Here is a 288,358-nt window from a genome sequence, read left to right on the forward strand (position 1 = left end):
ATAATTTTCATTCTTATGAAATTTTTATACATACCATTAGAATGGATATAAAAAAATATCCATAGAGATATTTATTATTAAACATTTTAATTACTGAAGTAAAATGATCCAAATAAAAATTATAATTATATACAGTTCCTATTATTTTTTTAAAGGATTAAACTCGATTTAGAGTTTTTTAAAATAGATATTTTTAACCAAGTTAATTTTTTTAAACATATGGATTACATTAATATAAGTATATATGCATAGTTATTGATTTTGAGATTAGGAATAATAATTCTATAATAAATTTTTTAAGAAAGATAACTATTTATAATAACACAAGTTAGATAATGTAGATTTTTTATTTTCGTAAAAGAAAAAAATGTAAATATTTTGCATAAAAAACATTATAAAGCCAGTACAAAGTTAAAATAAGTTGTAATATAAATTCTGGCCCAAAAAATGTTAGTCAGAATATTGTTTCCAGAAATTATATAGTATTTTAGTTATTCAATTAATGTCACTAGGATACCCGTTTTACAAAATTTTTCCCTAAAGAATTGTGCTAAAGTGATAACATTTTTATTCTGTGTCATAATCTAAGACTGCCTGACATAAAACTCTTTGAATGGCAGAATTGTGCGTTTCAGAGTGAGTTTTTCTTTGAAATTTATTTAAAGATTAAGCAAGATTTTGTCATTTTTCCTACATTTTCAAAATTGCCAAAAATATTATTGCACAAAATAAATTTTCATGTCTTTTTAGAATTTAAAAATTGTCATTTTAATGATATCAATTTTGTTGCAATATATATATTTCAAAATTTTCTAAAATAGATTTCATTATTGCAGTGAAGTCCATATAATTTTCTTTGCTTCATCAAATATTTAATATGAAAGCAAAGGAAAGTTCTGCTTATTATCTGTACTGTTTATATAATGGACCTGAAAGTGAAATGACATTACTGCAAAAAAACATGTGGACTTAATTTAATTTAATATCACTGTAATGTCATGGAAAATAACTTTATTAAAAAAAATATATATAAATAATAAACTGAACAAATTTCAGAATATTAAAATAATATGGCATTAATGTCTGTCATATTTGAAGTTAAAAAAAAAATCCTTTTTTTCAATAAGTTATGTATAAGAGATTAATATTAAATGAAACCCATATTCCAAGTGAGCTAGTTTAGCAAAAGTAGCTAGTCGTAAAAATAGTTTCTGTTATTCAGTAAAAACATCTATTTCTCTCTGTCTGAATATATATATATATATATCTATTGAAAAAAATCGGAAGGAGTGGGACATATTTTCAAAATTTTTAATTTATTAACTTAGTGAATTAAAAAGAGCAGTTATTAAAAAAAATACAAAGAATGAGCTTTTATTTGCATAATTAAAAATTGTAATATTTTTATCCGACACCTCCCTCATATGAGGGACACATATAAGGAAGGAATAGGATAATGTTTGAGAAAATAATAATTAATCAATATTGTATTTTGATATCCTTTTTATTCAATGATTTATGGTTTTTGAACATGCCAAACAAAAGCTGGTTTTGACATCTTCGTTGGTTTTTCAACATCTTGAAAAATTTTCTTTTAGAACCATTTCCACTAATTGTAATATGTTATTATTTAATACATTTTTCTCTTGCTGGGTGCCTTTTCTTCCATATTCGTGGCATTTTTATGTAGAAAGTATAAAATTGGTAATTTTTTAATGTAGAGTGACAAAAACTTTAATAAATTTTCATAATTTAGCTTCACTTTTTTTTATTACATAGCATTTATTATATTGCTTATTACTTTATTATATTTACAGTAGAATTCCTCTTAACTGAAATTAATTGGTAAATATGATTTTAGGTAGAATTTTTTTTTTTTAATGTGAAATGATACAGAATGATCTACAGTATGTATTTTTAATTTATACAATACAATATTAACAAAACATATTTAGATACACTGGTGCTCTTAAGTAAATTTTTGAAAAAGAACAGATTTTTATTTTATGCTTTTTGTTTTTGTTAATAGAAGCTCAACTTTTTTTTTAATTGTTGTATATTATTGCTTTATATATAACTTATATATTTTACTAAATTTAAAATCATCAACTTACTATTGCATTCTCATAACAAATTTTATTAAACAACGTTAAGAACATTAATTGTTAGCCTTATTTAGTTTTTTAAAAAATGTATTGAAATATAATCGAACTTGTGCCATTCCACTCTCTGCAGAATTTTTCTTTTAACTGCATATCATATAAAGCATGTTACATTTAAGCTTAATTTGACTATTAGTTTGTAAGCTCTATGCTTTTGAGTTTACATTTACTTTTGATTATACATTTAAAATACGCTTATTTATAAAATAATATGACTGAAAAAATCATTGAAAAAAATAAAAATTTGTATTTACTTCTGAAATATAAAGATTGGATTTTCTGTTTTAAGAACAAATAATATTATAGTTGGTGTAAGTATTAGGATCAAGCAAGAGATATAGTTGATCTGTCTAATCCTAGAAATCAGAAATAAATTCTTAATTTTTTATTCAGACATAAATGTAGCTCTTCCATTTCCACAAATTCTTCCCTACAAAGAAGAAAACTGTTGTATAAGCTTGGAATAAATTTTTATGAAATAAGTTTATTTTTAAAATATCAGACATTTAAGTTTTAAAAGTTGTAATTTTCTGAATATGATTTTTGCACTTGTTCTGAGTGCACTTGTTATATATATATATAAATATCTTATTATTTACTTTATGATGATGAAAATTTTCATCATATTCATTTATGCACTTGCATAGAATTTACAGGAGAAAAAAAAAGGGGGGGGGGGAAGTATTTCTAAAAAATTTGCAGTTTGTCACCTTATTAGATCAAAATAATAATTACATTAAACCAGGTAAAAACATTTTTAAAAACAAAAACTAGACCTAAATAACAGCAAATGTATTTAAGTTAATACTCTGTTTCTAAGATATACAGCTGAAGATCAATGGATGTATTTTTATGATTTTTACTATATGGTAGCATTGGATTTTGTAATAATTTATTATTCTAACCATACAGTTTTGAAATATACAATATTGATTGAATTTATGATAGATAATTAATATTCTACATACCTACAATAAATGCAACTAAATATTTATATTGATAGTTTTAAAAAATATTAGAATAATAAAAACATTAAATGAAATTTATAGAAATAAAGCACTTAGTACTATTTGCAATCTTTGAAATATTGAACACAGCCTTTTAGATGCATAAAAAGAAATTTGCATAAAAGGACAGTTCATGTAATGATTGCTGTATTTAAGCTTTTTTGCCTAACTTTCAAATTAAATCATTAATATACTTAACTTTGCTCATAATTTATAAATTGTTCAACAATTAATTTCTACATTTTTAGTGCCTGTAGAGAAAACCAGATTTCAAAAAATCTCTTTCCAATTAGAAATATTCCTCTCTTGTGGAGAATTTATTTTTTTGATTGCATTTTTAAACATTCCAATTTCTTCTAGCTGTGGATGTGCAAAGGCTTTATTATCTACCATGTGTTTGTTTTCTACATAGCCTAAAGATTAAGGGATTATAGAAACTCTAATTTTAGAGGGTTAGAAATGGAGTTTTAAAAGCTTTTCAGTAGTAGATTTTTTTTATCTGAGTAAGATGTGAAAATAATTAAGAAAATAAGCTTAATAATACTAATAAATTAAGAATTATTCCTAAGTATTTTTTTAAATTAAATTTAAATTTTTAGAACATTTTCTTTTCTGTTAATTATTTTTATGATTCTGAGACATATTGCTTACAAAATTTCTACAACCTTAGTATTATTTTGTATGGTCTTATTTGATATCATATTTTATTGCTTAAAAATTGCTGATTTAGAACAAAAAACAGAGAACTGCAGGTAATTCAATTTCTTAAAATTTTTTTATAATTGCATTCCAATTTAAAAATATCACATTAAAATATAGATGGATATAAATTATTCACTTTCTGCTCATCTCACTAATTTTTGACATTAAGAAGAATAAAATATATTCTCAAGTTATAATATGAATGAAGATAGGTTATATGTAATAACTTTAACAATATAGAAAATGTGCAAATATTAAAGTAACAGTACCTTCATAATTATACTGTATGAGCCAACATTGATTTTGCATCCTATTTAAAGCTTAATGGGCTTTCTTTAAAAGCAATTGTTAAAATGATTTCAAAAATTACTTAAATATTAGAATTATACTTCCTATACAATGATAAAATGAAAGAAATTATTGAGTTAATCTTATATTGTGTCATGATAAACATAAATGTGGGACTATATGCAGATAACAGAATATTATTTTAACAAATAACTCCTTTTTACTTTTAATTAGAGAAAGAATTTTAGGAAGAATAAGATAATCAAAATTATTGCTTCTGTCTCAATATTAATAGGGGAAAAAAAAAATAAAAACTGGATTGAACTTGCTGAAAATTGAAGGGAAACAATTATTACTTGAAAATGCTTAAATGCTTAATAATCATGATTATTGAATGAAAAATTGTACTTTAAACCAATCAATGGTTGGAAGTCTTTAAGCACAAGTTAGAATACAATATATAAAAAGTAAAGCATTATCGGTAATTACAAAGACCTAAATAGAAATCAGTTAGTGATATTTGTATCAAATTAAAGATTTCTGAGAAAGTGAAAAGAAATAGAATGCATTAAATAAATTCAACAATTTAGGGATTGCTTATACGACAGTTAAAATAAAAACTTTTCACAAACTTATTACAGTGACTAACACACACACACACACATATATTTATAAACAAAAATGCTAAATCAATAATACCCTTTTGAAGCTGTTTAAATTCAAAATAATTTCTCATCGCTGCTATTTCCTGCTTTCTTAGAATTGCATTTCCTACTATTCATAGATTTTGCAAAAAAATTTTAACAATGAAGAATAAAAAAATACTGTTGAAGAATTCCACCTGTTTTTCTCCTTCAATCAAAAAATATTTTACATATGTATGAAGAAATTTATGATCAGTTAAATGTTATATTTTGATTTAAAGGGCTATAAAGCTATGATACATTACCCATCCTTGCTCTTAAAAAAATTCAGATAAACTGATAATTTGAAGAAACTGATTTTATTATAGTTTTTAAAACAAATTCATATCAATTACAAATTTTCCAATTCTTTAGAACAATATTTTGGACTTGATCATACTTGTTCCTGGAAATGTCAAAAACAATATTCATGTAAAGATTTCAAAACTACTTTTTAAATTCTTTCATGGCAGCTCACACTCTCTTTTCAAAAATAATGTTTATAATTTATATTTCTTTCATTTTTGAATAAAGAAATTTATACAGTAGTTTTTTTAGGTAGTCACAATACGCAATTACAATGGATTTTTCAACAAAAGAAATAAGTTAATTAATCTTTTTGACAAAATCTTACTTGCAGTTTTGTATCTCATTAATACTGTTTTTAGCAACTATTTAATAAATGTAAGTTTTCCTTCGGCTGGAATCAGAAATATTTTATAAAATTATAATTCCAAAGAAATGATTTCCTAAATATTTTGAAAAATACCACCCTTCTCTAACATGGAGACATATAATGCCTTTCAGAAATATTATTTTAAAAGTATTATAGTGAAATAAAACAAGCGGGTACTAGGTCTCAGAAAAAAATTCTAACCAAACCTATCACCAAACTGACAAATATAATAAGGAATTAATAAGAAAGGATTAACTATTTGGTAATTTATCATAAAAAAAGAAGCAACTTCGCACCATTCGCGGCTATGATTTTTCATGTTTCACCATGTCTCTAACATAATATGTATTATAAATAATGTGATTTAGCACCTTTTTTAAATACAACATTATTAAATTTGAATTTTTAAGCAATTTCAATTTAAAAACAAGATTTTTCGTTCCATAAAAAAAATTATCAAAACATATCCTTATAGGACAATTTTCTCAACATTATGATATTTTCCCCATAAAATCCGGTATTCAGAATACAGGTCATTATTATGGAAATATCCTACTATATCTTGAAAAATTACTTTTGATTTTTCCAAAATAAATGCTTAATTATGAAGAGCAGCACTTCATTCGCAAAAATATTAGGATTTACTAAAGTCATATATAGAAAAAAAAAAAAAAAAAAAAAAAAAAAACTGGAATCCGTCTTTTGTCAATAAAACAAGTAATATTAGAAATAAAGCGGTTAAAATAAGAAAATGAAACCGAAAAATTCCGACTTTTCGAGTATTGGTTGTTGCCAATATTTATTTGTGCTTTGTAACGTCGTGGGAGAAAATAAAAACTAACATTTTGTTTTGTCATTTTTTCTATACTTTTCTTTGATAAATGTTCGATTCAAACTCATTTAGTTGCTTTAAATTAAATGAGAAAATGAAACCAAAATTTTTCGATATTTCGAGCATTGGCTGTTGCCAATATATATCTGCGATCTGTAACGTTGTGCACACAGATCAAAAGAATCTTTAATATTTCGGGTTTTTTTTTTATACTTTGATGAATGTTAGAATCATACTCATTGAAAATCTTTAGATTGTACATATAAGTTTTATTTTAAATAGAACATTTGGGCGATTACTCTTACGATATTTTTATCCGTGACTGTGTGATACTGATATCGGAAATTAGAATTGTAAACAAATAACTTGAAAGAATCAGCCTCGATTTTCTTGATAAAATCAGTTCCGGGACCCTTGAAAAGATTTAGATTGTAACTCTGTTTCTTTTTAAATTTCATTAATCATTATATTTGCATTGCTAATCTTTATTTTTAAATATCTGTAAGTATAATTTTACACCGGACTTAAACTCTAACTTTAATGTTAAAATAAAAGAACTTTTCAAATAAAATCTGTTCTATTTATTCCCTGTTAATATTTGCCATCAAGTCAAAAATTAATTCTAAATGCTAACAATTTTCTTAGTGCATCAATGTAAAATTTAATTTTTTTTTCAGTTTAAATGTTCTTATGAATTAAAGTGTTAGATCTCGCCTTTCGCACGTTTTATCATTCAAATACTGTAGTTAATTTCGTATTTATTTATGAGTATATTTTTTAATAATTGCTGTATGTAAGAAGTTATATTTTAATTAAAAGTTGTATTTGAAGCTTTTTTAACTAAACCAAAAAAAAAAAAAAAAAAAAAAAACATTATTTTAACTAAGCCAAAATACCTGAAATCTTTAATTTTATATTGTTTCTACTATTTAGTTTATATTCTCTAACGTTTGGACTTACTAAGAATTTTTTAAAAAATACCAGAATATCTATATAATATTTTAATTTTTTTAAAAATTTAAAAACAATTCGTTGAAGTATCTCCTTCTTAGAAATAATATAAGATAAAGGGGGAAAAATCTAACTTTTTGTCATTTCCTTTTAATTAGATAGCTTATCTGATTGATACTTAACATGAAAGGAAAGGATCAAGGCCATCAAAGATAACGGAAATATGCAAAGTCATTAATTCATGAATTTTGTTTGATGAAATATCTACCAAGTCTGTTGTTTATTGTGTATGTTATACATTTATATATATGTAACTATATATATTTAGAAAGCTAATTTAAAGAGGTAAAAAGGTTTTTAATATCCAACTTATTAAAATGACTTTTTGGACATAAAGTATTATTTTCACATACAGGACAAGAAACATTTTTTTTCACACTGTTATTTGCTTTACTTACATACTGTAACTCATAACATGTAAAAATAAAATGTATTTTTTAAAATTAAAGCTATGATTGCAATTAAAAATTTCAAGAATCATTATGTTATATTTTTTTATGGAATGATAAATACAATTTTGGAAGTAAAATTAAAAAAAAAAAAAAAAAAATCTAAATAAGTTTCCTTTATGATATATAACAAGGGAAATATAAATTAAGAGATTACTTGTCTTAAAAAATTTTCTTATTTGCTTTAATGTGTATATTTGAAATATATAAATAAAATATGAAATATATAATTTATAGATAAAATTTCTTAAGTAATATGATATTTTTAATAAAAATGTTATATTTCAGCACTCTGAATTTAAACTATGGAATCAGCTGTTTTAAGCTCAGCTCTATTAATTGCATTGTAATGTCATTTGGTTTATTTTATAATACTGAAACTTTTGAAATGGTTTTCTTAGTCAACAAGAACTTCTACTATAGTAATTACTTAAAAATATTTTAATTACTTCTGTTATTATTTTAGCATCCATATTTTAACATGTCCCCTCCTGGAAAGCTCATTCAATTCTATAACTGCTCTATATTGAGGGATTCTAAAATAATGAGAGAAGATCTGTGGGTTCGAAATTCCAAAATCATCAATCCAGAGCCAGTATTTTATGATGAAAAAGTTATGGCTGATATAAAAATAGATTGTGGAAATAATCTAATTGTTCCAGGTTTCATTGATTTGCAAATAAATGGTATGGTTAATTTTGTTTCCTAAATTTTTTTTTTAATTTTTAGTATTTAAATCACTACTATTAATTTATTTCACATAATTTCAATTTGATATTCTTTGAAAATAGTACCTATTCAATTACAATTTATGAATTTTAATCAATTATATTTTTGAGGATACTGACACATTAACCATATGCTAGCAATTAAATGATCATTCCTGTTCCATAAATGCCATGCTCATTGCAACTGGCAATTAAAAGCCGGAAAATGGCTAAAGATGTCATGTTAGTCTATTGACTAGGTTTGCTGATAACATGTGGTTAAGTCTAAAGTTAGCAAGTAGGATAATTAGACAATAAGCCAAAAAGTCATTAATGGCTTCTTTAGTTTTTTTTATAGTCTTAAGAATTTTTATTCCTAATATTTATATGAAGTTTATAATTATGCTTCATAATTAAATTTGCTTATGTGTAATGCTGACTAATGTAAAAAAAAAGCAAAAGAATAATTAAGTTTAGAAGGTTTGATTATGTTATTTGAAAGCTGAAATCAAGCACTTTGTTTGTTTGTTGTGATTTTATTTATTATTATTATTATTTGCATGCATTTCTGACTTTCTGTGTATTTTTAAAAGTAATGATTTTGATTAATATGCAAATAAAATGTGCAATGTTATAATATAATTTTTTTTTAAAAAAATGATCTTTTCAATTATATTTTGTTTAGTTACAATCTTTTACAAATTATTAAGCTTAATTTCTTTTTTATTAATATGAAATAACCGTTGATGACTATTTTTTCATAAAAGGTATGTTATTATATTCATATAACATACATTATATATATATATATATATATATATATATATATATATATATATATATATATATTTGTTATGATAATTAGGCTATAAACTTAATGAAATTAATTCAACCGATTCCATTTTATATTTATACCAGGTGGTTTTGGATGTGATTTTTCTACCCCAAAGGAAGATATTGCAGTCAGTGTTAATAAAGTGGCTAATGGTATTCTTCAGTATGGTGTAACCTCATTTTGCCCTACACTTATTACATCAACTCCTGATAAATATCATGAGGTAATTATTTTTTAAATTTTGGTATGTATTTGTTATTGAACTGGTTGTTTCTTTCTGTGTTTACATAAGGCATATGTGTTATAATTAGTTTTTGTATTAACTTCAAAGACTTAAATGCTTAAAATTTAAAGGCATAACTGTAAATAAAATTAAATAAACTATTTTTAGAATATGTATCAGTTGAATTCATCTTCGGATATATGGGGATGCTAATCCTCTCAGATTTTTGCCACTATTTCCATTTGTTACCTTTTGGCTGAACAAATGAATCTTCTATATTTTTATTTTGAAACAGTACTAGTTTACTTAATTATCATTTTAGTTATGTTGTGAAATGTTTTATTTGCATTTTTTTCCAACTTATACACTTAAACATTTAGTTGCTTAATATATAACAAAAGTAAAAACTGAAATGTAATTTATGTATTAGTTTGTTTCCTAATTATATAAAGGGCAAAAGAATTTTTTATGATATTGGAAGAATTTATCAGTGCTATCTATTGAAATATTTTTAAAGCTACATTCACTATAACTATAATGAAAATGAATCATATTTTAAAATAATGAGATTATTTTTTTTCTGTTTAAGGTTTTTACATTTCATTTTAAATATAGATTTTATTAACTGCTGGATTTGCATGTTTATATTGATTTGGTAAATATTTGTTTTTGTTTTTATTCCAATTTAATATAGGAATTTTACAGATTATTCCAAAAATAAGAGTTCAAAATGGTGGAAAGCATGGTGCTGGTGTATTAGGTATGTTTGTATTATTTATTTTTTATGCTATTATAGAATAATGATTGTATTAATTTATGGAAAAAGAATGTTCCTTTTATATTTTATAGGTATTCATGTGGAAGGACCATTTATTAATAAAGAAAAACGTGGAGCTCATCCTATTCAGTATGTTAAAAGTCTTAAAAGTGGAATTGAAGAAGTAATTCAAACATATGGTACACTATATAATATACGAATTATAACCCTTGCTCCTGAATTAGATCCAGAAGGTGAAGTCATTGAAGAACTGTTTAGGCAGGGTATTACTGTTTCTCTAGGTAAAGAACTATCTTTATCTTTCCTTAAATAAAATTTTTATTTTGATTTAAGTAAAAGAAAAAAAAAAAACACCTCTATAAATCTTTTGTATGTTCTTCTATAAAAGAAAGCAGTTACATTTGTTTTTTCATACATCATAGACCATTTACAAGTAATCTTTTTTTATTTTGTTTCTTGCATAATATATTAATATATTGTAGTTCCTTGATGGCTATGAAATCAATATGAAAATTGTAATTTAAATAGAAATGAAAGGATATAGAAATAAAACCACTTGTCATGTTTAAAATTAATTTTATTTACATTAAAGAGAGAGAGAAAGAGAGAGAATTTTATATTTAATATTTGCACAGTATATTTCAAAAGTGGTTTGAGTCCATTTAAAAAAAAAAAAATGAGATATAGGATAGTTTTAAATAATTTAGTATCAACTTTATATATATAATTAGTTAATATTTAATATGTTTAAAAATGGCAATACTTTGTTTAATTTGAAATTTTTTAAAAATTCATTGATATGAATAAATAAATAAAATTGTTAATTATAAAAGAAATTGTGCTGTGAATAATTACGAAAGTTGTAAGAATTCAATTTCCATAGATGTAAGTGGTGAGATCTTATGGTTATTTTTGTTTTGTTTTGAAAATAATCTTACTTATTTTATTTTCTTCAAAAAAAAAAAAAAAATGGATAATTTCATAGTAACATTAGATAACAATTCAAATAATAGGAAATAATAAATCAATTATTATTTTATAACAATTGAAACATAAAATAAAAAAAAATCCTGTTTTATTTTGTTATTGTTTAATATCCTTATTTATGCAATTGGATTAATATATTTTGAGTGACATTTAATTTTTTACATTTGAAATTAAAGATTTTTACAATTGACCAATTATGAAAATGGTGTATGCCCATTTACACTCCGTAAATATATTTTATTTCAGTTAAATTTCCCAAAAAATTTATGTAATCAAATTACTATTGATATATTACTGGAAACTTGATAAATTGAAAGCTTCATTGAAAACACAGGGAATTTTTTTTCCAGATTTGAGTGGTAACCCTGATAATATCTGGAATATTTCCTACAGAAGAATTTGTTAATAGTACTTTTATTTATTTATTTTTTTGTATTTAATGCATTTATAAAAATGAAGGATTTATACTGTTTTTTATTTATAAAAGTATTTAAAAATATACTTATAAATATTTATTTTTTATTCAAATAAAGTATATTTTTAAACATTATTTTTAGGTCATTCTGCTTGCAGTTTGTCAGATGGTGAAAAGGCTGCGGCTCATGGAGCTAGTTTCATTACTCATCTTTTCAATGCCATGTTGCCTGTATGCATACCTACTTTCAATAATCTTATGAAATGGCATTCAGTTCTTTTCTTTGTATGCTAAGTTTATTTTAAAAACAGTCTCACTTACATAATATATCTTGAAGCAATGGTATGATTTAAAAAAAAAAAAAAAAAAAAAAAAAAAAAAAAATTCTAGTGTAAAGTGAAATGCAAGTGAAAACTAAATAAAAAAAATTCATTCTTATTGCTGTTTGCAATTTTAGAAAAATGTGGGAATTTAGTTGCAATTCAATTTAAGTTTTGTCATAATTTTGTGATTTATTTTTAAATTTATAAAAGTCAGCTTAATATGGAATTAAAAAAATTGTAATATAAACAGTAAAATCTTCATTCAAAATGAATTTTACTTTTATTTATATATCTATTGCAATATATTCTTATAAAATATTCAACATTGTGGGAACTTTTTGTTCCTCTTTCATTTAGTAAAAGGTCCTAAATCAAGGAGACAAAAAATTTGGTTTTCACTGAAATTGAATGGGTGACCACATTTACAGCTTGGAAGCCATCAAATAACCATTATTATTAATTATTTTAAAATTATTCCAAACAAAATTGGCTATTCAGAGGGATGATGGCTATTTTAATGTGACAGCTTCGAGAAATATTTCCAGGAAATTGAAGCATATTCCTCATTGGTTTTTGAAACTATATTTTATGGAATTTAATATGTGAAATTGCTTTTCTTTTTTCCTGAAATATTTATATTTTATTTTATGTAGTGAATTCTATTTTAAAGTATTTCATCATTTAGGAATTCAAGACATTACTATTATCAGTTGTAAGAGATTAATTCTAATAATCATTCATTCTATTTATTATAATGAAAATTGTTGCCATAGGATAAAAAAAATTTGGGAACAAAAAGCTGCATACATTTTACATGCTGTGAATATAATTAAAATATCTAATTTATATTTCAGCTTCAACAAGTCACTTAGTAAGAAATACTTTTACTTCTAAGAAAAAGTATTTTCATGGAAATAACATGAACCCACCTATGTTTAATTTAGAATTTCCATTGCAAAGTGTTCCATAGTGTTGATGATTTTACTCAACTAAATTGTTTTTAAATGACTGTTAAATAAATATATATATATAGCTATTTTCATTGTCTGTTGTAATTTTAGAAAAAAAATAATAAATAAACAGTAATTATAGAAAAAACAAATAAACAAACTCTAGTTTGAATTAGATTTTAATGAATATTGATATTTTTCTTTATTGATTGAATTTTTTAATGGTTATAATCAGGACAGATAATAATTTTTTTGTTATAGTTCCATCACAGAGATCCAGGCCTTGTTGGATTACTTACGAGTGAGAAGTTGCCTCCAAATAAAAATATATTTTACGGTATAATTGCTGATGGTATTCATACTCATCCTGCTGCATTAAGAATAGCATATTATTCAAATCCAAAAGGTATTGCTGAAAAGTTTCTTTGGAAATATTAAGGAATCATTTAATATTTACTATGTATTTCCCAATGCTCTTCCTTTCTTTCCCATCTAAAATGTCTTGTATGAAGTGTATTAGTAATGAAATATATTAATGATATTTGTGAAAGTAATTTATTGACACTTGAAATAAACTAATTCTTGAATTTTGCAATTAATTTGAATTCTTTTAATTTGTGAATTATAATGAAAAAGTTTAATTGATATACTTGGGACATCTAAGAGCATCTTAAGCTCTATAATAGACTAAATTTTACTCTTATAGAAATAATGCTATTAATTAGTCAGTAAAGAATACATTTGGACTGAAAGTGCAACGTTTGGTTTGGAAGAAACTGATATCATAAAGTGAAAACCATGTAAATGACATACATAATTTGTATATATATCACTACTTGTATGATGTGTGTGCATATGGTGCTCTGCTACCCTAATCTTTTAAATTACAACTGCCAGATTTTTCACATATATACCATAACAAATGGAAATGTGGAGTTTGGAGCAATTCATTTGAAATTTTAGCCAAAATTTAAGGACTATCTTGGTATTTTTTCTGCAATAACATCTAAAAATCTTATTGTACAAAAATAGATTTTGCAGTCTGAAAATTAAAAAAAAAGAATGCCTTTTTTTGAAAATTTTGTTACTTAAAATTTTTTCTTCTTCTTTTACTTAATTTTCAACAATAGATTAAATTGTTGATTAAAGTTAAAACTATTTTAATTGTTTTATCAAATATTTTATTGTATAATTGTATTTATATTTTTTTTCCATTGTTGAAAGCTAAATTCTTTTAAACATCTGTGTTGTTTATAAGATGAATAAAAAAGAAATTTTACAATATTTCTAAATTGGACATTTAAGTTTATAGAAATATTATGTTGTCATGGTACTGGTTTCCATTTGAAAGGCATGCACAGTGTACAGATAATATGTAAGACATTGTTGTATAAATTATACAAACATTAATGTCTGTCAGTTTGACAATATCAGAAAATAATATCTGAATTAACTGAAATTAAATGTTACTAATATTCTTGCCAAACTAGCTGGCTATAAAAGGAATTAGTGTGTGTATATAATGATATCTCTTAATCTAATTTAAATTATAATAAATTTCCTAATTTTTATCTTAATTTAGACCATGTTAACTTCATGCTAAAATTTTTTTCTTATTTCCTGATCCAATCCAATACTTTTTTTATTTAATTAATGTTACATACGCTCTAAAATGCTTATTTCTGCTTTTTTTTTTCATTCTCCGAGTGAAGGTAACATTCTTTTAAAGATTCTTAAATCGACATGTGTCAAAGAAATATCTATCAAAATCTCATTGTAAAAACCATTGAAGTGAAGATTTCGTGATGTAGACTGACGTATTTTTAATCACTTGTACATAAATTATGCTTCCCAGGATGGAGTACCGAAAACAGAAAAGACACTTTGAATTTTTAACTTCATTTTATTTCCATCCTAGGTGTCATGATTTTTTGTACAAGCAGAAGCGACAGGCACGACACAGAAAGACGCAACACGAAATGAAGTAAAGCTAATAAAAATTTTATCCCTGTGAATATATACTGTGAGATTTTAATAGGGATTTCCTACATGTGTGGATCACAGGCAAGGGATCTTTTAGAGGAATTTGTTTAAGTCAGAAATTTTTTATATTTTAAGTCGGAGTGTGGGAATCGCTGACAAAGGAATTTTTACAGAGCTTTCTGTTGCATTAATTAAATAGAAAAAGTGGAATGGGATCAGGAAATAAGAGAATATTTTAAAATGAAGTTAATATGTGCTGAATCAAGCTAAAAATTAGTTTAAAATATCATTACTTATAGATATAAGCATATAATTACACTAATTAATTTAAATAATTGGTTTATAAAGTAAAATAATTAAATAATGCTATTAGTCTCCTAAATATTGTATTTTAGTGAACTTTTTTTTTTTGTTGTTGTTGTATGAACTTCAGAATGATAGAAGAATTATAGTCAGAGAGAATAGTTGCATTTTATTTTTATGTAAGAAATTATATCTTTCATACCAAATTATAAATGTAAATTAGAACTCAATAATAAATAAAATTTAAAGAAAAATTTCCATTTTGTTTAAATTAATTTCAAGTTATTTATAGAATCTTTTTGTGGTATTAAAGTGAACCATTTATAAACAGAGTGAGATATTATGATTCAAATGAATATATTTCAAAAAGTTACATAGTGTGCAGAAAAATGTGCCTTAAGCGAAATGATGAAATTGCTATTAGTTTGAAGTTGAAGATTTACTATAATAATATTCAAGAAATTTTGGCTCTACATTTAGAAACAGTAATAAGTTTAATGCTATATTTATTATTTTTGTGGTGGTAATTTATGATAAAAATCATTACCATGGATAAAAATTTATGAATGAGCTGTCAAATTTTTACTTTATATTTATCATTACATTTTCTTAACCTTAATTTATGAAAAATGTAATAAATAATTCATTTTATTAAAATAATATTTTTTCTTTAAATATTTTAGGTTTAGTACTAGTTACAGATGCAATGTCTGCCATGGGATTACAGCCTGGTACTTATAATATTGGTGACCAAAAAGTAGAAGTCACCAACTCTTGTGCAGTGCTTTCTGGTACTCAAACTTTAAGTGGAAGGTAAATTAAGATTCTTATATCAAGTAAAAGTTTTTACTTGAACTATCTTGTAAATTTTCATTTCACTATTAAAATAAAAAAAAATATTTTGTTTCTAGCATAGCAACAATGGATTCTTGCGTAAGGTTTCTGCTGAAATCAGTTAGTAAGTAAATAAATAATTTAATATATATATATTATAGAAAATTGGTACAAACAATTTTTATTTATATATGTATTATACTATTTTTGGATATTTTTTTAACAAATTAATTATGGATACTATGTGTAATTTTAGAAAAAGCTCTACTTGGTATATGCATTTTTCAAGTTACAATTTATTTGGATCATTAAGAGTTACTTCACTTTTTTATGAACAGAATACTTAATTTTTTTATATTTTATTGAAATTTAAAATATAGGGTCTTTTTCAAATTACTTAATTATTTTGAATTGTTAATAATTAACTTTATTAATCATAAAATACGTTTTTAATTAATGGAAACAATTACTTTTAATAATTAGTTATGACACATTAATGTGCTTTTTAAAAACAATTTCTTGAAATATATATAAAAAAATTGATATATTAATCAGTGAATTGTATTTGAAATCTGCTGTTATATTTTGATAAATACAAATTTAAATGCCTAATCCAAATTGTTCTTTATAAAGATGGAGGGGAGAGGACACAAAAAAACAATCCTTTCTTTATTATTGTTTTAATTTATCTTTATTATATTGTCATCAAAATCATTTCTTTAAAATTGGATTCATTTGACTTGTTTCCCATTTAGAATAAGCTTTCTAATTTTGACTCATAGTCAATTAATTACTATCTGAAGCAGTATGTCATTTTTCAAATTTCTTCTCATACAATCAAACTTTTTTTTAAATGATAGTTTAATTATAACAGTGTTGAAGGTTTATTCCAGAAATTTCCCTAATTAGTCTAATAAAGCTTGAAACACCAAAATTCCTCCCCAAAAAAATCTATTTCCTGAAAGTCTATTTTTATCAAGTGATAACTTTTTATTTACTCAAAATAATTCAGGTTTAACAAATTATGACTGACTTTAAAAGGATTGAATTCAAACCATTAAAATGATTTATCTTCTAAAATAAAAATTTTTAATGACAAAGAAAATTTATGAACCATTCTACAATTGAAAAAAATGTTTCTGAAATTATGAGATATTTATTATAATGCATTTTTTATCAACAATTTATTTGTTAGTTTTGACATTCTTTGCATGAATATTTAAGATTTTATATGCATGCTAGCATTTTAATAAAATCAAGAGAAGAAATAGCAATCTGAAATCATTTATAAGAGTATATCAATTTTATGAAATTCTTTGAAAAGATAATAGCCTTTATGGCAAGAAAATGTCAAATTTCTATGAAAACTAATAACTTAGTGATTTATAAAAAAAAAGTATTTATTATTAATTTTAGAATGCTCGCTGGTTGAGGCTATAGAGTGTGCTACTTTACATCCAGCACAAGTACTAGGAATTACCCATTCTAAAGGCACCCTTGATTTTGGTACTGATGCTGACTTTGTGATGTTGAATGATAATTTAGAGGTAGAAGCCACTTATATTGGTGGTGTTTGTGTTTGGAGCAAAAGCGACTAACATTTTGTCCAGTAAAAATGTGTTTTTAATATGTCAAAGTGCCTTATTGTGACAAAAAGAGCAGCTATATAATATTTGTGCCAGTTATATTTTTTAGCCAAAGAATTTGAAGTTTTGTTTCTTATTTTAAACTATAAGATTAGTTCCTCATCAACAAGTCATTTAATATGTATATTTCATCTAACTAGTCATCAAGGTTTTTAAATTCCTAATCTGATCTCATATACATATGATACCTGATGATAGATTAAACATCATCTAGCAAATTTTTACAAGATATGAAGATCATATTTGTAAAAGTAGTTTAAGACATGTGTATGCATAGATTCCGATGTTGTATTTGCTGTAACCAGTTGTCTGAGTACATTTTTATGATGTTCCTATTTGTTTTTGATAATTTATAAGTGTGAAAGTGATGAAATTTATGTGAATACATATAATCATGATGCACTGTTTGGAAAAAAGTAAACTTTGAACGTGTGAAATAAGAAAGCACTATTTCATTATTAATAGATTTTAAAAATATTATCAGCTGCATTTGTTTTTACATTGTTGTATTTTAATAAACTTAGTGTTTTGTTAAAGTTGAATATGAGGATTAAAATTTTGATTTGATTTAAAGCTTTATAATTGTTTAATTAATGGTTCATTCTGATGATTAATCAACATCTCATGCTAAATTGGTTGTCACTGTTTATACTTCTGCCAATTAATTTATAGTGCAAGAGGTTAAAGAGAAAATGTAAATATATGATAATCCTAAAAAATATGTAAGCATGTATTGCAGCAAAGAAAGAGAATTCTGTTTTCATTATTTAATAAAAATATTAGAATGAATACTTATTTATTTACTAATATATGTTTCATCAACAGTTGTATAATTTACCATTTATTGATGGCTGATAACAGGTTGCATTCAATATATATATTTACAGTTGTTTATGATCAAATTATATATAAAAAACTATATTTATACATTTAAACTGAATAAATGTCATGTGTGATATAAAAAAATGTTCTTTTTTTCCCTTCACAAAATATTATACAAAACATAATAAAGGTCATTATAAAAAATGGTATTTAGTTCTTTAAAATGCTTTTCATTTCTAAATTTTCCATTTCTTTAAGAAGAGTAGCTACAGCAAATCGTAAACGATGAAACTGGGAGGGGTGAACCTAATAACAAAAAAAAATTTAAATGAGAAAAAAACACCCAACTCTTAATACTTATTAAAAATTAAATAATCATTATTCTCATATTTTTTTATGTTGCAAAAGTTCTACTTTATATATAAAAAAAATGTTCAACTGAATAAGCTGCCTTTTAAAATAAAAGTCAAAAATTATTACAGCAAATTTTCTTATTTATAAAGGACATTTGTTTTTTAAATTTTGTTCTTATATAGTATCTTTCATAACATTTAAAATGTGGAATAAATATGATTTAATGCAACAAACCTCAAAAGTTTCTCTTCTACCATCACTTAACTGAACCTCCATCACAATTGCTGGTTCAAGAACTCTGTTCAGAGTGCTAAAGGAAGAAAAAAGCAAGCAAACTATAAAATATTTTTTTTTAACTCTATCTTTTAAAGAGAGGGAAAATGATTTGTATAATTACCTAGTTGAAATGGCTACATCAATTCTCCATTTAAAATGTTTCAGTTTAGGAAGATGAGGTGCAATATTATTGAAATTGGCTATAATAGATGTACGTCTGAAATAATAAGTAATTAAAAAATCAATACAGTCAACTATATGTTATATAAAACTAATTATTCACTAGGATACTAATTTTACAGTTTATGTAGTATAAATTTGTTTACTACTATAATTCACAAAAAGAAGAGCTAAATCTGTCAGATGAATTCATTATACTGCTTTTACCTTTACAGAAATTTTTGCTTTGATTAATTATAAGGATGCAAATATTACAAAGCTAAGTGTTTTAAACATTATTTGCAACCTGAAGTTATGTAATCACAAATATAATATCCAATATTTAATAAACTATTTTATGAAGAAATACTGTTGAAAACAGTAAATAAATTTTTAAAAATATAAAATTTATTCTTGTGAGAAGAAACATTAAAAAAGTAATTAATTGCAGTCCATATTATATAAATTACTGCTATCACCATATCAAAATACAAAGGCAATCAAAATTGGGATTGACCATTAGTACTGTTTTAAGAGGTCACTTTAAAATCCTTATATTTTTTAAAGAAAGATTTGGTTATAATTTGTCTTAAAAGGTTTTAAGAGAGTTCTGATGATGTGATCTTATTAACAAATAAATACAAATAATATATAAACTTTCTATATATTCTAATTTGACTATCTGCAGGTTACTTTAACATTGTATTGGACAGTAGATAATTGTAAGTTAATTCTCTTTAAAATCTATTTAAATTTTCCTTTTCATGACACGATGATAATAGCACACAGATTTTTGATAGTTTAAGTAATAAAAATCATATTTATCTACTAAAATAATTGGCTTTTAATTGTATTTTACTGTGTAATTAACACAAAATGACTAAGACAAATTTCAAATCCTTCAAAATTACATCAACACGATACATCATGAACTTTTCTTTCCTCCAAAAATTCTCATATACAGGCAAAGCAAATTTTACAAATAAATTAATGCTAAAATTTTTTTACTATTATTTAAAAAAAATTATCACTTGAAATTCTAATAAATTTCAAATAATCAAATTTGCAATTCATTTTTATGAAGCAGATATCTTAGAGAAATCAAAAATTTTAAAAAGGAAGAGTTGCAAGGAAACTATCTGCTTAATGGTGAGCTATTTGTTGTGCTTGACTAGATGTGGCTGTGAGAAATGAGATGGGGACAAATTTTTATTGATTAGCTGATATTTTGAAATGGCTACTTAAATTAAAACAATCAATATTCTTCAAAAGGCAATTTATATAAAGATTTAGTTTTAAAAAAGTATTAATGTATGAAAAGCTAAAATCACTATCAACTGGATTTATTTCAGAGCTATATAATTAGTTGGTTTTCAAAACAACAATATAAAGCTGAATAATTATAAACTTTTAGATAAGAATAATTTTTTATAAAAGAAATGGCAAAGTGAAATACAAAAGAAAATAATTTAACCAAAGAAAGTCTATCAAGGCATATGCATGTTATAACTAAACAAGGAAGAGGAATTTTTTTCGTATCTGAAGTCCTACTTTTTTCATATATACTTGGATTTTTCTTTATAAATGAATGTATTTTATAAATGGTAGAACAGTATTTGAAAAGGCACAATATATTTAGATTACTAAAAGTATTAAAAGAGAAATTTATAAATTTAAAATTACAAAGTTGTTAAATATTCCATCAACTGTAAATAAAGAACGCATTATTAATAAAAAAAAAAAAAAAAATCCCATACCTTTGTCCATATACCACATTAGTAAGATCTTCTATATAGTCCTCACCGATTCTATAAAAATTAAAAGAAAAAATTAAATATGAATTACTTTTTAATTTAATTTTTAAAGTAATACAATTTATTATTTGTTCAAGACAGAGAATGAAAAATTTATAGTAATATAGAAGAATTGGTTACTAAGTTCTTGCAAAGGCAAAAATATTCAAACCTAACCTATCAAAACTCGATTAACAAATTTAAGAAATTCAAAATTAATACATTTTACAAATTATCATCTTAAAAGAGTTACAATTTAATACCATTAGTCACCAAGTACTCGGTTGTCCTGTATAGGCTAAATTTATTTATCCAGTCATTATTTATAGTGATATTTTTAGATATTAATCATAAGCATATACTTTCATCCATCACCTATTATGCAAGAGTTAGTTTTTAAAATTTTCTGTTGTTGTTGTTGTGACTTATGGCACTTTAGAAGCCCACTGACAGTTATCTGTCAGCGACTTAAGTCGAGTGAGTGTCTCTTGTTTCTTCAGTAGCAACAAATAGGATCAAGTGTACAACTTGGCTACTTCATGCGGCACATTCGCTTGCATAACCCCTTTTTACAGAGGGACACATTCTCACACCTCACAGATAAAATACAGAAGAAGAACAACCATGCCCGAATCGGGACGCCCAGATCACGGGGAAGACCCCGAAATATATGGCCTTTACCCCTACGCCAGGACGTCGACCTAAGATTTTCTACTTTCATTAAAGTTAATTTTGAAGATGACTAATAAATAATGACAATAATTAAAAAATATTTTATTGTAATAATAAAATGAATATTGCACAATGAATTCAAAGAAGTGAATGCACACACCTTAATGAAATCTGCAGAATTTATCCTTAAAATTAGAAATACTGAACTAGATTATTATTCTAAAATAGAATTATTCTATTGAAAATCAAAATTCATATAACTCACCCAAGTTCGTGAAGATCTTCTTTAAAAATCTGCAATAAAATTTTTAATTTAGTTTATCATACTTTAAATTAGTGCATTAGAAAGTGAGAACAAACTGTTCAAGATACAACTGGTATTGTCAATAATTTAAATTTATTTAAAAATAGTGTATGAAAAAGTAAAAGATTAAGTGTTTACAGTTAAAAATGTTCAAAAGCACTAAAGAGCAACGATTTTGCATGCTTATAAACTAGTACAATCATTATAAAAAAATTATTTTTATGTATGACATAATAAAATACCAAAACTGTGCACATACTACATAGTTTTTGAAGTATTCACAAAAATCGTAAAATTCTCACAGTTGATTTGTAACAACCACCTTTTGAGGGATATTAGATATGTATATTAGATTTATTTATATATCTACTTTTCATGAAACATGAGTTTCAACAGTCATTATAATATCATAATTACCTTAATATTTAATTTATATTCAGATCAGATAATTTTATTTTAACATAAATATGATTTTTTTAAATGCTTTCCTCCCATTCAAATGACATAAAAGTTTGATTGCAAAACAGATAGAATGTAGGGACATATAATCCATTTTTTTCTCTTTACCAGCAGCTAAATTTTACTCTTTAACTGTTTGACTGTGTAATTTTTATTTCACTAATGTTGCATTATTAACTGTATTATTATCATTTCTACTTCAGTTTAACTGGGACTCTAATATAGACTGTTTTTAACTGTCACCAGTTTTGCTTGTATTCTCACATCCGGTGCTTTTCTGCAATAATAATCAAATAACTATTTTTTTATAGTTAAGACAACTGGAAATGCAATTTCTTAAAACAAGTTAATTCCCCATTATGAACTAAATTTTAAGAAGCTAATTTCTACATTTACTGTGGAGATTATGAAAACAAACTCTATAGTGGAGATTGTGTGTTCTAATCTCATCCGGGTCAAACAATCTTCTGATCTTAATGCAGCATTAGAAGCATCTAAATAGAATGAATTCAACGACTACTTTATCATGGTCCTCAAAAACAGCTAATTCTGATGCTTCCGATAATGCAATTAGTGGTGTATTGAATACCCTATGAAAATAATTTACATCCTTTTCATATAAGCTAAGTACTATTGAGCAAAAGTACATCACTTACAACAGAGAACTTTATACGGTGATAAAGCACTTTTGGCACAGCTTACAGGTTAGGATTTTACAACATATACAGATCATAAATCTTTGACTTTCACTTTTTCAAAAAGATTTGATTTAAATTCTCCTAAGTAGCTTAGGCACCTCGACTTCATTTCACAATTTTGCACCAATATCCGACATATTATTGGGTCAGACAACACTTAAGCTGGTACTTTGTCATGGCTAAAAGACATCTAAACCTGCAATTGACTTTTCCACCATGGATGAAGAGCAGATCACAGATAAGGACTTATCTGAATTACTATCCCTTACTTCAAATACAACATTTGTAGATGTCATCAAATCTGAAACTCTATTGTGATAAGAGGACTGGAAAAGTGTGACCATATGTTTGGAACAAGTTATACAGTATTTCCCAATCTCAATGGTTTATCCCATCCAGGCATTACAGCCTCTTGTGAACTTATCCAACAATGATTTATGTGGCCAAGTAAGTTAAAAGATATTTCAAACTGGGGACAATCATGCATAAATTTTTAAAAATCAAAAGTTTCCTTTCATTTCGGAAAGGTTTGAGTATGTTTCATCTAGATAATACAGGACCCTTGTTTTCATCTGAGGAATAAATCTACCTAATCAAATTTATCAATAAATTTTCTTGCTTGCCAGAAGCAATAATCTTATAAAGTTATTATAATGTTGTTAAAGATATCATAGCTGAAACCACAGCTTGCATACTTATTACACATTAAATTTCCAAATTTGAAGTTCCAAAAATTTTGACAACTGACCTAGAACAATTGTTCAAGTCTCGCTTAATTTTTTTATTTGCCAAGATTTTAGGCACTTGTATTCAAACTACTTAATATCACCCATTTAGCAATGGATTAGTCGAAAGATTTCATTGCAGCCTTAAGCAGGCCCAGAAGTGAAATAATCATGCATGATGGACAGAAACCTTACTAATGGTACTTCGTGGCCTTCAAACAGTACCAAAAGAAAATCTTGGTGCTTATTGCTTCAAGGTACTATTTGAAACAACATTGTCTCTTCCAGGGAATTCTACAATCCTTTGACAACAACAGTCACATACAGATCCTTCAGATTTTCTTCAGCATTTGAATAACAACATGTGAGAATTAGTTCCAATTACTACTTCTTTATACATTTTTATTACTTAAATTCTTCCTTAGAGACTTGTACTCATGTTTTTGTACGCAATAAAGCTGTGGAAGTATCATAGAAAAACCATATAATGGTCACTATGGAGTCATAAAACAGATAACCAAACAACTTCACCCTTCTGATCAATTGGAACTGATAACCTAAAGTCAACATTCATTATCCGAGAATATTTATGCATACCACGAATACCATTAATTAATCTTGGTGTAAACCCACCATCTAGCTCTGATAAAATTCACCATCTTTACCCCTAAATAGAACTAATTGTTCTGGTAGAATGGTTATTTCGATCTTTACTACTTGTGATGTATTCAGCATACCAGTACTTGGATGGGGATATTGTAGTGGATTGGTAGCAACAAAATCAGAGAACTTTATTTTAAAGTCTACAACTGTTTAACTGCATAATTTTAATATTTATTTCACTAATATTGCATTGTTAACTGCATTATCATCATTTCTACTTAAACATAAGTCTAACTATGACAATAATACATAATGTTTTTGACTTTCACCAAATTTGCTTGTATTCTTATGTTCAGCGTTTTTTTTTTTTTTGTATTTCATCAAATAAACATTTTATTATAATTAAGATGATTGGGGACACAATTTTTAAAAATAAGTTGATTCTTTATTATGAACTAGATTTTAAGAAGCTAACTTCTACATATAATATGGAGAGATAAAAACTTAAACTACATATAAGTAAATAAAATTGAAATCTGAAGAAATTTGCATCATTTCTTTTTATTAAGTAAATTAATTAGGAATTATTTATATATCAATGGCTTAATGTTGAACACTTAATTTTTGAATTTCCTTGATTAGGTAGAGGATATTTTCAGTATATCCTTAAAATGATTCCCACAGAGTAATAAAATATTCCCCTCTTTGCAATTGCATTTGTGTAAAAATTTAATTTTGGGCTTCTAGTTTGGAAAATCATTAAATGATAATGTAGCACGTACAATTTGTATGTATTTTTTCATCTAGACTGTATCAGCCACTGCTAATTTTGTTAACTGGTAATTTTTGCTACCAATTTTATAAACTGGGCATTTATAATTTAGTTTGCATAAAGAATAATAAAAGGTACTTGATTGCAACAAAATATCAAGTGTCAAGTCTTTGTGTTTCATGTAATTGAATGCTAAATTTAAGATATCACATTTGTTGATGAAGCAAAGCTTTGCAATATAATTTGTTCTTTGAATTAAAAACATACATCAACAAATACTTAAATTGTATAAAACTAGAAATTTTTGTAAAAGGAGACTTATTAAAAAAATATTTATAAAATTTTTTCAAATGAAGCAAAATTCAGGTAAAAAAAAAATGGTTTTGATAAATTTCCATGTATTATAATTCAAGTAAAAGGCCAAAGAAAATATTGATAAAAACATTTCTTAGAAAAAATTATTTTTTCCTAATACTTACATCCTGTTTTAATGAAGCTTCAGGTAAATTAAGTGCACATTTCAGCAAAGCATATAGAGCACCATAAACAACATCAACATTGCAAGTATCTTGAGTGGCTTTCTTTATAGCTGTATACATTTCTGGATTAACACCTCTACCTTCAAAATCTAGTAATGCTACTGTAATAATAATAATAATAATAATAAATTAAAAAAAAAAGAAAATTTATTTTACAAGTTTTTATTACAATTTGCACAAATGTACAGACTGGCTTTGAATTTAAAATAAAAACATTTAAGAGATATAGAAAACATAGTACTATACTTATAATACAACTTGCATTCATTATTTTATAACATGTGGTTTACAATATTTTCTAAATATAAAATAGAACAATATCCTCTCTCTCTCTCTTTCACACACATAATTAAGCTATATCTGATGTAAGAAAATTTTCTTCCCTATTTTAGCCCAAATGTAACAATTATCTGTAGTGTTTAAGAATAATAATAAAGTTGCATTATTTTGATTCTAAATGCCATTTTCATTTCATAGAGGTTAATAAAATGTGGCTGCTTCCTTTTTAAAAGTATAACTTCTCTTTCACAAATATTTATCATTCTTTAGTTGAACTATTTTCTTCTGATGATGCTCCACCATAAAGAATTCAGACTAGAGCTTAAATTACGCATCCTGATTCCATGCAAGATCGTAAAAATAATTTTCAGAGCATCAAAAATTGTGATAATATCTACAATTGTTAGAATTTGTAATATAAAAAAAATAAATCCTCATAAATGAAAAAAATTATTATAATTTTCCTAACAAATATAATTTTTGGTACTTGATTATTAATAACTTGATACTGACAAACTTTTGACTTAATTACTTATGATACTGGTAAAGATAGCCAAAAGATTAACATGATATGGTTCAATAAGCATGACATTTTTGGTTCAATCATTGGCATGTGGGGAAAACAGAAGTATGTAATAGTAAATTTATGATTAATTCTTTCTTCTATGTGTATGTAAATTTGAGCCTAAAAACCTTTTTTTTTTTATTCACAAATGGAATTATAAAATATTTCTGCACTGGAAGTGAGAATTGCCAATGGAAAAATTAAAAAACCCTGGCTTCAACTAATAGCTCTGATCATGAGATGCTTGAAACAAATAGTATTTGATGCATTTTACTGTGCATTTCTGCTTTAATTTTTATTATATATATATATATATATATATATATATATATATATATTGCCTTTATATTTTTAGAAGATATCTTAAAAATATAATAAAGATGTATTTGTTTAAACATTAAGTATTATATTTAAAAAGTATATTACTTATTAATTAATTCATACTGGTAACCACCTCTACTAATAATAAAAATGAAGAGACAGACTGCTTGATACAACAACCAAATTTGGCAAATATTTGGAGGCAGGAAATGTCCACTTCTGAACAATTTCATAAAATCTTTATTAAAAATTTTGCTGAATTCTGCTGTTTTTCTATAATTACTTCCAAAGATATTATTACACAAAAATAAATTTTACACAGTTCCAAAATTAAAAAGAAAAAATAATTGCCTATTTAATGATATAAATCTTTGTAGTCTTTGTTATCCAAAAATTGTCTTTTCAATGATTTAATGATCATGCAAATTTTCCTGAAATTTAGCATTTTTTTTCTTTTTTTTTTTTTGACATAAGTTTCAACAATGGACTGTTGCTCTGAAATTCAAACTTTTATTATTGAAAGCTGAAGAAGGTGGATTATGTCTAATATAAGTTCAAAGATGAATAAAAAAATGGAATTCCAATGTCGAAAAATTTAATAGATAGACGAGAAGCACATTTAGACTTTTAAGGTTAATTCTATTAAAAAGTCTCATAAACACAATAAAAAAAAATACAAGACAACCGAAATAAGACCTTTAATTGACATTTTGTGGAACCATAAGCAAGAAAATACACCAAAATGATTTAATTGGAATTAAATAAAACCAGTTATTCCATGGACCAGATGGGTGCATAATGCAACTAATTTACTTTAAAATTAATCATACTCATGAAAATTTTAAATATTACTTTACTACTAAGTTAAAGAATTTTTTTTTAACTTATAAGAGTTAGTAGAAAGCATTTTAAGTTTAAATGCTAAAATAATTGATAAAGAAATATGGAATATTTATAAGTATTATTTTCTATTTAATGTCTTTTCTTCTACACACTAACTATTCAAAACATTACACTAAACCTCTGAGTAAAATACTGATTATATGTTAAATACATAAATAATGGCAATTTAAAAATGCAAGTAAAACCATAGAAAAATTGGCTCAACTATTATTAATTAATTTTTAACATACTTCATAAAGTTTATATCTTCATATTTATTAGAAGAAAATATTTAAAAATATAAGACATGTGATAAAATTTTGTGTCAGAAAATGCATACTAATTACCAAGAAAAAGTGGATTACTATCACTAGGGGAAAAAAAAAAAAAAAAAAAAAAAAATTCATTGCCAGAAAAATCTTTTGAGAAAAGAACTGAGAACACACCATATTAAAGTTTGGTAAAGCAATTATCCTTTGACTCGGTTAAAAGTATCTGGTAGGGATTAGTAATTAATTTATCATAAAATAGTAGCAATGCAAAACAAATCACACCTGAAGATAAGTTTCAATTAAAATCCTAAAAATATCACAAAATGTAATGTAAAATATGAATATTTATTCAATTACTACAGATCAAGCAATAGCATATTTTTCATTAAATTAATTAATTCATAGTTGAAACATCAAATTGTTCTTACATTTAATCATTTGACGAAAGACTGGCTTTTTAACGTTGTTTAAATTTTTTCCCAAGGATTTAACATAGTTAGGTATACGGGGCCCAAGAAACAGAGTTCTTTCAGATCCTGCAGGCACAACGGGATGAGCCATAATTTAACAATTTGTTTATTTTAGAAACATGAAAGTAGGAAGGTATGAGTTTTTGAAATAAAAGCATCGCTATTGATTGATTGATTAAAGAACCCCTCCCCCTTTGTGATTTCTAGCAATACCGGCCGCTATATTATTCATTTTTTTAGAAATTTTTGAAGAAAATGTTCAAAAATTCAAAAGTTGTATACTGAAGATTCTTTAGTTTTTATTTCATCTGATTATTTGATTCAAAATAATGATTAATTATGACCATAAATTGTTGCCAGGGTGAAGGATAGCAGCAGGAGAGAACATGCGCAATTGAAGTTTCGAAATGCCTCCGTCACGTGATATTGTTTACATACCATGAAATTCCTTCATTATTTGTTGTGTATTTGAAATTGTGTGTTGTGCATCTTGTTTTGTTTCGGCGCTTGTATAAGATTGTAAAAAAATAATTGGTAGAAATGGAATTATGTGAATATAAAAAAAAAAAGATTTTGACATTTAATATCTGAATATCAAGCGAATCATAGAACTAGTCATAATATGTTTTAAACATAAAGTATAATTGACGCTGAAAATGATCCTCGGACATTTATTCGTTTTAGGTTTTTTGTGTTCAGGTTTGTACAATTCTTTTATTGTTTTTATATCCAATTTCAAGTATTTATTTAGTGTTTTTTAAGAAAACATATTATATTTCTTGATTTATTGATATATATCGGTAACCTTAATATATTTAATACAGTTTTATTTATCAAAATCAGTGGTTTTTCGCTTATTGAGAAATGATATTTTGCTGTTTTATCCAAAAATTATAATGAATATATCTACTCATATTCACTATTTTGAAAGTTACATTTAAGCTTCCAGATTATTTGACAGTTGGTATATATTTCATTTCACCAGTATTAATATATTAAAGTTTTATTATTAAATCTTGATTAATTCATGAGATATATCTGCAATTTTTTATATTTTAGTAACTGCTGCATCCTTGGTACAAATGCGCGTAGTTACAGAAACTGCTAACTATGGGTAAGATTATTTTTTTTCTTTTGCAATTTTGACTTTGTTTCATTTAGTATATAAGAAATATATCTTATATTTTTATTACAAATGATTTCATGCAATTATGTTTGTATATATAATTTAATAGACTGAAGCACATCAATCAGCTATATGTGTCCAACAGTCTTCTTTAGTTTCACATCAATTAACTATTTATTAAATATAGTCAACCCAGTAAATATTCCAATTTTATAATTATCAATATAGAAAATATAAATATACTAGCTTTTTAATATGAATGATATAAAATTTAATATGAATGAACCAGCTTTTAAAAAAAATATTTGACCATATTGTGGAAGTTACTTGCTTTTAAACTGAACACGAAAAACAGAAAAATATGTTTTTGCTGTTCAAATTGTTAAACATCTCAATTCCACTAAACTAGAAGAAGAAAATTGGAATTTGCTATATGTATTTAAACAACTTATTGCCATTGTAATTCTGAAGTGAATGAGATGATTTATCCATACAATAGCATTTTCAATTAGCATGTGAAGAATATAGGTGCCAAGCCTCATCAAAATTACCTGAGAAATGAAGAGGGAGAGGGCAGGAAAGACCCTTACTGATTTGGAAATCATGCTGAAACAGACATGCTGATTTTTATGTATAGTAATAAAATTTGAATATTAGAACTTTTTCCTTAATATATATATTCTTTCTTTTAATATATTGTTGACATATTTAAAATACAGTAGTTTTTGTATTTTAATTTTTTTTTTATTTTCATGTCAATTAATATTGGAATGCTGATTTTCATGTCAATTAATGGTATTGGAATTCCAGTGACAGACTGAATTATAAATTACTAAATTGTTGGTATATGAAATATTCAATAAAAGTATTTCATTATTTTATTGCTTTTTAAATATTGATCTTTTATCATATCATTTAAGTACAAAATTCACTTTTCACTCAAAAACTGTTGAATTGTGTTCATTTTACTGATTGATGCCTAAGATATGTTTTTATTTACTACTCGTCATCTTTATTTATTTAGCAAAACTTGTTAGTTCCATGATTTTATTTAATGTGTTATCCTTCATATCTATTTTTTTTTTTTTTTTTGCAAGATGATATAATTAAAAAAGTTATTATTCTTATCATCCTCAACAAATTTTTTAATCTCAGATGTTAAATATATATGATGTACCATAGAGAACTGATATAATACATGCTTTACAAAAATAAAAATAAATAAAATTAATTTAAATTGGTTCTTACAATTTAAATATTTTAATTGACTTTTTCGGCTATCATGTATAAATGGAGAGTATTTGATTATTATAAATAGATTAAGTACATAAGTATTAAAAGAAGTATTACTAATCAACAAGATAAATATAAAAGTGCATTAATATATTGAATATAAAGCTTTTTTTTTTTTAAGTTTTTGAAATCCTTTCATTATTTTTTTCATTTTTTTATTGCAGTTATTTTGCCAACAGTGTAGATGTTGAAAATCCTAATAAGTTAGTTCCTTCTGTGTCTCCAGCTAATTTCAGTGGTCCCGAGTTATTCCACAGATTACTTGGAAAGTGCTACAATTTAACTGAAGAGAGGTATTTATATTAATAGAAATCATATATAGTAAGAAACTTTAATTTATGATTTAATATTTAGAATATTTACTATATTTGTTATAAATTTTTGTAATTTTGTTTTATAATGATGCATTTAAAGCCAGAAAATTAGCATATTTGATTTTATAATTACTAAATTTTGTTGATTTGTGATAATTAATAAATTAATATTCAATACATTTTGGGACAGTCGAATTTCTTTAGTAAAAACTTGCACTCTCATATATAATGACTCTGTTCAATGCACAAGTTATATCTGCTTTTCTAAAATATAAAAATAAGGGATTAAAAAATTGAATTGTAACCATAATATATTTTCAATATCCTATTTTATTAATGGCAATTCCCTTTATAATGTTAATGTTAATAAAGAATAATGTTCATAATATTAATAAGGAATAATAAATGTTAAGAAACAATTATTTTCTCCTAATTATTCTTCAAGTGATTTAGAAATTATAATTTGCAGATGATGCTTTTATACTTTCTGTAATGAATTGTTAATTCTTTTTAGGTATAGATACACATTTTGCCCCTTTCAAAATTTTACACAGTATGAAATATCTCCCAGGTGGAATGCTTATCAAGGAATACTAGGGTAAATTTCTTCTTTTTACTCTGCATCTAATATTCATTGTTTTGTTTTTAATTGCTAATTGATATTTTTTTTATTATGATTATGAATTCATAATCATAATAAAAAATTCATAATTATTTAATTATGAATTTTTTTATGTTTTTATTAAATTTTTTTCAGTTGCTGTTAGTTTCCTTCTAATGATACTTGTTGAATAGTATAATAGATATCTTTGTTTCTTTATTTTATTATTGTATTATTAGAAATATTGAATTATAAAATACAGTTTTTATAATGTTGATTAAAAATTGAATGAATTTATGGAGTTTTTAGTCCATGGTTACCCCAAAGTAATGGTTTAGTGGGAGTAAATGGCAGTCAAAGCATAATATGATTTTTTTCATCTTCTGTCAATATTAAGTGGCATAGGAAAGGCAAATGACACCTCGGTTATAATCCCAATTTTTCATTTAAGTTGCTTTAAAAGCACGAGCAATATTTTTTTCCCTCAGAGACACTCATATGTTCTTTATCACTATTATAGCAGATTATTCTATTTTTTATATATATGTTTTCTATCTTGATCATATTTTCAATAGATAATTTTTGTTGTTTTTTACAGCAGTCACATGCTGATTACAAAGCAACATTTTGATTCCAATGGTCTGACATGCTAGATTTTCGAACATAATGTCATTAGCTTTTGTTTGTTTGGGTCTTAATTGACCTTTTCCTATACATTGTTAGCAAAATAACCAAAACAAAAATAATTGGAAATACTTCTCATTTATTACAGACTGATTAATATCTTAATCGAAATTATTCATTAGAATCCAAATTATGTTGCTAGTTAGGCCTCTTTAAATCTTTTTCAACCCAAATTAAAAGGTAAATGCTTAGAAAAGCACATTACTCTTGTAATGCCATTTGACATCGCAGGCCTAAGCTAAATTTGATTGATTTGAAACATTGTATCTTTGTAGAAAATTTAATAATGTATTAAATGCAACTAAACATTTATATATGGAATATCTACAAAGCCTCTAAAGCTTGCTCACACCTGACATCTTTAATTTGCAAAAAAAAAAAAAAAAAAAAAAAAGGTGTTTAAACTAACTACTATGTGTTATTAATGATGCAGTTCTCTCTTTGAAAGCTGATTTTTGGATACTTTTAGTCTGGGATGTCCTAATAATCTGTCAATAATAACTGTAGGAAAAAAATATTAAAACTTGCAACAACTCTTTTACCAACACTAGAGAATAATTTTACACAAAATAGAAACTATAGACAAATATATTGTGCATTCTTTGAATATTTAATATCAATCTTGTAAATATATTCAAGCTTGTTTATTAAAAATAAGAAATTGTATTGTGATTAAATTTAAAGTTAGTGGATAGACACTGATTGCTAATTTAGTGATTTTCATTTTTTTTTTTCAAGAAACTTTAACTTACTTTTCTTTATAATTTGCAGCATTTGGAGTCACTGGCATATAGAGAATAACACATTTGCAGCTATGGTTTTTAAGAATGGTGATCAATGTGGTGATATTGACAGATCAGTTAAAGTAATATATTTTTAGTTTAATAAGCTGTCAATGAATAGTGGTACTTCTATTTTAATAAATGTTTCTTTTTTTTTAAAAGGTTTCCTTGAAGTGTGGCCCTAATGAAACTTTATTAAATGTAACTGAACCTACCAGATGTCAATATTCAGCATTATTTAGGACTAGATATGTATGTCATAAAGATGCCCTTGTGGTATATCCACGGCTGAGCTCTGAATTACAAAAAGAATGGAACCATTTGCTAACAGAGTTACACTATGGAGATATTACAAAGAAAGTTAGTGACAGATATTCTGTTACCAAATATCATTATAATATAATAATTTCCAAAAAAGTTTTGGGAAATTATTATATTATAATGAAACATTTTGATTTAAATATTAAAAGATTGTTTTCTTTCATAAACCATATAAGCTAAAACCATTTTTTCTTTCTTATATTTCTTATGAATGCATGCTTAACTGACTTGTGTTATATTTTTTAAAACACTTGTTAGTTACTCAAAAATAAGTATTTGTTTCAAATATCAGAATAAAACCTAGTGGTTGGAAAGCTTTTGTCTGTAATAAAATAGTTTTTTAAAGTTTAAATATTACATAAATAAAAAAATATTTTATTTTTAGCAGGATGAAAGTCTTTAAAATGAGTTTTATTTTTGTAAATGCTATTATACAAGATTCCAAAAAGGTAATTTAAAAATTTATTTTAAATGAGATAGAACAGATAGAAACTAGTTATTTTTACCACATAGGATTGTAAGTGCAACTGCTACAGAAAATACTTAATTCATTGTCAAGTGAAAGTGAATTAAGTAAAAGAAAGACATATTTCATATAGACATTACATGTTTGATGAAATGTAAATTAACAATAGTGCAGAAACATTACAAGTCATACATAGTACAATAGATGCAGTAAATATGATGATGATACAGTATCAATAAGAAGCCCCCCCCCCCTCCAAAAAAACCACTTGTTTTCTGAAATATTAATTTTATGTATGTTGTTATTTATGTAATTTGTTGTTGTGAAATTGCAAATTTATATTTTATTAAACCAATTTTAGACACTTTATCTGGTGCATTCATTTCTTTTATTTAATTCACTGATAAAAGAGACTCTATAATTCTTTGTATTGAACACCATGTTCTATTGTAAATATCAATTATTTCTGTGTGCCCAATTTACTTTTTAAATTTGTAAGCAATCCTTGAGAGATGCATATTAGCAATAGTATATAAATTAATAGAATTCTTTCCCAATTCAATACACAATATATGCTGTGGTTTGAAAGTTCCTGCAGATCAGTAAAACTATAGACCATAAGATGAAGTCTTTGAAAAATCTAACTGTAAAATATTTATATCATTATGGTGCTTAGTACTTTATAAAAATTTTGCTATTATGTGGCAGTTTAGTTTTATGCATTTCAGAAATCTTAGTTTACTGTTTAGAATAATCTAGTAAAACATGCATGAATATAAAAAAATATCTTTCATTTTTCAGGGATATCAAGTTGGTTTAGAAAAAATATTTCAAAAAGCAGGTTTAGCAGATACCAATCCAACTAAACGCCCAGAAACCACAACAACTGCTACATCTTTAAAAGAAGGTGATACATTTATTGATCTTCAGACATGCAATAAGGTATACTGAAGCATTTATCATTAAGATTGTTTAACATGCTTTATTGCAGATATGATTAATCAGCCTGAAATAATTTTTACTACCAAGCATATTGTTTTTAATTACTTATTAAAAAAAATTTGCTGTTCCTTCATTTTTTTTAAAAAAAATTCAGAATGACTACTTTGAATTTTATTCATTTTTTTGCTTGTCTCTTAAATTCTTTTTCAGGGGATCTCTTGTAGCCATTTTACAAGCACTGATTAACTATATTTGTTTTTATATTCCTTTTTGTTATTGAGTATTTCTAAGTGAACAGAATTTTATTAGGGATATTTATATCATCACAAGCAATAATAAATTTACAGTTTAATTTTTCTTATGTAATTCGTAAGCATCAGAATTGGACTAAAAAATATTTTTCATCCATTTATCTTTATATTCAAAGATAAATTTAAATATAAGTATAATTTTATAAATTATTTGATACATAATTTTTTTTTTCAAATTTTATATTAATAAAAGGAAGGCTATTTAAATATTTTTTCATATGGGAACTAAATAAAGCAAGAGTTATTTTAATGAACAAGGATAATTTGTTTAATGAAATGTTGATTTTTAATTTTTTTTTGTCTTTATAAATATAATTTACTTTAAACAAGACTGATGAATACTTTACATTTTTAGTTAAGTAAAAGTTAAGCTTATTAAAAATATGGAAAAGTTATGATATTTTTTTTTTTTTTTTAATGCTGTTGGCTTTAAGAACTGAACCAAATAGACTATGAAGTATATTGGAAATATGATTTTGTGTTTTTATGATACCCATCCTTCTTACATTAATTGTGTAAAGGCCAAATCATTTTTAACTCTTATATATTCATACATTACAGAGAATTAATTAACTCAACCTATGCTTTTAAGTAGTTAATACAAGTTCGCCAGCATTCCTGATAAATCTCTTGGAACTTCCTTTATAATTTATTATTTTTTTCAATATTTATAAAATATTGAACATTTTTTTAGAAAATGTATACAATTTTATAGATTATTATCGCCTAATTATGATTTATTGTAAGGGTTCAGGTTATATTAGCATGCTGAAGATTTGAAATGTTTGCTTCTAACAAGGTAATCCCAATAACTCGATGTTTTGATAAAATAATAGCAAACTTTTATAATTAAAGCATACCTTTCATTCATACAAAATATTTTATTTATTTACAAATAAATTGTATTTTACAGCAATATAAAAACCTTAAAGATGAAATTGCTAGACTGAGTTTAGAACTTGAAGCAATGAAGTTAATGCTTGATTTAAGTAAAATGCATAACCGGACAAACAAACCATTCAGGTAAATATAATAAATTTGTACAAAATAATAATTATTTATATTTATGCTGGTGTCATTTGGCAGTATTCTTTAATGGTTTCCTTAGAGCATCATAAAGACGTTTAGCCTGAAAAGTATATGTAAATATGCATAAAAAAGTAAAAATCTATTTTACTTAATGCTATAAAATCTGTTCATAATAATATTGGGATCTCAGAAAAAAAAATGTAAAGACAGATTATCTGTATAGTTATAACATTTTTGCTTTCAATGTGTACTAATTAATTTTACAAACTTTAAAGTGGAAACTTTAGCTAACATTTTTATCAAAGTCTACATAAAAGAGAGGAGGAAATTGCTATTGCCTAGTAAAGATGCAAATATTATTGAGCAAGTTTTGTATTGTCGTATATAAAACCATCTTAAATATTTTATTAATATCTGCATTTATGGCTTATTTAAATTGCTTTTGTTTGCTAACCACTTTTTTTCCCCTACAGCATCTATAATTTCTTTACTCCCTTTCCCTACCCTTCCATAGTAATTATCATTGACTGTGAAATTCCACATTTTTTAACAGTATGAACATGCTTTACACCTTGACTACTCTATTATTTTTAGCTTTTCATCAAAAATGAATTTTAAATGCTAACTGTAAATGAATGAACAGTTTTAGAAAAGTTCATCCAAAGACACAGGCAATAAATCTCTGTGCATATGCCAATTGCTACTATAATGTCAGCCTTTTAGTCCCCTTCTTCATATTATTGCAAATTGGACCATGGAGTACTGATTTCTGGGATGGAATGGGGGTAATAAGAATTGTTTTGCCAGAATTTAAAGAGCTAAAATTACTATAGATTTTTTTTTTAAATATACCTATCACTGTAGGCATGTTCAAAACACTGAATAAAGAGGAATTCTGATATCAAAGGAAATATCATTATATAATTTTCACTGTTATGTAATTGATGTTCTTGTATAGTAAAGTTTAAATTAATGGATTATTTCAATGCACTTCTTTTTCAGGGTGACATCTTCTCAATAAGATCTCAAGAAAGATATTTATTGTTAAACTATGCACTGTGAATATTTGTCATAATCATTTTACTATAAGAAACTGCTATGGAGAAGCACATAAATATGTTATTATTCTCAATTCTGGCATGCTCAGTATTCTGCTATATTGCAAAGAATGTAGCAATTTTGCCAAATGCAAATTTTTATTTTGTAACATCTAAGTTAAATGTAAAAAGAGCTAATCATGATTTTAAATATCTGTTCTTATAAAACAACATTATTTGATTTACATTTTCCATACTCAGTTTAAATAAATTATTGCACTAGACATAACTGTTTTAAGTCTTCAGTTATTCTGAAGATTATGTACAAGAAATTTTTATTTTTAGAAGTATGAATATCAAAATCATTACTTGAATTGACAAATATTTATGCCATTGTTTTATTTGCATTTGTTTTGTGATATGCTGCATGTTTTTGCATCAAATTATTTATTAAAAAAGAAAAATTCTAATGTTCTTTTCTTATAAAATAATAGCATTTTATACATGGTAACTTTTTTTAAGTGGAGCATATATTCAATTTTGAACATAGAAGGTTATATCAATCACTCAATATGAAATGATGACAAAAAACATTTTAGTTAATAAGCATATGAATCATAATTTCAAGACACATTTATTTTTTATCACTGATATAAAAAATTAATACACATGATATAATTACTGATCATATTTTCTTTTTGACTAAAATATACACAAATGTGCTAATTTTTGCTATATTTTTTTAAATTTTAGAACTATGCTAATAAAGCATTTATTATTATGTTTCAGTCAAACGTGGTGGGAGGAATGTAATTATTCTTTTGTTATACAAAGGAAAAAAAAACTTTGATATTTAAAGGCAATATAATAGATTCAATCAACTTATTTGTGTTATTGTCTTAGTTTCAAGTTTTATTTTAAATATTTTTTCTTAGTTAAAACTTTTATTAAATGGTACATCTAGCTTACCTTCAAAGGTCCCATTCCAGGGCATTGAGTTAGATCTTCAACAGAAGCTTGGACAATGCCTTTCAAAGTCTGTGAAGCAAAAATTCAACCATAATATCAAATAATTCTTATGATAAATTATTAAAAAGAATGAAAAGAACACAAATGCTTACTTTGAAATTTGAAAGAAGAACAGTGGCATCTGTTTTATTAATTGACCTTATTGTAGTTAAGCAATCAATAAGCTATAAAATAAAAATGGAAGAACCAGATATCTAACAATATATCATCTTTTAAGATATCAATTACAGATTCAGGATGTGATTTTCAGAGTGGACAATTTATGCAATCTCGGCTGAATTGAGTTCACAAAATGTATCTAGAGCATGACACATCTAAATTTTTACAGCTTATATGATTTATATGTCCATCTGTAAAATTCTACAAAGCATAATAAACTATCTACAATACATACAAATCATTAACTTGAGGAAGTTAACCTTTTAAAAGGCCATTTTTTTTTCTCTTAATGGTATATTAAAATATTTTTGAGATTGAAATCAATTTTTTTTTAAAGTGATTTATCGAACTTGATTTGGTTAATTATACATCTCACTATGGGGCGAGATATGAAATAAATTCAATAGAACTTTGTTTCATCAACAAATTTGATAAGAATATAGGACAACCTAAATCTATAAAAATTGATGAATCTGGTGGTTTATTTACCAGAGCAATAGAAAGAGTTATATAAGATATTTTTTAAAATAAATCTTATTTTTGATTAAATGCATGCGTGCACACACTTACACACGAATTTTAATTCAGCTGACTTAAATAAAAAGAAATTTCAATAAACTATAATGTTAGAATTTAGTCACTATTTCTTAAATTGAATATAATAGTAATTTCATAACTTACATTACATTTTCTTATTTTAATTTTCATATCTCAAAATGCATTTGGTTTGTTGTTATGCAAAATTTACATTTATTAATGTATATTTATTCATGTAAATCATAGTTAATACCACCAAAGGTTCAGCCAATATTATGATGCTCTGAACATTTGAATATTAGCTGATGTTTACAGAGCTGAAGTTTGAATATAAATAAATAAACTCTTTGTTCTTCTAATAATAATCTATTAGTGATGGTGTATATCAATTCAGAAAATAATATTTGCTGATCTGATTTGGGCTTAGTTTATGTTATCTCCCTTATTCACTGAAGTTAACTTATTCTAATTGCCATTTTGACCATAAAAAAAAAAAATTCTTATCTGGAAGTCTTCAAGAGTTATTTTCTTGTATTTGATAAATCAGCCTTTTATATGCTCTAATTTTATGTAACAGTCAAAATATTATTCTCCTTAAAACTATTGAATATTTATGAATCAAATTGATCTCATCTAAGTCCATTATGATGATAAAATGCAGACACATATTGAAGGATTATTCAGCACTAACCAATCAAATGTTGATGCCCATCCAATAGGCTATCTTAATTAATGCTTCTAAGGTGAGCATGCTGAAATATCTTTCTAGGGTTTATTTATTGATTAGGTCTTATATTTGAAAAAACACCTTATTAAAGAACTTTCAGGCTAAATTTGTAATGGCACATTTTTGTCCAGGCATACTTAAACAAGTTGAAATGATAGTAATGCCTTTTCAATCAAAACTTTTTAGTTCCAAATTCTAGTTGTATTACATTATATATGATGTAGCATTAATATATTTTTTACATGTATATTTGATAGTTTTACCTGAGAATAATGGTCACTATCTTGCTTTTCTTTAATGAGGTCTGCAGATTTATTTTCAAACATTTTATAAGTTTCAAGGTACATGCCAGCTTCTTCAGCACTAGTAAAAAGAAAATTGTATTGAGAAATGAAATTAACACATGTTTATTACAGAAAATTAATTTACAGAAAAATTAGCAAACACATTGACTTTTAGTTTTTGTAAAAAATTTAACTATGTTTTTGTAAATATAGAAATTAATCCAAATACATCTAGAAATATGTTCATACTAATAAATGACAAGATTGATAATTATGCATGTGAATAATATAACACATTTTTATTTCAGATATAATTATTTTCTAATTTTATTATGAGATATTTCTCTTTTTCAAATTAAAAAAAATTAGATACTTTATTGTGATTTCATTTAAAAAAAATCTCTTTTAAATTTTCTGATTTTTTTTCAATTAAATTAAAATTTCAAATGCTAAAAGTAGCAAACTTTTTTTTTATAAATGCATAAAAGCATCAAAAATTTTCATGCTAAAAATTTCAATACAATATAAAACACCAAGACATGATAAAAATGGACATATAATTAATTTTTTCTTAATTTTAGTTAATGATAATTTCTTTTAAGAAAAGCAGAATATTTAGAAATGAATTTCCTCACTAAAACAGTTATCAAAACTATAAGGTTATTTTTATTAAATGTAGAGGCTTAATATTGAATCTATAGATTTTAAAATTAAGATATAAAGAAACACTTGTGAAAATCAAATTCTAGCTAGCTAATTTTCATTATTGTTCTATTTGTACAACTAAAAGTGGAATTAATAAATAGCTTCTATGCTACTATTAAAACTAATGTAAGGTTTCTCTTGAAAATTTGCTGATAAAGATTTAATGAATTAAATAAATAGTTCTTTGTTAATTAAATTATTAATTTTCCAATACTATGTTGCTCATATTCAATATGATAACCACATCCATATCGAAAGCATGTCCTTGCTCAAAGTCAAAGTTTTATTGTATTTTAAAGTAATAGATGCAATTATAAACCATCAATAAATTACAGAGGAAGATGCTCTAACTAAGCTTGCATGGATATGACTGTGGGACGTAATGCTCAGATTAAGCGATTCATATCTACTGGGTACATATTTCAAATTAAAGTATTTCTGTTAGGGATGCCCTGGTGAGAGAAGCAAAGGATGTAACACTTTCATACTTGGTGATTATACGTATTAGACCATGGCAAATTGATTGGCACAAAAGAAAAAAAAAATTTAAACAAAAGCCATTATGTGAAAATCAGATGCTCAGGCTGATTTAAGGTGAAGAAAATTCAATAAGACAAAATCAATAAAGAACAGAATATGAAATGTTGTTAATTAACCTTATTATTATTTTTTATTGTACACAAACTGTGCTATCTAGGTCAGAATTTGAATATTCATCTGAACAGACAGTACCAAATTTGCAAAAAAAGCCATCAAAGAAATAAAAAAGATAAAGGAGAGTGAACAAGTTCTGAACATTTTTAGACCGCCATGATGATTCTCTCATTGCTAGAGTATGCTTTCTTGCTAAAGCATTTTGCTTGTACTAAAATCAGAAATCTTTGTGTAAAAATTCAATAACACCATTGCCAGAGTATGTTTTCTTCTAAAGCACTTTGCTTGTACTGAAATCAGAAATCTTTGTGTAAAAATTCAATAACACCATGTGCTCTATGGCATATGGTTAAATGTTTGAGAAAACTAGTAGCTTTTTCAGTTCAAGCAGACCAATGGGGGGGGGGAAGAGCCTAGATACATCGGCAACAGATGATGACACAACTGCTGTCATTAAACAGACCAATACGAACAAAGCATGAACATCTAATATTTGAGCCATTTCAAGGTAACTGGATTTGTCATGCACTATAGAATGGAGGTGAATATGGATAGTGCTCAAAACCTACCTGAATAAGATTTGTTGCTTATAAGATTTAAAACCTGGCAATAATGACTTTTTGGGAAGGAAGTTGTGAAACATTCTATTGACTAATAATTTCTAATTCTGACTAAGATTCACTTTTACATACGTGTAATAATAAATATATAAAATTGTTGTATCTCATCTATCGAGAATCATCAATAGATCCAAAAAAATGTCTCTGCACATTACTGTATGGACTGGTTTTGGAGTTACCTCACAGTTTATCAGGCAGCATACAAACTCTGGTAGATTTGAAAATCTATATCCTCTTGCACATATGCAACATCAGTCCCGATCAGTTAAAAATCATTGTGGGTCATGCCATAACATGACTACATATATTGATCTAGCACAATGGTGAAAAAAAATTGATAAAAACTGCAAAATCTTTGTGTTTGGTGTCTTTTGATTGCATTGCCACTAATATATGTGTAAGACTAACAATCTATATGCAAAAAAAAAAAAAAAAAAAAGTAATAATGAAGTAAATTATTGACTTTTCATTTTCTTTTCTTCATTGGTAGAGCCATGAAGAAATGGTCTGATATATATATACTCCAAATATGAATATATTGCATTTAATAATACTTCTCTTGCCATGACATTCCAAACAGGTATACTTTGATTTGAATTACCTTCTATATTGATGGCAATTAAGAAATAAACAATTAATATGGACCTTCAATGAATTTGAATGAATTTGATCTTTGCTATTAAAATAAAACATATGAAATTTATCAGTTTTGAAATAAATCTATCATTTAATGAATAATACTGATATTTCTCTAATATTTTTGTTTAGTAAAAGAGTGCAATATTTTTTGGTTTATTATACATATATCTTAATGCTACTTGGGTTTATTTCAGTTTTTATACAAGACAAAAATCTCAGTATAAAAATTTACAAACATACCTCCATGCAACCATTAATGTGCAGTCTGCTAATATTGATATTACAGAGAGATCCTTCAAAGGGGGATTTGGTTCAGCCTAAGGAAATTATAAACACAACATATAAAAATTCTTGTTTTCATTTAAATAATATTTTTATTTTAATCATATGAATAAAATAAAAAAAATGTTATTTAACTGTCATAATAAAATAATATTTATTGACAAAAACTCAATAATATGCTCAACTTACCACATCAACTTGCACAAGTAAAACTCTAAGACTGTAAGACTTTCCCAATGCTTTAAGTCTGTCATGTATGTAGTTTGGAAAAAGATTGTGATATCTAAGACTAAAACGGAGAAATGATACATTATCTTTAAATTAAACAAGATATTATCATGCATATGGAAAAATATAAGGAGATTTAAATGGAATTAATGCTTGGTTAAAAATCTATCTTTTCCTCTTTGTTTAAATTTCCAAAGAAATTTTTTAGGTAGGAAATAAATTATTATTATTACTTTTATTCTTCCTTTTTCATTCAGAAAAACTATTGATATAAGTGTGTTATAATGTTCCTAGATCAATGCAACTAAATATTCATTATGGGTATTTCAATTTATATTTACTAGAGTTCAAAATATTGCTGTAATAATATTGTATTATATTATAAAGTGGGAGATATAGATCTATCAACTTACCCCAAGACACATTTTTTTTTTGCCCTTTATAATTTTAATAATAAATAATGTTATATTTCTGAAGGTAACTTCAAATTATATTCATTAAAAATAAAAAGGGGAAATTAAGAGCAGACAAAACATTTAATTTTTTTTAAGCTTTTGAAAAAAGGGTTTTGGTGAGATGATATCTGAATATGGAATTCTTAGATATTTCTAACAGTACTTTTTGTTTTACTTTGATTATATTCTATGCAAATGAAGGAAAATAAATTTCCTGGTATCAGAATTTAAGAACCATTCATTGAAAGAAATACTATGCATTTAAAATAGATATACAATGTCACATGCATTATTCATTTTGTAAAAGAAAATAGTAAACTCTCAAATTAATGAATTAATTAGGATGAAAGTGCAATCATAAAATTAGAAGTCAATTAAATGAAATGTGTAATGAAAGAAATAATCATGAAATGTGTAATGACAGATTTTTGCAATAAGACGTCACATAAGAAATTGTTTTGAATAAATGCAAGACATTTAATGTAGATATATTAATAGAATCATACTTCAGAGGTATTAAAAGAAGATTATTAGAATGTTAACCAGATTTTATGTATTAAATCTAAAATCTATTGAGTTGAGAGCCTTCAAATCAAGCATATACTATAATTTCATCTGTGCATTTTCCTTTTATATTTTATACTCTGTGTCAAGTGGTACAGAAGTATTAGAAATTAAATAAATAAAATTTATGAAATGACTTTTACTTGTATTTTTACAAGAAGTATTATTATGGATATTCTTATTATGAAATTCTTATTATTAATTAATATGAAAAATATACAATGAATTTATAATCACAGAAATTCTATAGGCACTATAATAAGATAGGTTAAGCTTATCACTTTAAGTTTAACCATATAGAAGATTTCTGATAGTAACAGTAAATATTCATATTTACCTTAAGAATAAAGCACATGCACTTTTCCCCATAAGATAGTCTGGTTCAATTTCAGAAAATTCCCAAGGAACATTTCTTATGTGTTTTAGAAGAGGATTTCCTCTCTAAAATTAAAATTGGTTAATAAAATAGAATTTTAAAATTCAGTAGTTCCATACCTTTAAGAGTACAAGTTCAAAAATGACACAAATTAAAGAATCAACTGTTAAATTAAAATAATATTCAGTTATAATGATAAAGATTAGCAATTTTTTTGTGTGCAAACCAAGAAATATTTAAAACATATAAAAATACTCATTTCTCTTAATGGTCTTATGATTCAGACACACTGTTTCATTAAACAAATGATTAGAAATTAGTTTAAAGCAAATTTTAATCAAATAATAAAAGCACCACTGATTTAAACTCTATTAAACTTTAATTAAGAAAAGAATTTAGGAAAAATTCTACATTTCTTTCATAATATCCCAATTTACAGAAAACGAATTTTACAATAATAATAATAATAATTAAAAAATATTTTTAATTTTATTTAAAACCATTAAAAAATCAGTTTTAACCATTAAATTTAAATAGTTTGATAAAAAATAAAATAAATACAGACTGATACATACAAAATTATTTCTTAACAATTGCCATATATTTGACTACGTTTTAGATGAAAACATTCTGATTTAATAAACAGTATATATATTTTTTTCTCTTGATATAGTAAAAAGAAACTACCACCATCTATTCGAAAATTTCTGATGGGAGAAAATGAATCAAAATATTTATAACTAATGTATTAAATACAGAAGGAAGCAAATCTTCTTCATCTCTCTCTTGTTTTAAATGTTTCATATTTTTTATAAATTACCTTTAAAGTTAAATGAAATAGGACTTTATTTCACCAAATTATAGGAACTATATCATTATTATTACAATATCTCCAACATTGAATATTGATGAAAATTAAATTCTCATAGATTTCTAGTTATAAGCAGTAAAATATTGATTCACCATACTAAAAATAATTCAATGAAACAATTACTTTAATTGTTAATAGGTGTTATTTCCTGCAAATACCTATGCCTTTTTTTTTTTGCATAGGCATTTAAAGCAAGTATATCTTCTTATCTTTGGTATAAAAAAAATCCATTTTAACATATGAGATACCTGAGCATTTAAAAAATGATAACTCACATGCAGTTATTATGCAGAGTGAAAAGAATTTAAAAATATGAACTTCACATAAAATCAGTGTTGCTGACAGTATATATATATATATATATATATATATATATATATATATGATAAGAATACAAAATTAAATGTCAGAGTTTCTTTCCAAGAAGCAAAATATTTCTTGACTAAATAAAAGAAATTTTTATTTATTTGAAAATAACACACAATATAAATTTTTCCTCAAAGCATTATAAGTAATTAGACTGAAAATATTTTTTTTCCAGGGGTACCAATCTACTTCGTACATGTTCATTTTTAATTGCTATCATGTACCAATCTACTTGGTACCCCCCTTCCCCTGTCTTTCCCTTGTTTCATCAACTCTAATTTTTGACATGGATGCTGTAAGATTAAATCAAATCTGTAAGGCACACAGAGAAGGAAAGGCAAGCAAGACAAAATTCCTGTGGTACGGACTGGACTGAGGTTTGGCCATCAGGTTCGAATACCCCCTCCCCCTCACACACACAAAATAAATCCATTTAAATGCAGGACATGTTAGATAAGTTTTCAAAAGAAATTAAAGTTTTTTTCCTCTTTTATTTGAAAGCTTTATAATTCCCAATTAATAAAAATAAATTGATTTTACACAATAATTTAATTTTTTCATTTAAAAATAAGCAAAATAATAATAATAACTCTTACCTGTCTAGGATTGACAATGAGAGCAGAAACACTCCGAGAAGTTCCTGAAACTCCAGAGCTGTAAATTAAAGAAGAAAAAAAAAAAAAAAAATGAAGCAAATATTTCAGAAGAGAAGTAATATAATGAAAGTAATATCAATGAATTCAATAAATTTCTAATATGAGTTTCTATTTATAAAAATTAAATATAATACAGAAACATATATAATACGAAATATAGACATATATATGATCGATCTTTCTTCTTGAGAACTGTTTTGCTTTTCTTAAATACAGACATCTGCTTTTGGCATCTTGCAGACATCTGTTACATACAGGCATTTGCATTTCAAAATGATTAAAATTAAAAGTTTTGTTTGAAATTTTTCACAATCCTAACTAAAAATGCTGAGATAACAAATCATTTTACAAATTTTCGACTTTCCATTCCTGCCTATGCATGTTTTTTTTTTTTTTTTTTTTTTTTTTAACAAATTTTAGTCTTTTTTAGATATTTCTGTCTACAGAGGGTTGTTAAAATGAGCTGCTACTTCATATGAAATAATTTTTTTTGATGCAACTTTTCAAGATTTATCCTCACATTTTTATATCATACATACATATATATATACACACACACACAGAATATTGCAATATTAAAATTATAAGTTCTTTTGCTTAATTTCAGTGCATCTCTTCAATCAAACGTTTTGTTTTGTAGGCTTCAATTTAAACATTTTTTTTTTTCTATATAACATTAGATATATCTTCAGTTAATATCACAGTTAAACAAGCAATTCAGTTTCCTTTGTATTAATTTTTCTGCATATGAACTGATAATAAACATTAATGCATTTGTCTTTTCTGTTTTAGATTTTTCATTTCATTTGAACATTCCATGTCAGGTTATATCAATTTTAAATACACCTTTATCCAGAGACTTTTCAGAACTTAGAAATATTTTCAAGCAATATAGCTTCAGTCACAGTTGTATTTATTGCTACCTATTTCTTCAATTAGGTATTGATTGGAATGTTGATCATATTAGCAGAACAATCAACATCAATATATCTATGAAGAATTTCTTAGCAATCTCTTTTCTAGACTGTATACAAAAAGGCAGAGCTCTTTTCAAATGTGACAAAACTTTAATTTGTTCCAAATCTTTGATAAGCAGCAAACTTCTTTGGAAATAAAGTGATCTTGTGGTGCCTGAATATAATTTCAAGCAAATATTAATGATTAAAGCAATGTATTCTGAATTCCTCAGATAACACATTTTTTTTTTCCTTGAATGATACTGATTAAGATGGAAATTATTACATGCTATAAAATTAGAGCTTGCACTTTTTATCTTTTTTAATTTAGCGTCCTGTTTTCAGCTTTAAGACAGAGACATCATTTAATACCATATTTATTTAATTTTGATTTTGCACATTGTATCTAACTTTCAAAACACTTCATAGCCTTATACTTTAAAAGTATTTATAATTTTATGAAACTAAATGATTTTTCTTTAATTCTGAAAGCCTAATTATATGTTCATTTATATTTCAAAGTTAAATTATATGATTTTGTATGAACAGGAAAGTGTAAAACTATTTAAGATCATATACAAAACATTCAACTACTAAAATTAATAAGAATTACAAATTATTTTTCTTTAATTATATCAAATTTTGAATCAACATGAAAACTATTATGGGATGGACCTCATAGTTCATGATCATGATCAGATGATAAGGACAACATCTGTGTCTGTACCAGACTTTATGCTTCTGCATTACATAAGATCTGATCCCTAATGTCCAATTTAACGTGCACCAAATCTACATATGTGGTAGATCCTAATCTGGAAAAGGGTTTTGAAACTAAAAATCTTTGATCTTGAACCAAAATATTATTACAAGGCCAATGTAGCCTCAAAATTTTGTTCTAATGGTACCAAAAAAATTTAAAAGTATTTATTATTTCATGATATTAAATGACTTTTCTTTAAATCAGAAAGCTCAATTAAACACTCATTTAAATTTCAAAAAAGAAAAGAAACTTCAACCCATTGAAAGTTAAAGAATTTCATATAAAGTTCACAATATATTTACATACTTACGAACAAGTTTCAATTGATTTATCATAAAATTTTGATTCTTTAAGATTTTCAAATTCGCTCTGAAATAGAGTTGTGGGTGGTCTTCTTTCAGTAACATTATTTCGTGGTGGGACCTTTTCAGTTACATTAGGTTGTTTGTTTTCAATTTTAGGTGCATCAGGAACAGAACTTGTGTTAGTTTCTGAGGATAAAGTATTTTCTTCTCTGCTAGATTCACAAATTATTTGCCCAGGTTTAAAATAGCGAGGTGCCTGTAATATAAAGTCATATCAGTATTTCATCACAAAATCTCGATTATGCATGCTTTTTAAAAGAAAAGCACTTACAACTGATACTGAGTCCTCGAAAGAATCATCTGTATCTTTTGGTATGCAAAATTTCTTAGGTGACTTTTCCATGACTTATTTTATTTTGAAAAACCCTCTTCCACAGTTCCGCTCAGTTCTGGATTTGTTTATGTTTGTGTCTTCATTTCATGCTGCAGAATATACGAGTTGAGTTGTTACACGGTCTTTCTTATTTTCGAATAACACACATCACATGCACAGTGAGTAGTGATATATAATCCATAATTTTTGAATTTCTCACGTTTTGTTTTTGGCCGTTTTAGTATTGACCATGGTCGCTATTAAATTCATATAGATGATTAAAACGCATATATCTTTCCATAGTGTTCATCACTGATATTTGAGATTCTTTGATTTTAATTATAAAATAATGGTTCATTAAATATATCATATATGTCTTAGCGGTACGTGATGCGCGAAGGATAGAACCTAGGACCTTGTGGTTAGCAGTCCAGTAACTAAAACATTTTACCAAAACGCTCGTTCGGGTAGCAGAGTTGTTAACTGGCTTATATGCTATTCACCACAGTACTCTCCCTCCAGTGAGTCGGAGGTGAGACGAACGATATGGCTGTTGAGTGGTGATATATTAAGCTGTTGTCTCAATGGGCTTGTACCCAGTTTGAATAGTGAGGAGGATTGATTAATCCATAATGTTATTTATTATGATCTGACTCCATGTAAGTGTTTGGAAGCAATCACTCTTCGGTTATATCAAAAATATATCTTTATTAGACACACAACAACATCGCACGCTCTGTCCCTCGGAGCTACTGTGGTTATATCTCTCTGCGCTCCCCGAGAGGCGGGAAACTGAGTCATGCTGGGCATTCAAGGCCATTTTATGATTAATGGAGATGAAACGCACATCAAACTTTGGCTAGGGATGACGAATATTTTTAGAGCGGTTATTACGTAACCAATATCAAAAAGTCACAAATACAAGTGATCAATACTTTTCAAAGAGGGGTGTGATTCAAATCCTGCATACGATCTTACTGATGATATTTCGATTACAGGCTTTGGATCACGATAGAAACTAACAATCGATACAATATCACTGAAATTTGCCGGAGCGGTGACGATACGATCTGTCCAATGGAAGCTCTCGAAAGAAATCTGTGATTGGATTGAAAAGTGAACGGACCGGTTATTGGTATTATCGTATCGTATCATTGAATTGCATATCACTGAAATTTATCGGAGCGGTGATTTCACCGGAAAGTGCGAAGTTACCGCTGCACTTTACGGGAGTGACTGATATTCGTATTTGATGATGCACTATTCCATACAGATCATTTTTAATTGCTCGTGACATGATTGACTTTGATTGAATGTACTCTGTTTACTGCTGACGCCATCTATTGGTAGAATATAGGACTAAAGTAAACATTTTAAAGAAATGACATATATTTTTAACTCATCTTTTCCAGAAAATGGTTCACTCTAATAAATTAATTAAATAAATATTTTTGAGAAAAAAAATAAAATTTAAGAAGTAAGCTGAAACAGATAAATTAGTTCAATTCACACGTTAATTAAATTAGTAAATTAAGTGTTAATTACAATTAATAAATTTTATATTTAATATTAAGTAATAATTTTTAATTAATAATATGATTGAAATAACAGATATTTGGAACGCATATTTAAAAATAACAATAGCAATATTATTTGTTATTCAAAAAATCGTGGATTATGCATCTCTAACTTTGGCGCGCTTTCTCCGAGAGAATTAGAACGATCGCTACAGAGTATGGCCCCAGTGACAAAGTCACGATAACATATATACAAACTAGGTTACAATGCCAATGTATGAAAAACAATTATAAACATTGCGAAATTAACATAGGTATACTTATAGATATGTGTAGGATATGCAAATGAATAAAAATAATATATGCAAGAATATAGAGAACAATAATGTATGCAAAATTCACATGAATATACAAAAATATATAATAATAAAATACAGGTGGCATTTATACAATATAAGTAACTAGATGCTTGGGAAATCTGACTGTACGGCCATATCTAGTTATAGTGGACGGTTTAGTAGGGTTTGTTGGAACAGTAGGCTTCTCAAGGATTGGTTGAGATTGAGAAGGTTCTGGTTGATCAGTATCGTCTGCGAGTAGAAAAGCAGGTTTTACATGATCAATCGACACTGTACTGTGTTTTCCATTTAAATCAATAATGAAATTTTTTTCATTTCTACAAAGAACCAAGTGGGGTCCAGTATAAGGTGGTGTCAGTGGAGGATTTACCTTATCTGATCTTAAGAAAATATGCGAACAATTTTTCAATGAGGGATTGACATAAACTTTTGGGGTGCCATGAAGGGCAGTGGAAACAGGATTCAAAGACCTCATTGTGTTTATTAAATTAGTCACATAAGTGGTGTTAATGGTTTGATTTATAGAACCGCTTGTCACAAGATCAGAAGGTAATCGTAAGGTAGTGCCATAAACAAGTTGTGCGCAGGTAGCTTTAATATCTTCCTTAAGGACTGAGCGTAAACCTAATAATACTATTGGAAGTATTTCGGTCCATTTCCTATTGTTATGTGCCTTAAGAGCACTTTTAAGATGCCTATGAAGTCTTTCAATTATCCCGTTCGCCTGAGGATGATAGGAAGCGCTGCGAATTCTGTTGCAGCCCAACATGCGAGTGAGTTCTCTGAACAGATTTGATTGGAAATTTGTAAGTTGGTCAGTTGTAATTGTGACTGGGCATCCAAATCTGGAAATCCAACCATTCACCAAGGCACGAGTCGTTGTTTCCGCTGTCATATCAGGCTTTGGGATTACTTCAGGCCATCTAGTAAATCTATCAATGATAGTCATGCAATATTGATTGCCTTCGGAAGAAGGGAGAGGACCTATAAAATCTATATGTATGTATGAAAAGCGGGCATCTGGTAGGTTAAATGTGCCAATGGAAGATTTTGTATGCCGCGTCACATTAGCTCGTTGGCATTTAACACAGCTGCGAACCATAGATTTTATATCTTTGCGCATGCCAGGCCATACGAATCGCGTAGCGATTAATTCTATTGAGGCTGCAATTCCTGGGTGAGAGAAAAAATGGAGCGTTTTAAAAATTAGTTGCCGCATGTTTTTTGGAACAAAAGGTCAGGGTTGTTTTTGAGATACATCACAGTACAGATGAACGTCCTCAAGAGGGAAATTCTGTTCCTCAATTCTTAAGGATGAATTATTGGACTTTAAAAGTTGTTGTAGTTCCTCATCAGTTGATTGAGCAGAAGCTAATTCCTTAAAATCAATTACAATAGGGGATATTTCATCTATTTCACTTCGTGATAGTGCATCTGCAACAGTATTTTCAGAGCCTTTTGTGTATTTAATATCAGTAGAAAATTGGGATATGAAATCCAAATGGCGTAATTGGCGATGACTACATTTTTCAGTATTTTGATGGAAGGCATATGTTAAAGGTTTTTGGTCAGTGAAAATGACAAAAGTTCTACCTTCAAGCATATGTCGGAATTTTTTGACAGAGGAATAAATAGCAAATAGTTCACGGTCGTAAGTAGACCAATTCTTTTGAGATTTACTCAATTTTGAAGAATAAAATGCTATTGGCTCCCACTGATTATTTGACAGTTGCATTAAGGAGCCGCCAACAGCTGCGTTTGAAGCATCTACCCACAAGCTTAATTGAGCACCAGGTATGGGATGCCTCAAAAGCGTTGCTTTAGCAATTGCTTCTTTAGAAGCATTAAAGGAAATTGTTGCTGCATCGTTCCATTGTAATTGCTCAGTAGAATTGGGAGCTTTGGAACGAGGGTGCTTCTTTTTGTTTTTGTGCTCTTCAAGAAATTTTACAATGGGTTCTAGAATATCAGCAGCTTTAGGAATGCAACGACGATAAAAATTGAAAAGTCCTAAATAACGGCGCAATTGAGTCAAGGTTGTGGGTTGGGGAAATTCTAGGATACATTTTACACGATCAGACAAAGGTTCAATTCCTTCCCCTGATAACTTGAACCCCAGAAATTCAATTGTAGACTGTCCAAATTGACATTTTTCAACATTTATACACAGACCATATTCATTTAATTTTTTAAATAAGATATCTAAATGTTGTAAGTGATCAGTTGCATTTTCAGAAGCAACCAATAGGTCATCAACAAAAGCGTAAACAAATGGTAAGTCCCTAGTGACCTCGTCAATAAAGCACTGGAAGGTTGATGAGGCATTACAAAGACCAAACTGCATTCGCAAGCTCTCAAAAAGACCAAATGGAGTGCATATTGCAGTTTTATGCACATCATCAGGGTTGATAGGAATTTGATGGCATGCTTTGACGAGATCGATGTGACTGAACATTTGTTTACCATGCAATTTAGATGTAAAATCAGCAATACAAGGAATAGGATATTTGTCTTTGATGGTTTGTGCATTAAGTGCACGATAGTCACCAACCGGTCGCCATTCAACAGACCCCTTTTTAGGCACCATGTACAAAGGAGAAGAATATGCACTTTTAGAAGGTCTCATATGACCGAGATGGATCATGCGCTGAAATTCAGCTTTGGCTATTTTTAGCCTGTCTGGAGCTAACCTTCTAGGTTTAGCTGAGACAGGAGGACCTTTGATATTGATATAATGCACAGTATTATGCTTAACAGGCTGATTGGGGTCTGGCAATTTAGTAATTGCAGGATATTTCATTAACAATTTACCATAAACATTATTTACAAATACAGATTTTACAGAAAAAATTGAACATAGACCTAGTTTAGCATGCACTTTTAAATTAGTAACATTATCAATTAAACGTTTATTTCTTAAATCTGGTGATAAATTAAAATGGTACAAAAAATCGGCACCAATAATAGCACAAGAAACATTACAAATATAAAATGAATATGTGAAATTTCTACGTAAACCAAAATTTACAGTTATAGACTTTCTGCCATAAACATTTATTGCAGTACCATTTGCGGCACGAAAAGTTTGCATAACAGGCATTTGTCTGTCTCTTTTAGAAGCAACAATTAAACTGGCGTCACTGCCGGAATCAATCAAAAAAGAAATACCTGTGTTATGTTCACGTAGAAAAAGACGACGAGAAGTATATCCAGAGGAAGAGTCCGCCGCCGCTACTCTTCCGGAACAGGGTTTCCCTTAAAAGAGCAAGGCGGAATGCACCTTGCAGCTTTCTCGTGGAATCGAAAGTGATACCAGCAGTATCTATTGCCCCCCTGATTTTGAGCGAGCACGACGAGTACGGCTAGGAGACCGAAATCGACGGCGAGAACGTTGGAGATCAGCCACTTCCTTGCGCAATTCCTTGGTTTCGTTTCGAAGCACATCAATGTCCTATTTAAGCTCCTTCACAGGTGAAGAGTTGCGTTCACTCCAGGAAGAAATAGCGCTAATTGGGGAGGAATTGATGTCCAGAATTCTATCGGCTACATCTGCTGCCTTGTCTGAAGAAATTGGTGAAATGGAGGCCAAAATAGTTTGCATAGGTACTGGCATAGCTTGATTGAATAATTCAAATAGCAAGGAATCATCGATGTTATGGCTTTCGGCTCGCCGTTTCATGATACGAAGCAATTCGCTGGGCTTCCGATCACCTAAGCTTTCACCAGCCAAAAGTCGTCGAATTTAATGCGTCTTTGATTCGGAACAGCGCTCGATAACTTTCGTTTTGAGATCCGAATATGGATGCGTGGAATCCGGTTGAATTATTACATCCCGCACAACAGTGGCAATTTCGGGAGGTAAGTGAGCCACGACGTAATTGTATTTCGTCTTGCTTTCAGTAATGGCTTTCGGAGAAGCCAATTCGAAAGTGGAGTCGAGAATATGAAACCAAAGTGCAGGATCCGGCTTTATGAATGGCGGGATTACTACCACCGCTGTTTCAGCTATAGCCATGTTGATAAGGAAATTTAAATTCTCAACGAAATAGATTTAAATTAAAGTCCGTGGTCACCACTGAGGAGGATTGATTAATCCATAATGTTATTTATTATGATCTGACTCCATGTAAGTGTTTGGAAGCAATCACTCTTCGGTTATATCAAAAATATATCTTTATTAGACACACAACAACATCGCACGCTCTGTCACTCGAAGCTACTGTTGTTATATCTCTCTGCGCTCCCCGAGAGGCGGGAAACTGAGTCATGCTGGGCATTCAAGGCCATTTTATGATTAATGGAGATGAAACGCACATCAAACTTTGGCGCACTTTCTCCGAGAGAATTAGAACGATCGCTACAATAGCATCAAGTGTTATGACGAGTGTGTGTGGATGCTGATACGCCAAGTGAGTCTGACGGCTTTTGGGTTACTGCGTCAAGTGAATCTGACGACTTTGGTTGCGGGTAGATGGCGCCACAACAGCTGTACGAAGGTTGAAGGTTCATCGTCCGAGGTCACCAATGAAGAGATAAGGGATGCGTGAGGATAGAACCTAGGATCTGTGGTTAGCAGTCCAGTAACTAAACCATTTTACCAAAACGATCGTTCGGGTAGAAGAGTTGTTAACTGGCTTATATGCTATTCACCACAATGTCATTTTCTAATAAGAGTTCTGGTGCTAAAGACACATCTACGCATTGTGTGGTCTTTTTCATAAATTAATTTTTGTGTGTGCGTGTGCAGACATCCGATGCGTACGCGCCAGCACATTTGATTGACATTGGATTCCAAATGCGGAAGCATGGACTGTGCCTGTATGCCTAAAATAGCTATAGCAATGTTTTTCTTGTCGCTTTAGTTAATTTAATTATATTAACGTCTCATTTTAAAGCAACACTTGGGTATTTTGTAGGGTAGCGCCATTTTTCAGCCTCGTTCAGGTGACGAGAACAACACCTGAGTTGGCAACCTTCTCCAAACTTCCGCACCACATTAGCTGTTCTATCAGAGGTTCTACTTTGATTTTCAAATATTCGATGTTTGTGATGTCATAGAATTCCATATTTATTTCTGTCTTTGGAAAGGACAAAAAGAAAGTCATTTCGAGTTTGTCGGTGGCACACGGGAACATAGTAGGATGGCAAGATGAAGTTCTTCCACAATTTCTTCAGTGGTATGAATTAGAATTAGGTCTGTAATTTTGGAAGTAGTATATTTTTTTTTCTGGAATTTTAGGGGTAAATGATTTTAATTTTTTTCTCCTGGATGTTACCTACAATGTCTTAATGAGCATCTAGAGTAGTAGAGAAAAACCTTAAACTTATTCAGTTGAAGCTCATCTTCTGATTTATTTCATGATTTACAAATGCTCGACAGGAGAGCTTAGAAGAGGTGATTTATTTTTTAATTTTTGCAAGTTGGCGTCACTCGCTTTAACAAGCACTCTACAACAACACCATCGGTCTCTGCCTCAGTATCTTCAATTATATTTGTGAGTGGCTCATAATAAATAATAGTTTTTTTAGTGGTGAGGTTTCTACTGGTGGTTTCCATTCAAGAGGGGAATTTTTTCATCTTCTTCCCTTTAAGTTGGAGTAGAATAAAATTTTTATTACTGCCTGCCTTTTCTTTTCATAGACTTTTTTTTCTCTTCAATAATATTCTTTGAATTAACAACATTATTTCAAAAGTTTTGTTCATTACGGAAATGAACGACCATTAAACGGATAGGTAGTTTGATACGTTTGACTATATCAGCGTTTCTAACATTTCCCCCCCCCCCCCTGCTCATTGAGAGGATTTCAGAAATTTTACACAACTGTTTAAAACGGATTTAGTAGGTCAGGAGTTAATGGCGAATTTTTTAAAAAAATCTTATTGCTATTGAAATACAGATCTGCAATACGCCCAATCTTTTAGGCATCCGCTGCGGCATCGTTTTGGTTTAGTCGATCATGTGAGTTGAGAACTTCAAACCCAGAAAAAAAAATTAAAAATGTTTTAAAAATCTTTTGCGTTCTACTTATAGAACAAAATGCCTAATACTATTGTCATACTATTTTCGTGATACTTATATAACAGCAGAATCCGCTTACAAAAAAAGTAGTAAAGTGATATGTAATATTAATTCCATAATATGCAGATAATATTTTATTAAAAATTTCTAAAAGAGACCTAGAAATTAAGAAGAGCTGTTGAAATATTTTATTCAAGTTGCCTTAAAAAAATCAAATTATATTTAGTCAATACCCCACAAATTCTCCATGCGAGTGTATATTCTCATAGACAGTTTAATTTAATTATATTTACGTTCTGTTCTAAGAGAACACCAAAACTATATTCTGGGTTGATCTAGCGATTTTGAATATGTATTATATTATTGAATTATATGATATGAGCAACACTAGAGCCGACAAGGTTTCAGAACTTCAGCGTCACATTAATTGGTGGATATTTGGTCGCCAGAATTCCTATGAAACCATACCACTTATGCGGTTATTTGGTGGAATCAGATTTCGAAACTGGAGTACTCAGGCTTTAAAATTTCGATCACATGTATTCTTGGAAAAGAAATTCTTAAATCTTCTTTTTAAATATCATTTTGAGTTAAGCAAATATTTATATCTTATTTCTCCCAGTTTCCATATAAATAATTTAATCCCAAGCTACTCTAAAAAATATGGAAGAAATGAGTTGTATCTTTTTCAAAATAATAAATAAAGTATTGAATGTAATTAGATGAAAAAGAAGTCTGAATGCCCAAACATTTGAAAAAACGGGTTCAATTTTAATACCTGATTGAAAGTGGATCACTTTAATATACAAACATGTTTAATAATTTGCTATTTAATAAATTTTGTTTGAATTACTTGAAAAAACCCCTGAAATGATGGTTGATATAATAAAGAAGATTACAAAGTAACAATCTAAGAACGAATGATAGTTCCATAACATAGGAAAGAGCAATTTTGAAGAAATAAAAATTGGAAATAATGTAGAAAATCAAGATATCTAAAATTAAATTTTTAAGCATTTTTTCAGATTATTCACTTTACCATTTGTTTGAATCTAAAAAAAATCAAGTAAATATTTAAATTGAGATATGTAATAAATTGAAAAACCACGCATACCATTTTATACAAGATATATTCTACGTTTTGTATTTCACTGAAACATTCATAAATAAATGGAAAGTATATTTAAATGTGATATCAAATTTGTAAGACAAAGAATGGAATTTTTCTTTAAATAATCAATTTTTTAACGTACGTAAATGCAAACATATGCAGTTGAAAAATAAGAATAGAACATAGTTAAATTGAATTTTATTTAGTGGATTACAGAATATTTATATTTTAGGGGAAAAATAGTAATATCCATGTGAAGTTGTATAAAAAAAACAATAGAGCAATAATTTATATTCAGAAATGCTATCGGAACAGATTTGTTATTGTCAGAAATTTAATCTAGAGATAATATATCGTTAACTGCAGGATCATGAGAGCAGAGGGACAGCGATTGTGACAATTATCACTGGCCTAATATAAACAGACCTAACGAAAATATGCAGATCGACTAGACTATTGAACCTAGTGCTATCAAATTTGGTACAAACGTATTTTAATTATGCAAGTCAAAGTGAATTATTTCGAATTTTTATTCATTAAAAATTAATAAAAAATTTGTAAAATTCAAAAATTTTGTTGATAAAAAATAATTTTTTCATCACTTTCAAATTCGAAAAATCGTCTTTTCTATAATACCAATTTAGCTATCTTGGTATTTTTAAAATTGAAATTTCGAAATTAAAAAAATATCTAAAATACAATTATAGGTATATTTTTTAATGTTTTTTAAAAAGTCAAATCGATTTTATTTTTTCATCAGATTTTTTAATCTCATATTTTTCTCCAATATGAATGATAAAATTATCCAATTTTAATATTCTAATTTACAAATAGATTATCTTCTAATAATCTCAATTTAAATATCACCATATTTTTCCCTATTTTCTTAAGAATCATATTTAATTGTAAAATATGATTTATTATATTATTTTCATTCGTTGGAAAATAATTCAGTTCACTTTCATTCCTTCGCCAGTATTTTTATTTCTATTTCTTACCATTACATGAAATTATTTTGGATTCAATATTTTTCATTGAATGTGGCTTTTAAATTTACCGAGATGAGAAACATGACTTTTATTTTATTTTTATGGAGACTATGAAAAAAAAAATAGTATTAATCTGTTGAATGATTTCCCAATTTTGATATCAAAATATTGCTATTGCAAATATGTAGGAATTTGTTTGCAAGAACTGGACAGAATTATTTTTATCTTCAAAATGAATTTGAATTCCTGAAATCCTACAAATTAAAATTTTTTATTAACATTGCTATATTTTGTTCTAAGTATTTCTTTAGACAATTTCCAGCCATAATATCAAAACCGTAGAAACTGATGAAATTTCTGCGTTTTTTTTCATTTATTATTGTTGGGATTCCAATATAGGTATTGTAAGTGAAGTCAGAAATCCCCATTAATAAATCATTTATGAAGAATCCGCATTAGTAAGTTCATTTATCCACACTAATAAACAATTTATGAAGCTTGTAAGAAAATTTTGAATTTTGATTGTAAATTTTCTTTGAAGATTTGAATGAACAATTTTTGTCTTTGTGTTTTTGCTCTAAAGGTAATTCCTTTAAGAGACAAGGAACAATGATTGTGAGTGCCAATACATAACGATATTTTGTTTCTTTTCGTGTGAGTTAAATTGAACTTAAATTTAATTTCTAAAGCTATGTAGTTAAAAAAAGGGAACAAAAATTTTTTAAAGGAGATATTTTTGTATTGTAACTAAAATCATTCGATGGTTGTATGATTTTGGCGTAACTAAGGTGGGATAGGCAGAGATCTGGAAGCAGTTGCAAGGGGCTCAAAATTAAAAAATCGATTAGTTCTATTTAAAGAAAAAGTACATAATTTTAAGCTTTGATCCAAAATTCAAAGTGATATCAACGAAATCTGGGACAAACCTAAAACATTCATTTTTTTAATCACCGGAAATCGATCCAACTTTTATTTAATCAATTTTATAGTTAGATGTTTCTAAACGGCAGTCTAGGAATCCACCAGGAATGGATTATATTTGATGAAAACCCTTCTTTTACAGCCTCCAAAAGCATCACACATTTTGTGCTTACATATTTATTTGTTTGTCATTATGTTTAAAAATAGTGCAATTTAGAATATTTTTCTTTATAGTTTTACATGCAATAGAAGCTAAATTATTTAATATTATAATAATCTTTACAGAAAATTGATAGTCAATTTTATTTAATCTTAATTACTCGATCACAAATATTGTCGAAAGATGTTGAGAATTCATTGCATTAAAGGAAAAGTAACTGACCTTTCATAGAAAAATTATTTTGTGAATGATTGTTATGTAAATAACAAATTTTTTCTAAAAAAATTAAATAAGCTACAGTACTGAAAAAAAGAATTTAATATTAAGTATTGAAATATAATAAAGTGTGAATGATGCTAGCAGAATAAATAATAATCATAAAAAAATTACTTTTCGTAATCTTCTTTCATCCCAAAACCCTTGGTTCACCTGCAGCACCTTGTCTTTAATCTGCCCCAGGGCGCCACCATGATGAAGCGAATGTCCGTCAAAAGAAACTACTGTTTGTTCGTCGGACTTTCACCCTTTAGGCTTGAAAAAAAATTGAAAATATTGTATTCGCTTATTCTTGGTTGATTCTTATGCTTTAAAATTTTTTTTGAATAGGACTGAATTGAATGAGCTTTTCACCCGTTGCCACTCCATCTTTGACATCTGACTAGTAGTCCAAGTTGAGCAAATGTCATCGGCGTTATTCCTAGGGGCCACAAAATTCAGGAAACAATTAACTGCATTTGGAAGAAAAATAGGTTTTGCTTTAATTTTTACTTCTCAGATTCTTAAAACTTCTAATGGCCCTATTCAAGTGTGTGAGAAAATCTTCACATTCTTTTTAACATCCTGGGGAAAAACTTGAGATAGGTTTCTAACAACACAATAGGAAATTTTTTTTATATTTCTATGATCTGAAGATCTCATCTGCGTAAGGTAAAGCGCATTAACGCATTTCTCAAACATTTCTATCTCAATGGGAGAGAATTTAATGCTTTTTTTTAATAAAAAAGATGCATTTTTTAGAAAAATGAATATAATATATCTTTAAATTCCACAGAGTGTCTCAAGGTATCCATAAAGATGAAATATCTTTGTCGCCATATTCATATTGTTTGGGTATAAGATTCTTCTGAAGTTCATGAGAAGTAAAAAATATTTTTAAGTGCTTACTAGAATGGAATACAATCTGTAGGGATCTTCAGCCAATGCAGATGTCTCTTTTCCATCCTAAACAAAATATTGTTACAAACCTGCAATGTTGCTTCCCAGCACGGTTAGTTCAATCACTGGAATGGGTGTTGATTGGGTGCCCCGTCGGTAATCTTAAAGCTTGGCGACTTGTCGATTTTGGGACAAAATAGATATAACTGGAAACTTCGAGAATTTTAGCTATTCAGCCGAACCGAGATACGCCTGACTGGTTCAGAATCTTCTTTGCCCGCCTCCCGTGAAATATAAAAGGCCGGCAGTCTCAAGCTGCAGTGAGTAGTATTCAGTTGTAATCAAGTATCGAGTCGTCGAGAGGATATTGAAGCAACGGTGGAATAGCCCATCGAAGACAAAGCGCTGTGTGGAGCTCAAGTGATTTCTGAACTGAGCTGTGTGCTGAGTTCTGGCGTTTATTGTGGAAGCAGCATCGAGTCATGTGTGCAGTAGCCAGCCGTGTATTAATGAGTCAGCGGTTGAATACAGCTAAAGTGAGGAGACAGTGGAGAATACGCAGATTCCCTTTTTCTGTTGAATTCTGTCTGGCCGCTTTGTGTGCTGTGGTTGTTATTACTACTGATTACTAATTGTGGGCTACTGTTTGTCGTAGTGTGCTGTTGTGTGTTGTCTTGTGTATGTCACGTCTTCGTATATTTGTCGTCTTCATGTTAATAAATGTCGTCGTCGTCCGTTACTAAAGGATTGTTTATTTCATCGACCAAAAAATCGCATAAGAACCCGACGGGAGTAGTTCCCTAACAATATAGTAATTTAATTTAATTTACTATCTATATAAGAAATTTTTAAGAAACAAATACTACGACAAATTGGAATTTAAAAAATTAATAGTATTTTTCCCAAAGATTTAGTTTCAGTATCTCATATATATATATATATAATTTAAGCTGAAAAATAATTTTAAAGAAAATGATAAAAAAAAAAAAAAAAAAAAAAATGCATTACTTAATGAATTCTAAATATCCGAGTATAAAGTTTGCCAGTGCTGTTGACTTGTTGGTTAATCAACCAACTGCAAAGAATAACATCATTAGCGTCCAATATCATATTTCAAAGCATGAAAAAAAATAATCCAATGATAAATATTCTGAAAATTAAACGATGCTAGGTTTTAATTTGAATGCATTTGAGCATGTGGCCTTTGCAAAACAAATGAATGTACGATATTGGATTATTTTGAAAATACTATAAAATATATCTGGAACCCTTGAAGCTCCTAGAAAACTGTCTGTTTAACTTATTGGATAATCCAATTCAGCATGTTTGATAAAGTGAAAAGTAAATCCATTCCAAGTTATTAATATTTAATCTTTGTAAAGTTGAAAAGTAATATTTGATTTAGTTATATTAACATCCCATTCAGAAACAATACAAAGGTTATTTTGAGGCGGATTCCATAGTTTTTAACCATGTATGAAGATAATGGGCCAGCATCTCAGCTCGTAATGCCTCTCTCTAAGCCGCCTCACCATGCCAGCAGGAAAACATTTGGTTCCGACTAATAATTGTACATCAGATCCACTTCATTACTGTTTTTCGACGGAATGGATTTATGAACTTGAAATCTTCCGCCTCAAAGTCTATTGCAGCACATAAAAAAAAAGCGTATTATTTTATTTGTGGTTTGTTTCAGTGGTTTAAGTGATTGGCATGGTTTTTTTTAAAGTGGTCGATGAAATTTATTTTACATTTTTGTAATTATCAAAATTTTCTCATTAATAATTGTTTAGAATTCTTACTTAAGGCTTTTCTAAATGATCAAAATTAAATGATATAGAATTTTCTGAAAAGATTCAACAAAATTTCATAAAGAACTTTCGAAAAAATTTTATAAATTAAGAAAAAATCCTTAAATTTTTTTTTGTCATTCTGATTCTTTCAAATAAAAGAAGCTTACTTATTTAATGCCCACTAAGCATAGTTGAATATACCATTTAATTTAGAATGACCAGATTTAGTACAAATATATTTTAGAAAATATGAATATTCACCTAGAAGTAATTTTTAGAAATTTTAACCGATTTTAATTAATTAAAATCTAAGGGAAATTTAATTAATTGAATATGACGATTTCTGGAAAGTAGTACAAAATTAATTTTCATAACCTCTTAAAATTCCAAAAATTATCTTTTCAGTATTATAAACCAAATTGTGCATTTTTTACTTTAATTTGACACACGTGTAACAGTTTTCTAAATATAAAATGTAGAAATAGTATTCATTCAAACCCATTTCATAATTTTATCAAATTTTTTAATTTTTTTTTCTGTTGAAAAAAATCTCACTTTATTTAAAATAGTTTTTTTTTTAAATTAAGAATCTTACTTTATTCTTAGCTTAAGAAAATGATAGTAAGGGATTTTATAACCTTTGATTATTTTTGTTTGTTTCTCTTTCTATCTGTGATTTATTCTAGGATTCAATTTCTTATGTGATGTTAAGAGATTAACTTGTTACATTATTTCGAATTTATATAATTTTCTGGCAGAGAATGAGCATCATATGGAATTCTCCAATCGAAATCTATAGATTCGTTTGCTTCATCACTTTGAAGCATATAGCTTCAATAAATTTAAATATTTAATACCACATCTGAATCTGTAAGATCTTTTCCAGAAATTTTGAGCCTAGAGAAAAGGAAAAAAAAAAAAAAAAAAAAAAAAAAGAACGGAAGAAGCAGGAGGAATCAAGAATTAATACCAACATTTAGAAAAAACAAAGGATATGAAATTTGCACAAAGCAAAATAGCAGAAAAAACATTTAAATAGAAGAGGATTAGGAATTTAAACATTTAATGGCAGCAAGAAATGCGCTTTGGCATTTTGGTCAGCCTCTTAAACAAGCCAATAAAATAACACAAAATGGAGAATAATAAGAATTAGTATTGATAATTGTGTTTCGTATTTCATAAAAACTTCGCTAACGAATTATTTTGTTTAAGTGAGGCTCCAATTAATTTTTTTTCTTTCTTAAATATTGATCTTGACTCATTTTGATTCAGACGTTGTATAATAAATGCCGTTAAGTATTCCAAAATATTACATTAAATTAGTAAAATTTGAGAATTTCGATTTATTCGAATCATTCCGGGAAAAATTGAATATTTTGTTTATCTAATGTCTAATATTTAATATTTAACGTTAAGCGGGTATGAAATTAAAGCATACACTTTTACATGTAAAATAAAGCAGAATATATTCATAAATATTTAATTTTAATGCAAATTTAATTCTCTAATTGTACTAAAACGACGATCATTTTCACCGAGATTTTTACATTCTTTTAAGCATGATAAATATCTGCCTTCAAATTTTGTTTTATTCTCTAATAAACAATAAAATTATCGCAAACATTTAAAATAAAGAATAATAATTAACACGAATCAAATTGATAACAAACATGCGATGCGATTTTTTCTCCCTTTCAGTTTTCAAAATGCAATGAATATTCAATAGAAATAATTCATGACATTGTAATTAGAGAGGATCTGGTTTCTGTAACACGAAAACTTAATTAGGGTAAATAATCCTTCAAAGTATAAAGAAGAATTTGGAAATCTTTCGGGCATTCAGATTATGATTTGAAATGTGGGAAAACCACACATGTATAAACTTATTCATTTAGTATGCATATGATTAAGAAAGCAAAATAAGCAAGTAAAAAATTATTTCTAAAGTTAATTCGTAATCCGAATTTAATTTAGGCGACTTCACGATAAAATATTTTTTTTTCTTTTACATTTCTCTTCCATTATTCCCTGCATGACTTTTATAAAAATACTAAATGTTGTGCAAACGATTATTTTTATTTAAAATTTATTTCGTTTGTGTTCTGGCAATAATGCAGTTTAAGTTAAAAAAAGAAAAAAAAAAAAATCTCGCTTATTACAATCTACCTACTCAAATGAAATTAATTTAAAACTTTATTTTAAAAATAATTCATCTACATTTATTAGCATTATTGTTAAATAATTAATGAAAATAAGAATACAAATTAATTTGGATATAATTATGCAGAACTTATTTATAATCACTGTGGACCAAGTCTTAATTAATAGTTTTTTTTTGAAATAATAATAACTCGAGTTATATGTATGTGAATTGGAAAAAAATATTAAATGAAATCAAGAATAAATTTTTTCTTTGTATTTAAAAATAATACCAAAATCAAATATTTAAGTACCTTGCCTCAACCATTGGTTCGATTTTACCAGTTTTTGTTTTCTATGAAAATTTATGAACTTTAAATATGTCATCATTGGGAGTTTGCTCTCCTCCATCACTCACCTTTTTCGAAGATCCATACCTCTGTACTGATTTTGCCAATTTTTATTTAATGTGAATGTTCATGCTACATGCAATTTTTACTTTATATGAAAGCTTATGATCCCTTGAAACAACATTATTAGTCGTTTCTCTCTAGCTACTGAAAACATTTATTGAAGTGCATACATACTTTATCAGATCAAATGGTCTTGCACTAGTAGAAGTGCAAATTTGATTAACGCTCATTCTGTTTACTTTATATTGAGCTTCTTATTATCATGAACATGATGTTGTTTTGGTTTGGGGTTTTTGAAGCCTCAAAAAGCATGGACAGAACATAAAGGAAATTCAAAAAATTCGAGGTCGAGATTTTGACGAATCTCTACATTCTAGACCTCCCAAAGTTTAAAAAACACATTTTTGAAAAATGCCCATCTGTCTGTCTGTTTGTCGGTGCCAAAGATAACTGAAGAAGGCTTTCAGCTGTATGGTTGAAATTTGGCATGCGGTCTTTACACCAATTTTTCAGATTTCTGTCAAATTTTGAGTAAAATCTGTTCTGAGGAAGTTTTTCTGTCCGGCTGTTCAAATATATGTTACCACGATAACTGCAAAGCGAGAACTGGATATATAAGATTTGGTATACAGATTTAGCATCTATAATGTACATACCTGTCAGATTTAAGCTAAATCCAAAAAAGGGTTGATTATCTACCGGCTTGTACTTTCAGAAACATATAAAAGCGATAATTCAAAAATACAATGACTTGAATATATCAAATTTGATATGGGATTTTGTGACTATAAATGCAGTTTTGTGTGAAATTTTTGTTTCAATGGGTTGAGAAAAAACGTGTCTAAAGCACAAATTCGATTTTCCGATACTAATAACGGCATTCCTGGTATTAATTGCCAAAAGACTCGCCAAGGAAGACATGATAGTTTCGGTAACAATGTTAAATTCAAGCCAAAAGTTAATATTTCGTAACTATAGAGTGTCAGTATCATGGCATGAGAAGTTTATTAGAAAGTACGCAAGAAAGTTTTGGGTAAACCAATCCCAGTGGTTGAATTAAGATTTAAAAGTTTTAAAACCGATCGAAATTCCGTGAATGTGTATGAATATAATTTTAGGCATTAATGATTTTTGATGACTTAAAGCAGCATTTTATTACAATTTTTATAGAAAAATATTTTTAATTATATCATTTATTGAATATCTAAATACGCTTAAAGTACAGATTAAGTGAATATATTTGTCATGGGCAATGCCTGGTAACATGAATGAAGGTGTTATGCAAACAGTACACAAATGGGATTTTTTTAGGTCTAATTCACAATGCCTAGTATATTCGATTACATACATGTATATGGCAAACTTATTTATGAATGTCTTATTTTACGATTCAGAGTGCATTTACTAAATAAAGTTCTTTCTCTGAAGTCTTTTTTTAAAAATTCACTTATGATATAAGATTCACCACCACTATAAATATTACAAAACAATAAAGCTTTCTTCAATTCAAAATAAACCTTCGCGATGAAAAATAAATGCTTATTTATAGAACTTTCCTCTTTTCTATTCTGTGTAACTTGAGGTCTTTCTGGAAGGTTCATAAAAGTTTACTTCATCCCCATTATGTAGTATGACTCTCTGGAGATGATCGCGGAACGGAAAACAAGTGTTTTAACAACACGCAAATGTTCCATTAAAGTTGTTTTCAAGAGGAATCAAAAGTTCTAGCAGACGATCTCAAAATTATAGAAATGTTTTTTTATTAATTTTAATACTTCTTAATATTTCCAAATAAAAAAAAAAGCAGAATGCAGACGATTTTTGAAGTATTGATATTAATTAATTCAACGTTCTTATAATGTTCCTCAATCTTCGGTGATTAACTCTTATTTATATCTTCTAGTAATTAATTAATTTAATTACTCGGTTTAAATTATATGGAATTATAAGATTCATAATTTCTTTCAAATTATTTACTTAGCCAATTAAACCTTTTTTCAATTTTCTTTTATATATATATACATTGTTCTTTAAATTTTTATAATAAATAAAACTATAAATTTTGGCAGTAATTGGAATTTTTTGATATGAATTTATTTAGGAATTTTCTATATTTTCAGGAAAAGGATTGCTAACTTAAGGAAGATAGGGAAATCGATAGCGGATTTGTCTCCTATTTTGCTACCAGGAAAATTCAGCAAAGTGACTTAATTCGTTTAACTTCCATTTATCTTCATTTTAGCGTATTAATTTATCACTGTCAACTGGAATGGGCTCTAACGACTGTTTCTTCAAAACTAGTGAAGAGCGTCATACTACCTTGAATAAAAAGAAAATTCCGATAGTTTCAAATGCAAAGAATAAAGAGTTAATGTACTGTGAAAAAAGAATTGATGAGTTTTTCAACAAACAACAAAAATTAAGAAAAACACTAGACGCTTTTTATCATTATCGAGTCGTATTATTTTTCATAACATATTATCTTATAAAGAACACAAAATTGTCATTTTTTTAACTGCTTTTCTTTTTAGAAACCAATATTTTGTCTTAAGTGACAACTTGTATGATAATATTTTAATATTTAATTTAATATGATAATATTTCATTTAATGATAAACTTTGGATCTTTCGGTGACAAATTTGTGACTTTGCAGATAAAAATAAAGATTTTAGAAAATGGTGATTTTTGAAGATATTTTTATTAAGCTTTGAGATCTAAAAAGTATTTTACAAAATCACACGTCTGGTCAAAAAAACAAAAAAAAAAAAAAAAAAAACAAAACAAAACAAAAAAAAAAAAACGCGACAGAGTTAATATGTATCAATTGAGTGAATTTTCTCCTGAAGTATTGAAAACAGAGCGAGCTTTTTAGTTATTTGCGTTGAGCATTTCACATTTAATGATTTGCTTTCTGAGTGTACGTTTTTGATTCTTCAAGTTCTGTTTAAGCGACGACAGTATTTAACCCGTGTGTGTTACCTGAGGCATAAATACAGTTGCCTTGGTTATGTTTTGTGTTTCCCTTTGTGCCATGAAATAAAGATTCAATAGCTGTTATCGAACTTGTTGAACTTCTCATTGCACGACTTTAGTAACAATATAAACAGGATATGCCAAAACTGCAGCTGTCTACATGAGTGAAATGTAGTATATTGTCCTTTTTCTAAAATGACCGATCAAAATCCTTAAAATTTTTATAAATATACATTCGATTTATTTTCATTGTACCCAAAATATGTCGCAATTGGAAAGATTTTTTTAATGTAGAAGAAATCGGAGAACATTGACGGATTTTTTCGGAAAGCTTAAAATAATTTTATTAATTTTAATTATAAAAATAATGCATTGTATTTATATATTTGGGAAGCAAATACCTGTTTTCAATCGAGTTATCTTAATCAATAAGTTGTTTAAGAGGCTGTTTCAGAATGTCCAAGTGCATCTCTTACTATCTCTAAATTTTTAACTTCTAGTCCCTCTATTAAAATGTTTTGTCTGCTCTTTTGCTTCGTGCAATTTTTCCAGCCTCCCGCCCCCCCCCCCAAAAAAAAAAAAAATTGTTGGTATTAATTATCAATTTTCTCCTTTTCGTTCTCTCTTTCTTTTTATCAGAACTCTAAATTATTGGAAAAAATTCACATGTGATATTAAATACCGTTCAAATATGGCGTTAAATAATTAAATTTATTGAAGCATTATACTTCGGAAAGATAATGAAATGTTCAAAACACTATTTCACCGAATCTGTGCTGGATAGGGAAAATGTCATTATCGCACATTTAACTTATTTGTTTCGACAATTTATTTAAACATACTCCGAGGAAATATAATGCCTTTTCATACATTTTTCAGTAATTTCATTTCGATATGTACAGAGTATTAGAGTTTTTATTATTATTCTTAAAGATAATTTCACTAACAAAGAAGAATTGATAATCGTTTCATTGGTATTATTTCAATCACATAATTCACTGACTGTTGTACAATGCCAAAGAAAACTAATTTTAAATTTACAAATTTCATTTAACAATTGATTCATTTGGATTCTTTTCTGTGCACAGAGATCTGAAGATGCATTTTTTATTGATATTTTTCTGTTACGTTTTTGAAATAAGAGTTTTTTTTTGAAAATTCATCTTTTATTATCTGTGCTCATGAAGGTTTTGTTTAATATTTCTTCTAAATTTAATTATCCTTTCTTGAATCTTATAAGTGGTTACTGGTTTTTTTAAACCATACATAAACCATTTTTTGCCATTAGAAATTCAAAAATAAAATTTATTTTTATTATTTTATTTTAAATTTTATTTCATATTCTTATTTTCGTACTTTTCCTATAAGCCTTGACATTCTTTTTTTACTATATTCTATATAGTTTTATTTTTCTCTGGGAGACAGATTAAATGGTAATCTAATTCTTCCCTCTATCATGTTTTAATTGCCATTGTTTTTACAGAAAAAAGATCTTTCCAGGAGGTGTTCAAATGAACATATTGACGCAGGATTGATATTTCATCCACTGTAATTTTATAATTTCCTACCAAAATCCCTGAGACACTTGTATAACCCATGATTTTATAGTTTTAGCCATACATTATGTAACTCTATTCCTTTATAGAGGGTGTCTCAAACACCGTGATCGCGGCTTTTATTTCTTAAATATTGATTGTAGACATATACTGTAAAAAAAAAGGTGCTAAATGTCATGAAATAGATTAAAATTTTTCAGGGGATTAAACTTTCAAAAATACAAAATTTAAACTTTTTAAATTTTTAAACAAAAAAAAGCAAAATTTAATTAAAAAAAATTAAAGGTACAGAATTTCAGAATTTTATCATGAAAGCTCTGAAAGATATGTTAAAACAAAGTTGGTGAAGGGCCAATCACAAATTAAAATGCAAATGTTTACAGCATCAGTGAAGATGATGCGACGCAGGAATGCATCATAAGAAAATTTAATATGCCTCATATTTTTAGTTTTAAATACAAATTTTAAAATCTATGCTTCCTAAAAAATACTTTAAAATTTTATATCATGAATTACAGAATATAATTTAGCACAGTCAGTGAACTTGTAAAAAATCTTATGTAATCTTTCATTAAAGTAATCTTTCCTTATGTAATCTTTCCTTTTAGTTATTATTCCTACATGTTTTTAATACTTTTGAACCAATAAATAGTAAAATTATTATTTATTTATTCAATAATTACTTTCTTCGTTAATTTGTGTATGACTCCTAAAACATCCGACATGATTTTTTCTCTTTGCGAACTCATATCCAGGGCATCGAAAAGTGCATTAAATCAACATTTATGTAGTTTCATATCTTTGAGACTTTTTGTGATAAAATGCTGAAATTTCGTACATGGCCTTATATGAGGATTGGGCACATTTTACTCGCTGGAAATGTTTTTGTACGGGGTCTGTATAAAAATTTAAATTTGTATTTTTTAAAGTTTAATCCCTTGAAAATTTTAATCTATTTCATAACATTTTGCACCTTTTTTGACGCAACTTTGTAATTTACAGTATATGTCTGCGATCAATATTTCAAGAATAAAAGCCGCGGTCAAGGTTTTTGAGACACCCTGTATATACCTCAATTTTTTAAAAAAGAACAATCAAAAGGTATTCATGTTTCTGGTCATGACCCAAATCTCTGAAACATAAATTAAAATGGACCTGATAATAATTTTATACCACAGTTTTGTAGTTTCATGAGTTATTGTGAGTTTCATGGGCCTAATTTTATATTTGGTATCAAAATCTAAAGTCTTTTTTTTATTTCTGTACCATGTCCCTAAAAATATTTATTTCATTTCTAAGATAATCAATGTTATTTGTAAATTCAAACTTATAAGAGTCCATAACAATCAAAGAATTAAAATTGTGACGATTCTGCCTTTCATAAAATATATATTTTGTTTTGCTTTAGCTAATTATGAAATTAATTTTAGTTATTGCTTGCTTTCTTTTCCAAAAAAAAATTCGCTTTGAGCACTGAATTTGATATTCGTATCTGGAAAATTTGTGCACTGGTGCATTTTTTTATGACCATTTCCTTGATATGAGTCCATGTAATATGTTTTGTATATTATAGTAGTTAATCTCTTTTAAGAGCATATATCTTGTTTTTTAAAAGCTAACAAATTTTGCAACAAATTTTTCACACTATTTTCACATTTTAGAAAAGGAATAGAAATAATAAGCTTTTCACATCAGATTGCAAAGTACCAGAGTGTCAAAAAATTTATTTTTACGTTTTTATACTTTAAATAATCTTTTAGGATCTAAAAATTATTTTTAAATTTATGTAAGGCCAGAGATTATGACTGTTTAAAGGTTTAAATTTCCTTTTTCATTTTTTAAAAAACATTTTCCAACTTTTTTTTTTGTATTTAATCATTTCAATTCATCCTATTATATGGCAAATACCTAGAACTCAATTTTACTTTAATTTAAGAAAATTAACCAAACTGATTTTTTTCATAGTTATAAGCAACAAATCTGAACATTTAAATCGAAATTGTCTGTTCTGCTATAAAACCTGAAACAACTATCGATAAAATACTCACATATATAAAACATAAAATAAGATATGAAGACATATCTTTCAAACACGAGTTCGTGGATTACCATTTTTTACAATTATATATATTTTAAAATTATTCATGAATTCAAACTGAAATTCCTAATGATACTTTGAGAAAAAAAAGTGCAACGGGATTTTCTCTTTACATTTCGAACATTATTTTTTAATACAAGGAACACCAGAATAATAAATCAGCTTTTCTGAATGAAATTATGAAAATGGGAAACACAATTCTAAACACATTTTTCTGCTCTTGGGAATTTGGTGATTTAAGTCAGTGAGTGAATCGTTAATATCATCAACAGTTCTTTGGTGTTAAATATTTGCTTTTCTTTCTGGTTCAAAGATTTCTAGAATTAATATTATTCCAATGGAGAAAGAAGATAATTTAAAATCTGAGAATCTTTGGTTGAAAGTATTAAATCGTAAAATAATTATTAAAAAAGAAAATTGTAAAAAGAAAATCAAATTCAGATTGATTAATAATTTTCTTACATTTACTTTCGAATTTAAAAGCATCCAAAAAAAAGTTGTTTTATATTAATTTCTACAAATTCTCCCTAATCTAAAGAATAATTTTTTGAAAATTTGATTAATTCAGGATATAATCATAAAGCATTATAATTAAATTATGAAAGTTGTTATAATTTTAATTTATTTCCTATTTAATTGATAGCGAAATAAGTAAATTTTTATCCTTTGAAGTAACTTAGTATTTATATACTTGTTCAGTTTCCACATTAATCTTATCCTAATAATAAAAAAGCGAAATGATTATCTTTATGCTGTCATCAAACGTGTCAAACTGTTAGAGCTAGAGTCATCAAATTTGAACAAAATAAAGTTAGAAGGGTAGGACTTTGAACATGCACTTTTAAATTTTTTCTTTAGAATTTTAATTAATTAAAATTAAGTGAGATTCTGATGTGTTTTTTTGCAATAAGTTCCCAAAATTTTACCTACATATGAGTTCCAATAATCATAGCACTCAAGGAAACGGAGTAAAGTTCCGAATGCAGATGTTTTAAAGCATGCGCTCAAAAGATGAAAAAAAAAAAAAAAAAACCCTTGTAGCCTTATGTGCTGAAACAACTAACGAAAACATCTGCTCATCTCTCATAATTAAACTTAGTGTTAGCGAAATTTCAAACGGCAATATTTTCTTTTTTTTTCTGCTGGAATGTAATCATCACAATAAAAAAAACAGAAATGGCGTTGGAATAGTTCTAAGAATAAACGAAGATGTAGCAAAAAAAGTTGATCATATATAAGTACTGATAAGCTTAGGCGTGGTTTTCGTTTATCAGATAAGTGTAATAGGCTGTGACGTTGAGTTATTTTCACTTTGATAGCGGGATGTTCCACTTACGAAAGAATTTAGCAGTGTTTGGTGATGATTATTAGAACTCAATTTTATTTTCTGTCTTTATACTGTTGTGACAACGATTATTCATATTTTCCAAAATGAACTGGAGAAATTGCAGTCTGATAGATGTAATCTCTATTTGTTATTAAATTCGTATTGTATTGAGACTTTTTAGGCTTCACTATTATCAATGTAATGAAATAGTTATTTTCTTTGTAAGTAAAGTGATGTTCTTATTTTATTGCAGTTGTCCTAATTACTGCAAATCCCGAAACCTAAACGGTCATCTAAGAATAATATCATATAATATGTTAGTAAAGTACACATATGTTCCACTGTCCAAGTTTTTATTTAAAGCCAAATAAAACATACAGTATTTCAGAAAAACAGCAAAAAAGAACGCTATGTTTGAAAGAATGGATAATCACGTAAAAGAAGAAATGAAATTATAAAAAATTTTCTTCCTTGTTTTTCATTTGCAAATTCAATTGAATTAATTTTACATGTCTAATATAAATTGCTGGCTATTTATTTCAGGAAGAATATTCAAGACAAACCTTTTAACGAAAATCATAATAATATATAATTGAATAAAAATAAGAATCATATATTGAATGATTGAAAATATAAGATTATTAGTTAGAGCATTAATAGCAGATTTATAGTATATATATTAATAAATTTAAAAAAATCCAAATCGGAATTCGTTTTATTAGTAAAATAGCTTATTGGATTCACTTACTTGATAGCCTTAATACTAATATATAAATATTTCCAAATAAACTACATCTTTTTGATATAACATCTTTATTTTACATTTAGACATCGATAAAACTAAAAGGAAATGCAATCGTAGTTGAAAAGCATGGGATCAGACAGTGGCTTATATTTATTATACGGAATACAGAATGTACAGACAAATAAATGATGAATAAGAGATGACATTGCAATGACCCAGAGAACAACATTAAGCAAACGGTTTTTTTCTTCTTTTTTACAAGTGGAATTCGAAAATTATGACCTCTCTTCGCCGTATAAAATTTAATAATTTTTTTAAGCTGAATTAAAAAAAGTAATTAATCTGTTCATTAATATAGCAGAAACTGTTTAAGACACATTTTTGTTCGAAGAAAAAAGAATGATCTTGATGAATTTATTTTACCATCTTTTTCTTGGTAAATTGATTTTTCCGTCTGTTTCTTGATGAATTTATTTTTTCATCTTTTTCTCGATGAAACAATTTTTCCATCATTATCTTGATAAATTTATCTTTTCATCATTATCTTGAAAAAATTTATTTTTCATCATTATCTTGAAAAAATTTATTTTTCATCATTATCTTGAAAAAATTTATTTTTCATCATTATCTTGAAAAATTTATTCCACAGGTTCATGTAGATTTCATTTCATATTATAAAATATGGCAAATGTTATTTAATATTGAGTATCTTTACAGTTTTGATGAAAAATTCCTGCTATAAGATGTTATAATTTTAATTTGTATAATTAGTAATGTTAGCTTAACTATTGCTTCAAATATAAATCATAGAAATTTTATAACTTAGATATATAGTTTAATGGATTTTTTTTTCATTGTTAACCTGGGTCATTGGGCATATACATCAAGTTGTAAGAATTAAAAGGCAACTTTGACATTGACAAACAAAACACCAAGAAAAAAATTGCATTATTTTAATTTTACAAACCAGTATACTTATATATATGTTTATTAATGTGATAATACAAACAATTTCCACGCATTTATTTATTGAATTATTTATAATAACAATTTTGTTTTGCTATATAAAATAGTGTTCTAATATAATATTTTTGAATTTAAAAAAAATGCTTTTAATACGTTAGAGACATCGTTAAAAAATTAAAATCTATAAAAAGTTGTAAATCTGAATATTTACAACTTTTAAAAGTGTTTAATAGTGTATCACATATTTCTAATTGATATTGCTACTTACTTTTCATGTAGTAATTAATATAAGTTTTTAACAGTTATTTTTATGTATGTCTATAATAATAATTTTTATTTTTATTTTAAGCAAATAACAGAGCAAAGTCATATTTAAATTACCAGTTTTTGGTAATCGAATTTGCTCATTTCATTTTTTTATTAAAAAGGAACACATTTAAAGAATTATTTATCAAAATGGAAATAGCTTTGCTTTTATTGATTTATCGGCATTCTATTCATTAAAACACATATGCACAACATAACAACACAATGATACAAACATATTAAAAAACCCAATGAAACAGAGATTCGTACTCAAGCTCAGAAAGAACTCATAAAAATTATGAATAAAACATGAGAAAGTTGCCTTTTACAATCCTTGTGATTAAGACGAACACTTATTGACATTTAGTTGGTGAGAATAATTACATCAATCCAATAATAACTTAGAATGCAGGGGGGGGGGGTAGCTTCAGTTGGAGGTGGAGTCAGAAGGATTCTCGGCGTGCCAGAGAGGATCGGCGCGGCGTCCGAAGCGAAGTCGCAGGGAAGGGCTCCTTCCACCCTTGCGCTCCATCTGGTGGTTGTAGGCGGAAGCAGGGGCGGCGGCCGCAGCCTCGTTCCGAATGAGCAGCTCGTACAGGTCCCGGAGGTCTGGAAAAAAAACGGAACCAGGATAGGGATGAACGTCATAATATGTCTGTTGTAACGCCCCTTCTGAAATACAAAATAATAAAAGAGTCGGAAATTTTGACTGGTTAATTAAAGTGATTCTAGGATTTTATATATTTTTCTTTGTTTAAGATTTAAATTGGAAAATTAAAAATGGTTCCTGCCTGTACAATGAAATTTATGAAATCTCGCGCATTATCGAAAAATATTTTTTTTTTTCCAATTATATAACAAAAGAAGAGAGAATTAAGAAGAGAATTATTAAGATGTTTTTGAATCGATGAAATTTAAATTGTTTCTTAGAATTGGACAACACCCCTTTCTATCGATTACACTGAAGTTAATTAAAGAGGAAAATCTTTTGAATTTGAAGCAAATTAAAATTATAATCTTTTTTCAGATAGTAAAAACAAACAAAAAAATTAATATTTGCATTTTGGGAGTTGTTGCAAACTGCGCTGTCACATCTTTTTTCATTATCTTAAAATCATTATATGAATGAGTGTTAAGAAATAGGAGATAGGAATTACAACATATTTCGTACTCAGAAATTGTTTTCATAATTAGCAAACGTGAGACATTATCAGAGGGATATTTAATAAACAGGAGGCATTAAAAAAATAGGAAATCACTAAAACGTGTTCTTGAAACGAATTGACAAACTCTTCCAAAGTTTGTAAATAAAAATTTACTACCTTTGACAAAAGCCGTTAAAAAGAAAATAAATGTTCTTGAAGTAAATAATTTGTCAGATAGATGGCGCTACAGCACTGAGCAGAATTCAAATTTCTTTTGGAAACCGAATGATGTTGATATTGTTAAGAAATAGTAAATTATTTATTAATAAATCATAATTTATTAAAATATACTTTTTTATTTATATTATAGCCGATCAATTATTTAAATATATATAATTTGCTTCTCAGAATAGAGGAATATAAACTTATTTTGAAATACTTTTTCTGACCATATTCCAGCATTAATCATGAATTTAGCTCCCGATTTATATGCAATTGAATAATACTCTTAAATGTTTTAAAATACAACAAGACTGATAAAAAATCACGTCACTCTCATTTATTATTATTAAATAAGATGAAACATTTTAGGATAAGTTGATAAGGTTCAAGTTTTCTATGGTGCTTCTTAAACATACGAGAGCAATTTGGAAAATAAGTTATTTCTGGTGATCAGCAACATATACGCATGGATGCGGAATTTTTATTATTTATGTTTGTAAACTACAGCAATACGCTGTTTTTTTAAATCATAATTCACATAATTTATATTCAGTTTATTGACAAATTCTTCAAATATGAATTTCAAATCTTTTAGAGTATTTTGACAATTCCTATTTGAAGAATTTGCCAAGTAAGAATTGTCAAAATACTTTAAAAGATTTGAAATTCCAATCTGAAGAATTTGTAGGTTAGCTGTAGTAGCGTTATAGATAATCAAAGCAGTGAGTCGCAAGTCACGGTTTATATCTGATGATGCGGAAATCAATCGACGCCCAACCTGAACGCTCAATCTCAAATGAACTGCTGTAAAATTTCTTCGGTACGTCTAGTAGTGTCATCTTGAAATAAGACTACATGTAAGAGTATTATGTAGCAAACACTTATTTCGGATGCATCGCTTATTGCATAATTCAGAAATAGAGTTACCGTAAAATTGTAAGGGTCAAATACTTATAAGGGCCATTTTTCGCTGAGAAATTTCATTTTCAATTGTTCTAGAGGACAAAGAAATAGCAACATAACTTTATAATCAGTGCTTAATGATCTAATACACATATTGCTGTAGGAATGAGAAGGATATCCTCTTCCATTTTTTATACTTGTTAATGCGGAATTTAATGTTCTTAATTACTTGTGCAGTTGATTTTATGATTTTGTTTCTTCCACCGGGTGTGCCCTTCAGAAATGAGGACGAGAAGCTTCGGGTATGGTGGTTGGTTCTCGCCACCCTAGTAGGTACAGAAATGGTGGCGGTCGGTTATCTCCTATCGATGACGGGACGTACTTCCCACGGGAAGGGCTGTAATGTGGCCGGTGATGGTCTTTAAGCCTCAATCATGCTCCTGTCGTGGCGGTTCAGTCAATCAGATTTATCAGTGTGCCATCGGGAGGGTCAGAGTAAGGTTATGATTTTGCTAAATGATCGTGATTGTGAGGTTAATAATAACTTTAAAAGATTTATTAGTTTTACATTTTTACTCTTCATTGTTTACCAAGCAGTTACCTAAAGTTACTTTTGCAAGAGAAATGAATGATAATTTCATTACTTTGAAATAAATTAATAATTTAGATATTTAACACTGCATGTATTCGAAAGACATTTCAAAAGTAATATTTTACGGTACATTCTTTATGGAGGAAAACTTGACAAAGTCCTTTCAGGATAATCACTGTAGCTATTTCACCAATTTTTAGGCAGAACAAAAGTACACGATCCCTATCTAGGTCGTAAATGGTTTCCACTTTCTAATAACCTCATTTTTGAGGTGTGAGGCAAAATAAAACTTTGATAGAGCCTACCAACTAGAACGATTTTACTAGTTAACCCACCAGTTATCTAGTGATTTCCGTGAGTTGGCAACCAGTCCATTTTCTATTTTCATCCCGCGCTTTTCGCAGTTTATTGTGTTAATTTTTACGATTACAGTTTTTTTATTATATCATATTATTATCGTGTAACATATAGATTTAATTCACTTTTAAAAAAAAACAATATTTGAACGTATTTTCAAAACATCGCATCAAAATAGTGATTTTTAAAAATTACTCAGTCAAAGGGTTAGTTTTGCCACTTTGCAAACCTAGTTAAAAGATAGGAATGTTTTTTGTTCATTATACAAATGCAATTTAAAATAGTTCTTTCTTTTTGCTAAAGATGTATTTCGTCAAAGTTGGTTGATATGGCTAAATTAATAATATTAATATCGTGTGCTAAATTGACTATTATTGTATAAATATAGCTTTTAAACTATACGCATCAATATTTGGTAGTTAGGTTCCATCTCAAGTAAATGTATTTAATATTCTCTCCCTTACTCTAGTTTCCTTAACAAACCACGTCTGCCTTAGTAGTAACTGTAATAGTAACCTACATACCCCATTGTGAATTCACATAATAACGAAAGAAAAATTACCCAAGTCCGAAATAATTTACGATTACTCCTCTGTAAACTTTGAATGCCGAAACATTCAAATATTTCACACAGAAGTGAGTATGCATAGCTTTGTTGCGGCCGTTCATTCGAAATGCAATCGCATAAACCGAAACAATTTCATTTATACATCGAGGCGAAATTCAATAACTTGGCCGCGGCTTTCCTATTCTGTCGTTTTCACATTTGAAATTACTTTTGCACGGAGAAAGTCATTTTCAGCCCTTTGCCAAACGATTCTACGACGCCAGATATATCTGTCTCTAAATGAAGGGAACTCTCATCGCGGAACTTGATTGTTTCTGTTTCAAAACGCAGTTGTTTACTTTTGTTGGTTCCGACAACTCCCGAATCGCTCCGAATGGGCATCTCGTGTAAAATGTTACTCCGAGAGGTCTCATTGATGGAGCTGTAATTCAGGGGGGGGGGTTGTCGAGTGGGTGGAATGAAAACTGTATCTGAAAATGAAACATACGTCATTGAGAGAGGCGGAGATTTTAAGAGGAGTAATGATGGACGATGAATTATTAGAATTGTTGTTTTAGGAAATGGCAACATTTTGCGTAGTATAAATGTTAATTTTATTACGATAACTGACTATATATCGAAGGAATATAGGAATAGGAATTTAAAAAATAAATTTAAAGGAGATTCGAACTCTAATAAAAGTATCATAATGTGAGAATGTTTTCAAGAGTTATTCATGCATATTTATATTATTTTTAAAAATATCCTGTTAATTATATACATGTGATAACATGCACAAAAAATTATTTAATCGCTCGGATTTGTATAAATGCATTAATTAAAGCAACAGAATATATTATAGTAAAATAAACTAAAAAACATTAAACAAATTTATTAAAATTAATTTTTTAGAGATAATATTGATGTTACAGTAAAGCTAATGTTTTAGATTTTAATGTATTTAATCGCGAGGGTTTTTATAAATGCATTAACTAAAGCAACAAAATATATTATAGTAAAATACACTAAAATACTTAAAAAATTATTGAAATTAGAGTCTTTTTTAGAAATAAAATTGATATCAAAGTAAAGCTAATGTTTGAGATTTTAAATTGGCATAAAAAATTTCAGGGCGATGATATGCTTTTAAGTTATTGAGAAAAATTGTTAAAATTTTGATCAATATTTTTATTGAAATTAAAAAAAAAAACAATTTCTTAGTAAGTACGTACTATCCAAGAAGTAACTATATGCAAATTTTATAGTTTTAGATCCAACGATCTTCTCAGAAGATCGAATGAGAATGAAGAAGAATGATATTTGCCTTATGCATACCGTGTTACGCAGTCGCATTTCCCTTTCGTATGGTAAGAAAGTTTGCAGAAGGCTGTCAGCTCAGAGGTCATGTTCGTCATCTGAGCGTGGCTCAAAATTACGAGTCCCATCCCAAAACAGCTCTAGTGTTGCTTTAAAACGAGACGTTAATATAATTAAAACAAAAATAAAAGCTAAATTTTGCATGTCGCAATTTCCAGATAGTATAACAATCTATGAACATTATATATTAAAAAATGAATTGTAAATACACAAAGGAAAGCAACTTGATGGTTTTATGTAATATAAAACGCTTATATCTCTCTTCTAAAAGCCCAAAAAATACTTGTTTAAAATTTGCACTCAAAATTATACCGCATTGTAATTAATATTCTTATGACCTGCAGTAATGCCTTAATTTAATGAGGTATAAAAATATAATCGTTTTTAACCTTTTTATAAGAAGTGGAATTACTAGCTATTGATGAAATCCAAAATATAAACAACAGTATAATAGAGATGATGATGGATAGTTAATAGATGGATAATCTCGGCGCATAGTGATAGAATGCGTAAGAATATGAATGTATTGTATTAAATTTTAATTAATCTGCATAATGGATATTATTGACAGAACACGGATGAAAGGAAAAAAAATCAAAACAAATCCAATAAATTGGATAAATTCTAATTAAGCCAGATAATCGAAGCGTTGAATAATCAATTTTGATTTCTAATTTTTACAGGCAACTGACTTTTTAGATTGATAACTTAGGATGCAGTAATATACGGTAAATTAGGTCGTCTAATACGATAAAACTTTGGTTAGCCTATTTTATAACAGTTATCAATAAATTTTCGATATATCAGAATCTATTTATTTGGAAAGATGTTTATGAATTTTTTTGAAAGTAGTTTAAATCTTTGGTTCAATTTCTGATTCGATGAAAAAATAAAAATAAAAAATAAATAAAAGGTAGTAATATAATTAAGGCAGATATCCTATAAATCTTTTAAAAATTTGAAAAATAATTTGTGTAAATATCTAAAATTGTAGTAATGAAAGGAAAAATTAAATATTTTTCAAAGCACGTTCTTTTTTCTTTAAATAATAATAATAATAAAATGATTTTAAAATTTTTTAATTTTTTAAAATGGCTTGTCAAAAATTAAAACGTATGACGATTATTAATATCTTCTATATCGGTTTTATAGAATTGCTTGTACAGAAAGTAAACCATCATGTTTTTTTAAAAAAAGGTTTTTATTTTATATTTTAGGATGTAAATAATATTTCTTGATTTATAAATCATTATTTAAAATTTCCTGAAAAGTTTCTTAGGGGAAACTCTTTTTTACAGTTTCGAAGGTCTACACACATTTGAAAAAACTTTTCCGCCAGTAGAATTTCTATCAGAGGTTAAAAATTATAATTATAATTATATTTATTATTTACAATTCAATATTTAACATAACATAATAAGTTTCTTTCCCTTTCTTCGAAAGGTTTGACTACTTTTATAAATATTTCAATCCTTACGAGCTTCAAACAATATTCAAAATTTTCTAAATACTTTTTCTATTTAATACGATCACAATAACAAAACAAAACTCTTGACGTTTTTGAAAAAACTTTGAAGAAATGAACCACATTTAAGTGTAAATTAAAATTGACGGCATAAATGGTTTAAAACATTCAAGTCATAAAATTCAACCTCAATGATGGAATCACTCCAAAAAAAAATATTGTTTTAATTACTTTTTTACCTAAAAAAACCAATCGCAATACATTTAAAAACACCTCCACAAATATCATCAAGTCGCTCTTGTTAAAAGCAATTCTATCTGATTATTTTTCTATTATCATTGGCCTAATAATGTGTAACATACACTTTTCCACAAAACATTCAGATTCAGAATATACGTGTACACACATACACACGCATATATGAGTATTTAGTCGACCGAAATAACCCAGCCAGCATCATCAATATCAATTGCATTTATCCATATTCAGTTCCATACGAATGCAGTATTTATTCGCATGGAAGAAAATACTCATATATTTTACTTAAATTTTCCCTTTTAAATAAATTTTCGGATGCATTTATCATTGTTGACAAGCTCTTTCCCGTCCAGCTTGCATTTATTATGCATGAACTGTAGTCATTCTCGTACGAAAGAAGAAAAACACTCTATCAATGAAAGAGAGGGAAAAAAAAGAGGAAAAAGTAAAAAGAAGGATTTTTTTTCCCTGAGAAAGAATTCAAATTACGCATGTGGTTTTTCTCTTTCGTCGCTTTATTTATTACTGAAAGCGGAAATTGTAGCTTTTGGTTTGCGAGCGTTAATCTGATTCTAATGATGAAAGAATGCTTTTATATTTATAGAAAAAAGACTTGCATCTTAGTGTTTGCTGTTCTTTATGAATTAAAAGGGCATTCCGTCAAGATCAAAAATGAAACCCATTGCTGAAATTGCCGCTTTTGAATGGCGAAGTTTTATTTCTGGAAATATTTACATTCCTTGATGCAGATTCATTGATGATTGTTTTATTTCCTCCAAAAATAACTAGAAACTCACGTGGTAAGCATATATTTGCTTTAAAGAGTTTTTTTTTCAGCATAATTAACTTATGGACACATTTTGTTGCATAATAAAATAAAATTAGAGCTAAGTGTATTATTTTATTGTGTCTAAAATATTCATTTTTCTAACTTATTTGTTTGAAGTGGGAAAAATATATTTCGAGTCCCAATGTTTAAGTTTATGGTAAATGAATGAATTTTGCAATTAAGTTTGCTGCCAAGAAAATAGGATAAAAAGTATTATAAATGAATAAAATTTTTTTGAGTTAGAGATGACAAAAAACTAGTTTTGAAAATTAGACATAAAAAATTATTATATATTTTAGAATATTATCTACAGAAGAGTTATTATAGAATTAGAATATTTATAGAATACTATTTACAGATGCTCAAGAAGTCGAAGAAAGTTAATAATTTCTAATATTAACGGAAGAATTTGATAATATATTTTGTTCGATATGTTAAGAAATTTTTACCTTTTTGTGAACAGAAAAATTGTTCTCAATAGCTTTAAAATAGATTCGTTTATACTAATAAAGATAAATTATCCATGATTGCAAACTATTTTTATTTTTGCTATGCTAATACAAGAAGTAAGTTAATTTTCTAGCATGAAACCTAGTTGAAAGAAGCTCCCAATTTAAGCATTGTAGTTTAAATTTTGTTTTTTTAAGTATTACTTTAAAAAAGGAAATTTAAAAATTATCGAAAATAGTGAACATAATTTTCACAAATCCTTAGACATGAAAAATCTGTAAAGGCATTTTCTGATCAATCTGGTATTGTTTCTATAAAATATAGAGAATCGACTCTTTTTGGAATCTAGGTAGAATTAAAAAAAAGATTATTAAAGATTTTGTTTTCAGTAAAATGAGATTGGGAAATCTCTTTACCCTAAAGCGTGATTCGCATTGAATTAAATTAAATTTACAATTCAGTTCCACGAAGAAGTTATTTATTTATTTCTCTGTTGCAGCTTTACAATTGGCTATGGTGGCCAGCAGACAGAATTTCATTTTTTTGGACAAATCACAGGCTCAATATAAGATTTCACCAAAAATTTGGAGATAGGAATCCGGCTCAGGTGTCTATCTCAGCATCTGATCACAGTTCAAGTCAGTTTCAACAATAATATACAGCAGCTTCAAACAGAATTGTTAAACTATCTATGTTCTGCAACAATGCTACAAATCTCACAAATCGAAATGAAGGTAAATAAAATCATGGAATTATTTCTTTAAGTGAAGTTTATACATTATTTGAAAAAAAACCCCTTCTCGTGTGTTTTTAGAATTTAATTTAATTTCAGTTAAGATAGATAAAATATAATTTTTAAAGTTAATTATAATATAATTTATTTTAATAATAAATTGTTTTCTGTCACTCTTTGATAGTTTATTCTGTTCTTATGTTTGAAATAATTGAAAATTTATAACATTTTATACAGTGAATAGTCACTTGGATACAATGTAAATTTTACCCAATATTATTCAACAAAAATTTAGCAGAAATTATCGGTTTCTCGAAGCTGCCTATAGATTTGAAGACTAAAAATATTTTAAATCGTTACCTTAGAGGGAATGCATTCTTTTTATTGCGAGATGTGGAGATTTTGAAAGGCATGATTGTTAAGCGATTATTAAGAATTGAAAAATATGAATATTTGAACTCTTATTATTTCGCACACTCACAGCTTAGCTAAAGTGATTTTAAACACGAGTAAGTAATTACTGCAGTATTGAAGAGTTGGAGTCCCACTGCACTTCGTAACCAGCTGATCTCTAACGATCTCTCTCTCTCTCTCTCTTTAGTTAACCCTCAAACAACCTGAAGAACTCTGGTGGAAAAGAATCCACTCTCAAGGACTAAGATAAAATAAACTAATAAAATTTTGTATGAAAATGAAGAAATTCTCTTTTCTTCAAATTAATAACAATGTTGCAATGGACTCAAGATATATATGCCATGCCCTCCTCAACAATTGATTCCAACACTTTTCATTATATTTTTATTCTTTCTTTTTTGTATTTTGAATTATTTTATGTTTTTTTCTTTACAAAATATCTGTATTGAGTCCAAAAATGTTTTGTCATATTCTCCATGCCCAATAATCTGTTTTCTTCTATATTTCTAGTCATATGTTTTATGATGTACAGTATTTATGTCTTCGTCAATCATATTCATTTCTATGCCATAACACCACTACTGCCATTAGAACCTGTAAATCCAAAAGGTTTTGCATGTATTCATCTACATTCAATCAAGAAAGTCTTTTGGACTTGGATTCGTTTTTCACTGTCCTCTTGCGCGATGGTTCAGATTCAATATCAGTAGGGACAAGTGATTAATTATGCATGTCTTTCTTCAGTGTATACATACTCAAAAGACTGGGAACCTTTCTGATTCCAACCTTGAGGGTGGGTTACAATGATGTTAATATCCCATAAAAAAAGAACAAGTCTAGTGTCTAATGGAAACTTCTGGAAGCAGCATGTCATTAATTTTAACATAAAATAAAAACTGGGAAAATTAGCCTAGCAGTTGCAGGATTTTATCAAAGTTTCTGTTTAATACTTCTTTATAATACATTCAGCGGATGCATTATGAAGCAGAATTGTGAGACTTCTGTCAAAATTGGGGGATGATGGAAGAAAAGATGACAACTGATAGCCTATTTAAGTGTCACGAGCTTTTATATAAAATAAAAATGGTTGAAATATACTTATTCGTTAGGGATGGGAAACATAACCATTTGTTTCGAATACATAGATTATATTTTGTTCATAAGTCGAAAAAAAATGTGCTATCTTTTGAAAATTTATGTACAAAATGGTGTATTTTGTAAAACAAAAATACTTTGTAAATTCTCGAAACCAAAAACTAACAAATGAAATATAATGGAAATCATGTCGATTGATGGAAATCAGATAAAATCAAATCTTAAGTTCGAATATAATCAGGAAAATTACGACTTTCGGTATTTAATGTTTCTCATTTTTTTTTATCTCTTGACGACAAGAGATGCCAAGTAATTAAGTTCAAGTAAGATAAGATAAACTAAGTCATTTTTCAAACGAATGAAAAATTTGCAACCAGCGTTGGGTAATTGCTGATATGCAAAGAATGATTAAAGTGAGGTTATATATGTCTCGCATGTACATTTAAACAGAAGCAGAGGCATTTTAAATTTTCCCTTCATCGCCTTTTCGATTAAGAAGTAATTTAAAAATAATTCCATCACATATTTTAAAAAAGAAAAATAATTCATCTTAGTTTCAAGCGTTACTACAGAATTTTTTCAGCAAATGATTACTTAAATTACATTTATAAAGTTTCCATCTGTGAAAAAAATATCGTCTGCACCGTAAAGAAGAAAGAATTTTCGATGTCCTTTTTTTTACTTTGAATATCGCCTGTAATTAAAATATATTTATCACAGTACGATTTAATAAAAGAAACTTATCAGGATTGACGCTTTGAAGAATGATGGAATGTTGGGAATTTTATTTATTCTTTACGTTTCTTCAAAAAATAAGTGTCTTTCTTTTAATTTTTGCTTAAATGAGTGGAAATTTGCGCCGAGGAAAAAAAAATGTATTGATGCTTTGCAGTCTAATAAAGAAATTAATAGTATGGCACGAAAAAAAAAATCTAAAAGCCAAAAGAAAAGATTCCATTAAGCTAAGTAAAAAAAAAAAAATCTTTCTTGAAAAATGTAGATAAAAAATGATTTTAAAAGAGCACTCTCGAGCTGTTTTTTGTTACATCATTAATCCGCCAAATTTTCGAGTCTATTAAATTCATGATCCTAAAGTATTCTATCTTGGCTTGCAAATTAAAATTCAATTGAAAGTCATAATGGGATACCCAAAAAAGCATACAAAAAAGCAATTGTTTTTGCATGGGTGATAGAAAGAAAAAGAAATCTTTGTTTTTACTTCTTTACATATATTTTTTCCTTCAAAATAAATCAGGAGCATTGAAGCATGGATGTCATGATTTTCGAAATCTCAGAAAAAGAGAATGATTCCTTTTTTTGTTCTTTTACTAGAAAAGTGCTAGATTTTATGAATTAATGTGTATGTCGATACTTACTTTGGAAAATACTAAGTAAAAGGTATTTTTTTTTCAAGCTGTGTATTTATGAAGAAGTAAACGATGTTTTCAAAATAAAGTGAAAGAATAGAAATGATTGAAAATAATTTGTTTAATTGTTTCAAAGTTATTTGAAGGAACAATATCAATCGATACAAAAAATGATAATGGCATAAATAAAATAACATATTTAAACCATAAAGAAAGAACCTTTATATTTGAAATAATTAATCATGTGACTGAAATAAGAAAATTTCAAAGACTGCATAGGAAATTAATTGAAATTTTATAACAAATTTTTTCTATATGAAAGCTGGCAATACTTTTTTTAATAATTTTCAACACTTAAATTTCTGTAAGCGCTAGAAAAATAAATTTTTTTTTATCGTTTTCTCAAAGGTTGACCTGTTATCCAAATTAATAATTACTAAAAGAAAATATTAAGACATCTCTTGTTTATTTGCTCACATAGTTCTGCTGGTAAAATCTAATTTGATGGAATTATCCAAAATATCGTCAGAAGCGGCAAATAAAATTTATCACTATAAAGAGTTGAAGTATAGTCTTTTCAACAACAGTTTAAGATTAAAAGAATGATAGTTTTTAGAAATATTCTCCAAGAAATTCTTATAGAAGGTGACTCAGCTTTCAAAATCATTCCAGCATTTTCTAGTTAATTTTCTAATATGATTTCAAATTGCTAGATAATATAAAACTGTAGATATCATCAGCTAGATGATCTAAGAAATGAAATCAATCTCTTCACTAATTACTCCCAATAGAATCAGCTGTAAAGGTTGCTTTGCAGTACACATACTCCCACTGAGGTGAAAACAGTTTTCCCTATTAGCATCATATGCTCAACAATATTGCTACAAAATCTTCACGACATTGGCCAGTATTTAGAATATCGAAGAATATTGTGGAGGTATCGTACAATCTTTTGCGCTTATAGGACTTTGATAATGAATAATAATATGAAAAAATTCAAGTGAAAAAAATTGAAATACAAATAAAAATAACATTTAATAGAAAATTCAAAGTATGGTGAAAAAATTTTTTGAGTTATTTCAATAAAATAGAAGAAAAAAATTCTCCACTCATTTGATTCTACATAAGACAATTTATTTGATTTTTAATTATTCTACTGATAATTCAATGAATCAAAGAATTACTCATATATTTTATTACGAATATTTCAAAAATCCAATTTCTTGGAACTTTATCTCATTGATTAAAATCCTATAAATTAAAAAAAAAAACACGTCTTAAAATATTTCACCATGTAAAGAATATCGATTTCTGGACAATTAACTTTTATTACGATCAAATACGAATTCATGTTCTGAAAATACTTCTTGTAATAGCATAGCAAAAATAAAAATCGTTTGCAATCATGGATAATTTATCTTTATTTGCATAAACGAATCTATTTTAAAGCTATTCAGAAAAATGTTTCTATTCACAAAAAGGTAAAAGTTTATTTCGTCGTTCTCTAAAAAGCGGTAAAGTACCGTTGAAGATCTTAAAAAGAAAATTAATTGATTTGAAGCATATCAAAGATACACATAGCAAAATATGTACATTTGAATTATATTCTTCCATTAAAATGGAAAAAAAGCATTCCTTTTCTCATTCTTAATTCGAAGTTTAAAATTATTTTTATTTCCATTTTACTATTAAGATTTAACAACACAATTTTTTAATATTATTTTGTCATAAAATGAACAGTTAATTTTCTTACAAAAGAACCGTAGATTAATTTTATAGGAAGTTTGATAAAATATTTGATGTTTGCTCAAAATATCGTTTGATAAAAACGTTTTTTTCTACAAAAAAGCTGATGGGAATTTATGCAAACTTATTCAAATTAAAGACGGTACAGTGTCTTAAAATAGACGTGTTATATAAAGGCATCGAGACTCGATAATAATCTTATAAATTTTAATGTTTTATATAATAAATTTCAATATTCTCATCTATCATCTATTTATAATCATAAATTTGATTTTTGATGTTGTAATTCCTTTGACTTCATCTTTTCAATATGCTTTATAACTTTTATAGAAGAAGCTTTTTATAGAAAATAATTAAGTAAGATAAAGCGTTTACAGTTATATATTTTATTTTAATATCAATATTTATTTTCTACAGAATTCCTTTACAATTTCTTTTGGTTTTCTAATAGCATGCATTTTGAGGAACTTTGATGAAATATTCGATGAAACATTATTAATGAACATTAATGTTTGGAAAAAAAAAATCATGTACCTATTGAAAGAAAAAGAATTAAATAAAAAAAACGCCTTTATGATTTCTGTCCTATTCAAAACGGTTGCTTTAGCTTTAAAGTAAACTATTGTACTATTTAAAAAAAATGAATTTTTTCTGAAGATTTATAAATTATTTTGACGAAATTTCACATTTTTTTGATATCTGAGAAATAAATTTATTATTTGATAATAGAAGGATTAATTAAATTAGATGTTCTTTTAATCTAGTTCTTCAGAGGATTTTAAAATAGGGATAAATCTTTCTAGGATTTAAATTTCACTCAAAAAGCACGGTTTTACTGATATATTAATCGAATCATTTGTAAATTAAAGATGAAAATAAATTTGAATCAAAACATTGAAATATTAATGGCAATTCTGTTTATAACCATCTAAAGGTACCTAAGATTCCCTTTCCTAAATCGACACGTGTTTAAGAAATCACTATCAAAATTTTATGGTAAAATCGCTGAAGGGAAAAAGCCTGGTCTCTTTTGTTCTTGTGTCGTGATGTAGACTGACGTATTTCTTACAACTTATTCTTTGCAAGTAGATTATATCACCGCGGTAAAATAAATTAAAGTTTAAAAATTTGAAAAGTTTCTTGCATTTGGCCACGCAATTGCTGAAACATGTTTACATATGTATATTTACTTCGTTTTCAACTTTCATGTAAAGACTACATTTCAGGAAAGAAATTTCTCATAAATATTCATTCACTAAAATAGCTCCTTTAATATAATGCTAGTTGGCAACCATTTATTATCTTTACAAAATATGCCAAAATTGTTTGCAGAAACGGCAGTAAAAACTGAAATATTAACTCTCTTGCATATATTTATGGATACTTTCAATTATAACTAACACACACCATGACAAAACGTCGCAATCTATATCTTAAAATTACCCCTTTCAAATACTTACAATTCGACGATGTTGCTATGGTTCAATAACTCAGAAGCCATTGCTTGACGTATGTAACGCATTATGAGACCTTAATTAAACCCATAAAAAACTAACGGGCGGTCTGACTCGACTCATAACATTCATAAGACGCCTAATCCTGTCTTTATTAAATAAAGAAAGTGTGGTATTAAAAACAAACCCCCTAGAAAAGGGGTATGGTTGCCATCTTTTGCCGGATCTCTAACTCTCTTTCCGGATTTCTTGACCGGATATTAAGAGTTGTGGATATAGAGGAAAAAGGGATACCCGGAAAATGGATAGGAACGTTGATGTATCTTATCATCGGAATGGATGGGGAGGAGGGGGAGTCGAATCTTATAGGGAGGAGGGTGGGCTGATGAAATGAAAGTGTTCCACAAGGAAGGGTGATGCCCCTAGAGTTTTTTTATGTTTTGAAGGAAGAAACACAGACTTGATTTAGTGCGGTATAGCAGAAGAAATAAAATTCATGCTCCTGTTAGGGCAGTAGTTTTTTTTCCGTATTTGAAAATATACGAAAGTTATGTGATCTTGTGTACAGGTAGCGTTTTATTTATTTTACACCGACAAAGAAGCTTTGATTCAATCCATGGAGAACTTCTTTTTCTGGAATAAAAGTTGATCTAGTTTTAGAGGATAAAAAAGAGGAATGAATTGATCTATAAAAAAGGAAAGGAATTTTTTAAGTGCATGATTCTGAAGATCTTTATGCCAGTTATTTATATTCTTTTCTTTTCTTTTTGGCGAAGTTGCTTTTTGTATGATTAAAATATATAATCCATGCATTCGCATTAATTTTCATATCAGTTAATCAATTTGTGGGAAATTATTTGATTTTTTTATGAAATTAAAGTTAAAATAAAGACTATTTTATTTATCAAAAATAATATTTGGAATATATATTTTTTAAAATTGAATTCAAATACAATACAGTGAGTTCAAATGCAGTTCAAATTTTACTACAAATCATTATAAACATTTCAGATTCAGATAAAGTGTAAGTTATTTATAAAAAGTAGTTATAAAAAATTCAGAAAAAATGCAAATTACTTATAAAAGATTTCATGACTAAATGAGTGAAATTTTAGCAGCTTTATAGAAAAAAATTATTTTGTAGCTTTAAAGTAAAGAACATTTTACTAATAAAAGAAAAATTGCTTAAATAAAATTTCCTGGCCTATAAAAAAATAACTGAAAATATTGTAAAAAATCCCACACATTTTTAAATAATTTTTTAAAATTGTTATTAATATGACCAAAAATGTCCCCATTTTTCAAACCAAATTAAACTAAACCAAAATCTGGAAAACACTTCTCTTATCAAATATAAATTTATTTGATTTGTTCTTATCACTAGAACTATGAAACCACAGATAAAGAGTTTGATAAGTAATTGGGAGGAATACATCTCCTCTCCATTAGGAACTGTCAGTGGCGCAGAAAGAATAAGTGACACCCAGGGAATTCATATATTTTTCATTTCTCCAGCCATCATGAAATGCAATGAGCCAGTGGATGATAATATTTATTCGCTTTTCACTAAATTTTATTTTAAATATTGAGGTAAACATACTAATGCCATATCTCCATAGAACCGCTTTAGAATGGCACCAGGCTGTCTATAACCTGATCTTGTCCCCTACTCAAAGTGTCACTGGGACCTACTTGTTTTAAAAAACTTGACCAAGAGAAAGAAATAGAATATTATGATTTGAGATATTTGAATCAAAAGTTAGAAGATGAGGATTTTGATTAATAATGTTCCATCATGAAATCCAAGCTTATTCTTTTTTTTCTCTGGATGTATGAGTTTGCATTGTTGATTTCTGTACGTGCTGTCTTTACATCTTTTCAGGTAGGTCAAATGCTGACTTTATATCCGTTTCGGTTGTTTTACTATCTATGTATCATATGAATAAAACATCGTTGCCCATTGTAGAATTATTGGATATCTTGTTCACCTATTGGATGGAATTTTCCATAACAATATGCAGAGATAGCGAGAGTGTTAAATGTATCAAAGTAAAATTAATTTCTAATGAAATATTACAAACAATTCTTTCTACTTATAGTTAAAGAGGATGTGTGAGTGTACAAACAGGCCAGATCGTTTGACATAGAGTTATTAAATTTGGCACAAATGCATCTTAAATATTTAGATTTAAAATTTTAATCATTTAAAAATCATGGCAGATATTGGAATTTTACCAAGATAGCTTCCAAGATTATTATTACAAGAAATGATTTTTATACCATCTTTAAGTTAAAAATGTCTTTTTGATGGCGCCAAGTTTGTTCCCTTGTTATCTTTAACTTGAATTGTTGCAATTTTTTGAACGCTTTTTTATTCTATAATTTTCAACAATTTATTTTCTTATTGCTGTAAAATTCACACTATTTTCACTGTTTCCAATATATTTATAAAGCCTTTGTTCCATTATTGAAAATTAAAGGAGAAAGTTTTTTTTACTAACCCCACAATCTACATGAAAAGTAAGAAAGTGAAGTTATAGTACCATTAAAAACAACGTGTAATTTGGAAAATGATCACACGCATTGTTGGACTTTTAATAACACTATGATGTCTTGGAACTTGATTCTGCAAAGAAGGTTCCCTTACACAATACACAGAACAGACCTAAGGAATGGATAATTTCTAAATAACAAGTATTTTTTGCCCGTAACAACTTTATGCTTGAGAATACTTTATTGGGATAATCTTGTTAAGCGAGTTATACATAAGATATTTAATGGTTCTTCTTAAATCATAAGTTTAGACAAATACTTTTAAGTACTAAGTAATTATTATGAAAAAGTAAAATGTTGAAAAATTGCAATAATTGCAAACAAACAAACAAATAAATAAAGCCGGAAAATTATTTTAAATAAACACATACACACATCCAAATGAAAGTAGGAAATTAAAAAACTCCTATAACGTGCAGAATTAAAAATAAATAAATGTACGAAGAATCAATTAATCTATTTACAGTTTTATTGATGCATGAATGCAGAATTATAATTTTATATAATTGTAAAAGGAAATATTTAATGCCATAAAACTGATTAGATGAAAAAAAGCTTGAACCAAACGATTTTTCAAAACCCATTTTATACTTCAATGGCGTTTATAGTGACTTAAGTTCGTGTTAAGAAAATAAAGTTTTATTACTTGTTTAATGATTTTAATTTACAGAGAGAAATTTATGGTGCAGAAATGAGTGTTTTGTCCTTTGCAAGATCTAATCGATTTTTAGAACCGGAACATATTGGGATATTTTTAAACCTATGTTATAGAAGATTTAGGTGTTTATGGATCAAGTAGTCTAGTACGAAAAATTTAAAACAGATAGATTCGAATTTCTAGTCCAAAACATCCCATCATGATAATATTTTAGTATGGTTACATCAAGCATTATTTCATTTAAAAACATCTAAAAAATTCTGAAAATCGATTTGTTTAAAGGATTTGTCTTATAGAGCCTATTTTTCGGGGCTCTAGGTATAAACAACTTGTGTGCCAACAAGTATAACACAAGGGTTACAAACGTAAATAAAAACTCAATGGATAATGGAAGGAAGTTTCGAATTGAAAAAAATACAAGTACAAATGCCAATAAAAAGGAGAACAACATCAAAAATAAGAAATTAAGCAAATACAAAGAAAAAAAATTTGCTCACATGCGAAACAAAAACATTTAGTAAATAAGATTATAGAGCATCTTGATTGATTTTCACTTTCTCGTATACGCAGTGTAAAGTATAGTAATCGTCAAAAAATTCGAAATCGAGATTTTGATGAATCTCCACGTTTTAGATCCCCCAGAGTTAGAAAAACATATTTGATCAATATAATTGAAAACGATTCGAACTAGACGGTTGAAATTTGGTATAAGGTCTTTACACAAAATTTGCAAATTTCTATCAAATTTTTAGCAAAATCCATTCAGAAGTCCGTCTATCCGGCTTTTCGAATATAAGTTAACATAATAATTACAAAACGATGAGAGCTAGGTAGATAATATATAAATCGGTAAAATTATCGGTTATAAATCGGTAGATAATATGTAAATCGGTTAAATTATCGGTTATAAATCAGTAGATAATATATAAATCGATTAAATTATCGGTTATAAATCGGTAGATAATATATAAATCGGTTAAATTATCGGTTATAAATAGGTAGATAATATATAAATTGGTTAAATTATCGGTTATACGGAAGATAATATACGGTAAGATAGAATATGGTAAGATAAAATACGATAAAACGGTTAACATCTACAGATAACATTCGGTTAATATCTATAGTTCAGATGCCTGCCAAATTTGGAAAGAAATCCAAATATGACAATTCTGAAACTACTTATTTACTTTCAGAAATAAGTAAACTGGATAGCTCAAAAACACAATGACTTAAATAGATGAGATTAGGTATAGGAATTTGTGACTACAAGTGCAGTTTTGTGTCAAATTTTTGTATCAAACGGTTGGGAAAAACGTGTCTAAAATTCAAATTCGATTTTCGGATTCTGTTAATCGCATGCTAGGAATTAATCGCCAAATAAGTCGCCAAGAATGACACGATAGATTAACACTTTCATTGCGGTAATGTCGCACCTTTGTCCTCTGCGCTAATATTATATATATATATATATAGTAACTGCTGTACACTAGTGCCATGTAAGTCATTCTCTGGCATGACAAGTTAATTAAACAGAATGCGAGAAAGTTTTGAGGTGTCCAATGCCGCTGGTTGATGATGCAGTTCTAATGATACACTACAGATATTATCATACTAAAAAACTTTCCATTTGTGTTTCTTCTTCAAGTTAAATATAAGAATTTCACTTAGACTCGAATAATAAATATAAAAAAAAATTGAGTTGTTAAAACCAATTTATACCTTATTTTTTTCTTTTGCAATGTGTATATTTCCCCTGTTCTGTCAGTCCAGATGCTCGGTCCCTTATCGACGTTATTAAGAACAATGATTTACGATTTCCTGCTCACTCTCAGGTACTCATGGATATCTTTTAATTTTCTCGCCTCATTAGCTGGGCCGTCTACTTATTTAGACTCGATTGGCTCTACCCCCTCCCCAGCTCCATCATCCCCTTAACGAGGGGAGGCTTCTTTGGGCTCATTTTTAACGAACCAATACAAGCTCGGTAATAGAAATGGATTGATTTCATTACCCGTCTTCAGTAAAAATGAGAGGCATTCGTTTGATGTGTGGATGGTTCGTTGGAAAGACATTCGGCACCTTCAAAGGAGTATGATATGCAAGGTAAAGATTTCATCTGTCAGTGAATTTCTGTCATTTATAATTTAAAGATGTTTGAATGAAAATTAATATTTAAAAGTTTTAAAGTTTGGTAAAAGCGTTATATTTTTTAAATGTTACGTATTTCGCATATATGTATATGTAACACATAATTTTTTAAGCAGAGGCCGAAGAGAGAGAACTTTCGAATTTTAAACTTCGCTTTTATTCCATCCCGGGAGGCATAATTTATGTACAAGCAGCAGCGACGAGGAACATCAACACAGAACGACACAAGACTGAAAAGAGGAAAAGCTAATGAAATATTTATCTCCATGATTATATACTGTAAGATTTTGATAGAAATTTCTTTACACGTGTCAATTTAGGAAAGAGAATTAAGGGATCTTTTAAAAGAATTTGTTTAGACGGACAGATTTTTGTCCATTTACTCGGAGTGTTGAAACTTGTCGATCTCATCAATTTTACAGAGCTTCTGTTGCATTAATTAAATAAAAAAAGATTGAATTGAATCAGGAAATAAGAGAATATTTTAGAATGAAGTTAATATGGACTGAATTAAGATAAAAATTTAGAAATTAATTAGGTTTTAATTTAGATTTCAAAACATCCTTACATATGTAAACATATTTTAACAGATTGTAGTTGCGTGGGAGAAGAGAATATTTTGGAATTTTTAACTTCAATTTATTTCATCCGGGAGGCATATTATATACAAGAAGAGATGATGGAACTGACGTCCGTTCACATCGTGACACAAGAGCAGAATAACAAAAGAGAGGGAAAAAGACAGATTTTTCGCTCAGTGATTTTATAATGAGATTTTTAATAGGGATTTCTTTGATTCGTTTAGATTTTGGATAGGGAGATTTAGATATATTTAAAAGAATGTTGTAAACATAAAGGATTTTTATCCCTTCACTCGGAGCGTGAGAGAATGTTGAGACAGCAGTTTTATAGAGCGCGTGTAGCATTAATTAAATAAAAAAATGTAGGAATTGGATCAGGAAATAAGAGAACATTTTAAAGTGAAGCTAATATGGGCAAAATCAAGATAAAAATTTGGAAATGAACTAATATTCAATATAGGTTTTAAATGTTAGCGTTAAAATATATAATTCAATTATTTCATAGAATAACTATGCATTTCATGAAGAAGCTAGACAAGTCAGTTAAAGTATGTAACGAAACATTTCATACTTTCCTAGTTATTATTTGAAATAAATAGTTATTCTATGAACTAATGATAGAACGTTAAGGTGAAAAATAAACATTTCAAAGTTAATTTATAAATGAATTGATCATAAATAGTTAAAATCGCTCGAAAAATACTGTATGTAATTGATAATAGCATGTGTACGATTAATTGATAAATAAAAAGGAAAAGCAGGTGATATAATTTATTAATGGTCATATTGCTAACATTAGATAAACAGAAAGGAAAAAAAAGAATCTGTAGCAGAAATAGTTATATTTAAATATTATAAAAAAAAATACATGTTGAGTTCAAAACTAACTAAAAGCAGCTAGAACAGGTTCAAAGAACTTCCGAGTACCGTATTTCATACTTTAATGATCAAGTAATCGTTATTGCATAGAACACCTAGTTAAATCGTAGAATTTAATAATATTATACTTTAACTGACTTGTCTAGTTATTTCATGCAATGCATAGTTATTCTATGAAATGGCGGATTTCACACCTTAACGATAATAATATAATTAAATGTATATATTGTACTCTTAATTTTACAAATAGCCGAAACATTAAAAGAGTTGAATTTGAAAAAAAAAAAATGTGAAATCTGTCTTTGTATAACTTCTGCTCATAAAAAAACAAAATGCCTGTACCAAAAAGAATACTAAACTTCAAATAATGACTAAAAAGCCATAAAAAATGTTAAAAGCTCATTTTATGTTTGTGATAATATATTTTTGCTTCCTAAGAAAAATTATATAGCTCCCTTTTTTTCTATTGCTGAGCACTTATATATTTACATAATTTACGATACTAATTATCTAAAGCAAACGTACACTTAAAACTATCAGAGAGTCAATACATGCAACTTTACAAACATTTCAAAACGAATAAGCACTTAAAATGCTCTTAGAGTTACCAAAGTATCCCATGGAAAATTCTTGAAGATTTTCTATGTAACAAGATAGAATCTTCTGAGAGTGATTTACGCGTTCTCTGGTGCTTTTGAATTCAAGTCATTGGTATTTACCTCATTCAAAAATAGACAAAACATAGAAAATATCCAAATTCAACGCGTAATATTTCTTGCTTTATTCACCATACTAATTAAGAGAAATATTTATAGTATACCATAACTTCTGAAGTGTGAACGCATTCATCTTTTCCCTGTATTTGATGGCAGAAAAGGAATAATGAATAGATTGATTATGCGTGTTTTCGTGTCCTACTTCTTAAAGATGTTTGGGGATTAGATCAAATTATGGGCTTATTCAAGAAAGTAAATCACTAAAGGAGGTAAATGAATAGAGTTTGAATGACTCATTAGATTACTCTTTGAATGCATGTAATTTAGAAAGATATTTGAAATGAGTCTATTTAAAGAGATATTCCGTAAGAACTTAAATAACATAAGACTGATCAAAGAGTGATTCTAAAGGGGTTTTCTAAGCTAGTTTTCGATCCTTCTCTTTGAAATATCCAAATGTAAGGATATAAAGATGGAGAAAATAGATGTTATTTTGTATTTGGTTAATAAATTGGTATTTCTAGAATTTATAGGAAATTGATTTTTCTTGAATTTATAAATACATGCAATTATTTTTAAATGGATGTGTTAAATAAATGTAACTTTTCATCTTTAAAATTATAATAAATGCAGGGGGATTCATAAAGAAGTATACATTTTCCAAATGCTTTAAACCAATAACAGTAAAAGACATGAACCAACTTTGCGAATTATAAGATAGATGCACTCTTAAAGTTTATGACTTATCCTTGACAGAACTTACAAAGGATATAGTCTGTGTGTCATGTGACTAGTCAGTCAAAATGGCGGCATCTGGAGCGGAGAAGGCCTTTTCTGTTCTTCAATTTAGCAAAACGGAATACACAACTGTAGTGCAATGGCATTTTCGATCACAATTCGGAAAAGCAAGTTTCAATTAAAAATATATATCTATCCGTAGCATGAAAAGTTTAAAACTATGGGCTGTTTGTTCAACGGTACAAGTCCTGGACGACATACTCTATCATAAGAAGTCATTTTATGAAACCGGGAAAAACCAACGCAGAGGGTGAGTCGTGAAGTGCAGATTTCTCAGTTCACTGTGTGAATAATTTTCAGAAAGAAGCTGAAAATGATTCCGTACGAAGTGCAGATGTTGCAAAATCTGAATGACTTTGACAAACAAAAACGTTGAATTTAGTGCCGATATGCAGCTAAGTTTTGAAAATGATGTTTTTGCCTCTCACTTAGTTTTTATTGATGAAGCAACATTTAATATCAGTGGGAAGGTACACAAGCACCATGTTCCTTTCTGAGGAAAAGAGAATCACAAATTCATACTGCAACACATGCGAGATTTTCCTAAAGTAAATTTGTTCAGTGCAATGTTCAGAAAGAAAGTGTGCGAACCCTTCTAAGGGGTCATTCCCAGAACATTTGTGATTGTCTCTAACAAAACTTAAAATCATAGAATTCTTTTGCAGGTGACATATAGTATCTTACATTGTTCTTGATTTATAGTGCATTGAAACTATATACTTCTTTATGAATAACCCAGTATAATTATATATCGTCGTTAGGAAGCAATATCAACCATTTCAATTTTTCAAAATTTACCAAAGGAAGAAATATCTATATGTTTTTACAGCCAATAACGGACAAGCATTTATGGTCTTTTTTTCGCATTTGGGATGAAAAAAGTCCAGAGCTCTTACCAGATTGGGAAAAACAATCAGATTATTTGTAATATGTTGAGAAATATTGTATTTGTGGAATATAGAGGTAGTAGGAATATAGAGATTGGAATATAGAGATTAGTAGTGATTGTTTGTTGCGTGATGAAATATGATTAGTGTTTAGAGTATAGTGTGTTAGCCAAAGCGAGCCCATGTAGTTTGTTTGAAGAGCAAACTCAGTTAAAAGAAAATAACCAACTAAGCAGATTTGTTTCCATCAGTGCTACAAGAATCAAAGCCAAACTTAAATATCTAACGATAAAGAAAGGAATTTACCAGAGGACAAAGGTAAATTTTGAATGGCAGTGAAAAAAAAAGAATTCGCTTTCTAAACTGATCTGCTCTGAATGCATTTAAAGTTTCTATAAATTCAAAGGAAATAAAGGGTTGCTTTCTTTTCTCAAATCGAACAATCTGTTGTGTGGATAGTTGACTTTGATCGGTTGAACGACTTATCAGCCCAAGCAGCGTTTTTTTTGCATGTTTGTTCATTTCCTATTTTATATTAAATTTTATTGCCTTTTTTCTTTTTTGCTGATCGTTGACTCTAAGAAAACAAGGTAAGCAAAGAGCATCGAAGTCTCAAAGAGAGAAAATTAGAAAATTAACTAAAAAAGACAATTAAATTTTTAAAAATAAGTTCAAGGGGTTTTGTAATTCCACAATCTTAATGGAAGAGCAACTACAAATAATATTCCTTTCATATCTGATTGAAGTAAACTAGATAATATATTTTTTATTTTATTTTAGAAATATCTTTTAATTTTACAGAACGGACTCATTAAGATTATTTGAAGAGATTCATGTTTTAAAAAAATGAAATAAAGGAGAGTTTAACTTGAAGTCATTTTCAAACTAGTTAGATTGATAGAAATGAAATATAGCAAATATTTTATATAAAATTAAATATATTTAAAGTATAACAATATTGTAATAGCAAGGTGTGAATGAACCTTTCTATTGGGAGTAGAATTTAAGAAAAATAACGAAGAAATATATTTGAAATTCTTTCTTTCATCATATTTTAAGAGATCTTTTTGTAAATTCCCAAAGTAACTTTTTCAGTCTAAAATTATGATTTATTATTTATAATGATATAATTATGAAATTAATATGTATAATAATTTAAAATTTTCTATTCATTAGATATATTAAGAGTAAAAAAAAAGAAAAGTAGATTCTATGAAAATTATTTTCCTTTTACGCAGAATAAATATTTGTTTTTAATTATTCTTCTAGAAATTAAAAATATTTAAAGAATGAAAAAATCTATCTTGGTTAACAAAAATTAAATTTTAAAAATAAATATTCTTATTAATTACTTTTTTAATTTTATTTATTACTATTATTTGTAAGCTCTACATATTTATTATTATTATTTTTTAGCGAGAAACTGCTAAGAAAAATAATTGCTCACGTTCAGTTATTTGAATGAGAAACAAAAATTTAATTAAGGCAATATCTAAATTCGTGAGACTGTTGGAACGATCTTGCCTGCAAAAATATAGAGCAAAGAAAGAAAATGGATCAATAAAGGAACGATTCTCAGGAAATATAGCACATTGGAATTAATTGGATGCTAATTAAGAACCTTTTATTCAATAAAGGAAATAAATAAGCGAATTTTCAGGTAATTAAATTAAATATGCGAGATCGTAAGGCATCAAAACTCATCTTTTTTTAATTACGATAACATTTATTAATTTTTTAGAAATTAATTCTTCCGTTATTAGAAGATGGAACATTATGGAAATGTGAAGTAATTTGGCGTAATGTTGTATCAGATTATAAAAGTTATCGGATGGCTATATTTAGAAACCTGTGAATGAATTATGTTAATTAATTTGATGAATAATATTTTTTGTTAGAATTTTGAGCTTTTAATTTCTCTAAATGTTATATATGATACTTTGTTAAACATTAAATTGGAATAATTTAAATTGTGGAAACACATTTAGGATTTTGAAATACTAGCAATCAAAAAATAATATTACCTGCTAATAACCTCTTTCTAAATTAAAAATTCTTATCGTTCGATATAGTATGCGTTATTGAGGTTACAAGCAACGAAACAACAAAAATAATTATCATATTTTTGACTTAATAAAGTGAAATATAAAATGGTACCAAATATATAAACCAAATATATATACCAAATATATATGTAGGATATAAAAACAATCCACCATTTCTGTTAATTATATTAAAAAGTAACGAAAATTTTGAAAATATCTCCTTGAATGTGTATCTAACATGATATGTTTTATATTTAGGATGTTGCCACTTATTAATTAGAAACACTATATATTGTATTTTGTAACGGATGACGATATATCCTTTTTACACATCTGTTGAAATATCTCCCAGCTGAAGTTTCACGTAAAGTGAAAGATTGAGATTCACTTTGTGATATTTGGCGAATTTTGTGATATTTGGCTCAATTTTGTGATATTTGGCGAATAAATAAGCGGAATTCAGCTTTCAATAGTAGATATTTTTGACCTCTAAAGTTTCTATATATTTGAAATACTGTAAAGACTGTTTCGTCTTAAGTATAAAATTAAAAGCAATTTTTTAAATTCAGAATGTATTCAGTTCAGCTAAAAATTGAGCAAATTTAAATACCAGTGACATGTATTATTGTTACTTAGTTAAATTAGTATTCATATGTTAGTTAGTTTCATTTTCACGTGTTATTTGTTTGGACATACTACATTGTTAATATTTATGCATTCTTTATTTAATGTTTCATTTTACAGCTAAACGAAAATTGCTTGGGATAGACCTTGAAATTTGAAATTTTGATTAGATCGCTAAGAGGGCAGAAAAGCCAGCAGATATTCTTTTAGTTCCTCCACATACCAACATGAGAAGATTTGATTCCAGAGGGTTGAACATGCATCAATTTCATATACATTAACATTTAATGGTATTTTGAACCTCTGCTACCGGAACTGGGATCTGGCTAAAGTTGCCTTTGTACAATAATAACAGATAACATATTTAATTTTCCAATTTTTCTGTAAATTAATCTGTTTTTCTTGATATTTAACTGACAATCTGTATGGAAAGTTTTACTAAGTGAATTCCACATTTTAATAGATCCAGAAAAATGACACAATTTTTAGAACAATTAGGATGCTGCATATCGTGAACGAAATTCGAAAAACAGGTTGATCCTTAAACTACTACATTCTAAAAGCTATTTGGTGTTTCCTTCTGATTGCAAGCACTTTACTCCCCCAGCTCCCGCCTTATCTTTACTGCACTTCTTCGGAACTTGAGAATGGTTACCGCATTAGCATATTCACATCTAAACAGAAAGGTTACAAGATGTGATATCAGGAGGTATACTGGTGCCGGATTGTGCTGTTTTAATAAGTAATTTGACACTAGGGAAGATATGTGCGAAGGCACTTTATTCTAATATGGTCCCCAATAAATTGGCCTTCACTGCAAGAGGAAATTTTTGAATTGGATGAAAATATTTTATCTATCATCCATATAATTCTGAAATAAATTTTCTTCTAAAGAAATGCTGTAATTAAATCACATTTGAAAAATATTTGAAAAGTTTCGGTACTTAGTATGACCTCCTACATTTAGATAATTTAATTCAGCATTTTTAGAATAAACAAATAAATTGAAGTAATAAATAAAAAAAAATATATTTCTATGACCTTTTTAAAAATTATTCATTATTATATTATAAATATCAAGTAAACATTTATTGCAATTTATTGCAAGGATAAGCAATCCAAACACAGTTGCTATCAACAAACTGATTTTTAGTAAAAGTCAGAAAGTCTAAAATGCATTCACAATTGGATATGCATTCACCCATTTAATTGAATGAGTCATCTGGTAAATACGCCATCGTCGCCCGTGTATTGAACTTAATGGATAATTGATGCAAAAATCCAACTCAAAAGCGATTAATCGAGGTAATGTAAACATTATATTAGATAAATCTTATTAAGTATCTGTCTGTTAAAGTATCCGGCGAAATTGAATTCCATTGATTTCCAAAAGTTCTGTGTTTGATTTATTCCCAGACTGAGAATAAGTTAGCGGATCTGAAATTGTTTACTTAAGTAAGTGGAAAGTTATATGAATTGGAGTGCCACCACGGTACAATAAGGATACAAAATGTGTTTTTTTGCTTTTAATATTGAATGACATTTTGTTGCTATTGAATTTTCGATTTGTTATAAAGTTTTTTTTGAGATTGTGTTTCTGAAAAAAGTGATGCAAATATTTACGGAAATTGATTTCCATTAATTGAATTTTGTTTGCAGTTTGACTTATCGTCTGTAGTTTAATCTTAACATTAAATTTAAATTTATCAGTATTATTGAACTTATTTGATATTTGTTATAATATAATCAAAAACGGAAAAATTTTGTGTAAACAATTTTATTTCGATTAGCTTTAAAGTAATTGGTAAGTCAAAATAATTAGTATCATAACTCCAACCGCTTGTCCGAGTTCGCCTGTTTTTATTTTATATGAAAACGCGGGCCAATAAATATATCACCAATAGTTTCCTCTTTCCGGCATCCTCCAATTTTGAGATATATCTTTTCGTGACGTATTTTTAAAAAAATCTACATATTTTTTGTATATTTGCAAGCATAGATTTCATTGTTCCAATGAAATTCAAATCATTTTTTTGTTTCATCAAATGTTTAATCGCTGATTTTCTTCTACTGTTGAAAAACATAGATGGAGGATTTCAAATACCATCTGCACTGTTTGCTAGAGGAAGACGAAAGCTATTGTTTAGCGAAAAGCCAAAAGCAATTGAAAAGATAGGTTACTAAAAAGTTACATTTTTAAATATCAGTGTGATGTCATGTAGCTTCATTCGATTCGGAAGATTCAATTGCAAAATAAATAAAATATGCACAAGAATATTAAAATAAAAAAAGTTAACTTTATATTATATATATATATATATATATATATATATATATATATATATATATATATATATATTATAGTTTGATACTTAACTCTATCAATACTAAAAGGCCCCAAACGCCCATTCAACGAACTTGCGGTAACCGTCCCGTAGATATGATTACGAAATTTCTTCCCCTTTCCAATAAGTTTGATTGAATGAATAGCCATATGTTATTCTTTGTTCGTTAGGGACGTTCACTTCGATGGGGTTGGGGTACAGGTATGGAACTCTCACAAGATATCCGGTCATATATTCATTCAATAAATCTCAACTAAATGGTATCCACAATTTTATGTTAACCCCTTAAGACTGAGGATCATCATTGAGATTTTGAAAAATTCAGGAAATTATTCTTATTTTTGAAACAGCAACTTGTGCTTTCCTGTATTTTTGAAGTGTTTAAATTCGAATGATCTTTAGAACGTGATGATTAAAAGTACTTTGTTATATGAATCATAAATATCAAATTATGCAAAAGAGATTCAATAGAAATGAAATCCCTTTACAATTACTGTTGGATAAGCTAATCATAAAAAATGTTTGTTGAAAATGTTGAAAAAAAGAGAGGAACAACTTTAATGGTATATGTAAATATTCTATCAAAAGGTTAGGTAATATCAAAAGTCATTACGAGTAGACACTATGACTCTAAAATGGGTGTGAGAAAGTTATCTCTTAATGACTTAGAAAAGAACATTTTTCGGTCATTCAGAAGAACAGTCTTTCCCACGCGTAACATCTTCTATGAGTCGAATGAAACAATTTTTCCCATTGTAGCACAACTCGCAAATTTTTGTCCCCAAAGGTCTGTAAAATCTCATAAACTGTGCCCTGAGGAATTACGAGATTTCATATCCTGTCGCCAATGGATCTCCGGGGCCATTTTTTGCGATTTCTGTGACTTTCTACTACATTTAGGATGGACTTTACTTCCTTTGTCATACCGTTGAGACAGAGCGTATATTCACGAATTGTATTTAAAAAATAAATTTTCAATGGCCTTTCTTTATTGCACTTTGCTGAAGAACATTGTAAAATAAATAAAAAATAGCTAAAATTTAAAAAAAAAAAATCTAAATTTTTCCTGCAATGTCGGAAAATGTCAAAAGAAACTTAATAAACAAAAAGAAAAATACTTCAGGATTTATTCGCAGAAAACATTATTATATGAAATATGTAAGAAATTCTTATCAGAAAAATAACACAGGAGGTGTTTAAATGAAAAGGTACGAAACGACACTGTGGGTATAAATGAAAACTTTATTCAAAGTATACACCATAGGCCTGAGCACAACGATCCCATTGATTAACGAGCTGAAGGATTCCTTGTTCCCAGAATTCTGTGGCCGTGACGAGACCCTTCACAGTGTGCTTGAGTTCGCCCTTCCGAGTTGAAGCGCTTTCCTTTCAGATGTTTTTTCAGGGGACCAAACACATGAAAATCGCAGGGCGACCTGTCCAGGCTGTAGGGCGGATGGTCGAGCTGCTCTTATACTTGTATAATTATAATATTGAATTTTCAATATAATATTATATTGAAAAATTATACTTGTATAAAATTGCGAACTGAATATGAATAATGTAGCCTAAATTTAAGTAAGTACTTGAACGTGGCCAGTTCCGCACATGTGACCCTGGAAACGTGTGGACGCACATTATCATGGAGCGGAATCGCACCCTCCAGTGAGTAGCCTCGGTCTTTTGTTCTTGATGAACCTGCGTAGTCTTCGAAGTGTCTCACAGTACATTTTAATGGTTCTTCTGTGCTCGAGGGATTCAACAAGTAGTGACCTTAGACGGCGAACTCAAGGACTTTGTGAAGGACTGGGTCCCGTCACGAGCACACCGGTCAGGTACAACCCTTCCCTAAGGAAGTATGTCCCGTTATTGATGGGAGGAGCCAGACCCTCACCTGTATTCTCAGGGGTGGCGAGAAACAACCACCATGCCGGAAGCCTCTCATCCTCAATTATGAGGCGTCCACCCCCGTGGGGCTTAGTTATTTGAAAAATTATACTTGTATAAAATTGCGAACTGAATATGAATAATGTAGCCTAAATTTAAGTAACTGTTTATATTTATGATCTATTCTGATACAATTTTGAAACATAAATTGAAGAAGATTGTTTGAATTTATAAATGCTTTTATATTATATTAGGGAGTCCCAAAAGTTTCTTTCTCATCGCGCTATGAATGGCCTTATCTGTCTCTGCTTGCGCAAACATGCAGGCTTATCTATTAGACGTCTATGTCACTTAGTGTAAGGATAATAGGCCTTCATAGTCATTCGATTCTTTGCAAAGCCGGGGCTATACCCAAAAAAGTTCTTTTGTCCATTTGGTGGGATTGGAAAGACGTAATTTTTTATGAACTCTTTTCTCAAGGTGAAACAATAAATTCTACGGAATACTGTAATTAATTAGATCAATTAAAAGTTTCCATAGCTAAATATACAAAAAAAAAAAAAAAAGAGGCCAGAATTAATGAACCGATGAAGCGTTGTTTTTCATCATGACAACGCGAGACCACATATTACGTTAAGTTGTAAGAGAGATCTTACAGTATGCTTGGGATGTTTTACCGCATCCTGCATACTTTCCAGATCTCGCTACATCTGATTATTACTTCTCTCTGTCACTAAAAAAATTCTCTTCGCTATAAGCGCTTTAAATAAATCAGCGAAATAAAAGTGCTCCTCGAGGCTTATTCCTTCTCCAAAATACAACAATTTTGGAAAGAAGGCATAATGGGGCTTCCTGAGAGATGGTAGAAGGTAATAGAGCAAAAGGGTTCTTATACAACAAAATAATTAATATCTTAAATGTTGTGCATTTCATATTAGAAATAGGAAAGAAACTTATGGGACACTTAATATTTCTTATATATAAGGAAAATAAGTTTAATAGTATTCCAAAAATCCTCATTTATGAGGAAGACATTGCATACTTTAGTTGAATTATTTTATTACGCAATTCTGCATTCATTGTTTAACCCTGAATGAAGCATAATGAGTCTTTAACTCGAAATGTAGCTTTCTATCAACATTTTGTTAAGCCGTAAAAGAGACGTTCTCCATTAACTAAAACTAGTCACATCTTTTAGAGAAGATCTTAAGATCAGAATTCCGTACCGCACACGGATTATTATATAGCAGTCATTACGCAAATGAGTGCGTCAACAATGCAAATTCCAGAGCGCCACTTCTTCCTTTTCAAAACAGAACGGCTTACTTCAATTCTCGCCAAAATAACCGATTCAGACATGTAGAAAAGGAGTCTCGCCTGAATTTCGGCCTCTCTTTCAATCTGTAACCATCCATCTTGTTCTTAATGCCCACTATGGCGTCCCGGAAGAAAATCCGGAGCCACTGTGACTAGAAGTGGTTTCCATTTGTCCGGTTTTGTCCTCTTTTCAAAAAAAAAAAAAAAAAAAGATCGAGGTCACCCTGTTGATCGATCAGAGTTTTATCGCCACTTTTCTTTGATCGGTTCCACTTGAAAAATGAGGCTGAACGGTTTAACTCCCAGAAATGAATCCGAGTGATTTGAAAAAGGGATGAACGGCTCTTTTTTTCTGTGATAGGTTCACAAATCAAAAAGTTATTTGAGCGCATCCAGTAAGCGAACTTAGGGATTAAGAATGAACCTTTTAGAAATTATATCTAATGTCCAGTTTTAATAGAAAGCGGAGTTTAATTTTGAAAAGCAACATGATCTCGCATTAGCTCGTATTTAAATATTTCAATTGACTAAGGTAATAGGTGTTTAGATAGCCTAAAATCAATGTTGAGAAAAAAAGAATAACGTTTCACAAATGCTTAATTATCATTTTCGATAATATTTAGCTCTTATTTTTAGTACTCATATTCAATAAACATAAAAAATAAATTGATTACTGGCACTGCTCAATATTTGTAATTTTATTTATTCAATGACTAAAGTAAACTAATTTAAGCTTTTAATTTGATTATAATTCATAAAAAACATCAATATTATCCAAAATGTAATAAATTATTCTTTTTCTTTTGGAAAAATTTAAATTTTAATATTATATTGACATTATTAAAGAACATTTACTAATGGACGAAAATGAAAACCATGAAGAGACTATGTTGTCTATAATATCAAATAAAATGAAATTCCAAAACATTAATCCGAAATTGAAAAATTATTATTCAATGAAATGGATTTAATTAGAATGTTTCTGTAAGTGTCTCAGAATTTTATGTCTTCCTTTTGTTCTAATATTTTTGCTTAGAAACTTTTTTCCAGCATTTAAGGTATGCTAATAGAGTATTTTTAATTTTTTAATTGCTTTTAAATTTTTTTTTCGAAAAACGGCATTTTAAATAATTTGCTTGAGATAGTCAAAATATTCTTCTAATGTTGAAAAATATTCTTCTAATGATTAAAGAGAAAACTATTTGCCAAATAATTCCAACGTTTTAAATCGAGTATTGAATTAGTATTAATACAAGATTAACTTCAAAAAAAAAAAGATCAGTTGAACAAAAATGAAATAAGCTACAAAAATTTTATTGGGGCAACAGTGAGATAAATCTTAAAAATCACAGAAAAATATTGAAAAGCCACTTAAAATTTCACATAAAGAAAAATCCTGAAACCTGAAATCGATATCTTATTCATTTTGTGGAAAACAAGAAATTTGAAAATATTTAATAAAAGATTTATTGTTACGTCAGAAAATGAAGAGAATGGGATGAACAAGTTGCCATCAAACTTTTCTCTAAAATTTCAGCTCTTAATCATTCGATCCATCAAAACCATCTGGATATTGAATTTATTCGGTAGAATTTTTCAACGAATAAAGATGCTCTTTTATGCTTTTAAGGATAAACATTTCAGTGTATTGGAAAGTTCTTATTTTTATCACGAAAATGTCATAATAAAGAGATATTTCTTCTTCAGTTTACGATAGATATCAGTATGAAAGAATTTAAAATCCCTTTGTCATATTCATTTAAAAAGGCTTTGCAAGAAAACATGTAATCAAGTTCAAATTATTTATAAAATTGCTCATTGATTTTTTTGAAATGAAACAGTATTAGGGGCCTGTTTTTTTCTATATTGATATAAATATTGAAGTCGTTTCGTTTATATTGATTTGCTTATATTGAAACATTTTCTCTGTACAGAAAAATGCATGTTTTTAAAACAGTTTTTCATATTATTTTGATTTGTTATTCAATTTTTCACTTATTGATAATCAAGTTTTTATATGGACGAAATGAAAATCATCTTAAGTGAGATATTTTCAATTCAATGTTTCTGTTCTTATTCTTCTGTTTTATATTTGCTAACCCAATGGATTTTTATCAAAATAATTTAATTGCTTTGAACAAGATACATTCCACTCGTTTTTATGGTTTATAATCCTCACAAATGATGTAATAAAAGGAGATAATTATTAATATAATAGAAGATATGTCTATTTACAAGGGCTTGTATTTTGTTAGCAGATTTGTCTAACAGATTGACTGATGAAAATTGTTACATTGACAAAGTATTTAAGAAATAAAAAAAAGTTTGTAGCGCAATTTAGATGTAAATAATATATAACAATATTAGAAGTAAACAATAAAGGCCTGGAATTCTAAGAGCTAAAACATTTCACGAACATTCAAATCACAATTAATAATAAAAGAACGGATAACCAGATAATGACCTACTAACAAAAATAAATTGCAATACAAATATAAAATAAAAATTTTTTGAAAGAAAATAGTAGCAATAACTGCATTTCATTGTTTGTTCAGTGAGTGGGTCTGCAATTAAAAAAAATAAGGTTTAAAAGTTCATAAATGCATACTAATTGCAAAGAAAAACATTCATGGACTTCATAGTTTTAAGACGGAGAGTTATATCATATTTTTTAAAGAACTTTCAATTAAATTAAGAATCATTTTATTTATTTAGAGTCTTTGATATTATCTAATATTTTTGCTTGGGTAAACAACAAATAGGAATTCCGATCTGATTTCTTTTATTAATGATCACATGATTGTCATTTACTAATAACAGTACATTTTTGTGCCATGCAAAAAATATACTGTCATCGTTTCGCATTTTTTGCATACAATGTTTTGTATTAATATGAATGCCACTATTATTAATTTTCACATGATATTTCTTGTGGATAAATTGTCAGCTTTTATGTTTCAGGGACAAAATGAATTCCTCTGGGGCATCTCAGATATGGGAATGCGAAAGTTTCAGCATGGTGGTTGGTTTCCTAATGAATACAAAATGGCAGTGTTGCTCTCTGAATCCATTGTCGATGATGCATAGTGTCTCTGTTTGAGGCATCGTTGCATGTTATACTCGCAATGGGAGCTATTATGTATCAAGGACAGTTCACAATATGACTGTGGCACTCTCCTTTAATTCGCTTGAATACTAAAGACAGGGAGGGATAATTATTTATGGTTATTAAGTGAGAATTATGGGCAATTTGTTATGAAAAATTGACAAATCCCAATCTGTTACAAAACAACAACAACAGATTTTTGTTTTTGCAACAGTTTATTTTAGAAAAAGGAATGTTATATATATTTTTTTTTTGCAAAATTTTGAAAAGCGGTTACACTTTAGCATATTTACTTACAAATTTTTTTCCCAGTTACATATATTATCCATTAAACAAACATGATTATTTTCAATGATGATTATTTCAATATGATTATTTTCATGATTTTTTTCGGCCATTAGCCATGTTTCAGGTGAAAGTCGACCTTTTTCATTGAAATTTATAGCAATGGAGAAAATTCGACCATGACTTAATGCATTATTCTAGCATCTCTTTTTTACTCTTTTAGGACAGCATCAACACAACGAACATATTTTACAAGATATATAAAAAGGAGAAGACGCATGTTTTGAAGAAAACACAATCCAAAGAGAATCTGCATTGGAATAACTTGAAATCGTCTGTTGAAATATTTATATACATGGTAAAACAGCCATTTGCATTTTTATACACAAGAGAAAAATGAATGGCTATGGAATAACTGTATAGGGTTTTTTCAAGGCGTTCTTTTGTTAAAAGACTGAGTGAGTGGTTTTGGTTTAAACATTTATTCAGCTCCAAAAGTAAGCTGTCATAAAAGCTTATATTTAGAACATTCATATTTAAAATAAATGTGTAGTAATTTTTACAGTTCGATATTATATTATATAGAACTATATAGAAGTTAAAAATTTTCGATTATAGAAATTTAGAATTTTCAAGAGGAATTATAAAAGAATAAGGCAAACCATAATGAAATTATGATAAGAAACTAAATTTTTTTAATACAACAATATAAAAGAAAATATGTGAATCGAGTTTAACCTATACCATATAAAACACTCGCTTTTAAAATTTGTTCTTAAAAAATTATTTTTTCGAATGCGTATTTAAACATGTTTAATAGTACTATAGATTTAAATGAATTCTGAAGTTTAACAAGAAAGAAAGATAAATTATGTTAAATAAGAAAATAATACAATTTTCTTTATTTTTTTAAACATCTTGTGACAGAATGTATTTTCAGCAATCTAGCCCAAAAAGATATGTCAATGATTGATTTCAGTTACTTCATACAGATTTTTCTGAAAATTTTTTAAAGAAAACATCAAGGAGCAGATGTATTATTTATAAGATATTTAATATTGCACGATGAAAAGTTTTCCATGTAAATACTCTACATTTTAATCATTAATATAATTTTTATCCTTTTGCACTATTTAGTCTTAACTCTTTATAATTTTTTTTATATTTCCGATGAAGAATTTTAATTATTAATATTTTCAGATCTCGAGACACAATGTGGAATATAAAATAATTTATGGAATTCTGAAAAGATAAAATTTGTGTTATTTTAACACTTAAAAATTTCAAGCAATACCTGTTTTGATATAAATGGAATTCACTAAATCAATTTTAAGGATATTTTCTTCTGGTAGTACATTTTAAAAGAGATTATGCACATTTTTAATTGAACATTATAAAAAACTCTATTAGAAACTAGAATTTTTGAAAAGTTGCATATGATATCAAAAAGCAGATATGATAATCTAAAAAAGTGTTTAATTAATATCTTTAATATTTCAATCAAGTATTTCTTAAAAATAATAATATAATATAAATTTAAAATAAAATTTTTGGTATTAATTTTTATTAAAAAAATTAGGAGACGAATTTTTGCTGCAGATATATAATAAGATGTGATTTTTTTTGGAAAATTCTTAAATTAGGAAAAGATCAAATTAGACATAATAAGATCCAATATTAATCGCAAAAAGTTATTAGATTATTGAAGTGATCTTGAGGCAGTTAAAGGTTAAGAAACCAACCGTGTATTAGCTCTAATAAGGAGAAAGTTATTAGAGTCAGAATAGAAGCAATCTGTGTTTATAATGTACCAGGTTCCTGTGATATCATAAACCCATAATTCTGATTAACTTGTTGATTTTTTTAAAAATTGAATTTTACAATGTAAATCTAAGTTTTCTTTTATTTTCGTTTAATTTTAATTAGTTTTGATATAAATAAATAAAAAAGATCCTGAAAAAATAACATTTAGATGTTTGTAAAATATCGTTTGGGAACAAATAAAAAAAGTTATTAGTTTTATAAATATGGCGCCATCTCTGCCATTGTAAAGAGTATTTTAATTTCATAATTGAATTATATTTCTTGATTCGAAATATTTTACATGCAAAAAGGAAAGAAAAATCTCTTTTTTTGAGAATTCAAAGTAACAAGATATTTATTTGTATTTTAAATCTTAGTCGGTATGAAATGATTTTTCATACAGAGAATTCTTACTAATTCCAAAAAAAATAAAAATGAACATTTAATCTGAATTTTGTATCGTTTGATAAACAAGAATTAATAAAGGAAATTCTATCATCACATGCATTATTGGAGTTATAATGGAAGTTATAATTGGAAGTATTGAAGTTATAATGGAAGTATTGAAGTTATAATGGAAGTATTGAAGTTATAATGGAAGTATTGAAGTTATAATGGAAGTATTGAAGTTATAATGGAAATATATTAACTATTTATGTTGATAATGAAAAGGCTATACTAACGAATAGTTGTTGTTTCGCTTTAAATGACATTATCTAATTAAATATAATAAGTGAAATTAATTTTCGAGCAAATTGTAATTTTTAATCGTGAGCATGTGGAATCAAAATATTTAATATCATTTATATTTTTCTTGACCATGTAATAAATTTTAAAGAAGTTATTTCCTCTTTGCATTGATCAAAAGTGTAGTCAAAATAATAAAGTTTGCTAAAGCTTCTAGTTCTAAACTTCCAGTTTGCTAAAACTTCTTGTTAAAAAAATGGTTCAGAACAAAACACCAGATCATTCCATAGGTAGAATTATTCACTAGAATGGCATATCTTTCTTCTTTTCCAGTTTACATAAAAATTTTTCAAATGCTGAATTGGATGTTAAAAATATTCTAGAAACATCTTTTTCATATAATAATGTAAAATTCTATTTAAAGCCTATTCAAGCCACGGTTGATTGTTCCAAGTTACAGCTGAACAGTTATTCGTCGACTTATTGCATTTTCAGTCATGCAAAGATATGTTTCAAATAAAAGGTATTCAAGAATTTCTATACAAAAACTTTTCAGGAGTTCAAATTCTTTTTTTTCTCTCATAGAAAACTATTTCTGGATATTTTTTTCCCTTTTAGAGTAAAACTATTTTTGTGCTTTATCTTCAGCCACTGTTTGCTCTATAAAAAACAGCATTTTTTTTCATTCACAGTTTGAAAGAAATATAAATCATACAAAAGTTATCAAAACTCTTCTTTTCTTCAGGTTTTCGGTTGGAGAAAAAATGTTACAAAAAGTTTTGTTGATAGGGGAATCTTTGCATCGCAAAAACGTTCTGCTGAATAAATTCATCTTAACCCAGAACACTTGCTAATGAAATAGCTTCTTTTCATAGAAAAAGAAAGGGGACAAAAAGTATTTCAATGAACTCACTGTCTCCTGCTATATGAAAAAAAAAACTCTTTTGATAAGCATGAATAAAATAACAGTATTCCAAGAAATGTCTAATAAGTATTCATATAAAAAGAAAAAATAATGAATTCAAAATGCTTTCAAATTGTATTTGAGACTAAAATTTGAATGTATTAAAAGAAATTCAAAGCAAAGTAGAGATAAGCTATCTTTTCATCAAGAATAAAATTCTAATTTTTTTCATCTTTACAATGGTATTTCTTAATTCCAAAAAGTCTACCAATGCATTTAATATCATGAGAGTATTTAATAAAAGATATATTGCAGAATCAAAATTGTGTGATCTATACGTTCTATTTAGAGAACAGATTTGGGTTTTGATCTGAAAATTCTTTAGAGGGAGTAAAAAGGTTTTTTCTTTTTGTAGTTATTGTATAAACTTATAATGGAACACTAAGACAGACTTATTCTTAAAAGATTTCGCTTAAAATTTGATAGAATTATAAAATATAGTGTATACAATCCTTCACCGTCTAGTTCAAAACAGTGTTGAGTTGTCGTATGCACAGGCAAATAAACACATTTATAAATATGTGCTTTTTGAACTCAGAGAAGTCTAAAACGTGGAGATTCGTCAAAATCTTGTGTTCGAGCTTTGATTACAGTTTTAAAAAAATATTTTTTAAAGAAAAGGTAAAAAATAGCCTATTCCAGGGTTTTCGTAACCGTAGTAGAAATTTTCCTCAAAACACATCAAATTCTGGAAGAATATGAAAAACTCTGGGGAGAAGCATGCCATTTGATTCATATATTTCTTTACTGAAAGTGTAAATCCTGATAAAGCTGCCATTTAAGAACTTTGAACATTTTAGTGCACGTATTTTAAATCAGGAATCAATTTTTCTTCTTTTCCGCTTTTCGTACTAAAAAAATCAAATCATTCTTAAGATTTGTGCATTTGTTGCAAATAGTTTTAGCAATAGTTTTGTCTTTCTCTTTAAAATGCATCATTTTAAAAATCTAAGTGAAATGGAATTGCTTGGTTTCTTCTGATATTCAACAAGGATTGATATATAGTTCAACATAACATAAAATGAAAGAAATACTTTTGATAAACATAATTCAATATTCTTGGTATAATAAAAAATATGCTAAGCATAAACATCATTAGGAAGTTAACTTTGTAAATCTATTTCCATTCAGTGTAGCCCTGATTTCTATGTAAATTATAAATTCCCATATTATTCAAATATTCTGTTTAAAATATCATCCTGGTCTCGAAATCAGTTCAAACAGAAGCAACTGTCTGGCGTTTGTCCATAAATTGACTGAAATGTCGAAATGATGGAATAGTAAATAGTTTGGATATGGTGTATGACGAGTTTATCCACTGACTGTATCGAAACAAGCGTTGTATGTTGTATATATTCTATAGAGAACGATGTGCATCTCAGAACTAGATTCTGATGAATTTTAAACATGGGTTGTTTGAAAATTTATGAAAGTTAAAAAAATGATTCACTGAAATTTTTTAAAAACTTTCTTTTTGTTTAAACATCTCAACTTTTAAAAAGTTGTTTGAAAAATGTTTTTGGAACAATTTTTGAAATAATAATAATGAAAAAAAAATGCTGAGAAAGATATGTACGTAAAGAAGCAGCATGCCTGACTTGAAAGCTTCTAAGTAGTTTTTTTTTGTACACGAAAAACTGTATGCTGTAAATTCCCATTAATCATAAATATGAATAATGTGGGCTATATTTATTATATGAACTCAAATTTGCCTTCAAACCTTAGTTAAAAATATTAAGATAATTGATAAAGATGTGTATTTGTTTATTGACGGCTGGCTTAATATAGATTGGTTTCATTTATAAAATCCATGAAATATAATATGTATTAACTGCATATTAAATAAATCAGGAATAATTGCAAAGGTACACAAATAACATTGTAGCATTTACATAAAAGTTCTTGTCATGTGGTAGACATACAAATTTACGACTTTTTTCAAAGTTTAATTTTTAAGGTTTTGAGTTATATGATTACTGATTGGGATAAATTGTTTGAAAAACCCCTCTAAAATTGTTATATTTTGAAAGTTTTGCACAGAAAAAGATTGAAAAACCTTTATGAATCCATAATATATTAATTAAACGCGTTATTATATTATTGCTATAAAAGCATAACCGTAGCTTTTTTTTAAACGTTACGAGATATTTTGTTTTTATGTTTTGGTCTTTTTGTCTATACAAAGAGAAAATATCGTAGTTGTCAAAAAACATGAATCTCAAATTTTTGTTTTGGATCACCTTAAGTTTGAAAAGACATTTTGGGTCTGTTGATACGATAACTTAAAAATGTTACAGACTAGAAGAATGAAATATTGTCTGTAGTGTTTATACCAAACCTGTGGTTTTCTTTTATATTTTGGACAAAATTCATCAATAGGAAATTTGTTTGTGTATTTAGAATAGTTATTAGTAAAAATGTAGATGTGTATGGAATTTTAGACCAAATCCGTCAGTGACTAAATTGTATTGTATATATATATATATATAACTTTATCTACTCTTTACATGATTACTCAAATACAAGCGAGTTAAATGAAATTTGGTTTCTTGGCAAAACACTTTATCAAATTGGATTTCAAATAGGTGAATAAACTGAGATTCTAGTACAGACTGAATTTCCCGTTACAAAGTTAAACGTAAAAAATTTCCGTACTATATGAGTGTATAAAAAAATCAAGTGAAGATGTTTCGTACTAAGTTGCGTTCCTTAAAATAAATAAAAAAATTAGTAATTATAACTTGCATTTAATAAATATATATACAAAGTTTTTTCCACCGCATTTGCCAACCATTGTTTAATTATACTGGAATTTAAGTTTAAAAATGTTAAGTTTCCATAATTCATAATATATTTCCTTTCTAAAATATCAAACAAAAATAAAATCAAATTAAAAGAGAAGCAATAAGAAGAAGGAATAAATTATTTAAAACACATTTTTTAGATTTTATTTTGAAAATATTTTTAACAACGTTTCAGAAAATAAGAATTAATCTGAATCTAATTAAAATTGAAACTAATTCTCTTTATTTAAAGCATTATCACCGCCATTTTTCAAAATATCATTTATTTCGTCTTTTCAAAAAAAGTTTATTTGTTGTTTCCTCTTTAATATTTTTCAAACTCTTTTATTATTTTGATTTCCTTACAGAATTTTGTTCTTAAAACAGTGCAGATACATATTTATACAGTTTAACGAATTTGATACGCATATTAACCACTCGTACCGAATTTACTGTTATTATTACAAAAAAAATTATTACCCAATCCTTCAGGAGCTGCCCAATTGTTGTTCTCTCCTAAATATTTTCCAAACTCTTTCTTTTCTTATTTCGATTTCATTACAGAATTTTCTTATTAAAAACATTGCAGTTACATAGTCATAAAGTTTAACGAATTTGATATGGATATTAACTACTTGTACAGAGTTTACTGTTTACATTATATTACGAAAAAAAAAATCCAATCCTTCAAGAGCTACCCAATTCTACCCAAGTATTCATGTTAAGTGATTGCAAAAGTGGAGTGAATTTCTAGTAGCCTCTTTCACAGAATGTTTTCTTTCACCACTTCACTAATTTTGACGGTACTAAGTCAATATTGATCTGTTTTAAGAGACATGTATGCAGAAACATCTCTTCTGGTAATTTTTAATCTCTTTTAATTCCAAAATAACCATTTAGAGACCTTATATTCCACTAGCGAGAAAAGCAAAGAATTTTTTCAAGGCCACGTTCCATCTAATTATATAAGGATAGGAGAATAAAAAAAAAGAAAGGGAAGGTATTAAACTATTAACAAGTCCCCCTGTCAGTTGAATAGGAAACAAATAAAATTAAGGGCAACCGACGTGGAAAACCCAAGTTTCTGAAGCTTAAGACAATATTTGCCGGTGATGATTACCGAATCCCGTCTCCATTAGCTGATGAGGCATTGATTTTGTGACAGAACTTCGTCACCTTTCACGACTGTAGCCAGCAAACAGGCGAAAGAGCTGAGTCAATATTGGACTTGCTGTGTCTTTGACACGGATGGTACCATATTAAAGCTAGAGATTTGCAAATTCCATTCAGTAAAGGAAGAGATGGGGTTTTGTGAATTTTGACATTTTAAAAAACTCTTTTATTTGGTATATTTTACCAAATCGTCTCTTTGATATGGAAAATAGAAATGTAAATATCCTTTATGTGAATGTATTATTGATAAATAGGAATAAAATTATATTATATTATATGGATTGCTTTATGAAGGATAACTTTTCGAAATTAACAATGAAATGGTTTATTTTTGTGCAGATGATATGATGCTTATTAATGGGACGAGAAAAATAAAAAGAATCAAATATTTAAATCCAGGCCTTTTAAAGGGTTTTCTTTTATATTTACAATATGTAAATATTTATTATTTTTTCTGTTTTAAAAAAAGATTTGAATGATTTCGATAACCGTTGTCGTCTTCTTTTTATTATTATTTTATTTTCGAGAATAAAAAGAAGTAAAAACTATTATTGACATAATTAAATTCTTTAGTTCTGAAACATTCAGTACATACAATGAATCTTTAAATTATAATTTGAATATTTACAATGATAGACTTTTGGTTGCCTGGTATAAAATTTTTTGCATCTCATTTCATATTGTACTAAGCAGAGAATTAAAAATTTATAAAAATGTTTATTTTATTATATATTCATTCATCTTAGAAACGTCATATTTTGAAATCGATTTCTAATATATCATATTTAGAAACTAATCAACAAGAGAAAAAAATTAAATTTCTTGCAACATTTAATGCTTTAATAATGATATTGAGAAATATTGAAGTGTTTCTTTATTATGTATTATGAATTATACACTTCGACTATTAGGTTTATGCCTCTTTGTTGTAGAATAATAAAGTGTTTTTTTTATATATGCCATAGGATAATCATATGGAATAAATTCTCTCAGCGCAATACAGGTTTGGATAAGTTTAAAATCCATTTTAGTATAGTTTCAGTAAGGATAGATATTATTTTTTTGAAAATAATCATTGGCTACTTATTTATTATTGAAGCTATGTGAGAAATTTTAAAGAAATTCAACTATTTTAAGAAACTGTTCAAATGTTTTAATAACTTTCGAAATAATACAGATACAGCTTTAATATTTTAGTGTGATGTGAAGAAAGGTATAAGCAAATAAATGAGCTAATAAAAAATTGATATTTTCATCATTTTCCAGGTATCGTGCCTCCTTAATGTAATAGGATTTATGTATAGATTAAAATATATTGTTATGTAATTCAACGAAAAACACGAAGCATGGGTAGCAAAATCACAGTCTAACATACACAAATAACATCACTCATAGACCCTAACAACAAAAATAGATAAATAGATACAAAAGCATACAATACACGTTAAATAAAAAATAGCTCATCGTAAGCAATTAGAGAAGCTCATTCTGCTATCAACACTCCGAAGAGAGAATCGACTCTTCGTAAGAACAGTTTCACTTTTAGAGTTTCCAGCAAGTTATGGAATTTTCTAGAAGGATGTCTAGATCTCTGGTACTAGTAGATATATTGTATTTCCTAGAATCTTCATTTCTGACAACAAAATCGTCAAATTCATCGCAAATTCGGCAAAAATTGCTTTGTCCCCAGTGTTCGGGGAATCATTGATATAACATACTATTTAGTATCCATGAAGAATATCTATAAATCTATCCATTCGGCGTTAACACTAATATTGCAGGGTACCAATATTATAGATTTGTAACAATATATAATACGATTTCATTTGATATCAATGAAAGGTTAAGATATAATTTTAAAATGTTATCAGCTAATGATCGCTATGATTTTCCGAAAGTTCAAATCCGAAAAGTAGAAAATCTTTTATTCTCTAGAAAGCTTTTCCAAATTTACAGTTCCGCTTAAATAATGTTAAAAAATTATTTTGAATTTCTTTTTACATTTCTATTTATTAATTAAATAATTAAATGTAATAATATTTTATAAATATAATAATTAACGAAACCCATCTGATTAGCTAATTTTTTAAAATATAAAACACATTGTGAAAAATATTTAATATAGGCGACAGGAACTATTGAATGTAATAAATAGTCTTTCATGTTCTGAGGAAATTTTTAAAAATAGATCCAGAAAGTTCTGTATGCTAGTTTATGCGTTCAAAGAAATGTTTCTGATTTAAAAAAATTCTCTTTTTTTAGAGTGAAGCTCTTGCAAACCAAAAACAAAATATTTCTAATTAATGATAAAAAAAATTATTCAGATAAGATACAGCATAGAATTAGAAAAAACATTTTTATCATCAATTCAGATTTCATACAAAAATAAAAAATATATAATTACGATCTATATACTTTTTTCCTAGAATTAGATTTCATCCCATAAGAATTAAAATTAATTTTTGTTTTAAAGTGGCAAGCGATTTTTTTGCGTGTTAAAAAAAATTTCTTTTCCTTATAAAGAGCTTAAGTTTTCAAGTTTTTTTAAAAATAAATATAATTTAATGAGTTCACTTCAAATCAAAATTAAATTACTGCATGTACTACATTGTCAATTAGGGCAATAATTTTAGTGAGAATTAAAAAAAGAAATATAATGTAAAAAAATATTAAATTGAGAGAGTTTCAGACTGCCATCACAAATTAGATTTATGACAAATTTCAATTATATTATGCGCTTTTTTTGCGCATTTAAAACATTTACATTAAAAAACGCAACGTCTTATTTTTTCAAATCAAATTTCAGTTTTTTTGCATATTTTTGAAGAATTTTATATCTTTTTTGCATTCCATTTGCAAGTTTTGCTTTTGGAAATGTCATTTAAATAAAATAATAAAATTCCATTCTGTAACCAAATTTCTTTTCTTATTTATAAAAACTGATAGTGGGCTCTGGATAGGAGAAATGAAAAATATTATTTTATTCCGTTCAACGCAATTTTTAATCATGTCAATCAAACTGCAATTGTTATGGGATGTTGAGATATGTTTGGCATGTCGAAAGTATAAAATTTTTGAATTAAATTTCACCTCTAGGATTTTGTGCCAAAGGGATTCTTATTACTTCAAATTTTCCCTTTATATTAATGTCATTTCTGATCCGAGAATGACATCGGGTTGTTTAAAATTTCATTTCAAGATTCTGGCAATATGTGATCGTTGAAATAGTTAAAATAAAAGTTGATCGAAAGCTTAAGATTTCAACAGAATTCATTTTTTTTGATGTGGTGCATAAGTTGATTCTCTTTTTTTGGATTAAATTATTCAGTTATCATAAAACAAATTATAATAGTTTCATTCTTTATTCAGAATAAGTGTAGAAACTAACGAATTCTATTTTCCATAAAACTTCTACGAAAAATGTTGAATGCATAAAAAAATTACTTAATACCGGCTAATTTCATTATATTACAAGATATTAAATTTCAAATTATTTTTTAAATATTAATATCTATAAGAATTCCATTAAAAATTTAACCCATGCTCATATTTAAAAGTAATAGAATTTAAATTAAATTTATAAAGATAGTTAAAATTACGAAAAGAATTATTGTTCAGTTTATAAAAATTCAAATAAATGAATGATGTAATCATTTTTTAGATTCTTTTCAATAAAAATATCTCCAGTTTACTTTACATTCTTCCATATTTAAGAAATTCTGTTCCAAAATAATTTAGTTATGCAATAAATAAATGAATAAAAGAGAATATATTAAAATATTTGTTTGTATTCTAAGTAAGAGTAAAATTCTCATAATATAAATGCATTGAAAGGGAAAAGAACATTTTAATTCATTTATATAAACAAACTTAAAGTGTAAAAATAATCAAATCTCATTAAGGTTAAAACCTGGTAAAAGAAGTATTTTTGTTGAAATTATTTATACCTGTACTACTGTGAACTTATTTATCATATAATTCATATTTGATTCACTTCTTAAGCAGTACGTATTCATCCCTTTTCAATTTTTAATTTTATCTTTAAATTTCTATTTTTAATCTAAACACTTTTATAAATTAATTAGAATATAAAAATGCACTGATAATGAGATGCATTGTTAAAGACCATTATCAAGGGTGCGATGAATAATATTCTTTAACTGTAAAATCCATTATTTCTGCATTTTCTATGAATATTCAGTGGAATGTCTGAACATATATTTTACTATTTTCTTTCTTTTGAAAATAAGCAATTCCATGAGTTTATCTAGTATTAAAGCGAATTGAAAGAAATGGAAATTAATTATTTAAGCAAAAGTTTATTGGTCTACTTCTTGTAATCGAAATTACCAAAGCTCATTTTTTCTCATCTAAAGGTCGATTTCGGAATCTTATTTCTGTAATTTATTTCTTTTTATGACAATGCAGATACTAGCTTCATTTAACCCAAGGCAAACAAATGCAATTCTCTGTTTAGATATTAAAAATAATCTCCTAATCTACTTTGGTCTCCAAACGAAGCAGATAAATTTTAATGTATGCATATTTATAGAGGGCATTAAAGTGAGAATTCAATTTGAATTGTTTTTTTAAAGAATATTTTTAATTTGAAAGAGCATTGCGTCGTAATTTAAAAGCAACAACTCCTATTTCATTTTCAGTTCCTGGCAGTTATTTAATTATTTTTGTAATGTATATATTATTTTACATACCAATATAATCTTTTGTAGAATGAAAAACAAGAATTGAAATAAATCTATTTGATAATAACAGTTCCTAAAACTATATTTTATGAAAAAAAATAATAGGTTTTCTCTTTCAAATTTGAATTTTTTGTATCTCATTTTGTCTTAATGCTAGTAATCCAAATTCTATTCTTGTATTTTAAAATTCCTTAACCCAATTTATTATTTATAAATATAAAGCGAGATTCAATTTCCCTTCTTATCATTTGATAACTCATTAATTTTAATGGAATACGCTAATATTTTAAAAAATCACATTAAGCACTGAAAAATGCCTTCAGGTAATGAAATACCAATTTATTTTTTGAATCATCAATATTACAATGATCCTTTTTGCATGAAGAATTACAACATTTGAAGCACTGTTTTATATAATTTTCTAGAATATTTTAATTTTTATATACAAACAAAAATGTATATCTGAAAATAATGAGTTCAGATTTCTGACTATGTTTTTTCAAATGGCCATCTTCTGAAGATTTATCGTATAATTTTAATACCAATTAGAAAATTTATTCTAAAAATTCAATATGTTTGTGAAACCCCCTGATAATTATTTTGCATTTCTACTACAAATGAGATTTGAAATAAGTTAGTATTCTCATCTTTTTAGTATTCTGTTACATTTAAAATCAATAGACAGTAGAGCTCTCTAATTCTCAGAAAATAATTTAAATTAAAACCATAACTCAAACAGATATTTGCTGCTTTTAAAAACGAGAGAATCTAGAACATTTTAAAGTTTTATGAAAACAAATTACAAAGTGATTATTTCATTTTAAAAATTAACATATGTATCAAAGTGATAAACTGATATGTGAAGCAGGAATAACATTTTAAATATTGATAGTTTTAACTATGACCAGCAATATACATGATGTAAATTATTATATTAGGGTCACTAAAAAATGTGACCATTACTCATGTTGAAATTGGTCCATATGTGAGAAGAATGCGAATTGGGGCACACAGCACGTTTCTCTAGAATATTCTAACGATGCTGCATGCAATCCATTTCTGGAGATTGTATTGAAATAAATATCGTAGATATTACTCTTTGGCAATACGAACTTCGTAAGATCCAGTGTTGTCGTCTTCCAAATTGAAATGTTGTATTGGAATAAGGATATATACTAGTAGCAAATAAGTATGCCTCTTATATGGGCATAAATGTCATGATTTCATACAGAAAGGATGTCATGATTTCATACATAACATGGAGCCGGGATGAAGATTAACTTTGAATACAGATTAACTACGAATCGTGTTCATTGATGTTTGAGGAATAGCAGGATCAGGTTCTCTATAAATCACCGAATTGCTTTGCAATATAAACTTGAAATGAAGAGAACATTTCCCTGTAGTTCTGCAGCTCAAAGCATAGCCAACATACTCACGTCAAACGTAATTTCCTGTGATGCTAATAAATAGATGGATTCCTCGTGTATCAGGCTATTTTGATGAAACGCTTTGAGAATAATAGATGTGTACATATTTTTATATTGCCATCAAGCCAAGACCAAATGCAAGTTGTTTTTTAAGTAATATTAAATATTAATAAACAGTGTTTGGCTTATCTCTCGGTTGCCTTTATTTGAATATTCTGAATACTTGTTAATTCATATTTGCCAAACTCTATGGATTTTTGAAACAGCTAAGTATTTAACTATCTGTCCACCTCTGTATATTCTCTATGCACTTTATAGTTTTCTATATGGGTTTTAAGAATTAAGAATGATGGTTTGAAGTCATTGTAAGTGACATATAATTTTGAATTTTAAACATATCTACCAAAGCGAAGTATGTGATTTCACTCTCACATATGAATTTTAATGTTATTTTAAAATAGTTCACCGTGAATACACTAATATTGTTTTCAATATCTTAACTTTTCTTATTAATATTTATCAGGGAGCTTCTTATAGATTGATTTTCTTTTTACCGTGTTATTGCTATTTTGTATTTTTTTTTTACTTTATGAAAACTAGCATATTCTGCTTAGACTAAATGAAAAATCTCATAACCATTAGCTGGACACTTATTTCTTTGTTCAACAAGAGACTACCGTAATTTTACTTGTCAAATAATGACAGTACTAGTTTTTAATGCAACTTTACCTAGATATTCTTATTACAGACCATAGTTTTTAACTGCAGTAAGCTAAAATATACTGACAGAAAAAAAAATCCAACACCAAGACGGATTGTGCTAGATAAACGAAATTTGGAACGTGCGTTTATACATCTAAAGGATGACGTCTATTCAAATTTCGCACTAGGTGCATAAGTCTGACGCTAGTAGCATCACTATGAACACGAAAATCGGGTTTGTTTTAAATATGCACCATTCGTGAGAGTTATTTATCGATGAGATTTGACGTGAATTGATTTTAGTCAAGAATGCTCATATGAAGACGAAGAAGCCATTATCAATAGCTCACTGAGTTTAAGGGACGTTATATAACAGCATTTTAACAGAAAGAAATTAAAATGAGCAATATATTTTTAAAGTTAATTTACAGACTAATCATAAGGTGGTAAAAGTAGAGACTCATAATGAAAGACAATTCGAAACTCTAAAAATTTCTTTAAAAGAGCTTTAATTTTATTGGTTTGATATAAAATGACTTTAGAATATATTTGAAAAGATTTACTCCTTAAATTTTCAATCTAGTAAGGATTCAATGTTCAATTTTTGCTTATAAGACATATGGAAGTTAAACCGTTATTGATAGAGAAGTCTCATGATTTTTTACACATCATTTTACTATCGTTTTAGAATCAAAATCAGCAAGGAATTCAAAAGATATGGAAAGCAATGCAATGAAACATTTGTGTTTTATTTAAAGTCTATATACGTAAAATTTAGACATGAGTAAAATTAAAAATATCTTGTAATTTTTTTTCTCTACGTGTTTTTCCGTTTAAAGAATTTTAAAGCCTTGAATAAAAATGTTTGCTAACTATTTGAAAAGCGAATTACAAGTAGAATACAATTCGATATTAAATTATCAATAACATTCACTGTACATACAGAATTATGAAAATGACAAATCTACATTGTTTGTCCCATTTAGAAAGATATTTTTTTATTGTATTATGTCATAAATATTTCTCAGAACAAACAAAAAACAAATAGTAACTAAAATTGTTATATTTCTTTTATACATATATATCTTTAAAATAATATTCTCCATTTCAATGGATAATGTCTCAATATAAATGTTCATTCGTGCATAATATCGTCATAAGCAATTAATATATCATATTAAAATCGATAAATGGTATTTGATTCATTTTCAACCATATTTTATATGTTTATTATAGAATAATGACATGTTAAAGGGAATCCAGCAGTAAAGAGAAACATTTTTTAAATACTTTGTAATTTCCTGGTGAGCTAGTATATATAAACTTTACGAGTGAATTATTCTAGGGTCTAAACAGTAATGCATAATTGGACGAAATACTATCAATTAATGACTTGGTGAATGTAAAATATTTGTAACAACACAATTTATTTTTTAAACATTAAGATTCTTAACATAGATTCACCGAGAAAGCGATGCAGTATTTTTGAAAAAATACGCAGATACATTCTTTCTCTCCTTTAATAGCTTATCTCAATTATTATAATTACCTCTAACTACTAAATGTTTGTATAGATTACAGGCAAAAGTAAAAATAATTTTTGGAAATAAAAATTAGTGATGGTTTAATATGAGATATAACTGTATATTCGTATGCTATTTTATTCATTTACAATGGGACGTATTGTTTTATTTTAGTTAAATATGTCGAAGGAATATACTTCTTATTTATTTGCTTTGGAAACATCCAGGGTTTTCAAAAATTTAGATATCATTTATTAGTGTGATTTATTCATATAAGATGCTTAGATTTGGTTATGTATTTGTATTTAAGTATCATAAGGGCCTGAATGCAATATCTCTGCATTGCTCAATAATGATTCCAAAACTATCTAAACACTACATGAGTCTAGCCAAAAATAGCCCAAAAGCAATGTATACGATAAAAAGGCACGAAGCAAAACGACAGGTCATCAAATTACAAAAATGAAAAATGGCAGCGAGTTAATTTACAGCAAGTCCCTTCGGATCGTCAAGCAATAATAGAACCATGATCAACCGAAAGATTTATTATGACAAACCCAACTGTCAAATCTCAACATCACAGACAATTCTTAAACATACATCTTCATAGAAGAATCTTTTATTACACCGACAAAATGCGTTCCTGAATTCGTCTAGGCATTATTAAACTTTCCTGTACATAACCGGGATAAAAAAAATATGAATTGGGATAAAATACTATTTGTTACAAAATAGCTGAAAAGAAAGAAAGAAAGAAGAAGAAGAAAAAAAAAAAAAACTGATAGATGAAATTTGAAATTCTAGCCCGCAGAAAATACGCCATGCTTGGGAATTTGAAGTACTTTAAACCCATTGTAGTCATATATTCTCCTGCAAATGTGGGGTAGAAGTTAAGAAAAGGAAAGGGGATTCTGTGCTGATTCGTCATTCTAAACATTTCCCATGCTGCAAAATGAAGACATTTTTCTCAAAATAGCTTTTATGTAATTTCAAAAACAGAAGTTTAGTCATCGTATTAACGTATTAAACAGAAGTTTAATACAAAAACAGAAGTTTAGTCATCGTATTAACGTATTAAACAGAAGTTTAATACAAAAACAGAAGTTTAGTCATCGTATTAACGTATTAAACAGAAGTTTAATACAAAAACAGAAGTTTAGTCATCGTATTAACGTATTAAACAGAAGTTTAATACAAAAACAGAAGTTTAGTCATCGTATTAACGTATTAAACAGAAGTTTAATACAAAAACAGAAGTTTAGTCATCGTATTAACGTATTAAACAGAAGTTTAATACAAAAACAGAAGTTTAGTCATCGTATTAACGTATTAAACAGAAGTTTAATACAAAAACAGAAGTTTAGTCATCGTATTAACGTATTAAACAGAAGTTTAATACAAAAACAGAAGTTTAGTCATCGTATAGTCATCGTATTAAACATTGGAGATAATAATAAACTAAAACTTTTTTTAGTCTTAATGAGAATGTACTAAAATGATTTCAGATATTCTATGAGAAAAAAATAAACTATTTTATCTATATTTTGTGGGATAAAATATGAAATTATAAACCAGTATTTTTAATAATACGATACATTTTGAAATTCCGAATCAGATAAGTTAAAGCTAAAATATCTTACATTATTTATTTTTTATGATGTATTTAACTCTAGTTTTATTCTGTAATCAACTTATAATTAAGTAATTATTTCATAATAATCTATAATTTATATAATAATTTCTTCATTAAAATTCCTTAAACCGCCACTTCTGTTTATAATATATTATAAAGTCCCTCTCTTTCGCTATAAAGGAAGGTGCACGAGTTGGAAAATTGTTTCGGTTTAAGATCTGATATATTGGTAGCATACATTTAGAGTATTCATTTATTAAAACATTGAAGCGCCGTAGTTAGCCATTTCCGGGAAAATGAATTCAAAACTTTTGGCATGTACTATCACTATTGGTTAGTAGTGATGAAACTTGATTGTAGCTTACTCGACTACTAACCATGAGATCAAAATTCGGTATAAGAGATAAATTTATTTAAAAAATTATTTCAAATTATATTGACAGTTTACCAATAATTTAATTACTTTATCATTCATTTTTTTAGAAAAAGAAATGTTCATTTGTATAATATTTTAATTAGAATTTCAATTAAATTTTCAAAATAAAATGATTATAAATCTATCTTTAATATTAATAAATATTAAGCATAATCATTCTGATTATAATTTTTTTATTCATTAACTTCAGAAATTTATTCTACATTTATTAATTTTTTATTATATGCAAGAGTAAGAATGATAATTATTATAAAAATATTTGGAACGAAATATATTTCGTTATCTTGCACCATTAATCAACGAAAATTGCTTTTTAGAGCAATGTTTCTTTAGGAGATCTATTGAAAAGAAACTTTATTTATTTTTTAAATATTTCTCTTGAATCAGAATGTCCAATAGTGTACTAAGTGTACGGGATTCACCGTATTAAAAATTGGCGATAATAACCATTGCTGAATTATTGATTTTATTTTAATGAAGTTCAAATGATTTTATTTCTCGATTATGTCTGATCGAAGAAGAATTATACATAAGCATTATAAGATTTTTATACCTATCTATACAAGTATAAATCTTAGTATTGAACAAGTTCAATAACTTAATACTTGTTCTGTATTATTTTCTTTCAGTTATTAAAGCTAAGATCATTTGATTAGGTATTAAAGAAATTACTAATTGCTATGTTTAATTCCGAGTTAAAAATTATTTTGTCAATTGATTTTGTTTGTTTTGAAGAAAAATTGGTATCTATTTCAACCCAATAATTTAGAACTTCTAATGAATTTGTTGAAGTTGATATTAGAAATGTAAGTTACCATTTATCACCATAAAAGAATATACTAAATAATGTTTAGTAATTTAACTAAAAATGAAATTTTAATTTTAATTAAAATATATTATTTGAGTATACTTATTGTATATATAAAATTATTTAATTTTTCAATAAAAATGGTTTGTAAATTGTTAATTTAGATTCGAAATAACTGTGAACAAAAACCGTATTCAGGATCAAACCCTAATTTTAGGCTCAGTGGTCGAATGCCCTACATCAAACTAATAATAAAGTTACCAATAATAAAAATTATTAGAGTATAACTATGCTAAAATTTTGGAGGTTCTTTTGCCAGAACTAACTAAGAATGTGCTTCATTTTAATGAATATTAACTAACTATTACTTAACTATTTTAATGAATAAACACTCTAACCGCTAATATACCAAATCTTCACCAGAAATCCTTTGTCCGACTACTACTTTCACGCTACAAAAATGAATTATTGAAACAAGATTTATATATATTTTTTAAAATGCCAATATTTAGAAAATTATTATGAATTCAGAAAATAATTGAAAGTTGTGTGATGAAACAATTTTAATTCGTTTCGCTTATGAACGCAACAAATAAAAAAATAAGAGTATCGGATTTTTTGAATTCACATAAGAGTACTTACTGTCATAGTCATTGTAGGGTGCTGCTGACACCAACTCAGCCGTCAGAAGCACGACCACTAATAGAACAGAGCAAACACGAACAGCGTTTCCGGAACTCATATTCGAAGATTCGAGCTGAAAAGAGAAAGAAACAAAATTGATTTTAACTATCAAAAATAGCAACGTATTTTGATTCAAACTTTTATGAATGATCTTCTTAAAAAAATTAGTTCCCTTTTATCGTAATTATAAATAATATATTAAATCAAACATCAAAAAGTACAACGTATTTTAATACAAACTTTTATGGAATATTTTCTTAAAAAAATTAGTTCCCTATTATCTAAATTATAAGTAATATATCAAATCAAACATCAACAATAGCAACTTATTTTAATTCAAACTTTTATGGATGATTTTCTTGAAAATTAGTTTCCTATTATCATAATTATAAATAATATGTGATATCAACCACCAAAAATAGCAACGTATTTTAATTCAAGCTTTTATGGATGATTTTCTTGAAAATTAGTTTCCTATTATTCGTAATTATAAATAATATGTCACATGACATTATTATCGATGTTTAGTTAGCAATATGCATTATATAAAACACTGAGTGGCTGTGAAATATAATTTTAAAATCTTAACCAGAATGGGATTCCCAAGATGTTACGGTATGATTTATATTGCATCTTCTACGTTTTAATAAGTTTTTAAATATTTAAGATTTCATTTTAATTCTTTATTTTCAAATCTCTCATCTATTCTATCTAAAGAGTAATAGAAATTATAAATACATTTATAATATTTTATCAAAATTTAAAATGTATTGTTTGGAGGAGAAATAAAATTCGAAAATTAAGCTCTAGAACTACCTTCTCAACAACTTTTCTTTCTGTGGATATTAATATGATTTAATTTTCTACATCGAAACATTTATTATTGATTAAAAATTATCATTCATATTGTAATTATATTTGTATATATTAAATGAAAAATATTTAATCAGTTGAAAATGATAAATTAGATACTAACTTTATTATTATCATTAATGCGCCCTCTTTCTGGTATATTTATTTTTTATTGATGAATAGTTTTCATGAATTAATCGATACATAATTATCCTGATAAATATATTAATGATTTACAATTGCAAGAGGTGCTACAACTGGTAAGATCTATTATTATCGCTTTTGAAGATTATATTTTTCAATAAAAATATATTACAGATATAGCTAAAACATTCCTCCATCTATGCGATTTTCTAAGACATTCTTTAGAAATTGTAATATATTAAAGGAATAATTTTCAAAGTTCATAATTATAATTGTAATTACGAGTAGTTTTATTATTTGCTGAAAAGATATATACCTTGATTACTTCATCAAACTGCAATATTTTTATAAGAAAATGGAATCTCCCTTGTTAGTCTGAAATCGATCAAAGCACAAAATTTGGAAGCAATTTGTTGCATGAAATTGTTTGCCAGTGAATGTGAAAATGCAAAAGATTTAAAAAGGAGTAACATTTCACAAACTGAATTCAAATCCAAAGTAAATTATTTATGCAAATTGAATCTAATTCAAACAAAATTTCTACATCACTGATTGCTTTCCGAAGATTATTTTCAAACGAAACATTCAAATTTAATCAAAGAAAACAATATATTCCAATTTAATGCATCTGTTATTAGTATTTGTATTATATATTTATTTTTTAAACTTACTATTTTGGGCAAAAGTTATTGGCTTGAATTAATATTGTAGTTCCAGCATTTGCATCAAAAGAAGAGCGTTACCTTTGAAAACGATTTTTACCATGGAGAGTTAAGAAATATGTTTTTCCTGTTTTACCATGAAAAATAAAAGAATGTTTCTGTTAGAATTATTTTGTGATTTTAGAAATAGTCTTTTAAAAATTAAATTTTTTGAGACAATATATACAGGAAAAAATGTCCTGATTTTAACATCTTTAAAGCTATTTTCGACTCCAAGAAAATTATTTCTAAAAATTAAATTATAGTGATATTAAAATTTGGAAAACAGTGCAACAATTTACCGAATAGCACAAAGAAAAATGCAATGAATGTTATTCCAATAATGTAAAATGATAGTGTACATATAATCCAATAAAAACGAAGTCAACTTTATAAAAAATAACTAGGCATTTTTTCAGATAAACCAAATCTGAATTCTTTCCCTAATTTATTTGATATCAGTGGAATATTTTAAAGCATATTTCTACAATAATACAGGCAGATTAAGTTATCTTATTTTTGCTGAAAAGAATAAATTTTATTGAGCTAGACAGATTTTCTCGCCATTTTTATAAAGCTATTTTTTAAAAATTTTCGATGTTCGAATTTCTTAAATAAAATGAAATTTGATAACTAAACTGGGAGTTAATACAATTTTCTTTAAGGCTGTTTAATTTTCGAAATATAATATTGGAATTTTTAAAATTGTTTAATTGATATTCTGGCGAAAACTTATTATGTATTTCAATTATAAATTTAGAAGAACGATAAACAATGTTTCTAAGAAAGAAGTATTGAAATCCAGACTAGTTAATGAAGAAATTAGAAAATATAAAACCTGATGGCGTAAAGTAAAAAAGATTTAAAAAAATATTTTTCTTAAATATGGAAGAAATTCTTTTAATATGATAATATAATATGAAAATACTACTGTATAAAGAATTAAAGTGGATATATAATAACACGTAGGATGATACTCTAAAAAAATTTAATTTTATACATAGTTCATTAATTTTAATATGATTTTCAATAGAAGTAAACATCATTCGAATATAATACTGAAGCAAAAATAATATTCCTGCCATATTCAAAATTAACTTAAAAACTTTTATAGAATTATCGAAAAGTCTGAGGCATTTATTTTTATGTTTTATCTATAATCATAATTTAAAGGTAATTTATTTTTTCTTAATTTTCGAGTTCATGATAGGAAATATAAAATAAGACAAAAAAGTTAAATATATTATCGTAATTAAGTGGAATTGGCTGGATATAATAATGAAAATTAAATTGTGAAGATTTGTTTATTGATGTATAAATTTTTTTTATAAACTACATAAACATTTCAGTCTCAAATATATTTGAAGATCTCACGTATCACAAATTATTTTTTTACTTAATTATGAGTCTTTGATGAAAATAAAAAAGAAGATAATTGAAGAAGCTGTTATTAAATTTGTTTTTAAATAGGTAAATTTTTTTAAAAAGTAAATTTTGATTTAGTTAGTTTTTCGATAATTCTTTTCAAAACGTGTCTTTCAAAAACATTTAATTGACTATAAAATTTAATTTATCTGTTCTTAACTCTAATTTAAATGTCAAATGAATGTTATTAGAATGTAGAATAAATTCAATTTTACTAAAAGATAACATTAATACACTTTGTAATTTATACATTCCTTAATTTCCAATGCATTTTCTGAATATCTATAATCGATGAATTTTATAAATCTATTTTATCATTAAAATGATATAATATTAAATTATCAAAAATTTCTTAAAGATTTGGAAATTATTGTTCAGTGTTGATATTTTGAGATACAAGATAAAAAAACCCCCGAAAAACCAGTATTTCCATATCAATTATTCGAACCTAAAACTTAATTATTATACAACCCATACCAAGTAAGTACCTCAATAGTTAAGAATTTTTTTTTAAATATTGCTTAAAGAAAAAAATATAAATGCATATTTAACTATGAAAATTTCTACTTTTTTTAATTATTTAAGTCAAAATCAGAAAGGCCTCAATTACTTTCGTATTTATAAAAAAAATACATGCGTATGATTTTGAAATATTTCTAATTTTATTATTTCTTATTTTATTAAATCAACATATTATAATATTGTCGAACAACAAAGCCAACCAGTATTTCTATATCAATGGAGGATTTCGAATTTGGATTCAATACAATCCATACTAAGTAAGTACTTCAATGGCTAAAAATGTTTTAAAAATATTACTTAAAAAAATATAAATTCGCATTTAATTGAAAACAATTATACTATTTTTTATTATTTAAGTGAAAATCTGAAAGGCCGTAATTACTTTAGTATTTGTAAAATAAGTGCAAGCGTGTGAAAATGAAATATCTCTAATTTTACTTTGTCCTAATTTAATAAATCGACATATTATTAATAGATAGCTTTAAAGAATTCTTTGCACTTCTTTTTTTAGAAATATCACAACTATTTATAACTATATTTAAAATTATGCTGATAATATTAATGACAGTGAAAAAAAGGTTTTGAGAATAAGCTCTTTAAAGATTATTTTAACTCCGTTTTTACTATGTCAAAATTTATAAAAATCTGTTAGAAACTTTTTGAAAATACACCAAGAAAATATATATATTTAATTTGAGTGTAGTCATTATAGAGGAAGCGTAAGAATTTCTACAAGATGATTGTTTTCACTTAGCTTCTTCTGTGAAATTAAAAATCCAATCAAAGGCGATAAAGAGATTATACTGTACTCTGAGAGCCGTTACGACATCGAAGTTACTTATTAAGTTATTTAATACGTGAAATCCATATTATTCTTTCGGGAAATTTCATTACTACCAATTCCATTAAGTGAAAAATGTAATTTAATAAAAGATTGACTTAACAGACTTCTGACGTCATTGCAATTTAACACGATAAATTTCAGCAGACGATTTTTCGCTGCCATTTAATTTACTTTTCTAGTAATCGAATTTTCGGCATCCGAATCTTTCACACTGCATGGCTGCCATTATTCGAAAATACACGCACGAACAAAGTTGTTTATTAACGTCTTCCCATCAGACGTTATATTGCATTTCTTTATAAAAACGGAGCTATTACTTTTTTCTCTGTGACTATCTATTTCGTTCGTAACGATAAAGTAGTCGTTACATCCTAACGTTATGAAGACTTTCACATCATCACATCATTAGTGGAATGGCCAGATTTCACCGGATCGCCTTCATTTTAATTAACTATTACTTTCAGCAGCCGAGCAAATGCAAATACCCTTCACTTAATAATTTCCGCTCACTGATATCAATTCTAGAGGGACCTCAAGTATCAAAAAGGCTACGAGGACATTATGGAATCTGCGAATTATTGGAGTGTGTTCTTTTTTTCTTTGACTTTTGCCCTTTTTTCCGTTTTATTAGATTATGTCCGTGCGAGAGGTATTTAACAGTTTAAAGTGGAATAATTTTTTTTAATCAAAAATAATGAGTGAAAGGAAAAATGTTGTTGTTTTTTTATTTCTCATTTTTTGTTAAATATTGCATATGTGTTTGCAAAAATTGTGTTTTCGTAAATCGAAAGTACACGGTGCGCTTGTTAATAAAAGGAATCCATTGCTCTTAGTTTCTGGAGAGGGAAGTTAATTAGCGTTTGCTATTTTTTTACATATTTTTTTTATTTTATTTAATTTGTTTCATGTTCATAAGGATGGATTTTAGTAATAGATTTTTCACTAATTTTCCATGTTCTGGAGTTCTGAAATTTTGCATCGTTGTATACTTCCGATGACAGATCAATATTTTAATATTTATAGAACTTTATTGTCATTTAGTAGCTTAATTCAATTTAGTTTTGATGCAGATAATTTTTAGTTGAAAAACTTAAAAAAATAAATTACAACCCCTTATAATTGTAATAATGAATAAGGAAATACTAGCAGAAAATAATGGACATAAAATTGTTTTTTAAACAATAAATTCTTATTAGTGTTTTAAAATGTAATAAATATTTTTTTTATCAATCGATAAACAAAGGATACTCGAACTTAATAATAATCGAACTTCATAATATCAAAGATAGAGAATTTTATTTAAAAAAATATAAATTTCATTATACAATATTTATTTGCCATTTTAAAATCAAATTTATAAAATTATGTTAAAATCTGCCAAGCGTAACAGGGTTCAATTAAACTTGAAATAAAATTATACAAAAGTTTCCAAAAAATAAATATTTTTGAAATATAAGTATTTTTATAATGAAAATAAATAATTGTATAACTTAATTTTTGTAACCGAAAATTACATCATGAAAGTAGATGCCACGATTAAACATTCTACTCAGCATTTCATAGCTAATGAATCGACAAATGTATTGCATCAGCCGATGCATAATGAATTTAAAATTAAAAAAAAATTGGGAATGATATTAAATAAAATTGGTGATACTGAGAAATTATTGTTTAATACTGAAGTGCTTAAAAACGTTGTACGATAATATAGTCTGAAACTATTGAGTAAAGAAACACAATCAACAAATTTTTAATTAATTGTTAATTAAAAATATTGCTAATTAAAAACATAATTAACAATTTTAATTAATTTTTATTTAATGAAAATATAATAGCAATTTTGATAAATTTTTTTATTACATTCATTTTCAAGAAGATAAGAGGAATATAATAAATTAAAAAAAATAACCCTTCATTTTTTTAAAAAAAAGCATTTCACGATTTTATGATTTTTGCTTTAATTATTAGATTTTCGATAAACAATTATCCTTTGCATTTAAAAATGTTAACAAAAGTGTACATTTTATGATATCAATGTTTTATTAATTTTCCTGTTCTTTAAAATATGCAAAACAGGATAAAAATAACATAAAAAATATTACTGAGAATATTACAACTTGCAATACATCAATTTTATACATAAATAATATTTTATGAAATTACCGAATTAAATCAATAGATATTACATAATGCAAATTACGAAATGTATAATTCTTTTTTTTTTGAATTTATGAATGCAAACCTTACTGCAAATGTGCTCTGGTTGAATTAATTCTTTTACAAGAAATAGGAATATTCCTTTTACTATGTAAGAAACAAATGTTGATGCTTCCTTGCAAGATTGATGATTTGCAGAAAAGTTATGTAACAATATTTGTCTTGATGGAATTCATTTCTTCAAAGCAATGCCGAAAAATTTGAATTCGATTAAATTTCAGATAACCAAAAGAAAAAAGAAAAATTTACGATTCAAGTGAATAATTCAGAAGAAAACAAACACCATGGCTTTCCATAATAAAATGTATCCTTACATAATATCAAAAAGATTATTTGATAGCTAAATAAAAAAATCTTGATGATTAACTGAGTAAAATGTTCTTTGTTAATTTTGTCGAATCCTTTGCTTATATGGGCGAATCTCTTGAAACTTTAATTAGAATTTTGATTAATTAAAAAACCATATTATGATTATTTTTTTGCAGTAGCTTCCGAAAGTATTATTGCACAAAAATTATTATTATTGTTTTAAAATTAAAAGAAAATCATTTCTTTTAATGATAATAATTTAAATAAATTGACAGTTTTCATAAATTTTGTAAATTAAAAAAAAAAAAGATTTTGCTCATTTTCCAATGATATTTGTTTTATTGAAATGAAATTTGAACCATTTGCAATATTGAACTAAATACTTAATTACATAGCTTTCTTCCATTATTGAATCATAAAATAGAACAATTCTGTTTGTAATTTGCTCAGTTTCTTTTATAAATAAGAACGTGAAATTGTATTACCGCAACTGAAGAAACGTGAAGATGTTCATTTGATTTATCATAAATGTATTGATAAATCATTATTATTGTTATTGATATAAAGATATCATCTAGATTCATGTACACAAGAAACAGAATAGGTGCAAGGTTATTAAAATAATATAGCCTTAATATTTGTCCCACATTGCTGGTTATAAATAATTCGTTAAAAGAATTATCAACGCCAATTATGCATAAAATCGCCAAATTATTCATAATCGCCAAATTATTCATAAATCCTCAACGCCAAATTATGCATAAAAAATACAATTGAAATTAAGCACAAGTAACATTTCTGTTGAAACAACCGGTTGCAAGAATAATTAATAATATTAGTTATTAATAATATAGTTAGCGGATAATAATTAATAATATTAGTTATTAATAATATAGTTAGTGGATAATAATTATTAATATTAGTTATTAGATTATATGGAGATTGGAAATGCCAAAATGTTTTGTAGAAAATGGAAGAGCCCCAATGAAGAGGGAGATGATTAAATCAAGTGAAAAAAAATTTCGCATTAAACTTTCAAGAATGTTCTTTAAAAATACCCAAAAATAATTTAAAACTACAGTAGCTACCGCTTAATGTGATTGCTAAGTGATCTGTAAATTTTAGTAACATTAATTGATTGATAACATTAATCGAATTGGGCAAAATCAAATATGTATTCTTATAACACCACGGAGGAATAAAAGCACTACACTTAGGACTATTCATAAATTATTTAAAAAATAACAATTAAGAATGTATTAATTGTCGCTTGTTGACAATTATTCCTCAGCAGATAACATATATATTATTCATACTCGTATTGTTCTTTAAAATTTGTTATTGGAAACTGCGTTTTAAAATATCAAAAGCTTGATACATTTCGGCATTCGTTGAAAGGTTTTCTCAACACTCTGGTTCCCATCAGAATCATCAACATGTATTTCTTAGTCTTATTTACAAAAGCTAACAATTTAAAAAAAATTATAAAGAAAAGTCAATGAAATTTTTATCTGAGCCTTAGAATTGTGTGACTCATTTTGGATAAACTTTCATAATTGTAAGGAATCTCAATTTTGTCTTTAACACTTAAAGAAGCTCTTTTTTAAATCCATTTTACTTTTCGAATTTAGCCATTGTCAACAACGGTCTATGGCTGCTCACACTTTAACCCTAAATTGTGAATGGTCATATACATTTAAGCCAATCCAGACTACTTTAGTCAAGATAAAAGAATATCTCATAAGATAAAGATATCAAGATAAAGATTATCTTACCTTTAACTCATCAAGATAAAGAATACTCCATCTCATTGGAAAAATTTCTACCAAATATTTATTTTTACAAGTGAAGCGTCATGTGAAATGAATTTCAATCGTTAAAGCTGGTTGAAAATGAAGCATTGGTCAATTCTTTACTTCAAAACTGATAGCAATAAATTATCAGGTGATCTCATTAAGCGATTAGTTTTAAGTATATTTGAACACATCGATTCGGGACCAGATGATTTTAATATTATAAAGAAAAGGATTAGATTAATCGTGATCACGTCCAATCTCTATAGTTTGAAACCTTGTAATACTGTGGGAAATATACAGACACTTACTGAATTATCTTGCATTTATTGAAACCAAATGCAATGAAGTTTTAAAAGTTTCCACCATCTATGTGCTCTGATGAACGTCTAGAGCACATCTATCTTCAGTCAACAACTACAAAATATGTCAATAAAATTTGACGGATCCATAATAAACTACAGAGTGAATAAATTTAAAGTACGAGTCTATCAGAGTGATATTTTTATCCAATAGAAATAAAAATGGAAACAGTTCTCGAAAACTTTAGAGACCAATCTTTTCTGTCAATTTATTCAAAAGATTTATATAAAAAAGGGTATTTCATATAGTATTCAGGGAACTCTAAACACTTCTAAAGAATGAGATCACATTCATTTAAAACTATTTCTTGATATTTTCTCCTAAATAACATTTCAAATATTTCCCACATTGCACCGCCTATGCACAGAGGAAAAATGGCCTTCCTCTATTCCCTCAATTTCTCAAATTAAACATTCAATAGAAATAACTCTATAAAAGGAGTGCGATTGGAAATATTTTAATGGAAAACTCTCGCATTCCTTGCATATGAATAGGTGACGTGAGATATTTTTCTTCTCTAGGATCGTTTCGAAAATCCCATCTCGGCTGGCGGAATGCCATTTAGATATATTACCTTGAAGGTCATATAAAACCTTGTCCCCAGTTTTAAATGAGGGTCTTAACAGTTCGGTTTTTGTCACTTTATAGCTTATGGATCTGGCGTCAAAAGACATACTGGAGCAAAGGACATATTCAAAGGCGGATGTGAAATATGCCCATAGAAGGCAGTCTCACTTATTCGAGGACATATTTCTTATTTCTGCTTTAAAGGATTGATGATAGGCTGAATTCTTTTTATTGGAAATGCAATCAACAAAATTTAGAGGACTTATAGAGGAGAATTACGGTATATGATGAACGAAACTAAATTGCAAACCTGTATTAACCTATATTTTTAATTTAATAAAGCCTTCAGTATTTTATTTTGCATCAGATGAAGGCAACTAAGTTACAAACTTATTTTAATATATTTTTAATTTAATAAAGCTTCCAGTATTTGATTTAATATTTTATAAAACAGCTTATTGAAACGAGAAATTTCATATATTTTGCAGTAGAATTTATCCAGGGATTTAATTTTGAATAGTTCATTATATAGTGACTGAAATTCACTTGTTTAATTCACAAAATATTTTGTAGCTGTGCTTCTAAAAGTATCTTACTTAAACTTTCAGATTATCTTATAGAGGATTTGAAACTTTCCATTATTTTTAAAATTTTCAATAGAAAAAACGCAAGAAGTTTAATCTTACCTTATCAAAAGACTTACTAAATAAAAGAATATTTTTAATATATTTTTCAACAAACCTTTATAACGCTATAATATATTTTTAGTACATTAAATATGTATTTTTTAACGATATGTACTCAGAGAGTTTATTTTCAGTAGTTATTTATATTGTAACACAAACTCACGGTTTCTTTTTGAATTCTTATGATACTATGTTGCTGCACTTCTAAAAATATTCCATTTAACAAATTTCACAGAAAATACGGAATTTTTGAATCTTTCTATTCTTTTCATACTTTTCAAATAAGAGAGAAATAGAAGTATGATATTATCTAATCAAAAGATATAACACATTAAAGACTGACATGACGAAATCATATGCAATATTCAAAGAATCCTTAGTAATAAAAGAACAGAATAATTAATGCCTTTCTAAATAGAAAAAAATATTTATAAGAGATAGATCTTATTTGATAAATTACGTATAGTTTCCTGTAATCTTTAAATTTCTGCTGGAATGTATAATTTTTATGCAAATATTAACATATAACGGATTGGTGATATATTTTATTTTAGAAACTGCCAAAAATAAGATGAAATTCATACCTTGAAAATTTATTATGCATCGAAAAATGATTCTAATTTGCATTCATAAGATTATATGAAATCTATAGGGGATGTTAAATTTTGATTTCTTGAGTTGAAAATTCGTAACAACATCAACAGTGAAAATTCCGTTGATAATTAAACGATATCTTTAAAATTCCACAAGAATATTTTTAATATATAGAAATTTGTGTAATAGTAATTATCATATAACAGTATTCGTCATACTTTTGTGAAAGAAAAATTCAGAATATGTAACAATTTTCTAATAATTGGAATAACGAATCTGTTCAAAATTAAAAATACTGAGATTTTATCCAAAGTATCGTTGTATATTACCAATTTTCTGCATGAATAAAGGATTTAATTTTATATGCAAATTGGGTTATTTCTTTTTTGTGATCATCAAAATATTTTTTAAGGCGAAATATGCTGAGTTTTAGAAATTAGAAGCCAAAAATCCAGAGAATTATTAGTATTAGAAAAGTGAACAAAAATTCCAAGCAAGACATTAAGACATTTATTATTATTATTATATTATTATACATTATATTTAAACATTATATTCAAACAGAATTTAAGACATGTATTCTCTTTTCAACGTTTTGCTTAATATTTAATTCATTTTTAATACAAAGTAATTTATTTATTAGTTTTAAGCTAATTAATGAGAATGAAAACATGAGTTATTAAGCATTTATAAACTGCACTAAGAGTAGATTTACTAATTCTAAATGTTTCAAAAATTCTACATTTTTATTTAAATCTCTGCCACAAATGCTATTCTAATTTTTATTTTAACTTAAGATTTTATGATCATATAATATTAATATGATTATTAATGTCTGTTATAATTATACCATACATTTTAAAAGAAAAACATACGAATAAATAATAACAAATTTGTATTTAATTTATTTTTACTGTTTTACATAAATTCGGATTCAGAAAATATAGCAGTAATTCAAAATGATATTTTGTAATTCCTCATTTCTTGATATTTTTGAATAAAAATAAACTAATGAAATACGGACATTTTTAATTGTTCGTTTTTAAAGCAAATTTCATAGTTATAAAGAATTAAATATATCTTTAACTTTGAAAATCTGACATATCGTCTGTCTTCATTTGAAATAAATTTGGCTGTGGAATTCTAAAAAATGTAAGCTATTTCAAATGTTTGAGGAGTAAAATATGATTATAAAGTGGAATATATGTGGAATGCATACACCTTTTAGAATAAGCAATCATATTTCTATCTGACAACATCGTCTGTTTCAATTTCAAATAAATTTGGTTGCGGAATAGTGAAAAATGTAAGTTGTTTTTAATGAATAAAGAGAAAAATTTGTTTATAAAGTGGAATACATATGGATTGTATACAATTTTTAAAATAACTAACGATATTCCAAAGGAAAAATAATATCATATCAAGGAGATAAAATTTGTTTAAATCTGAGTTCCACATTATTTTTTTTAAATTGAAAAAGATGAAAAAGTTATCAGTTGATTAAAAAAGTCTATGAAAAAAATATTTGGCTGTATATGGGAGAGGTAGACTTGACAACCGAGTTCAAAAGGCAATGGCTGATTCTATGTTATTCCGATTTCTAGTCTAAACGCGAGCTGTACAAGCATTCTATTAGACAATTCTTGTATAAATTTGAAGTAGGAATAATTATATTTTTCTTTATTGTGGGATTTTGCTTACAATAAAGGAAACATACATTTCCGATTATCCGGCTTCTGTACTATCCGGTCTATTTTTCTTTTGCCGTAATTAAATGAGGAAGGCAAGGCTTGCATTAGCAATATTGCCAAGGAATTGGAAGTGGGTGTCTACTATGATCTTCTTACTTTCGTGTGCAAAATATAATTTATTATAGGAATACAGAAGCGCTCTATGGATTATTCATTGTTTCGTCAGTGTGTAACGGACTTCAATAGTTGCCGCTGTCTCTGATTATAATTGCACAGTGAGTAAATTGTTCTTGGGATATGTTTAATGTTTTTGAAGTGTACCACGGTGAAGTTACAAAATGGGTGATAAACGAAAAAAAAAAAATCTGTAGTGACTATGGAGGAGAAATTAATTACGCTTTATACAGCGACTATACTCTGAAGTAACCACGAAAACCGGCAACTACTTCTATGATTCACCAGGTCGCGTTCACATACTAATTAGCTTGAGATAAATGGAGACTTTAATACTCAATATAAAGCAAGAAAATATGTATTATAATAGTGAATTTTGTTATAAAAAATTTTGCCTTTTGGTATTGGTGGGCAAAGAAATGAGCTTTTAGAACTCCGGCCTATCCGGGGTTTTTGTTAATAGGTCTACTCTTCCGTCGCATTAGGCCGGATACTCAGAAGTGTATTGTACCATTTCCACTATCAAATGACCACTTCTCTTGAAATCATTCTAACTTCTTTTGAATTCATTCTAACTTCAAAATTAACCCCTGAATTTCGTTTTTTAAAATTTTTTACTGCAACTTTTATATTAATAAAATCTTTTCGAACTTTCATTTAAACTTTATTCTAAGCGGTTTCTTAATCAGTATTAAAATGCTCTTTAACTAAATTTCCAACGTCTTTTCAGATTCATTTTTACACTTAAGTCAAAGAATAAGGGCGTTAGTGCTTACATGTATATCTAAGACAAGCAAATTAAATCTCATAATTTTTTCTGCATTTTCTACATTAAGTAAGATTATATTCTAAGAAAATATTTAGATTATATTTATATACTTAGCCACTATAAATCGATAATTTAGAGGAATCCTTTAAATAACCACTTAAAGTCCTTCCTTTAAAGTCAAGCCAACCGAAACTGTCACATGGGGGAAAATTTAATTTCAAAATCATCTTTTACCGTTTGTCGCTTTAAGGTGTTTTATAACACCAGCGTCTCTAAAAGTAATTAAGTCAGTGTAGAACTCGAATCGTATCTTTGTCCTAGTTCAAAAGATTTCGGCCGTTATTAGGTCCGGGAGCGATGACAGGTTCCAGCACCCGGATCGTGCTTACGGACTGATTGAGCTTATTCCCTGGCAGGGAATTAGTGCTTAGATTCGATGGGCGCTTTGTATTTAATTATGTAATTTGAGGCGTGTTAAAGTTTACTTTACGGTCCTCCATATCGTTGCGGTACGCCCATCAATCAGTTATTATGGTCGACTGAGGGTGCTCGTGCAACAAGATTGGGTGATATTTGAAAATTATAAAAGGAATAAAAACTGAAAGGTTACATTTTATAGTCAGTGAAGCTAAACACTGAATAACTCCACTGAACTAAACACTGTTGAAACTAAACGTCAAAAGAATATACTTCAATAATTGTTGTCTTTTTTTTCAGTTAATAGCTAAACTTAATTTTTCAATTAAAAGAATTAAATTTAATCAAGGAAGAATTTAATAGTGAAACTGAAGAAGAACTGACTAAGAAAAAAGAATTCAATAGTGAAAAAAAATCTTATAAGTTCAATCATAAATCTTCTAATTTGAATTTATTCTGGCATTTTAGAAATTATAAAAGCTGTTTTATATTAGCTGTAATTGGAGCATTTATTTATTTTTGGAACGGAAATTTATATTAATAATCAATTTTGTTAAAAAATTATATCAAAACATTAAGAAGGCATATACATCAATTAATAAAATGTTAAAGCTTACACTTTCTAATTATTTTTCGAAAAAAAAAAAAGAATGATTTGTATTAATTAGTTTCCCTTTTTTCAGCTTTATGAAAAGAGCTGTGGAGTACTCTTTATAAAGCTGTTTCTGAGAGAGAACAGCTTTAAAGAGAAATAAATATATTTACTAAAGCATATGAGCGACTACTAATTGAAGTCGACAGAGATAAGTGATAAAAAAATCAAAAGTAATTTCGTCAATTGATATTATAATGAGTATGAGGAACAAACTTATTAAAGATTTTAGATATCACCTTTTATATTAAATCGCGAAAAAGAGGCTTTAATGCTCTTATCGTATATCGAATTTTCCTTAAAAAATTGTATCCACTTAGTTTTCAGTCTTTTTTATTTGCTGCCACGCAATACAAGAATCTCTCTTATTTGATATCTATAGCACAATATTAACTTTTCAAATGACTTCATAAATGCTATTTTGCACCGCATATACATCAAGGTTTACAGAAATTAAGTCCACTTAGTAAAATCGATGATAATCCCAAACACGCTAAGATAAAAAAAAATAATGGCAACACAAAGTCAGGTAGCGTGCTCAATTAGGGGAACCAATGACCACTAGCCATTAATAGTGCCTTTTACTGATAAATGACCACCCCATCCATTATAACCTTTCAATACAACGGAAATTCATCAGAACGCAACACGTCATTTGAGAGGCTTTTCTACGGCCAATAATTGCTTCGAGAAAATGGAAAATTATGGAGAATAGCAATCATTCAATCGCTTCAATCATGAATTAGCTAGAAGAAAGTGTTTTGAGAGCTGATTTCCGGAACAGTAGACAGGAAAGTGAAACGTGAAGACTGAAAATTTCGCCAATTATTTCAATCTGTGGCATTGACTCGGATTCTACATTCAATCTTTATTTGGAAAATAAAGGCTCTAAGGATGCCCGGAAAGACGTCATTTTTCAAAATGGAGAACTTCCTAAGTGATCATAATTATATTGAAAAGCCTTGATGGATTGAAGTTTCGTGGAAAAAGGAGACCGTCGCAGATATTTGCATTAAGGAATTTTGTTAAATTCCGGATTAATTATACTCCAAATGGAATTAAATTATCAACATCTTATTAGCATTTTTCGCTATGTTTTAAAGTAGTACTGTGGTTTAAGGTGAAATTTTGTCAGATGGAGTGAGATTTGTCCAATATAGTTACTTACAAGTATATGCCTTCTATTAATTAACAGATAAAAAAAATATGGCACTAATTTATAGCTTCATAAAAACTGTTGGATCGCATCAAAATTGTACGCATATTTATAAAAAATTTTTCTTGACACTTTTTTTACACCAAATGGCATAATTATTCATACCTTGTGGTGCTTTTCAAACCAAAGCCCTCTGTATAATATTTTAATACAACAATATGCGAATAAATTGCATGTAGAATGGTAATTCGGTTATGAAAAAAAATTAGAGTGGCCTCTTTTATTTTTAAATTATAGCAAAATACATAAATTCTGTTAAATATGTAAAATGTGTCATTTCTTTCGCATTTTCTTTCCATTATTTTCCTATGCGATACTCTGAAATATTTACTCATGATATGAAAGATAATGTTTAATTGTTATTGAGCTTTGAATTATAGAAAGTGGCCATAAAATAATTTGGAGGCATTTGCAGTTCAAGATAACGAACTAAATGCAAGAAAATTTCATACACAAATAGTCAGTCCCATCGGGGTACCTCTAAAAGGGGGCTGAGAAGTTTCCTGTATGGTGGTTGGGTCTTGCAACCTGTTGGCTATAGTAACTGTGTGGGTCGATTTCCCCTCCTGCCGATGACAGGTCGTACCTCATATGGGCGAGGTTGTACCATGGGCGGTGATGTCTGTTAGGACTTCGATTAAGCCCTAACAGTTCTGCGCTGTTGCGGGATTCCGATCATTCAATTTAACCGTATGCCTATGGTTGGATCGGGGTTGCTTAAGTATACAGATAACTGAAGGTACGGAGAGAATGACGGAAAAAATATTCATCTTAAGAAAAAGGAACAAAGAATTCCGATGGAAAACATTTCGGAAAAAATGGAAACGAATGGAAAAACAGAAACCATTAATTACAATAAATGCAAGAAAAATAGATTTTGCAAAAATTTCACTGATGATCTAGGGATTAAAAAAATACATACGCAGCTTGAAATCCGCAGAAAATAATCTTTTATTATTTAACATTAAATTTAGTTTTTCAATGTGCTGATCTTATTTTTGAATATAAGACTAAACATAACTCGTATTGGATAACACTTGAGATTTACACTGAGATTATATATTGATATGCAACACTAGAAAATTCTGTATTTGCAGATTCTATCTCTTCATGTCTTCCACAATCTGCATATGAAAAGTAAAAATCTGGGTTTTAGTTTTAGTTGTAAATGCCTCCAAGTAGTATAAATTATTTTATGGCTACTCCATATATACTTAATTTTTTGACAGATAATATTTATATATTTGTAAAAACCTTTATTCCTTTCATCTACCAAAATCGGCTTAAAAACATATGGAAATAGAGGCGAAGACTCACAAGAACATAAATTACATCTTACATAGATATATAACAAAGAAGAACAATTTCTAGTGAACATTTATAGAAATTATATGAATATGAATGTTCACTAGAATTTAGAATAACACAAAGTGAAAGTTAAAAAAAACGTGGATAAAATTAACTTTGATTTAATATAGCACGCTTTCAAATAAAAAGTAGTATTTTTATATTAGTGCAAACATTTTTGAAATAAAACAGCTACAAGATTTACAGTTATAAATAGGCAGGACGAAATATAGATAAAAGGAGGCGAAAATAAGAGAAAAAAGTTGTTTCTTCCCTTTTTTTCCCCTTGAATCTTATTTTTATTTTTAAAATCTGCATGATAACTAATAACAAAGAAAAATATGTTCATATATATATATATATGCGTGAATGTGAGTGCGTCTTTTGACCTAGAATTATCAAGTTTGGTACTAATGTATTTTAGAAAATGGGAATGTCAACGAATGGGAAAATGATTTATTATAAGTATTTAATTAATAAAAAATCAAGAGAAATTTTAGCATTTTTTTTCGCCATAGTTACCGATAATTTTTTTTGCATAAAAACGGGCTAGTACACCCTATTAAAATGTTTAAAAAAATTAATTTATTTATCGAACAAATATTTTTTGAATTTTGATAATTTAATCTTTTTTGCATAATTTTCAACATTTTAATGCAACATCTCTTTATTGCGTTGAATTTTTTTTGATAATTTTCAGCAATATATTTCACTGTTGCGATGGCATTCAAATTGATTTCATTGTTTTCATCAAATATTTAACTACGATTTCTCTCATTTTTAAAATTTGATGAAGAATAAAATACATTTCTTGTCAGCACAGATTACACGAGGAATCAGAAGATTAAATTTTTGTACAACAAAAGACAATGTGAAATTTGAAGTAGATCAACTGTTAAAGGGTACTATGAAGTAGGACTCGACACCATAAGGAAGGTTTATATAAACCACAAATGGAGTAAGGGTAAGACTAATGTAGTTTTAATATGTACCACAATTTAATGCTTAAAATTCTTTGTTATAAATACTTTGAGAGATTCAGGAACAAAATTTGCATAACAGGTTTAATAGAATTTAAACACAAAGATTATTCTTTGCGACACTAATAGTCGCCAAGAATGATAAAAGGAGCCAAACCATTATTTCTAAATAATAACATATTGTGTAATAAACAGAAGAGTCAACCGAACAGCCATGTGAAAAGGAAAAAAAATATTAAATCAGCAATCGAGAGTCTATAACTTGGATACAAATTCTTCCAGGAATTTCCCATCACTGTCTGATTTTGAACAAAAATATGAGAATCTTCATAAAGTTAAAAAAATCAAATTAACAATTAAAATTCGCTCACAAAGTAAATAAAACTTCAGAGGTAACTGATAAAATGTACTTAAATAAAATTTTGAAAGATGTTAGCAATCACTAACATCTTAAAAAAAATTCTTCGATTAATAATTTAAATCTTGCAAAATATCAAAGAAAGCAAATAATTTAAATATTTTCTATTTTGGCTACAAATGCTACAAAAAGAAAAAAAACTATTCAACTGATAACATTCCTTGGCATCTTTCTTAGGAAATCAATGAAAACCATTTGGAATCTACATTTCTGATTTATTTGTATCGCTTTTTCGGAATCAATTTTCAAAAACTATCAAGCGATTGAAGTTTCAATCGAAACCTTAGTAAAAAGAGCTTGAAGTGTCAGACGTTTGAATAACAAGAAAAGAAAACAAAATTGACTTCAAAAGCATTAACCAATTCTAAAACATTTAATGTATTAAAAACCATTTACACAATAATAAATAGTTTTTACATCTATTTTCCTCCATCATTCATGTTGTCTGTTAAAGTGACGGACAGCGATCAAGAGAAAAAAGACAGTATAACAGTATAGAATTTTGCTTCAAATTTGAAGTAAAAAGGCATTAAAACATGAATGAATTTATATTTCTACCGAGTAAGAGTTTTCAAGTATATGACCCACTTTTAAGCATCATAAAAACATCAACAGAAAAACTAAATTAAAAAAGAATTTACCTTTCTTGCCATAGCAAACCTGAAAGGAATTGCGAGGAAAATGGCTTTTTCCAAAATTGTGATGTGAATTTATTATAAAATCGTTTGCAAAATAAGTGAAAAACATTTTTCTTAGTACCATCAGATGAAAGCTTTTATTATTTTTCCATCATTAGATTCAATCAAATAGAAAGCAAGACGACAAAGAAATAACCCCCACAGTAGTCAAAAGACGAGAGATAAAAAAAAGACTAATTTGATTCCTGGTAGAATTTATTTCTTTTTCCTTCGAATATGTCGTCAGGAATTAATTGTTCACCTCAATTTGCGATAGAAGCACTTGGCATTCGTTCAAAAAGGGTTTTATCTCCTTTGGATGAAGAAAACGTTTCTTTTAAATAAGGAAACTTTAGAAGGTTCATTCGTTATTATATGGTTACATTAAGACTACACAAAATTCTGCGCTGAATTCCAACTCAAAACTTCTTTGAAATTTATATTTAAAATTTAAGAACATTGCTTTTCAATTAGAAATCAATGCTTTAAAGAATTTATTCGAAAAATACCATGGCATTTTTTTTTAAATCTGTGAAAATAAAATATTGCCCATCAAAAATAAGTATGACATTCTTTTATTTATATATAATATGACTAATCTTAACAATTACTCAACATTTGATTGTTTGAAATTCTTAAAGATGTATAAAAAGCGTTTTCTTTAACCCTTTAAAAGGCCAATTGTTTTCTAGACATGGTATTTTAAAATATTTTTAGGATTGAGTTTGGTTTAAGAAAAGTGATTCATTTACCTTATTAGATAAATTTAATTTGGTTAATTAATAATTAAGTAAAAAATGAAGACATGCCATTTTTTGTCAAATTAGAAACTGAAACATAGGGTTTCTGTCTCATTGAAAAAAGTGTTGGAAATTAGACCAAAATGCATAACTTCTTACAAAGATTAATGAATTTGATGAGAAGCATACTTCTCATGGCCCATGAAAGGGTTAAATTTCTATAAAGTAATTCAGAGAATATATTTAATTTCTCCCATTAATGTTAAATTACAAATAAGCTATCTGTATTTTAAGAAATTTATGTACTCTTGTCAGCTATCTGATGGCTACGAGTTGTTCCAAAATATTTAATTAGACATCTATTTTGCTTTGTATTTCTGCCTAGTTATTAATTTTCTAGAATAGACAGCAATTAAGTTGGATTATTTTTTGAATAATATTGAGCAATTAAAGGCCTTTTTAATTTGAGTTTTTAATTCCTTTTTTATGATACTGTGAGTAATTACTCTAGTCTTGGTTCAATAGTTATTAACAAGCATTGATTATTTTTGTGTTTCAAATAGTACGTCATAAATATTTTACTAAATAAGATTAATAAAATCTAGAAACCTGTATAAAAATTTAGATGCTGTAATTTTTTAGAAATATATCGAATTCAAACAGCATGAAATATAACTCTTTGAGCCATTAAATTATTTTACCGATACTCTCAAAGTTTGGAAATGATTGACACCAATAATTTAGAAATTAATCAATGGGCTCGAATTAACAGGTTCACATTATGTATTAAAAAATATTAGCTTAAAGTTCTTAACCCTTCTTTGCATGATTTTTTCTTTTTTTTGTGTATGAAATAAATCAGTTTGATATAATTTATGCTCTAGATTAAAGGAAAAAAGTTTAAAAAACTCTAGTATAAATAAATAATGTAAAATAATTAAAAAAAGAACAACAGTATGCTGGAAATATCCATCATCATATAAATTTATATATTCAGCTCAGTACAATAATCCTCTCTTCAAAATTTCGTCACTCATCATCGCTTTTCTTAGGAAAAAAAAATTATCAGATTAGTTATAAAAAATATTCAAGAAATCGTCTGTTTCTTCCAATAACAATAAACAGCGGAATGACAAGTTCAAACCCGCTATAATGATTGTGAAATTTGATTCTTTTTGATAGATACGTTCCTTATTACACAATAGTTGTGAAAAAAGTTGCCAGCAAAAACCAATTTACAATACACCTGATTAGAGAACAATTATTTGTTATGATGTTATAACAAATAATTGTTATGAATATTATTTGTTATGAACACTAAATGTTATGATGGAAATTTCCATCACCATACAAAGAAGGAGTAAAATATGCTTGCTAAATATTTAATAAATGGATGTTGATGGACACTTTACCTTCCAGCCATTTACCTTCAAACTACATGAATTAACGTAAACAAAGATGCAAATATGAGAATATATATTTCTACTATTTTCTTGTTCCTTTAATATATATCTTCATGTCACTTTCTGAATTATAAATCTGACTTTTTTTTATTTTTAACAGAATATATAAAAAAATTTCTAAATAAAGTATAAAGCGTTCGTCCATATAAAAGATACCTATAAAGAAGAAGAAGAAATATAATTTCATAAGATAACTCAAGTTGTCTGAAATTATATAGCTGTATTTCAAGGAGAAACCTGTTTACTTATTAAACCCAACTTTTTCCACACAGATAATTTTTTTTTACTTCTATTCTTAAAATGGTAAGTGGGAAAATAAATGAAATGAGATCTTTAAAGTATCAAAATTTGCTTCAGTTCCATTAAATTATAATTAAAGTAGGTAGCTTTTTCGTATTAAGGAACATACAGGTTCGTAACTCAAAAATTCTGTCTGCCATGAACCTCCTACACAACATTTTAAACATTTTCGAACTTCTTACGGCATCTTTCACTTCAATTAAGTTGGAAATTCTGACATTCTCTTTTAAAATATATTACAATATTCGCGGCCATCTGCACGAGCAGTTAATTCTGCAGCGCCCTTTAAGTTCGTTCGCGCGCAAAAATGTTCCACCCTTAAATTTTATCACCGTCTGAAATGACGGCGTTGACTCTTTGATAAAGCTTCATTCTTTTCTGTTCCTTAAAGAAAACGGCAAAATAAGCGGTCAATTAAGCATTCCGAATGTGTGACATTCCTTTATAAATGCGTTCGTTGCGGTGAAAATTCCAGAACAAAGACTTCCGAAGATCTGGATCCAAGATTCCCTCTGCAGCGGTGGTTAATCACATCAAGCCAGTCACCCAAAATACGCAGTGATTATGATGGAAGGTGCTATGGCTTAATTAGAGTTACGTATTCTTATCTAGATGTATTACGCTAATATGGATAATAGAATATTCATGTGTTTATGCTAATGCGAAGACTGTGAAATGCAAGTCTCCATATTTAGTGGCTGGATGTATTGGATTAAAATGAATAACAGATCAATGGTATGATAAATATTTTTCGATATGCGCGGGCAAGTAGAAATAATGAGAAAATTGTTTCTGCAGGTTATCTGCAAAGAGTTTTCTAAAGCTCGAAATAAATATCGACTCCCATGAACTTGTCTTGCTAGAAGATGATGTTTTGCATTCTTTTATCTTTATTAAAAGCTATTGGAAGCAAAATGTCATTTGAGATTCTTTTTAAAAATTTAAAAATGTGGAAGTATAAAGGATGATAAAGAATTTTGTTATTTTTTTGTTTTCTCCAGTTTATTCTCTATTATACAGCAAGAATTTTCCCGGCTTTATTAAACAGCAATACAAGAAGTCATGAAATTTATTCTCTATTATACAGCAAGACTTTTTCCGGCTTTATTAAAAAGCAATACAAGAAGTCATGAAATTTATTCTCTATTATACAGCAAGACTTTTCCCGGCTTTATTAAACAGCAATACAAGAAATCATGAAATTTATTCTCTATTATACAGCAAGACGTTTTCCAGCTTTATTAAACAGCAATACAAGAAGTCATGAAATTTTAGGAAAGAAATAAACCCTCATGGCCAAAAATGTGATCATGCTTTGAATGTAGGTTAAAAATGTATAAATAACATTTTTTAAAAATATGTATAAAATTAAATATAAATATTGACTAAAATTGAAAATTCATTAAATCTAATTAAAAATATAAAATGTTCAACAGCTTTTATAAAGGATTAATTATCATCATATTTTCTACTTTTAATGCTTTCAAAGTAGAAAATATTTTCATGGCGCAGGGCAGAAACGATAAATGTAAAGTCCGTTTTAACAATTTTTTTTTAGTTTTATTATTATTTTTTTTTAATTTTTAGCTTTCATTTTATTATTCATTATTGAAATTTTGATGCAAATTTGCTATCAAATTTGCACAAATTTACTACCAAATAGCGCCTCTAATATGGAATCGATTTCAATTAAAATGAAATGATTAACTGATAGTTAACTTTTGAAAATATTAAAATATTGCATAATTACTGGAAAGTGAACAATTTTCTCAGTTTAGATTACAGAACTCAAGAAAAACAGGAAATGAAAAAAAAATCCGATTGAATACAATAGCCAAATTTTACAAACATGAAGAAAATTTTAGTTATATAAAACCATGAGTTTATAAAACTTAATTTAATCAACCCATTTTAAAATTATTCATTATTTATATTTTTGAAATTTGATGTAAAAACTTTTTTCCAATTGTTTTTGCCTTTTATTTTAATTAAGAATTATTATTTTTTATTTTTAGGGTATTTATAGAAAATATATAATTACTTATTGCTCATTTTATTATTATTGTTCAAGTTACACTAAATGTTCAAGAATCCACGATATTACACACTTAACGGTAAAACTAACCTTGTTGTAATTGGTCTTTCTTAGGGGAAAATCATTCACTTCTTTTTCCTAGACGCAACCTTTAAAATATTTTTAAGAAAAGGGCTGAAACTTCCTTGAAAAAAAATATGCATTTCAACTTTTGATTATTTATAAACACATAAACTCTTGAAAAACAATGAATCTCAAAGATAAATGACGTCAAACATATTCTTAATCGCGCACAATAAATTTAAAAAAAATGAATTCCTTCTTATAATCGAAATATTTCACTAAGAGCGAGATTTTTCGCAATTTTGGAGGTTTTATTTATTTGAGAAAACATTACTTACACTCTTTTTGCCACGCCATATTTTCTTGAATGACTGAAACGTGACCATTCAGCTTGCTTCAAAATTGCATTTATTAATTTATTTTCCCTGAATTCAAAGGGAAAAGAACTCTTCTCCAAATTGCAATATCTGCATTATTTCCATTTCGGTAAATCAATAAAGGGAAGGAGGCTATTAAGAAAATTGCCCTTTTAATGAATCAATCCGCGTTTCAGAAAGAAAACTTTTCGCAATAGTTGCTCCGAATTCTTTGCTTGAAAATGTAATCAATGATGACAGGCAATAAACCGATATAATGAAGTGTAAAACTCCACTGGAAAGTTATTTCGATTCAGGCTGCGATCATTTCGATAATTTTTTAAAAATAAAATATAACATTCGCTCATTCAATTGAAAGAATTAAAATTCAGTTCTTTCGATTTGATTAGTAATGATTTTTTCAAAACATAAAATTTATATCGATTGATGATACATCGATTTTTTTTTAAATAAAAGGAATAAAATTGGATTTTCAATGTAAAAGAAATATGGATAAAATACAAAAATGGATTTTCAATTGAATGCAATATAAATTTTAATAAATGCAAAAATCAATTTTCAAAGTGATAAAAACAAATTTAGTTTGAGGTGTCATTCGAAGATTATAAATGTTATTTTAGAAACTAAAAATCAATCATTAGCTTAATAAATTTTAATAATACTTAGTTTATAAATATTAAGCAACTTAAATATTGATTATTTACGGACCTCTTGTATAAAAGAAAAATGTTAGCTATTGAAAAATAAAGACCTTATTAGAAGGGAAATAAAAGAGTTTTAAAATTTGGTTTAAATAATATTAATGTAAATTAATTAGGATTTGGATAAATTTGAGAATGATTTAATACTAAATTGCGGAACTGGCAAGTAATTTTACTATTAAAAAAATCAGATATAAAAAGAGTAACTCGTGAAAAATTTCTAAAATTTAGTCTTTTAGATATATTAATTTGAGAAGTTTGAAAATATCATTTTGCTGTCATGTACACAATCTTGAATATAACTTCATTAAAAAAATTTCCAACAGTGATATAATTACACAAATTTACTATTTATATTTTATTTCATTCAATTTTAAGAAGAAATTTATTTCAAGAAAGTATTTTCTGCTTTTACTTTTATGGCGACTTTGATCGGAAGGATGGTTTATACAGAAAAAATAATTTTTAGACTTTACCATTACAGAGTCAAATGATTTTGTAAAAATGACTATTATTTTGTGACAATTGCTGTTATATTTTGTATTTATCTAAAACATGCTGTTAAATATAATTTATTAAAAATATATTTTAATTAATAAGAATCTTCTGAATATGGATATGAAACGCAATAAATCGTCTATTTATAATTATACTTAAAAAAATTTATGTGCTATAAATAGTTAAGTCAGATTCCTCATTATAACTATTTACCCGACTTCACCAATAAATCGTCTTTAAAATTATATCATAAAGTTTAGATTTAATGGAAAATAAGGCTTTGCAAATGGTAAAAAAAGTAGATTTCAGACAAATTTATAACACACACTTTTGCACAAATGAAACCATACTGTGTATTCAAAATATTCTTTAACTGTTTTCCTTATATGAACATTTTAATGAGATCAAATTCCTAGTATCGAATATTATGTATTATATGCGTGATATATGGTTACAAAACATTCGAAATTCTTTGTGGGACAGATAGTTAAATCTATAGTAAAAAATCTTGGCACAGAACTATTTTGTGCTGGGATACTATTATTTAGTAAAAGTCATACGAAAGTATGAATTCTATTTTTAATTAATTGCACCAAATCTCTTTTTACACAACTTAAAAAAAGAAATCCATTGTTATCCATTTTATTTCAGTTAAATTATTTCGAAATTCATCTTTCTTTAAAAAAATTTAAATACTTTTAATTCTTTTTACGACATTTTTCATTGTTTCAGTTACTGTGTTCATACACACAAGAAGTGTAATAATATTAAATATATTTTAATTTGGGCACTATCGATTTGGTTATTACAAAAGTTATCGATTTGTGTATTAATTTATTGATTATTAAAAAATACAGTTGAATCTATCAATTTTAAATGGCCATATTTTTTTTACCAATTTTTCTAAGAAAAACGGAAATTGCTGCTTAATCTATACAGCATATATATTCAATCTTAAATATTTTTTCAATCTATTGTATTTCTGAAATGAATTTCGAGGGTCATTTTCACTTTAAACGAACAGTTCCTCACAAATTTTAAATTAATATCTAGTCGGTTGGTTCGAAAACAACTTGTTTTCCGCATTAAATGGCGCTGAAAGCCAAACGTCTGAGTTTTCGCGTTAAGCCAAATTGAGTTATCGGATTTGAGATAAGCGACAAAATTCTGAGACGAAGTTTAATCTTCTTTGTTCTCCGCAACCGCTGGCTTTTAGCGTGTTAAATTTGCATGTGTATCGAGGCGTTACTTTTCAGGAAAATACTATTAACTTTCAAATGCGAATGCTACATTCAAAAACAGCAGATCAATAAGCAAGTTTGTCCTTCGAAACAGCGAGGAAAATTTTACTTTCAGTAAATAGGCTTAAAAAGACATTTGAGAACTTTCATATTCTAATTTGATGTAAGAATATAAAAATCAGAGAATTATGAATTGAAGATTTATAAAAAAAAATGTAAATAAAAAGCGAACTAAGAAAAACCAAACCATTATCTCATTTTATTTTTTATTTACTTATACAGAAAATATATATTAGTTTTCCTTTGATATTTCAAATACATTACTGATCTATATCGTAATTATACAAGTAAAGTGCTTTTTATTCGTATTTAAAGATGTTAATATTTCTTTAAAATCTTTTAAGAAATGGAAAGTTTATTTTCTTTTGTTAACAATATTTTCTTTTTTTTTTATAATTCATAGTATATCTTGTTTTATGCTTCACAAAAACAGATAATTAGCTGAAGTAAAACTGGTAAAACATGTTTAAAAATTTTTTCAATGAATTAATCAGAAACCAATATAAATAAGATAAGTTGCTTTAGATTTTTTCTTTATTAGCAGCACATCCATAATTTAATTTTCTATAAAAAAAAACGTAGAGAGCCAATTTTTGCTGAGTTTTCAAGTAATTTCACTTGGATATATGCATTATATTTATTTATTAAATGACGATAAAGAAAAAAAAATGTAATTTCCTTTATTCCACTGATTATTTAAAGTCAAATAAATAAAAAGTTGCAAAAAGATGTTTTTTTTTTTAGATCTCTAAGAAAGTTTTGATTTTATTGTTTCTTAAAGTAAGCTATTATAAAGGATTGTATATAGGCCATCGTTATGCTCCTTAACTGCTCTTACATCATGCAATCATTGTAAAGAAATAGTTATTAACAGCAACAATCAGATGAATTTTTTTTCTCAGTAAATCTTCTGAGGAGTAAGGGGAAAAAATGGAAAAGAACTAGTTTATAGAAGCTGGATATTTATTTTAGCGGTTTTTTAGCACCAACGCTTTAAGATATGCGAACTGAAGGACAATTATAATCGGTTGTATGGCAGGCAGCCATCAAATCTAAGATTATAGAGTTTAAGAACATTACACCTTCATTCCATTAATTCAAAATGTTAAATCTTTATAATCGTTCAGAGAACAATACAAAGTAACATTTATAAAACAAAACGGATTTTCGATGAAAACGTTAAAAAAAGACGAATGGAAACGTGAAATGCTTTTAAAAATGAAACAGCCACAGAATAAGTCTAGTCACGTTTTGGCCTTTTTTTTTCAGTTTTTTAAAATTTCTCAAAAGAGTCAATGAATTTACTCGAATGTTAATAGAAGAGAGACAAAAGACAACCAAAATCAAAATTCGTCGAATCAGCAATCGGTTTCAAAATTTTTTCTTGACGTTTCCAATTTTCTTGTATATTTTTATTCTCTATAAAAAAATTTCAAACGTTTTACAGCTTATTAAATGAAAATTATACAAAACTATTTTAACCTTGAGAAGGTTTGGGATTATGATTTGATTATGATTTTATGATGTTAATATTTGATAACTTTTGATTAATGATTTAAGACAAAAAATATTTAACATCAATATAAAATAGAAATTTGTATTCGACTACTTTTCAGTTACAAAGGAAAAGAAAATTCATAGTACTTAGATTATCATCTTTTTTTTTCAAAAAAATTCTTTTTCTATCTTAAAAGTTTATTTTTTTCATAACTATCTCATTTTTTATAATTATAAGGTAAAATTTTCTCAGAAAATGTTGTCAAGAGTAATACAAACTGTCTCTATAATCTCAATAATTGTTATTACTCATTGTTTTTAAATAAAAGGAATGTATTTTGAATAACAAAAGCATTGATATACATTCTGAACACATATGCTATGTTTAGAGATGATTTAACTTGAAGAAGTAGTTTGTCAATGCCGTATATTTAGCGTTAGATCTGCAACCATATTTCTAAATAGTCCAATGGCAATGTGTTAATTAAAAAACGCGAATGAATTAAATTTGTGTAAATATTATTGTGTGAAGTCATCAAAAACCATTTAGAAATTATTTATTCCCATGTTCATTTTAAAGAATTTCTTATTTTTATACATGGATATATTTACGCGTAGGCGAATCTTTGACTACTTATCAATATATAAGAGTTGTATCCAGGACACAGCCTATTAATTTATTTTGATGTTTATTATACCAAAAGAAAGCACTATAAAATACATTTGACCATGCTAATTTGATGACTCTTTTTGTACCCCCTGAATTCGGAAAAATCATTTTTGAAAATGTATTTGCCTTTGCCACGATGCTAAAAAAATGTAAGAAGCAAGGCTGACTAGGTACGTGGCTTTTACACTAAAACAGTAGATTCCTTTTAAATTTGAACGAATCTGTCTCCTTTAAATCTGCTAATACATTGGCATGTATGTATTCACTATAATTCATCAATTCAATAAAAAGACAGATGAAATTTTGTCTAGAGTTTGGCTATTGCTGTAATGAATCATTATAAAGCTCTATTCTCATAGATTTGTATTATTTTCAATGTTTTACTTCCAGCAGTTTACTAATACTGGTTAGAAGTTTGGATAGTCTTGAAAGGTAATTAATGCTAATGAATACATTTTTTAAAGTTTTAAAAATAGAAAAAATATTTCATCGAAATAGAACAAGTAAAATTTTACTTCTTTTTTAATTTTTGGAATTGTAAAGAAATGAATAAATAAATCTAGTATAGTTGCGTTGAAATTTTTTTAAATTAATTCCAACTAATATGTTAAATATTTTGTCTTTGGCTTATTATATGATCCACTTCTTAGATATATAGGAAACCTACCAATGTTTTGAGACTTCCATATCTTTCAAATTTAACAGGAATTTACTTTAACTATGCACTACTTCTAGAATAGTTTTCATTCCTGCATAACAACGAATGAATGTATTATAATTTAGAAAATTTGTTTCTGATGTAGTTAATTTGATTTGTCTAACTAATATTTGTTTAGAAACTATGAAATTACTTTAAGATTCAATATTTTACTTTTCAGAGCCTCCAAGGTATATCATGAATAAATGAAGAGAGAGAAAATCTAACACGAAGTTTTCCATCAAAGGAATTAAGATTGAACAAATATGACTCTTTATATACATTTTTTTGCATTTTATATCATGCTTTTTTGTTCAAATTAGTTTTCAAGCTGAAAACTGTTTTTCTATTTTTTTTTTCACCAAACGATATTTAAAAATACAGATTCATTTAAAAGGTTGCTGACTAATTAAAACTCAATAAATAATTTTTAAATATTAGATGGGCAGAAATATATCATTCCATTTAGGAAAATGTTCTTAATGATGTAAAAAATGTATTTAGGAAAAGAAGAAGTCTCTTTGGAACGCTATTAGTATCAAGGAGATCAGACATTTTCTCCCACATTTTTGATTGTTTGTCTTTTACCAAAGAACCCTTTTTTATTTATTATTGGACTTTTGGAGGTCATTGCATTCATGAAGATGGTGCAACTTCGCTAGACCATTTAAGTTCAATAATAACAATAACAATAGAATTATTTTAAAGATTTTTTTTCAGTTAATAAATCTATTTCTGAAAAGCTGCATGTCTAATTTTTATACATTGATTCATTTCTATTACTTAAATTCAGTAAAATGTTTTTAGGACAGTAATATTTGAAGCAAAAAAAATCTAACTTGTTTATAAAAATAAATTACTGAATTATGAAGCTTTAAATTTCATTATTTTAAGCAAATCTATGGTTTTCCCAAGGAAGCGTCGGATATTGATTAGGTTCTTTGGAATGGCCATTGAAATGATCTAGATTCGTTTAAACTATTGAAATTTAACTATTCATAACTAGATTATATTTAGTCTGAAAAGAGTAAAACATTTCTTAAATGTTAGTGTTTAAACAATGTTTTATTGAATATAAATAATGAAACGACCGTGTAATATATATAGATATTTAGACTCTGCAATTTTTTCAAAAGTAAATTTAACAACTCAAACAACATAAAATATAATCTTTATGTCATTTAGAACATTTACCAGCTCGAAATATATATCTACCATTAATGGTTAGGAAATTAGCAGTCGGATCTCTGTTAAAATGGACAATACGTATTTTAGACTACAATAGTTCTGAATATAAGGCACTATTAATTATTTATTATGATTATGTGCTTATATTTTAATTTGATATAAAGAAAAACAAAGGACTTTTTTGATTTGATGAATTTGATATAGCAAAAAAAATGACCGAAAGAAAAAGAACGAAGAAATTAGTTCATTTAATTAAAGAATAAAAAATAAATAATTTAAATATTTTTTTTATTGATTTTTAGCAAATACCTTTTTTATTATTCAATGATAGAAATCTTAGTTTACGAGAAATAGAAATAAATCGTTTGCTGAATCAATTCAAAATTTAATGCTTGAAATGGCAAACTATTCATTAGAAGTAGTTTATAAAGAAAAATTGTAAAAAATATAGATTTTAATTTATATAAGTTCAAAACCAGGAGCAACGAGTAGAAAAATAATTTATTGAACTTAATGGTAATTTTTTTTTTAAAAAAATCGAACATTTTAATTTACGATTTCATTTTCTGTCTACAATGAAACCACGTTTCTATATTCTTATTTTTTTGTTACGAAACCACTTCTCTTTACTGGAAAAAAATCGTTTGTTAAATTCTTTATTTGCTATTTTATTTTCGTTTGCTCAGCTATCAATAACAATGCCATATTCCGCATTTTTTTTTTCGAATAAAATCTGAAATGTCACACACACAAAAAATACGTTTTGGATGTGCCCTCAAGACTTCTTTGCATAAATATATTTCAAGATTATTTGTTTACGAAGACGAGTGGATGCTGACTTCAGCGACGTTAATTTGTAACCGTGAGGCACTTTTTTAATAAAGGTTTCTTCAAGAATTTCTTATTTTTTCGCTTCTTTTTGCCTTGATAACATGAAGAGTGATGAAAAAGCATCTTCACAGATAACAGATTGCATATTAAAAAAGTCAGCCTCTTTTCAAATGGAGAGTGCTTCTCAAAATGAAACCGAAACACTTATTAAATTTTTAACAGCATTCATATTTTTTTTATAACTATTACATTTCATCTAAAGTTATTTTAGTAAGTGCGGCATGATTTTAAATTAGATTTTTCTCAGCATATTATAGCGAATTTAATAATACATATATGCGCTTATGCGGAGTTTTATGATTTGAATAACATAGAAACTTAATTTAAATCATTTTAATTTCAGATTTTTAATTAAAAATGGCCAGGAAGCAGCATTAATTCAAATGGAATTTTTTTTGTCATTTAATATGGCGGATGATATTTTGGCATTAAATAGAAAACCTTTCTCTGTTTCTATATATTGATAAAAGAATTGGTTTAAATTAGAAAACGTGGAGATTTTTTTCAGAAAGAATTATTAATTCATGGAAAAGAATATTTTTATTTTCTTTTATAAACCATTCTATTAAATCTACGAATTATACTCAATAAATCTTAATTAGGAAAATAGATATACACTTTTATGCATGTATGCGATTATGTATGAAATAATAATTCGCATAAAGTAACGAACTGGCGTAAGTTAACGTTTTAGAACAATTGGATTTTGACGATACGTTAATTACATTTTCTCAGAAAACATTATTTTTAAACCGAAACGTGAGTGATTTGATAATCTCAACAATCGAGGGTAATAAATTTCAATGGAGACCTATTAATTTAAAATTCTTTCATGGTTGCATTATTTTCATTTTAGCAATAAAATTTTAATAATATACCAAATTTCTATGTGAAATAATTTAAAATTAAATGCATAAGTAGAATTTAATTTTCCCAGTATATATGTTTAATTTAGTAAAGAGGAAAAATCTCGAAAGAAAGAAACATTCGCAGCTCTAATATATGAGAATTATTTAGAATAAAGGAATTTATATTAAAGGAAATTTTTCGATAAACAAATAAACCGCAAAACGTATTAGACTATTTGGAATATTAATGATGAAGCGGAAAAAATATATTTTTCGTTAGAAATATTGAAAAAGGAAATGTTATTTAATAATATTTTGTGTAAATGCAGTAATGATTTATTAAATTTACATGTAATTCTAATAAAGCTTAGTAAACTATAACAATATATTTAAAAATTAAATGTTTAATATATTTTTTAAAGTTCTTACAAGACAATATTCAGTATTATTCGAATTTCCTTTAACTACTTCCTAAACTGAGAAAAGTATAATAAAAAAATTAATCTCGTTCAGATCAACAGCTGCTGTAAATATTTTTGTAGTTTTCAAAGTAAATCCTAAACTAATGAACTGAATTGTTGGTTGATTCTACTTTAATTAAACATTTTCCATACTTAAATTCCCAAAGAATTGAATTTTAACGAATTGAAAAAAAAAACATTCGATGGGTCTGTATTTCATTGTTTAAATAAAATTAATGTCTGCATGTTTTATAAAAATGCCCTGTTTTATCGTGATATTTCAGAACAAAAAGAAATTTCTAGTTTATATGTGTTTGGGAATTATCAAATGATCTTTCGTTCTGATGAATTTAAAACTTACTACTAGACGAGTGGGGATAAAAATATAGACATGGTTTCAACAATTTATTGTTCAAAAATTGTAGAAAAGAATCCGCCAAAAGAATTTGTTTCTAAAATTTACACCAATTTATTTTAAAAGGTTGATTGAAAACAAATTGTACTAGTGATCTCTTTTGTTCACAATGTGATTTGATTTTATTTTCCTATGACTGGATTTTTCCTGTAAGTGAACAATTCAAATTCATTGTCCTGAATTCCATTTATTTGTAACTTATTAATCTTTTCAGTTGCGTTTAAGTTTTAATTCTCAAATTCAAAACTACTCTTCCCAAACAAGAAATATTTTTCCAGACAAATACTTTTAGTTTATTAGTGGAGATCGCAATATTTTAGTGGTGAGTTTTTGGATACAGAATCGAAAGATCAATTTTAAGATACGATTCTCTTGAAAATTGGTTTGTAAATGGACGAATCACGTTAAAGCTGCCGTCATGTGGAAAATAATCTCGGTTAATACTCAGTGGTTTATAGAACAAGATTCTGTGCCGAAGAAAAGTTAAATTATAAAGAGTTAATTTATGAATTTTATGGTATGATAAAAGACCTTCTTACAATGGCATTGTTTTTAGTCAATCATTGACTCTGACACTAACAACAAATTCAATAAATATGGCCACACAAACTCACCAATTTCACTTTACTGATTAAAAATGGTTGGAAATTCTTTTTGATGATCACCGATTTATGTCAACTTATGTAAGAAAAGAAAATCTGCTACGAACCCTGAAAGGACTTCATTTAAATGAATCAAAAGTATGGTTTGAGCATAGAAAAATGTATATTGTCAGAAGACAGTGAATATTGGCAATAAATTCACCCATTGTATATTATTTCAGTGATCTCGGCACTTTTTAGTCACAGTAGTATTTATATGAAAAAAGCACTTGAAATTATATATTTATATTAAGAGCACTTTAAAGCTCGAGAGTGTTTAAATAATTATTTGAGCATAAAAATTATAAAAAAATATTAAATATCAAAAATAAGTTAACTATTAAAGCGTTGGATGATATTGGAAGTTGTTATAAATAATGGCAAGCCTCGGAACTACATTCTGCATTTAACATTAGTATTAATGTATAATTACAAATCATATTAATATGAAATAGTTTCTATAAAATCCTGAAATTCCAGGAATTTAATTTAAATTTAAAAACTTGTGTTTTCTAAAATCACTATATTAAAAGTTTGGCTATGTTTTTAATACAATGCCAAAGAGAAAATCATCAGTTTCTTCAGACTTTCTTATAGGAAATAGGCTTCTCACATGTTATTAATGATTGATGCTGGCAGTAAAGATTTACTCTTTGGATTCAAACTTTCAACCGTTTAAATAAGCTGATTTTCCTTCCGATTTATATTTTGCTGTCAGCTCTATTTTGCAACTCTCAAAGTATTTATTTATTTATTTCCACTTTTGGAGAAAATCTTTCACCCCCAAGGAAAAATATATTTAAGAAAGAGTGGACAGGAAATATAAATGCGAAAACTATAAACCTCCAATTTCTTTTTTTCCTCCAGCATTCTATATTCAAGAAAACGTCATCTAAAGTTTTATTACGAATCTGAGGTAAATATTTCTTACTCGCGACTGCAGGGACATTTCAATACTTCTCTTTCCCTTTCAAGAGGTCACATTTGTTTTCTTAGGATAAGGCAAATATATATACAAAAATGGTCTTGAGGCAGAATTTTCTCTCCGCTCCAAGTATTGGAGAATATAAACCGGAAAATGCAATGGCAATTGAATAAATTTTAATCAGATCGTTTCCTGACGATCTGAAGTCTTGGAATTGCCATTTTATTAAAGTTGGTAGTACTCGCAGAAGAGGAATATAAAAATTTTGTCTGTATGAAAGAATCTATTCCTAAAAGTGAAGAAAAATCCAAAATGGCGGGTTCTTTAGAGAATATGGAATCTATTTACTTATAATGGAATTCATCGAAAGTGTGAGGGTAAGTTCTCAATATGCAAAGAGTTTTAATTTAGCTTAAGATTATCGAATAAGTCGCTGATTCTTGGGACTGTTTGGGAGATAATATTTATTTGTATAATATTTTTAACGTAAAAATGAAATGTTTTTTTAAATGAGAATATTAATTAAATAAAACAATTTTTAAAAGCTGCCATCTGTTATTTTCTTTCATAAGCTATTAATGCTTATTAAAATTTCAAATATTATTCATAAATATTAAAGTATAAGAAAGATTTTAATGATTTTTTTGAAACTATTAATTAAAATGTTAATTTTTTTATTAATAAAGCCACAAAAGGAGCCAAACTAATGGTTGTTCCTGACATAAAAAGTCAATCTTCTGCTTTTAAATTTTTCTTTTAATTTTTTTTATAATTCTGCTGATGCATTTTGGTAATATTTTCTTTAATGTAATCTTCTTCTTCAATAACAGAAACTCCACTGTTGCGTATTGTGTTTAAAATTAATTTTGAAAATTATATTAAAATAAGATAAATAAATTATATGGAAAAGAAATTTATGTCATGGAAAAATTAATTTTTTGAACTTAAATGTAATACAAAATTAATTTCTTTAATACAATATTTTCTAAAGATAACGCTAAAAACACTTCAATGTTGATTAAAATTTAGTTAACTAAGAGTTTCAGAGGACAGATGATTTTATCGGCAATAATTTTGTGCTCTTATTAAACAAACATTAGAATTCGTTCTAAATCGATAAAAATGTTATCAAAAATATCTGAAAAATGAGAGAGAAATATATATATAAAAAAATATAGGATAACTCAAACTCTTACCGTTTCCTAGCAACGGAGTATCTAAAACTTCCATATTAATAAAGTAATAAACCCGTCTGAGTTTAATTATTGTGAATTGTGTTTAAAATAACTTTTGAAAGGTGTGCTAAAATTAGAGAAATCTATAACGCAACGACATTTGCATCACTAAAAAGACTAAATTGAGACTAAATTATTCCTAATTTTGGAGAATGAACCTTATACTTTAAAGGTTTCATGTTTTCATTATTTTGGAAATTATAAGCTAATAATAATTATAAGCTAATAATTATAAGCTAAAACATTAAGCACTGGCTACATTTATTGGACAAGTGTTAAAACCGATTAAGCTTCTAATGTTTAAGGTAATTAACATCAATTTTGCTCATATAAAAATAACTTTATCAATAATTCGGGATATTAAGTGAATGAATAATAGAAATTTAGAATAGTTGATAATTAATAATTAGAATATTTGATAATAATAGTTGAATAGTTAACACAATATAGAGATAAAAGTTGCCATAAATACACTTATATTAGAAGACGCTGGTTGATTACATTAAAAAATTATATTTTAACGCATAAATTCTAGTAAAAATATTATAAACATTTGCTATTTTCATAGTATATCTGATATTAGGAAATGCGAAAGATAAAGTTTATGAAATTTGACTGATAAAAATAAATATAAAAATTTCGTCCCAAATGTTTGAGTATATTTTTTTTCTTTAGAAAATTCCATTCTTATTATTTCAACAATCTGTATCACTATTCACAGGAAGACATAGAAAAGGCATCATCAAATCCGTCTTTGATAATCTGCCAACATGTCCAAAAAACTGTGACACTAAGCATTCAGATTCAGCTTTGGAATTTTTCCAAAGCAACGAATGCCAACAATATATTCATTTTAAAGTGTCTACTATTCAGTTCTGAAATTTTTGGTAGAAAATGAAAGTCTGAAACGCCTTTGATATTCGATATTATGAGAAAATTCCAAATATAGCCACTGGGAAATGAAAATCGATTCTTATTGTATATTCAGACTGAAAAATGCATCATTAAAAGACCCTGAAATCATAGAAATATTGGTGAAAGAAATATGACAAAATTCTTTTTTCTGTGTAGAATTTCTGTCTCTCTGTTTTTATTAAAAATAACTTTTGTTTGCTGTATTTTGATTTCTGGCAATCAACCCATCTTGATAAATATTTGAGATTTGGATTTCAATAATGAAAGTGTAACAAAAGCCAAAGTGTATTGTTTAGGCAAATATATAATTCAAGCATAAAATTATGCTCTATTTAGACAAAATTTAATATAAATACATTTACAACTTTTCCATGAACCAATCTTTAACCCTTTGATTTTTTTGTGATGTAGGATTTTAGAGTCGTTACAATCAAATTTTAACGTTGTCATAAAATACAAAAAAGAATTCAATTAAGAGAAACCAAAGCTTCAATAAATTTATTATTTTTTATTTGTAAATGGAATTAATTGCTTTTTGCTGATTTTGAGAAATTTGGCACATTTTCTTTTTCAAGAAAAGACAGAAGTCACTATCAACTTTTCAAAGTCAAAAATTTAATTAAAGATTAATAATAATAATAATAATAATAATAATAATAATAATAATAATAATAATAATATATTATATATATATATATATTGCATTTTTCAGTTATATCCTCCGAAAATATTATCATGAAAATTAATTTTAAACTTTCTAAAACATTTTTAAGGACATTGGTTTTATTTTCGTATACTTTTTTCTTTTAATAAATTTTAATTCTGTATACAGTCTATAATAATGTTTTTATTGTTATGATGGAATTTGAACTCGAATTAAATTAATATTCCTTTAAGTTTCATTTCTTAGTCAAATCGTTCATTTGTGTATATTAGTCAAATTTAAAAAAGGAGAAAAATTCGCCTTTTTTGGATATTAATTCTGATAAATTATTTACTTTATAATATAGACATATTTTGGTTTGCATGTTCAGTAATTTGTAATAGGCTGATTACATGAAATTTATATTTTTCATTGTTAACATAAGGTGAAATTTTACATAAATGTTTTAATAAATGTAGTAAATTTTATATAAACGACAATCAGAAAAGCGAATTTTAGAAGAAAATTAACTGATCGTCTAAGGTAACTAATCTAATATAACTAAAACCTGTTCTTATATCTCATTTCAATTTCTTTGTATCATTTTTGATCGATGCTTTTATGCAATAATTATTGAATTTTCACTGTAATAGAAAATAATTAAAGAAATTATACTTTATGTATTTAGTAAACTTTCAGATCTATTTAAGAAATATCTAAAATTTCTATGAAATGTGACGAATGAAAGCAATTACCTTCACCCAATAGAACTGTAATGAAGAAATATGTTCCTAAATGTTAATGAATTCTATTCTTAATTTTAAGAACTATCAGACTCAAATTTCGATACTTAACATCCGTCGTTTTACAAAAGGTTTACCGTTCCTCGGCATCATTTACGACAAGATATGGTTCTAAAAGTGTTACCATTTAAGAACATGTTACAGCTAAATTGGATAACTTTATCCGAATGATAGTTAAAAGATTCATTTTGCAGAACAAGATTCTGGAATTGAACTAATGAAAGGCAAACGAAAAGTATCCAAACAAATTTTGGATGAAATTAAACTTTATTGAACTGCAGTGCACCATTTCTATATGGTGTACTGCAGTAAATTCGCACCATTTATAGAAATGGTGCGAATTTTCACGATAAAGAATTGAAGGGTACTTAAATGAAATTACATTTATATTAATATTTATAAGCAGTTGAGCTGATAAAACATGCTTGTTTGAAAATTTAACCAAATAGCAGTCGCTTATTAATCCTTTAGAGAACATATTTTTCAGAAAGGCACATCGTTTAAGCAAGGGAATTGGTGAAACGATATTAATATTGTGATCATATGGCTTATTCTTTTTGTTTCTTTAAGGTATCTATAAGACGGAAAATGGGAAGATATGCAGTGATCTTCAAGTTAATATCACAAAAGTCTTCCAGTTATGTATAGTTGCACATGTAATTACTTGCCTGTGCCCTGTTAAGAAGCGCCCTAAATTGTTGAATGACCTTCATCACGGCAATATGGAGGGGATAATTCTAATGGTTATTAATGTTCTTAGTACAACCCTTTCTAAAATAGGCCTATTTCTTCTAGGAAGTGGGGGTAATTCAAACCCACAGCATTAAGGAAACAGGAAAGCAGAAGCTTTTCACATCCATACTTGAGATGCCCCCGGCTACGGAAGATTATATGTAAGCTTTATAACCAAAATGGATAATTCGACTTCAATAACAATGATATAACTTGGCAATCCGCAAAGATATCAGAATCTCTTTTTCTAGTAGTAAACTCTTCAAGAAATAAGCTATTGGTGTATTCTTAAATGCTAAAGAGTATGTGAGAATTTAAAAATTTGAAGAATACTTATTTGAGAAATACCTATTTCTCCAAACAATTTATGTTTGCATAATGAACACTAGTATATTCAGATAAAATAAATTCTGTGTTACCCATCAGCATTAATTATTCATAAATTTTCACCACTATTTATTCGAATCTCCAACAAATTGAGAAAATAAAAGGAGGAAATTTTCAAAACATATTTCATACAAATTTTTGAATAGTTGAGAAATATTTTGCTCGCATTGTATAAGAGATAAGATAGATACGACATAATACAGATACTTTGTACTATTAAGATAAATTTTAAACTAGTAATAAAAAAAATCTATCCCTTAAGATAAAAGGCGAATTCCAATGAAATTCATTTCATTATAACTACAAGTTCCCCTTTTTAAATTAGTTATATGATAGGAAAAAAATATCAGAGTATTCTCAGAGTGTAAGTCATATTTAAGTGCTAGATTAGTTCTTTTAGATGTAAAATCAATTTTTAACTTTGATATTTATTATAATAAAACGAAAGGCATTGAAAAACTATTCCCTAAAGAACTAAAAAAAAAATTCTGTTCCCAAAATTATATCATATAAAAATAAAATGAAATTAAGAATAAAGTTTTCTTTTAGTCTCGACATTTCATAAAAGAAAAAAAAAACTTTCACATTGCTGGTCTTTTCTTTCTAATCACTTTAGAAACTTCAGAGATTTTCGAAATGGTGAAGTAACAGTTCTTAAGCGACCAAGTTGCGTTTTACTTACACAAGTACTTTTTTACAGTTGCCAGAAAGTCTTTGAAATTATAATAAGATTGTGGGTTTTTTTAACGTGATCGTGAACTTCATCCTTAAAGCAGCAATTATCAAGCTTTTAACAAAGGCGTTTTAAATGCATAAAACATCGTGCACTTTCAAAATAGAATTTAAAGCACAGAACATTTTCAAGAAAAGCTTAACAAGGGAGATGATTTAAAATTCAGAAGTTGTAGCTAGATTTGCCTGTCTTTATCGATGCAAAGATTCAAGAGGAAGAAATAAATTATTTTAGAAATATTTCGGTCAATGTTTGATTTTAAAGACATTTTAAAATGTTTATGGTGATTTTTGAAGAGAGTTTCTTGTTATTACAGTTAAATTAATTTTGTCTTTTGAAACTCTATCGGCTATTAATGAAATTAAATCACACAAAAAATGCGTCTTTTTTTCTGCTAGAAATGGAAAATATTCTTTGGTGTATTTTTGGATGAATATTTCTAACTTTCAAAATCTTAGAATACCTGGAAAAAGAAAACATGTTTTCATCTTAACTTTTAGATTAAATTTCTGTTAAAATCATATAACTAATCATGGGATTCATGACACGGGTAATATTCGTTAGAAGATCCTTTGATATAATTAAAATTATTTGTATTGATTAAGAAAAAAACACTGTAAATATTTTTCAGAGTATTTCTATTGAAAACCGATAGTCACCAAAAATATACACACAAGTATCTCTTCATAATTATTTTTTTTGTGAAATGTTTTGAATAAAAATGCAGGTACATGAATGGAAAAAAAAACACATCAAAATTTATCATAATTTTAAAATGTTTTTCTTTTGTAATTTCAGTTATAAAAATTATAACACGTTGTAATTATGATTAAATGAAAATAAACAGAAAATAATAGGGTTTTAAAAAAAATGCAACTGTTTTTTCAGCTAGTTTTCTTTTATATTTTTGACATGTTAAATTTTTTAGATTTATTGGAAACTGAAATAGAAGATGTATGTTTTTTATAATTTATTAATATCGTTTTAATAAAATACATGGAGTTATTTTAGGATGTCAGTGAAATATATTTTTTGAGTAATTTCTTACTTTTATTTTAATACCAATAAATAAAAATATTGATTATAACATAACTGGTCTAAAATGTGCAATACTTTTATTGTGTTTACATTTCTGACCATTTGGATATTTTTACTTTTATAAATAAAACTACTTATATGTATGTTATTCATTCACTAATTACTCTTACAGCAGCTAAAAACTGAATAGCAAAATCGGATTTTCTTTGTTAATAAATTTTCACTGATATTTTTTATAATTGATTCAATTTTGTTGAAAAATATTAATAAACTACATAATTATCAATTTATTTCATTAAAAATGTTTCAATTGCATCTATTTTGAAATATGTTACCATGGCAACTAAGCTCTTTAATTATGCTTTTGTTCTTGTAAGAAACTAAAATGCGACATCGTGGGAAGTTATAAACTTAAAGTAATTTAGAAATTATTGATGTATTACGTTTATTTATTACCCCTTCCATTATGAATTGTCATGACGAGAGAAAACTTTAACGTAATTCTTTGAATATTGAATAAAAATACAATTTCTCACTAGTGTTATTCCTTAGAATATTCATTAATATAATGCCTTACAACATAGATGTTGAAATGATTTCTTTAGAAAATAATACTTCAAGATTCTTTGATTTACTTTAGTAAATTCATGGGAAAGAATTTGCTTTGATATTCCTTTAGATTAATTGGACGACTTTATCAACAAACTATTGTGGGTGCAAGTTTTCATTCTTGTATTTAGTTTCCCGGAGGAGGTTTCTAGGAAATGTAACTCAACTAATAAATCTCTTGAAACTTCTCTTTGATGTCGTGTTTGTCTTTTAGAACTTGCTCTTTTCATGGCACATCTTAAGTCTATATCATATCAAAACAAGTTTTTAAAATCTTATTATTTTGGAGCTAGTATATTGGGAAGAAATTTCACCTGCAGCAATTAGGAGATCAATATCTTTGACAGAATATTCAGAAGTGTTTTCAGAAAGTTGTAAAGGCATTTAAAAATCATGTTTTGAATAATTATTCTTAATATTACATTATTCTCTCTGAAAATTATCGGTTCTGTTGCTCTCCAATTTCTTAAGAAGATTATAATATTAAATAAAAATAGTTAAAAAAATACTTTTACATAATATATTTAATAAAATAGAATATATTTTCTATTAGATAATCACTACTATTGAAATAAGTTCAGAAGTAATGATTTTAATGAAAAAAAAACATCGTTTGGAGTTAATGATTGTAATCAAAAGCAAAAAGAAAAAAATCATTTGAAAAGAATTAAGAAAGAAACTGTTATTTATTTATTGTTGATTATTTATTCATAATGGTAAAGTGTTCAAATGATATTCTAATTGTAAAATTATCGACATTTTTATAAACTTTCACATAAACATTTTACAACAAAAAAAATTCCTTAAAATATAATAAATAATTAATTTCTTATTGCTTTTATTCAATCATATATTTTACTTACTTATGAATAAATTTCCAGCTTTTTCTAATGGAGAAAAAAATTGGGTCATGTAATTCAAATGAAAGCAATCAATTTGTTTTAACTGTTATTCAGAACATATCATATTTTTATTTCCTGTTTTTCCCATATTGAGAGATTAAATTATATTTTTCGCTATATCTTGAAAGATCAAATTAATTCATTATAACGCACAAGAATAATTATAATTAGTAATAAAAACTTATTTAGTAATAAATACTTCCAATAATAAAATTTATTTTCATACAATTGAAAAATATAGATAATGTCAGATGTATTTCAATAAAAATTATTTAAAAAACACAAAGCAAAATAAGCTGCTTTTTTCCAAAATCATATACTGATTTTTATGCAATGCCACTATTGTCCGCAATATTGAAAGAATTGAAAAACGCAAGAAAACTTTAATTTTCCCTATATTTCTTATTAAATAGGAATTAAGTAAAATGAAAAATTTTAATTAAGAAAAATCTAAATGAATGACTAGCTAATACTAGCTGAATAGCATCAATAATTTAAGTAACAAATTAAAAGAGAATGGAGCACTGGAAAATTAATCTTATTTCGTAAGTAATAATTAATTGAATTATAAATAGTCATGCCTTTAATTGTATTGATAAATTACAAAAGTGTTTTTATATTATTTTGATTTCTGTTTGTATTGCATAGCTTTTAAATTTGTTTTGAAAAACATAATTACATTTATGTAGTGAGCAAATTTCGATGCAAAATAAAATTGTTTTCAAAATTTATCCACATTTTTTTCTAGATAATTCGTGTTTTCATAATAAGCTTGCGAATTAATTTTTTGTCATAATTGGAAGAAATTAAATACTATTTTTATTTTCTATCATTTATTTTCAAATAATTTTATTTTGGCAATAAAAGTATTTTCTTGCTTTTGTCGATGTGGAGAATAAATCTTTTCTACCTTATAAAATAAAATAAATGATATTAACCAAATTAAAAATATATATTAAGCTTAAATTGCAAAAAAAGAGAGGGAGAATTAAAGGGAATAAAAAATTAAGGAAATGATGAATCTTGTCCAAAGATTTTATCAAGGGTCACTTTTAAGCAGGGATTCAAACCAAGGATTTTTTTCTGTGAGGGATCTTGACTCAAAAATTCCTATAAATTGAGACTTTTTGAAGACAAAAATTATTATATATAAAGTAATGACATTAAAATCAGATATTAAAAAATAAATGACTTATTTCCAAAATTCAAATCCAAGCAAAACCACAACAAGATCAAACCAATTCAAACTACACCAAAATACTATAAGAAAAAAAATTAAAATATTTTCTTGTCTATATCCTAAAACATAAATTAATTTCGTCAATATACTAATCCAATCTTTAAAATTTTATTTGAAAATTATTATTAAAATATCTTAGTTATTGATTTTATAGGAAGAGAAATTTGATTATCAAAATGATATATCAAAAGCAATACGCAGTGAAACATCTAAAATTTTGATGTAATAATAAGAATGATTAGTTATGTGTGGTAATTTATAACTACAAAAGATATCACCTACAGCATTGTGAGAAGAAATGGAGATACCTATACAAGTTTTTTTACATAAGTAAAATGTTTTGGCGAATTGGACTTACAATATTTTGATATTACACTAGAGATCACTAAAATAATTCTTTGTTTTATCATTTTCTAACCTACTTTATAACTATTAATATAGATATTTATTTCTTCACAGCAAAAAATGTAGTGATTCAAATACTTAATTTACTTAAGAAAATTACCTTCTTTTTAATTGAATAAAAAGGTAATTTCTGATTGATTTGATTTGATTTGATTAGATATTTGATGGTATTTCTCCTCCAATATAATGCTATTCCTCTCAATATACCCGCAAAATGTAAACAATAATGCTTTTACTGATATGATAAGCCATGAGAGTTCCAGTTATATTATTCTAATGACTTTCATCTCAACACTGTACCAAAACCAAAAATAAAAAATAGTGGCAACAGAAAGAGGTGACGTGACTCGCGAGTCTTCTTCTGTGAGGACTTTTCACTAAAACATGGGCGTCTAGGTTAAGCTGTGGAGGGTTCTCTACTTCCAATAACAGGAGTCAATAAAAGTTGATTGAATTCGAGGATTTTCTATACAAACGAGCGATGGATGGATGGATTCAAAAGGAATCACGAAAGCTGAAAAACGGCTTTGAAACTAAGCCTGACGAGTAGAAAGGAAATTTAAATCTGTTGACTTTGTTTGAAACAAATTGCATTTTAATAGAAAGAACATTTTCCGTCTAAATTTTCGATTGAGTCAAAGCTTTCAATGTAATAATAGTTTCAATAGAGAGAGCAAGAACCATGACTGTGAATAAAGACTAGGATTGTTATTTAGAACGAACATGAAAATCGATTTTATGTCTTTGTTGGAAATTTATTGATCGAGTTTGATTGTTGGTATATTGTTTAAATTTAAAGCAAGGCCAAACGTATGAATATGCTTCAAAGCAATGATTAAAAAAGAGCAAAATACACGTATAAGAGATTGACAATAAATTGATCTGAATAGAATTTCACAAGTACTTAGTTTTGAAAATAATGTGCAAGGTTACATAAATATGGCATAAAATATATGGTTATTAATAATGTAACTGTGTTTTATTTAAATTTTAAAAATAGCTTGTTTAGAAGCATATTTCATTTTAAGAACAGCCATTTTCTGTTTCAATGCACGATACTTAGCAATGTTTTTAATTTGCAGCTTTTAGAAATTAAACAAAATTTAAAATTACTCTTCTACTATTATCATTTTCCAAATATATATAATTATTAATAAATTAACTGTGTTTTCTTTAAATTTCAAAAATTGATTCTTTAGCAACATGTTTCCTTTTTAGAAGACCCATTTGACAGTTCAATATATAATTTTTTACAATGTTTTTAATCTGAAGCTTTTAGAAATCAAAGGAATTTTAAAATTCCTCTTCCATTACTGTAATTGTGCCTTTTCTATTTAATTTAATGATAATTCTTTTTATTTGTTTAATTTATCTTTTATACCCATAAATTTTAATTTACATCCACCACTTTGGTTTCAACTTAGGAAAATTACAATATTTTTCAAAGATATGTACATTAGTAGTGCTGATGATTATCCTAAAGTAATGATTGAATTTTTAATAATTATTTATATAAATAAGAGACGAATAAGATAAATGCAAAATATTTCGTTACTGTATTTTTATGAGCGGTGCTCGTTTTTTTTCATTAATTCACGAAAACTAACACTTTTGATAACATTATTATTTTAGCAGAATTTTAAGAATGCAATCTTTTGATCAAATCATCTTAAATGGAATATTCATAGCTAGAAAGTTTAATTTCTCACAATCTATTCTTAAAAATAAGAACTATTTTACATGAACTAAAGGATAAAAACTGAAGCTGCTTCAAAACCACTTTAACTAAAGCAACTTTTTCTGAAAATATATTAGACATTATCTCTAATACTTCTTTAATAGATACATGAATGAATAATAAAAATTTATTTTACATATTTTGAATTAAATTCATTTTATATATTTCTAATGGCAATATAATATTGCTTAACTTTCCTCTATTCTGAAGGTAATTAAATACAGTTCTTAAGTGATTCATTTTTACACTCCAGATATCGTATATTCCTCGCATCTATAAAGGTCAAAGATCTTCTTTTATCAAGAGCGTAAATGTCATCTTTAGATAATTGACAGTCACATTAACAAATGAGAACTTTCGAGTATATAAGGCTTAATCACACAAAGTGTGTTTCGTCTTTCTCAATGCTTGTATTTGGTTAGAAAAAATAAGTACTTCGTAACTAAAAAAACTAGTACATTAAATATATATATATATATATATCTTAATATCCATACAAAAAAGTAAAATTAAAATTATTTTTAAAAAATTATATAAATGAAACACGATTTAAGGAATTTTCCGGACGAGAAAGAAGAGATTTTTTTCCCTACACTATATTTTTTACCCTATTTCTAATAGCTTTCCCCTCCATTTGTCAGTATTGTTTTTACTTTATTAATAGAAATATTTTATATTAAATTAGACTGTAATTAAATTATAAAACATGATTATTTTGGGATGAACCAAAATATTCATTTTTTTTTAAATTTTATTTGCAGTATCATTATCAAGTGCTTCAAAACACAGATATTAATTAATTTCTGTTTACTCTCAAATACCGTCTAGCGTTAACATAATTTTTTTTAAATATATTTTTAAAATTATTTTATCATTTTACTTAAAAGGATAATTTTAGACTTCTAATCCATTGCTATTTTAATTGTTTTTAAAACTAATAACTTAGAAAATTTCTGGGTGGCCGGTATTAATATATTTTCATAAAAGCTAAAATATTCCATAATAGACTTTCTTAATCCTGTATTTATTTTAAAATTGCTAAGAAAGCTACAAGATTTAATAGTCTTTTGCTTAAAACGGTATAAAATTCTTTGCTTTAATATATACCATCACACAAGTATCATACTAATAATTTCATATCTAAAGATTTTTCGATGAAAATATATTTATTTATAGAAAACAATCAATACTAATACAATATATCTTATAGGCATGAATTTGAATACATATTTTTCTAATATAATTAATTTTTTTTATTTAATTTTCATAATGTAGCAAGCAAGTAAATTACAGCAAATTTAAACATAAAAAAGAATAATCGACATACAACAGATGGATTTAATTATGTTAAATATCAAATGTCAAACCAAATATTTAGGTTGTATTTTTACAATAATTTTATTTAACAATCACTACAAGATAAAATTTTATAAAATTCACATAAGACAGTAACTTAGCAAAACACATTATGCAGTATTTTAAAAGTTTTTATTTAAAACATAATTGATAATTAATTTGGAAAATTATTTTACGACGTAAATCTTCTTCACTTACATTACTATTAATTATTGAGGATTTCAATTCTTAAATTCATTTTCTGTATCCATTATTTCTTTCTATAAAACTGTGTATAAATACTGAGAAAATACTGATAAATAATTTATTCATCTTATAGTACACAAGAGTTTTAGATTTGAACATATTCAAATAACTTTTATTTCAAAATGCATAATACATTGTGATAGGCTTAATGTTATGAGCATGAATCAAAATTAATATTTTTATAGCGTCTAGACATCTTAGACATTTTTAAATCTTAATTATTTAAAATCAGATTTAATTTAATAAATCTTATTTGCATACGCGTATGTAAAATTTATTAACATTGAATTATCTAAAGGTTCTTGATGTTCTTTGAAAAGTAATCTTTCTGATCTTTTCTAAAAAGTAATTACAAAAACGAAGGATATATTTTACTCTAGAAGATTTTTATCAACCATGCCATTTAATGTAGTTCACCTGGTCTGAAACACCTACTGAATGAGAAGAATCTTAACAAATATAAAATAAAATCTATTTAGTTTAAAATACCATCTCATAATAATGCTTTACACTTAATTTCTCTACCTTTATTTTATTTCTAAAATTTACTCTTAACTGTATAGCAACAGTAAAGTGCCATAATGCTAGTATTTTTAAATACAGTAAATAAAAAATAAATAAATAATAACATTGTAAATGTACTTAAAAATATTTTTAAAACATAATTAAAATTAGAAAAAAAATGAGAAAAATAAAATTAATATTTAAATATTAATTTATTTTCAGTTTAAAATAGTTTAACAGGAATTTTCGTGTAATAATAAGTTTCCAACTTATTTAGAATAAGCTTTAAAATTCGAATAAAACTTTCATTCAAATTTTTTTAAGAAAAAAAAATCCTTCTTGGAGAGTATTTACTAATCAAGAAATAACTACTTGCCAACTTTGGTATTTCTAAGCCTTGAAAAACATATTTTACACACGAATTAATCGATTTAATTTTCTAATGAGTAACTTAGTACTTGTTGTTTTTGGTCAATGAGATGACGAGCTGCTTATCTATACTTATAATAAAGCTCAATGTGTGTGTGTGTGTGTTGGCACTCTACAGGCCAGACCGTTCTACCTACAGCTACCAAATTCGGCATGTGTATACTTGGAGGCCGGAAATGGGCACCTCGGAGAGATTTTTTTGAATTTTTAATCAATAATAAGTATTTGGTTATTTCCGAAGTGACTGTGATCTGTTTTCTACTCATCTTAATAGATTTAAAATACCAATTAGATAGCTTTGTTTCTGTTGAAAACTAGGAGAGGTATGAATTGAATAATAATGTGTTCGAATGTACGCATACCAGGGATTACTGTGTTAAAAAAGACTAATTGAGGGAAACAGAAAAAAGAAGCTGGGAATTGAATTACGAATTCTGTGCCTATCACAAAAATTAAGGAGCTTTAAAGCTAGAGGAGCGATCGGCGTTTCTGTCTTTAAAATATTTTTAACTCATGTATACTTTAAACAATAATTCGTTCTTTCTGTTTTAAGCTCAGGTTTACCCATTTGTTAGACTGGCTTTTTTATATTTTGGACAATTCCATATTCTATGTTTGATACTATTTTGTTTTATGTTTTACACAAATTATATTATTACTATTTTTAATTTATATTGTTTGTGTAGTGTTGAATAAGCATTTACCATTTTAGGTGATTAAATATGGTTTTAACCTTCCTACCGGTTAATGCAAGCCGAGCAAGTGTATTTTTATTTGAATTAATTGGTATTTTAATTATTCATCACGTTAAAACAGTGATTATAAATGCTTCGCAACGGCATATGCTAGACAGAAAACTCATTTTGGGTTGGCTAGATCGGTGGAATATAAAAGTAATATAAAAGTTTTGTGTGGTACAAAAAATCCAAAATTTCATCTTTCCTTTGTTCTTAACTCCAATTTTTCCTTTCTTCTTTAAAAAAAAATTAAAAACTTTCCCTTCTCTTTTTTAAAAATTGATTAAAAATATTTTACTACCTTTTTATAGCTTATTCTTGAAGCCTTTATGGTCCCTAACTAAATTACTTAAAGTTTTTAAAACATTCTTAATAGAAAGATAAGAATTCATTATGCACATTATATATCAAAAACTTAAAATAAAAGCATCAAATTTAGTACTTTCAAAGTACTTATAAATCAGAATAATAATAGATGAAATATTTTTAACTTAATAATATTATCACTATCTTTGAAATTTTTTAAGTTTTACTAGAAGTTTAATATTATCTGTTCGTTTGGTCAGTTATTCCAAAGAAAAATCGTTTTCTCTACTGGAAAAGATGAACAGATACTACTTAGAATACCAATCGTGAATTATCGTAATGCGAAATTGGTTGAAAATATATTTAAAGAAACATTGCCTAAAGAAACGCTTGAGACGGGCAATTTTGCCAAAATATATTTAAAGCATTTTTCTCAAAATCACTTGAGCACCGATACGTGCAGCAAATGTTTTAGTTTGAAGGCATCCTAAAATATATAACGATAAAGCTACGGAAAATCTTCAGAATGATTATCATTTCCTGTTATTTATCATCTAAATGGATTCCAAAATTTTCATGTCAGAGTTCTATAAAAAAAATGGTATTTTATTATAATGGGCTACAATAGAGCAATTGTTTTAAGATCCTACATTTTATAAGGCTATTTTCTTGTATTAGAATCAAACTCTTTCGTAATAAAAAGATTTGTATTCTGTAAACGTATTTTTCAACGATATATATATCTCATTTCAATATGATTTGCTTTAAAATAAATTTTGAAATAACTACCTTATTAATAATTTAAAGTTTTAATAATCAGGATTAGTAATAACCAGTAATAAGTTAGTAATCAGTGATACTTTAATAATCAATTTGGGAATAATCAGTAATAAGTTAGTAACCAGTAATAATTTAATAATCAGTAATAAATTAATAATTAGTTTTGAAATAACCAGTAATAAGTTAATAATCAATAGTAAGTTAAAATAATAATCAGTAATCAGTTTTTTAAATAATGATTAAAACGCATAGATGCAGAATTTAAATGAATCCCAGTATTATCTAGTTCAAGAAAAGCGACGAATGTTGGCCTAGTTTTTGCCATAAATGGAATTGATTAATTTAAGAATTGATACGAAAATTAAAAATCCGAAATAATTTAAGAGAACTTATGGTTTATGAAATATTCTGCTTCAAGAATCATCTTGTATTTCAAAAAACAAGTTTTAAAATAAATAGAAGAAATAAATAATTCATAAAAACTTAAATTGACTCGTTATAGCTATCTGAAACTGATTATTTTAAGTTGCTTTCATAGAACACAAAATTACCTTAAAAGAATGAGTTATTTATTAAAAACACTTCTTTTTTTTACAACAGGATGCATTATTCTGTTATTTACAGCATGCAGAAACGTAGATATTAATTCTACGTTGTAAGGAAAAGAATAAAGTTCTAATCTCGATGGCAGGTAAACATTATTTGTTTATTTTTAAATTTGATATAAATAAAAACAAAAGAATAATACTTTGAGAAACACAAAAAGTTTATCATAGCTTTAAAATTTTGCTTAGAAATTTACCTGAACAATATATTTGATGAAGTAAAAGTTGGAAATTTATTATTGTATTATTAAATACCATGCATATAAAAACACATATATATCGTTTTAAAATCGATTAATAATCTGATTTTATCTCTATTTACTTTGTTTTTATTTATTAATTTTTGTTATGTTGTTTCCTAATAAATATATTTAAAAACTTTCAACAAATCAAATGGATAACTGAATTAGAATTTACTTTATATGTCTAGTGCTAGTAAATTTTAGATTGATAGAAATTAGAATAGAAAATTGATAGAATTTCTTGACTTGGAAGGATTTATGGAAAGTAAATAATAATATTTAACTTCATAACACTTATTTTATATAGATATATTTTATATAGATAACAAAGTACCGAATAAAAGAAATGATCTTTTTTCAATGGAAGAAAGTTCTCCATTTCTCTTATAGCGGAAAAATAATTCTGAAAAGGAGCCTAGCAAAAAGGAAATGATTCAGCTAAATTTTTTTCTGCATTCAGCTTTTGTAGGTAATTTTCAAATCCTGCCATAGTTTTCAGTAAATTGTGGCGAAAATACTGAAAGAAAGTAAATAAAATCATGCATTCCAAATACTGTTTTGCCTAGGGATAGGTAAAATTCTTTTAGCTGATATGAGAAAACGGCAAAACGTAATTTTGAATTAAACTTCATCTAAGAAAATTTAAACTCAATATGACGAAACCATTTGCAAATTTCAAATTCACTTTTAGAATATTTTTGTTTGAAACAAAACTTTCTTAAAAAATAAATCATTTAATATCTATTTATACCTTGTTACAAGGATTAATTTTTTTTTCGTGCTTAGAACCGCTTAAGGCGAATAAATGTGAACATGAAGTGAAAAAAGTTTGTAAAAGTGAAGAGAAGGGGAAAAAAGTTTTAGATTCTTTTTAAATAATTACTCCATTGTTTAATTTTTATTTAGAATTCTTATATCTTGGATAAAAAAAATAAAGACTTATTTTTTAATATTGAATTGAACTCAAATTCTCCCACCAACTCTTTCTCAGGAAATTTTACCATTACAGTGTGCTACATCGCATTATGAACAGTCCGTCTTTTCAATCAGACAAAGATGATAGATGATAAAATGAATATTCATTTAAAATCTGTCGAAATTAATATGCATGTTGACATTATGAGCATACTGCCATTTTATGAAGAGTAATATAAATACTGTTGGAATTTTAATTTTAGAGTTTAATATTCAAGCAGTATTATATTAAAATCATATCAGTTTTGAAAAGATCGGGGTCAAATACATGAGAATGGAGAGAAAAAATCAATTTATTACACTTTTTTTAGCAAAAATTTGATTTTTTTTGTCCTTATATTAAATATTTCTTATTAAAATTTTCGATCTTTTAAATTTTTCGTAATTGTAAATTTCTAGTTGTACTATTTAAAAGTCCTAACTGTCTTTTCATAAATTTATCGATGATGAATTATTTTTAAATTTTTTTAGTTACATTTCTTATTTAAAGGAAAAAATAACACTTAAAATAAATAATACAATTAAGATGAAAATTTTTTTGCCAAGGGAACGAAAAAAATAAAAATAAAATATTTATTAATTCAATTTTTAGTTCAAGAAATATTACAAACTCTTTTGTAGATATATATAATAACGATATGTTATGAAAACCTCGTAATTTTAAGCTATAACAAACCAAGGATCCTTGACCTAAAGTGCCAATTTCCATATTTCATCAGTATGAGGTCATTTAACCCACAAAAGATTCCTAACTCTCTGCGGGCCGCCGGTGGAATTCAATATAGAATTCACAATTGTGAAGATGAAACGGTATACTGCCATACCATCTTTGTCTACTCAATAATCCATATAATCTCACTTATGCATTAAAAATTCTTAGATTTTTTCCATCTTCAAATAATTGCTATAACAAGTATATTCACAGTGTATATTCTTATTTCAAGTTGATTATTACTTTGTTTTGAATATAAATACAGAAACAATTATAGTTCTGTATTTTTAAGTATACTGTTTACATTTGTATTAAAGAATAACACCTAAATATTTCATTTGATAACAATTATATTGTATGATATGATAAAAAAGCAAAGTGGAGCCTGTAAATGTGTTGCATACTTTTTTCACTATTTAATTGTCACATATTTAGTTCTCTTGAAAACTAATTTCATTCAGATTTTCATCTCATTATCATAAAAGGAATTTTAAAAGCCTAATTTACCCGGCTATTTACCGCAGCTTATGACACAAATTCTTTGAGTTCCAACGCCTGATTTCTTTGTAAAGCGTTACATCTTCAAAAACAATTATTTTGTTTCAAGTTTTTCTAAGAATGCTGGTAACCTTTAAGCTAATCAAAACTCGGCATGATGCCAAATTTAAAAGACAAATAAAAATTCCGTAATTCTTCACACAGTTTGACTCTACTGTTGCAATGTCAAATTCAGTCTATTTTCAACCTACATATGCCCCCTTCCTCCACACTGCATAAGAGAAAGAAGAAACTGACAACTCAACACAACTCAACTGCCTTTGAGAACAGACACCGACTGGACGCCAAAAGACCGTCGCCAACTATTGACACGTATCATTTTTCAAATAAAAAAAAAAACTTTCTCTCAGCATTGCCCAGAAAAGCGAAAGAGAACGTAGAAAATTCGATTTTTTATCTCTTTTTTTTTCTCATCTATCCCACACACTACATCCATTTCCGTATAAAACGAACGTATTTATTGAGCTCCCGCGGAAAGTATAGAAAGAAGAAAGATTTATTTCCTCAGTTTCGCTTTATACTAGTTTTTGAAGTAACTTCTTGTATTCGTGGTTTTCTTTTTAAATGACAATTTCACACATATTTTGTGATTTATTTCAACCATGTTAAATTCATTACATTACCGGGTTAGGTGGTACTGTAAGGTAAGCATGGTCGCCGGAGTTTGAGTTTATTTATTTATGATGGCGCTGAATCAGTATTTTTTGAAAGATTCTAAAGTTCTGACCCTTTTTCTCTTCCCACATAATAAATTCGATATGCACCGATCCTTGAGACTAAACAACAGTTAGAAAATTAATCCTTAAAATATTACTGATAGAAAACTATGTCCTTAAGCATATTTCTTTTTACTAGAGCAATTAAAGTATGAATAATATCCCATTAAAAATATTTTGTTTAAAAGAAATTGATAAAACTGAATTATTATGCCACAATTCTTTTTATATTAATATTTTTTTTAGTGCAACCAAAATTTCTTCATAAAAGAATTACTTATTGTGCAATTTCCATTATATTCTATCACAAGAGATATTTATTAGTGCAAAAAAATTCGAACATAAAGATATACCATGAATAAAGAAGAAATATGGAGATGGGAACTTATGGGTTTTATTCATTGGTTTTACTCAGAAGCAGAATTATTCAAAAGCTAGTAGGCTTATTTGCGTTTTAGCAGCGAAACGTGAATGGTCATATTGGTGGCTTAAGTTTTCATCAAATAGCACAAATATAGTACATATTTCCTAGATCATCGCATAAGAAGCAACCTTTCGGCATGTAAAAGAGTTAAATCAGGCTATCTCAGGACTATTTGTGTTCTTAAAAGTCACTTATATCATTAGAGGATGCACTTCGTAATTATTATTCATGGAATCGGTACGATATGCAAGTAGCATTAGAACCGCTACTATATGTTGGTTCAATATTCAGATGATGAAAATTCTTACAAAATATTCTGTATATCTCAGAGTAAGCATTGTCCAAATTATGCATACTTATTCTTTATTAAATATACTTATAATTATTATATATAATTATTCTTATATTACTATATGTAATTCCCAGAATAATGCACTGTCAATTTGATAGTAGACATGCTATCTATGAATGATTCCAAGAATACATTTTCATATTGTCTATCAAGAAATAAACATTATAATTGAGATTTCTCAAGTAAATTTTAGAATCTAGTAGCTATTAAAAATATTCAAAGAATGATATGCTTGTCATTAAAATTTTATTTGAAAAATGTTTTTAATATCACATAGTAATATTAAAAACATTTTTCCTGGGGAGTTTACAGAAAGTCTGCAATTTTATTAATTTTAAGATACATTTTAATCTTTAATATATAACTTGCTGGAAATTGCAAATTTAATGATGATGTTTAGAACAATACTTGTTTGCAAATATATAATTCTTTATATTCCCATCTTTTTGAATTAATACATAAAACTCTATATGTTCCTTCGCGTGTCTCAGCATAATGCGTATTAAAAAGTATAGTTCCAAGAATAATGCCCATCCAGTCTGTTTTTAGATATGAAACATAGATATATACGATTCCAAGAATACCATTTCATACTGTATATCAGGCAATAAACCCAATTGTTACCACTTATAAAGCAAACTCAACTATAGGCTACCTATTAAAAAAGAAAAGAAATTCATAGAGCGCTATCTGCGTCACGGAAATATCTTTTCAGCATTTAAGTACTGCCCATTCTTAGAAACGTTTCCTCCTCGATACACCAGCCCTAAATGGTCAAAACCATGCGTCAAAGAAGCTTTTCAGACCTGGTGGATGTATGAGACAGGCTAATGGAGGTCTCCTCGAGTCCTCTTAAGTGCTCGCACGAAATGCATTTTGTAGAAATCTATTAATAGAAAATTCTGGACATTGGTGGACATTTAGAAATGCTTTTGAAAAGCTGACCCGCACTTCCAGTCCCCTTTCCCATGAGTAAATGGATGTATGAATTGCTTTTATGGGGAGATATATGGCATGTATAAATTATTGGATCGTTTCTGTAGATAAAAAGTAAATTGGATTCGTTTGTTATGCGGATATGGTACAAAATTGAACGTTTTGGAACTTTGACCTTTCGATAGCTAGTAAATTAATTTATCATATTTACTAGCAAAACACAATTTGACTTACTATTAATTAAATTAATATTGGGGTTGTGAGATAGTTTTAGTATGAGAGTGTATATCATTCAATTTCATTCTTTTAAATTAATTTTGGTCAATGCATTTAATATATAAATAGTTACCCATTGTTTTCTATATCTTATTCCTTTAAAGTTTTCAGAAATTAATTTGGTTTTCTCCTTTTTTAGAATGCAAATTAACGTTTCAAAACCAATGCAATGTATAAAGTACCAATGAATACCAATTAATGTATAAAGTAAAATATTATAAAATAAGAAAGAAATTCATGATTTATTTAAAACGAATAATAAAAAGGATAATAAAATTATTAATTGATAAAATATTAATTCACTTAATTTTTTTAAAAAGTAAAAAGTAGACATTTTGTATCAAAAATATCATAAAATCAGTAAAAAGTTTGAAAAAATAAGAGTAATACAAATTCTGGCTCGAAAACTTTTAATCAGATTATTATTTTCTGAAATTATTTAATATTTTCGTTATTTAATTCATATTACTAAGATCAAAGCTTTTAAAAAATTTTCCGAAAAGAAGTTTTCCACATCACTTTTAGTGAAATGAAAAATATGTCTAAGTAAAATATTAGAACGTAAAGTATTGATAAAAATAATATTAAAAATGGAATTTTAATCATATTTATAATTAAATTTTTAATGAATATTTTGCTATTGAATTCTTTTTTGATTTCAACATAAATTAATTTCTTTACAATATCGTTTTCAGCATCATTTTATTTTTACGAATCTGTTTAGACGTTCATAATTTTGATAGAAAAATATCTATTTAATTTTAGATATATTAATGAAACTGCACCTTGAAAACCTTTTTGTACTTTAATTAACTTTTTCTTTTTTTAAATTTCAATATGTTTCATGATTCTTTGTTTTAAGTATGATGAAATTTTTAAATATTTTTTTTTCAAGTTCGCTACCAAGAAAAGTCACTTATATGAAATAAAAATCATTAAACTTAAATGGCTAAACAATAATTAAATTTAAAAACTACTGAAATGTTTCCGAGTTTTAGTACATGGAGAAAGAAGTGAAAAATTGATTTAAAATTTCAATTCTTTCAAATATGAAACAAATCAATAAATGATTAAAATGAGTTGTTTAAATTCATATTATATGTTAAATGGAATATGTACATGTAATATGCTATTAAGTTCATTGGAATATGTACATGTAATATGTTTATTAAGTTTATGAACGTAATAAATTTATTGAGGGATAAATAACATGTCATTTTTTAAAAATATATTAAGCTTATTTAAATCGAGTTTTTAAAAAAAATATTTCTCAATTGTAAGAGGGTGAGATTTCAATATAAGGTAATACATGAATGAAATAAAATTTATTTAAAAAAATTCGTAAATTAAAAAATACGAGGCATATCATATATCATTTTAAAGGTAGTCATTAAAATTTTTTTGGATAGCATATATAGATAACTGTAATAAATAGTTGAATAATTAAAAGTTAAGTAATAAATTATTAGATTTTACGAAGTAGTTTGACAAGTAACTTCCACACTGGAAGGACTAAAAAAATTTTGCAAATCCGGAATTAGTAATAAATTATATTTTTTAAAAAGGAAATAAATCTGCGTCGGAAGGAGGAAGCGAAATGTCAAGCAATCGGCAAGGAAAAGAGCAAATAAATATATCGGTTTTTATTGCTACGTAGCCGAAAAAATATTATTACTCGAACATGTTTTTCGACTTAAAAAATGTTTTTAATTTCATAGTTTTTTTTGGAATTGTTTTTATTTTTATAAAAATGATTTTCTTGACGGCTTAGGTATTTTTTAAAAATCTGTAAGCAGTGTTTTTTGTTTCTAAAGTTTGCTGAAATGCGTTTAAAATTTGAAACATTGGCCGCTGTATGAATCACCCGTGATATACATCTACTTTCTAATTAGATGATATCTTCTCCATTAAAGATATAGCAATAAAGGATTCATCTAATTAATTAAAGGGTCCAAATCACATTCATGAGTCATGAAAATGAGCATGTTAAGTATTCCTTTCTTTGCTTTTATTATGTACTTATATAAAATTGATTGTCATAACTGCAGACATAGTTAATGAATACAATTAAAATTAATCTAAAAAGATAATACAGGAATTTGAAATTAAAACTCCGATTAAAAATTTTCTTGAAATGTAAAATTTTGTTAAAATACGAAACTTAATGAATTTAAATTACATTTCTCATCACCTTCAAAAACTATTAAATGCTCTATTCATATTATTTAAAATAAAATTAATTTCGTTAGATGTACTAATTTTTTCTTAAAAAGGACCCTTTTTCTTCATTTGGTTTTGATGACATAATAATAACAATACTAAATTATCAAGCAAATTATTCGGCTATTTAAATTTAAAGTCTGAAAAATATATTTCAACACATTTGGAAACTTTTAAAAACAATTACTTTTAGCATAAAATTTAAAATTTTTTAAATAAAACAATTTTTAATACATTCTTGTAAGAAATGTCGTACTCTTCGTTCCAACAATGTTATTGATAATTATAATTTCTATTTTTAAACAACAAAAGGAGCTTGGATTCAATCTTTAGCTCATAGATAAGTCAAAGATTAATGATCAAATATTTTAAAATGAATGAATGAAATATAATTTAACCTTCTTTAAGAGCTACATTTCAACGATCGTTAATTATTCGTCTAGAAGGAGCAAGCTTTTAACTTTAATATCGATTTCTTGAAAAAAAAATATTATCAATTTTTTTTTTTATTAAGAAAATTTTAGCTCAATTTAGAATTAGTACCGCAATTTCTGGAATAATTAACATTTGAAAAATGGAACCATAATTTTGCTTCAAACATTTTTCAGAGAATAATAAAAAAGCAACGCAAGAAACTGATGGGAAAGCTTTTGGTTTTTTTTTTCCTGATATCGTATTCTATTATAAGGAGCGCAAATGCAATTTTGTCCTTATCTTATCTATTGTAAATATTTTAGAAGGAAAGGGCGTTTACGACGACAGCTTTGAAGTTGGTTGTATATCAATTAAAACGGTGACATTTACAATGGAATAATACTTAGCCATGTTGTTGGTATCAAAGAATTATCTAGATAGACATATGGTTTATAATTTTTTAATCGCGATGTTTAATTTCACAAAATTACTGATTTATTAATTAGTGGTTCTTATTTACAAAATGTTATGATGAAAAAATTATGATATAATTATTATTTTGACATGAATGAAATTAAAAGTTGAGAATACAAGACAATGAAGATGATGCTAAATAATTCTATAATTTAATAGAATTTTAATTCTTATTTATTATTAGAAACGTTTCTAATTAATAGAAACTTACTTATAAATACAAATTAATTTTAATTGGTTACATAAATGTTTCCTATATATAGTATTTATAAAAGTCGCCAAAATTGAAGGACTGTTCAAATTTGTCAGAGTTTCGAGTGAAATTCTTTAGAACAGTTAGGTATGAATGGGCTTGAAAATCAATATAGATTATTTGGATAGCAAAGCAACATGCCTAAAGTTTTGTATCATTTTTCTTTTCTGTGCTGAATTTACATTGTTACATTACGATTACTTCAAATATTTCTATTTTTATCATCTTTTTGAAATATATTTATTGCATTATCTGTGTATTATTGCAGAAATAATTTTTTATGCTTTTATAAAAAGAACCGTAACAAATATAATATAATAATATGCCATCTTTTTTAAAGAAATTAAATTTTATTCATAGAATTGAATGTAGAATACATAGTTCTGAAAATGCGTTAAAAATATAAATGATTAAAAGCAAATGCTACAACACATTCTAAGAAATATATTATATATGCTTGTATATAATACATACTTTCAAAATATAAAATAATAATAATAAAATTTTTAAATATCACCACTACCACCAACAAAAAAACCCCAATATATCTTCAAATGTTTAAATAAGTATTTACTTAAACAATCTTGTTAGAATATGCAGCCGTCATGTCTGAATAAACAGAACCAACTATAAGTTCAATTTTAAAAAAATGAATCTAATTTGTATCAAACAAATTATTTTTTTCAATTGAGCGATTCAACGAAAAATAAAACTCTAGACAAAAATACTCTTTAAAAAGAAGTAAACAATTGAATTTTTATTTAAGAGAGAAAAATTCTAAAATTTCGATGATGCACTGTACAGCGTTACGAAAAAGAAAAAAAAAGGAAACATAAAATTGTTTTTCAAATACTAGAAAAATCTCGCCGAACGTAACGTAATTAATGAAAAATCCTTCATTCGGAAACAAAGGACTCGATAAAAAGTTTCCGCATTTCTAGTTCGAAAAAACATTTCTTAAACAAATTCTAAACGATTGCTTGAAATTGCTCACTGTTAGCAAATATTCGGAATTTAGGCTCTTGTTACTAGGAAAATAAGTTGTGTTCTTCAAAAAAAGAGATCCAATGCCTCTAAAGTGCTTTTAATCCGCTGCTTTCTATTTTGCTTTTAATTTAAAAATTCTAAAATACCCACAAACACGTCTTTTTTTAAAAAAAGATTCTTTTATTATGTAAGTGAGTAATTAAATACAAACTAATTACCGAGAAGAAAAAAAGTATCTGTGAAATTAATTACAAGGGATATAAAAAATTTATGTAATGAAAACTTCATTGTTCGGCTGTAGCTTTTTTGCATTATAAAGACAAAGTGTAAAGATAATCATCTCTTCACTTTGTCTATTTTGTACAACGTGACTTGTTATTTTTGATACTGTATAGCGCTTGATTATAAACAATCTATTTATGAAGTGACTTGTCTCATGCAAGAAGTCTAATAAATATTCATAAGAATAATGAAAAGGAATTGATATTTGCATTTTTTAAACATTTAAGTATCAGATTTTATCAAATTCTTCGAGTTCCGTACATTAAATTAAAATAATTGTAATATTTAAAATTTCATTTTTTCTTACATTAAAAAATGAGTGATCCTTGTAAAAATATCAAAAAAATATTTTCGTTATAGGTAGATTCCCTATAGGAATTCTAAAATGGTTCTAATGAGATTATTTTGGGAAAATTTATGGACCTTCTTCCAACCATGAGCACAAATCCAAAAACTAATTCTCATCTAAAAGACGTATACGATAGTGAAAGTGAAATTTTAGGTATAGAGTTAATTCTAACAAAACCAAAGAATTACCACTTCATCTTAGTAATTTTTTTATTAAAAATATCTTGGATAGGTGAGATTCTTAGAAGTCAGGGATTAGAAAATGATTTATATTTCCTAACGAATACTGCTACTCCAGCGAATGCGATATATCAACGGTAAACTCTTGTTAGTTGCATTTGCCCACCCTGTTATATTGTAATAGAAAAATCCACTCCTGCGTATACAGTGAAAAATTCAATTGACTCAATAACGAATAATGACGCTTTACTCTCTACGAAAATATAAGTAAAGAAACATAGCGGAAAGTACACACGAGAACTGCTCTAGCACAAACTATAAGTAGCAGATCGCTGTTAAATTATCGCAACAGCTCAAAGCGTTCAGACAGAACACTTTGGGGATCGCCACACCAAAGAGAATTATTGACTTCTTACGGCTCAACTGATTCACTCTTGGTACGTTTCCATTTTCATCGCTCTCGTGATAGAGCATCGAATTTTTTAGAACAAACTCTGGATCTCGAGTCCTAATGAAGATATCGTCAGATTCTTGAATATTCATGATATTTTTTTTTCTTGTCAAATTCGCTAAATTGTCACCAACAGAATGCCATTCACCTGCATCTCATATATCTGTAACCGTTTTTTCTCACTACGACATTAGCTATGCAGGGAAAGAATATTATAGATTCGTAACAATATCTCTCAAAGTTTTAGTGAGACTGTAAAAGAAAATGACAAATGGTTGAAAATTGTTTTATTTTTTTATGTTTTCAAATTAAAGAAACCTTTTTTCGCTTTCAGACTAATCGGCAAAATTTTTTCAATATCAAATAAAAATGCTTTACTCCCTTTTTGTTCTGTTATGGAGCTATTTGAAAGTAAGGTTTTTCTATCTGGTGATTTGAAGTATCTTTTATAGGATGGAATTTTTATTTCGAAGATTGCAGAAGGAGAATAGGAAGATGTCGAAAAATGGAATATATAGATGACTAGAAAATAAATACTCCAGTGTATATATAATAATAATTGCAATTTTATTGCTATATATTTGGGATAAATTCAGAGACTTAGAAACATGAATATATGGTTTCTAAACAAAATTATTCCAAAAACTTTAGTATAGTTGTCAGTAAGAATCTGTCAAATATTTGAAAATTTGAATTCACTTTTTAAATTTTAAGATATTTTAGTGTTATCAGTTTTATTTGATATTATAATCAAAGCAATATTCCAAAATGATAACTAAACTGATGGAACTATCCTATTTATAGAACTATTCTATTATATAATTTATAGAACTTTTCGATTGTATTGAAGGTCTAAAGCAAGTCATTACATTTTGAAGCAAGAATCGAAAGTACGTCATTTCTGAATTAACATAAAAGAAAACGTGACTTTTGGAAGATGTGCTGAAGAATTTTTTCAGTATTCAGTTTGGATTTATAACATCAAACCGTAGTGAAAAATCTATTTTCGCTCAATAAAAATAGTTAGGACAACTGGAACATTAATAACAAAGAAAAAAATTACTAAACAATAAATTATCAAAAGTAATTTATTATTTATGCTTTTAAATATATGGATGCAGCTTGAAATTTCTAATTCGTTAAACATATGATATCTGCGCATTTGTAATAAGGGAAAACCACCCACAAAGTTGTAAAAAAAACGTTTTTCATTGCTTGAAAAATGAGAATTAATATAATAACAGTGATATTTACATTATTCTTAAAGTAATTCAAAGGTATGTTTATAGCCAGTCTCTGATTATATTTAGAAATTTTTAAATTGCTTTTAAAGTCTGCGGATCAATTTTATGAATAAATTCGACTGCATTTTATTTCTATCATCTTAGGAAAATTTACAAAAGCATTACAACAAGTAATCCGATTTAGCTTTTAATTTGTTTTCAAAATATTTCGGAAGAAACTTTTATCTAAACAGCAGAGTATTTAGGAAAACGTTTTTTCCAAAGAACTTTTAATTGCAAATCTGAATTGGAGATTTGCAATTCAAATTTTCAATTGAAGAAAGAAATAAGGAAGAATATTTAGACTGACACAAAGCCATGTTTTCTTACATAAGTACTGACTTATTTACCGTACATAAAAAAATAAAGACAAATATTGAACATTTTTGCTGATGGTAATATAATATTAATATCTGATTGTTAAATTTAAATGAAATAGACAAAATTAAGTGAATTTATTTTGACCTGAATGGAATAATGCAACTTAAATTAGTATATATCGAAAACAAAAAGTCAGTCCATCAAACTTAATATATTCTCAAATTTTCATGCCATAGAAATACAGAAGGGTAATAAAGAATATTGACATTTGTCTTTTGAATTTTAAGTTTTTTTTTTTGAATTTTGTTTTTTAAAATTTGCTTAACCATAATCAGTAAGAAAAATTTTTTATAATAGAAAATAATCTGATTTGTCATGCTAATAATTTAATTGTAGTAAATCTTATAGAATTATTTACATAGCTTTCATTGAAAACATTTATAATTTTACTAGTTCCGTGCCCTTATTATGTCATAATAGTAATTTCTCTTACATAAAAACTGTCAATAAAATTTATCTCAAATAAAACTTGAAATTAAAATGGAAAGAAATTTTTTCATTATTCCAAAATTTAAAAATTTTCTAATTATTATGAATATTTTTATTTCAATATAAAAATTGGTAGTTATCTGCACGTTATTTAGGAAATTCGTGCATGTCTAGTGATGTAATAATAACCTTTATGAAAGATAAACATCGAAATATATAGTCGTTAGCAAATACAAAAATTTCACTGTTACTCTCATTGTTGCCACTAAAAACTAATCTATCCGAGATAAATAACGGAAGATTCCACATTCATTTTGAAATAAGAGAAAATTATCTTTTGGCAATATTAAATAAATAATTAATTTTGAAATGGTAGAAAAAATACATTTGATAATAGTAAATAAATATTTAATTCTGAAATAACAGAAAAAAATATGTTTTAGCAATATTAAATAAATAAATCATTATTTGATTTCCTGTGATGTCGATTCCTGTTATTTACACTTCACTTCATACCTCCAATATTTGCCTTATTTTCATCCGTTTTAATATATGCAAAGTGTAAGTTCTCTTTGTATTCTAACTCTGATAAGTTTTATTCATTCAGAATATCTTCAAATTAGAAAAAAAGAGCCACTTACACATATCTTTATTCACTATAAAAGTGTGTTTAATTTTGATTTTAAAGGTCTTGACTGGAGTATTAATTAATTTTACCAGATATTTTTACTTTTCACTAAAAAAATTTCTTACATACAATGTTTATATAGTGAATCTCACATAAGTACTAAAAGATATTAATCTTCATAGAAAAAATTAATCCATGTTCAACTTTTATCATTGATGCTTTAACTTTTCAATAATTTTTAACAGTGATTTATTTAAAATAAAGCATTGCGGCAAGATGAAATTTAGTATGAATTTTTTGAAGAAGTTGAAAAAAAATTATGCATTAGTTTTTTGAGTTAGGTCTGTTTTCAGCATTTCAATTATTCCACATTTATAAAAATCAAAAAGTAACCACATAAATGTCTAGACTTAAAGGTCAGAGAATTTCGCTTATGGCTTGAAATATATATATTTCTTTTTTTGTCTTTTAAAAATACTTTTATTAGAAAATAATGCATCTGCGAGAAGTGAGTGACACAAACTTAGATATATTACATCATACATTAATATAAACTGCTTTCATTCAAAATACCAAACAACTTTCTGCGTGGAACTCTGAGGTAATCTAAGTTGCTGAAACTTCACATTCGAAAGCAATATGGAAATATAAACAGACACGAAAACACTCGCTAGCTCAAAGCAGCGATTAAATTTCGCTCCCCCGGGAATATACAATATAAAATGGAAGAAACTGCACTCATTCTTTTTCTTTATTTTTTGCTTTCACTAAAGCATCTGCGTCGCTAAATCCGCAATGCAAACACGTCAAACATTAGACCAACAGCGAAATGGAAAAACACAAGACGTTGATGGAGTAAGTTGAAAGGAAAAAAAAAATGTGCTTTCGCAAATGCAATGACAGCTTTTAAAAAAAATTGTTTCTTCCGCAAATTGAGTTTTAAGTTTCGACCCAATAGTTTGCCGCAATTATGTGGATATCAATTTTCGGTAAAAGAAAAAGACTCCTGTCAGTTTTAAAAGCTTAGAAACCGGAGTTGATTGCTTAATATCCCAGTGATGGGCAGTTGCAGACTACTGAAAGATTTTAAAACCTTAATTAGAAAAGATTTACTTTTGAATGCAATTAGTTATATTTGCACTATTTTCAATAATAAAAAGGTATTCAGAAAGACGGATTTTCAGTAACTTTTGACGCATAATTACAGAAAAATAAATTAACTCAATTGTATAGGAATAATTACATACTTTTTTTTAGCATATAGGCATTTTAGGAATATATTTTTGATAATGGACATATTGTTAATCCCTTCATTGTTTTTTCATTCTTTTTTTTGTTTTCCCCTGTACAAATGATATATAGATGATCGTATTCGTATGGTTAAATCTTTAAATTCAAATACGGGATAACATTTAATTTGGTTGTTACTTAACCACGACGATCTTTACGATGCTACACGAATAAGAAGATGTTTTATGAAATTTTAGAATTATATATGACTTTATGTGTAGTTTTGCTTGCATTTGTTTCCAATTCTAAAAAAGAAAACGATGTCAATTATTTTATAGGAGTATTTTGAGTTCTTAATATCTGACTTTGTTGCTGCCAAGTTTTCAGTTTTTAAGTCATTTGAAATGTTAAGAAAAACCATCTACTCGGAATATTCCTTAAAATAAATTTCCATGTCATATTAATAAATGTCTAAAAAGATATTAAAGGAGCAATTATTTCTGAAATTTTGAAAATTAAATTACGATTAAAATGGATTATCTAAAATGTGACTCAAGGATATAAATGAAATTTATATTTCATGTATCTATTAAGGAAAATATATCATTGATATCATAATATTTTGATATAAAGTATTTAATAATATTATTTTAAGCATATTTAATTATTTTATTTCCATTAATCTGATATATTTTGCTGTATAAAAGTTTTGAAAACGATAATAAGATTTTAAAAAAAGTCGTCTGAAATTGGCACATCAACAGTTTTTTCAAATAATATGGAAATTGGTGAAATTCACTAAAGAAATATTTGAAGTCTGTCATTCTTTGCTTATTAATATATGTCCTGTCAAACTGACAGAGAAAGTACAGAATTTAATATGCGAGTTGCTGTCTAGATGCCTTTAAGGAAGCCATAAATTATACTCAGACTTTCAAAATAGTTTGGTATTTCTTAGCATTTTTTTTCATATCTTCTACTCGAAACACAATTTTTCATAACATCAAATTTTGAAAAAAAAAAAAAATAATAATAAAATAAATAAATAAAAGATTCACCATAATTTTACCGTTGTTTCGATTGAGTTAAAGAAAAATTTGGAAGTTAGGGTTAAAATTTCAGTTAATAAAAAAAATTTAAAATCGTAAGTTTGCTTACGAAGAAGTAGAATTCTTATTTTTCGAATCGGCTAACCCAACACTGAAGTAACTAGAAATGAAGGGAATTTATTACTGTTAGAAGACGTTAGATAGAATGAAAGGGAAAGATTCTTCTGCTAGTTTTGGAACTATTGTTTGGATCCCATTTCGTGTAAATGAGAGGAGAGAGAGCCTTCTTAATGTGGGATCTCAGACTCGTGCCTTATAGTTAATTGCGTTAGGAGTTAATTTCTTGGGCAGATTAATGAAAAGCAATCTCTGATTGTTTGGTCTTTTCATTTCTTTGGGGAAAACCCAGATACAAGAAAGACAATATGCTTTTTCTTCAGTTATACTTATTTGCAATATTTTTATATGTAGAAGCTGTGTATAACAGTTTTAACTAATTAATTTTTTGCATATGCTTGCAAAAAATACAAATTTTAAAGCGAAATTTAAAATTATTCTCTGATTGTATGAAATTTCAATCATTGCATAAAAATTCTAACTGGAAGTAAAACTATCTATTCCTTCCCACTTTTTTATGACAATTTTTTTTAATAAAAAATGATTTAACACCTTTAATCATGTTTTTTCTCCCCAATACGCTTGTATAAAGTATAAACTTTTAGAGACATTTTCAGTTTTTGTTTAATAAGATAATAACAGGTGTATATTTTTATATAAATTTTATGAATTATTTTTTCCCTTAATATATTTGCAATTTTTTTCTTTCATATGAAATTCTACTAGTTTAGCCAACTTAATACAACAGATTTTTCATGAAATGTTAAGAATGCTTGTGCTGATTATTAAAGTACTCCTTTAAGAAACATTTTTATTCTTATTTTACCAATATTTTTCTTTCCATAAATTGCTTTTTTAAGATAGTATATTGATCTTAATAGTCGTGAACATAATTAATTGATATGATTGAAATGATTTAAAAGTAAATTTATAATTGATTTGAAATAATTAAAAAAAATATTTTACATTTTGCTAGCATACATGCAAATTCATTTCTTTCTTTTTTTATTTGTTCCGATAAAATACATAAATTATTGAGACTCTAAACTATTTCTATAAAAATTAAATTAAAACCAAAATTTATTAAAGAATACACAAAATGTAATGAAATTATTTCCAAAGTGGCGAAGAAAAAGATTTGAAACGAAAAAGAATCTTTGACCTTTGTCTATGAACGTCATGTTCAGTTTTTTCCCCTTATTGAAATGTCACTTGCAGAGAAAAGACTTTTACAGAGTTCTTCATTCCGCGCACAGCTGGCCGGAGGGTAAATCATTCAGACGATATATTTAGTGTTCTATTTCCTAATGTCAATGCAATTGAACTTTTAATACAAAATTTAATGTAGTTATATGTAATGCAATTAAACTTTCAATACAAAACCCGGTAATATATTTATTATATTGATATTTAAAAAAATAACTATGGATAAACAATTTGAAAATTTCCATATATATTCTTTTTTTTATTTCTAAAGGACATTATAAGTAAAATAATAATAATTCTTACGCAATATAGCATTCTTTGACTATGACTCTGCATATGCTTTTGGATTATACCAAATCAGTAAAGTACGCAGAAGACTTTATAAAAGACTTTTTATAAAATTGCATTCAAATAAAAATTAATTAATAAGAAGATAAATATTGACGGTAGTTTGTATTATAACTCGAACATTTTCCTTAATTCATGAAGCACTGTACTTGCTTTTGCTTGTATGAACTTAGCTTATGATAACAGAATTTTGGTATAAATTCAATAAAGAAAAGATATGCTCATGTCAAGGACAATTTAGGAAACATTTTTTTTTATATAAATTATACCCTCTCGCTTTATCATGAATGCAGTTCATGACAAGAAATTTATTTCAATTATTAAATTATTTAATGTATTTAAAATTTTAATGTATTTAAAATTATTTACGAAAAAGAAAGGTTACGAAGAGACATTTTATTGAATAACTCACACTTTTTTTGAATTAATGAATACAATTATTTCTAAAGCTATATCGTTTAGCAGAAGTTGTAAATAGAATATGCATACGAATCGAAAATATACATACATTTATATTTTTTATTAAATAAAGCAATTTAAAATAATTACTTAATATTTGAAAATCAAACTATCAAGAAAGATAAAAAACAATTTATTCTAAAAGCATCAAATAAAATTTTATTCGAATTTATTATATTTAAAAATGCTTGAACTCATTTATTTCATTAAAAATTATTTTAAAAAAATCTAAAATATGCATGAACATCTAGTCCGTAACCTCGTAGCATGGTAATTTGTTTAGATTCGATTTGTCCATATATTTTATTCTTAATAATCTATATTTAACAAAAGAATTTATAATATGTGTATAGAAGTGTGTTCAATAATACTATAATGTTTTTATGGATAGATATAATAACTAAAATAATGAAAAGTATTTTTATAATACATATTTAAGAATGCTTTTAGAAATATATTAAAATTAAACAAAAAGTGTATTTTAATATAATGATAGCATTATATGCCATGTCTATACTGCTAAAGAGGTTTTTACGTATTAATATTCTTCAAAGCTATTGAGGAAAATTGAAAAAAAAATTAATTTTTAAAGTGTAAAAAATCTAATAATTTTTTAAAATCCTTTTTTCAGAGAGCCAATACTTACTACCAATGATACGAAATGTGGTATTTTAGGTTATCTGTTTGCCTATACAACGTTTTCAATGATTCTTTCTACCAAGTATATCCCGTGACTAAGTTTAAGGATTGCAAACTAACGTAAAAACCTAAAACGTTGGTTAAAAATTTACTTTCCGAGGAATCATTTCATATAATGATTGAAGGAGTTTTTTGTTATACAATTGTTAAATGCAGTTTTTAATAAGTCATAGCAACTATAAATGAAATTAAAGAGTTTGAATTCCTCGAAACTTCCTCGCATAAAGATTTAAATCTTACGTAAGCCGTGAAAGCCAGGAGTGATCATAAGCTCCTGGATTTCGTAGTGCAACGGATAAAAAAAATACACATTTTTGGAGGCCGTTTCTTCAACTGAATAAAGTAAAAAACCTTATGCAGACTACAAATATAATGGTATGATCACATACAAAATTTCAGTAATTTAAATCATTGGGTTTGTGAGTTATTGCATGCGAAATTTGAAACAAACATATGATCGTCCACTTGTTGGGTTTATTTTCCGTACCAAACATAAACCAATTAACTCTTTACGTTTTATGGTTATGTTTACTTGCTTTCGATCCGTAAACAAAAGTACTGTAAATGAATTGCATTAAAAATGTGATTGATTTCCATTATTTTTTTAAAGGAACACTTTCATATATCATTCATCTATCCCAAAACGATTTTCTGTTATCAACTCGCAGACTTAGGGAGTGATGTCTAAAGTATAAAGACTCGTTAAATATGTTGTACGTTTTGACGGTTAAAATTCGTTTCTCTGTATACTTCTTAAAAGAGAAATCAGAATTAATTTTACTCTACAATAATTAATATTGCTGTTTCTATTACAGCCTTTCGACATTTCTTGATGGTTCATGTTTCAAGTCCTCCGTTACCAAGATATAAACTGGCTTAGAAAAAATTTTCTTATTATTAAAACACTTTTATTGGTATATGCAATATGAATATTTTAAAATATTTTACAAATTAGATTTCGAACAAGGAAATTATCTATGCATTGACAGAAGTATAAAAAAAATCGATCTGTTTACTGATATATTCGAATTTAAATTCCAAATGAAATTTAAAAATCTTTCATAAAAATAATAAAATTATTGACTTGGAATTCCAATTTTATGTCAAGATATTACTTGATATAAAGCAGAAAAGAAATTGATCCTTTTTTCATAAAATAATTGAGAAGTAAAGATCAAAAGTAAGAAGCATTTTGAAACGATTTTCTTATAATTGATGTTCAAGTGATTTCAAAATTCGATTATGGCGCTCTGATAAGATGAATTCCGCTTTCATACTTTTTCGCAGTTTCCTATTGGTGAAATTCGATAAGATCCATTATCTGATATATTCAGAATTTCCGATTTTTATAAGTGATTCTTTGTTACCCTCTTGACAATGGTCGACTAAATGGATTATTGATTTTCACTTTTTAGAAAAAGACTACATTTTATTCTATAAATTGAATTCTAGCTGAACTAGTGATCCTTTGAATTCTTGGTTACTATATTAGGGTTAAGTTTTTTTAAATGAGTTATTTTCATGATTTTGAGAATTTTTACGAATTATCTTTATTAATTGTAAAGGAAGCAGAATGAAAGAATGCTGAAACCTCTTCCTAAAGTTAAAAAATGTCATTTGTGAAAATATCAAAACATGATATTCGATATTGATGTTAACTGCAATGAAATTTCATGTAGAATAATAATAATTTAATAAATTCATTCAGTTTTTTGGTTTGATGATGTATTTCATTTTTGATTAAGAAGTCCCTAAATGAAAGAATATGACATAGATTAATGTAACCGGCACAACATACTTTGTTGCTGCTTGTTTGGTGTAATATTAACGATTCAGCTATAAGAATTAACTTTTATCTTTATTTATTTTAACGTTAAACCGAAATTAAACATTATGAACCAATTTCGCTAAAATGTACATCACGTAGCTATTCAGTAAACAAAACAAATTGTTATAATTTGCAACTTTAAATACATTTTATAATCTATTTTTCTAATATTTTATTCTAATATCAAAAAACGGGTGAGATTTTAGAATATTTAATAAAAAGTCTTTAACTGATATTGTACACTTTTCTCCTTAGAGAATTTTGAATTAAAATCTAGATTAGATTTTAGTTCGAAATTCTGAATAATATTTGAATTCGAATATTTATAAAATAAAAAATTTCTTTATAATTTCCTATCGTAATATTACTTTTTTAATATCTGACGTGTTTTAAGAAATACAAAAAAAAAAAAACACTAAACAATTAGTTTCTGTAAATTAATGCAATGTATTAAACAATTGGCAACAACACTTTACTAAATTTCTAAAATGATTTATTTAAACACTTTTTTTCAACTTTTGTATAACTAAATGTTAACCTAATATAAGATTTGTTCTATGAAAATTTAAAAAAATCGAGTTTATCCGTAAGAAAACCTTCATATTTCTCAATTATCGAAATAAAATCAAATATATTTAAATATAATTTTAATTTTTAAAAATATTCAAGAAAAAAAACCCAGAAGAAGATTTGAAATTATCATTGAATATCTAAAACTATCACAATGTTTAATAATTTTTTTAAATCGTAAACAGAGAGAATTATCACATATAATGTGAAATAATTCTAAGATGAGCAATAATTGCTGAAATATTTCTCTGAAGCTTCAAACCCAACGTTGGAGCAACGCCCAATAAAATTTATGTTTTCTGCATCTTCTTAAATTTACTTTTCCGAAGTTTGTTTAGATGAAGAACTTACCGAAATCTCATAAATGTTATAGAAGCTTTAACACATTACAAATTAAAGAAGAAAAATAATTAATCTCATTTTCTTAATTTTGTATCTTGGCGAAAACAGTTAATGCGGGATAACATAAGTTAATTTGCAACGAAGTTGCGCTTGAACTATTTATTTTGTTAGAATAACGACGAATGCTAATATTTGTCTTCTGGGCGAAATCAGATTATTCAGTTAACGCTAATGGAACGAAAAATCACGGAATATTTCCGAATCCTATATTTTCTTTAAAGATGAGATTTTCTGTCTCTAAATATTATCTTTATCTTAAATGCTAATAATATATTCATATTTTACGGAGATTTTCATACAAGGTAACTACAGCTAATTTTATGAAAAATTACATGTTCTAAAGAATAATTGGTGTATTATTACGTGTTAATTACGAACATGTTAAGCATTGTTATTGGTGTGAAATTACGAAATAGTTGCACTTAAAATGAATTCTTATGCATAAATTTATCACCAAGCGTTGCCAAAATAATGTAACAAAAATAATCCTAGAACACTAATATGCGGCATATCGTATCTATATAGATAACTTATAATTCCAATCTTATTAATTTCTGACTAATAATATAATATTATGATATTTTAATAATTTACGATTTCGTTTTGATTTGCAATTTTCTGTACATTTTTTATGTATTTGCTGAGACTCTAAAACTCATTCTTTGAAAAAAATTCGTCTGCCACCTTGTAATAATTGAACGTATTTATATTATTTAAGAAAATAGGATAATCTATTATTTTAATAACGGCCTTGCAAGTATTTTTATTTAAACATTCTAATTTTTTAAAACATGTAAAGGTCTTTTCAATATATAATCATGTTATTGAAATTAACTCTAATTAATATTGTAAAATGGTATAACTGCAATTAATATTAATTTATTTAAATTAAATATATTAATATGAACTTTTGTAAAGATGATAAAGCCAAGTCATGTATTTATTGGAAGTCTCTTTGAACAGGCTATGAAAACCACCTGAATCTATTGCAATCTGTAGAAATAATTTTAAAGGATTTCTGAACATTCCATGCATTGTAACTTTCACCGCAATACAAGACACGATAAGGAATTCATGATATATATATTTCTTTGTTCTGCTCTCATAGTATAAAAAAATATGTTAGCAGCATAAATGTTCACCATTTTTTTTGTATTGCTAATATTTATACTTTTCCAATTATTAAACATGTCTTTTTTTAGTTTTTCGTGGACGGAGTATTGGAAAAAGAAGGACAGCGATAATCAAAATAGTCCATCGTAATTTTAACGATCATTCATTAAAATCTCGAGATCGAATATTTCGACTACTCTCACATTCCAGAACATTTTGAGTACAAAAGTAAAATGTTTTTCATGTTACGCCTCTCTATTTATCAGAGAAGCTACTGAGAGCCCTACAGAGTCCGAGCTCGAGAATGTCTAGAGTTTAATGTCTATCTGCGGATATGGCAATTCAAAAATGTGACAAGTTACGTTAAGAGAGTCAAGTTTGCATTTTCTATATCAAATTGTAAAGTTATATCGAACGAATTCTTTCGACAATAAGCTTGTTTATCCCTCCATACATTCGCATATTAATATAATAACGCAAATTGACGACAAATGGAATAAGTGGAATTCTATATGCGCTCTTGATACTCAAATTATAGAACTACGTCAAGTGTTGATCCAATAAGGCCAATAGAAGAGTTTTAAATAGATTGCCTTTTTTTTAAAATACGAGACTAAACGTAAAGGGCGCTTTACTGTATAAACATACGAGAAAACCATGGGAAATATACTCATTTCGTCAAATTCCTGAAGTTTTCTAATCTTTGATATGTTTTTGGTCTTCTAACGTATAATGTATTTGATATTTTATTTGTGGTCTCTTACGAAGAATTATTGTCATAGTTATGCCCATTATTAGTCGAAAATTAAAATTCACCCAAAGACAAAATGTAAAAAAACTTTTTGTCGTGGAATGAATGGATTCTCTGACTTTGACGAGTTAATGGCTGACCTTCTACCTTATACAGACAAGTATATTTGCCGGAAGTAGGGAAAAATGGGAAATAAAGAGCAAGTTGCGGTTAAATGACATGAATGGGATAAATACAACCTTGATATCTTTAAAAAATTTATTAAAATAAACTCGTCTGATATCCCTACATACATTACTTTTCAACCAATTTATTTTCATAGTTAAAGAGCGGAAACGTTGAAAATTCAAGTTGAACGATAAGTGAGTTCAAGAATTAATGATACAGGTATGGAAAAAGCTATTATTGCTCTCTCTGTTATTTTTTTAATTTTTAGTAAAACAGAATTTCAGATGAAAGGACAAAACAGTGATTTGTGCTCTTAAATTCCAAAATTTCGGGTATTCTTATTGTTTTAATGTTATGAGATATTAAAAAATTAGTTAAATAAATCTACACACAAATGGAAATTCTTAATACATATACTGAATGCTGTTAATAATTTTTTAAAAGGTCAAAGTTTAATTTAATATCACAATCATATATATTTATGGTAGAAAAAGCAACTTTTTGGTGTAAGAAAAAATAATAGTTTTTTAAGAACAATTGAACAATAAAATATAATACGAAGCAATACAATACTTAGTAGAAAATGAGAAATTTTATAAAATGAATTTTTAATTAACGCAACTCTCGAGATGTAGTATTGTTTTTAAGATCCATAATTATTACTTATGTAATAAAAATTTTAATATTATATTACACACACACACACACGAGACAGAACAATAATTTTAATTTATAGAAACATTTAAATATGAAAATATCTTTTGTGGCGATCAACCCTATAGCAAATCTACACATTAATAAAATAGTGAAAATTGTAATAGATGCATAAAAATAAGTTCAGAACTTTGATGAAGTAATTTAAGATATATGGATTTGAAAAAAAAAAATAGTGAGATCTGTTATAATTAATATAGGATAAAAATGAATATATGTGTCTAAAGAAGACACATGTATTCATTGATGAGAAAGAATATATGTGTCTGTAGAAGACACTAAAAATACCAGCATCTCTCTTTTCATGGTTCACGTACAATCAATGAATCTTTTTATAATACGCTTTGACTCTTCTTCTGTTATATATATAATATTGTAGATTTGGAAATGTTGCATTAATAATTTAAGAAGCATGTAAATTAATATGTTATAATTATATTTTTAAGAATTAGCAATTTTAATTTACGTAAAAAATCAAGTTGAAATTTAAATCGAAAATTCTAAAATTCTTTCCTAATTTTAATAATATATTTAAAGGTCGATTCTTTAAATATTAAGTACAACAATATTTCGGGAACGTTATCTAAAATACACATTAAAATGGCCGAGATAATCTCTATTTTATCTTTACTGTTGAAAAAGGTATGCAAAATTGACGCCTGGATGGGAACATATGGATCAGAAGTATAATTCTGTTTTTTTAAAAACGAATGGCTAATTTTTTATAGAAAAACATCTACCATTCGTTATAGAAATTTAAATAAAAATTTTGGAAGAAAAAGTTAAAAAACTCAAGAATGAGTTCAGTTAAATGTTTCGCTCGATGAACTACGAAATAAAACTCACCAAGACTTTATCTGCCTTTTCTAGATGAGTGGGGATTCTGCTGAAGGATATTGTCTGCAGCCTGTTGATATGAAGATGGGTATGTGGCCCTCAACATTTAATCTAGGAGTTATATACCTCCATTCCGGCATCGGCCAATCGCACGTCGAGCGCTCTTTGACGTCACAGGCACCTGCGTAGTGATCCGGGATTGGGAGAGTGGGTGTGCAACGTCAGGACATTCCACTTCTGTTTTTAAGGAGTGCATAGCGAAAAACTTTTTTCTCTTAGGAGCTACCTGATTGGTGAGTATATTTTGGTGGGTGGAGGCACTAGCTTTCCATCCACTGATTACTGCAGTGGGTTGACGAATTTATTATTACAGGAATTACGTATCTATCTCCAGGAAGTGTCGAAATGTATGAGGAAAAGTACCCAATAAGAAAGTGAGCGAGCGGCCGAAATTAGATATTACTGCACTCCGGAGTATGTTAGAGTCGTGGGAGAAATTAACCGCATAAATGAACACGATATATTACCTTTCTTATATAACAGGTATAATTAAACATCCATTTAAAGAGAAGATTGATTTGGAAGTTACCTCGACGCCTTTAGTGGGTGTTTATAACTATCTGCTTTTAACTTAATGATAATCATACAATAGAAGGTATTGTTGCACTTGTCTCATACACATCGCTAGTTTCAATCGATACTTAGGAATTTTCTCGGTTTAACTCTGTAATTTTTAAAATATTTTTATAATTAAAATATATCGTATTAAAGCTCTTGTTGTAGAAGCACAGTTAACTTTGTTTAAATACTTTTCTATAGTTTGAATTGAAAATCGGTGACTTGATAATCAATGTGTTGTTATACGATAGTTTCAATTGGTACTTATGAATTTTCTCAGATTAATTTTTAAAATTGTTTTATGTTTTTATAGTTAAAATATATCATGTTATAGCTCTTATTGTAGTGTTGTTAACTCGGTTGAATTACTATAATTTAAATTGAGAAGCGGTGATTTAATAATCACTATGATGTTGATTTGAAAATCGATTTCATTCCATACGTATCTTGTTTACCGGTATAGTACACTTCAATTCTGATATTCAGAGCTAAATATTCTCAGATAGTGAGGTTTGGAAATGTAGAATTGAGGGTGTTAATAGAGGTATCTTTATAATGACCTACCATGATTGAAAATAATCTTCATGTTGTTTCAAAATTTTATATTATGACTATGGCTAATGTTGTTGTTTCTGATCACAGATGGTATAGCTGCACTATGCCACCTCCATGAAACCAAAGATCTCTGAAAAGTCCAAAAACAATAGCGAATCCCTTAAAATCTCAAAAATAGAAAAATTTATGCCTTTTTATTTAAGAATATGATTGGGGGAAGCTTGATCTGCCTTGCACCAAGGACATTCAGCAAAGATTCTCCGACCGTATTAGAAGGTGAGGGATTACTATGACTAATATATATTCTAAATTTACAAACAACCGACTATGGCATATGTTGAAGGGATATATGGCATATGGTAGGGTTGGAAAAAATTTATGATCCGTTTTTCCTAGAAATTCTTCGAACAAGATTATCGGCAATTAAAAACTGTTAAGAAATCTATCTACACTTGAAAATAAATTTTAATTCAGATTACGGAACAGCATAATTCAATAAAATTTATTTATATATATTTATTTTTAGTTGAAGTTCTACTTATTTTTAATTTTTCGTACATATATATATTTGAAGCAAAACATTCTTTATATGTCAATGGAATAACAAAAACTCGTCACTGGCCTATTACAAACTAAAAAAGTTTAAGCTTTGTAGTAGACCAAGAGCTAGATAAATAAACCATTGATATTTTATTTTAACTAGTTATTAAGTTTTTGAGACTGTAACAGAATTGAGGAAATTTACGATACTTTTTTATTTAACCTTGAGGCTTTGGCAACTTGGTTTATTCGACGCTGTTGTTCAAAAGTAGCATAAATTTTCATTGGTTCTTATCGAAGATCTATAACTCCAAATGCTTTATATTGTAAACATGCCTTCATACACATATTTCTGGATATTATTTAAATAAATATTAAAATAAATTTTTTAAAGCTAATTAAATTAAAATTAAATATTTACAATGAATTTCTCAGAATATATAAATATATATCCTACTTACGTGCGATGAAAATTTTTTTTTCATGTTAGTTAAAGGGTTTTTTGTCAGTTAACGGGTTAAATACTATCTAGATCAGAAATGTAATAATATTTTATGTTATATTTATTTATGTATGTCAATAAATTATGTGGATCAAATCGATTAATTATTGGTGATATTTAGTATTTTCAGTAATAGAATTGCAGAGAATTTTTATATTGTTTCCCAACAGTATATAAATATTAAATAATTTTATATTATACTGTTATTAATTATGCTTAATCGTAGGAAAATTAGTTTTATAAATAAACGTATATTTTGCTTTTTATTTTTGCTATCTTTACTAAGGGCACGGACATAGAAGTAGATAAATAAGCATTCGAAACAAATTGGAAAAAAATTGTATTTGAATTCGCAATACAAAGCATAAAAATTCTTTAAGACATACTTTGGAATTTCTATGGCTTTTAACAGTTTTTCAAATTACGAAAAAAAATTTAAAGTTAAATTAAAATTAAAATTAAATTAAAAAATTACTTTTGAATCATTAAAATACTTCTGAGTAGAAAATTATATTCTTCTTATGAATTTTACATCATAAAGATTCTCTCTTCAAAATCAAATTCTATAAAACTGGCCAGAAAAATCGTTTTCATGAATTTTCTAGGAAATATAAGTCGTCTGCAGAGATTATTATTTATTTTTAATTACATAAATTTGAATATTAGATTTGATGTTAATTAATTAAATTAACTATTTTGAAAATTTCGCATACAATTTTTATTAAGAATGAAACTTATAGTTTTATATATGTGGTTGTCAAATTGAAATTGAATAATTCAAATCTTAAAAACTGCAGTTAATATAGAACCATTTCGTTAAAAAAATGTTTTTTGAAAATACATTAATGAATTCGCTATTACTACACTTTAAAGATAAAAATATCTATAAAAATTTTACTTTGATTTTATGTTTGTCAATTTAATATTCATGTTTGAATCGGAAATTCAAAGTATAATCTCTTACTTTTAGTATTTTCATAAAATCATCTGTTGAATATTAGATATTTTTCTGTTCTTCTTCTATTAGCTACACAAAAGAATTTATAGTCATTTAATTACAATTTAATTGTTTTTCTGAACGACTGATTAAAAGCTGCAGCCTGAAATTCAAGATTATGTTTTATAATTAGTGAAATCTTCGGATGTCTATCCTTTTTCGAGTAGAGAGGTTTTTCAACTAAGGATATCTTCTTCATTATAATCTGAAAAATTTCTTAATTTCGATTGTACTTTAATATTATATGAATTCCGTAATTAACAAAATTTAAGTTGCATTTACTTTAACTTGAATAGTTTGCAAGGGTTTGAATGCAATTGATCAATGCACATCGCATTAAATCATAAAAATTAATCACTTAATTACTCAATTCACTAAATTTTCAGCTATTTAATTATAAAAAAGTAATGAAAAAATGTAAATGTAAAAAAGAAATGTAATAAAATGATTCATAGAATAAACTGATTATTGTTATTGTCTTTCAACTAAATTTTACTTTATTCATTTTTCAAAATTTCCATTTTTGAATGATAAGTTATATGTTAACATTTATGTATTTGAAGGAAAAAATGCAAATAGTTATTAATCCAGATTCAGTGCAAATTTTAATAAAATCCTCAAAAATTTAATTTGTTCATTGTTTAAAGTTTTTTATTTACTATATTTATTATATTTTTTAATTATTTATTACTAAAATTTTTCTCCATATTTTCCTTTATTTAAACTAAATAAATAAAAGAAATATAAAAAATAATATTTGATGCAGTATAACAAATTTGGCTATAAGGTTTGTTGAAATGATATTAAAGATTTTTTATACGAAATAAAATTATTTTTAATGAAACAAATCTACTACTTTTAAGATAAATTTCAAACAGCTATTTATTTATTTAATTTTTGTTTTATGTCGCAAGAATAAGCTGACAATTAACTTAATAAAAAACATATGTTTAATAGAGTGGCGAACAAATGATATAAATAAATCACTTGAGTTCAGATCAATTTTCAGCTATTTAATTATAAGAATAAAATGTTTATGTAATAAAATTTTTAAAGAATAGATTGATTGATATTCTTATTATATTCCAAATCATTTTTACTTGATTAATTTTGTAAAATTTCCATCTTTCAATTATAAAAGTTATATATTATACTTTATATAATTCAAGAAAAAAAATACAAATAGTTATAAATCTGGATGCAGTGTACATTTAAAAATATTTATTATAAATCTAATTTCCTCGTCACTTAAAAATATTTTATTTATCTTTTGATTATTGGTTTTTTTACCATAAACTTTCTTTTTATTTTTGTCAATAAATGTGCGTTTTTTCATTATTTAAAACTAAATAAATAAACGAAATATAAAAATAAGCATAACAAATTTGACTACGTATTTTGTAGAATTGATCTTAAACATTTTTCGTACGAAATGAAATTATTTCTAGTGACAAAAATTCTACCATTTTAAAGAAAAATTTTAAATTACTATTTATTCATTTAATTTTTGTTTTATGTCGCTAGAATAGGTTGGCCATTAACCTAAGAAAAATATATGTTTAATAACGTGAAATTTATTCTTATTTTACAAAGCTTTAAAAATAGAAACACGTCATTATTACTCAAAAAAATGTAATTTTCTTCTTTTTCCAGAAAATAAAGTAATTGCCATTCTTAACACAAGAAAAGCACATTTATTTCACCAATAAAAATAATGATGTTTTGATCTCTTTTCTCGCGGCAAATTGCTTGTAAAATATTCCGATTTCAACTGTTCTTCTGTTAAATGAAATTATGAATCCTTTCTATGGTGCTCGGATAGTACAATGCCAAAAATATTCCAGTGGATCATTTTTCATCCATTTTGAGTTTTATTTCTCTCGTTTATGACTGCGATGAAATATCCATCATATGAATTTTCCTTCGAAGCATGAAATCGTCATCATTATTTTGTGTTTTACTAATGACAATACTTTCCAAAAACTTAAAAGCTTTCCCTCTGTTTAAATTCAAATATCATTACTGAACTTTTACAGCTCAAAGAATTTCTTAAAGAAGAGCTAATACTAAAGGAAAGTAAGTGGAAATAAAATAAGAAAAACTCAACGGAGTATTTATAAAATTGACAAGTTTAGAATTAGATCTCTTGCTTCTTTATTATTATTATTTTTTAATTTTTACATCTCACATATTTCTACAACTGCATTAAAAGTATTTCATTCTGAATGGACAATTTCACAGAATTTAGATATACGAGATGCAATTCTTTTCATGAAAGCAATCAAATGTATGTGACTCGTAGTTTGTTTGATCTTTGAAGTTGAATTGGAACACTCGTCAATCTAATTCAAACTCAGTGGTCGATTTTAAGCCATTTTTATGGTACTACAATAGGAGTTTTCTTGTTTAATAGGATGGAAGATTTATATAATTCTTTCTATCAGTAATGTACCATATTTAGACTTACGTGTGTCATGACCCCTAGTTACCATATTGATTTTGTTTCTTTAGTTACTTCTTCATATACGAAACACAGAAAAAGCAATGAAATAGTCAAATAAATTCGAACGACAGATTTTGACGAATCTCTCCATTTCGGACCTTTCTCAATTTAAAAAACACATTTTTGGAATATCTATGTACCTTTTATCTGTGTACGTCTGTCTGTCTGCTTGACATTGATAATGATAATTCAAAAACGCTTGAGTTAGACAAATGAAATTTGCTATATGGTCTTTCCCCAAAATTTCTAGATTTCTATCAAATTTTGAACAAAATTCGGTCATAGGAAATCTGTCTGTTCGATTGTTCGAATATACTTTAACAAGAAAATTATAAAAATTGAGAACTAAATGGATAAAAGTTGGTAAATAGATTTAATATTTATAAGGTAAACACTTGTCAAAATTTTTGACCAAATCCAACAAGGGGTTGACCAGTTGTCAATCTGTACTTTTAGAAACCTGTAAATGCTACAATTAAAAAAAAACAATGACTTAAATACATAAAATACAATATGGGAATTTGTAACTACAATTATAGTTTTAAGTTAAATTTTTGTTCCAATCGACTTTCGGCTACTATTAAAACATATGTCAGGAATCAATTACCAAATAATTCGCCAGGGATCATATGCTAGATTCAGTAAAAATGTGAATTTACGCAAAATGCTAATATTTCTTAACTGTTACATGCCAATGCCATGCAAGGTGTTCCCTGGAAAAACACCTTTAATAGAAAATATACGAGAAAACATTTTTGAAAAATGTTCTTCTGCCTGTCTATGTCAAAAATAACACAAAACCTGTTTGAGCTAGACAGCTGAAATTTGGTATACGGTCTATATAACAAATTTGTAGATTTCTATCAAATTTTAAGCATAATTCGTTTAGAGGAAGCTTGTCTGTCTGTCTGTAGGAATATAATTTAGCACGATAACTTCAAAACAAAAAGAGTCAGTTATATAAAATTCGGTGAACATTCTTAACGTCTACAATATAAGCATTTATCAAAGTCTGAGCTAAATCCGACAAGAGTTTGACCGTCTGTCGGTCTGTACTTTCATAAACATGTATACACGATAACTCAAAAATAGAATGACTTAAATATACCAAGTTAAGTCTGGAATTTTGTAACTACAAGTGCAGTTTTGAGTCAAATTTTTGATTCAATCGCGATCAATTTTTTTTTGTCGAGGAATATCAAATTTTTGTTTCAGGAACACGAGTCTAAAACAAAGGAATTCGATCATTGGATATTATAAACCGTATGCAAGGATTCCATGGATTAATCCCCCCAAAAAGTCGCCAAAGATGACACAATAGATTCAGTAAAAATACTAAATTCAAGCCAATATCAGTATTTAGTAGCTGTTGTTCGTCAATGCCATGCAATGCATTCTCTGAAATAAAGTCTTTATGCGGGTGTTATTTCTGAGAAAATTTGGAAGATACCACCTCCGCTGGTTTGTTCACTTCTTCCCAACTCTAATTTTTCTTTTTATATTTTATGTTTTGTAGATAAGTGTATAATATGTTCTGTTTCTCCTTTGTTTTGCTTTTAAGTATTCAAAAACGTGTTTTTGAACATGGTAATGTTATAGGCAGCAGTGATCTTCTAGATAATGTATAGTCGCTTCCTGGACAGCTGGTTTGATGAACAGAAAGGGGTAGGCTGATAGGATAGCCACTTAAATGATAAAAAGGCTAAAAATATGAATCTGAACTTCTGAGAACTCTGAACTCAACTCTGAGCCATACCAAGGGAAATGTAGAGGAGAGGAGATCTTAGAAGCGACATTTGCTATATTTCTTTCTGCGATGGACATTGGAGTTTTGGTTTAGTATAGTTATTTTAACGTCCAGTTTTAAAGCAACACTAGGACTATTTTGGAATGATCTCGTATTTTGAACCGCGATCAGATGAAGGGACGGCATCTGAGCTGGCACCCACCTCCAAACTTCCATACCACACAAGTAGTTATTGCAATACCGGTATACCGGGATACCGAATACCGGTATTTTGAGCCATTGTGCAATTTTGTAATACCGGTATTCACAAGTTTAAATACCGGTTTTCAGTATTTACTAGAGAGTTTAAAAATTGTCTCCACTATATGTTCAAGGATCGCCGACATAGCAGAATAGTATACGTTTTTGTTTTTATGCCTCCATAACGGGCGAAATTAATTAGCTAAATAATGGCTTAATTAATTGCTTAAATTTAAATTAGCGAAACATGGATTTTTCCTGAAAGAAGATATTGTATCCATAACGACTGATGGAGCAACATATATGAAAAAAGTTGGAAAGTTGATTGGTGCAAATCAGCAATTGTGCTATGCTCATGGAATTTAATTAGGAATAATAGATGTAATATACCAAAAAAAATGAACAGAAGAATCCAAATACTGTGAATATAGGAAATTCGGATTCCAACTTTGAAGAGAATAAGAGTGAGAGCGATATTGACAATGAAGATAATGACAATGTAATTGATGAAGAAGATATCGCTAATAAGGATGAAATATTAACTTATCAAGAATTGCTTCCTATATAGTTCGAAAAATTGTTAATATATTTAAACGTTTCCCATACAAAAATGCCATATTACAAAAATATATACTAACTGAAAACAAAACAGAATATATGTTAATATTAGATTCTAAAACACGTTGGAGCAGTTTACTCCTAATGATGGAAGGATTTAAGAAACTGAGAAATCCAATCCAAAAAGCAATAATCGACTTAAACCTGCAAATTAATTTTTCAGATAGTGAATTCAATTTCATACCCTGAACTGTATCAGCTCTACTTCCAATAAAGCTGGCAGTTGAGGCATTATGTCAGAGAGATTCTAATTTATTAACAGCTCATACAACAATAAATTTCGTGTTGCATTCACTGAAAGAACAGCACACGCCACTATCTGAAGAATTATATATTACGTTGAAAAATTGCACAGAAGAAAGGCATACCGAAATAGAAAATGTCTTATGGTATTTACATAATTATAATGTTTTTAAAAATGAAAATGAAAAAGCAGAAAATCACCAATTCAAATCTGATTAAGTTTAAAATAAGTTTTCTTAAATTTTTTTTACCCACAAACCTATCCACATTCAGAATTCGGTTCAGTTATCGAAGATTATGATGACACTAATGTCGATAGTGAAAGGAATTGTCTCTTGAACAAAAGTTAGAATTAGCGATAGGTAAAAAAAAATCAAGAACCAAAATAAAAAGTAGAAATCAGCTATATCCAAATCCACCCTAAGAGAAATCGATTTATTTGAAGATGAGGGATTTTGAGGTAAATACTTGGACAAAGTGTATCGCGCATTGCTAACAGTACCACCAACTAGCGTAGATGCCGAAAGAGTGTTTTCGACAACTGGTAATTTTTGAACAAAATAACTTTTCTGGCTTAATGACAGTACAATTGATGCATTATGTTTTTTAAGATCACATTTCAAAAATTTGTAATAGTACCAAAGACTGAATAGTGATATTTACACTTTTTTGTGATTTAAATAAATAAGATGTTCCTTTACTTTTTTGTGATTCTTTTTATACTGTCATAATTTATAGGTTACAAATTATGTTTTGTGATATTTACACTCTCTAATATAACTGGCAAATAAAACAAAGAAACACCTTGTTTTCTTTCTTTTTCTAAAATTTCTAATACCGGTATTAAAACCGGTATCCCGGTATTAAGATCTAAAAAATACCGAATACCGGTATTGAAATTTTGGTCCGGTATTGCAATCCCTACACACAAGCGAGAGGACGTTTGGCTCCAACGGATTTAACGTATACCAGACCCATTTGCACGACTGTTCTTCGGGTGAATTGGGAATCTGAAACCCTTCGGTTTCAAAACCGAGGCCTTACCATCAGGCCACCGCGGCCTGTGATGGTCCCTGAAAGCTGGAAAACTAAATATAGCTGACACATGAGATTTTTAATAATGAAATATGTCTTTTTAAAATATTCTTTTAATAAAAAAACGTACTTATATAAATTGGCTCCGAATTAAAATTAGTCTTCGGAATTCCTTAAAAAATTTGCATTTCTTGAAAAAAAATAAAATTTAAAAAAACAATAAATTTTTTTTTTGAGAAAAATAAAAAAAATTTAACTATGCTCTGCACTTGTGCCAAGAAAGTAGAATTGTTGTTTACTCCAATTTTGGAATTGTACTATCAAGAAGTAATTCATTGACGCTGTATTTCAATTTGAAAGCATGGATAACTTCTTGTCTTAGTTTAGTTGTAGTTAGATTAACGTCCCGTTTTAAAACAACACAAGGACTTTTTTGGGATGGACCTCGTAATTTTGAACTTCAGTCAGATGACGAGGACATCTGAGCTGGCACTCCCCTCTCCAAACTTCCACGTTACACCAGCGGGAGGATGTTTGCACCCGACCCGCGTACACGACGGTTCTTCGGTGGAATTGGGTCTCGAACCTCACCCTCTGGTTCCGAGGCTGAGACCTTACTGCCAGGTCACCACGCCCGGATTAATTTCTTGGAAAATCTCAAATTTTCCTTCTCATCTCTCATCCCCGAAATGTCGAGGTTTATTATCGTAGGAAATTATAAAGCTGGTCTTCAAGTTCTAATTTTTAAGATGCTATAAATATCAGCATTTCGGCATTCAAAAAATTCATGCTGCCATTATCACACTTATTCTTGTTATATTGAAACCTTACAAAGTGTCATCCTAAAAAAGAGTTTGAGTTACAAAATCAAACTTAATTTTTTTTTTGTAATTTGGTAAAATAAGTAATAATTATAAAAGTAAAAAATTATTCATATATCTATGATATATAATGAGATAAAGTCAATATAATACGAAAAAAATAATTACTCTTCGATTTCTCAGGACGAAAAAAAAATTACTTTATTTACTGATCATAATAATAAATTCGATTCTATATGTTTCATCCTTGAATCTTCCTTCCAATGCGATCTTCGTAACCCTCATTAAAATGAATATAACATAGAAGAAAATAATTGGTACCAATTAGAAATCCAAATTATATTCAAAAATGAAAAAGTAACCGAAATAAAAGATGATTAATACAACTAATCATATCAGTAGAAAAAAGAAAATAATGCTTTTATTCCTTCAGATTTTATCGATTCTTTTTCAACGATATCGATTGGCCCCCAACTTAACATAGACCACAAACTTGTTACTCGCTTAGCAATTAGATTCGTATATCGTTTGTTTTTTAATTATTTGATACAGTTATAGCATCCAATATCAATGCATTATATTAATTAAGAATTCTATCTAAATATTTATTAAAATAGCTTTTTTATGCAAAAATCGAACATTTTGCCAAAAATAAAAATGGCCTTGTTTGTATCAATTAAATTGTTCGTAATTTCGAGAAGATAAATAATTATTTCATTTAAAAACGTTGAAAAATATTTAACACAACAAATCGCAACAAAATTTGCCCTTATGAAAAATTAATACAAAAATGTGCTATTTAAAGAATGGCAAATTCCCGCTTTAGTTTTTCAGACGATATTTTTTTAACTTTCATTTGGTGAAATTCAGCATATTGGCCCACAACAATTAAATTTCAATTATATGGAAAATGAAAAAGAACATTTTAATCTCTAATGTAAATTTAATAAAGTATTTTTTTTCTGAAAATAAAAAAATAAATAAAAAATATTGTTTCTAACATGATGATTTTCAATAAATTTATATGCAAATCTTGCCGAAACTGAATTTTTATATTGCTAAAATGACAGTTTCACCAATTGTCCAATTACAAACATTTGTCTGAAAATAAAGTGAATAAATAACAAATTCAATGTCTGAGATTATTATTTACATAATTAGAACATTTACACTTTTCGTTAAAACATTTCATTTGCAATAGATTTATTGTATATCTAATTCATACAATCGAAATTGTTTAAATATTTATTTAAAGGTAGTTTAATATTCTTCATATTGAAGTACATGATTTAAGTTAATAAATTAATGATAAAAGTTACTTTTCAAACCAATTCGAATTTTTCTATTTTTGATCCGTTATTCTGTTATATCCACTTTTATGTCTTGTTATTCTCAGATTAGTTTTAATTAAATTTATAAAACCTTTCAGGCATTTATTATTAAAATTTTAAGAACTTGTGGAAGACAATTATAGTGGCATACTTTTGCTATTACCAGTTTTCTATTCAAATAACAATTGATGCTTTTCATTCTTGTTTAAAAATAAGCGCTTTTAATTTCTAATGAAATTATTTGCAAATTGTAAACAATTATATCCGACTGATCTAATTAAGGAATATCATAATTAATTCATACTATTTATTGTTGGAATTCTATTGTAAGTTCTAAATAACTATAATAAGAAATTTTTGTTATTTGGATTATTTTTGAATTCCCAGATAAAACCTTTTTTTTTTGTACTGATAAAATATATCTTCTTAATATATCAGATTTCACTATGTATTTAAAGATAAAGTAATAAATAAAAATTGAAAGCAGATTTTTAATTAAAAGTGAAATTAATATCATTATTAAAAATATTTAATCTATTCTGTTGTTCCTTCTAAAATAATCCAATTCTTTAATTATTTTAGTTTTATTTCATGATCTTCATTATTCAATAAATGTAAATATTCTTAAGGAATGAACTATCTTATGGTGGAAAATCCTTAATGAAAAAGATGGTAAGAAATGTTATTAAATTTCTAGATTTATTATCTGGGTTCATTCAGGATATTTTAAAGTTTATTATTTTTCCATTTTCATTAATTTTACTTAATAATTTTTAATTAATCACAATACATTTTTTATTACAAATTCGCCTCAAGATATTATATGGTTATTGATAGCATTTTTAATCTCGCGTTGAAAATCCAGGAAATGCAAATATTTATATTGTTTCAATATGCATCGCTTAATTGGTAATACACCAGAAGATGCTGGGATGATGCAAGGAATTTAAAATTCACTTTGACAATTACTATTTAAAAACGCCCCTTCACTATGTAAAAATTATTTGCGATAATCGTTAAATTAACTCAATAAATTTAAAGTTTGCAGTAAAGCTCCATAAAGAAAGAATCTCAATTGATATTTCTGAAGCAAATGACACGTAAATCTTAATAGACCAAAAAAAAAAAAAGTGAAGCAAAAGATTTAAACCAGTGCTTTCTATGGATTTAAAAAAATAATTTCACTGAATTTATATTGGTATATTAAACATTTTCAGGTGGTACGATTTTTTAATCGAAACAAATATATCACATTTATAAAAAAAAATATCATTTATAAGATTTCAAAGAAAATGAAATAGTTAAATAATTAAATATACATTTTAAGCATTTATTACTTTTGAACTTTGAAAACAGTAGGTACAATTAGCTTAAAAATAGAACTCAGAATAATATTGGAAAATTTATACAGCTAAATCTCACAGTTTTCAAAGTAAAATATAAAAAATTTTCTTTTTTATATTATAATTTAATAGAAAGAGTCTATACGTATACAATAATTACTGATTTTTTTTTTATCTAAGAGTCTGTCATCTCTTTGGAAATCTTTTAAACATTTGCATTCTGTTTCATCATTTTTTTTCATTCCAATTCTTATGAAATTAGAAGCATAATAAGAGAATTAGATAATTCTTTCTTTTCTTGATACTTTCACACACAATAGCTGTAATAGCTATTTGCTCACTTAAAATATATTATCTACTTTATCGAAAAGAATGCTCCGATTTTTTTATATTACTATAGCATAGAAAAAAATTAAATATTGCAATCCCAGTAATTTGAAATTTAATATGCACTCATCGCATTATTATTCGATTATACAGTTTTCCGTAACAAAATCTTCTCAACTCAACCGTAGAACAGTTTTCACTGCTTAAAAAGTCTCACAGCAAGAAAGTCTTCTCTGAAAATAATTGGATAAAAACATTCTTTCGTTTTTCTAAATTGGTCTCATAATGATATAAACATTAAAGAGCAGCTTATGTACGTCACTTATTTTAAATTTGAGTAGAGAAAAAAAATCTCCGAAACACTCTTTTCCTGATTGCAATGTATTCTTTGGAATTAAGGACATCAAGAAAGGAAAAAAGATCGAACGTCAGAAAAATTTCCGGATTGAATCGGAGTAACAAGATGCTACAGAAAAAATTGCTCTAATTTTCGATTAAGAAACTTTTCAAATGAGACCAATTTAAAAGAATTTTCCGATGCTGAAACTCCATAGAAACCGATTATTCCGCATTTATTCTAATTTATTCTTACATGCTGAACTTTACGGAAACTATTCTATTTTCTTTATCAATAAATTGAAAAGATTAAAAGAACGCTCTTTGAAGAAATATACGGCAAGCAACACTTTAGAAATTTGACCTGTTGATATTATTTCTTAATCATTGCCACCATCATTATAATAAGAGTGCAGATTAATTGAAACATTTCACAATTTATGAAATATTAAGGTAAGTAACTACGTTTTGAAAGATTTATTTTGAAAAATGTTTTTTTTAATTGAAAGAAATAACTTTTTTTGGCTAGATAGAAGTGTAAAGCAAAAATCTTCTAGTTTGGAAGTTTCTCATTGAATCTGCTTGACATTTCCTGACATAATTCCTGATCTAAAAAAAAGTATTTCTATCCATTCTATATAACTATTGGGATTCAAATGATATATAGCACGAAATATTTTTTTTTCACATTGTGAAGTGCTAAAACAACTGAAAAATATTTCTAAATGAATAGATTACTTATTGTCTTGTTTAGGAACAGCAAACCATATTGAGAAATTATCATACCAAATTTAAACAAAAATATGCATTTAATTTCAGTTTTATGTAAGAAAATTCTCCAAAGATTAGAATTTATTAAAACAACATCCAAACATTAAAATAGCATTAAATCGCATGTGAATGCAAATATAAGTCAATACAACTTCTCAGAAAATACATTTAAAAACACAATTCTAAAGATTTTATAAAGAAACCTGTTTAAACATTAAGGACATTAAATAAAAAAAATTATAATTTCGCAAAAAATCGCCTTTTTAATATAGTCACCTAATTTAATTAAAGATTATCATTTTAATTTCAATTTTGTAACGGTGAATCTTAAGTTAGTCAATAAATAGTTTTGAGTGGTAGAAGCTGATTTTTGTACCAATTTTCATTTCGCGGTTGCATATTTATAAATTAAATTAAAAACAATGATTTTATAAGAATTCAAAAAAAAATCTCTATAATCGTAACTAATAAAATGATTTAGGTAATAAAAAAGGAAAATTTAATCATTTTCCCAGAAAATTTCTTTATAAAGAAAGAAAGTATATTTAGCTTGCTTTTATATGTGAAAGAATAGTCTGAAATCTTTTTAAATTACTAATATTTTTTTTCTTTTTGTACCAAGCCGTACAGGTTTGTCACCAGGAATTTTATTTTGATATAAAATTTAATACCAGAAATTGTTATTAAAAGAAGTATGCGAAAATATAAGCACCAAAACGGTGATAATAGCATAGAAGTCTGCAAGAGGAAAGACCATCTCCCTTTAAAATCAATCTTATTTCCAAATGACCTTGTACGGACATATAAGAATGATAAATACGATGGCTAATATGAAAATTTCCAAGGAATTCAATGCTCTTGAAAATTCAATATAACTGCCAGTTTTTGTTGAAAATGGGAAATATTTTATCAACACTATTCATGAAAATAAGTATTGGATATTTATGAAAAACCAAATACTATGCTGTGTTAATACAATTACACCTAATTTTAATAGTGGTTTTTTTTACATTTAAATTGATATCGTTCTGTTATCTTACTCAGATAAAAAATAATGAGGATCGTTCAAAATAATCCTAATAACCTTTTGTTTACAAATAAAGCTTAAATATAAATTTATAAAACCTTTTTTTAATTGCTAAATATGATATAAAAGAATATTTTTGTAACTGTATTATTTTCCTCAGTAAAAAACAGTACTAATTTCCAATCGCATTTACAAAAACGTATATGCAAAATTTTTTCTATACATAAGCGCCTTTCTTTTAGTGCAAAAGTTATTTTTGACTCCAATAATTAATTTTGTGCAGCATGAGAACTTAATTCGAATCTGAAAATTGAGATAAGAATATTTTTTCTGTTTTTACTTACTCATTTCCCAATTCTTATTAGCATGTCTGACAATTATGAAATTTAATGTTTTTTCAAACTCTATTTACATGAGCTGCTTGAGTTCTTTCTGTTGATAATATTTATTTTACATGAATCGAATTCATATATGCAAAAATATTTTTGTATTTCATAATTTATAAATTGTTGTTATATATTTTCAGATATATACTCTTATGAATGGTGGCTTTTTTGGTTCGATGTTACTTTCCATATTAATGGCATAAATTAATTTTTTTCTGCTAATATCTCTTTTTAAACCAATTTATAGCTTTGAAATAAAAAAATTCCTACATAATAAAATTGCAAAAAATCATATTCATTTAATTTATTCCACATATATATATATATATTTGTTCTCAATTTCAAATTCAATGTTGCAATAAATGGTAGACGTTTTTTAAAAAGAATTTTAGACCATGTTCGTATTTTAGCAATCATACAAAGAACATAGAATTTAATATTCCAAACAATTTTCAGCATACGCACAAAACATAAAATATTCCTATTTATTTGTTGCAAATGAAAGCCGACACTTTGAAAACCACCTGGCTTAGAAGCTGATGGATTTTGCAGAAATAAACTAAAAGGTGACAAGATCATTTTCATAATTCGCATGGAAATTTATACGTCACAGCAATTTAACTTCCTCTGTTTTTTCATCCTGTGTTTTTTTTTCTAACTTTGAAATAAACTCGATAATTTCACCTCATCATTAAATTTACGATGTTTATGTAACATATTTTTCAGTTCTTTCATATTAAGCCTCACGCAAAGCAATCAAGCAATACTCGATGGACCGCATAAAAGATGGAAGCTAAAAAAAGCATTAAATGCTCCATTACCTTAAATGTCAAGATGTTAATGATAATTCACGCAGACTGGTTGCTTTTGAAAGACAAAATGTTTAAAAAAACTCATTTCTCTTTGTATTGCCTACTAATGATGTTAGCGGATCCTTTGCCGGCTTTTCTAAACAAAAACGGTTGCTTTATTTTATTTTTGTATTGTAATCTTTGCTTGTTAGGGTAGAACATTAGGAAATTATACCATGTTCCCACGAATGATGCCAATGTTTCGTAAAATTTTGCCTATGCGTGATGCATTACTGTAAAAGAAAATGCAGTTGAAAAAGGAATTAATAGTAATTTATTAAAATGAAAAAGTAATTATGAGGTGTATTAATTTACGATATTATGTAGCATTTTTCTATTTTATAAATATGAAACATTGTTATTTTACAGAATTAACAACAACAATTTAAAGTAATCTTATTTTAAAAGCAATTTTCATTATATATCTTTTTCTTTAGTTGTGTTATATTATCTTACTCGTTTGAAATAACTTCGGGATTTATTTGGCAAGGACCTTGTAGTTTTAAGTCATTGTCTGATGAAGAGGATGGTACCTGATTCGGCACTCCCTCTCCAAATTTCTAGAAGAAATCAGTGAGAGGATATTTGAGCATCTTCATCTGATTAAAACTACGCAACGTTTACATACATAGCGTATCTTTGTAAAATTATATATAAATTATTTGGAACTATATGTTTTATAAAAATTTAAAACTGAATCACAGGGCCTTCCTACTTTTCTAAAAATGTAAGATTTAAATTGTTACATTTATTAATTGTTAATTTATTATTATAAAATGGTTCTAACGAGTTGTCGTTTGATCTTAGATAGATGAATGCATTTGCAGAGGAAAAAGAATTTATGAAACAGAGTTGGTTTCAGATAAATAATGAGATTATAATAAATACGATTGTGTTGCACTTGGACCAATTTTTCCCCTACTTATTAATATATATTTTATTACATAATATAAAAGAGCGAAATTCGGTCAAATCTGACAAACTTTATTCACCTCCTTCCCCTAATTTATTAAAATATTTACCGTGGAATCATTGTGGAATTAATCATTTTCTGTAGAACAAATCTTATAATAACTCGACAGTTGCAAACTATATTTGAGTAGTAAAATGAGTATAAAAAGAATTTTATTTGGAAAAAATAATACATAAAAAGTACATGAATTTGCAATCAAAGAATAGCGGAAAAATTGCAAATGTAAAGATATATCAATGTATTATGAATGGGTACGATATTTGAAGACGGATTTTACAATATCTATATAAAAAGCAGGACAATAAATACTTTTAAAAAAACGTTTTTATTATTGTATCAAAAAGCAGAAATTATTTTTATTTTTATTTTTTTACACTTAATTTACAATTGATTATATCTACGAATTATAACGATGAATTATAAAAATGAATATATGTCTGTGTATCCTCTACGAATTATAAAAATGAATATATGTGTGTGTATTTTTAGTAGCACTTATTATTTGCAAAGTAAACTGCATTTTAAATATAAAAACATAAGAATGATAAACATTTAAATAAATTGATACTAATAAATGGATAAGATAGAATAGAGTGGTGTAGGTCACTTTTAAAAGAACACAATTAAATTTAAGTTGTTTAAGCAATTAAATTAAGTGCATTAAGCAAACAAATTGAATTTAATTCCATTAAGTTCATGCTTCTATGCTAAATATGGAAAGAAGACATTCTTAAAATGATATCATTATTTCATTTTTCCCTAAACAAAACAACAAATTCTGTGATGCGCTAATTTTTGGAAATTAAAGAAACCTTATTAAATTTATTTATTCTGTCCAAATGTCTTCTTGGGATAAAAATCATTTACAGATTATTTAAAAATTGATTCAAAATTTGATTAGTTGTTTTTTATTTACTATATACAGACTGACTCTACATACAGAATTGATTAATAAAAAATAAAATAAGGAAACACTAGTTACAAAGCAAATTAAAACACACATTAAAAAAAAATTGCAAAGAATAAAGAATTACAAAATTCAAAATCATATATAAAGAAGCGACTAGCAAGGTTCAAAAAGTTTAAATCATGTTGAAATTAATTGTTGAGCTATTAACTGAACGATCTGTTTAACTGTTGATGGAAATTTAATTTATAATTCAAAATGTAAATTCATATTTAAGCTACCAATTGTGCTCTTCAATGTTGCATCATAATTTAAAATGTATTTATTAATTATGAAAAACCAGCTTTCTGTGGTTTCTAAAAGTCATTAAAGGCAGAGTAATGTTTCGAGGTTTTGAGATTCTTTGGAACAACAAATTTTCCTATTTAGATTTTAAGAAAAACTCCAGATGATTGAAAAAAAAAATTATATATCACAATTCGGTAAGTTTAAGTTTTGATTTTATTTCTAGCAACACTGGGTATAAAGTCGCATATTTATCACTTATCATATTTATCATGTTCGATATCAACTAATCTTCAATAAAACAATAAGAGGGATTTGAAATTTTTTTGCAACTTTAATTGGTAGAATGATGTATAAGTACTGGAATATTATTGAAATAACTGATATTATTGTTATTTCTGTTACTCATGACTTATTTATAGCTGTACAATTATGCTATGCGATTGCTCTCTGAATTGCGACTATTATCACTTTCTTCCTCGTACCATACTAGAATTGTCGCGCGATGTCGGTGATTTGTTCATTTGCATGCGAGTGTGTGACGGCTACCATGTTTATCTCTGGCTGCCAGCTCGACACTTACAGTGGCATTCATAAATGATGATTACAAACTACTCAAAGTTATATATTGCGTTACAGTTTGATATTCACGTAGCAGTGCTGCTTGCTTTTGGAATGCACTGCTTTGTTATATAATATCGAATAAATCCCATGTTTACTAAAAACAATTTCTTAATCGAAAATGGCTAACAATTTAAAAGTAGTATTAGAAGAATTACTCCTCTAAATTTTATTCTAAATATTTGCAACTTTGATTTCCAGTGGATCATATTTCTCTTCCCTTTTCAGTCTATAGTCAACAAAGGTAGAAAGTTTGTATATCAACCAGGTTTTTGATTCCTCAAAGAATTTTCTTCTTCTTTTTCTTCTTTAATTCCATATACTTGAAGAAATGAGATAGTTTGCATATTTTAAAATCATTTTTTTTGCCAAAATAATGCACATAATTTTGTATACTTAAAGAATTTGAGTTGTTAATTCTTTTATAATAGAATTTTAAAGAAATATTATAGTGCACATGTTAATTTAGAAAGTGAAACAGCATTTTCCAGAATCACAATGGAGAAAAGTGATGCCGTAGTCTGAATTTAAACATAAAAATGAAATATATATTAAAAAGATTGATTAAAATGGATATTGAGGTTAATGTGTATGCTTACACTTAAAAATAAATATAAAATAAACATAAAGCTAAAATGCCTTTGAAGTTTACAATTTTTCTTTTATAAAGAATTTTGTGTTAATTTGGCAGTAACATAGCTATTGGAAAACTAAGAGGGTTTACGAGCCTTAGACGCCAATCTTAGGAGATGTTCTGAAGTCAAATCGTTCATCTGTTTATGCCACTTCTTGAAATTATATACGACAGAGGTGCGAAAAAAATAAAACCACGTCAAGGACACCAACGACTTTCGATAAGCAAATGATGATGACAGAGAGCGAAAAATATCAGGTGCCACTATATCAGGTAAACTTCAGGTGCCACTATATTTCAAGCCACTAGAATTTAGATTATACATATCAAGAAACAGGTAGGATCAGTGGCAAGTAGGCAAAAGGGTTTGTGCAGTTGGAAATGCTGATAGTTTGAGCTATTTGTAATACTGTATGATACTTTACATAACAGAACGATAGTAATATGCTACATGCTTTATTGAGGATATAATTAATCACCTTTTGCTAATTATACTTAAGATTGGAGAAATATAAAGTAAAGTGCCCAGAACTTCTTATTTTGTGTCAAACTATTTTAGGTTACCAAGGGTTTCAATTTGGGGAAGAATGGAAACGTTTAACATACCCCAAGAAGCTGAAAAACGCGATATGTGGACAGTTTCATAAGGATGCGATGTGTGATCTATAGAACGTAGCAAATATCATATAAGCCAAGACAAGGATGCTAATGTGAGAAACAAAATATGTATCCCTGCCCTAATTGCAATAAGTGATAAAATAATTTCTTTCCAGTATCGAAACGAATTAGATACTAAGCTGGAACCTTTTAAATAAATAAAAAAAAGCGCCAATCGCATAAATACGCCAATGAGATGATAAATAACCTGGATTAACAATGAGAAATAACCTGAACGATAAAGAACAATTGCTATTACAGCCGACATGAGGATATTTGGAGAGTGAGACGAAGTACCATTGTTTAGTTAAGTACAGAATTTGGACAATTGATTTTATCATCTCCTGTAAAATTTCTATTTGGCGCTTAGTGCTTATTTTTTCCCCCAGTTTTAGTTACGAAATATAAAAGAAGGGAAATATGTTCTGCATTGAGAACTCAACATGCAAATTGCAAATTTGCGAAAATTTAATGAAATGCTACAAATATGTAATTGCTTACAATTTATTTATGCATTAAAATATTTAATAAATTTTAACCAAATCACATCTAACCTGCAGCGCCATTTTTGTCCCCGATAGCAAAATTGAGAATTATTATTACTTTTTTTATAAACCTATCCTCCATGATTAATTTTTTAGCTAAGCACTGTTAAGAACTCCTGTATTTAAGGTATGACATAGCATGGACTCATTTTTTAATTTATATTATCTCTCGTAATTTTTACTATAAGATTCGAAATACTTTGTTTTGTATCTTTGCTTTGTACTACTCACTTCATTTGATATTTATATTGACAGCTATTTAATTAAAATCGTATCTACAGATAACCACTACTGATATGTAGATACACTAAATGATAGCACAGTATATATGCTTATCTATATTTGTGCCTTTTAGCCTCTCTGGACTGTGCGTGTTTGTAAATACGTTCTAAAAGAGAATTTTTCTTAATAAATGTTATATCTAAATTATTATTTTTTCGTCTTTTATGATGCAAGTGGATCGTTCTATCGTTCATTGACATTCCATGCAAGGTACCCATATCCAGCTACGCCGACTCGAAAGCACACGGAAAAATCTGAACGATCGGATCGCCGCGGCAGCAACACTGATAGGAAAAAGGACTCACCAGTCACAGCATAACCAATCCCGAAGGAAGCATGTCCCGTCATTGATAGGAGGTAGTCTAGCAGGTTGCAAGAACCAACCACCATACCGGAAACTTCTCATTATCGCTTCTGAGGTACTCCTCGGCGGAATTAACATGGAAGGTAAGAAAATTTTAGCTTGACATCCAGTTCAATGTATTTCCTGTCCCTAACAGTAACAGAGGTCGTCAAAAGCTTATTTATTTTACCACAATTTAAATAGTGTGCATATGAAATAATACTGCGTTTCTCCAACACTTCTTTTTTTGTAATTGAACTCGAAATACCTTTGTTTTTAATCCTTACTTATCCTTTAATTATAATCACTATGTAAATTATATTTATTTTGTGGCACAAAAGGGATTTTGGATATACTATAGCAGTTACTCTCATGTTTTAATAGAGCATAGAACATATTATACTTAGTCTGTAAATCAGCTGATCAGAGTAAGAAAAGTTTCAGAAACATAAATATCTCAGCTTTAATGATCAACGTAGCTAAAATTATCACCTTCTTTATATAGTTCAGAAGTTTTTTTTTAAGAATAATGTTCCTTTCATTTTAATTATTTTATAAAGATAAACGATACATTTATAAATGAAACATTTGGCAGCTAAATTACCATAAGCCCTTGGAGATTATGATACTCTTCATAGTAATTCGATGATTTATTAGAACAGAAAACTAATTTTATCGCTGATCTAAATTTCTAATATCTATGAAACTACTCTACGATAATTGAATATTTAGCTTATTTCACACTATTCTGTCAACGCTTTATTGAGAAAACAAAAAGTTCTACAAGAATATCCAGTGATAATTGGCTTACGTGGAATGCTATATATCTAATATTTCGAACAAAATATTCATTTAGTTCTTTTTATTTATCTAAAACACGATGATTAAAATAATTATTTAATTCTTCTTGAATTTTCATATTCAAGATTTCCATGTGATTACTTTAAAGGAAAATAAGCATTTCAGAAAACATATTATGTAAGACTGCATGGCCTGCATCATTTGCATTTGTTTAATGCTATTATCACAAACTTTTACTTTCATCTTTTCAAAATTAGAATTAAGACCGATTTTTTAAATTCGTTTTTGGCTTGCTAGAATTTTGAAGCTTTGTACAATTATAATTTCTTAATAAATTTAGAACTCTTTCAAATTTTTAAAACTTTTAATATCTTTTGATAAAATGATTTAAATAAATTATAATTCCATAGAACTGGCGCCAAGTGGTAGCAAATTTTGGAAGTAATTGATTTCAGATATCTCATATGTAATAATGAATTAAAGAGTAAAAAGAATAAAATATTTAAAATAAGAAATCAATTGCTTTCATCCAATAAAGGAAGCCTTTTTTTTGGAAAACTTTATTTCTTTTTTTTATCCAATAAATGAAGCCTTTTTTTTGGACACTTTATTTCATTTTCTTTATAATTATAATTAAATTTTGTAATTAATTTTGCATTCACATCTTGGAGTATTTAAGTTCTGAAATAATATACATACGCATGTTTTTTTATGAAAAAAAGTATTTCCATGTTTTTATAATTATAAAATTAATTAAATTGTAGTTCAATATGAAAGGCGTCGTTTGGTAGCGAATATCAGATAAAAAAACTAATCTGAAGCTTCCATAATACATATAATATTAATTGTGAGCTATTTTAAATTATTATTGCAGAAAAAATTATAAAAATACATTCGTTTTAATAATTATTCGATTATGCAACAAAGAGTGGAAATATTTTTTAATCAAAAATATAGAGGTAAAAACAAAATAATTTTAAAAAATGAAAAAAAAAATCGTTTGAGAAAATGAAGCCTTTACGAAAATCAGAAGTGAGAAACCTCCTAATTAAAACTCATTATTAATTAATTAATTATATTTCTATTAATATTTCATGCGTTTATGGATTTGTTTTGAAGTTTTGCCATTATAATTTGAAATATATGAAAAACAAGTTTCCATTTCATTAGAAATTTAATAAAAGCGAGCAAAAAAAAAAAAAAAAAACAACAACTTAGAATTATTATTATTATAATTTGTCTAAAAGCTAAAAATCGCATTATTCTTAAAATAATATTCCCGCTTTATCAAAGTATAAAAATCATTGTTTTGGATTATTGTTGTAGCAAATATTTTCTTCATAACACAAGAAAATAATTCAAAATTTCATTATTTATATTACCTATAATCTGTTTATTTGATACAACGAAATAATCGCTGTAGTTATAATAGATAAAAAATTTACTCGATCTCTTAAATCTATAACATGAAGCAGATTTCCTTGGCAAATAATAAACAACCAATCGTTCGAAACTTCCTGAAAAATTACTATAGGGTCAATGCAAAGGAACCATTTTATTCTTCTAGATTTCTTATTCTAACATTTATATTTTTCTTATTTATAATATATTTCATCTTTTAATATAATGAAGTCACAATAATATATATATTTAATTATTCATCTTAAGTATTATACATTAAGAAAATTATAAAACATAGCCTCTTTCCAACATTGCAATTCTGTAGCCTTGATTGTTCAACAAATATTCCTACCGATGTAGTGGAGTCCTTTATGGGCATAAAATTGGAGCACCGTTCAGATATCGCATCGCACAGAGAAACTTAGATTATAATCATTTTCTGTCTCAAACAGGTGGTAAGGAATAATTCAATTTATTTTAACATTTTATTCAAAGAATGCCGCTTTAATGAATATTCAATTAATTAAATTCTGCGTTTCTGTCAGAAATGGCGCTGAATAAAATGATTGCTTACGTAGGCTTGAAGATACGAAGATCAACTTCAATTTTTAATCATGGTTATTCGACGAAGTAAAATATTAATAAGTTTCGTATTCTTGTTTTAATAAAACTCAATTTCAGTTTCTTATAAAATTTTAATTTAGTCATTTTTACTTTCTAAATTATATTTCTTTAAATATAGAGAAAGTAAAGTAATCGTCAAAAAATTCGAATTCGAGATTTTGATGTTTTAAACCTTCTTGAGTTTAAAAAATACATCATTGGAAAATGTCTATTTATTGGTGCACATTTGTCTCTCTCTGTAACAAAGAAAACACAAAAAAAACTGGAACAAGACGAATGAATTTTGTATAGGACCCTTGCATCAAAATTCTAGATTTGTATCAAATTTTGAACAAAATCCGTTCTGAGCAAGTCTGCCTGCCCAATTGTTCGAATATAATTTAACGCAATAACTATAAAACCAAAAGAACTAATAATATGCCAGCTGATAATATTAGGTAAATAGATTTATCATTTATAAGGCATACATACACCTGTCAAATTTTAAATCAAATCGAACAAGAGATTGACCGCCTGCGAGTCTGTACTTTCAGAAACAGACGCGATAACTCAAAAACGCTATGGCTTATATATATAAAATTTAGTATGGGGTTTTGTGACTACAATTGCCTATAAGACAGGGATTAACCGTCAAAAAATTCCCCTAAGATCACAAGCGTGATTCAGTGAAATTGCTAATTCACGCAAAAGGTTAATATTTCGTAATTATTGTAAACTATTGCCACGCAAGGCTTTCTCTGAAATAACTCCTTTATTAGAAAATATGCGAGAAAGTTAGGGGGAGTTTAAATTCCGCTGGGTAACTTAGAGTTTAACTCAGAGTTGACCTTTAGGAATATAGAAAAAACGATTTCTTTCAGAAAAATCGAGACATTGCAATATCATTACATAATGACTGCTTAACATTTGATCTTTTGCGAACTGATTTGATAAATATATCGAGATAAAATATATTTCATTACGATTCTATTTTATTACGAATAAAAGTAATTTTGATATTTAGGAATTTTTTCAAAAAAGTGATAATTTTGTGTGGTTTAATTTTAAAAAATAAACAAATGCAAATGTATTATAAAAATTTGTAACAAAAACACACATAATTTAGATGTCTGATGCAAATATAAATAAAAAAATATCCCGACAAGATAAGAATGTGTATTTTATTCATAAATGAATATGTATATCATTCATGAAGAATTTGCATTTCATTCATAAATGAGACACTCTTATTTAACTTGACTTGCTTTGTGCTTCTAGTGTTAAAACATAACATTTTTCTTAATTTGACCCCTAATTTCCAATTTTTTATATTTGAGCATTTTTAAATACATTATCGTAATTATTATTATTATTTCTTTATTTTCATTATAAAATTATTAGTTAAAACATGAAATATTGACTACATCGTGACGACAATTGGTTGTGATCAAACAAACAAACAAACAAAAAAATGATTTTCAGAATTTATAATTTACAATTTATAAATATTACACAATTTTAAATTTAAAATATTTAATAAATATTAATAATACTTATAAATAATAGTATATATGAATTTAAAATATTTATAATTATTAATAATATTTATAAATAACAATAATTAAAAATTTAAAACCAGAAGCCAATTAAAATAGAAATTGCTTCTTTTTTTTAGTATATTAAAAAAATTGTGTTTTTAAAATTGCTTCTTTATTATTGAGAAGAAAAATCTTTCCTGTTCAACGATTTCCTATATATTTCTATTCTATGTTGGAATTCATAACATTGTACTAAATATCAGATAATATTCTTACACCTTTTTATTTTTATGATTTGCAAATTTCAGGTAAAATAATATTCTTAAAATATTAATATCCTTTTACGTACATTTTAAGCTTTTTACAGCTGCTTCATTACTATTATTATTACTTTATATTCAAAAAATATTTGTTAGACGAAAATACGCATTTATGTCTGTCATCTGTTCCAGGTAAGGTATTTAAAGGATAAATGCCTTGTTTTGAATTGAAGAAGACAGTTTTTGCCAAGAATAAATGAGAAAGGTTTCACTAGTAACTTCTTAATTAAGTAAGTAACGATTCAACTGCAAACTAAAAGCGATTTAGTGGTTACCAGATGTCAAACATAATTAAGCTTATCATCTAACATAATCGTACTTTGTCTTATATTACAGAATTTATTTTCTTTTGCAAAATGGTGAATAAATACTAATGAATCAAAAGTGATAAAAATCTGAATTTTATCTGATTACTTAAAAGTTCTATTTTTAATTATTTTATTCTTTTCGACTGTTTTTATCATGCGAGAACATGAGGTTGTTTTGGTTAGGGGGTTTTGAAGCTCGAAATCGCGTAGGCAATGAATAAAGCATAAATGGCAATTTTCATCATCATCTTTTTAATCGCATATATTTATTACCTGCTTTTACCAGTATTGCATTATTATTATGTTTGCGTCTTTGATAGCAGATGCGTTTTTAAAAGGTTGACCTGCTTTTACCAATGTTGTTTTATTGTTACGCATGCTTCTTTGACAGCAGATGCGTTTTTAAAAGGTTGACGTAGAACTATGACATCATAGCTGTTATTTCATCTTAAAATCGATCGAGCTCCAAAACTTCGTTTGCCAGTTAGAAAAATTGAAAATGAAAGTTTAAAAAAATTATAATTATATTATGTAAGTCTCTTGATTGATTCAAACCGATTTAAACTGGTTAATGACTTGAATTAATTAAGACAAATAATGACTTAAAACTAATGTTCTCGTATGATAACTTGAAATTGCTATCGAAAATGTCATTTTAATTTTCCTCCAGTTTTTATACATTTTACTTGCATATTTTTATTTATAATTTTTTTTATTATATAAAAGAATTTTGAAATGAATTTTTTTTCTCTAATTCATTAACAGATGCGTCTGTTGATTGGAACCAAAATTTAATTAAATTGATGTGTTATTTAATACTTACATTCTAAAAATATTAAGATGAAGTATTCTTACTGAAAACATACATGTGTAGAAAATTTCGTCATTTTTCTAGTAACTTATAATTGAAAAAAGCATTGCATTTTATTAGTCAAAACCGGATTGAACTTCTATCATTAAATTAAATTACATTGCGCCCTTTTATGTTTCAGGGATTTTTCTTATTTCATTAAATCTTATTAGTTTGAACCTGAAATAGATTTTCTGTAAATTGGGTTCAAGTGTCCTTTGATTTTTTTAAAGTTTTAAAAGAAACTACTTTGAAGATTAAAAAGAATCTACAAAAAGTCCTTTTTGGAATGCTCCTTTCTTAACTATCGTATGAGTGGAATTCTAAAAAAAAAATCGAAAAGTATAAAAGTAAGAATAGATTTTAAGAAGTCGCAAGGAAATGTTAATGACATTTTTATGATGGGTTTATTCCAATAATGCCATCTTTTGTGATCAATCTCTTGAAGTGAGAAATTTTCTTCACGGTACCTTCATCGAGTTAGAATTGATTGAAAGCTGAATCCAAGCTTTAGAAAATGATTTCTTTTCAAAGTTGTAGAAGAATCTGCCTAAAAATAATTTTGTCATCGGAAAAGCACAGATATTTCTTATATTTAGATTTAACACAGTAGGTGAAGTATTTATTTAGCTACAGTATGAGTTTTTTGGGTTGTTAAAATAGTTTGTAATTTTTAAAGGATAAAATTTACTTAAAAATATTTCTTTAATTATTTAATTAAATTATCCTGAAATTTGCAATTTGACTTATTTTTTAAATGCCTTTATTCGACTTTTTAATGTTTGTCATATGGAATTATGCTTTAATTTTCCATACTCTTTTCTAAAATTTTGCATATTTTAGAGTTTAGATTATTTTCATATTTCTTGATTATAATAATCAATAATTTAAATTCATTATTAGTTGAATTCTAACTTATTATTTTCTTATACTTTGCCCACGTGTTGGTGAATTTAAAAAAAAGGAATTTTTTTTAAAGTTCCTAAAGGAAAAAATAATTAAATTAAAAATATACTTTTCAGTACATATATATGATTTTAAAAATCGTTTTTATTATAATTATTTCTTTTTTATGATATTGTTTTATTTTGTTTTAAAGAGTTATAATATTAGTTAAATTAAATGATTTGAAAGAAACTATTATTAATATAAAACATAAATTTACATGTTCAGAGAATAATATTTAAGTTAATTTCTCACTATATATCTTTTATCTTTTAATTTGGTGCATGAACGCAGGTTAGCATCTTCAGGTTATAGGTCTAATTAAATTGTCAACAGTTCACAACTGGCACTGTTCTTAATAAGCATATGCATTTTACATGTATAAATTTTCCTGAATTTTTAAAGAAACCGGATTTTGTCATGTCAAATAAAACAGAATCAGTGTCCGAAAATCAGATTCAGCAATTCTATTTTCATATTATTTAAAGATATCGTATCAGAATTAAGAAATAATTATTTTTTAATGACTATTAATGAATTATTTTTTAATGACTATTATTTTTTAATGACTAATGATTATTAATTATTATTATTATTATTTAATGACTATTATTATTATTTTTAACCACTCATGTGAATTCACTTAAAACATCGTAATTGTTTTTTTCCCCAAGAAACAAAAATGTTAGGAAATAAAAAATGGAAGCATAATAAAAGTTTTATTTATATTTGCAATATAGAATTCCATAGATTTACATGCTGAGCAGTGGTATAGAATTAAATGACAAAATAGCATTAATTAGGTTCAATATATTTATAAATATATTATACAGATATTCATATAAGTCTTCTATAAACCATTCGTTAAATATTTAAATATATGGCAATATATTTATCAGTACACGAAATACACGAAAATTGAATTGCAGTTCATCTTTCAAATCTGTCATTTGTTTATCACTGAATCAAGCCATTTCCATATAAGAAGATATAAGGGTTTAGATAAAAATATAAATTTTTGTACGATAAAGGCTATAATTTATTATTTTATAGTGATTCTCGAGAATTAATCAGACTACTACATCTGAAAGACTTCTACATTCACTAAAAACTGACTGATTCAATAATATGCCACCGTATTTTATTTTAATATTGTAACAAATCTGCAATGTTGCTTTTCAGCACGGTTAATTCAATCACTGGAAAGACCGTTTTACGATCAGCTCTGTTGGATACTGATCGCATGCCGAATCAGTAATCTCAGAGCTTGGCGACAAACTTTGTGAGTGTTTGGCGACTTTGGCGACAAAATAGATAATATTGGAAACTTCCAGAAATTTAGTGACTGAGCCAATAGGAACTGAGATATACCTGATGTTTCCAGAACTTTCTCTGCCCGTTTCCGAGACCTATAAAAGGCCGGCAATCTCAAGCCGAAGACAGTAGTGAAAAGAGTCGCGTATTGAATCGTAGAAAGAGTCAACGGTGAATAGTTGTGTCAGTCCAGCGAAGAGCAAGCGTTGTGTAGAGCGCAATCGATTGCTGTAGTGAGCTGTATGTCGAGTCCTGGTGTTTATTGTAGAAGCAGCATAGAGTCGTGTGAGGCGTAGTCAGTCATGTAGATGTCAGTCGGCAATTGGTTACAGCTAAAACGAGGAGGCAGTGGAGAATCGCAGGCGTTTGGAGAGACCGTAGGTTGAAGCTACGAAGATTCCCTTCTCCTGTTGAATTCTGTCTGGCCGCTTTGTGTACTGTGGTTGTTATTACTACCAATTACTACTTGTGGACTACTGTTTGTTGTAGTGTGCGGGTGTGTGTGTTCCCTGTGTTCCTTTCGGCTGCATATTTCTTGTCTGCGTATTCTTGCCTGCGTGTTTCATAAAAGTCATCGCTCGTTATTGAGGCCTGCTGACTGTTTTCATACCATACATACAGGACAGGTGAACGCGGTGACTTTATGGACTTAATGGAATTGAAGTTGTAATAATATTTATAACTTTCATTATTGCCTTCAAAAGGATTATTATAACTTTTATTAATATCACAAGTTCAAATTTTCTTTATTTTCTTCTTAAAAATTGGAAAAACAATTTCATTTTTAATGTATAATATGAAATTTCTTGTTACATTACTTTATAGCATGAAAATAAAGTTTCTACTTCAATGAGAGTAAGAGAGATGTTAACGAATCCGTTAAAGACATCAGTTTAGATAGATATAATATAATCGGGAACATTATGTATATATTCTAAAGTATCTTATTTAGGCTCGTCAAATATTGGGATTAGCCAAGTTTCAATAATATAGCCAAAAGCAGAAAAAGGGCGGTACAATTGTACAGTAATAATAGTGATATACCAGATATGGTCATCTGAGTTCGTAGTGAGCAATCAGAAAGATCTACTTCTGCACATATATTTAATAAATCCGTTTTATAAATCCCACATTCATTTATTCACATTTTATTTTTGCGATGCTAGTGTGTGTGTAACGTTACTATTTAAATATTCTTATGTATAAATGTGTTTTCATACATCTCAGTCATTAATAAAGTATCAACTGTAGTAGGACGGTAAAGGCTGTTTCAAGCGATCAAATACTTATCATTTTACGGTGAATAAAGCTATTCTGTTATTCAAAGATGAATAATACCAAGGCACTCAGGAGCTTTCCTCTTAGGAAAATACTTCTTCAGTTCTTAAAGATAAGAAATTTTGGACCTTCAATTTCTTTTTATGTAAAAAAAAAATCTTTTTTTAGAAAATGTTCTCACAAATGTGGAAAAGAAAGATTTCATTGAAAAACAATTTTGTAATTTAAATAACTATTAACGGTAAATTTTGCCTAATGTAATCTTTGCCAGGAGAAAAAAATCGTTTGTTATTTATTTCAATTTTTATATTTAAAAATGTAGAAAATAGAATGAATTTTCTCTCATGAATGAATATTTATGTTCCAAATTACACAAAAAGCATTTTCGTTATCGCACCTCGATAATAAATAATCCCTTCTTCCCTCAGAAGAGTTCTTTTTTCCCCCTTTTCCAATCGTCGGGATGAATGTGGAGAAAAAAAATTCTTTTTTTTTCAAGAACTTAACAAAGCAAGAATATATAATTTCACTCACTTGAAGTAATTAAATGAACAAAAAGTTAATTAAATTTTTTTTCCTCTAGAAAAATGTTGTTAGAAAATAGAATAATTTATTTTTAGATTTCTTTGTTTGTTTTAGTAGAACAAATAAACTAATAAATGAATATATAAATTACTTCGTTTAAATGCATTCGAATAATTGAAGTTCTTTTCCCAGTATTAAAAGCAAGAAGTCGTTCCATCTGAAATTAAACTGTTTAATGAACGCATTAAAATTCATTTCAAATTAGTGGTAATCGAAGAGAATAAGAAAATTAAATCGTAAAATATTACATTATTTTTTAACTTAATTACTTTGCCTTTTTTTCAATTACCTTCTACATTAACATGATACGATACGATAAAAAATGATGCAATGAATAAATCTTAAACTAATTATTATTTTAATAATATACAACTCAAATACGAATTGATATACTTTCACAAATATTCGTGAATATACAGTAACCAATTACAAACAATTTGCACCTATTATCAAAGAGAATGTCAAAAAGTTGATTTAGTTGGTATTTCAGCGAATAAAACAATTTCTGTCATTATTTTACGCATATCAAACAAGGTTTAAACTTATAAATAAACAGTTTCTCCCTCGACTTTCAAATATACAACACAATGTCTTTTTAACTTAATAATATAGTCAATAAAATTTTCCTTTTGACTATTTGGGCCAAAAATAAATATATCTGCAATTATTGTGTCAAGACCACATACTATATATACTGTTCATCTTATTTGTTAAATAGCCGCTTTGAGTAGCTATTTGGATAACCAGGACAAATAGTGGACTAAAAATTACAGTTAAAGATTTTGGGCAACTTGGTTTTAACAGATTCTTTAGCCTTTTTTTTTAAGTTCAAATTTTGAAGGACTATTTTAGAAACTTTACTAAATTCTAATTAATGGGTGATACATTTATTTAATTTTCGGTCCATATATTTATGTATTCATCAATATGTTAGAAAACAAAAAAAAAATAATTAATGCACATTTAAATCGTTTTTCACCATTCCTTGATTGTAAAATTAATATTTATTTGTAAATACAAGAATGTTAAAAAATTATTAAAAGTGTATCTTATATTGAAATCTACTAATACGGATTAATAAACTGAATTTTTATATCTTAATTATCTTATCTGAATTTCATATCTTAATTTTCTTATCAGCAATGGGAGAAAAAACCAGGAAGAAATATTAGCAACAGCATTGCTAATGTTTTGAGTTTGACTTGAACAATATCATATATTGTCTTGAAATACAATTAATTTATTATTTAAATTAATTAAAAAGAATGAAAATTACGCGGCAAAAATTCGTCCACCTTGAAAAAAAAATTTCTAGAACTTTAACATTATGTAAAAATCTGTTCCCCGTTGGAAATCATACAGAAAAGCATCAAAATTTCATTAAGTTTTAATTAATTATAATTGTAACTAAATTTAAAAAAAATTGGACAAAGAATTTATAAACCACGTTTGGTAGCTCTAAACTTCAAATGGTAGCTAGAATGCGAACACAAACATACACTGGATTAATTTACTCTGGATTCATAAACATTGAATTGATTATCTTAAACTAAATTTGTAATCCGCAGAGATGATTTGGTTATTCATTATTTTGATTTGGTTGATTATTGCTTTATGCTTTGATATACAGTATGCATTTAAATTAATACAATTCTAGCTCACATATTTTTTTTCAAGGGGCGGGGGGATTCTAATTTTTCTACTCAAATAAAAAGTTTTGTCTATTTACATTAGAATCAGTCGTCAGCCGTTATATTTTAAAAGTAAATATAATCTCGATTCTGTCAATGATTCTTCGATTTACATTTAAATTATATATTAAATTATATTGTATTCAGAAATTTACAAATAAATATTTACACCCCTTGGTTCCAAAATTTCGTAATAAATTACACAGTAAGATATCTTAACATGATCTTACATTTGAATCTTCACAATCCAGGCCTTTATTGAATTATCAAATTAAGTAGAAAGTTGTATAATCTTCTAGTTCAACCTCTCGTTTATTTAATAATATTCAGTGGAATACTTTTTCGAAGAAATTCATTTGCTTTCATCGCATGAGTATTATATTACATTACAGGAGTATCACATAAAATTATTGCCAAAAGATACGCCAAATTAAACAAGAAGTATAATTTGGTGTATCTTTTGGCAATTCTTTGGTTTTCTTTATTGAAAATATTCTTCTCACAGCAGTGTATATAGATGCTGAGAGTTTATCTCACAAATTACCACTTCAAAAAGCAATAGCTACTTTGATAACGTATGGTTCTTGAGAAATATTTTATTAAGCAGAAACATTTAATGCATTTCATATACCAATTAAAACAAATTATTGACACTTAAACTATCTCCAACATTTTATGCTCAGTTCTGAAGTACATGTATACATATGAGCTTGTTGTATCATTTTTATAAACATTATATAAATAATACAACATAAAATAATTATGTTGTATTATTTTATATAACGAAACATTATATAAAAATTTTAGGATGTCTAAAACATACCTATAGACTACTTCTGTAATCATTTCAATAATTTTTATTTAAATTCATCGTTAAGTATTAGATAAATTTTAAAGAAAACGTAGGAAAGTTCTAATGCACTAAAGATGATACGAGCTGTGAACTGGAGACAAAGTAGTATGAATTTATGCTACAGAACATGAAAAATATACTCTGACTTCATGCTGTTTATGCAGTACAATTGAGCTTTCGGAAGCGATATATTTCCATAAAATCTGTCATTCGAAGAGATTGTGATATTTTTCCAAAAGAATAAAAGTTTTTCGAAGGCGAGGTAAAACTTTTAGGTGCGCAGCCAACTGTTGGAAAAGAGCTTTCAAAATGCAAGCTGACTTTGGAATTATTTTGAATAGATTAATGCTAAGGTCTGCGAAATATTCTCGTTGGAGAAGATGGAGACGCTTGATATTCAAAAACTATATGGATACAGAAGGGGAAAAAGTGTCACAAATGCTTTTAAATCTGTCGAGAAAGGAAAAATAATGTGTGACAGTAGAAGTTTCCTAGAAAGACAAGGTTGAAATAGAAGAAAAGACAATGGAGGCTGATATTTTTAAGTCATGCAAGTCATTCTAGGCAAAGATATTTTATATTTTATAAAAAGAATTTTAAAAATAAAGTATATTATAATCATGTTTTGTAAACATTCGCATGAATATTTCTTCAGTAATATTTCTTGCAATTCTGCATATTACTTTTGAATTTGAGAGTTTTTTTTAAAGTTAATTGTAGTTTCATTTGGTTCCACTACAAATATCCATTGTATGTTTTCTTCTTTATTATTAAATTATTTCTTTTTTTAAATGTTTTTATTTTTATTTTTATGCTTTTTAATTGTCTCTAGGATGTGAACCTTTAATTGAGGACAAGAAGCTCCTAGCATGTTAATTGGTTCTCGCTACTCTGGTAGGGGCACAAAAAAGTGATTGGCAGTCTCCTCCCATCGATGACGGGATGTATTTCCTAAGGGAAGGATTGTGCCATTGCCGGTGATGAGCCTTAGGACTCAATCATAGTTCCCGGCCAATGTTATGTTGCGGCGGTCCGGTCATTCAGATGTTTCCGTGAGCATTCGGAGGATTGAAATAGCCAATTTAAGGTAAAATTAGGCTCTTCAATACCTTTTTTTTATTGCCATAAAATTTCACTATGGCGTGATTTCTCATTGTCAGAGGATGAATAATATGCAGAAGACGAAATCTCTATAATGATTGATGTTCACGAAACGAATCCAATAGATTTTAAATTTCTACCAACACGTCAAACTTGCCACAGATTTAGTAATGAAAAGATTTCCTTTTCACCAATAATAGGCAAGAAGGTCACATTTTCCCAGTAAACATCATGCTTTGAATGTATTCTACTGTTTTTAATATTTTTGATTAAGTTGCTTTCGAACCAGTTATGACTGGTCAGAAAATTATGATTACTTAGATATAACTCAAAAACTAAATGACTTACGCAATGACAACAAAGTTGATATGGAATTTTGTGTCACACTTTTGTTTCAGTCGGTTAATAAAAATGCCTTTAAGTGCAAATTTATTTTTTCGAATACTATTAACAACATGCCAGAGATAATCGCCAAACAACTCGCCAAAGATGGCACGATAGATTTAGTAAAAATGCCGAATTCACGGCAAAGGTTAATATTTCGTAATTACTGGACGCCAATGCCATGTAAGATATGCGAGAACATTTTGGAAAGATCACTTTCGCTGGGTTTTTTTTTTCAAGATTTTTACCAACAAAACAGCTTAGATTATATGAAGCAAATCTTTCTTGTTTTAAAATTTAAAGAAATATTGATTTATCTCTTCTGTTTACGAATTTAAAAAAATAAAACAAAATTGAAAATTAAAGAGTATATAGTTGTCATCTTAAAGCTTTCTCACATTATCAAAGAAATAATGAAGCAATTGTGTTCAATCATCATTATACAGTTCAAGTATGAGGATCATCATGATGAAAGATGATGCAGCTGAGTATCATGATACTTTAAATTATAATTAGTTTTTTAGAATTTTCTTGAAGGTTATGTAAAAAAAAATCACAACTTTTCCCCCCGTTTAAGTAAAATAAAAAAAAGTATTGCACTGTATTAAAAATTACATGATATTTGAAGTCAACGTTAATTTCTCCAATTAGTTATAGGTAACGCATTCAAAGAATTTGCTTTTATATTTTTATTAATATTTTGTTAATAATCATATTGTTGATAAAATCGCATGACTTTTTTTCGATAACATTCCTAAAAGTTTACTTTTTACGTGTAGTGTGCTGACTTATAGGTAAAATTCGGATTTTGATATCTAAAATATAAAAAACGAGGCAATATTTGTCATTAATATGTACACGTTTTAAAACGATGTATTAATACTATTCATAACTTCATTATTTTGTGCAGTTAAATAAATTGTTAATGTATTTAATGGTTGAAAAGGTTAATAGGTTTTGATTGTTAATGCTTACTTATTTTTGTATAAATAACTGAATAATTTATTTATATCAAATGATAATTGCACTAATATATTTTTTCCAGAGGGAAGGAATACTACAAATTGTGACTTTAATCTAAATGGAATGATGTTTTGCTTGGAATTACATTTCCCTCAGTCACTTTTTAATTATTTTTTTTTTCGAAAACATTTACCAACAAATCACCGTAAGCACTAGAAATTAGAAGTTAGTACAAAATTACATTTAATACTATTCACAAGTAAATAGTTTTTTAAATATATTTCATGTCATGCAAAAAAAGTGATAATTGAGATCAGCATTATTTATAATTTCATGAACTCTTTTACTCAAGTTTTCTTTCACATACTGTGTTTTAAAATAAATAAATTGTTAATAAATAAAAGTTTATTTACAACTAAAATTTGTTTACTATTATACAATAATTTTCCCTGTTAAAATTTTTCAGATTTATTTCTTCAAATGATTTATAAAATGATCAAGAGAATCGACTAGACTTGATTATTGTTTTAATTTAATTATATTAACATCTTGTTTAGAAACTACACCAAATCTATTTTGGGATGGAAACCTTACTTTGAGTATTTTCGGATGGCAAGGATATAAATATAAACAATTACTCTGACTCGCCTGGAGGGCCTGATCACAGCGACAACATTGGCTGGAAATAAGGTTGAACCCTAATGACTATCACCAGACACGGTAAACCCCATACCATCATTGGTAGAGGGTAACTGCTCCCACACCATTTTTGTTCTCAAGAAGGTGGCGAGAACCAACCACCATTGCCTACACTTCGTATCCTAATGTCTGAGGTGTTACCATCCATTGGAATGGTCAACCCAATGGGTTTGCTGCTGGCACTCTTCTCAAACATTCGCATCACATCAGCGAGATTACATTTGACCTTGTGTCGTTGATCGGACCGCTGTGGCAGCATTGGCTGGAGTTAGGGTTGAACACTAAGGACCAAACTCTTCTCATTGGTGGCACGTCTCATCATGGTAGGGAGGTAGCTGTCCTCATAGCGGTGAGAACCAGCCACCATTCCAGAGGCTTATTATCCCCATATCTGAAGCTCCTCTTCCAATGGGATTGTAAAGAGTAATACCCGAGTTGCCCCTCTTCTCCAAACATCCGTATTATATCAGGGAGATTGCATTTGATTTTGAGCCGATTTAACATGTCCCAAACGCAACGCATGGTAGACCTGTCATTAAGTTCGATCTTGCATTCGGAAACTTCAGTCAAGAAACCGAGAATATAGCACGAAGTACTCGTGTTTCATGGAAAATTTTCAATATGTGAGTAAATGTAGAAATACTAATGTATTTATTAAATACATACACAAATTATAACGATCGAAACTGAAAGACGAGGCTACTTAGTGTACATCTGATTTAATTTTCTACAAATTTGAAAAATTATGTTTATTCAAATTCTTTTAATAAACAGTCATTTTAAACAATGGGAATAAACAAATAGCTTTAATGAATATAATGAGGTTAAAATTTCAAATTCTGAAATTCTGAGATTTGAATAAATATCATTTTTTTCCCTTCCTGAAATAACTAAACTACAATTCAGTTTCTAATAAAATTGACGATAAAAGCTTCATTTGAATACATTAAGTATTGCTCCTGAAACAACAAAGCCTAAATAAAAATAATTGACGATGTGCGGTGTAAAATAAATAATTAAATATATAATTACTTCATTATTTGAAGTATGTAATTTAGAAAATGAATATTTAGAAATAGCTTTAATAAATATAATAATTTAGGTCATTATATTTTTGAAGAACAAAAGACATTGTCTGAAACGTTTAGACGTAATTGCGGCACAGAGAAGTGAAAAGTACTGGCAATTATAATCTTGGTTTTAAGTATTCAATTAAGTTCTAGTTTCAAATTTAAATACAAATAGTACAGTAAACGGGTTCTGATAATTATAGAAAAGAATGTATAAATGCGTAACTGTCTGTTGGCGCGCTAGAGCGAAATTATTTGAAATGAAATTACAAATTTGGCAGAAATATACTTAAGAGAATGTGAACACGTATTTTAGATTTGGACAAAATTTTGGCGTTAAGGAGAAGAGTTGGTAATAAAATCATGTATTTCGAATACACAGGGAAATACAAACATACTACCTTTGGATGGTTTGATCAGTTGCGAGGAAACAAAACAAAAAATTCAGTTCAAAGATTAATGCATTTTCATATTCGAAATTTAGCCAATAAAAAAGACGGAAACAGATCTGTGAAAAACATGAATTTCTTTATTAAGAGAGTCCTGATACGCGACTAAAACACTAGATCTGCTTATATAGATGAATATAAACATGATCGTTTTAAGTTATTTTGAAATATCGAAGTAAAATTTTTGTTCTAATTGTGAGCATTAGATTATACAATAATAAATTGGGATTACATAACCTTTAAAAATTATGGGTCGAAAAATTAAACCTCTGTGACAAGAACATTAAAAATGTTAAAAGAAAAATAATTATAAGCGACAGTTTTTGAGAAATGATCTGAAAAAGATTCTTAAGCGAGATATTTTACAGGCTAAACTATATCGATTCGGTAATTCTTTAGATGTATTTATACAAATAAACTAGGATATTTAGAGGACTTATTTGTGAAGAAAAAAGATTTGAAGCATCTAAATTCCAAAATAATAAAAGAAAATATTTGGTTTTCATTCACGCAAGAAATGGATTTTTAAAATATGCATTGAAAAATAATATCTAAAATTTGTTAAAAATAGATTGTTGACGTCATATTTAGTAATTTAAATGGCCTACTTGTATGTATAGGAATATATTGGATACGTCTTATACAGCTATAATGTTTGGCTAGTTTTATTTTTCTATATTCAGAGCACTTTCTAAATTTAAATCATTTCAACCTTTTTCACTTGATAATGTTCACAAAAATGGATGAAAATTGTAATGCAATATATATTAGTTCAAACATAATAAATAAACCTAAATAGAAACTCGAAAAAACCTTTCTAAACCCTAAATAGAATATGTAAGATAACAAATTATTTCCCCTAAATGTGGAACCTGATCTGAATGCAGATTTTATAGAGACAGTTCATGGAAGAACTAATGCATGTTCAATAAATGTATAAAAAATAATATAAGAATATTTGCTTTTGCATTACGCATCATTGCTATTCAAACAGAAACATTTTCGATTCAAATCTTAAGCTATAAAAGGAAATCTTTATCAGACGTTGAATAATCTATATTTCAAATGTCGTAGGCGTTTGTTCCTTTTTGTGGCATTAACTAAATAAAAAGAATAATAAAAATAACATCAATTTATTGTGCGTTCAGTTTTATTTCTGAAATGTGATTATGATGAATGTAGGGAAAAAAGGAAGAAATAAACTGGTGGAAACAGGTAGCTCTATAAATAAATAAATGTTACTCAAACAAAGTAATATTTTCACCAAACATTGAACGCTACAAATGTCAGACTTTTTTCTTATTCCTAAATTGTTTGATAGGTTTCTAAACATTTTTCGTGTCAAAACTGTCTTTTGGAAATCTTTTCATCAACAATTTTTCTTATGATAATAATATATGAATAATGTTCATATGTAAATAATATGTAATTATACTGCTGATATTATTCATATATTGTTAATTCCGTTAAGCATTAAATATTGTTAATTCCGTTAAGCATTAAATATTGTTAATTCCGTTAAGTATTAAATATTGTTAATTCCGTTAATCATTATTAGGAATCCATAGATAAATATATTATTTGTAAGAAAAGGTTTTTGATAAAGAAGCATTAAACAGTATTAAATTTTAAACAAAAAAAGTTATAGTAATTTCAATTATAATCATGATTCAAATTTAAATATATTTTTCTATCTAACTATTGGCAGATATATTTATTTTATCAATCAAAAGATATTTAGAAGAAACTGCAAAGTTCTTTTTTTTTTTAACATTTGTGGTTTTCATAAATCAGATTTACTGTCGATTTTGTAAATTGTACTCTAAATCTAACAGAAATAGGTTATTTTAAATAAAATCTGAGTATTCTTTTTCAAATGAGAACTAACGAAAAACAAAAAGAGTAACTTTAACTTTATAACTTTATATTTTAAACTTTATATTTATTAACTTTTTAACTTTACATTTATAACTTTTTAACTTTACATTTATAACTTTTTAACTTTACATTTATAACTTTTTAACTTTACATTTATAACTTTTTAACTTTATAAAAACATAAAAAAATAGAGCAAATAGATAAATACAAAATAAACAAAAGGAAATCTTGCTTGTTTACTTCAACGTTTATTAAAAGTTTCATTCAAAAATTGCTCTCTTGGTTCATTATATAGCAAAGTTAAATACGACAGAATAAGAGTAAGTAAACAAAGTTAATTGAAAAAAGCTGTCTAAAATTCTACTTCACATTAAATAAAATTAAATAAGGCAAAGGGAATAAAAATATGCACTTTATTTTCGTTAAGGCGTTTGAATCTCATGCTTTCGGTTAGTAATTACGATGGTCTACAAAGCATTTAGGTGGTATAAGTAATAGAATGAAACAAAAACTCAATTTTTAATCGTAAACAACTAATGAAGGAACTGCTTTAAGCTTATTGTTTGGGAAAGTAGCGAAACCTAATTTCAGCATGTGTGTGTGTGTTAATATCACTTAATTTAACAAAACCAATCTAATCTACTTACCTACTTAAGCAGGTAAGATGAAGCAAAAATAAGTAGCACCAGTTACTGCCAGCTTTAATATAACTTTTGAACGTTTTATATATATATATATTACATTTTAGAAAAATAAATATTTTCTTCTAAAGATGTTGATTTATTAGACAGTGACTAGTTAAAATAAGGATCATTTGAGGATATCTACAAACTCAAATAACTAATAAAAAAACTCGTAAAAATAATGAGTGTTTTAGTTATTTAAATTTAAATCAGTCAGAAAAGAGAATTTAAAAAAAATTGTAAAGCAATGTATCATAATGCTGATTAATATAGATTACAAAAATGCAGTAAAATGAGGCTAAAAAAAACAACAATTGAATTCATATATTTAACTAACTATTCTAATACAGAGTCACCAACATCTACTAATTATATAAAGGGGTAGTAAATGCTATTTTTTTTTTTTAAAGAAAGGTCGATTTGCATTTCCTTGCTAGAAATTCGTTGACTTAATTTATCCATGCAATATTCCATGCACCATTGTTAAATTGTGTTCCAATTGGTAAAATCTACTTTTCTTTCAATCATTAAATAACAACCAGAATTGTTCAATCTGGAAAATAAAGAATTCTCACCTGATTCTTAAAAAAAACGTTTAATGGGAATTTTTACTCAGCACATCCAAATCCGTTTTGTCAATTTGCTGCCAGACCTACTGATCCCAAAATTACATGTCATTTCTGGAATGAGTAGATTCACAATTCAAGGATATATTTTATATCCTTGAATAGCATATTCAAGAAAGGATATTAAAGAAGTCATTTATCACTATTGCCTAATTTCCCCATATTTCTTATAATTATTCTTGTAACATTTCATTGACGTATGGCTTCGTCAGATATCAATAGTGACCACCTCGGTCGCTTTACATACCCACCCTATGCGACTTTAAACTATTATCGTCTATTGTCTACACAAATGTAGGGGAAGGGCTTGAGCTTGGGAAGGAATCATTTGACTTCATTACAATACATACTAAGATTAATAAATGTATATATGAGTGGTGAATTGTGTCTTTCACACTGAATTCAAAACACAAAATACGGCTGAAAAGAGTTCACTGTTAATTTCAAAATTATATTTTGAATTATAAGTCAAACTGTATTTAGTATTCTATTAAATTTCATTTGTTTCAATCATACAATACCAAAGAGTTAAAAAGACTTAAAATTTAAAAATAGATAATACTGCAAAAAATTTGGAATTTTTTGGTTACAATTCCAAACTTTTTATTAACTTATTGCCTAAACGATAGTATAAAATGGAATACAGCATCCTAAATTGCACTCTTCTATTAAAAATAACAGCTGCGCATACATATATTAAAAATTGTATAACCAGCTACCGAAACTGAGTTTTTTCAAATATCACTTTTCCAAAATTAAAAAAAAAATGACATATCGGTAATAGAAGTTTATTACATTTTTAATTCATATACAGATGCCATTTTAGTAGAAAACATTTGAAACAACATTATTTGAAAATATTTCCATATCATTTTCTTAAAATGTTTATGAAGACAGTTTCATTTTTAAAATAAATTAGGACCACAGAAAATTAATGAAAAATATCCAAATTTATTAAAATCTTGTTCCCATAATTAAAATTGAAATAAATATATAAGTCACATATTGAATGAATAAATACATACGTATTCAAATCTCTACTAATAATAAAGGTGAATGTGTGTGTGTGTTGACTCTCTACAGGTCAGGTCATGTGATCTGGAGTCAAACAAAATTAGCATATTATATATATATATATATATATATATATATATATATATATATATATATATATATATTGGACTGTGAGAATGTGCATCTTGAAGAGATCGTTTTTATTAGAAGTTTAATTAAATTTTAAAAGAAATTTTGTCCTCTTCCGTGATAACTTTCAAAAATATTACAGCTCAAAAATGATTTTTGCATCATTTTAATTTTTAAAAATAGATATTTTTTCAATGATGCCACATTTTTTGTCGCATAACTAATTGTAAAATGTGCTTTATATTTTTAAAAACATTTAGCACATTTTACAACAAAATGTGTTTTTATGAAGAGAAACGCAAATATATTTCATTGTTGCTGAAATTGCTAATATTTTATCCTAAATTTGTTACATTGTTGCTGATAAAAATAAGACAATTTTCCTTGTTTTTTTCAATGTTGAGTATGTTTCAACATAATGAACGCTTTTAATAAAATTGTTGAGTATTGTGATAAGTATAGCTCATGTTTAACTTCAGAAGTAAGTAATGGCGAATATGTTTTAATGTTCACACATTTTTAAACACTTTTATTGCACTGCTCTTTTCGCTTGATGTTTCATTTTCTTAATTATAACAAGATGAATTTTTATTAAATCAGAGATAATTTTATTGGATAATCTTCTAATATATATCACCAATTTTAACATATATTTTGCCGAGTATATAAACTACAAAAATGAATTCTTTCTGATTTGATATTTTTTAAGAACTGTTTCGATTCAGTAATCAGGCTACTGGTTACTTGAAGTTTAATCACTTCCGTTTCAAATTAAAGTACACATTTTAACCGAGACGACAGAAAATTAAGGGGCACCTAGTACAATAAACTAGTTGGTGTACGTCTTCGATTACATTCTTCGACTTATAAACTATCAAAATTCATAACTTAAAAAATACTTTTATTGAGGAAGGCATTAATAATAAGTCGTGAGCAAAAGATTCAATTAAAATTTTACGCATCCAATTATATCATTGAGACAGCTTATTGCCAAAAGCGATCGATTAGTTAAATAAAAATCTATTGTTTGATAATTTGACTTTTATCTTGATTTATGAAATAAAGTGCGAATCAGCTAATTGTTCCAAAATTCACAATTCTTGAAAATATATATTTTCATCATATATTTTTGCATCATGTATGTGCTTTTAATCATGTATTTTTATCGAGAAAAATAGCTGAAAACAATGTTTTCTTTTAATAATATATTCAGTCGCCTCTAAAAAATATTTTTTATAGAATTTCAAAAATTATGAATTCGTCCGAGCCAAAATGTTTTTTAGATCTTGATTGGTCATTTTTGATGCCAATTTTGCTTATCTGGTATGCCAAAGTAAAATTTTAGTGGAAGCAATATAGATTTCCAATAAAAATATCCTCATTGTGCTGCTAAAAAAGAATGTATGATTCCATTATAGTTAGAAGATTATTTGGTTCACAATCCGTTAGCGGGGCGCAAGCGAAAAATCGCCAAATAATGTAAAATTCCGCCAAATTTTTTACGCCAAATTCACGTTTGGTTCACAATTGATGACATTTGCGCCCGGTTAACGGAAAAGTACCGATTATTTTCTAATATAAAATACAGAATATCTTTGTACAAATCCGAAGAATGTATTGATACTTTTAATTTATTCTTTTGCAATTTTTAAAAAACAATTTAAACCTGATGAACTCGTTTATAATTATTATAAATTAACCTTTCATTAGATATTCTAATCTAAATATGAAGAAATATAAGCATTTAAATATGATTGAATTTTAATTTGGTAATACAGTTTTGATTACAATATCTTTATGCTACTACCAAAAAACAATATTTTTCTAGTATTTCTTTGTTGTTAGATCATTTCCTTTTAAACAGTGGTATTTTATCAAAAGACAATGGAATTAAGCAATGTACATTTATTCGAATCGTTGAGTTATGCTATTTTTATAAAATTTATATATTTGTATTGAATAATTAAAAAGAATGTGAAAAATACTAAGCACTTACGAGATTAAACATTCAGATCTTTACTTTTCTGTTAAACGAAAATTGCAATACGAATGTGAATCTTAATGAATTATGCATCCAACTTGAAATCAAATGAAATCAACCCATATAAGTCAAATTCTTTATTACTTCGGGAGCACTTTAATTTCATTACTGAATCGAATGATTAGCTCTCGACTTATACAACAGAAATAATTCAATTGCTTCGTCTTCATAAAACAACAAGTTGACTATTGACTAAGTAATTAGGTCTGTTTGCATTCTACTTAAATATCCGAGCTGAAAGTGTCCCAGGCCACAATCATTAAGTAGTTTAATTTCTCAATTATCTTAATTCCTTTGTCGTTACTGTCTTCAGATAAGGTAGGGAATAATGACTTGAGTCCCTTTAGGGACATTCTTCTGATAATTTAGCAGATTATTGAAATTTATTCATTTGCTGAAATTACTTACGAAAATTGGGATTCAAAATAGTTTTGTTTCGTGAGATTTCGAAAATGAATTCGTAAATGTGATAATATTTTTGAAAAAACAACAGGAAATAATTATTCATATGTGAAATTATTAATTAAATTTCATCGGTTAGAATTAATATGTATGACATGAGAGCTTCTTGAAGTTAGATTTGGCTATATTTCCCCTGATTTAATAAAGTCACCAGATGTTGTTAAGTAAAAATAAAGAAAGTACAACCTTCTTTATTAAATCACAGTTCCTTAGAAAGGGAAATAAGGGAATTATAAAGGCTTCCCAAAATTAACGCAAGATTTGAATTTGCCACCATTCGTGAAGTAAGGTGTTGGCAACCTTATTACCGTTTGACAGCTCATAGTTAAGTTTTAGTAAAAATAAAGGTAACACGATAGAACAACTAATTAATGCAATATTTGAATTAAATAAAAAACACAGTTTTATTCTTTAAATTGTTATATTTTTATTGAATCGTAAAGTACAGAGGATAGAGTTATGTATGGAATAACACAGGGAAAATGGCCGCATCGGCTTTATTGGCACATACGTACTCTTTATCGAAATTTTCCATAACCATTTTGCATAAATGTAGCCGAGTTTTGTTGATGCAACATTGAATTTCCTTCTTCAATGTACGCGTGCTTATGAGCTTATTCGCATAGACATTTGACTTCCCATAACACGATAAAATAATCCATTGGTGTTAACTCACACGATCTAGGGGACCAATTCTCAAATTTTCGGACTGTGCCCACTACTTTCCTTTTTTTTTAAAAAATATTGTTCAATATTGGAAATCCGTTGTTCTATCATGTAACGCTCAATTTTTAGCAGCTCTAAATTATCAGCTGTTAATGATATTTTAATAGGGTTGCCAACACTTTTCTGCACGAAGGATGGGCATTCAAAACTTGTGTTAATTTTGGGACTCCCTTTATATTTCTTTCTTTCTGGTTATACAAAAAGAAAGTATAGCAATTATCAAATACTTTCATTATGACATTTTTATTAGTATTCTCCTTTCAGATAATTGCTGTACACATTTCTTTAACCCAATGTGTTTACTGTCAGCTAAAAATACCAAATTTACCAAACGTATAGAAGACAAATATCTATTAATACTACAATTAACAAAATAGAGTTTTCATCTTTACAATGTCCACTCAGAAGAAGAAAAATACAGATCCGGGTATTTTATATTATGGATAAACTAATGATTGAATATAATTTTAATATTTCAATCAATTATACTCTAACTGAAATATTAAATTCTGTACAAAATTATTATTATTTGAAAAATGACTGAAAATTCTACATAAATATCTATGACTAGTTTTTATAGCTATAGCTATCATCAATATAAATAAAAAAGTACAATGTGATAAAAAATATAACTTTATAGAAGCAATTGAAAATCTACCTTAATTTCAGCAACAGTTAAAACATCTTAACTTATTTCAATTCAGAAAAAAAAATGAATTTCCATTGATCTAAAACAAAGTATTATTAATACTTCTCAGCTATCTTCCTTCCCTAGTTGAGTAGTTTTTCACTATTTATTAAAACTGTATCACATAAGAGATTCTAAAAAGCATTTTCAATAATCTTCAGCACTTTCTCAAAAACAGCCCTTTTATCAGTTATTTATTCATAATTTCCAGGGAGTTTCAACAACAAAATAGTATGCAGCATTTCTGAGAAAATAAGTGTAACCTTACCTGTATTTGACCATTCTTATGGCAATAGACATTGTTGACTTGAAAAACAAAGAAGGCACTTCGCAAAATGGTTCTATAACAGTCTGTGCAATCACTCTAGATAACTAATATTTTATATCATAGGCAGCTAATGCATTGTGATTGCGGAGTTGGTATAACTTTCCTGCATTTTAGATAATGAGGCATAGTTTTGAAACATCTCATATCCTTTCTTTGTCAATCTGCTTTGAAAAATATAAAATCAATTTGGAATAATTAATTCTTTGATTTTTATCACTTATTATCTGTAACTTTTAATGCAACAATTTGAACTAAACAATTGTCTTATTCTACGTTAATAAATTTTGATTAAAAATTTCCAACAAAATTATTATTTTTTCTTTTTATATTCATTTGTAGAGATTTAAATAGTTATGAAAAAATAAAGTTATATTAAAGTTGTAGATTTAAAATATGCATGCATAACAGGACGTCATTTAGAAAATTTGTAAAAAGAAAACAGTTTGAAGACTTAGTTAAAGTATAATCAAGCAAAACTGAATGTCATTAGTTAATATTATTAAAATCTAATTGTTTAAAATTATAATGGATATTTTAGAATTTTTTTATCTAATAACTCAACACTTTTTCAATAATACACGCTGAAAATTGATAAATGTTTTAGTCACTGAAATTATAGCAAAAGTATGAATGCTATCAAGAATTTTATACTTTTCATTATAATTTGTTTTTTAATGTTAAAAAAACATTAACAGCAGACACAATGTTCTGGTGATATAATGTTGTCACTTTAGAGTATAGAATAAAAATTGAGCGGTACCAGGCTTTCAACGACTCTAAGATAAGGCATTGGTTTCGAAAAGAACAAATAACTAATATTGAAGTATACTTATATATATTTTTTATTATGCTTTGAAATTTTTCATCCATATATATATTTCCATATACGTTTTCCTGATAAATGCGATTCATAGCTTATTTTCTCTTCGAATGCAGGCAAAATAACTGAGAATATTTGTAAAAAAATTTTCTTGGAACTGATTTAAAATTAGTACAAAAATAACTTAAATTTTTTGTGTTTAAAAATACTCTGTCATATTGAAAAAATAATTTGTAAGTAGTGCCAAACTATTCAATGTATGAAAAGAAAATCAAATTTAGAGCTATACGAAAATTTATCAGTGAGCAATTGTTGTCCTATTATTGCTACACAGGAGCTTCTACCATTCATATTCTAGAAGGTAGTTATTTTTAACTAACTTGTACAGACATAAAATTTTCAGCGTATAAAAATTAGATAATTTGTATGGAATGTGCATATTATTCAGACAATAATCCTATTGAAATGGTGACACAATTTCTATCGCTATTCATTTACATAGAAAAATAAATTATATCCCATATTTATTTGTGTAATCATTTGTTCATTTGACTGTCATATCAAGTTTTATTTAAAATGCAGTCAATTTGAATCAACTTAAAAAGTCTAATAGATAATGTCTTTATAATGGTTTTGATTCGATTTCATTTGATGTATTTGTCCTTATGTTGAAATCTTTTCAAAGGCAAATAAAAAATTATATGATTAAATGAAGCTGTGATCAATCTACAACAAACAAATTTTATTATACCCCTTTTATACATATTAAAAAATTAAAAATTATACATATTCTTTTTATTAGGAATGGTGCTGAGACTATGGAAATATGTTCATTTGAATTTGGTAGATTCCATTAAAGTTGCTAAAAGGAGGGAGATTTTTTCAATAAATTTGAAAAATACTTGAAACTTATATCAATGTGACCAATACTTAGTATTTGGTCGCAAAGAACTGAAGGACACGTATTATTAATTTTTTTCATTTCAAAGCGCAGAAATAAGCAAATTCAGATGCTCTGAAATTTTTCCTAAAATGTTTTAGGTCAAATCTTCTGTTCTCTGGACACACACACACACTATAGTTAAAAGCGTGTTGTTTAAACCCTATCCTATTTATTATTTTATCTGTAATAACTCAAATTTTATAATTATATTATAATATTACAAAGAATTATATGAATATTACTTTGTAATATTTGTTATATTCAAATTGCTCTGCGGTATTTTGAATTATTTTGAAATATATTATTATTAATAATAATTTTATTAACAAAAATATCCTCTACTGGTTACATTATTCTATGATTCATTTCCTTACGCATGATTTATTCTAAAAGCTTGTAAACTTGGGTAACTCCCATGCAATTCTGCAATCCATTGCTTTGCATTTATTCACTTTTGTTTAATTTATATGTCATGTAGTTTAATTTTTACTGAGGAGTTTACTTCTATACAAACTGAACATGTTTTAGAAATGGAGGAATGGTATTTAAATTATTTTTTCAAAAATTAGTTTCGATATTGGGAATGCTTTAATGTTTTCATTTAGAATTGCTACAAAATCATTTCAAGGCAAACTTAGCCGATCGTTTCAAACTCGCACGTTTCTTTATCATTTTCAAATCGAGTACACTTACGGCCACCGAACAAAGCAAACATCTTTTGTTACTCGCTTTTGAAGAGAAAGACACTTTTCAGAACCGGCTCTATTTCCCTGTTCCCGCCCTCCGACACTCGTGAAGAAAGACATCCGACGCAAAAATAAACAAACAGATAGAGCAAAAGAAATTTTTGAATCTTTTAATCAACTATTCCATTATATTCCTCCAATCAAATGAGACAGCGAGTAGGTCGTTTGGGGAGTTTTAGTGCTTTTATTTTGAAACAAGCGACTGCCGGTGAAACATACGCTCCACTGCATTTAATGAGAAATATTTAGGGAAGGGAAGGTTTGCTCAACCGAAATCTTTTTGAAATTGGAAGGGCCCAGTGTCTCCCCGACCCATCATCCTCTTTCTTTCACCTCCTCTGTTGCATCGAACAGTTATCGTACCTTCTATCAAATCCTGTTGCAGAAAAACACACGAATGGAAAGATTTCCGACCCCATGCTTCCTCCAATGGAACAAAGAAGGTTGTCTTATCAATAATTTTTGATAGCGAATACACATAGATAAAATTGCCATGGAAGCATATTTATACTGCCAACATAAGCCCTTTGTCAACACTATGATTGCAAAATGCTGATTGTGTTGCAGAACTTGTCTGATGCAGTTTATTGTCTGGCTCGTTGTTAATATTTTCTTTTTGTAATATATTTACTACAATATGCGAATTAAGTTAAAAGAAAATTTAGAATTTAAGGATAGATAAATAATTTGTATTGTGATATTTTAATGGCTACATAAGCATGAAATATAATTTCGTTTGCTTGCTTTGAGTTTTGAAATTGTATCGCGAGCTAATAATACAAAATCTTAAGAATCTAAGAATACAAAATCTTAAGAATCTAAGAATACAAAATCTAAGAATTAGTTGGTGATTACGACAGTTTATTACATAATTATTCTTTCGACCATTTAAATGTTATTAGAAAAATGTTGCAATGGTTCATTCACTCATAAGTAACTAAAGATGGTTCGGAAAGTATTTTCGAATTTGCCAACAACTGAAGAAAAATTTAAGGCCATGATTAGATAACAAATGTAATATCTTTCATTAACAATTTAGGTGTAACATTTTGAATCAAATCAATATGAGCATCAATAAAACTAATATTATTATTAAAAAAATTAGGTGTAATCTTTCGAATCAATCAGCATAAACATTAATGAATCTAATATTATAAAAAATTTAGATGTAATCTTTCGAATCAATCAATATAAACATTAATGAATCAAATATTATAAAAAATTTAGATGTAATCTTTCGAATCAATCAATATAAACATTAATGAATCAAATATTATAAAAAATTTAGATGTAATCTTTCGAATCAATCAATATAAAAATCAATAAATCTAATATTTTTATAAACAATTTAGGTATAATCTTTCTAATCAAATTAATATGAGCATCAATAAAACAAATATTTTAATAAACAATTTACATGTAATCTTTCGAATCAAATGAATAAGTGCATCAATAAAACTAATAATCTTATAAGCAATTTTGGTGTAATCGTTCAAATCAAATCAATACGGGAATCAATAAAACTAACAATTTAATAAGCAATTTAAGTGTAATCTTTCGAATCAAATGAATATGGGCATCAATAAAACTAATAATATTATTATAAAAAATTTAAGTGTAATCTTTCGAATCAATCAATATAAGCATCAATAAATCTAATATTTTTATATGCAATTTAGGTGTAATATTTCTAATCAAATCAATATGAGCATCAATAAAAATAAAATTTTTCATAAGCAATTTAAGTGTAAGCTATGGAATCAAATCAATATCAGCATCAATAAAACCTATATTTATAAGCAATTTAAGTATAATCTTTCCAATCAAATCAAAAGGTACTCATATTAGTATTATTATTATACCTCTGAAAGTAAGCTGACATGATAATATTTAAGAATAAACAGCAGTTCATTGGTCTAAGGAAGAATCTATGGTATAAGTGAAAAATTACCCCCCCCTCTATTAATATATAATCCTTTGTCTCTTAGAAAACTTTTCCAGTTGGAAATATATGTCTAAAAGTTTGAAAAGAAATCATCGGAAATGATCGCCACAAAATTGTTTTGTATACTCTCTGCGTCCAATCTCGAGTTCAATTTATTGACGTTTTCTCTTTAAGTATTTCAAATATGAGAAAGTTAAAAACTGAAAATCATAACATATCTTAACAATCTTATCTTAACAATTTCTTGTATTAATATAACATATTTGCTGTATCTAATTAGCAAACAAAATGCAAATTATATAAAAAATATTTTTATATGAATGCAAGAGTACCCATATATATAAAGCGTTTAAATACATGGCTAGATATCGCTTTTATTTTTTGATGTCGAATGACAAGAGTCAAATGTAAACAAAATGCTTTTACAGTTGAATTTATTCAACGCTTTGCTTATGAATGGAGCTGCAAAATATTAGAAATTTTCTCAAGATCTATGTCACCAATAACTTATTTTATTTAGAGGACATATGTAAAAGAAATAAGAAAGAGACCTCATACGAAAGTATAATCCAATATAAAAATAGACTTAACTATCAACAGATAGGTAACTGCTATGACTTACCTATGGAAGTCGAATGCCATATCTTCAGAAACTATCATTACATAAACGTAACTTTTATATTATCTGAAAACTCAAAAGAAATCTCTTTAATGATACCAGTTTCCTTTATCTTTAATAAAATTTCTAAATACTGTCTTCAATTATAATAATAATCAAATATGATAAATCGAAGTTAAATCTTCTGTGCTTATTCATACGCTGCTTTCAAAACACAGTGTTGCCATCAATCCTCTTTATAAAGTGGGAAATCCAGTATTCGTCCATAATTACATTATTTGTCGGCCTCCTGGCATAGGGTAGCACGTCTTCCCCGTGGTCTGGGCCTCTTGGGTTCGAGTCCTGGTTGTTCTTCTTCTGGGTTCTATCTGTGAGGTGTGTGAATGTGTCCTATAAAAAGGGGTTGTGCAAGCAAATGTGACGCATGAAATAGCTAAGTCGTACTCTTGGCCCTAGTTAGTGCCACTGAAAAAAACAAGAGAAGCTCACTCGGCTTAAATCGCTGGCAGATAACTGTCAGTGGGCTTGTAAAGTGCCATTAAGTCACAACACAACAACATTACATTATTTGGAAAAACACTAATAATGGCGGTAAAGACCATCTTTAGCTCTGAAATTCAAATTCATCCATCATAGCATCTAAACACATGTTTTTGCCAGTGTTAAAATTTGGATTTTAAAAAAAAAATTGCTTTCAATTGGACATTAAGTCCGAAATAGGATTTTCCTTTCTATTATTATTTCGAAATATATACGTATTTTTAATTTGTATTCGCATTAATTAATAACATATTGATTTAATTAGATTAATTTTTTGTAGCAAATAATAAAGTAAAATTAAAAAAATAAATAAATACATTTCTTATTTAGGGCTTGAAAACCTAAAAGTTAATATTCTTGGCGATCCATCTGGGCGCCAAGGCATCTAGTTTATAAATTTTTTCCTTCTATCCAGATACAATTCTTTGATAACCGAAAATGATGTCCTTTCTATTTGATATTATATGCAACGAAAATCATTTCCACAATTCGTAATTGCAGATAGCGTCATATTCTACAGTTTCGACATCCATAAGTTCAGTACTACTAGTTTAATTACAGTACGACAATAAACTGTGCCTCGAGTCCATCCAACGCATTACCAATCCGAAAATCCTCTGCACACCTACGTTACACAATTAACGTGTCCACATTTCTGGAAAAGGAAGAAACAGGTATTTATACTTGAGGCATTTCCTATTGTCCTGTTATGGGGACATTAAGAAGCGCAGCACATGCACTTTCCATCACTGGGGCCAAAATCAGTTTCCCTCCTCGTTCATTCGTGCCCAGCCACCGACACTAATGCATCTCGGCTCACATTACGTGAAATAAGCTTGCCAAGAACTGGAGAACAATGAGCCAACGGAAGTCCCCCATATTTTGCCTATCTCTTTTCTCCGTCAACGGTTCTAACCCACTTTCCGCTGAAGCTGCGTTTAATTGTTGCAGTTCGTGAAACTTCTCGGGTCCGCTGAGAGAACGAGCTTGAGCTTGAGCTTGTTTGCGTGGCCGGGGAGTCCACTGGGAATGAAGGACCGAAGGAATTGGTTATAGAGTATAAGGATCTCTCTCTCTCTCTTGAATAAAAGGTTCACATTTCGGTGTGGAGTAAATTTGTTTCAATGTTCCGGCCAGGCGATTTTCAATTTTATGGGTAATCCGCTTTGACAGTTACCGTAGCGATATGTTCCCTCTAATAATCGGCATCTCTGTTTCGAATTTAATTCAGTAATACCAAATATTTTATCATTAAAAACGAACCATAAATACTAAAAAAAATGTAAAAACATGTAACTTTTAATCCTTTTGCACTCGAAAAAGTAATTCGATGCAAAATTATTCAGCTAACACAAGGACTTGATTATTGCTATGAAAAAATAATAATAATAATTTTTATAGTTTTAAGTTGAATTTTACTGAAAAATTAATCTACATCTTCTTAGCATTCTTTAGGTATTTTTAAATTATTAAAATTAAAAAAAAAAAATAAAACATCAAAATGATGCACCGTCTTGAATGGTAACTAAGAGGCACCATCCGAGTGAAAAGGATTTAGTTTAGTTATACTAACGTCCTGTTGTAAAGAAAAACTAGGGCTATTTTGGGACGGACCTCGTCATTTTGAACCGCGGTCAGATGACGAGAACGACACCTGAGCCGGCACCCCCCTCTCCACACCACACTAGCGGAAGGACGTTTCGCCCCGACGGATTTAACGTGCACCAGAGCCGTTACACGACGGTTCTTCAGTGGAAGCGAGTCTCGAACCTGAAACCCTGCGGCTGAATAGCTGTGACCTTACAACCAGGCCACCGCGGACCTGGGTGAAAAGAGTTAATATAATAAAAATCTGAAAGCTGCTTTGTTTTGGCATATATTTGGAAGTCCCAATATAATCAAAATAGCACAGGAAATGGATGGAAATGCACCAAGTATCTTTAGAAAATGAAAATGCATTCTGCATTCTCCTCGCATTCTAAAATTTCATTTTAGAATGCAAGGAAGAAGGTAAATTATTTAACGAAATACATATACAACAGTGGATAAAACTGATTACATTACTACCTACATAAAGTTCTAGAACTTTTATTTTAGAAAATAGAATGTAATTAACGGATCGTCCACTTAAAAAATCTACTTTGTGCAATCATTCGTGGTAAGGGCTCGGCTTCTGAACCGGAGGGTGTTCGGTTCGAGATCCGATATCACCGAAGAACTGGCATGTAAGCGTATTTGGTGCACGTTAAATCCGGCGGGGCCAAACATCCTCCCACTGGCTTGTCGAAGGGTTGCCAGCTAATATATCGTCCTCGTCATCTGACCACGTTTCAAAATTACGAGGTCCGACCCAAAAGAGTCCTAGTGTTGCTTTAAAACACGTGACGTTAATATAACTAAATTTGAGCAGCTATTCGCTTTTGACACCATTCATATTGTTCCTTCTCGGATTCTAAACCCTCCACGCATTTGCGCATGCTTCAGGATGTGCTTATTTAGTCAAAATAGGGGTGAGTGGAAAGATGAAAAAAGGAGATGTTTACATTTAACAATAAGGTTATCTGGCATTATATGTTGACTTAAGGGGAATAAAAACTGCAAATAATTCTTAATATTGTCGAAAAAAATACTAATTTACAATAAAATACTTTAGTGCAATTTTTATTTACCATGGCAAATCTAAACATTAAATTATGATGAATAAATAGAAGATTTCTAATTTTAAAATTTGGCAAATCACTTTTATTTTACGAAATGATAATAATTTTTTTAGATTAAAGCACCTTTAAATTTGTTATTGAATTTTTGATAACATTTGATATCAATAACGGTAGATAATCTCATTCTTTAAAAGTTGCATTACTCTATCTTCTCTTTTGGATAATAGATGGCGATGCTTGTTTAGTTAGCATTCCATAGTGCATTAAGATTGTAATTATAAGGAGAAGATATGCTGTTCTGATAAGGTGCGCGCTTTAATGTCTTGTCTTGTCTTTCATGCTTTGTGTTTGTTTTGTGTGAAATGTGGTCATTGAAGAAATAGTTGCAGAAAACACTGATCCTCTGCTTCCACTGCACGGATCATAATGATCTTCATTCCACCACAAATCACATTTAATAAAATTATATAAAATAGTGAAAGTTTTCTATATTTGCCATATTTGAAAGTTTTTTTTGTCAGTTGAATTGACCATATAAGGAATAAATATGCAATTTTAAGTTAAAATAAAATAGTACGACCAGAAAGGGCACAGCACTCACATACATGTGGAAGAAAAAAAAAACAGCACGAAAAAGTATCAAATGGGTGGAAATCAAGGCCAAAAATTGTAGAAATTACTCATTCTTCCGCATCTCACCCCTTAGCAAGGTAGAATCGACATGAAGTAGTATTCTGGGGATAGTGAAATACAGGGTGTCCCCAAAAAATGTATACACACTTTAAATAACTGTAAATTTGGGGTTTATTATAATTCGAATAATTTTCAACATGTAAAAGATTCTTCAAATATCATTCTATTGTCTTGTTATCGCATGTTCTCAAACTGATGTCCGTTCTGCTCCAGACACTGCTGACAACGCGAAGCGATGGAATAGCACACATGATGGAACAATTCCCTTGGGTTATTCGTACATTCATGTTCAATGGTGCCCTCAATTGAACAACTGTTGCAGGTTTATGGACGTCCTGAACAGTTCCATCAGCTTCAAACTTATCTCTAATTCGAGTGATGGTAACTCGTGTAGGTGGTTCTTTGTTAAACTCCCTCTTAAATTGTCTTTGCACTTCTACTGCATTTTCCTACTTCCAGTAGCATTTTAAAATAAATTTCCTTTCTTCAAATTCAAGTCTGTCTGCCATCACTCGGTTCAATGGGTTCAGTCCGTAAAGAAAGAAGAAATAACTTAGTTATCAGCTGCTAAAATGTGTATACATTTTTTTGGGACACTTTGTAGATAGTACAAGGTTGTAAACACTGTTTACAAATCTTATTTTGCTACATTTGTTGTAGTACTAAATTGGAATTTGTGAAGTGTTACCTATTGAGCAAATTTTGCATTCGTTGCAATGTTAGAAAAATGAGCTCGTTGCGAAAGGATCAAAATGTGATGTTTTGACTCATAATTTTATACTTGGAGTGACTGAAGCTGCATATTATCGTAATGAGCATAGACTCTTTATTCTTTCTCACCAAGGAAAATTTTGAATATCTGTATTTACGCCCTTGCGCTATACATATTTGAATTGGATGAATCACATTTTGTCTCACTTGATTATCTTCGTTTGATCCTATATAAATGTTACAGTTCATTTATATTTAGAAAGTTTTTAAATTTCCCGAAATTTTTTTGAATGCAGTAATATATATCAAAACCTGTATTTTGTTCTTTAAGACATAAAAAAAATGAAAGATTACATTTAATGTAAATATAAGGCTGTTTAAACAATATTGCAATAATGGTTGACACAATTTGCATCTAAGATTTTTTAGAAAGAATTATAAACATTAAATTACTCATAATGGATTTAATTGAAATAAATACAAACAATAATCCCCTTAAATAACTAGTCACCAATAATATATAGTTATTTCATTTTTTCCTTAAGAATTAATGCTAGTAGCTTCGAATATCATTACTATTTTAATGAAGTATTTCTTAATCGTTTGGTAGTCGTGGAAACAAATTAAATGTAGTCTGACAAATGGATATTCCAAAATCTTTTGCTTCATGCATAACATCTTAACCCCTCCTACCAATGTACAGACTATATATAAAGTGTTAAAATTCAGAAAAGTCGGGAAGATAGCAGAAATTACTAGTTCAAGAATTAGTTGAAGGAAAATAATTTTAAGGATTTATTTATGATTTTCTTTCTTTTGAGATACATTAGAAAATTACACATATCTCGAATATTAATCATTGAGTAAGTTAAATCTTATCTATAAAATTTCTAAACTCAATTTTCATTAAACCATTAATTGGCAATTTATTTTGAGATTCTTGGCCGGATAAGTTGTATATATGCAGAGATAATTACGTAAAAACAAAATTATATTCGAGATATGTTTTGATTTGAAAATATTTGATAGTTTTCGAAAAAAAGTATCGTTATAAAATGAGCAATAATATTATTTCAATATAAACGAAAGAATGAGAAAGTAAAAGATCGTTACTATAACTAGTAAATATGTAATAAAAATTACATATTTAAGTATGATATATCATTATAGTATAAAAACCAAAAATATATTGCTTTAAATATGACAATTTTACTTCATTCTAATTACAGACGGATTTCAAATTTGTTTACTTGTTGTAATGAAATGAAGTAAATAATACATGATTTCTGCTACACACAATACTGATTGATATTCATATATAAAATGAAATTAAACTGTTAAGCGTACCAAATATATTTTTGGAGCAGAGAAGTAATTCCAAAATCACCAAATGGGAATCGTTGCAGCTAATGGGTCAACAAAACTTCACATTTTCCTTTATAAAGACATTGTCTATTGACCTGTCATAGTTTCTAAAACCCACTAGCAAAATGAAAGCAAAACATTTCATAGGACTTCAATTTTTTATGGGTATTTATTAAAATCATATCATATATGGCTTTTTTAAAATCATATTTTCACAAATTATTTTTGTTGCTTTTAATACTTACATATACTCGCCACAATGATGTGTTTAAAATGATCTCTGAGGGGGAAAAAACAAAGGATAAATAATTTTTTCTTTTAACTCTTATACAATACTGGCAGATTTTTTTAAAAAAATCTAAGAGAAAAGCAATCGACACATTTCTAAAAAGCAGTTTTGTTGCTTAATTGACTTATGCAGCCACAAATTTCTTCCCTGCCGTAATGTGTTCCTAAATAGCTTTTGTATTTCGCGTATATCAGAAAAATTGAGCAAATTAATAAAGAAATATTAAAAAAAACATATCTAATAGATATATGTTTTGTTCGATACCTAATTTCATTTAGCAGTTTGCTGCCAATATCGAGCGCTGTTATCTGACCCGAGGGAATAACAGCATCAACCCACTTCTTTCATTTGCTGCCAAACTCAACAATATCCTCCGCTGAAGGTATTAATTTTTCCTATCAGCAACCAAGAAGAGCGACTTTAAATTGTTTTCATCCCAAACAACAATTTCCCCTCTCCTTATCTCTCCTATTGAAAGGCAAATAAACAAAAACGGGGCGAGCGCCAATCACCAGAGGAACGATATAAAAGTGGAAGGATTCATTTTCGGAAACTTTCTTATCGATTCAGGCCAAGTATTTCGCCCCATCGATTTACATTACAATGACCATGAATATTAAATATGAGATAGTAAGACAATACAATAACCAGAGCCTTTATTTGGCCTTTTAAAAGTAAAGCATAGTTGTTTTTGAAGTTAGTTTCCAGCTTACAGAAGCATTGTTTTCATATAACATCAGCTCACAACTTGCAGTTTTCTTAGAAATGCATTTTTTTCCGGAATTTATAATTTAAGGATTTTGTGGGGAAAAAACGAAAAAAGAACTGCCCCTGTTAATTTTAATATTCATTGGAATATGCTAATATGTTTTTGGATAATTTTGTTAATGAAACTGTTATATTATAATAGAATACAATTATTTTAATAATTTGAAATTAAGAAAAAAAAAAGCTTTTATTGCTATCTGATTAGACTTGGTCTTTATCTTTTCACCTGTGACTCATTTTTTTAAATAAAAATTATAGTTTATAAAGATCTAATTTGGAAGTTTCACAAAACGGAAAGGGGAAAAAAAGAAAACAACAATTTGTTATGATCTTATCTGCGATGCAACACAAAATATTACGTATAAATTTCATCATAAATATCAGCTCACAACTTGCAATTTTCTTAGAAATGCTTTTTCTTCGGAATTTATAGTTTGATGACTTTAAGTGGAAAAAAACTGTCCCTGTTATTTTTAATATTCTTAGGAAGATGCTAATCTTTTTTGGGAAAAAGTTGTTGATGAAATTGGTTATATTATAAAAGACTAAGATAATTTTAATGTGACAAAAAAGTTTTTATTGCTATCTAATTGGATCTCGTCTTTATCTTTTCACGTGTGTCTCATTTTTTAAAAATAAAAATTATAGTTTATAAAGATCTAATTTGGAAGTTTCACAAAGCGAAAAGGGAAAAAAAAAGGAAACAACAATTTGTTATTATCTTATCTGCGATGCACCACAAAATCTTACGTTTTTATTTCATCATAAATATGAGCTCACAACTTGCAATTTTCTTAGAAATGCGTTTTCTTCGGAATTTATAGTTTGATGAATTTAAGGAAAAATAAACTGTCTCTGTCAATTTTAATACTCATAGGAATATGCTAATTTATTTCTGTAAAAAGTAGTTAATGAAATTGGTTATATTATAATAGACTAAGATAATTTTAATAATTTAAAATTACGGCAGCAAAAAAGCTTTTAATGCGATCTGATTAGAGTTGATCTTCATCTTTTCAATTGTGCTGCAAGAAAAGTTATCTTCTTTCAGTTGTGTCATACGAAAAAAATAGTAATCGTCAAAAAATGCGAACTCGAGATTTTGGTGATTTTCTATGTTTCAGACCTCTTTGAGTTCGAAAAACACATTTTTGAAAAATCTCTTCCTGTGACAAAAATAATTCAAACGCGTTTTGAGCTGGATAGCTGAAATTTGGTATACGCTCTTTACATCAAATTTACAAATTTCGATAAAATTTTGAGTAAAATCTGTTAAGTGGAAGTTCGTCTTTCCAACTGTTCGAGTATAAGTTAATACTACAAAACGAAGCGAGCTAAATAGATAAACGTCGGCACACAGTTTTATAATCTATAATGTAGATACCAGACAAATGTTGAGCAAAATCCAACAATGAATTGATTGTCTTTTGCTCTGTACATTCAAAAACGTGAAAATTCAGAAACGTATTAACATAATATATCAAATTTGGTACGGAAATTTAGAATTACATGTGCAGTTTTTTATGAAATCATTGTTCCAATCGGTTGAGAAAACCGCGTCTAAAGTACAAATTCGATTTTCGGATATTATCAAGGACATTCCAGGAATTAATTGCCAAAATACTCGCCAAGGATGATAAGTAAGATTCAGTACAAAGGCTATATTCATGCCAAAAGTTAATATTTCGCAACTATTATATGCTAGTGCTATGCAAAGTGTTCTCTGGCATGATAAATTTATTAGAGAATATGCGAGAAAGTTTTGGGGTGACCACTACAGCCTGGTGTAAAAGAAATACAGTTTATAAAGACCCAATATCGAAATTTCCCAACGCAAAAAAAAAATTAATATACTCTTATCTTCAATGTACCATAAATCTTACTTTTTCTTTCATCTTAATCTGAATGGCAGATATTTTTACCCACGAAGAACACGAAATCTTATAAATAAAATAAAATAAGAAAGCATTTTAGAAAAGTTTAATATGAAGTCTAGACTATAAAAATATCAAATTTCTAAATTGTATGCTGATCTCAAATCATAATTTGAAGACTTGGCGGAGTACATTTTTTTAATGTTACAAAAGTTTCATTGTTCATTTGATGATGCATTTATCACATCAGTTTAATATATTACGACGTTTGTGAGAATTAAGTAAGTTTGATAAAAGTTAAAATATTTAATATAAGAGAGAATAAACTAAATTATATCAAAATCAGATTAAAGTATATAATACTTATATTTCATCAGTGACACATTTTGACATTTTGGAGATTAAATTGATTAAGAGTATAATAAATGGACTTTCATGCTTTGAGAAAAAATATTATTTTTAATCAAAATATGATTTTTATTTCAATATATTTTTCTAATATAAAAGATATAAATATGATTATTGATTGATTTGTGGGTTTTAAGGGATTACAAATCAAGCTAGGTATGATTTTAAGGAGAAGAGCCTGTCAACGCTTTTTTAAAACTAGATTTCTAAGCCCATAACAGACTGATAAAATTTTTGTAGAAAATTGTATAAGAAATGTTCTGAAGTCAGTTTGGTTGAAATTTTTCTACAGCAAATAAAATTTGTTTACTGCTTTAAATATCATTAACTTAAAGATTTCTATATTCTGCACGAGGGACTGGATTTTCGACTAAATAGACTCAGCATCTACCTGGAAATGAGAGGCACCCGCACATATTAGAATTTTGAAATGTTATTAATTTAGTTGGCTTATAAATAATTTATAATAAAAGTGCAAATTCGAGATTCTAAAATAGTATTAGTTATATGTTTATTAAAATTTAAAGTTCAGAGATATTTCGATCAGGAAACTATTAAACCAAGTTGCATAAGATACTCGTATAGAAATTTTTAGTAACTATTTATCCTGACATTTCAACTGATAGCCAATAGAATAAAATAATCGATAAAATACATTATTTACAAAACATTCCTAATGAAGAAAAGTATGCTAACTAAAATAACAATAATATAAAATTACTTGATTTCAAATTTTATATTAAAGTATCCGACTAGGTTATAAAGATGACTTTTTCAGAAAAATGTTAAATTTTTCTTATGATCTGAAAATAAAGTCCAAACTTCGTAGATTTAAAAACAGATTTTGTTTTTTAATATATGTAAAATAGAATTAATGGATACAGTAGTTTCAATTTACACAACAAATAAAAAATGAAATCAGAAGCAGTGGCATTTTTTACCGAAAATGAGTGATTTATTTTATTTTTACTTTAAAATTCTCCAAAATAATATTTCATATTTTTTCATTAACTCTCTAATCTATTCAGCAATCATTTGCTTATTTTTAGCATTTTTGTTAAAAAAGCATGAAAATTACATTTCTTTCCAGTGCATTTAGATTACCATATTTACTGTAAAATTTTCCAAAATAATATTTCATATTTTTTTATTAACTCCCTAATCTATTCAGCAATAATTTGCTTATTTTTAGCATTTTTGTTAAAAAAGCATGAAAATTACATTTCTTTCCAGTGCATTTAGATTACCATATTTACTGTAAAATTCTCCAAAATGATATTTCATATTTTTTCATTAACTCTCTAATCTATTCAGCAATAATTTGCTTATTTTTAGCATTTTTGTTAAAAAAGCATGAAAATTACAATTCTTTCTAGTGCATTTAGATTACCATATTTACTGTAAAATTCTCCAAAATAATATTTCATATTTTTTCATTAACGCTCTAATCTATTCAGCAATCATTTGCTTATTTTTAGCATTTTTGTTAAAAAAGCATGAAAATTACCTTTCTTTCCAGTGCATTTAGATTACCATATTTACTGTAAAATTCTCCAAAATAATATTTCATATTTTTTCATTAACTCCCTAATCTATTCAGCAATAATTTGCTTATTTTTAGCATTTTTGTTAAAAAAGCATGAAAATTACATTTCTTTCCAGTGCATTTAGATTACCATATTTACTGTAAAATTCTCCAAAATGATATTTCATATTTTTTCATTAACTCTCTAATCTATTCAGCAATAATTTGCTTATTTTTAGCATTTTTGTTAAAAAAGCATGAAAATTACATTTCTTTCTAGTGCATTTAGATTACCATATTTACTGTAAAATTCTCCAAAATATTATTTCATATTTTTTCATTAACGCTCTAATCTATTCAGCAATCTTTTGCTTATTTTTAGCATTTTTGTTAAAAAAGCATGAAAATTACATTTCTTTCTAGTGCATTTAGATTACCATATTTACTGTAAAATTCTCCAAAATAATATTTCATATTTTTTCATTAACGCTCTAATCTATTCAGCAATCATTTGCTTATTTTTAGCATTTTTGTTAAAAAAGCATGAAAATTACATTTCTTTCCAGTGCATTTAGATTACCATATTTACTGTAAAATTCTCCAAAATAATATTTCATATTTTTTCATTAACTCTCTAATCTATTCAGCAATAATTTGCTTATTTTTAGCATTTTTGTTAAAAAAGCATGAAAATTACATTTCTTTCCAGTGCATTTAGATTACCATATTTACTGTAAAATTCTCCAAAATGATATTTCATATTTTTTCATTAACTCTCTAATCTATTCAGCAATCATTTGCTTATTTTTAGCATTTTTGTTAAAAAAGCAGGAAAATTACATTTCTTTCCAGTGCATTTAGATTACCATATTTACTGTAAAATTCTCCAAAATAATATTTCATATTTTTTCATTAACGCTCTAATCTATTCAGCAATCATTTGCTTATTTTTAGCATTTTTGTTAAAAAAAGCATGAAAATTACATTTCTTTCCAGTGCATTTAGATTACCATATTTACTGTAAAATTCTCCAAAATATTATTTCATATTTTTTCATTAACGCTCTAATCTATTCAGCAATCATTGGCTTATTTTTAGCATTTTTGTTAAAAAAGCATGAAAATTACATTTCTTTCCAGTGCATTTAGATTACCATATTTACTGTAAAATTCTCCAAAATAATATTTCATATATTTTTATTAACGCTCTAATCTATTCAGCAATCATTTGCTTATTTTTAGCATTTTTGTTAAAAAAGCATGAAAATTACATTTCTTTCCAGTGCATTTAGATTACCATATTTACTGTAAAATTCTCCAAAATAATATTTCATATTTTTTCATTAACGCTCTAATCTATTCAGCAATCATTTGCTTATTTTTAGCATTTTTGTTAAAAAAGCATGAAAATTACATTTCTTTCCAGTGCATTTAGATTACCATATTTACTGTAAAATTCTCCAAAATAATATTTCATATTTTTTCATTAACTCCCTAATCTATTCAGCAATAATTTGCTTATTTTTAGCATTTTTGTTAAAAAAGCATGAAAATTACATTTCTTTCCAGTGCATTTAGATTACCATATTTACTGTAAAATTCTCCAAAATAATATTTCATATTTTTTCATTAACGCTCTAATCTATTCAGCAATCATTTGCTTATTTTTAGCATTTTTGTTAAAAAAGCATGAAAATTGCATTTCTTTCCAGTGCATTTAGATTACCATATTTACTGTAAAATTCTCCAAAATAATATTTCATATTTTTTCATTAACGCTCTAATCTATTCAGCAATCATTTGCTTATTTTTAGCATTTTTTATAAAAAAGCAGGAAAATTACATTTCTTTCCAGTGCATTTAGATTACCATATTTACTGTAAAATTCTCCAAAATAATATTTCATATTTTTTCATTAACGCTCTAATCTATTCAGCAATCATTTGCTTATTTTTAGCATTTTTGTTAAAAAAGCATGAAAATTACATTTCTTTCCAGTGCATTTAGATTACCATATTTACTGTAAAATTCTCCAAAATAATATTTCATATTTTTTTATTAACGCTCTAATCTATTCAGCAATCATTTGCTTATTTTTAGCATTTTTGTTAAAAAAGCATGAAAATTACATTTCTTTCCAGTGCATTTATATTACCATATTTACTGTAAAATTCTCCAAAATAATATTTCATATTTTTTCATTAACGCTCTAATCTATTCAGCAATCATTTGCTTATTTTTAGCATTTTTGTTAAAAAAGCATGAAAATTACATTTCTTTCCAGTGCATTTAGATTACCATATTTACTGTAAAATTCTCCAAAATAATATTTCATATTTTTTCATTAACGCTCTAATCTATTCAGCAATCATTTGCTTATTTTTAGCATTTTTGTTAAAAAAGCATGAAAATTACATTTCTTTCCAGTGCATTTAGATTACCATATTTACTGTAAAATTCTCCAAAATAATATTTCATATTTTTTCATTAACGCTCTAATATATTCAGCAATCATTTGCTTATTTTTAGCATTTTTGTTAAAAAAGCATGAAAATTACATTTCTTTCCAGTGCATTTAGATTACCATATTTACTGTAAAATTCTCCAAAATAATATTTCATATTTTTTTATTAACGCTCTAATCTATTCAGCAATCATTTGCTTATTTTTAGCATTTTTGTTAAAAAAGCAGGAAAATTACATTTTTTTCCAGTGCATTTAGATTACCATATTTAGAAGTACAATATCTAAACGCCTTTTCTGAGGGGCGAATATTTCACTTTGAATGATTCCCAGAAAACATGAAATCTCAATATTAATTCAATAAAATTTCATGATATTTGGTATGCATGTATCAAAAACCTTTGAGGGTGTGATAGACCGCGGATTTTAACCCTTCTTTGCAATTCCATCATGAAAATTTCCGTCATAGCATTTAGTGAACAAAAAATTGTACTCAAAACGGGAGTAATGTAAATTGGTCTTTGCTGGTAACTTTTTTTCACTACTGTTGCGTAATAAGGAACCTAGCTATAAAAAAAAATCAAATGTCACAATTATTATACTGTGTTTGAACCTGTCATTCCGCGGTTTGTTGTGGCTGTAAGAAACGTGCTATTTCTTGAATATTTTTAACTAGCCGCCTTTGGCGACCAGCCGGTTCGCCAATCTTAATGTTCGTTTAAGTTTTAATAATTAAATAGGTTGAACCGGCGTTTAACTCCCTTCTTCGCCAAGTTGCGATAACGCACCAAAGCTGGCAATCTTTATTATGCACTATAATTGAACATCTGCTTCTTTGCTTTTGAACATTTCGCAAGGCCGTTGTTTGCGATTTTTAAAAATTTCGCCAAGCAGGGGATAAAACTCCAGTCGTACCATTAAATATTTTACGCAATTCCAACTTTAATAGATTCTTCAGCAAAATATTTTAAAACTTCAAATTTTGATAGTCATATAATTCACTCATAATATTATAAAGGCCTTCAGTTATAGCGTGATATGTATCTCTCTAATTTTCTGTTACCCCTGGTAGAAATTATGCTTTAAATTAAAGTGTAAATGATTAATCTGCAATTAATATAATAATATTTTTTACTGAAACAAAGCATTTTTTTTAATAATATGATTACTGATAATAGAGTCACTGAGCGTTTAAACTTTATGGGCACTAAAGAATATCTTTCTTAATTTAAGTAATATCTCAAGAATTTGTCAAAAAAATTTCTCAGATTCATCATGAACAGATCGATTCATTAACAATGTTTCATTTTAAATGCATCAAACACTAAGAAAATAAAATGAATCGTTTAAAACAATCGGTCGAAAAGATGTTTAAAAAAAACTACTTAAAAAACGATGTACTTAAAACTATAAGCATATACAAAAAATATATAACTAACATAAATACATTTTACTTACAAAAGCATGCAACTAACCTAAAAATAATTTAAATCGTCCGTTGGTTGTCATGCCAACAATCAGAACAATGCGCATGCGTGGATTTTCTTCGCCAGTTACGTTAACGTAAATGCGTAAATTTTTCTACGCCAGTTGGGGTAACGCTATGCAGATTAGACATTTTTAATTTCCTTTATTCTGTGTTATTTTAATTCAAAAGTACTTCAGAATGAATCTGAAACATGGATTAATTAACAATGTTTAATTTTAAATGCATAAAACATTAAGAAAATAAACAGAATCGTTTGAAATAATCCGTCGAAAAATGTTAACCCTAGCCTCATTACTGTTGGGAGAAAAAAACTACTGATGCCTTACTTTTTTGGCGGTGGGGAAAATGGAAGATTTTTTTGGCGGAAAAGTTGGCGGTGGGGAAAATGGAAGATTTTTTTGGCGGGAAAGTTAGTTTTTAATTAATAATTAAAATTCTAATTAGAATTTCAAAAAAAGGGACCCCAGGTGCACATTCCCGACCTCTAAGGTATACATGTACCAAATTTGATAGCTGTATGTCAAATGACCTGGCCTGTAGAGCGCCAACACACACACACATACACACATTGAGCTTTATTATAAGTATAGATAACTAATCTGAGATTATTTTTTTTCCTAATAAAAGCGATGATGAGTGAAGAAATTTAGAAGAGAGAGACACTGAAGATTTTGTATTGAGCTTAACAAATGTAAAGTTATGTAAACATCATGTAAAATTGCATGATAATGTACATTTCCATCATACTGTTTTTTAAAATTATTTTATATTATATATATGTATTCTAGGATTTAAAAAAAATTTTTTTTCTTTAATCTAGACTTTGAAATATCACTCTGATTTATTTCACAAAAAAGAAGAAAATTATGCAAAGAAGGGTTAAGATAACTTCATTTAGACATGTTTTACAGGCACTTTAAGTTCAAAGCATCACAAATTTTGACAAAAAAAATCATTAATGGCAACTTCAAATGCTCATAAAAATTTTTATTTATTAAAATAATTTTTATCTTGTGCTCTGATGCATTTTATGTAATTTAAGTTAGATAGATAAGCGAAATAAAAATTCCACTATTTTTTTAAACTTATTCTATTCTATTAACATCGAAAATTTTGTTAAATTATCATTAAATAAGCAGATTTTTTTTTCTAAAACTAAAGAAATGAGTTTATTTTTTCTTCAACTTCTATATTTGTATTCTATAGGGATTTTTCAAATCTGTCTTAGCAATTTTACACAATAAAAAATATTATGTATAATTTTTTAAAAATTCATCACCGAACCTAGTAAGATACCTTAAACAACAATTTACTATTTAAAGCAAAATAAACGGCAACAATCACTGTCATATATGTAAGAAAACATGCTATGTGAAGGAAGTTTCATTTTCTTATTAACATAAAACCTCTAAACCACTCTAAAAAGATTGATAAGCCAAAGCATGAAAATACTTTACTCGTATCTTTTATAAAGAGGAATTAATATACTTTCTGGAGACAAACATTTTTCCATAAAAGGGAACCGAATGAAAAGACCACTAAAGCCATAAGAAAGCGAAACCATCTCGAGCGTATCGATTAAAGAAGGTAAAACTCTGCAACAAAATCCAGCTCACTAGAATCAAAACGCAGCTTCCCTACTTTGCTTAAAACGTCTTGATAGCTGATTCTTTCTCCTATGAGAACATCAAAGAGAAAGATATTCAGCTTTTAAGAAAATAACGGAACAGCTCTGATGTGCTTTTTTTTTCTCTCTTTCCCAATATATTGACTCCCTCTATTACATTTTATGCGCCATTTCGGACCACGAATAAAGATTGCTTTTTAGGAAGAGAAGTTCCTTTTAACTTTCTTAGGAGCTTTCAAGAAGAGCTATAAAACGTGTCTGGATACTTTCAATAAAGAAGCACTTGTTATGGTTCCGTGGCTTGCATAAGTTTGATTTAGCGTTGAATCGGTTCAAAGATACGACATTATGATTTCAAATTGCAGCAAAAAATAGAGAAATATATTCTATTTTAGATTCAATGTAGTAGTTCGATATAGCTGTAGATTTACGGTAGTAAATGGTACACCGTCATTACGATTTATTTTATTTCGAGAATTGATGCTATTTACTCTCTCCAAATATTTCGATGCTTAAGCTTGAAAGTTTAAAAAATTAACCACAAAGTGAATAAATCAAACTTTTTTTCATTTTTAATTATTACTCTGAAATATAAATAATTTGTAAATTCATAATTATTAGAATGTACCAAATAATTCAAAGCTGTAAATTTTTGATTTGCTCCAATAAGTTTTTGAAAGTATATGTATCTTTCCTCAATCGATATATCTTTAAAATTCGTAAATGAAATTGAATTTTAAACTCTGTAAAGTAAAACAATCTTGGCTACCTGAGCAACAGATTTTTATCCACATCTTTATATTTTTATGGAAGTTAGATTTTTGGCAACAGCAAGAATTAAAACAAAGTATCGGATTCAAACTGCAATTTTCCGAATTTTTCGGCTCGAAAAAAGCTGGAATTTACTTCGATTTCATCCCCAACAACGCTAGCAATTGAGCACAAGCGTACTTTTCTGATAGTCTTCCACAAAAACAATTTTTGTTCGATTATGTATAATAATAAATGTCCCCCCCCCGCACACACAAAATTTCTTTTTTTGGCATATAAAACCTCTAAAAAAAACGTGTGCGGTTCGTGTCTGAAAAGAATTCACTAAACCGATATTGAAGTGGGTGGCTATATTTTTGGTGTTTGAAAAGTGGTTATCAATATTTAAAAGTTTTTTGTCGAGACATTTACAATTACGTTTATTTTTTTTTATTAATGTTATTCAGGTTTGCCTGAAATGTATGCCTTTATTTAAATTCCGTTGTGTATAATACTAATGGTAAATATGTACAAAGATAATAATTCTTATTTTCTGAACTGAAAGTAATAACTTAGAAGTAATTAATTACTTATATCAGCTTTTTTATATTTATTTTCTTTATTTAACTTTATTATTTCCTTTATTATTTCAAATTTGTAAAGATAAAATTATTAATATATTTTACAATCATTTAAAATTGTTAAAATTTGAATAATTACATATTCTAGACATTATTTTACAATTTATAAAAAATATTACTATTGGCCATATTATTTTACATGTTATAATAGACTGTTCCAAAATTTTTAAGTTCTTAATTATAAGTTAATCGTTTGATTATAATTTTTATTCAATATTCATGAAGCTTTCTAGTAGTAAATTTGGGGGAAAATATAACCGCACAACAGTATAATATTTTCTTCTATTAGAGAAATTTGTGTTCCATAAACTTTTAAGCTGAAAAATGAAATGAAAAAAATAATTAAAATAAATATTCTACTATTTAGCATATTGCTAAAAATGTATTTTTAAAGCAATTTTTACTGAATTTAAATAAAAAGTTTATGCAATACAAATTTCTCTAATAGAAGAAAAAGATATTTTTTTTCTTTAAACTATTTTATTATTAGAGTTAATATCGTGAGAGATTATACAAATTATATCATACTAGCTTTTACCCGCGACTTCGTACGCGTGGAAATAGATTGGAATTTATAGTATGAATGGCTTTATCTTTTGTTACTCCTACGCAAGCGTGTTTTTTCAACGCTAATTGATTCAACACAAATGCATGAATTTTCTACGCCAGTTGGGGTAACGCAATATAGATTATAAATTTTTAATCTCATTTATTCTGTTTTAAATGTATCGAACACTAAGAAATAAACAGAATCGTTTGAAATAATAGTCAAAATAATGTTAAGCCTAATCTCATTGGCGTGGGGGAAAAAAACCCTGAAGCTTTATTCATTTGGCGATTTTTGGCGGGAAAGTTAGTTTTTAATTAATAAACAACCACTCAATTAAACGGAATAAATAGTAGCCTATGTCCTATTCCAGACTATAATCTATTTCTCAGCTAACTTTCATCCTATTCTGTTCAGCCGTTCTGATATGATTGACTAACAAACATCCATCCATCTATCCAAACTTTCACATTTATAATAGTAGTATAGATTAAGCACTAGTACATTGTTACAAAAACCCAGGTAGCGATGAGAAAGCTTCTTCTCCAGCTAGCTGGATAATGGATAACGACATTTTATTTCGCAAGAGAAAAGAAAAACTTTGCAGATCTCGCAATCTGTCAAATTTAGAGCCAAATTCAATAAGGAGTTGATCGTCTGTCGGTCTGTTCTTTCAAAAATACATAAATGTGATAACTCTAAAACCAATAAATTAAATATATTAAATTGTGTAGGAGATTTTATGAATACAAGTGTAGCGTTTTAGGAAATTTTTGTTTCAATCGGTTGATAAAAAAGTAATTAAAATACAGATTCTCTTTTCGAATGTCATGAACCAGAACAAGTTTTTAGGTTGATCTACGCTGAATGCTGTAATGCTGTTCTGTTATTTAATTCCTAATTTTTTGTTTCCTAGTGTGTTGTTAGAATCTGCAAGTTTAGTTTTTTATACACATCTTGGCCGCATTCATGTTACCTGTGTTCTAATACTCATAAATAATCATCTTCCTTCATGCGCCTTAAAGGATTTATCTTACCGAACCCCCGCCTAGATTATTTCTGTAAAAATATTTAATTACGTCTAAAATTCGGATTTCTGCATGAGGTACAAAGATTTGGATTCGATGGTAATTACATAAAAGTATTATTTAATTATATTGTGCAATTATATTTTAATATTATCACTTTAAAACCTTGTGTCTTATTAAATAAATAATAATAATCACTGATCTTAAAAATAATTGTTCGCAAAAAAAATAAAAAAAATAAAGGAAAATAATTTTTTCTGAACATTATCATAATTTATGATTCCATAACTCTTAGACAAAATTAAAACGTTGATAAATTTATATAATAAAAAATATTTAATTATCGAAAGAATGAATATCAGGTATAAAAGTTGGTAGTAATCGGAATTCAGTGAATTTCCGAAAAGGAATTCTGAAATTAAAACCAAAGGAAAAATCAAAATCGAATTACACATCTTCTTTCGTTTTTGTTTAAAATAATCAATATCATTAGAGAAAAATAATTATAGCTGAAACCTAATTCCAGAAGTTGTTTTGCAAACGATTTGTTAGTATTACTGAGATAATTATTTATTATTTTCAGCATCATTATTTGAAATGAAATATCAATGACTCCAGACTATATTTTTAATAAAAATATATTACTTTTGTTTTTGTTTTAGAAAGGTTTTTTATTTCGAATTGCTGGATCATAAGAATAGGACAATATTTCGAAATGAAAAATATTTTAATGTGGTATCACCAAGCGGCAACAATAAATAGGCATGCATTTTAAAAGTTAAAAACAAATGATTTTTAAACAATATAAATTTTTACTACCAACTTCAATTATAACTAAAAATGTTCTTATTCTCTTTTGTCATGAGTATTCATTAGTGTCAGGTATGCACTTTCCCTGAATAATTTCAAATGTTATTTCTAAGTCCATTGTCAACAATCTAAGAAAAAATTCTTTTCCTGGAGGACAATCATTTTGTTATAAGATAATTGAATTACTGAATGATTTTTCTTTCTATAATATTGAATATATCACTATTTAGATCATTTGTAGCCGTATGATTATACAAGATATAAATTTGTGTATTATTATAGGCATATAAGCAGGTCAGATGGTATAAATTTATAAAAAAATATTTTGATAAATGTCATGTATGCCAGGTAGACCGAGAGACGATACGATTCGTTTTACATACATGCAAAGAATATTTATTAGTATTAAGATGCACAGGTACGAACGAGCATAACAACAACTACACCGAACAAGTACAATACGAAGAACTACGGAACTACAAAAGGCAAAAAAGCACGCGCGCGTCACACAGCCTGAAAGGTTTTTCTAATCTGGCCGTTGCCAGATACATAACAGTTCCTTTCTCTAATCTGGCTGTTGCCAGATACATAACAATAAAATATTTCAAATAAAACTTTTGGAGAAAAAAAGATCTTCGGAGATTGTAGAATATATTTGTTTAAAACAATTGACATATTGCTAATATCATTTAAAGTCCTTTGAAAATTTTGAAAAAATGAAATATTTGCTTTCTTTGCATACTATATGTGCTGTTTTTTGTATTTAAGCAAAAGAAAATATTAAATATCTTTGACGTAAAATTTCAAAAGTTAATTTATGAAGTTCAACAGTCTCAATATTCAATTTTTTCAACGATAATCGCTAAAATCTTCCTTAAATCTGAAATCTGATTCTAACCGAGTTATGAATAGATGGAATGATCGATACTGCCTGATGGCTATAGTTCTAATCATTCTTAGTCAATGACTCGTAATAAAAGAGAGATGCGGCACCATCAACACTATTGCACTTGGTGGCAATCCAGATAAAAGTTAGATTGGTTTTTATATATGTTAATATAATTTTTAAGAGAAACTAGTCTACCTTTTGCGATTTTTCCTTCAAAAAAGAGGAATCCAATAGTAAATCTGATTGAAATTGACCAACCAATTCAAATGTAAATATAAGGAAATTGGTTTCTAAATTGTAGATCCGTCTATTGGTTTTTAAAAAAAGGCTAGTTAAAAGTATAGCAAGAAACAATAACATTGTAGGCTGCTTTTTTGAATTTATTTTAAATATCTTAGAATACTAATGATCTTTTTTCTTTTTTTTTGGTACTTAATAATTTGGACAAATTACCATCACACTGCTGTGACAGCCGAAAAAATTCTCTGAATTTAACCGAACGAAAATAGATGTTTTATTTGAATCAACTATGAATTCCCTTACTGGTAATGCTTTGAATTTGAGCAGACTAGCTATTTCAATGATTGCATAAGGAGCAAATTGAATTCCACAGAAATAGGCAGCGTTTCCCTTTCTTGGTAAGCTGCATAAATTTGAATGATGAGAATGAAAAAAATCCATTACTATTAAACACTCTGAGCAAGTTAATTAATTCTGTTATAACAATGTTTTATTTTTAATATGCTCAATTGGGATAGACCTGCCTAGTAAGATGTCCAGGTGAACACTTGAACTTTCCAAAGTGGTGCTTTGGAACTGGAGGACATTTGTTGCAGGCAGATTTATCGTGCAACAGATGCGTTTACACGGTATTCTTCAGTAATATCGGGTTTCAGAATTGGAACTCTCCAACGTAGAAGACAAGGTCTTATTGAAGAGCGCATCCTCAAGTCATAGAAACCATTTTATCATAGCGGATTTTCTATTAAGCATAAAGAAAGATTAAACATTAGCACAACAAACTGACGCGACAATAAAGGATAGAATAATAATTCAATTTTACATTGCATTGAAAGATTGGAAATCTGTCCTCACGTATCGGAGAACGTTTCATGTAAACTTAATTAAACTAATTTAGACAAAACCCGCTTCGCTGCAAAGTTTAAGCTGTGAATGTTTCACACCTTTTCTTAAGACCTTATTTCATATCCCCATGTATGGGCAGTAAGGAATATTGATTTGATTCTTCTAAGGAATATTGATTTGATTCTCTAAAGCAAATATTCTTTAAACTTTCCAAGGAAGAAAAGTTTGCCAAATAAATTCGCAGCTATACAGTTCAGTGTAATTCTAGTGTACATAATCCTGTATTCAATGTAGTTACGTATCCATGTTCTTTTCATTTATATACATTTGCAACAACTAAATATTATATTTCGACAACAATATATTGTGGTTTACTTCGTTGGCTTGGTGAATAGCCATATCTAACATGTCCTATTTTCCTCTTCTATTCTAATACCAAAGTGTAAGGTCTCTTCGAAGCAGTTGACCATAGAATCAGACCCCTTTGATTTCTGTAACTGCTGGAAGATTTAAGACACGACATGAGCCATGCAAAGACCCTGTCAAATCTATGTAAGTCTTAGTGCTTGAAATGCAAAGCGCATTCTGTTGCGTACATGATTTTGGTAAAGCTAATTTAACGATCACCATGTTTTATACTTTCAACTGCTGGTTCGCTGATTGAATTCTTTTTACTTCCTTCATTCTTAATCTTGAAGAAAAATTACCACTCGTTATTTTGAAATCAAGCATATAAAAGAGGAAAACAATAGTTGTAAATTACATATAAAAATATTTTGCAATTTTTTTTTTCAAATTACCAAAAAATTAGTGTAACAAATTTAGTTTCACTAAATAGTAATTATTTATTTCATATAATATATTTTAGCGCAAAATATATTTATACAGTAAAATATTCTAAAAGGATGGATAAAAACTTCTGAAATTTCTATTGAATTTTAATTTAAATATCTGGTTAAATATTTAAAGAATTCTTTTTTAATGAGCATTACTGGCCATAAAGCATCTATGCACTCAATTTGGTGAATCTAGATTCTTGGTTTACCGGAATAATTGTTTAGAATAATTTTCATTATGCCTGTTGCATGTCGTCGCTTGTCGCAATTTGCAAATAATATGCAAAACTATTAAAATTTCAATTTTAACAGTGAAACAACAGTTTTTATTTGAAAATTTGATTAAAAATTATAAGAACTCTCTTTTCATAAGCATTACTGCCCTTTAAATATCCATGCACCAAATCTGGTGAATCTAGATTCTTGATATGTCAAGAAAAAACGGTTTTTATTAGTATTTATTTTTTTTGTTACATGTCGTTTGTCGCCATTTGTAAACAATATGCCATTTTATAAACATTACCAAACAAATTCTATTTGTATAGTTACAAAATCCCCCTTAAAGAAAAGATTTAACAAATGGTCAAAAATGGACGCTATCCAGTCAGCATTTAGATAAAGTATACAAGGAAAATGATACAAATACCGAAACCTCGGGTATCCATAACATACTACTACACTTTTATCTAAATTCCCAAGAAAGTCATTCCGGAATAAAAAAAAATATTCGAAATTTATTTACAAGTATATACTTTTGGGTACAAGCAAGAAATAAATTCCTCAAGAGAGTTTCCTAAATCTCTATGGTCAAGACATAAATGCTTTTAAGGTTTTTAGGTGAGTCGACATCATTTTTGTTGCCACTGTTCGCTGAAGATTCGGGAATAAAAAGGGAGAGTTTTGATTTATTCATTAGGAAAAACTAAAATCAGGAATGTGAATATGAAATAAAAAAATTTGTAAAAAGTTAAGTATTATTTATTTTTTATTCGAATAATTAAAACGTTGAATTGTTTTAATTTAAAGTTTTGCTAATTTAACAGCTGATTTTATGTGCAACTCTAAGGTAACATGTGTAAAGACCTTCTAATATATTTTAAATATTATTTTCTTTTAATTATTTCTGCATTACTGCAGAAATTTTGATGATTTTATACAAATTTAATTTATTTCTTGTACTAAGGGATTTAATATTATTTAGGTGATATTATTTGAGATAATTTTAATTGTTTAGACAATTTGTACATTTTTTATGATGAACGATGTCCTTTTAAAAGCCAAAATGCAGGGACGTGACTTGTGAATAATCTTTCTAAATTCAATTTAATGACTTATTTTGTATACAATTTACACGCAAGAAATATAGATCTTTTCAATGTCCTCGAAATTACATTTGTTATTATTATTATTACTTTTTGTATTATTTAAAGTTAGTATAAACGGTTTTATTGATAAAAGCTATTTTGTTGTGCTTTTTTTTCTTTTTAGATTATTCTTTTTAAATTTACTTTTGATTAGTTTCTACAATGTAAATTTATCAAGTAGTTTGTATAACTGTAATATATTATTCCGAATAAGGGAAAAAAAAGTGTTTAAAAATTCATGAAATTTATATTCCTATTCCGATTCTTTTTTGATTTTTTACATCGATTGTTTAATTATACGAGAAGGTATTAACAAGTAGGGCACATAATTTTATACAGAATAATAATTAAAAAAAACATTACATCGCAATGCGAAACATAAATGAAAATATTACTAATTTATTACTTTTCTTCTTAACTATCCTCCGTGTTGAGGAATTAGCCCTAACTCTGGATTGGTTTGAAAATCCCGGTCAATGTCAAACTTCTGATCACTGAGGAGCCGTTTCGAGGGTTCAATCAACCGAAATATTTGCAGGTGCCATGTCCGGGCTGTATGGCGGAGCTTTAAAACTTCCCAATTGAAACTTTGTAGTTTTCGCCTCTTTTTTGCAAATTTGGCTTTGATGACGAGCGCATTTAGGTAACGGTGTGTCATAAAAAAAGATTTTCGAACTAATCCAGACCTGGGACAAATGCCTCACCATGAATGACAGTTCCCTAAAAACCTAATAAATTCGTAATACTGTCCATACCATTTCATATTGTCATGCACTGCATATTTTTAATGATTAATACAAAACTATACAAGTTTCTTACTAATACTCCCTAGTATAGATAATGTAATATAGATAAAGATATGTATAGATAGAGTAATGACTGAGATTTCTGCTGATTTTTGCATATTCAGAAAGAAAAATATTTAGCAATAGGAGATGGAAAATCAAATAGTCATAAAAAAGTTAAATTGTTTTGGCTTTCCAAGCATAAATTCAGGTTATACTTCACTTATATATTCCCTTTAATCTAAATAAATAAAATTAAAAAATGTGATAGCACAGCTACAAATTCATTCGTGAAATATGGATAAAAAGTGGTAATGCATTAGAAGGTGATGTACTGTGAGTGTGATGTTTGTGGAAATGCTATTGTTTAAACTCTAGAAGAATGCATGTGCCAAAAACAGACTTTATAAAGATCAGTAGGCGTTTTGCAAAATTTCACTATGAAAATAAACATTATTTTGGAAAATTTCGAGATATTTGTTCTTTTTTGTTTGAATATACGATAGCAGTTATCCCGAAAAATTAAGAGGATTTACAAATATGCGAAAAGAAGTGAGTCAGAATCAAACCTCGGAAAAAAATAGTTGAATTTGAGTTTTATTAAAACACGTAGATGGTGTCAATATTTATAAGAACACAATCAACTTCCTGAAAGTGCGGCCAAGACAGAGCTTCACCTGTCGGAAATAACCATTATTTGTTTTCAAACTACAAGTATAATTACCATATCAATCACTTTCGTATCTTTTATTGTAGCATCCACTGGAATATTGGTATGGAATCTTCACAAAGGAAGGATTATTAAGGAAATTCGTTAATATGTGCTTCATTCATACCAGGCCACCCATATGAAAGGATCAATTAGACACATTTACATGGCAAAAGGAGTGCAAGTGAATGGAGGTTGTATTCTTTACCGAGTCAAGATTTCATTTGCAAAGTGACTCAAAAAAGTTGCTGATCTGTTTGGAGCTGGAAATCAGCTGTTATTCATTTCATATCCACGAAAAAGGTATATCTTATGGGTTTACTGTATGTATGTGAACATATTTTTTGTTTCAATAACCACATTATTCTATTGTTACGAATCTGTGACGCTGCTTCCCAGCATAGTTGGTTCCATCATCTGAAAGACTGTTTTATATTCATCTGTATTGGACGGAGTCCGGGTGTCGCGTCGGAGGTCCCAGAGATTGGCGACAAATTTGGCGACCATTTGGCGATTTGGCGACGAATTTGGTGACTTTGGCGCCAAAATAGATTATACCCGAAACATCGAGAATTTTCCCGATCCGTCCATTAGGAACCGAGATACGCCTCGAAAGTTCCTGATTGGTTGAGAGGCTTCTAGCCCCGCCTCCTGAGGCCTATAAAAGGAGGCAGTCTGCAGCTGCCGTGGTAGTAGTCGGAAACGACTGTAAACAACGGGTCTTCCAGAGATTAGCAGAGCAGCGACGGAGTGAAGCTAGTGCTGAACTAAGCTGTGCGCTACTGTCTGCAGTAGAGTCTTGTTGTATGCTGCTGTGTGCACGTCTCGGCTGAAGATAATTGTCTTCTCTATGCTGTATATAGTTGTCGTCTTTGTGCTGCCCTGCCCTGTCTTCGCGTAAATAAACGTCGTTGTTTTTTTTCTACTGCCGCCTGCTGATTGAGCGTTCTCCACACCATATAACCTCCACTATCCAAACGAACCCGGAAATTTCGTAACACTATATATCATCAATAGATGCGCAGTCATATAGAAATGACATTCTTGATCTTATTATTCGTTCTGTTGCGGATGCAGTAGATTACTCTCTTGTTCAGCAAGATGGCAATATTAAACAATACAGAGCTCGATTGATGGAGACTTGCGTTTATGAGGGCAATATTGTGAGAATAAATGGAATAACATTATCCCCGGACTTGCGTTCATTTGAGCAAAATTCCAGATGCTCAAATTCTGCATTTGAGACTCCATCTGAAGTCACTTTTCTGAGTTTTCGAGCCGACATAATACAGCACTGGAAATGAGTTGTTAAGTGTCATAAGTCTGAGAACAGAATATCGTTGTCATCTTTGCATAATTAATAATATTCCATGTTAAAGCTACTCACATTTTGAACTCAGATAATACATTTTTAGAAACTAGAAGTAATTTTTGAACAACCAGTGTAATCGCCAGATTAATGACTTTAAAGGCAGTAAAAGGATTAATATGGAATACAGTTTTTTAAAAATAATTCAGCATGTTATTTGATAAAAATGAAAGATATGAATTTAATAAAATAGACTTATTACAAATTATTGGGGTGCAAATAAAATTAAATGTATATACTATGAAATTAAGATAGAAAAGAAAATCCTACTCAAGAGGTAATATCCGAATAGGCATTTTTAAGAATAATTTTAGCACTGCAAAAGCATGCGACTGAAACAGTTTGAATTTCATCATATTATTATTTTAAAACAAAATCAGGCCGTGATTGCCTGGTTGGTAGGGCGTTGAATTCGCATCCCTTGGGTTCGCTACTGTAAAAACAAAAGAAGCTCAAGCGGCATAAATCGCTGACAGATAACTGTCAGTGGGCTTGTAAAGTGCCATAAGTCACAAAACAGAATAAAACAGATGAAAATTGGAAATTTTTTTTAATATATACAGAAATACAACTGATAATATTGAAAAGATAATTTTTTGTATTTTAAGATAATGAAAATATTATTTTTTGTGAGTAAATTCTTGATCAGTTTTCATAGGCATATCACAGCGATTATCCTTTTGACGACGTTAAGCTAATTTTCGCGTTCATTTAAATCTTGCTTGCTGCTTGTTTCTAACAACTTGGTTTTTTCAAACATATTTTAAGCTCTGACTGAATGAAGTTTTTAGCCCACACTCGGGAATTTCTAATAATATTTTTTTCCGCTCATTATGTAATTAAACGAAGTTTTAAATTGAATTGTAAAATCGGGCAACGAAGCAGTTTAAAAAATTTCACATTATATTCGCATTTGAATGTTGCCATTTGACAATTAGTAATAAGTTCGATTTCTGGGGAACGTATGTTAGCATTGCATATATTTCAGCTCC

General features: G+C 27.2%; 5 protein-coding genes across 9 annotated transcripts; 2 read left to right on the top strand and 3 right to left on the bottom strand.

The window, feature by feature from the left end:
• The first annotated feature begins 6,612 nt into the window (after positions 1 to 6,612).
• On the top strand, positions 6,613 to 18,650 carry LOC129984027 (N-acetylglucosamine-6-phosphate deacetylase-like). Of its 3 annotated transcripts, XM_056093893.1 has the most exons (11): positions 6,613 to 6,851; positions 7,460 to 7,588; positions 8,277 to 8,496; positions 9,436 to 9,575; positions 10,281 to 10,335; positions 10,425 to 10,634; positions 11,898 to 11,986; positions 13,290 to 13,434; positions 15,998 to 16,127; positions 16,226 to 16,272; positions 17,565 to 18,650. In XM_056093893.1, the coding sequence occupies exons 3-11, from the start codon at positions 8,292 to 8,294 to the stop codon at positions 17,744 to 17,746; spliced, it is 1,203 nt and encodes a 400-aa protein (XP_055949868.1). In that variant the 5' UTR covers positions 6,613 to 6,851; positions 7,460 to 7,588; positions 8,277 to 8,291; the 3' UTR covers positions 17,747 to 18,650. The 3 variants fall into 3 exon arrangements, with proteins under 3 accessions (XP_055949868.1, XP_055949793.1, XP_055949946.1); XM_056093818.1 differs by lacking the exon at positions 7,460 to 7,588; XM_056093971.1 differs by lacking the exon at positions 7,460 to 7,588 and having other exon boundaries at positions 6,613 to 6,781.
• A 112-nt stretch (positions 18,651 to 18,762) lies between these two features.
• Positions 18,763 to 29,083, bottom strand: LOC129984521 (COMM domain-containing protein 5-like). The gene is made up of 7 exons (XM_056094453.1): positions 28,718 to 29,083; positions 25,911 to 26,071; positions 22,136 to 22,164; positions 21,163 to 21,213; positions 19,368 to 19,463; positions 19,205 to 19,280; positions 18,763 to 18,922 (listed from the first exon to the last, which is right to left on the bottom strand). Exons 1-7 carry the CDS (start codon positions 28,848 to 28,850, stop codon positions 18,827 to 18,829), a joined length of 642 nt encoding a protein of 213 aa, XP_055950428.1. The 5' UTR covers positions 28,851 to 29,083; the 3' UTR covers positions 18,763 to 18,826.
• A 120-nt stretch (positions 29,084 to 29,203) lies between these two features.
• LOC129984304 (N-acetylglucosamine-1-phosphotransferase subunit gamma-like) lies at positions 29,204 to 38,135 on the top strand. Of its 3 annotated transcripts, XM_056094198.1 has the most exons (9): positions 29,207 to 29,458; positions 29,819 to 29,873; positions 31,343 to 31,471; positions 32,007 to 32,090; positions 33,549 to 33,642; positions 33,722 to 33,919; positions 35,148 to 35,288; positions 36,513 to 36,622; positions 37,631 to 38,135. In XM_056094198.1, the coding sequence occupies exons 1-9, from the start codon at positions 29,416 to 29,418 to the stop codon at positions 37,647 to 37,649; spliced, it is 873 nt and encodes a 290-aa protein (XP_055950173.1). In that variant the 5' UTR covers positions 29,207 to 29,415; the 3' UTR covers positions 37,650 to 38,135. The 3 variants fall into 3 exon arrangements, with proteins under 3 accessions (XP_055950248.1, XP_055950318.1, XP_055950173.1); XM_056094273.1 differs by lacking the exon at positions 36,513 to 36,622 and having other exon boundaries at positions 29,204 to 29,458; XM_056094343.1 differs by lacking the exon at positions 37,631 to 38,135 and having other exon boundaries at positions 29,205 to 29,458; positions 35,148 to 35,253.
• LOC129984224 (DNA excision repair protein ERCC-1-like) lies at positions 36,491 to 49,315 on the bottom strand. The gene is made up of 10 exons (XM_056094088.1): positions 49,173 to 49,315; positions 48,847 to 49,097; positions 46,758 to 46,815; positions 44,886 to 44,989; positions 43,491 to 43,590; positions 43,260 to 43,336; positions 40,381 to 40,480; positions 38,787 to 38,858; positions 38,635 to 38,703; positions 36,491 to 36,728 (listed from the first exon to the last, which is right to left on the bottom strand). Exons 1-10 carry the CDS (start codon positions 49,242 to 49,244, stop codon positions 36,675 to 36,677), a joined length of 957 nt encoding a protein of 318 aa, XP_055950063.1. The 5' UTR covers positions 49,245 to 49,315; the 3' UTR covers positions 36,491 to 36,674.
• Positions 49,316 to 74,455: 25,140 nt separating this feature from the next.
• LOC129966766 (short neuropeptide F-like) lies at positions 74,456 to 207,390 on the bottom strand. Its single transcript, XM_056081328.1, has 3 exons — positions 207,312 to 207,390; positions 130,837 to 130,951; positions 74,456 to 76,435 (listed from the first exon to the last, which is right to left on the bottom strand). The coding sequence occupies exons 2-3, from the start codon at positions 130,934 to 130,936 to the stop codon at positions 76,191 to 76,193; spliced, it is 345 nt and encodes a 114-aa protein (XP_055937303.1). The 5' UTR covers positions 130,937 to 130,951; positions 207,312 to 207,390; the 3' UTR covers positions 74,456 to 76,190.
• Positions 207,391 to 288,358: the final 80,968 nt, after the last annotated feature.

Source organism: Argiope bruennichi, chromosome 1 (genome assembly GCF_947563725.1).
Source record: "Argiope bruennichi chromosome 1, qqArgBrue1.1, whole genome shotgun sequence".
Lineage (NCBI taxonomy): Eukaryota > Metazoa > Arthropoda > Arachnida > Araneae > Araneidae > Argiope > Argiope bruennichi.

Bases quoted from the DNA above. Each gene is read 5' to 3' on its own strand.
- LOC129984224 (XM_056094088.1), bottom strand. From the start codon at position 49,244: ATGGAAAAGTCACCTAAGAAATTTTGCATACCAAAAGATACAGATGAT. The intron at 44,990-46,757 runs GTAAGAGTTATT...TTTTAATTTTAG, and splicing joins TCATTGTCAATCCTAGACAG to AGAGGAAATCCTCTTCTAAA. The intron at 43,337-43,490 runs GTAAGTTGAGCA...TAATTTCCTTAG, and splicing joins TACTTGTGCAAGTTGATGTG to GCTGAACCAAATCCCCCTTT.
- LOC129984304 (XM_056094198.1), top strand. From the start codon at position 29,416: ATGATCCTCGGACATTTATTCGTTTTAGGTTTTTTGTGTTCAG. The intron at 29,459-29,818 runs GTTTGTACAATT...TTTATATTTTAG, and splicing joins TTTAGGTTTTTTGTGTTCAG to TAACTGCTGCATCCTTGGTA. The intron at 33,643-33,721 runs GTAATATATTTT...TTTTTTTAAAAG, and splicing joins ATATTGACAGATCAGTTAAA to GTTTCCTTGAAGTGTGGCCC.
- LOC129966766 (XM_056081328.1), bottom strand. From the start codon at position 130,936: ATGAGTTCCGGAAACGCTGTTCGTGTTTGCTCTGTTCTATTAGTGGTC. The intron at 76,436-130,836 runs GTAAGTACTCTT...TTTGTATTTCAG, and splicing joins ACCCTACAATGACTATGACA to AAGGGGCGTTACAACAGACA.
- LOC129984027 (XM_056093893.1), top strand. From the start codon at position 8,292: ATGTCCCCTCCTGGAAAGCTCATTCAATTCTATAACTGCTCTATATTG. The intron at 9,576-10,280 runs GTAATTATTTTT...GGAATTTTACAG, and splicing joins CTCCTGATAAATATCATGAG to ATTATTCCAAAAATAAGAGT. The intron at 16,128-16,225 runs GTAAATTAAGAT...TTTTGTTTCTAG, and splicing joins ACTCAAACTTTAAGTGGAAG to CATAGCAACAATGGATTCTT.
- LOC129984521 (XM_056094453.1), bottom strand. From the start codon at position 28,850: ATGGCTCATCCCGTTGTGCCTGCAGGATCTGAAAGAACTCTGTTTCTT. The intron at 19,281-19,367 runs GTAATTATACAA...TTCTTCCTTTAG, and splicing joins GATGTAGCCATTTCAACTAG to CACTCTGAACAGAGTTCTTG. The intron at 18,923-19,204 runs GTTTGTTGCATT...TTTTGTTATTAG, and splicing joins GTAGAAGAGAAACTTTTGAG to GTTCACCCCTCCCAGTTTCA.